The 278333-nt window shown below is 40.8% G+C and overlaps 5 protein-coding genes across 12 annotated transcripts; 4 read left to right on the forward strand and 1 right to left on the reverse strand.

Annotated features, from left to right (window-relative positions):
* Window positions 1–1579: 1579 nt before the first annotated feature.
* On the forward strand, window positions 1580–170182 carry RAD18 (RAD18 E3 ubiquitin protein ligase). 8 transcript variants are annotated; one of them, XM_067544389.1, is made up of 14 exons: window positions 1580–1663; window positions 2601–2682; window positions 7010–7071; window positions 9254–9324; window positions 20313–20668; window positions 23445–23544; window positions 26707–26891; window positions 40322–40398; window positions 41201–41261; window positions 49225–49359; window positions 53716–53878; window positions 80423–80485; window positions 85854–85981; window positions 170123–170182. In XM_067544389.1, exons 1-13 carry the CDS (start codon window positions 1616–1618, stop codon window positions 85930–85932), a joined length of 1482 nt encoding a protein of 493 aa, XP_067400490.1. In that variant the 5' UTR covers window positions 1580–1615; the 3' UTR covers window positions 85933–85981; window positions 170123–170182. The 8 variants fall into 8 exon arrangements, with proteins under 8 accessions (XP_067400490.1, XP_067400488.1, XP_067400489.1 ...); XM_067544387.1 differs by lacking the exon at window positions 170123–170182 and adding an exon at window positions 103319–105922; XM_067544388.1 differs by lacking the exon at window positions 170123–170182 and adding an exon at window positions 103322–105922.
* An 8182-nt stretch (window positions 170183–178364) lies between these two features.
* Window positions 178365–188262, forward strand: OXTR (oxytocin receptor). The gene is made up of 2 exons (XM_067544482.1): window positions 178365–179295; window positions 187898–188262. Exons 1-2 carry the CDS (start codon window positions 178365–178367, stop codon window positions 188143–188145), a joined length of 1179 nt encoding a protein of 392 aa, XP_067400583.1. The 3' UTR covers window positions 188146–188262.
* A 3958-nt stretch (window positions 188263–192220) lies between these two features.
* Window positions 192221–200102, reverse strand: CAV3 (caveolin 3). Its single transcript, XM_067544394.1, has 2 exons — window positions 199927–200102; window positions 192221–194081 (listed from the first exon to the last, which is right to left on the reverse strand). The coding sequence occupies exons 1-2, from the start codon at window positions 200038–200040 to the stop codon at window positions 193740–193742; spliced, it is 456 nt and encodes a 151-aa protein (XP_067400495.1). The 5' UTR covers window positions 200041–200102; the 3' UTR covers window positions 192221–193739.
* Window positions 200103–225078: 24976 nt separating this feature from the next.
* On the forward strand, window positions 225079–247336 carry LOC137150436 (protein SSUH2 homolog). Its single transcript, XM_067544395.1, has 13 exons — window positions 225079–225187; window positions 227160–227224; window positions 228877–228984; window positions 229679–229757; window positions 230564–230693; window positions 231548–231608; window positions 233137–233261; window positions 236902–236964; window positions 237620–237702; window positions 238044–238140; window positions 239528–239629; window positions 241389–241496; window positions 242139–247336. The coding sequence occupies exons 1-13, from the start codon at window positions 225162–225164 to the stop codon at window positions 242277–242279; spliced, it is 1188 nt and encodes a 395-aa protein (XP_067400496.1). The 5' UTR covers window positions 225079–225161; the 3' UTR covers window positions 242280–247336.
* A 1958-nt stretch (window positions 247337–249294) lies between these two features.
* On the forward strand, window positions 249295–270327 carry LOC137150524 (protein SSUH2 homolog). The gene is made up of 13 exons (XM_067544483.1): window positions 249295–249317; window positions 252550–252608; window positions 255328–255432; window positions 255845–255926; window positions 256960–257089; window positions 257996–258056; window positions 260146–260270; window positions 261571–261633; window positions 264141–264226; window positions 264988–265080; window positions 267383–267488; window positions 268341–268448; window positions 270187–270327. Exons 1-13 carry the CDS (start codon window positions 249295–249297, stop codon window positions 270325–270327), a joined length of 1182 nt encoding a protein of 393 aa, XP_067400584.1.
* Window positions 270328–278333: the final 8006 nt, after the last annotated feature.

A 278333-nucleotide genomic window follows, 5' to 3' on the forward strand; every position in this document is an offset into this window, starting at 1 on the left:
AGGGATCAATGAAATCCTCACACTCAAATCTATCTAGGTATTTATATGGCTCTCACTGCCTTAGTATTTGAGCTCTCAGTTTATTCTGATTTGTTTTTCATCTCCTGCCTCTGAAGCATCAAGGATGGCCCTGGCTGGAGATGGGACATTGGACGGGGAGGACCACGGTTCTGAATTGACACTAAGGGCTAGTCTTCACTTACCTCAGAGATTTGGCAGTAGTCGACCGGAGTTACGCAAGCTATGCAAAACACTTGCGTAACTCTCGTCAACTTCTCTGCTTCTCTTCTGTGTGCCGTCTTCACTGCACTGCGCCGATGGGAACACTGCAGAGAAGACACAGCGCTATGCTATTTGAGGAGGTGGTCTTAATATGTTGATTTCTGGATCGACTGAGCAGGTCTTCACTGACCACTCAGTTGATCCGGAGAAGTTTATCTGACGGCAGTGAATTTGCCGCCGTCAGTGAAGACATAGCCTAACCATTCTCTCTCTCTGGTACTTGGCTGGTTGGTTCTTGCTTATGTGCCCAGGGGTAAATGATTGCCATATATGGGGTTGGGAAGGAATTTTCCTCCAGGTCAGACTAGCAGTGACCTTGAGGAATTTTTGCCTTCCGCTGCAGTGTTTGGGTGTGGATCATTTCCCTGCCATTGCGGTTGCCCTGAGCACTGGTGCGCCTTGGTCCCTCCTATTCTCTGGCTGTGGCACATAATAGTCTAATCTCTTGTGGGCTGAAATACTTTGATCTAATTTCGGTTTAATGTGCGAGTCCTGTTGGTGGCCTGTGAGATACAGGAGGTCAGACTAGATGATCTGGTGGTCCCTTCTGGCTTTTAACTGATTCTAAAAGTCATCACTGATCTCCAGCTTCTTCTCATCAGGCACAATTACAGGCAAAGTAATGGCCTTGTAGCATGCTCTGCAGGCTATTGCCCATGCTGACCATTGTATTGCCAGTCTTGCAAGAGTTGGTGTTTTTCTTGAAGCCTCTGCTCTTGGAATCATCTGAGTCTGTGTAAATCTCCACTTGTTTTTAAAAGTAAGTTTCTGGCCCTGGTGGTCGTGGACTAAAGATCGAAAACCTGAACCACAGAGGCAAATAAAAAGACCCCCAAATGTATTATGCTTTTAAAATAAAAGCTTACGCTATTTATGCCAATCTCAAGATTTTTTGGGGAAGGGGGGAAAGGCGTTGTCTGATTCATGCTCTGTGTGTGTGGGTTGACAACATCCGAGTGTGACATTGGGTTTAGGTGGCCCAGAGCCCCCACGGGCTATCCTTGTGGACACAAGGGGAGGGTCCCTCCTGCAGGCTCCTATTGCACCTGCTGGCCCCTGTGTTTGACACATACATGGCCCTGGCCAAGAACATGGTGCAGGGAAGGAAGGAAAATCCCTCTTCTCCTTGGCACGAGCCTCCCCAGCAGGCAGGGCTCCACCCTGGCCTGGGCCTGGACCAGCCCTGCCAAGAGAGCAGCCCCCGCCCGAACTACATCTCCCAGCAGCCTCCGGGAGCGGGGGCCGGAAGTGGGCGCGCGCGCGGCGGAGCGCGGGTAATTTGGGGCCGGCGGCGGCGGCGGGAGTGGAGCTGGCCCTGGCCGTGGCGGGCACCATGGCGCTGGCCGCGCCGCGCCGGCCGGAGAACCTCTCCCTGCTGAAAGTAAGTGAGAGGGGCGGCCCTGGCCTCGGTCCCCGCCTCTGCGCTGAGGGAGCCGCGGATCCCAGCTATACGGGCTTGTACAGAGCTTCCCCTCCCCCCACGACAGCGGGGTGCCCCAGGGCGGAGGGGGGGTGCCTAGGGCCGGGGGGACGCCCAGTAAGATCAGGTGCTTAGTGGGGGGGGGGGTATCCTTTTGGTCCAAAGGATGTCATGAGTTGGGGGGGTCCTTGAGAGCTTTACACAAGAGCGGGGTTCTCCAGGCCTGGCCAAGCGTCGGGACTGGCATTTTGATTCCCGGAGATCCCTGAAGTATCAGAGGATGGCAGCTGGCCTGATAGTGGAATTTACCTTCCCCACCTCCCGAAACGTTTAGGTGGCAGAGCAGGCCCTGTGCATCAGCAGCAGGGCTTTGCTTTCGACCAGCCCCGTGCCCCTGTTTTTTTTCCCTAGGGAAGGCACTGGATGGGGAGAGTTTGTCAGGAGGACTGTCAGATCAGATTGAATTAATAGCAAAGCTGCCGTTTGGGGAAGGGTCTTCTGCAAGAATGGCCTTTCCCTCCACGTCCTCCCGCTTCACACCCTTGAACTCTAGCAGGGGTACCAAGGATTAAATGCACACACTGGAACTGATCTTGGAAGCTGTTCTTAGTAAATTAATATATTTATTCAATTTGCGTTCAGCAAACTGCTACCGAATAGCTACTTGACTGGTTGCATTTGTGTTGTCATTTAGTGTAATGGCTCTTGACAGAAAGCAACTGTTAAACTCATCCCCAAGAGATGTGAGGGATATTTCTTTTTCATCTATGGGGTTTAGGAAACTGATAGACAGGAATTTCTGAGGTTGAAAGCATATACATATACCAGACATATAGTCACATGAAGAGATCTTGAAGGATCCCTTAGATTGACCTTAACATTATTTTTTCCACTTCAGGAAATGGATGATTTGTTGCGTTGTGGGATATGCTTTGATTACTTTGATATTGCAATGATCATACCACAGTGTTCTCATAACTGTAAGTACAGGAGTATTTTTATGGATGTGTTTATGTATCCTTTAGTAGTACTCAACTCTCATTCCATCCTGTCATCTCTTTGGTTTGCTGATTAGGGTTTGTCTGTACGGCAATGTAACCCCGTGCTGGAGCCTAAGCCTCTTACCATCCACACACCAATTGTATTAACCTAGGGCTTGAACCTAGGATCCCAGGACCCTATGTTAAGCTAACACCTAGGGTCTGAGCCCTATTGCTTTCCTGTGTACGTGCGGCCCGGATCCCAGAAGTCCTCCTGATGTATCCCAGAATTCCTTGGGGCAACTTCCCGAATCCTCTCTATACTGACAATCTGTGATGCTATCTATTGAACTGTTTTGCAAATGGAAGCCAAACTTCCCTTTGCAAAGGACAGCAGTTCATATCAATGTTAACCTATTGTCTGCTGAACACCAGTCTGCAAGCACACTGTCGGTGGGCCTGCAGGGTTTTCAGTGGAGACCGATCGGAAGAAGCTCTTGGAAAGAGAATTGCGTCCTGGTCACAAGAGCGCAGCCAGATTTTAGTGCACGCTGCCTGGGTGCCCCTGCACATGCAGCCCCAGGGAGGGCGGAGCGGGAACCAAGTGGCTTCCCTACAGAGAAGGGGAGCAGCAGAGTTCCCGCCTCAGCATGGCTGGGGGAGGGATGACCCGCCAACACCCTGGCTGCTCCCCCTCCTTGCAGGGCAGCCAGTTGGTCTCTGCTCCGCCTTGCTCAGCTCCCCACCTGGGCTGCGTGTGCAGGGGCGTTTGGGCAGTAGTGAGTGGGAACCAGCCCCAAAACCTCCCCGCAACCTCCTGTGGTGGCCCCTGGCTCCCAGGATGTTGGGGGTTATTGCTCCTCCGGCCGTTCTGAGTAAAGAGCTCTGCCACTCCCTCTCTCTGCAGGGCAGCCGCTTTGTCCCGCTCTGCTCCCCTGCCCTTCCTGGGGCTGCATGTGCAGAGGTGCCTGGGCAGTGTGCTCTGTGAGGGCAGTGGGTGGGAGCCAGCCCCAAAACTTTCCCACAGCCTCCCGGGGATCTCTTATCCCTGCCTCCCAGGGCAGGGCTAAGGGATCATAGAATCATTGGACTGGAAGGGACGTTGTGAGGTCATCTAGGTCAGTGGCTGTCAGCCTTTCCAGACTATTGTACCCCTTTCAGCAGCCTGATTTATCTTGCCTACCCCCAAGTCTCACCTCGCTTAAAAACTACTTGCTTACAAAATCAGACCTAAAAATACAAAAGTGCCACAGTGCACTATTATGAAATATTGCTTACTTTCTCATTTTTACCATATAATTATAAAACAAATCAATTGGAATATAAATATTTTACTTACCGGTACATTTCAGTGCATTGTATATAGAGCAGTATAAACAAGTCATTGTCTATAAGAAATTTTAGTTTGTACTGACTTCACTAGTGAAGGCCCTTTGAAGTTAATGGGAATCATTGCACTGACTTCAGTGAGCTTTGGACAAGGCCTTAAAAGAAAGTAGCATGCGACCTATGTTAAATCTTTCCCATGATTTTACTCCATATACTGGATGGTAGTTTTGAATTTGATCAGTGGATGTATGACCAATGGGTGGGTCTGAGCTAAAATCCAAGTAGAAAGGAACATCTCACCTCATTGAAGTGGTGGTGTTCTTGTCACTGAAGTGGTGCTGCAATCTTAGCACCATTGTTTAATGTGAATATCCTTTATTTTTGTAACAATCAAAGTTGGATGGACCCTGACTGCTGATCTGCTTTTCACTGGCCACTCTAGTAAATACTAATGGATTTTTAAAAGAATGATTGATTAAATATAGTATTAGTCTTGGATCACCCTGGTCTTTGAATCTCTTAAAGAAACACTGCCATTTCATGCTGACTTAAAATTAGAGCTGCCTCAAAATAACTTTAATACAATATGAAATAAATAACTTTAAAATAATCCTTCTGTTGCTGCCCTGAGCCTTCAGCATTTTGTCCTCGCTGCAGCAGTGAAGGCTACATACAGAGGGGAATGCAATCAGGTTAAATGGTCATCCAAGTGCTATGCTGATAATCTTGTTTATTATTGTTTGTATTACACTTGAAGGCTTCCGTCAGGACTGGGGCCATGTTGTATGAGGCATTGTACGAATACACAGGAAGACACGATTCCTGCCCCTCAAAGCTGATAATCTAAATAGACAAGAGAGCAATATATGTCTATATTTATAGACCTATAAATCAAATGTCAAAAACACGTATCCTGTCACTTAAATCTTTCAGTGTTTTTTAACTGTACGGATTTCTCCCAAATGATTCTTCCTTTCCCCCACTCTGTCTTGCTGCCCCAGCCAATCTTCTCCATCATTGCTGCCTTAGAGAGCTGATCGTATATGAAAATGATTTCTGATTTTTTGTTCTCTTCAATCTCCTCCCTTGAAATAAGGTTTATAGGTAAGGGACGGGGGGAAGGGAGGGAGTGTGTCATGATCCTGATATAGGTTACTGAAACTTTCCACCAGTGCAAATGTCACCAACATTGCCATAAAGATTTAACAGGAATGGCTGATTGGTTTGACATTAAGAAAGATGTCCACCAATCTTTTTATTCAGTTTTGTTTTTCTATTTTTGATTTGTATTTATAATATCACACCCCAAAATTATATTAAAAGAACATTATTAACATTTCAAATCAAGCACTCAAAAATTAGGAAATGCCAGAATTAAGGTTGCCTGTGCATCCTTAAGTTGGCCCCCATGTGCATATGCATTATGATGCATTATGTCTGTAGAACCCCTGCCTCATTTATTTCAGAGGTTGGATGGTGTGTAGGAAATGAGGCAGGAAGAGAAAAGATAGGCAGTTAAATGCTGCTCTGGAGAATTTGATTCTATCTCCATCTCTGCCAAAAGTCAGTGCCCTCCCACCCATCTTTGCCCAGGCTCCTTGTCCCAATCTAAACCACTCCTCCACCATTTCTGGCTCTTGTTCCATCTGCTTTTGGATCAGGCATCTTCTTTCTCCACCTTGCCAGAGCCCAGCGGGGGAGCATTGAGAGCACAGGAGAGACAGGCTCCCTGCCCTCAGTTCCAGGCATGGCCAAGAGCAGCCCAGAGCTTCAGTTGCAGGAAAGTCCTGCTCAGTCATGAACTGAAGCATGTCCAGTGTGGATGGAATTTTCGGGGAATTTAGTTGCAGAGCTCTAGCAAGTCTGTACTGAGCAGATGCTAACTGCTATCTTTCAAAAGCTTAGAACTTGCCAGATTTTCACTGGACAGCAAAAGGTGTATCCCTGATACAAAGTTCATCCCACTGCTAAATTTCAAGTCCCTTTCCAAAGCAAGGGGGCACTAGAGCTTCTCAAAGAAAAGGTCACCAGAATTTAACATGGATAAAACAATGTGTTTTTGCTAGTCTAGTTTTTCAAAAACCACTGAACCATTTTGACTAGAATTTCCCGCAAAAAATTCAACCTGAATTTCAGTATAAAAATTTCAGCCCAAACAATTAAAGTTTGGCAAAGTTTATACACTTGAAAACAAGGTCTTTATAATGGGAAGTGTCAATCAATCTTAATAATAGGTGGTGCTACCAGCTCACCTATAATAGGGTTAGATCCTGAGGTCCTTACTCAGGCAAACATCCATTGACGATATGGTCCATGGTGCGTACATTTGGCTTTTCCAAATCTGCGGCAAACCTAACGTCTCCTACAGTAGTCCAAGGTTTTCTTGATAAATTTGGCAGTATTTTCTCCTCAGTTACCCCCTCTGCAACCTCACTGATGTAATTTAAACTGCATGTGTGGACAAAACTAGTTCCACTGAGTCAAAGGCTTTCTTATAAGTAGAAGAGGTGAAATATGTTCCATTTGCATGCAGGGTTTTCTTGATTATTAGTCCGTTAAAATGTTTTCAACCTTGTTTGTAATCTGCTTGCCTCGAGGGCCATTTGAAATCCCTTCTTGTTGTTTGTTCTTGGATGACTAGTAGCAGTAATTGCTGTTGTGAGAACGATGTTGATTAATTCTCATTGTGAATGTTAGCTCACTAAACCATCATATTTTAACAGTAGTAGTTGGTTGCTTTGGGGTATATCTGCTAAATGTTCTTTTTTTAAAATGGACATATAGATTGAGATCAAATGCTGAAATATGCTGATAAAATTCCATTAAAAATAGAGTAGTATTCTTTATTGGATTATTCTGTTTTTTAGGTATGACTAGAATTACTTTAGTTCAAATTTTGCTATATTTAAAAAAAAAGGATATGTGTGTGGATGGTGTGCTCATCCAACCTTAGCTTAGTATACTCTTATTATATGGTATGTAACTTTTGTTTTTTCAGATTGTTCCCTTTGTATACGCAAATTTCTGTCTTACAAAACTCAGTGTCCAACATGTTGTGTGGTAAGTGTTTTTTGGTTTTTTTTCCTTATATATTGTTTTGGGCAAGTCTTCTGTGTTAAGACCTTTTCTTCTTTGGGTCTAGTCAAATATGTCGTTGTGTATATACAGAACTGGCTCTTATATTGTTCACCTCTGCTGTCATTTTCAAACCTGGGGTCCTCAAGTTGAACACCTAAAATCTATATTTAGGCAGCTATCATAAATAAGGTTTTTTCCAGAGGTGCTGAATATTCACAACTCCCATTGAAGTCATTGCAGGCTTAGGCATCTAAATAAGTGGCTTAATACAGATTTAGGCACTTAACTGTAGGCACCCGAGTTTGAAAATGTTGCATTTATTCCACAAAGAGCCAATTAATTCATCATAGCCTCTGATCATTCCAGAGTTCATCACTGGTCTTTTAAAGCAGTGGTTCTCATCCTTTCATGATTACTGTACCCCATTTCAGAGTCTGATCTGTTTGTGTACCCCAAGTTTCACTTAATTTAAAAACTACTTGCTTATGAAATCAGACCTAAAAATACGTCGCAGCACACTTTGCTGATAATTTGCTTACTTTCTCATTTTCCATATAATTATAAAATAAATCAAATAGAATATAAATATCGTACTTACCTTTCAGTGTATAGTATATAGAGTAGTATAAACAAGTCATTGTGTGTATGAAATTTTAGTTTGTACTGACTTCATTAGTGCTTTTTATGTAGCCTGTTGTAAAATTAGGCAAATATATAGATGAGTTGATGTACTCCTGGAAGACCTCTCTGTACCTGTAGGAATATGCATACCCCTGGTTGAGAACCACTGCTTTAAAGAGACACTGTCAGGTTGAATTTGATCCAGAATTTAGGATTAGTAAAAATAAGCTTTTACAAAACCTATAACCAAAATACATGGTTTTTGATTGATTCTCTTCCCTTCCCCACTCCATATTTTAAATTGAGGAATGCATGTTGTTTGGGTGGTGGTGATGGAATGTTTAGATTGAAAAATCATTTGAGTATACTCAATGAGCATTTGCTAACATAATTCTGTTTAATTAAGTCCTGGGACACTTTGCATGGAGGAGATTAAGTGTACTCCTGTGTGTCTATTGTGTAGAATAAGTAGTTTAATATATTGTAAAATGAACGCTACTCATATTATAAAATGAGTTCCATACAATACATCAGATGTGCAGCGCAGCCACTTCTGGGATGGAGGCTAGCAGTATACTAAACAACAGAGGGATGGTAGATGTTGACCGTGGATACTGTGGTAAATGCCTTTTCTTCTAAAAAAAAAAAACCAACACTGTGAGGACTAGTAATGCCTCTGCAGTGCAGGCAGGACTTTCTTTTTAAGGTCTTATCTGAAAGACTTCCCCTTAATATAAGTCATGGAACACCATTCATCCTAGGCTTTAAACTATGATTCGACTTTATGCCAGTTGGGTTTTACGAGATGTTTTTAAATGGTAGGCTGCTTTAACACAGTGAATGGTGTTTCAAAAATACTGGTAAAATATAGGTAATTTCCATTACATATTCCTAAAGCATGAGTTAGACTAGATTCTGTTCAAGGCCAGAAGTCAGAAGGGTATATTTGTAATATATTGTCAGTTTTTTTACATTTAAACAAGTGCAGACTTCTCAGTATACATTTCTGGACTGTACATTTTATACCCATCCTTCTATCTTCTTTAAAATACCATTGATTGATGTGAGTAATAGCAGTGGTAGCTCTGGAATGGTAACACAGGTGAGAAATGAAAATAGGGAGAAAGGTTCTTTTAAAAGAATGATACGTATTCAGAAAACTACCCCATAATCTGTATTTTTTTCAGTCCATGATTATTCAGACTGACACATTTTTCTCTGTTTATTCCTTCTTGCTTAATGTTCTCATCACATCCTTAGGGAGCCTACTTTTGTCTTCCATAATTTTGGAGACTAATGTTGATGGGGTTTGCCCTAGAACAAAATGTTTTTATCTCTACTTCTGGCTGTTACTTAACATTTTCGAGACTCATTTATTTCAGGATCTTAGATGGATTTCAGTAGAAGATATTTGTACCTCATTTTTATGCAACTTTTTTGACATAACAATTTTGAGGGTTGCTGGTTGTAGAAGTGGCGTCTGAAACACATCTGAGAAGTAAATTATATTTGCTTGGATGCTGTTTGTTTTTTTCTTTTGTAGGCAGTCACGGAACCTGACCTGAAAAATAACCGGATATTAGATGAGCTGGTAAAAAACTTTAATTCTGCAAGGTACAACAGGATTTTACAAATATTACATATGCTTCCATGGTCTGAAATGTAGACAGCACTTGGCTCCCTGTAGCTCAGATTACATGCAGTAGTGTGTATGTGTTTTGAGTTAGAAACACAGGCCCATATGTCAAAATGCAACCAAAGAGAATAAACTATTGAAAATGTTCACATCTGTATCTCGTATAGTAGATTAATCAATTAATGAGTGTATGTGGGCAGATTCATGTTTATTTCTTCTCCTAAATGTTACAAGGATGAACTAATTTCAGGAAAAAGGGCCTGATCATAAGGTGCATTTTGCAAACTTAATTGCAGATGAAGTCAGTGGAAGCTTATATGGGTGGAAGATGTCTCTAATGGTTTATTATTACAAATTTTTATAAGGAACCCATCATCGTGATATCTGTGCACATGATCTGGCCTTAAAAAAAAGGGGGAGGCAGTGTTTGGCTCTTCCTTTTTAATTTTTTTTTAAAAACAAATTATGTAATTTCATTCTGTTCAACCAAATAGACCACCTTTGTCATTCTGACTTAAGGCAGATGACCATTTTGAGAGCTTGTTCACAGTTTCAGAAGAAATACAGGAAAAGATACTCCTGGGTTTTATGATAACCTTTGTGAAAGATACTAGGTACTGGAATCTGTTCCAGTTTAGACTGTGGTGCATCAACTGCTCTGCTTAGATACATTTACTTCTACCTTTTCCCACTTGAATTCTTTGCACTTATCGCCTGATCCAATATCTACTGAAGTCTGTGGGAGCCTTTCCATGGATTTCAGTAGGCTTTGGATCAGTCTCTTTGTACTTTGTATTGGGACCCTCTAAACTGGTATGCAAGCTAGTTGGTAGCAGTATTACAGCTGCTTTATGTTGCTTTAATGATATTTGTAGTTAATTTTACATTCACATTTACTCTGACCTGCAGCCTCCATCCTAGTCATGTTTGCTTGAAGCTGATAGCAGTACTGTAATTACTGGAAGACAGAATTGATAATTGTATCCTCCACATACTGCACTGGACAATAACAAATTGACTGTTGATTATGGCTGGAATTTCAGTTAGATAGTAAGACCTGCAAACAAACATACTCTGTAGCATATACTGTACTAGAAAAACTCCTATATTTATGTAAATGAAAGGTCTTAAGTAGCTGAAAATGAGTGTAAGACAGTCATATCTGCAGTAGAAATACTAAAACTGATTTGTTGTCTGCTAGTTACAGTGTGAAGTTTGTTACTGTGAATCTAAAATGATAATTATCTACAAAATTGTATCGTGACACAAGCCTATGAAAAGCTGAGAGTGAAGTCCCTTTTCTAGTGGATGCTTTACTAGTTTTTAAGTACTAGGGTAAGTTCAGTGGAATAAACAGAATACTATGTAGGGAAATGTGCAATTCAGTTTCAGACTTCTTTGGCAACTTTAATAAATGAATTAATCTTTTCATGATTTATAATGCAATTGAACATCAGGCTTTTCCTAACAGCTAGTGACCTGCTAAATGAAAGAGGAGAAAGCCAAAGCCACAAATAATTATGCAACTCCGAGATTCCCCACAACTAACCATTAACAATGAAAATGTAATAGAAAATCTGGCAGCGAGGCAGAGCAGATTCTGGCAACTTTCCTATAACTTGCTAGTCCTGCTGCTGTTGCTGCCCAATGTAACTCAGCCACCTTGGAAGCTCGTGTTGCTACTGATAAGCCTATAAGCTTGTGTTGCTACTGATTTCCCATAAGACCCTGCAGAGTCCTAGACTTATATTAGGAGCCAGCGCACTGGGACAAGGTGAAAAGCGGTGTGAGAGTGCGCAAAGCACGTCCTCTGTGAAAGAAATGTTGCCAAATCCATTTTAGGATAATAAGGACTATTGTTTTATTAACAAGATGCTGATGAAGGCTGGACAACTTCCTGCCAGTTGTAAGAATGAACTAAGTTAGTATTGATCTGCTTGTCTTCCAGTCCCTAAATGTAATTTCCATAGTGGGCGATTCACACTCATGTGCCTGAATGGTTACACTGAACTTCTGACCTCCCTGTACAATGTAAACTGTTCTTTTAACTACATTACTAACTCATACATATGAGGCCTTAGGCCCCTGGTTACTCCTTTTACCTCAAAAAAACAGGTTAACTTCATGAATAGGCTAATATAAATATAGCTATTTCCCTCTAAGATCAGAGCAAGTGCCCTGGGGAAAGGTAATGAATGCTGAGACTGGTACAGGGCAGTACTGCTGGGTTTTCTCTGTGATAGTAATGCTTTTCTTAAATGCAAGGAGTTGATTTCAACATGGAGACTTATGTCATTGCTGCCTTTCTTAAAGAAATGAGGAACCACAGAATGGAGAAAAGGTTGCAGTGATATAGATTCAAAAGGGCATGTACTCCAGTCTAGAAAATCCTAAAACCTGGAAGCAACTCAGAAAAGTGCCTTTCATAGGTGAAAGGCAACCATAAAAAAATTATTACGGAAAAGACTGAGTGATGCTGCTGATATTCTATGGAAGCAAATGTGTTTCTGAGCAGAAAGAGAGTCTTTCTGTTGCAGAGTGATATAATGGAAACCATATGAAAGCTATTTGTTAGATGCCTGAGACAATAATGGGAGGAAAGAAATAGTCATGAAAATTATGCTGATGGACTGGGAAGACCTAGATTGCCCATCTTATGGCAGCAGCTGATTCACATACTTAAGTGGCTTAATGAAGTTCCAGTTTGCATTAGGGAGAATAGTCTATAAAGGACAACACACAAACCACATTGAATTCAAATTTTATTTCTTTCACTCATTCTTGTGGGAAAAACTGAGATCCAGAGATTCCCAGGAACTGGAAACCACTCCTAGAGTTAGTGAGATTAATCTGACATGGTGAAGGTGGGAAAAGAGAAAATACACCTTTGGGACAGAATTGGAATTGGAAACAAAATAGAAAATTTCAACCATAATGAACATTTTCTGCAAAATCTTCTTTTTGGTTGAAAAAATGTTTTGACAAAAATATTTTGACCAGGTCTAATGATTATTCATTCAGAAAATAATTCTCATGTGAATGTAATGGGAGAAGAAATGTAAAGTTCTCCAAGGCACCTAAAATCTGAATTTTTCTAGTTAGTTAATAGATTTGGGGAATATTGTACCTTCGCTTGGATGTCATCTTCTTCCCTACATCCTGCTTTGCTCTTGGTTCACCTTAGGGATTAATTTTGTAGCCCTGAATAGTGGGAAGAGTGAAAGAAGAATAAGTTGGAATAGAACTTACCACAGTGTTGGGGCATTTGGCTGTGTGAGATTTCTTGTGTTAACAAAAGGGAAATAGACTGATAAAAGTGAATGACTTAAAGCGAGTGATTGTTTTTTATTTTTTGCAACTCTTTAATTACACTTAGTTATGGGAAGCAAACAAGACTATATGTCATTGTTTTTTAAAGCTGAACCCATGCTTGAAAGTCAATAAAGATTTTGACTTCATAAATGATGGCAGGATATATTGTTCATTTTGTGCCTCTGTCTCTTGAGAAAGAGGTGCTACATATTGGAGAGCTAATATTCCATATGGCTGCAATTAGATTTAATTGATTTAAAAAAAAAAAAGATTTTAAATTGCACAGTTCCAATATTTTAGCTTGCACTTTCTCTCTAGTGACAAATGGATTATTTTTTTTTTTGGTTAGCATTTAATTTTGGAGGAACAAGCAGTGCTGACTTGGATCCATTATGATGTTGGATCTTAAATCTTAATTTATTTTGACTGCTTTTATGAATTAGTATAAATCTTACAATTCACAGTGGTTTAATAGTCTTACCCTTTGTGACTTGAAAATTCTCAACCTAGAGCTGGATCAATAGACCTAAAACAGCGGTGTCCTCTACTAACCTGGGAAGCATGTAAAGCGGCCTTGAAAAACCCTTGCATGAAGGGGAAAGGAGAACTTGTAATGCATCAACACTGAATATTGTTCCTTACTGACTTTTGTGGATACTGTGAATTCCCAAAATCATTTTCTAATATGAGTATTTCTCTGTGATGACTGTCAGGTTGCAGGAAGTGTCTTGAGGCATAGAATGAAATATGCATTATAAAATATTTTATTGAAATTGGAAAGGTAACCTCCAAATAAATTTTGTTAGTGAAAGTACTGAATTTTGTTCCAACGTTGTATTTGGAAGATTATATAAGGGATTGTCCACATGGTGCATTAGTTTACAGCAGAGGGATATAAATTCTAGTGGAAACGGGACTGAATCAGCGTGTACTAGGGAACTTTTAATGTGTGCCAGCAGGATCCACGTGAGCTAGTTGGTATATGTCATGATAATGTGCACTAGAATTTACATCCCCTCCATTGTAGATTACTGCAGTGTATAGACAAATCTTCAGAAATACCTCAGTTTGCAAGTCTCTGTAGTAGAATTGCATCAGATTCACTAAAGGGATAAGTGTACTGGTTTCCATTTTTCCCATTTTAATGACTAATTAGTGCTCTTTCTTAATTTACTTATCTTTCTACTGCACACGCAAGGACAGCTATAGATGAAGATTCCTAAGCTCTTTTCTAAAACTCCATTTTGAGACTCTTATAATTTTCCAGTTCACCTTTTTAAGCTGAAGTTTTCCAACCTTAATTTTTTTTGAAATTGTGTGGAGAAGTATTCAGCTGTTTACTGAGTACAAAGAGAGTGGGGGTGGGGAAATAGGCCAGGCCAGTTTTGTATTCACTCGTGTGATGCTAAGACTTCCTAGGATGCATCCCGTAATTCGTAGAGCCTCAGGAAGCTGAACTGCTCTAGGAACTCTTTCCCAGTGAATGATGCGAGAACTCATTTGTTCTTTCTGGGCAAATGAGGTGTGACGGGTATTGTGGAAAGGTATTTGGGGACTAGCAGCACTGAAGTAGCTCTAGCTTGCGTTTATGCTATGGAGTGGTCATGTTAACAGCTGACAAGTTGTGCTCACTCAAGTTCTAACCTATTCCCCTTTGTGGGCCAGCCAATTAAAGTGAAAAGCACCATTGTCATGAGTTAAAGGGTTTTACGTGTGGATGGGACTTATAACTTGAGTTAACTTGGCAATAAAGAAAAGCCCTTAATGTGTTTAGGACAGACAATGGCTAAAAGAAGAGTAGCCTCCCTTCATGGAAAAGCAGTGGCTAAAAAGCAAAGGAACAACAAGTCTGAGATACACTGTCATTACGCTGCATTAACTAGTGGTAGTGCGTTTTGGATACCGAATAAGCGTTTGGGAGGCAATAGGGAAACAAAGAAGGGAGAGGGTGTTTCCTCAGTTACCTCCAAGTGTGGGTAGATTGCTGAAGGAGTCTAAGTGCCATGAAAAGGCCACAGAAAAGTCTAGTTGGAGGGAGTTTTTTTGTGTGAAATGATGATGATGGGCTGTAATGGCTTGGTAGAAGATGTGTTCTTACTTTGGAAAGCTGTGATTGTTTCTGTCACCCCCGTGTGGTTTAGTAAGTGAAAAGGGTGGTTATTCACCCTTGAGATAGGAAAAGGGATGTGCACATAGCTTTAAGAGGTACTGATTGGTTCTGTCCTGATGTATAAACAGCAGTGTCTTTAGGCTGTGCACATGTTTAGTGCTAGCTGTGGATAGGGCAGTTCATCAGAGAGGAAACCAAATGGGAGCCTTGCAGGCTTTCTGAGTAAGGTATGCGAACCATATGGCAAAGCAATTGTGGCTCCTCAGGGCAGTGGAATTCTTAAGCCAAAAATCTGTTCTTTTAGTGGGGATTCTTGCTTAATTTTAATGTGGTGTTTTTGTGTATGATACTTGCCAAAAAAGCTCTCTAAGCTGATGTGTTCAAGGGAAATGTGCTTATGATTCATGGGATTCAGGATCTCCTGATATAAGAAGGAACTTGCTGTGTACTTTTGGTATATGATTTATTTTAGTTTTGCTTTTATTTACCTTGTAGATCTTAGGGTGCTTTCTACAATTTTTTCCAGGTATTGTGTGCCATTATTAAAGCTATGCCCACTGCCAATGGGCACCTGGTGTAGACAGGGCAAATTGTTGTTTACATGGCACATGTTGTTTACATAGGTGTATGTGCCAGGTTACAGACAAAAAAGAAGTTCCCTGCCCCAGGGAATTTATAGTCTATACTAGATATGACACAATGGCAGTAAACAAAGAATAGGAGGAGTAGAGATATGAGTGTGTGAGGGTTAAAACAGTGAAAGGTTGTGAGATGTTGATTGTGTACATATCTTGTTAGCTCCTCTTTATACCTTTACAACTAAAGAGCATACTCACCCTCAAACTAAGGTTTCCCAATTATGAGGCATTTATCACTTTTGTGCCACTAAGATGACATACAGTAGAACCTTAGAGTTATGAACACTTGAGTTACGAACTGACCCGTCAACCACAGTCCTCATTTGGAACTGGAAGTACGTAACCAGTCAGTAGTGGGGGGAGGGGGGGGGGAAGCAAATACAGTACAGTACTGTGTTAAACAAACTACTTACAAATAAGGGAAAACAGCATTTTTCTTCTGCATAGTAATGTTTCAAAGCTATATTAAGTCAATGTTCAGGTGTAAACTTTTGAAAGAACAACCATTACGTTTTGTTTAGAGTTATGAACAACCTCCGTTCCCGAAGTGTTCGTAAGGCTGAGGTTCTACTGTACTGTATTTGCTGTAACCTTTCGGATAGGATAATATGCTGCTGTGTTAAAATTATAAAACATATCATAGATAATTTAGCTGAGGGTAAAAGTCATTCTTAATTTATAGTTATATACACTTTGTATTATGTTTGCAATTTCAAATATGCAATCTCACTACATCAAACCATTACCTACAACTTGAATCAGTTTCTAGGTGAAAGTTACAAATCTGGCTGTGACAGGAAGTGAGCATTACCATTAGTTTATATGGTAACCTTTCTCTCTGGCCTTTGTGCCTTCTGGGGTTGGAGGGACAAGTGAAACTGCAGTATAATCCTAGTTGTCAAAACCACTCAGGGCAACAATTGTCAGAACCACTAATTTGCTGTTGGATTAACTGGGATTCAACAGATTGGAAAACAAGGAGGTGGCAGTTAATAATAAAGAAATCTTCAAGTAGTGTTGGTTCAGGTAAATGGGACTATATTGTATTAACAACCAAATGTAATTATGACCTTTCGTTAGATTTTGGTATCGTATTGGGGATGTTGTTTATTGCATCACATACAAAATATAGCCACTAGATGTCACCACACAGCTAAATGTAGCTGTTGTAAGTTAAAAAACCATTAGACTTGGAAAACCCCATTGTGTGACTTTTTTCTCCTTTCTGGAATTTAGTAATAGTATTTTGATTCTCCTACAAAATAAGTATAGACTGACTTAATCTGTTTGTGTTTTGTTAGACAAGTTAAAATATAGCAGTCAGAGCCGGAATGTCTGAATTGTAAAGGTGTGAAATTCTTCCTATTGTGTGTAGTCCAAAGTCTGGTTACCTGTGTCTTTAGAAAGTCTCTTTTGAGTCTTGATTATCTAACTCAGTATGAGAGAGAATACTCTGAGAATATACAAGATCATTGTTCACAGTTCAGGTAATTAATGTAAATTTTGTGAGAATCTAGTAAGTTAATTTTGAAGGATACAACATTTTTTATCCCATGTGATTTATGGACTAGTGTTAGTATTTCAGTAGAGCAAAAGAGTTTTTATACAAGCTTCTTTTTCTGTCTTCATTAAGAAAATACGTGGTTCTTTCAGACAGGTTTTATAGTTAATATAGGATGTTTAATCCTTTTTATTGATAGACAAGCTAGGTTTTTGTGTTTACTTTTTAGAAGCAATTTTTCCCCAATCATTATCCATTGCATTGATACCACTTTATACCACAGCACATTTTTAGTGTTTGAACTGGAGTTACAAAAACTACATACAGTATAGTTGTCTGTACATAAGTATTTATTAGTTGTATTTATGTAGGATCAGGGCCCTATTGTTCTAGCCACTGTACAGTGAGATACAAGATGGTCCTTTCCCAGAAGAGTTTATAATCTTTTTAAGATGAGACATCACAAGCTGTAGGCAGGTATAGTGATCTTTCCCTGGAAAAACATTTTACCCTTTTCCTAATATTTATCAGTCTAAAGTCTGAAGTAGATAAGCTGATCAGAATAGTGAATTTAATTCAGACATCCATCAACCATGGACTGGGTACCTCTCCACACTGTAAAGAAATAAAAAATAATTGTGACAGAATTATAAATAGTAGACCACATTATGTGAGAGCTGATCGATGTTAGAAAGCCAAATGATTGTCTTTTCTGATCCGTTATACTTTATCTGAACTCTACATAGTTTAGTTTGCTGCAGTGGGGTGGACGGTACCTGCTTGATTTCTGTATAAAAGAACAGTTTGAAAAGACTGTTTGCTGACTATGTTTATACATTGTCTTATTGTCACATAAAACGCACATTTCTTCAAAATCTATCATAAACAAAGACCTTGCCTTAACCTCCCCACCCCACCCCACCCTGCCACCCTTGAAAAAAGTGTGCCATTGGCAAGACACACTGATGCAACCCTTGTTAGCAGTGACTTGTGCCTAAATATGAATAATAAGTATCTAATTTCTTTGTATCATTGATGCAGGATGTGGCAGTCTACCATGTGACAAATCTTCTAAAATTTCAGCACATTACTCTTAATTTGATCATTACTGTACGTTGATCTACTGTTGTCTTGCCCTATTCTGCCATATACTGATTATAATGTTTTTATTGATGCTTAAGGCTTTCAATTTATATACTCTCTTATAGTTTTCTGATCCTTTAAGATGAAATTTACCCCAATATAAGCTTCTCACGGGGAGTATAAGTGGCTCATAAAGGCACTCTCCATTGAGGTGAATTTCCTTCTATCTTCTGAACTAGCTAGCTCTTATTTTTCCTGAATTTAGTCCTGTGACAACAGTAACTAGAGCTTTCTGTAATTGGATGTCTGTCATGGAGTAACCTTAGTCTATAACCAGTAGAAACTTCTAGGCCACATCAATTTGAGGCAAAACATTTGTTTGCTGCCACACTTAATTACTCTTGACTCTCTTGTTTGTGTTGTAGAAATTCAGCGTGTCCTGGGACTATTGTAAATGGCAATTTTCAAGTGTAAGGTTGATTTTTGTAATGCAGAAAATCAAAATTAGAGCTCTGGGTTGTCTCTTAAATATGTCTCTTAAATAGCTGTTGCAATGTTGTTACTGGTACATGGGCTAACAGGTTCAATGTGAATGCTAACTGTGGCCCTTAAACTGATGTAGGAGCCATTAACTAGTATTATTGCAGACTCACCTGGTGGCAGAAGTATGGATTTAAAAAAATACCCAAAAAACAACCAACCTACCAAAAGCTCTTGTGTTGTTACTTTCTCTGAATGCAACAAATCTGCACCTTAAACTAATAAAAATAGTTCAGCTAGTTGGCCTAGTAGAAGAATGTCTTGAATTGAACATTGTTATTGTTCTTGCTTTAATGGTATCTGTCTGTTGAGTTGGACAGTCATAATCTCCACCCAGGAGGAGTGATCCTCAGGTAATGCAGAGAAAACACTGCTCTAGTACAAATAGTGTAATGACATAGTTTTTGAGCAGGTTTCTTTCAGTTTCCCGAGTCACTGATGCAGAATGCCAATAATCGTAGGCTTATATCTGTAGCTTGAAAATATTTATCCTGCAACTTAAGGTCAGGGTAAAAAATAAGTCCTACCCCTGTTCCCTTTGGTTTAAAGGATTGAAACATTGTATACTGTTTACTGTGATATAATGTAAAATATTGCCAGTCAGTTTCATATGTTTAAAAATGTGGAAGGTATTTGCCTTCCTCTAATAAACCAAACCAAAAAATCCTTTTCCTTCCAAACTTAACACTTTTTCTCTTTATTTTTATAATAGATTATGGTGCAGCTGTGTTGTTTTTAGTGAGTTTCTTCTCCTATCCTTTTCTCTTTTTTTTCCTACCTTGTGTTCTCTCTCTATTTCATTATATTTTCTTTCTCCTTTGCTGTGCCACCCCAAAAATATCTATTGCATTCGCACTTTCTTCTAACTTGGCCAGTCGCCGCCCACCTTGAGCTTGGGAATGTTGCTAGGCTTAGACCTTCTAGCCAAAACCAATACACTGGATGAACGATCGAAACCCACTTTTCAGAGTCAACATTCCATTGAGAAGCCAACAGTTCCCCTCCCCCACCCAGGTGTTGGAGAAGAGGAGGATCCTGGGATTCTTTCCAGGATGCTGCTCCTGGACTCTGCAGTTGGAGGGGGCAGGGGGAGGGCAGCTCCATGTTTTGCATCAGTGTCTAGCTATGAGGCATCTGATTAGAATTGGAAGCACTCCCAAGACACTCTCCTTGTGGAAAGGAATGAGTATTCCATCTCTCTTCACCATTCCCACCTTCAAACTTCTTGGCAGCCAAGAAGGTAGGGGTGTGTGTTGGTGGAAGAGGCTAGGTGTGTGTCTCCACTACACCGTGTCTTCCTTCAATTTTCAGGTAGTTGCAAAATATGTATTTGTGTACTGCTACTTGGTGTTTCTTTAGCCTCCATTGATGAGTTATTGTCTACAAGTAGGGCCAGTGCCTGCCTTGCTACTATTCATAGTTTTCCCAATCTTGGACAGAATGAAATTGACGTGATTTCTGTAAGTTTCACTGTTGACCTTAAGGGGAGTGATTTTTATATTGCCTCTCTAAGAAGTGCAGCACAAAACAAGCGGCTATGAGGTGGTGATAGGGGCCACCGAGACTTTTGACATAACTTAAGACAGCCCTGGGGATTATGGTGGCCTGTTCACATCTTCCCAGTGACGAAGTGTCACCCAGAATTTCAGCAGTGCAATGGACACACCCATAACATGTTGTGTCACACCCCTCCCCCCCCCGAAAGGTAGAGGGAAGGCCATAGGAGGTGCACAATAATATTATGTTGATCTAATTGCATGTTTAACTTTTGGGTATGTCTAGGCAACAACTGCTCCAGTTGGTCTTGGATTCACCACCAGTTTCTCCTTCAACAAACTATACCAAACATTCTGCTGGCAAAGGTCATGCTACGGGTTCCATGGTTGGTTCAGCTTCAAAACAAGACAAACAACTTATAGACAATTTTTTTATAAAGGAAAACCCTCAGCCCCTTAAAAGGACATCTGTCACTCCTGAGGTAGAATGTAAAGGTTGCAAAAATGAACAAGAAAAAGATAGTTGTTGTAGTACTGCAAGTACTCACGATGCGGTCAATGAAGGGACGGCAGCCACAAGTCCCAAATGCACGCAAAATCCTGAGAAACCCTCTACATCTGTAATGAAAGTAGTTACGAAAGGTGAGTTGCCTGTGTTGTCTTTCTCATTCCATGCTTCAGTTTGGTATATGCACCAAAATCTTCTACCTTGTTTGTCACCAGTATAAGATGTATGCATCCCACCTCAATGCATGTTGATGCTTAATTAATCTTTATAATATTTTGAGTTGAAAGATACAAATATTTACATTCTGCTGTGTTTAACTGGGTTGTACTTCATCCAGAGGGCTGCATTATGGGCACATCTATGGGTTTGTCTACACTGCAATTAGACCCCCGTGGCTGGCCTATGCTGGCTAACTTGGGCTTGTGGGGCTTGGTCTAAGGGGCTGTTTAATTGCAATTTAGACATTCAGACTTGGACAGGATCCTGGGCTCTAGGGCCCTGTGAGGTGGGAGGGCTCCGGAGCTTGGGCTGCAGCCTGAGCCTGAACGTTTACACTGCAATTAAACAGCTCCTTGATCTAAGCCCCGTGAGCCCAAGTCAGCTGGCACAGGCCAGCCACAGGGTTCTAATTGCAGTGTAGACATACTCTTTGAGGGTAGTAAATGGTATTGGCTGCTGCTTAATCAGGATGATGTTGCAATAAACACATGCTTGATGGGGAGGCTTGGGCCAGCGCCAAGTGATTAAAATGTAATTCAACTCTAAAGAAGTTATTAGTAAAAACAAAGGACAAAGGGTTACATGGCAAACTTGCTCAGTTACAAATGATTGTTTTTTCTTAAGATGTTTGCTGTCTGACCGCTATGTTCTTTCTGGCTCTCACATCCTTGCTGACCCTGACCTGAGTGAAGTGTATTAAAGCAAAGTACAGGGAGTTGTTATGCCATTGAGGGATACGCATCTAGGTGCATTGTTTGCAGTTGCATCTTAGTTAACAGTTCTGTTGATATGCTATCTGGAAAAAGAACATACTTCACCCTGTTGTAGTTCTGTGTCCTCTGCAATGCTAAGGGGAATACAAATTAGTATTTTTAATATTCAGAATAAATGTAATTTGCTAAAATAAGACAGTGGAAACTTCTTAATTTTGACATCCTTGTGGTACCTTATTCTCCTGGCTAAAGATCAAAAGGGAAATAAATACCATATTGTGAAAGAGTAATAGTGTGATTATTATCACTTCATCTTTTTCTTCTTTTAAATCACTATTTGATAATTTATTAGTAGACCAGAGCTCAGAAGTCCATGCCTATTCATCAACTTGTTAAACACCACTTAAACATGCACTTATTGTCAGAAAAATGGCTATGTAAAAATGTTATCACTTACCTAAATGATCTGCTTCTTGGCTAGGTGCATATATTTGCTCCCTTTAGTGATTAAAAACCAACTGTGATTAAAAACTGTAACCAACTTTCTGTATGGTATACCCCTCATTTGTTCTTGGGTAACTGAAGATGTGAGGTCTACCATTTTTATGACTAACAGTTCAATCTTCTGATCCTTCCCGCAGCATTCATGGCATAAGTTATTTCAACAAATCTGATATAGCTGGCCAAACAATATAAGAAAGATTCTCTCACCAGCAACTGCTGAGCGTAAAGTTATTACAAAGAATATTATTTCTAACACCATATTGGGAATTGAACCACAAATCTTAAATACAATAATAGGCTGTGTAGAGTTGTTTGTTTATTATATTTCTGTCTTGGATGTGGTATTTTTTATTTGAAATACTGATTCAGGAGCCAGTGGGTACTACAACAGTGTGATTACACAATTATCTTTGAGTTTCATGAGGTTTTTGCAAATGTGTTAATAGAAGTCTCATGCAGCATCCAATTTCTTTACTAGAAACAGTATTACAGGGACATCAAGAATTAATTTTCTTGTTTTAAATAGACCCTTTTCATATTAGTACAGTGATGACTGAAGACTCTCACTCTCAAATTATGCCTAAAAATTTACTGGTTAGAGAGCTTTTATACAAAAAGTGATTGACAACAAAAGGCCAAGCATATTAAAAGAATAAAAAGTTTTAGCGACGTCTTTGTGGATCTCAGTGTAATTTTTAAAAATACATGCTTTGGGGGAAATGTAAAACACATGAAGAGTTCATTTAAGATGACCTCTTTTGTAGGTGGGAGAGGGAGCACGTCCTACTGGCAGAGCCCGAGTTTCTTGATCTGTTCTGGGTTATTGCTGTGAGACTGTGACCAAGTCACATAATGTGTCTCTGCCTTTGTTGCCCGTACGAAAAATGAGGTTAATATTTATCTACATTGCAGAGCTCCTCTGAAGCATGGTTAATTAATGAATATATGAAAATAGTCCTTTTGAGATCCTTGGATTAAGGAAGTGCTACATGAATATGAAGTATTAGCATCATTTATTATTAATCAGAATTTAAGGACAATTTCTTTACTGGGAGTTGAAATAATTCCAAATTAAGTAAAGTCACAGTAATAATGCATAATTACAGTGGCATAGAATCCCATAACAATAGAATATTGTTGCCTCTATATTTGTAGTGTTCAAAAGCAAATATGAAAACATGTATAATGGAACGATATGGCGGCCCCTCATTTTTCAGTCCATATAAACTCTGTTAGATTAGAAGATGCAGCTCAAAATATTGAAAAAGGTATGAATAAATGGTAGAAATGGAAATGATTACATGTTTAGTATTCATCTGGATAGATATGCCAAATTTCTTGAAAGAAAAACTAGAACTCTATACTTGAACTGCCACAAATAACAATTGTATTTTTCATATGAAAATATTTGGCTGTGCTGAAAGTAATAAGCAAGCTTTTAAAAACACATCGTTGCCCTTTCTTTTATTTTCAGTGGATTGTCCTGTGTGTGGTGTTGCTATTCCAGAGCAGTATATAAACAGACACCTAGATAATTGTTTGATAAGAGATGAGAAGAAGGACAGTCTCAGAAGGTAAGAAGCTTAACTCTAAGAACTTGTATGTGAATTTGACCAATTGCCTCTACTGTTGTAGTCAGAATTTGGCAATGATATAATAGTGAACTGTCTTCTTGCTTCCCTGTTACATGCTATGGGCATCGAGGTTAGTGTAAGGATGGTGATGATTTTCTTCTCTCAAGTTTCATTCAGTGCCAACCTTCTTTCTTGTTTTGTAATTGAATAGAAGTTTTATAATGGTAGGAAATTTGGTTAAATTTTAGAGCTTTTATGTTGAGTATTGTCTTGTATGTTAGTATCTCTGTAGTTCATTGAAATTCTATCTAGATGGGTTTTCTCTTCATTTTTTCAATTGATGAGAAGGGGCCCTTATTTCAAATTGTTCTAGTTTAAAGCTGTGATATTGAGCAGGGATAGCAACCTCAAGAAAATGAATCTCTTCACCTGAATCAGATAGCAATATGTTTATTCATTATTTGTCCTCGATTTACATCAGTGATGTGGAGTCTTCTCTCTCAAATCTAAATTTAGTTCTCCTACTAAATCTTCTACTGCTACAGATGATTGAGCCATGTGGAAATTTCAGTGCACTCACCCTTGACATTCCAATTGTATTTCCAAAGTCCTTTGACCACTCTCCCTCTTGCTGAATCCTGTACTGTGACAGTCTTCCAACCATAGAGTGCTAGGTATGACTCCCTCTGGAGACACCTTCAGACAGTGTCTTGTTTTCGCTAGAGGCAAGTTGCTAGAGGACAAATACAAGTGCTTCCTCCTCATTCCATTTCTGAGCATTGTTTCTAGACCTTGCTGGCCCAGGACTGAAACCTGGGTCCCTGACACACCGAGCTGTGCCAACACTGAAAGTGATTTTATGTTTGCTTTATTCAGGGCAGGTTTACACTTGTGTTCTGCATTCTCATGCTTACGACGACAAAAATCTACAAGATGAAGTATTTGCAAGTGAATAATGGCATCAAAATTTTGGAATCAAAAGACTGTGCTCTATTTTGCTGCTCAGTGAGATTGTCTTACTGTTTTCTCATGCCTTCTTTGACAAATAATGAAAATTTAGCCCATTTTCTTTGTTTGCTAGATCCAAGTCATTACTGTGATTTTAAATACAGAACTCTTGTGGTTTTCAAGAGAACAGCTAATTGTGTATTAGTTTGTCCTTTGCCATCAAGGAGACAATGACAGACAATCATAACTAGTCTTATTGTCACGAGTGTACTGTGCAGCTCCAGACAGGTGCTAACATCTTATTATTTTGATAGGTTTTTTATTTTTTTAGTTAGTTCTTTATTAGTTGCAGATGTACATGCTCATGGCAAGTGCATAGTTGAAACACACATTCCCTTTAGAATATAAAGAATATATGCTTTTTTTTGTGTTTAATTTGATTTATTTTCATCTAGACTTTGAGTTTAAAAGAGAGTATCCAAGAAGATATTTGTCATGAGGGATTAGTTACTGTGGAATTAAGTCTGACCTTGGCCATATGTTTATTTTCTTGTAATAACACTTTAGATTTCTGTAGCACTTCATATGTTTTTTAATTCTTCTCCCAGGAATTTGCTCAGTTTCTGCTTGGTCTTAAATTAAGGGCATATTGTGACTAGTATTTCAGTGAGCTTAGTTATTTAGTTCCAAATTGCACACAGGAGATTAATGATTACAGGCAAGCACGACTTCACAAAGAATTCTAAATTTCTGAGGGCTGAAACAAAGCATCCATGGAGATCCAAAATTCCAGTGGAATAGCTGTGATTATTGTGTAGCCATCTTTGGCTCCCAACCTTATTCTCAGTCCCTCATACCCAGCAGCCTGTACATTATAATAGGTGTTAAACTTTTGCAGAGCTTTGAAAAGATTTAATTGAATGAAAAGTTTGTTCCACAATAGAAACTTAAACAGCTTCTTTCTTTAAAGTAATTGGGAAGAAATACATCTTTCTACTAGGTGTGCTACAGTGGTTACAAGAGATTCAAGTAATGAAGATAGTCATGCAAACCTGTTTTGTAGTAATTTTAAATTTATTTTCAGTATTATGAGCCAAAATTGCTTAGAAAGCTATTAATTTATGTCTAATGTAAACAGCCATAGTTAAATTTCTCCAAGGGAATTGTGTTGTTCTGTTTCAGAAATGAAAAGCATCTGTAACTGTTTTTTTGGTCCTCTCTTATTGAATAAGATTATTTAAATTGAAGATTAGCTAGGATTTAGTATGAGTCTCTAGACAGATCTAATTAGCTCAGTTACAAATTTCACTGGCATAGTGACCTGAGCATACAGTTGCACTTTTATGGCATATTCTGTCTCCGAGATTATGTGTAGAGAGAATGTTATGCTCGTTCAAGGAGGCAAATATATTTAGCCTTCCGTTTTCTATTTTTTCCTGTAATTAAGCCATTTTCCCTGTGCTACAGCAGAAAGGATGCCTTCACAATCTTATTTTACACTAAGCAATGTCAGGAAATGGAGTTCTTTGTAGGAGGTAATTCATTGGAGAACACTATTTATTTTCTTAATGTAATTTATCAGGTGGCATCTACAAATTTGCTTTCAGGATAGTTACTTGACAGTTTCTTCCTCAGCATTTCTTTCAGGAAACTGGAAAGTTTGCTAACACAAATTTTGCGTTGTGATCTAGTAAAATCTCATAAACTATGAAGGTTAAGGCACAGCCAGTATTTGGATGGAAAACCTAGATGCTTCAGGTATAGTTTTTGACAATTCAGGAGATGGTACACCTCCCTCTGAGTTCATGCTGAATGTAGGCTTCAGTATAGTGGCTGATATGAATTTGAAGTCTTTACCCATTATAGCTATTAAAGACTCCATGGTGCTTGTTACAAGAGATGAAGTGTTCACCCCAGTTTCCTGAACAAATTAAAACTAGGATAGCTGCATTCTGTATATCTAAAAGTTTCCCCCTAGCTTTAGATGGATAAGGTGTTCTCACTTCATAGGAATGTTGGTGTAGCTTCTTCATTGCACTCTAGAGATGGCTACATTTCAACAGTTGGTCATATGATTCTTATAAGCATTGCATGTAAAGTGCTTGGAGACCCTTCTGGGTGAAAAGCACTATAGAATTGTAAGTCGTCGTTTGATTTCCTGCTATACAAGACAGAATTTTGTGGTTTGTCATTAGTTTTGTTTTTCTCCCGCAGTTCTGGTCACAAAAGGAAGTCCCTGTCTAAAGTTGTTTACAACTTACTTTCTGATCGTGATTTGAAGAAGAAGCTAAAGGAACATGGACTGTCTATCCAAGGAAACAGGCAACAGCTCATTAAAAGACACCAAGAATTTGTGCATATGTATAATGCTCAGTGTGATTCTTTACATCCCAAATCAGGTAGATGGCAAAGCTATAATGTTTTCTTCTAGAGTTAAATAATTTCATAAACTGTCTCTCTCTCTCTCTATCTTGTGAGAAGCTGAATTAGCTTCTAGGACCCTATCTACACTTTCCTCCGGGATTCGGCGGCAGTCAACGGGAGTTACGCAAGCTGCGCAAAAAACTTGCGTAACTCCCGTCGACTTCTGGGCTCCTCTTCTGCGCGCTGTCTTCACTGCACTACACTGACGGGAACCACGTTCCCGTCGACGCAGTGCTACGCCACTTGCGAAGGTGGTTTTAGTAAGTCGATTTCTGAATCGACTGAGCGGGTCTTCACTTGACCGCTCAGTCGATCCAGAGCAATCGATCTGACGGCGGTGACTTTGCCGCCGTCAGGGTAGCCATAGCCTAAGAGCAAGACAGTTTGGGGCCTTGTGGGAGAACACGAGGATTAGGGGAATTTTATTAATCATATTAAATGTGACCTATGAAACTAAAATGGAAAAATTAGTGAAGACCCTGACCTGGGAGAGCATCCAGCACAACAATTTGTTGCTTAACTTTATTAAAAAACCACCCAAACCCCTCTTTTCCACTGTGATAAAATCCTCTGACACTTCCTGGTTTGCTCAATAAATTCCAAAATGTCTTGTGACACTACTGATACGACATGTGAACAATGATGTTGGGGTGTCTCCACATCTCTGGGTCATCATTGGCTAACTAGGACATATCAGAGGATTTTAACAACGCCAGGGGAGAGGATTAACAATTATTTCTGTGTTGAATTTCTCCTCGTCCTGTTCAGTGGAACATTCAGTATATATTTTTGGATTTAACTTCAGTTTCAGACTTTTAAAGAGGAGATGATGTGGAGTGTGTGAAATAAATAAATAACAAAATGCATTGCTATAGAGATTTTTTCCATCTGTATAAGTATGTGGCTTTGCTGCAGTATAATTAACTGTAACCATAGATCTCTGTAAACACTTTCCTTTCCTTTGTTGGAAAATGGAACTTGTTCTAACATCGAATGAAATTACCGGGTAAATATTCTTTAAGCAACAAGCCACTGTTTATCGTTGTGTGGGTTGCATTCTCCTTAGTGCCATCTGTGGGACGTGAATGAATGCAGCCAACTCTTACGATTTTTACAAGGGTGTGTTGGCTCTCTTGCTTTTCCTCTGGCTTTATAGGCAACATGACCTTTTATTGTTTGAGTATTGCATGTGAGTTAGAGGGAAGCAACTGTTTCTGTTACATATACAAAACAATTGGCAAAATGATATAGAAAGAATTTAGTGCAGTTCAAGCCCCAAAGATAACTGTCAGAAATAATCTCTTTATATAATTTATAGAAACTGAATTCTTATGTCTTTTCCCAAGACCTATTATTTGTCAGGCATTATTAGTCTGGCCAAAAAAAAAAAAAAGGTAAGGTAACTTAACCATAAATCAGATGTCATGCATTTAATCTCCGTTTTTATTATTATACTTGTACAATTGAATTGAATTGAACTTAATTGAATATTATTATTTATATTACTGTAGTGCCTAAGATCCAGTGTGCTACATGCTGTACAAATGCAGAACAAAAAGTCCCTGCCCCAAAGAGCTCATCAGTTAAAGTTTATAAGGGAGGCAGTGGCGCTATCCCTATCACCCGCTGGTTTTGACTGGCGTTTCAGTCCTGAAAGTGTTTTTGCCTGAAGCAATTCATTGAATTTGTATCACATTCATGAATAATTTCAGTGCCCTGAAAAAATGCATTTTTGAATAAATTTACTTCTCAGCTTGCCCAAAATCACACGGGTATTCTGTTGCAGAGCCAAGAATAGAGCCCATGTCTCATGATTATTCTGTGTATTAATTACCAGATCATCCATCCTTCCTGTGAAAATGAAAACACAGTTACTTGCCCCATAGAAATGGAGGAAGCAAAAAGCTATTGTTATACGTTTCCCACAGAGAAGAATGGTCTGGAAAAAATATTGAACTCCAACCTAAGTTCTCATGCAGAAGATATAATGTGCACCATAATAGAAATTGATGTAAAACTCTTTGCAGTGATATGTTTGTTACATTTGTGCATGAGACTAGATTGCAGGGTTGGAATATTCTAAGGGGGGAAGAGAATTCAAGTCAGAAAACAGGAAATAATTCTTACATTTTTTAGAAAAATAATTAGGGGTAAAATCACTATACCTTGTTCTGTCTGTCTCATTGTGGAGATTGTGGGTCAAACTATTGAGCATATAAAAGAGACTAATTAAGTTGTATTCTTTGGGATAATATTTCATCTGATATGTTTACATAGCTCCATAAATGTGCTCAGGGATTTCCAGTAGCATATAACTAAATGCAAAGAATGAAATGTAAGCCTTGAAGAGCTTGCTTGCACTCTGAAGATAGCAATGAATACAACATGGTAATCTAAAGCTACATGGATGGGGTTACAGTCATGGTGCTGTATGGTTCTGTTGGATTTTCTGATGCTTTTAGTAGAAGAGGGAAAGTTCATACACGATAGAAAGATTGTTCTAAGATGAATGGGCTCCCTGGAGGAAGGAAGCATGATTGGGAATGGATAAAGGAGACCTGGGGAGACACTTAGATGGAGTGGGGAGTAGACAGAGATAAGAAAGAGGAGAATCAGCACTGTTTAGATTTGTCTTGTAAAATATAGTGGTTAGCAATTGTGGGCCAATGGGGGGAATTGGGAAATCTATAAGTATATATTATGTGAGAATTGCATTCTGCCTGCCTTCTTTCAAAAACCTTCTGCTTCATCCCTTCCCACAAATAAAATTCAAGTTACCCTTTTGTAACTGGTCTACACTAGAGAGTTTTGTCAACCAAAGTCAGTATTTTTCAGCAAACTGGTGGTGGTGTACACACTGCAATCACAAAACTGCTTTTTTGGGACAAAATCAAACCACCTCGATGAGAGGCGGAGCTTTTTGCAGCAAAGTTTTAGCGACAAAGCATCGGTGTAGACTTTGTCCTTGCTGATATTGCGGTAAATGGCCTCCAGATGTGTCCCATAATGCCCCTCATGACCATTCTAGTTAGTAGTTTGAACTCCACTTTCCTGCAGCCATCCACCCTTCCCCTTTCAAAGCCCCAGGAAGTTTTGAAATTACTCAGGGGCAGAGAGGCAGGCAGCACAGGCTGCTGCGGGTGGGGGTGGAAGTGGGAGAAAGACTCCTGGTGTGCTGTGCAGAGTCAGGGAGGGAGGTGGGGGCTGATGTTGGGGTGTCCCTCTACCCCTGCCGATGTACAGGTCTTTGCTGGGGTGGAGGGGTGGGGGACACAAGCTGTCTATGCACCAGCTTCTGGCTCAGCATTGGTTGCTTCCAGCTGCTGCTGTCTGAACTTAAAGAAAGCATGTGCAGAAACATTCACTGTCCCCCAACACACACACTGTCTGTCTGTCTCTCTCATGCTCACGCACACACTCTCTGTATCACACACTTCCCCACCCGCTCACACACTTCTGTGGGCTTCTTGTGTTTGTGATCAGCAATGTCAGTTTGGCTGATAGGGCAGTTGAAAAGCGGCTGTCAATCTAGTAGGATGCCAGTGGAATGATGGGATTCAGAAACCTTCATCATGTGATGCTGTGCCTGCCCCAGGAGGCATTTCAAACCCTTCCCAAAGCGCTCTGTGTACACAGTACAGTTGCACAGTGGGATAGCTACCCACTACTCTCTGCGTCTATGAAAGAACTGGTAGTGTGAATGCACTGACTGACAGAAGGAGCACAGCGAAGACATGGAACAGCAGTTTAATTACAGCAGGGGTTGTAGGCTGGCATAACTTGTGTCGACAAAACTTTCTAGTGTAGACAAGGCCTTTGTATGTTAACCATACATTTAACATTTAACCATACATTTAACAAGAAAACTTTTTCTCACATACGTAGTAACTTCTTAATTAACAGGTCTGCTCCCTGTGTGTATTTGAAGTCACATCTGCTTGCTTTTCTGATACAAATGAATTCCTTCTAGTTTTCACTTCTGCTGGCACAGCATAGCCAATAAAGCTATTGGAGAGTGAACTGGATTCTAGTCTGGCATGGGCATCATGAAAGAGAATCGTTAAGTTTCAGTGAAGGTGTGTGAGCCAGAAAGAACACAGCTTGACTTCAAATTCCAAGATGAGCCTGCAGTGCTGGCAGATAGTTTAAGGGGGAAGGGGGGAAAATGAGCAGGCTAAAATACCAGAATCGCACAATGCTATTTTTTCAGACAATAAATACCTTTCAAGTCATTTGTTTTCTATTACTGAATGTAACATGTTAGGAGCAGAATTTAAATACTCAGGGAGAAGATGTACACTAAAATAATAGCTGACCTGATTCTCAACATACTGCACAAAATTATCAGCCCTTTGCTAGAAAAGCAGAGATCTAAAGTAATTAGAAAGTATATTTCACAAGTAAAAAAAAATAATTTGTGAATGATGAAGATGAATGCTAAAGAAAGTGCCCACAAAAACTAAGGGTTTGTCTACACCAATGACTAGTTTGTGGCACTAGGCTGCTGCAGACTGAGGCCACGTCTACACTAGCACTTACGTTGTCAAAACTTTTGTTGTTCAGGGGTGTGAAAAAAACACTCTCCCGAGCAACGTATGTTTTGCCAACATAAGTGCTCATATAACTCTGTTATGTCATTGGGGGAGAGCTCTCCTGCTGATATAATAAAACCACCTAAACGAGCGGTGTTAGCTATGTCGGTGTGAGAGTGTCTCCTGCTGATATAGTGCTATCCACACAAGTGTTTATGCTGGCAAAGTGTATGTTGCATAGGGGTGTGGTTTTTTTTTTTCATACCTCTGAGTGACAAAAGTTTTGCCAACGTTACCACTTGTGTGGACAAGACCTAGGTGTCCTTGTAGATCCTGCTGAGGGTGCGTTAACAGTTCGTTAATGCACTTTGATCTAGTCCTCTTTGAAACGGGACTAGATCAAAGTGTATTAAACTTAATGAACTCAGTGGGGTCCACATGGACAGTTAGTTTGCAGCAGGACAGTGCGGAGGTATATTCAGACTGCAGCTTGCTGCAGACTAATTGTTTGCATGGATGAGCCCTAAAAGAATGCAAGAATGCAATTGATGTGATGGTGGACAGATTCCCAGTGTAAAGTAATGTGCTTAGGAGAGAGGAGCAGACTATGGTGGTAAAAAGGTATAACACAATTACAGAGTTTGTTAACAAAACAGCAAACATGAAGGCAAAGATCCTTTGTCTGTCTGCTATAAATCCACAAGAGAATTATAGCTCTTTATTTAACTGTGGCGCATATATTTTTTGTGTAATGTACTTCTAGCATGTAAAGTTTAAAAAAAACCCAAAAAAACCAACAACAAAAAAAACCTGCAATTTTGAATTGCTTCTGGGTAATTATTTTAAGGGAGTATGAAGTGACTTTCCAGGAATAAGATAATACCTCTTACTTGAAAGAGGAAAAAGTGAGCTCATATATTCCTGAGCCACGTATACCATGTTTTACATATTAAGAGAGAGCTTTGCCTTCAGTTTAAGGTTACTATTATGTATACATACATTACAGTAAATCGTTTTTAAGGGGAAGTAGATTCATACTTGCATCATAATTCCTAGTCACTGAAATGTATGCTTATAAAGTAGCCAATTGAAAAGCATATTTTTTTCCTTTTGAGAAGCTATATTGGATTACTCTGCATGTTTATCAGGAAATCATGAGCCATAACAGGTTTCTATCTTTTGTGTGTAGTTACTAACTTTTTTAATCTTGGTCACCTACTGAAGGTAACCATATGTTTTCAGAAGCTATATGTCGCTGGTAGCAGCAAATGAATGGTGCTTTTTAATTCTGTGAAACTCTGGTTAGTGATCTTACAGAAGGAATACACAGGTTAGGTTTGGCAGCAATAGTTCTTATTATTTAATATTTTTATTGCCATAATTTCTCAGAGGCCCAAAACAGAGCTGGCACACCATTGTAGTAGGCATTGTATGAACACATACCTGCCCTGAACAATATACAAAATGTGTGTTTTATTTAAGAACCTTAGGTATTTTGAAGCAGAGAACTTTTCCCTATACTATTAATCATAGAGGAAAATGTTTTATATGTATAATCTTTTTAGATGTAATGCTTACAGTAGCTTTAGATTTGGGTGGTGGGTTAGCCTTTTTGTTTACCACCCCATGGGAGGAATGAAATTTCAGGGTATTTGAAAAAAACGAAAAACAAACAAAAAAACCCAGCACACACCTCACAAGTGACTGGGAAATCTTTTTGCAAACTACTGAATTTTTCATATTCAGTTTTTAGTCCTGCAAAGCGGTTCATCAACATGCTTTCATGTGCCTGCATAGATATCTATAGAAATAAGGGAAAATCCTGCCTTTTAAAATAGATGAGACTCTGTATGTGGGCTGGATTAGGATTAGGGTTTTAGAGGGTAGGTGATCATGAACGAGACAATTCTACAACTTTCCCTGAAGAATCAAGAGTGAATAGAACGTTGGGAAGAGAGATGAGTGCAGAAGGTTGTGGTCTTCTCTTAAAATGTGAAGTATGGCTTTTAAACTTCCCCCTTTGTAGATCTTGTTTATGTTCTGTTGCTTATCTAAGAGGGAAGATCTGTGTTGGTTACTAGGGGAGGAAGAAAAGGAAAAGCAAAGTATAAACTAGAGAGAGAGGAAGGTGAGCAATTAGGGAAACCCATATCCTGGAAATATTTATTTTCTCCATATACTTCACACATGTCCACCCAGATTTTCAAACATAGTCATGTGCAATACTTAAGCATAAAAGCTAATAATGCATGTATGCCCCTCATGGTTTTAGGCATGCATGTTTTAAAATATCATATAAAACATATGCAGTAGTTACTTTAAGGTTTGCAATTATGCTCACACTTCATTTGAAAATCTGTGTAGTAAGTTCAGTTAGTTGTAGATTCGTTCTATTAATGAAATATGTTTTCATATAACTTGTTTACTAAAGGAACAGAACTAGACTTTAATTTCTTGGACCTTGATTTTATGTAGTAATTTTTATATGGTAGAAATTTTCTGGCACAATGAAATATGGTTTCTTCTTAGAACAATTGCTCATGTCCATTCCAATATAGGTGAGTGCACGCCACCATGCACGGTTCCTGGAACTTTTTTCCCCTCAGCAGACCCCGTAGGGTTGGCTCTGGTGCCCCCTGGAGTCCCGTGCACATGCCTTGGTATATGAGGCACTGCCGGCCCTACGGCCCCTCAGTTCCTTCTTTCTGCCCGTGACGGTTGCTGGAACTAGCCTTGCTCTTTGCAAATACCATTCCCCATTGTTGAACTTTGTTCTTTGTTCTTTTATCTCTTAGTTAAGTAGTTGTTAAGTAGTGTTAGTTAGATAGAGTAGGAAAAGCCCTCAGGGACTTAGGGTGGCCGGACCATGCCCGGGTCACCTGGCTTCAAGCCATGTGCCTCCTGCGGGAAAGCTGTCCCGCAGAGGGACCCCCATGACCGCTGCCTTAGGTGCTTGGGGGAAGAGCACAGAAAAGAAAAATGTAAAATTTGTCGGGCTTTTAAACTGAGAACACAAAAGGACCGAGATATTCAGTTAAAAGCCATTCTCATGGAGGCAGCACTCTGCCCAGTCTCCGAACCAACCTGATCTACGTTGGCGCTGAGTGTGACCTCGGTGCAGAGCGCGCCCCTGGCACCGACTTTGACCCAGCGCCAAGAGGTACCCCCAGCACCGAAAAAGAAGTAGCGGCAGCACACGGAGCGCGGACACTCCCCTGCGCTGCCAGTAAGGGCAGGGTCAAGTTCGAAGATGCACCAGCCATGGCCTGTCAAGTCCCCTCGGGCGCCTGCATCTCCGAGCAGGGAGCCTCCCTCGACTCCTGGGAGTGGAGGAGTGCCCCTGCCGGCGCCGTCGACACCGGAGGCTTTCCAGGCGGCAAGAACCCTGCTGGCCTTGACTATGCCGCCTCTGCCTCCCTCCCTCCGCTGAGGGAGAGATGGCTGGTGTCCCGGGGCAAGCTCACGTTGGGTCCCCCCGAAGGGTGATGAAGACCCCCAGCAGGGGTGGAAAAGTCTCCCACTGGATGGCCATCGAGGGTAGAGCGAGGACGCTCCCCTAACAGCAGGTCCGAGTCCATCTCGTCGAGCAGATCCTCCCCTCGGCACTAAAGTTGGTCCCCGACACTGGAGGCAGCATGAAAAAGACTGCACTTATCGAGGTCAGCCGCACGGCATGGGAATGGTTCCAGGTCACAATCCCTGGTACCGAGGGGATTGCCCGCAGCCAGGCAGCGCAGGACCAGGTCACAGTCGGAGAGCCCGGTACCAACGGCCTCGCCTGCACCGGCGCAGTGCGGAACCTGGTCACCTTCGCGGAAGCGCAGCACCCGGTTGACGGAGTCGGGATCGGCATCACGACGCTCTCGACGACACCGTTCCCGTTCTCCTAAGGGCAAACGGCACCGGAACTTATCGGTGTTGAGATAGTGTTCGACAACTTCGAGCTCTTCGGAGCACTCCTCTGCTCACCAGCACCGATCAAGGAGACGGAGGCGATCCTCGTCGTCCTCCACGTCCGGAGGCGTCAAGAGGTTGGTCCCCGGCACGGAGTGGCCCCGGGGGCCAGAGGTGGGCTGTCGGAGTTGGCAGAAAGAAGGGACTGAGGAGCCGTACCTACGGCGTCTACTGAGGGGAAAAAGTTCCAGGAACTGTGCATGGTGGCGTGCACTCACCTATATTGGAATGGACACGAATAACACATCTCGAAGTACATCAGTTACTGGTAAGTAACCTTGTTTTTCGTTTTCCTATTTGAAGAATGCATGTGCTGGGGAATGGCTGATTCTGTCTACAATCTTTTGTCACTGTAGATTTGTTTTAAAACAACAAAACATTAAAAAAATACCACTGCCCTTTCAGAAATCCTTGTTTTGTAACAGTCTATTAAATAGTCATATATTTTGCATTATTACTGGCCATTTTCTTGTCCCAAAAAATAAATTTACAAAAACAGAATTCCATGCTGGATATTCCGTGCTAGACTCTTCTGGATAATGTTAACCAGTAATGAATAACACAATAAATCGCTATAAAAAATCGCCACTTAACAGCTGGCTCTGCAAAATGCACTGTAAAAATCCATTTTATCATGCTAACTTTAATTGTCATACTATAAATCAAGAATAAATATAATATGTAGATAGTAATTGGTATAAGAAATGTAAAAAAATATATATTCAGTTACAATACATAATCTTTGTCCTTACAAAAATTTGATGTTTAAGCCCAGGCTGCTGTACTGCTACAAAACAGCTGTGATCCGACCTGTCATTGGCCACTGTTGGAAGACAGGATACTAGGCTGGATGGACCATTGGCCTGACTCAGCTTGGCTGTTCTTATTTTCTGACAACCAAATTGAGTATTTTAAGGTTTGGTTGTGTTTTTGGATGCATCAAATTGCTTTCCATTTGCTTTGCAAACCAACATTGTGGCTTTTTTCCCCACTCTTAGTCTCTAGTTAGTGGTAACGACTACTATGGTAAAGTTTGAAAATCACTTTCCATTGTAACCTCTGTTGTAACAATCTCAGAATTTTCTGAAATATTACCTGGGGAGAGGGATATGAGAGAGATTTTTTTTTAATGCTTTGACCTTTTCGTGATGATTTTTTTTAAGTTTGAGCAAAATCCCACCAACTAGGGTTTGAGTTATTGGAAACATAACATTGTTTCCCCTTTTTAATAAACAGAGATGGTGACCCAGATTTTTATGAAGGCAGCTACATAAAAAATTATGAAGTCTGAAGCACTGACCTCACGGAAGAGTAATACTGCTTGGTTTAGTTTCCACTGCACCTCATCCACAGGAAGTTAAGATTACTCGGGAATTGAATTTCACTCTTGAAGACTGCACAGAGTTAATGTTTTAAATTCAGCATATTAACTTTCAAGAGTCTTAACATTTGAGTGCTTTCACTTGATCTCCACTCACTACTGTTGCACAACATGCTCATGTGGTAAGCTTCTAGTGTTATAGTTTTGTTTTAAATGTAGGCAAACTAAGGCTTGGATTACACTACAGAGTTAGGTTGAGGTAAGGCAGCTTACCTCTGCTTAATTATGTCAGTGTCTACATTAGAATGCTACTTCCACCGAAGTAAGTGGCCTGCTATACCAACTTAACTCCACCTCCATGAGAGGCATTGCACTTATGTCCCTGTAGTTAGGGTGAGGCAGTGTCCCTGTAGACACTGCTTTACTTACATCAGCTGTTGGCTGTCATTCTGTCAGTCTGCAGGGGGCTCACAGCTGGAGCCCCTCCCATACTCCCTCCTGGGTGACAGCCTAAGCTGTGAAGGCACAGGGCTCAATTTAACAGCAGGGAGCCCACCAGTAGTGAAATTGACATTCTTGTCAATTTCATGGCTCCAGCTCTGAGCCCTGCCCTGCTGCTCCCCACCCCAGAAAATAACAGGGTTGTAATTGACAAGAATGTCAATTTCACTGCTAGTAAAATTTCCAAGCTGTGAAATTGAGCCTAGGGGTTCACAGCTGCTGCAGTCAGGACAGGGCCTGGGCGAGAGGGGGGGGGGGGGGGGGAGAGAAGCTCCAGCTGCAAGTTCCCGGCATCTCTTCCTGCCACACACTCAGCTGTCAGTGCCCCACTTCAGTTGGTGCATGCACCCCTAGTGAGGCTGCACTCCATTGGCAGAAGGAAGGTAGTATGGACGTGAACAGCTGATTGAATTACTACAGTAGCTGTAGGTCTACCTAAAGTAAATGGACCTAATTTCATAGTGTAGACAAGCCCTTAAACACAGAGAGGTTAAGTCATTTGCTTAAGATCATGCACTGAGGCAGGGGTGGAAATGAAAACAGAACCCTGCAGGCCTGCCTCTTCTATAACCACTAGACTATGCTGTTTGAGAATATAATTGCCAGTATTAGCATAATCAGGGGGGTTATTTTTATACAGTGTACAAAGTGTACTCTTGTGTCTCAACAATGTCAAGCAGAATTCAATTTTTGTATAACTTTTACAGATATCAATATTTATTAATATTTTATTGATTTTTAAATTTTCACAATTACACAATTATGGGGTTTAAGCTTGATTAAAATTTGATTTTTCCTTATTTTTATTGATTTTAAATGTTTATGGTTATGGGAAATTATGGGGAGATGTCAAACAATTATTTTAAGGCAGAAGATCTTGAAATTCAAAAAATTAAGGCTTTATGACCATTTAAAACACAGATTGTCAACATCAGATGTCAGAATATACAAAGTAAATAACTAATCAACAAATCAAACCTATTTTTGCCATACATTTGCTGGTCCATTTGTAACAAGTCTAATTCAAAAAAATCTAAACAACTGGATTTTGACTCATAAGGTCTCAGGCATCATTTTCTTTCTTTGTCTATCAGTAAAGTTTTATTATCATCTATGGAAATATTTTTGATTGCTTGTATGTATATGGTGAAATTGACATTTTCCAACATTTACTGATTAAAAATCTAATCCTTCCAAGCCCTGTTTTAGGCCAGCATTTTCAAAAATAGGAGCCTAAAGTTAGGTCTGCAGGTTTGAACTGTGCTCTTGAAAATCAGGTCACTTATTTAGGAGCCTAAATAAGGGCTTAGGAGTCTAACTTTAGTCAACTTTTTAAAAATCTTGACCTTACTTCCCAGTTCCTAAAACACTAACAGGATTGTATTACTCAGTTAATATTTGATGGTTGCACTAAAATGTATGAGGTACCTCACAAAAACAAGTACAGATAGGGCCCTTCCCAAAACTGTAATTGAGGGAATTCAGTTTGACATATCCAGCATGTTTGGTGGTTTTTTGTTTTGTTCCTTATTTTACAAAATTATTAACTAAGGGTAAAATATTTTAAAGTGCCTAAATGATTTAGGAGCCGAAGTCACACTGACTTTCAATTAAATAGAACCTTTGGTTAACTCACTTAAAAATGGGATGTGGGTGCTTTTTTTTTTTTTTTTTAAATAAACTTCACCCTACATCTTCAGGAAGGAGATATGGTAAGAACCAATTTTTAAGGTTTGTATACTACAGTTAATTTTAAAAATGAGTTTGCTTACAGCAAAATTCCTTAAATTATGGAGACTCAGTAGCAACTCCATCATTAAGGTGTCTGAGATTTCCCTTAAAGCAGGATTAAAACTCCCAATTACCAATTTAATTATTGAATTTTAGTCTCTAGATTTAACGTAACTCTTCAGAGGACAATTGTATTTTCTATAATATTTTTTACTAACTTTGTTTTAAAGCAACATTATAAATGATCCCCCTTGAAATTACAGGTTTTGAAATTATGTTGGACTCAACGTGCTTCTTATAAAGCTGAAATATTAAGCCCCAGGATTTATAATGGAAGCATTAATTCATTCTCAACTATAGCAGTACTGCTGGCGCCATTGTGAAATAAGGATAGCTGAATTACTGAAACAGTATGTGTGCCAAATTCCTGGATTTTGGTTTAAAGCAGATTCTGTCCAGTTTTTATTCCTATATAATTTAAGGTGTTTTATTCTCTGACCAAACTCTGAATACTTAATTGTCTCATGAAAGTATTTGTTTTTATTAGTGCACATAGTTTTCTGGTGGCTCTACAATTGTATTTAGGTGTAGAGATAAATTAGTAATCTAAACGGCAGAATAAACTACACAAAGTTTAGTTCTAGTTATGTCTAGAGTGTTAATGAGCCCAATTGTGTCTAAACATACTCTTTAGATGTGTTTGATTTAATTCTTACAGTAATATGAGATATTTCTTTTGACTATAGGTTTTGGACCTAAGCCCATAAACATTTGGGAAGTAATCCTTTGAGCTAAAAATAATATAAACAGCATATTTCATAAGTTAATTTGTTTCATTTAAATATGTGCTATAAAATGGAGACTTTGAACACCTATCTGTCTACATATAATAGAAAAACTAATATGTTGGTACAACATCTAATGAAAATCTGATTAATATGTGTATATAGTATGAATTTCATTCTGGGAAAAAGTAAGAGATTAATGGCCTGGAACTGGCTAGGAGCGAACTGAAAGCAACACTGTGTAACATTCCCCAAGGCAGCTCTGCCAGGGCTCAGAGCTCCTGACCTTGTGTTCTGTTCCTGAATCTTGTACACAGGCTATCAATACTACTGAACTCTTGCAAATTATGGTTTTGCGGTGTTTAAAAATGTATGCTAGACTACTGGGATAAGCCTATTATATTTCGTTTTTCTTTGTGAGTCAAGTCTGGATTTCAGACCGTGTCCTGAGGTGAAAGCTTAATGCATTTAGTCCTGATTGTCATTTAACCCCACGATAATTCTTTTCCATGCTGTTTTATTCTTTATCTTAACTGCCATATTGTGGTTCTGCCACTTATAATGCTTGTTGATATTAACAGTTGCAGAAATAGTTAAAGAGCTTGGGAACAATGAGAAGATTCGGACTCAACTTGAATTTAATAAAGCTGGTGAAAATGTAAGTTTAATATCTTTGTACCAAAAGAATTTCAGAGAGGGACATGATGCATTTCTAGATATTTCTTCATTAAAGGAATTGCTGGTTCCTTTCAGTGTGGTAAAATATTCAACTGGAAAACCATTTATATCTGGGGCTAAATTGTACCCAACTCATTCCTTCTGTGCATGGAGAGGGAATCATGGTGATAGTGGTAATTCTACCAGTAGAGTCTTCTTGTTGGTACTCGGTAGGATGGCTTGGGGGAGGAGATGGGGCTGCTACAGCTCTTTTAAATTTAAATTTAAATGAACCATTAGTAGCATAGTCAACGTTTGTGTGTGTTTTTTAAATAACTATTGTAAAACAACTTAGTTAAAATGTCATATCACTTGTTAAGGGAATGCTTGTTTGTGTAGTATTGATGCTTTTATGATCACCTACAGTTGAGCAGTTTATGATATCAATAAAAATACCCAGGGTTTTTATAAAGTGAGATAAAGGTACTGACCTGAACTTGTAAGATTGGAGGGGGGCCTTAAGGAAGATCTGTTTTTGTTCTTTTTAGTCTACTTGGCAATCTCCTGCTGTGCTTGTGAAAGTAGAGCAAAGGCACACTTTATAAACAGCCCTGGTACATATTAAATGTTCACAGGTAGATTGATCAGAGATGGTGGGAAAGAGCTGGACAAATGATCTCCTCCAACATAGGGTTGACATAGTCCTTATTGAGAGCAATCTTTTGACTTTTAAGTGTGAGGTTTTAAAATGTGCCTATATCTTCATTTTCTTCTTTAAATAAACATTTTGTATGACTTTGCAGAGCATGACATTTACAAAGGACCAGACAGAAAAGGAAATAGATGAGATTCACACTGATTATCGTAAGTAATACAACTTACACCTTTTGCTTTTTAAAAACTCCTACTCTTTGCTCTAGACATGCATACAAATATAAAAATAGCCTCTCTGTGCCTCAGTTCCCCATCTGTTTAAAAAAAATGTGGATAGTAATATTTATCTTTATAGGGGTGTTTTGAGGATTGGTACATTAAATATTGCGAGGCACTCAGTGTGGTGCAGGCTATATATTTTAGAGAAGCAGAGCATGATCTTCCTTCCTCACCTAAGATGATACTGGAAATTGTTCGTTCGTGGATACTGGATATTAATGTCCCAGCTGTATAAGGAATCAGCGGAACTTTCCAGTTGGGGTCTGGTTCCTGTCCTAAAAATTGGCATGAACTTGTAACAAAGGGAGGAAAAAAGCCCAATTGCGGTGTCTGAAATAATGACATCTACAGAGCCCTGTACTGCAGTTGAGGGTGATCTTTGGTAAGCTTTTAGTATGCATGTACATTTTCATTGTTTTTGTTTTCTCTCTAAAGCTTTTGCTTTAAGAATTAAATGCAGTTTGCTTGGTGAAGTCTGGTTGGTAACTGATATACACTGTTGTATCCCCTGGAGAAAGAGTTAACCACAGGTGCTGGACCCTTGTCAGAACTGGTGGAAATCACAGTGAGATGCAGGGAGACTCCAAACCTAAATCCTCAGTCTAAAGAGGGAGAGATGCGGGTCTCTGCACCAAGAGAGGTGGCAGCTGGGATGCCTAACCTTAAGTGGGTGCCCTCAAGGGTGAATTATGAGAAATTGTGTTTCTCTCCATTCCTGATGACAGAATTCATAGGAGCCAGGGTAAGGTCCACAACAGTGAGAGTATACTTACCTTAGGATAGATTTGTCACTAAAGTCATAAATAAACAGGGTAATACCATAACCTGTTATGATGTTACGGACCTGCCTCACATTCTTAGGCCACGTGTCTGTGTGTACATCTGTGACAGCACTTGACAAACTTCACCTGAGTCCCCTACAACTCTGGCTCAGGGTCTAGCACCTGTGGTTAACTCTTTTTGTCCAGAGGCTACAACAGTGTATATCAGTTACCAACCAGACTTCACAAAGCAAACTACTCCATCTACTCCCCCATCAGGCATCGACTGAGCAAGAGAGTAATAATTGCACCTTTTGTCCTCAAGGCGCTGACCTGGAGGCTACACTTCGACAACTTCTAGAGCATTGGTTATAGATGTGTCTGGAACAGGCTTGGTGGGAGGAAGGGAGGGGGGGGGGGGGAACATGATCAGCCTGGATGACCTACTGCAGGTACAAGGAACATGGTCTTTAGAAGACAGGAGGTTACACACAAATGTCCTGGAACTGTGATCAGTTATATTGGTGCGTATGGTGTTCCCTCCCGACCTATGGCCAGATACTGTCAGATTACACATCAGTGATGTGCTGCATAAACAAGAATGAGGAAAGCCCCCCGCCCAGTGAAGAGGCAATTGAACTATGGAATTGGTACTGCCTACACAGAGCCCTGAGAGCTTTGTGTCCTCTGGGGTCAAGTAACAATTTGGTAGATTTCCTAAGCAGAGAAACTGCCACCAACTGCAAGTGGTCACTACTGAAGTCCATCGCTGAGTTGATATTCCACAAGTGGGGAGAATCTGGCAATAACCTGTTCACTGCTGGGGGGCAGCACCAAATGTCCCACCTCTGTTTCAGAGGAGACATTAGCCTTCCTTCTGCACTAGAATCAAGGAATTTTTTTAATACCTTCCCGCCGGTCCTACTGATATCCAAAATGACTGCCAAAGCCAGAGACCAGGCCAAGCGCATCTTTATAATTCCTCACAGGCAAAGACCGCTCTAGCAGACAGACCTGCTCAGAATGTTCGTGAGGCTCCTCCCTTCCCCGATAAGGCTATTGAACTATCAACGCTGGCTATTGCAAGGTCACAGGCAAGTATTCTGTTCAGATCCAATGACTATAGTTGCCGGTCTGGATGCTGGCTGGCTGAGTATTATGGAAAGAGATTGCTCTTTGCACTGTCGTAGTACAAGGCAGGAAGCTATCCACAAGAAAGACTTACTCCTCCAGATGGAAGAGATGCTCCAGTAGGTCTTGGCCCAGCGTGGTCTCCGATACCAAAGATTCTGGATTTGTAGTTGAAGCATTCTGGACTCACTTCAATCACAGTATGTCTTGTGGTAATATTGGCATGTTATCTTCTGATACAGTTGCTGTAGGTCTTTAATCCAACAAAATCTAAGCTTCATAAGGGCCTTATGCGTACATATCCAGTGGTTGCCAAACCCACTCTGGCATGGGATCTCAGCATCATCCTGCTTAAGTATTTATGGAGCCTCCCTTTGAGCCCCTCTTGGAGAGCTCCAAACAGCAGTTTACCCCTGGAATGATTTTTCTTGTGGCCACCCCCTTGGCCAGAAGAGGAAATGAGCTTGAGGCATTCAGAGAGGAATGGCTGCATACTGTGTGCCATTGAGACCTCATGTGAAAGATATTCTTAAGGTGGTTTCTGAGTTCCATGCAAACCAATCTGTTGCCTTACTTCGGGTCTTACCAAAATCCCATTTCAGTCATGGGGAGAAGAAGCAACACACTCTGAATGTTTCCAGAGCTCTCCGATGTGACAGGGCTAAATCTTTCAGACCCTCATCACATCTATTTGTGACTACAGCTGGCCACTCCAAAGGTCAAGCTATTTCTTCATAGAGACTGTCTACATGGATAATTCAGTGTACCTCACTGTGCTTACCGTTGACCGATATGCCCCCCTCACTGACTATCAAGACTCACTCCACCACAGCCCAAATAAACGTGTTGACGTCTGTAAACGTGTTGATATCTGAAGTCTTCAAAGCTGCTACGTGGAGCAATTTCCTCATATTTGTCATGTCCTGGACTTGGTTGCTGGAAACTATGCCAGATTTGGAAGAGTGGCACTCCAATCTCTCTTTGACCAATATAGCTGATACTCCTCTTTCCCACCATCTTGAAGTGAGGAAGTGCTTGCCAGTCACTTACAGTAGAATCCACACTGACCGATTATTCAAAGAAGAGAGAACAGTTGCTTATCTCATAGTAACTGGTTCTTCGAGATGTCCATGTGAGTTCCATGACTCATCTTCCGTTCCCACTTTAGGAGGCCTCCGCTAACATGAACTTCAAGTTGTGAGAGAACTTACAGAGAGTTGCACTTGCTCTGCCCTTTATGCCCTTGCACAAAACATGAAGGAGGCACAGGGCAGGCTGTGGCCTTGGCAGAGACCACTATTCAAGAGTCTCAGCTCATGCACATGAGGTGAATGTGTACTTTCAGCAAGATCCACAGTCACTACAATATCTTGAAGACCCACAATTACTGGAGGCCACGTAACCATTCTTTTCTTTGTATAATAACTTGGTGCCTGCTGCTGCTCCCATTGAATTCAGTGAGAAAGGGATAGGATCCTTTGTCATTGAGTCTGGAGCTTGGAGGGGCTCAGGTCTTTGCAAGATCAGACGCCTGTTTTTTCTGTAAATTTTTCTTTCATTTGTACAAAAAAGTTCATTTTCTGCTATAGCATTTTGCTGTGAATCTTTTTGTTTGCCTTGTGGTGATTCCGAGAAAGATGTTGAGTGATTCATGTTGTGGTTTTCTTAAAAACTTTTGTCATTGCATTTGCAGTTGTATTATCAAAACACCCACAATTCTTAACAATATGTGCTTGGTGTAATTTCAGAGACTGCACAGCCGTGTTTTATATTGCATGCTAGATGTGGCTTGTTTTTCAGGACATCGCTTGTTTGATTTAAATACTGTGTAGCTGCACCATAAACTAAAAAAACCACTGACAGCAGTGGAAAAAATGCAGAGAGCCAGAAAAATATCTTAGCATATAAAATGCCTGAATTATATTGGTTAACTTTTTGTTTAAAAAGAATTGTTAATGGTATGTTTTATTTTCTGCCATCTTTAGTAAAAGGAAGGGCGTCAAATGTACAAGATAAAGCAGTACACCATTTTAAAATCTTTTTCCTTCAGTGGGGACAAAAGCAGTTAAAATAAGCTAGGTTAAGTCGATATCATAGAACTTGGAATTCATAGTTAAATTATTATTATTATTTAGATGTGCATGGTGCTTTACAGAATACTTAATAGACAACATCCTTGCATGGAGGAGTTTAATTTCTTCTAACTTAGTCAATTCCATCCATGACTGTGGTGTCTGAATGCCTCAGATACAATGTATAGGGCAAGTTCTGATGTAAGAAGATGCAGAGGCATTCTTGGTAACAGTAATGTTAAAAGGGTTGGTGGAAGAAGTGGTGGAAGGTGCTTGTTGTATGGATCATAGGAGGCACTTCCAAGAATATTTGTCTCTAGATGGAAAAAAAGGAATCAAACATCCATAGGTTTTATTTGAATATTGAACCTAAGATCTTTGCCAAGGCATCTCTGGTTTCTGTGAGCAGATAGCAGCGTGCTTGTAATTCTTCAGTAGAGTAAAATATACATAGAGATATATTCCAATGAGACTTTTTATTGTTACATGTGTATTGATTTTGTTCAGCGAATAAAAATCTATTTTGTTAATTCATTTTCTTTGCATCTGCTAACTTCCCTTTTGTTACCTGTTCCAGTATTTGGGTGCCAGAAAAATCTGGGGCTTGGAGGTCAGGGGAGCAGTCGGTGTGATGTATTCCTCTCGACTTCTGTGAGGGGTGGTGGAGCTCTATTTCCTCTTTATGATGGCTGAAAGACAGTGATAAGTGATGAGGGAATAGGAGAGGAAAGGGTGACCGGAAGAGAAAGAGTGTATGAATGGGACTAAGTTCTTAAGGAGGAGATGGGGTGTGAAGAGGGAGAGCAGTGAATGGGAATGGGAAGGGAGACTGTGCATTTGGCATTGAGTCAGAGCAATGGAGTGGGTGTAGAAGGGAAATGTGGACAAAAACACTAGCAAGGGCCTTTTCCAATATCTTAGAGAATGGGCTGAGGGGATGGATGAAAGTGCTGGTGTTCTTTTTGACAGTGCACGCTCAAGAGGTGTTAGAGTAAAAAGAGAGATGAAGGCTGAATTTCCAGGGGAAAAAACATCAAAGTTTGGAAGGGTTCTTCTGTGTCAACTGGGCCAAAAGATTAATTTCACAATTGCAGGATTCACTGCACCTTGGTTTTAATACCAGAAATTAGCTTTCCTGAGTACTGAATATGAAATACATGTTATATTCCCAGTCTAATAACGTAGACTTGGTTGAGTGGAGAAGTCCAAACTGCCTGTTAGCTCAGTAAATTTTGCAGTGTAAGTAGGTCCTGAGGTCAGTCAATGGAGCTATGCTGATTTACACCAGCTGAGGAGCTGACCCATATTCTCTATTTCTTTCTTCTGAGGATTCAAATTAGTTTTTCTGCTACTTGGTTAGGATAGGATCTACCTCCTCAATCCTCTCCACAATAAGTGCATCTAGGGCAGCACATGAATGGCTTTTACAAAGAAGCAGCATTAAAGACTGTTCTTTTCTACCATAAAGCATAAATACTGCTCTGGATATAGGAGGAATTGTCTTCAGGCACCACTACTCAGTAGCTGTATTATTCAATGTTTCTCTATACAGTACCCCTATATACTGCCATTCTGAATAATGGTTTGCTTACAGATCATACTCCTGTGTTCTCATCAGCCTTCTGTTACAATAAGTAGTAACAGAAGAGAAACATTATTGTTTCTCAGAACCCCCTTTGGTAAATGAAGCATTGGAAAATATGTCAACATCTTATATTTTGGGATAGTTATCAAGCAATTTAACTTGTTTATGTGTTCATACTCTATTTTGTGGGTGAATTTGGCCTTCTGACATCTCTGTGGATGGGCTCTTTGGGTATATTTACATGGAGTCCTGAAGAATGTCAAGTGAGATTAATTTTTTTCCATGTTAGTTAAAACAGATCATTGTTGCATGAAAACTTGAGAAATACATTGGGATCAGGGCTTATTTAATTAAAAACAAAACAATGGAAAACAAATGTCTGCTTTTTTCACCAGGTCAGATAGTGCAAATTATCAATTATTCTGAAATAAAATGTCATATTTTTAGAATAAACAATATGTTCTCACTTATAGGTAGTGTGTAATCTACATAATCTTCTGTCTGAGCAAACTTCTTATTTTGCCAGCCTTTTAGTAAGAGAATTTTGAGTATCCAAATAAGAAACATTGCTTTGACTGAATACCAGAAGTTGATCATAAACATACTAAAATCATCGAAAATACAATGCGTGCATAACTAAAGGGCAGCATTGGACTGTGATTAGGAATGTTCTGAATCACTGAGGTATCCTAAATAAAGCACACACATGTGTATTAAAATTTCATTTATTGAAAAATTTGTCACCATCTTGGAACAAAAAGACTTTTTCTTTAAACATGAAATAACAGATGTAGTCATAAAATTTAACTCTCTGTAGTAATATTTATTAAAATGTGATGCAATTTGACAAAATCTCTGTTGCCTATAAAATCCATTTGGCAGAGTTGCTTAAAAAACAGTGGATGAATTTTAAATTACAGCTAGAAGTTACATTAGTACAGAATAAAGATCACCATTCTGTGCTTTGCTTTCTTTTCTTTCAAGAAGAACAGAGGTTCCCAAATTATGGTCTGGAGCAGCAGTGGTTCACTGAGAGTTGGCTGGTCACATCTCTCTCTCTGCTAAGTTTTGAAAGGCCCCCTGTAGTATACAATATAAGCGTGTTTGAGTTATATTGATTGCATGGAACAGTGTAGAGCAGCAGTAGTGCAAGATTTTCCTACACCGTGCTCTACCTTTGTCCCCTGGAAGTAGAAGGGACCATTGCTAGAAGTAAAAGAGGCAGTCTAGTTTCCATGACCGTTCTTGTTTTTCTGTCAGTTAATGCCTGCCATGATTGTGGTTTTGGAATGTAGATCGTTTTCCACTGTGTAATGGACTGAAATCTCCAGCACCTTCTTTATATGCCTCTGAATAGTTCAATTTTGATGATTTTCATTAGCTATTATCCCACTGTGACTTAGGACAAGTGATACGGAGGTGAACAACTTGCTATCCCTCTTACTGATTGGTTCACTGAGCCATCTGGATACTAATGAACAACCAGTACTCCAGAATATCCCAAGGAAACTAGAATTCTTCAACAGCATTATCTAATATTATGAGAAGAATAACTAAATTATTGAGCAGATTTGTTGTTGTTGTTTTTTTTTTTTTTTTAAATTGGCAGATGATGGTATTAGGGGAAAAACAACCACTATTTAATTCTAATGTGCTTGCACACTTAACCTGGCTTTTGAATGAACAGATGTTTTTGTTCTATAGCACAGTGTGTTTTAAAAAAAAGTTTTAAATGAATTTTCGCAAAAATACAAATGAACTAGTGATGGGTTTGTTTGCATTCTCTTGTCCTACTTTGCCTGCGTGACACTTATGGACAACATTTTTTTTAAAACAGAAAAAATACTTAAAATACTTCCCTTTTCTTAAAGGGTGGTGTGGGGGGGTGGGAATCCTGAGTCTCTTATTTAGATTTTTGATCTTTTAAAAAAAATCTTTCACTTAATTCTATTCCTGGTAGTTGATGTTGTAAAATAACTACCTAAAGTAACCAGAATAAATGGTGGAAATTATTTTTGAATACAAAAAGATGTAGTTCCAGAGGTTTTAACCAAGATAATCAAAAGAACAAATTAACTAAAGAGTGAAATCCTAGATCCATTGAAATTAATGGCAAAACTCCTACTGACTTCAGTGAGCACTCTTCATAATTGAGCCCTTAAATAGAACGCTTAAAATGTTGCAATAGTAAGTCAGTTGATAATTTTTTTAATTGAAAATGTTTTCATTATTAAACATTTGAGTTTCTGTGCATGTCCTTTTTACTCTCCCCTTTGAACACTCATGGTGCTGCAAGTTCTTTGAGTAATTTGTTTTTCATAGAGGAGTGTAATTTTGTGTTTCAGGGAATAAACACAAAGGTGAATTTCAGCTTTTAGTGGATCAAGTAAATAACCGATGGAAGAAAACGGGTAAAAGAAAAATAGAGAGCTTGCAAGAGAGAGAAGCAGTCTCTGCTGAAGAACAGTCAATGGACACAGGTGAGTAATGTTGTTTAACACACCTGAAAATAAAATGTCTGGGTTTTTCTCAGAAATGATGCATGCATGCATACCCCAAAGCCACCAAATAAACAGTGTCAGCTGCCCAGTATTCATGTAGGCCATGATTAAGGATATGATTTGGTCACGGAGGTTGTAGATTCCATGATTTTCCAAGACCTCTGTGATTTCTGGGGCAGGGATGGAGCAGCTGTCAGCCCCGGGGCGGCCGCTGAACAGCTGATTTTTTTGGCCAGCTTGCTGCAAGCGCAGCTCTGTTTTCCTCCCTCCCCCAAGGTATTTTTAATAAAAGTCATGGACAGGTCACAGCTTCAGTGAATTTTTGTTCATTGCCTGTGACTTGTCCCTGACTTACTAAAAATACCCGTGACAGAATCTTAATCTTAGCCATGTTGTAACAAGGTAAATACTTTCATGCTTAATCTTAAGCATGTAAGTAGTCCAATTTCTAGAAACAACAGCCAGCATGCATATTCTGTCTTTACTACCCACAGGGAGAAAGAAATACCCATGGGTGCTGTTAGCTCTCTCACTGTAGGCTTGTTCAGTCTCATTTGTTCTATGATATTGCTTGTTGTGGCTATGTGGAGATATCTTTGATCGTGTTTTGGGGATGATCTAAGAGGGTACTTCTGGGTCTAATCACTGGAATTTAAACATGTGGCGCTTACAGAATTTCAAATAAATAATTCCTTTGACCAAAGCTGGATACATATATTGTTGGCTGCCTCCTCAGAAAATCTGTCAATTCACTTCGTTATCTGCTATTTAAATTCCTGCTCTTCTCAAGATAACAGCATTGGTGCTTTGGCCTGTGAGTGGCTCTTGACCTATCTCCTCTGACGGAGCTTTCATGAATAAAAATAAATGGAAATACCATTGTAACGCCTCACCTTTATGCTTAACATTTCATATGGACCTTGATGCAGTAAATACTCATCTTCATTTGAACCATTAAAATTTTAGAAATTTTGGGGGCAAAGTTTCTTTCTCAACTTGATATACAAATAAAATCCTTTTTATATTTTGCTTCTCCCTCTCAAAATTTATTAGCTGAAGGGATCCCAGACTCTGAAATGTTAATTTCTAGCTATGCTCTGTGATAAACCTAGCTCTTATGATTTATTGGGATTGTATATATCTTTCATGCAGCCTTTCTGTTTGTGTTTTTCAGTTGCGGGCTTTATTGACAAGCTAAACTAAAATATGTCATACATAATTTTTCCAAAAGCTTGCTCATATCATTACCCCCGCCCCTCCCCCCCCCCAAAAAACAAAACAACAAAAAACCAAAACCCTCTAATAGGACATTTTCAGCTACATTGGTGTATTAAAACTTCATCCCATATTTACAGAGGATTCTGTTGTGTTGTACTTACCTCGTTGCCCTCAAATACTTATCCTATCTAGTTTGTATCATTTGGTGTTCTTCAATTTTGCTTGGTGTAAGTGATCACATAAGACACATACAAAATATTCATTACACTTCATGGACTCAGAATCTTCTGTAGTCTGAAATTTCAATGCATGTTTTTTTTCCTGCAAAATCTTAGCTGCATCTGACTGTTATTTCATTCGTAAATCTCGTGTCTTCTTGGCAACACTTTAAAAAAAAAAATTAAACCCACCAAGAAAGTGTTTCTCAGTTTCTTCAGTTAAAGGTAATTTGCTTTGTGTGAAACTGCAGATTTTAATAGGTGAGAGAGAAAAGAACAGTATGTTAATGAATTCCTATGTGAAAGCATCACTAATGAGAACAGAAACATCTTCATGTGTGTGGTACATTTTTTCTGGCTCCTTATAGGAGTAGATATGTGTTGGTGTGTACTTTGTTGGCTCTTCATTTAGTGTCTCCCATTGACTCTTACTTTTTAGTGACTGTCACCATTTCAGTGTAACTACACTTCTGACCCTATCCATGGTCTGCTCAAGGAATGTCCCCACAGGTCTCAGGTTTGTAGCCATCACCTCTCTCTGGGCAGGACCTGTGTCCCTCTCCCTACTGGCCAGAGGTTTTGGCTGCAACTTCCCTGTAAATTACTGTGTCTCAGCAAGTCTAAGGGTATGTCTACATTGACGGCGGCAAAGTCGCCGCCGTCAGATTGACCTATCTAGATCAGTTGAGCGGTCAGTGAAGACCCACTCAGTTGATCCAGAAATCGACGCAGTTAAACCACCCCCTCAAGTGGCGCAGTACAGTGAAGATGCCGTGCAGAAGGGAAGCACAGCAATCGACGGGAGTTACGCAAACTATGCAGATTGGCTTGCATAACTCCCATTGCTTGCCGCTGAATCACCTGGTAAGTGTAGACCAGGGCTAAGAGTCCACTTCCTGCATGTTGCTTTCTTTCCAAGGGCTGTGACCAGTGTACACTAATGGTTACGAGTAACCAAACAGCTCTTTTAAAGCAGAGTACATTTATTCAAGGATAGAACCATACAAAGAAATCATATGAAATAAGTTTTGTGCGCATTTAGATCTTTGGTTATCAGAAGTCCACCATCAGTTCTATGGAGACAATGGCAGGTTTCAGTCCTTCCAACCCTTCCGCAGGGTTTAGTGTGGTCCCACCTGGATTAAAGGTCATGTCCAGTTATTGAATCAAAATCAAGCCCTCTTTGTCAAGACTAGCTGACACTTTATACCCCAGGTTTTCTTTGTCCCCTGCATCTCTCGAGCCTAGTGTGAACCAATGTATGCAAACCACTCCAGGGGTGGTACTTCTCTGAAACTGTTTACAGTCCTAAGGACTGCAGTAATTACCCTTTCCCTTCAAAGTTTTTAGTCCCAGGAGGAGCTGTGTTTAAGACGCCCCCTTTCCATAGAGCAGAATACAATCGCCAGGCCTACAATGATATATAAAATCACAGTGATAATTGGGCAGGTTCTATTTAATGAATTTTGCAAATCTTCAAAATTCCTGCCATCTTTTTGATGATGCTTAAATCACTGGTTCGCTTGCTGAGGAAAGATGACCAGGACTATCTCCTTTGATCTTGACCTTGACCTGCTTTGTGTGTTAAAATTTCAAATCTTCATAATATTTTTGAATTCATTAAATATTGTTTGATTTGATTTTTGACTAAGGCCATATGTAAAAAGAGTTTAGGGATTATATTCAGATCTAAAAGATCTTTCTGCGCTGATTTATATTAATTGAACATCTGCTTTGTACTCTGCAGTGCATTCACAATGAGATGAATGCTCTTGATATTTTATTTTAAGGTGCGGGAAACAGAGCCTAAAACTAAATGCATTGAAGCCTTTATCCAAACTGTAGCTACAACAGTATTTGACAACATTTTATCAAGATCAGTTCTGCAGTGCTAGGCAAAGTCATGGTTGATAGTCATTCATGATTTTTTTTCTATGCCATCATAATTTACTTCTCTGGTATTTGTAGGACACTTATTGTGAACTACCACAGTAGTACTACTACTGTAGTAATGCCTAGCAGGATTTTTCTAAGCGTACATTGCAGGACACTTATTGTGAACTACCACAGTAGTACTACTACTGTAGTAATGCCTAGCAGGATAGTTTCTAAGCGTACATTTGTTAAAACTATGTGGGCATGACAGCATTGAAAAATGTGTGTAGACAAGGCATAAAAACAATTTAGTTTAGTTTTATGATATTTTCTAAGGAATAACGGACATCACTGCCCTTATGGAATGGCAGAGGGAATCACGTGGGAAACAACTGATAAAAACATTTGTCAAATATAAAAAATAATAGAATGGCTTTAGACTAATGTTTCCTACACGTGCTTCCTTAACTTAAAAATATAAAAGTCAGTAGATTGACGTTTGTCTTTCCAGAGGCATTGTCAAATTATCAACTACGTTGATATTTATGGCCACACTATTTATTATCTTGAGCTGTCAAACATCCAAGCTATACAACTGTAACGTGGAGTGATCTAAAGTGAATTAGGGCTGGGCACCAGGGACCCAAACTGCCACATTTTGAGTGTTTGCTAATTTTTAAAATATAGTGTCAGTTCCTGTGGTTGAGGCAAGTGCACAAACACTCCCTTTGCATTTTCTCCCTTTGGTTAAAATAGATGTTGGACAACTGTTGCTGTTGTCATCTCTGGTTCATGGTGGTTGTATGTTTACGATGGTGGGGAAAAGAAATTAGGCAGTTTGTTGAAACTGTGGTAGAAATCTTGCACAACTAGGCAAAGTGGAGGAAATATGTTTGAAGTATGATTACAAAAAAAAAAAGGTTATGCCTTTTGCAATTCAGAGAAACACAAACAGAAAAAAACTTAGTTTAGTTTCCCTTTTATCTACCAGGTATTAATATCTGTCTTGTAATATTTCTGCCAGGAGAAGAGAATATTAAAAAACAATGCACAGACCAGGCTTCTGTAACAGACCAGTTACCCAAAACAGAAATACCTGATTCTGACACAAGCAAATACCATAATTTGGCTGAGGGCCGGGAATCTCTTTCTCCTGCAATGTCGGAATTATCGGGATCAGCAAGGAGGTTAGTGGCATAACAATTTTTATCCCTATCTTTCCTTCCTGATGGTATCATGACAACAAAGGTGGGAAGATGTGTGATATCCGAAAAATCCTGCCTTTCACTGTGATTTTATTTTAGCTTCTTGGCAGAGAGTCCTTTTTTGTATCATTAAGTGGGGACTCAAAGAATTTATGAATAATGTAACAAACCTGTGCCTTTCCCAATAGTGATATATATTTTTTAGAAGAAACTCGGCTGTTTTTTATTGGCACTGAATTACTTTGCTGACGTGAAACTAGTTTTGCTGATAACTCCTTTCCACTGTTTAAGATACGTTTTGTACCTGTTTTTTAGGATGTTTATGGGCTAATAATTAATCTGTTGTCCATTTGTATGTCTTTCTAGTTCGTTTTTGATGTCTCTGATCTTCTAGCACTAACTGGGAGTGTGTGTGTTAAGTAATCATTTATAAACTGCAATATACTGGCTGGCCAGATAACTTTTGTAAGTGAAGACATGCTCTCAAAGGAAATGAAGTTATATTAGCAATTTAATTTTAATGTATAGCAGACATTTTTAATGCATCTTCTTATCACACCTTTTATCTGAGTATCTCAAACCATACTTTCCCCTCCATTTTAAATAGGGAAATAGCTCTATTTTACAGATGAAGGAACTATAACGCTCAGTGTTTGTCAGTTGCCTATGGCTGCACAGGAAGTTGCCTATGGGGAAAAATTGGCAATAAATTCAGCTCGCATGGCTTTCAAAGGTGCTATGTGCTTTCAAATCCTGTTGAAGTCAGTGGAAGCTCATTGTGCTTCCACAGTGGAAGTTGGTGCTCAGCACTTTTGAGAATCAGGCCACCCATCGCCTAAGCCTCATAAGACCATGCTGCTTTCCCATATTACTGCCATCTAGAAATAACAGTGGGGTTTAATAGCACAACTCTGTATGGACAAGAGAGGTTTTGAAAAAAATCAGTGATATAAAATATCTGGTACAATGGAGAATTAGCAGGTTTACAGAATTATGCTAACTGTGGTTAAAAATAAAACACAAACCCACAACACAAATATGAATAAAAGCAAGATTATTTCTTGCCCTTTTAGACAGTGAGACGTTCAGTCACTTAAGGAACTGTACTGAGGGACATGGAAACAGTAGGTCTTCCAAGGGACGACCAGAGCAATTTAATGATAGAAAAGAAAACATTTTAATTAATGCAAAGGGGGTTAAATTCTTTGCCATGCTGTTTAAAAATGAGCATATGGCAGAGATGCTAGCAATAAAACACGTTTCCCAGAAGAGTAGGAACAAAATACTGGTGGAAATAGGGTTCCTGCCATAAAAGATGATCAGAAAATTGTGCTATTTGTTGAGTGACTAGAGTCAGATAGCATCCATATAAAAAGACTCTAGGGTTTTTCAAACATTGAGGAAAAAACCCCCAAATCCTAGAAAGTGGGGTTAGATGGTTACATATGAAGTAAGGGTTCTTTGAGATAACATAATGCTAATACTCAGAAAATTGATAATAGCATTTTACCCATAGGGAATCGAAAGTACAGTGATTAAATGATTTGCGCTAGGTCATATGGCAAGTTACTGACCTTAGAAGAAAACGCAGGACTCTTGTCTGCCAGTCTCCTGCTCTGATTAATAGATCACACTGCTTCTAAGGATTGTCAGACAAGGCTTGTTCCCCCAGTCATTGTGGAATAAAAAACCTGCAGTTTAAGTAAATTAAGACGCTTCCTTTTTAAATTTAAAAGTACCTGTTTGAAATTCCAGATAATTAATGTTAAATGTTAATATTAGATTCCAAATAATTAAGTTAACAATCTCAGATAATAGAATAAAAAAGAGAAACTGGCTTCACCATTCGTGAGACAAAGAACAGCCATTTTTCTTTCTTGGCACACAGAAGCAGATACATAGAGGTGTATTCTCTTTAAAGAAACAGCTTAATTGTAAATGAAAATGGGCTTGATAGACAATGCAGGTGCAGTATATCTTTTATTGGACCAACTTTTGTTGGTGACAGAGACAAACTTTCAACTTAAGCTTGTTTCTCTCTCCAACACAATTTGGTTCAATAAGAGATATTACCTCACCCACCTTGTGTCTCCGATATCCAACACCCTTAATAGAAAGACATGTTCTAGAACAATAAGATAATGAACTGTAAATCGCTGGGCAGAGCCTCTGAATTGTAGGGCTCCCTTGAGCATGAAAGTAATTTAAAAGAACTTTCTATTAACTCTATTTTGCTGTCTCTTTGTATTTTTATATAAATGTTTTAATTGCACTTTTTTCATATAAAGTGGCCTTCTCTAAAACTCCCCTCAGGTGGTTATAAAGTTCTGATGTTATAAGTAATATTCCTTAGTGCAGTTCAGGAGCAGCTTGAAACTGTTGCTTTAAACATATTTTTCTTCATTTCTTTATTAAAACAAACCCATTAAGCGCTTTCAGAGCTTTGTTCAAATGTACCACCATTGCTGGAGACTTGTATTCACAATCAGTATATCTGAAGATGCTAGGGAGAGTAAAAAGGTCATTTTCTCAGCTTGCCAAGTATGCTGTATACATATTGCTTTAATTTTTTATCAGCTGTACATATGAGACAATAACTGTAATTATCTTGCTATCAAATAAACCCAAGAACACAATCTCTAAAGCCTTTCAGCTATGTAACAACATGGCATGGGATCTCTAAGAAAGGTGGATAATGCTCTTTTGCAGATTGGAAGCATGGTTTCATAGGTAGTGAGTTCATCTTTATTGGGTATATGGAGCTCTTGGTCTGCAGCACCGACTTTCCTATTAGTGAAACAACTTGTACAGTAGTTTAGTTGGCTCTGCATTGCTATTATGCAAACTCAGTGTGGGAATACTTTCTTTCCTTCTCCACTGGCTGACTAACAACAGCTGAGATGAATTAAAAGGATTCATTTTTTTTCCTTCAGGTGAGCTGTTGCACATTGCCACGTAGCTTTTAAATGAGCTTTTGTACTTGCATGCACAAGATCAGTAGCCTGTTTTGCAAGTTACACAATTATGCATACCTAAGGGAGGCTCAAGCTCTGACCTTTCTCTTACACACATTCTTAAAAGCTTTATTTTGGGTAAATAATGAGCAGGAGCTTTAATTGTACCATTTGTTTTTTGTTTGTTCTCCTTGTCATCAAAGGTTTTGTTGTCACTGGCACAGGCTGTGAGGGGTAGTTCCTCCCATTCCCTCTGCCAGTAGGAACCTCTTATTTCTGTGACCTGCAAAGGACCCCGCTAGCTCCACTGTCTTTCCTCTCACCCAGCTTGTGTCTTGTCTTTGCTGGAGTCAGTCCTGCTATATTGACTTCTTTTTTTCTTTTGTGTGTGTGCGCGCGTTATTTGTTTTGGCTTCATCTGTCTCTGTCTTTCCTGAAGTCTCATGTATCAAACCTGCAGCCCAGTATAACCCCCAGGGGACATGACCGAGCTTTAGTTAACAAAGGGTTTTAGGTAAACGTATGGCAGCAGGAACCCCACAGATTTGGTTTGTGTACAATTTACAAATTTGAACCCAATTGGAAGTCTGTTCACAGGGCTTGGTGGTGGTCCAACTCCATGAAGTTCATGTTGAGGTTCAGGTTTTACAAGCACACATTGCAAAGGGAGATTCCCCTGCCCTGAACATTACTGCTACTATAAACTGCCCCAGGACGTCTGTTTGCTGTTTTAGTTCCACAAAGTAGATTGCAGAAGGGAAATCAGGCTAATGAATGGAAAAAATAGTGCCTTAACTCTCATCTGTTTTACTCATTTTATTTCCTTGATTTCAAATGAACTGTTTGGCATTAACATCCTCAGCAAATCTGGAGTTGTAATCTTCTTAAAATGAAAAGGGTTGTCTTGAGAGGCAGGAATATCATGTAGTGGCTCATTTATTTTCTGTATCATTACATTTCTGGTTTTTTTGCAAGTTTGGTATTAAGATATGACCAGGGTCTTAGGGCCCTCTCCTTCGGCCTCTCGTGTCAATGTGGACTTTAGTTCATGTAGGAATTATAGGATCTTGCTCTCAGTGAAGTTACTTTCCTATTTACATTTTACATGTGCTTTCACACCTTAATTAGAAATGTGGTTGTTTCATTCTCATTCATTGCTTAAATGTACTGAACATACAACAGCAAAAAACAAACACAAATTAAACTGATCGGTTTGTCTTTGTTTAGCTTTATTTAAATAAAGAAAATATTGAAAATAAGGAATTGTAGTATTGGTAGTGGCAAAAACTGTAAAGTTGGAAAACTGTTGTGTTTGTCTTTTGTCCGTGTGTAATGTGATGTGTTATGCAGTATGCACTTTGGGTGAATTTTGACCATGATATGGTCTAGCTATATCAGGTACCTAAGACTTTTTGAAAGTGTTGGCCCACCTGCCAAGCTGAAGTAGTGATTATTAAAAGTTCAAATACAAGTCTATTCTGCTGTCTTTCTGCTCTAATTGCATAGGGTCCAGTTTTGTCACCCTTATTCATGCTGAGTAATACCTTATTATCCACAAGTAGTCCTGTTCTAGTCACTGAGGCTATCTACAAGATGAGGCACTATTAAAAGTAGCTCATGTTGATGGACTGGCATGTAGGTAGTCATGCATTGTTGAATATTCAGTAAAATTCCCATCTGTACTAGAAATGTGAATGGAATAGCTGATCTAACAAAGCATGTAATTAGTTTAGCGTAAACTATATGCAGGTGATCTTAGCCTTTATCCTCACATGCATATGTGTAGTCCGCACATCTGCATTCAAGCTTTGTTTGTGACCTCTGCTTCTTTTGCTGGTTTGTTTTTTGTTTTTTTGGGGGGAGACATAGTAAAAAGAATTATAAATAGAAACACACGAGAATGTGAAATACATAGAAGAATTTTGGGGCAGGGATGGAATTTGGCTTTCTGGGAAAAGCTTTTTCTCAAAGTAAATTTGCAGAATAGTTGAGAAACAGATGTTTCTTTCACTGTCTTTAGAAGGTTGTTAATCCCTAAGTATGATGCTTATGTAAAACTGTGTCTTTGTCAAAAAATTTACACAGGTGTGATTTGTATTACTGATTAGTAAGATTATTGTAGCTCAGAGAAAAGGAAAGCCTTCTCTGGAGAATTATAAGATAATTCTTTATGCCTAAGCTTTAATAACCAATCACATATTCCATAAACGGATGTTTGGGAATGAATAGATTGTGATGGTTCATGCCTCTCAAGTGAAATGTGCTGCCTTCTATTTACTTTTAGGATTTCTGTTAACCTATGTTTAGGGAAGTAATTTATTCTAAACTGACTTTGTTTGGATAACAGAAACACAGGTATTCAAATGTTCTTGTCAAAGAAAGTACATTTAATTTTATTTTTTGAAAAATCCAAAATGGAATTATACTTTAGTTTATATAGTTTGACAGGGTAATGGAACAATGAAGCCATGTTTCTTAATCCAAGAAATTCAGTGTTTTCAGATTAATAGAGGGAGATATTAACTACACAGACCTGTTAAAAACTCACAATAATTTTAGCTACTGTCATTTTTAATCTTTTAGTTTATTAGAACATGTCTATCAGTTCTTATTTTCTTCTGTTTTCCATTCTGATCATGATCCCTGTTAGATTTTTTATGCCTTCTAAGAGCAGAGATACTTTGCAGATAAGTAGCTATAACCTCTTCAGAGTATATAACATTCCACATGTAGTGACAATGGTTGAAGATAGTTAAAATAGAAAGAGAAAACTCACCAATATAAATCACTGCCATGAAAGTTGGTTCTCCCCATTTTGTATGTATACTAATGTGAAAGATCGCTTTAGGGTTTAATGTGTGAACTGTGCATGTGTTTAATTATTTCATTGTATGTGTGTGCTCAACAATATTTTTAATAATAAGGCCACCCAGTTACAAATAACTTGTGTTTTTGAAAATGCATTAGCTACTGTGTGTAAATCTATTTACAGACACATTTATTAACATGGTCTGTTTATAGAGTAGGAACCTTCTGTTTAAAGTCATTCACTGTAGTGAAGGCAAATTAATCTGCTTTTATTTTGCTCTTTTTTAATAGACCAAATGTATTAAAAAAATAAAATAAACTGTACAAGCACTTCAACATAAGTATTTAAACAACAGGAATCTTGTCTATATTGTTTTGTTTTTTCACTTTTTTCTGAAAGTGCTATTCAAAATTGCTTTGTCCATTTGCTTTTTTCCTTGTTCCTCAGGTATTTGAGGTATTTTCCTGGATTGATAGGGAAAGTGCATCAAATTTAGACTGAAAATGGTCAGAAAATGGTCAAGTACCTGATATTTCAAGACCTCCTTGTTTTCTCTCCTGCCAAAGCATTTTCTGTATTCTTTCTGCCTTAAGTTTTAAATAGAGAGAAAAGGTGAGTGAGGTAATACCTTTATAGGACCAACTTCTGTTGGTGAAAGAGACAAGCTTTTGAGATATATAGAGCTCTTCTTCAGCTCTGGGAAATGTATTCCGAGCATTACAGCTAAATACAAGATGAAAACAAATTGTTTAGCATAAGTAGTTAATCTTGAGTGGTCCCTTACAATATGTGTTAAGTTGCCCGTTAACACCCCTCCAGTCATAGGACAAAAAAAGTGATATTAGTGGGTTATAGATTGTTGTAATAAGCCATAAAACCAGTGTCTTTATTGAGACCATGATTTTTAGTGTCTAGTAAAGTTATGAATTTTCAGCTACCAGACTCATCTTTTGAGGATATTATGCAGGTTTCCTTTGAGGACTGAAAAGTCAGATATGGAGAGATCGTTTTGGGAAAAGTGTTCAACCACAGATGTTATGGTGTTTTTGTCCTTTATCATTTTTCTGGGTGAGTTCATTCAAAAGCATAATTATTGTCAGGTTTCCTCCACCTAGTTGTTGGTGGTGTGTATATAGTGTAGTAGAAAAGGTACACCACAAATTGTGATAGGCATATATAGGGCCCATAGATCTTGTGAGGGTGTGTTGATCATCATAACAATGGACATATGTCAACAGGTTTTGCATCTGTTATTTTGGCAGGGTCTGGTGATGGTTTGACTTGTGAGCCATGGAGAGCTTGCTTCTGATGATGAGGTTGGGTGGTTGTTTCAAGGCCTGAAGAGTGGGTTCTGGAAAGATTTATTTTGCGGTGTGGTCTCCATTGACTATGGGTTGTAACAGATGAATGATAGCCTGAATGGGTTCCAATTGGGGTTGTAGGTGATAGTGTGCAATCAGAGAATTTTTTTTCCTGTATTGAAACAGGTTTTCTTGGGATATTTGGGTGGCCGATTCCATGATGTGATTTACTTCTCTGATGGAGTGCTCTTGTTCATTTGGTGAAGGCACTTCCACACACTGGAAACTATGTGGTGAGTATGTGTTTGAGATGGCCCCTTCTGGAGTATGTGAGGTGCAGGAAGTGATTCCTCAGTTTTCTTGAAGTTCTTTTGCAGAGCTGTTCAGCATATTTGAAGTTGTATATTTTAAAATTGTAAATGTATAAACTTCAGTACTTGTTGTTGTAAAAAAGTCTTATAAAGGATATTTGTATTGCTGTTACTAATAATCTGAATGTACTTTACAGTCCCAAACTGATGGAGATATGGTGTGTTTGCATCTGTATGCATTATGCCTAGCCAAAGATAGTGTTTTTGTCACTCCCTTTTATGGGGACTAAATTCACTCTCTTAAGTGCAAAAACACAATGAAAAATATCCATAAATTCTTGAATTGTACCTACAGTCTCACAGATGTGAACAGCAGGAGGCATCCATTTCCATTATCTCGACCTTCTTTACAAAAACAAGTGTTTAGTAGTGGTCTGTGGTTTACTCTTTGATCCAGCTGCATGTTGAGTTGGCGCAGAGTAATTAGGCTCCAAAGAACTGTGTTTCAGAACCTTGTGAGCTTTTCCTCATCTTTTGTGCTTTGGGGATATGCCCTGTTTGTTTTTTTTGTTTGTTTTTTTAATTCAGGTTAGATTGCTATTTAAAAGCATAAACCTTAACAACCAGCTACTGTAGTGGTTCAAAAAGATCTTTAAAAATTTGGTCAAGTCATATGTTAAAACAATAAACATAAATTCAGGCAATTTAGACAGTGGCTGGAGTGCACATAGAGAACCACACGTTGTAATTTCTCTGTCTTTTCATGAGAAAGACAGCACACACTCCCCTTTCAGCATGGAGTAAAACTAATGCTACAAGACAGCAAAGGTTTAAATGATGTGCATAAATGATGTTTAAAGCAACTGCCCATGCCAGCACTGCATTCCTCTCTCCAAACTATACTTCATCTGAAAAACTACCCAGTATGTTTTTCTGAGAGAGCCACAAAGATTGTAGAGAATGACCCTGGCCCTTGCAAGAAAACACACACAAATGTTGGTGATTTAAAACAACTCATTCCTGTCCCTTCTTCCCTCCCCCTCAAGCCAAGGGGAAACTGTTAGGAAAAATATAGCAGCCAAAGAAGCAAAAAGCAGTCCTCTCACTTGGGCCTCCTTCGCCCTTGCTATTCCTCTCATCACTCTGAGAGATAATTTAAAACAGAAATACTAGTACCAAACTCGAGCCGGTCTGTTCTTTTCCCCCCTTGAGGAGTCTAATGCTGCAGCTGTGTTTACAGCCTATCTTTGGTTTTATTCCTAAACTACAGAGTTCTTGCACCTCAGGAGACTGCTTTTGTGCCAGTCGTACTTAGGTTAGTGTCTGGAGCCGTTCCTCAGTTTGTTTTGTTGACTTTTGCTTTCTCCTTATAGTGGTGGGCCTTAAGTAAATGAGGCTAGTTTGAGCATTTGGACTCAAGGCTGATTATGAGCTAGCACCTAGCTGTGTCACCCCAGGAGGAGCACCGGGAAGGAACTGTCACTGTTCCACAGGGTGTGGCACACTCCTCACACTTGTGGTTTGCTCTGCCTACCTGCTGGCTGTAGGGAGCTTTGGCCCTTCATTGCCTACTCTCTTCCCTATGTTCAGAACAGCAATCCATGCAGCCCTTATCCAGCTGTGCAGGGAAGCGTAAGGATGCTCCTCCCCTGCTCATTTGCATCGCCCATGATCTAGCCCTAAATAAGTATTTACATTTGGGCAGCTTCAGGGTTTGCAGTGCTTAAGGTATTTCCCATAGTAAGTATTGGGAAGGAGCACCTTGATTCATTTTAGGGACAACAGGTTTGTTTGTTTTTTTAATAGTCACTTCTGTATTTGCTGTTTCATCTACAGTAGGCTTCACTGGCTGCCCCAAAGGTTTCTTTTTAAAGTAAAAAAAGGCTATTGACATTGAAAGTCTTATTTCCCAGAATACATGCATTGCGTTAGACTCAATGTAGTCTAGCATTTTCTATTTGAAACCTGGGATTTAGGTAGGTATGATGTTAGTAAAATTGTGCTTATACCATGATTTATATCCCTTATTACTATTTATTCATGTTTCATGTGAATTAAAAAACAATTCTTAATCACATTTGAAGGAAGATGCAAGGAAGATTATTTATGCCCCTATATCCTTTGATACAATGTGATGATAATGCATGGTGGAATGTAATAGTATGGTAATGTACTTAGCATGAAATTAAAATATCCTGCCAGATTCTTGAAACTGTAGGATTAATATATTATCAGATATGAGTAAATGGAGGAGGCTTTAAGAAAAAGAATAATTTAGATCTTTGGTTTAAATAGCAGTGCATATTTTGTGCCAGAATTTGATTTTTGTGGGTGTTGCATTTTTTGATAACAGGTATAATCTGACAATAGTCACAGGTGACCCCCAACATATACAGTACATTTGAAAGTCCAAACCTGGATATTTAATATTTATAGAAGTGTCATAGAAGGATTTTTGAGCAACAGACCCTTAAACTTTAAGAGAAGGTATGGTTTCTGTCACTGTCAAGCCAGGTATTAAGTCAGACAGTTACAATCCTTTTTTTGTAATTAAGTACTGTATTCTAGGTAAATTCATCGTCCCTGTATTGTCCCATTTATAAGAACTTGTGTTTTTAACTAACTTATTAACACCAGTACTTTAATTTTTTCTTTTACATATGACCATGAGGATAGCATATCAGTGATAGAAACTGGTACATTATTAGTTTAACTTGTAGTGATCTGCTGATATTATTCTAGATATACATATTAATGTTTTTAAATGAGAGCAAAGGGCACTTGATAGAAGTCTACAGATTTTTAATAAAGTACATAACTTTGGAGCTTGACAGTGACACAAACATGTTCAGTCTTCTTTCATCAGTTGCTAAACCCATGCAAAGAACAAAATACAATATGCCATATGAACAAAACTACAAAAATACATGACTTTTAAAGGATAACTTTTTCAACAGTATTAAATGGAGTCAGATAGAAAGCTTTCATGAACTGTGTTCTGTAGTTGTGGTATATAAGAAGACTGGAATAGAAATGTAGGAGACAATGACAGTTAAATCAATGAATCAACTGTGTAGGGTAAAATTTCCCATCCTTCGTTAAAGCACAGTACATAATGTGGCCAGTTTTCAATCTTTGTTTTTAATAATAAACAAACAAAAAGCTACTCTATAAAACCTTTTGATGTGTGAGGAAGATGCCCATCAATGGTGACAGGAGTTGCACGTGCGTGTTAACAGAGATTATACTTCTGTATCTGATGTTTGCTAGAGCGGCTAACCAGTAGACTAAGCTATTGAAGTGTGTAATGAAACATGACAACTTAATTTGGAATTCTCACTGAAGAGCTGGAATGGACTTAAATAGCCAGATCCTCAGTTGGTATAAATCAATGTAGCTTCATTGGAATCAGTGTAGCAGGGCCAATTTAAATTTCTGAGCTTCCGATCCCTAGTATCAAGATCTCCTGCAAAGCCTGTTGAAGTAGGTTGGAGTATTGGCATTAACTGTTTGGACTTTAGATGAAATGCAAAGGTCCAGATTTAGCAAAGCACTCAATTTAAGCATGTGTTGAAGTATTTGCTGAACTGCGGCTTTTGTGTGACTGTGACCGAGTGCCTGGGATGGACCCCACTGAGAATGCCACACTCAGGGCAGACTGCAAGAAATAGGGCAGACAATCCCCCAAAACTGGTGGTTTATTCTGTAATTAGATTCACCAAACCAATAACAAACAATTTATGGATCATCACACCAAGCCTAATATAGTGAGAGGTTATTGAAAACCTAATTCACATGTGTAAGGATCTTACTGATCCTAAAGGATCAGACACTTACCCTAGATCAATGTGTATCTCAGATCTTAAAATATCACGCTGTCAGCCAATCCTTAGTAAACTACACTAGAACCTCAGAGTTACGAATTGACCGTCAACCACACACCTCATTTGGAACCAGAAATACACAATCAGGCAGCTGCAGAGAGAGAAATAAAAAGCAAATACAGTACAGTACTGTGTTAAACATAAACTACTAAAAAAATAAAGGGAAAACAGCATTTTTCTTCTGCATAGTAGTGTTTCAAAGCTGTATTAAGTTAATGTTCAGTTGTAAACTTTTGAAAGAACAACCATAACATTTTGTTCAGAGCTACGAACATTTCAGAGTTATGAACGATGTCCATTCCCGAGGTGTTCGTGACTCTGAGGTTCTATTGTAACTAAAAATTTAATAATAGAAGAGAATTATAAATGGTTAATAGATCATATATGTGAAAGTGATTGCAAAGTCCTTATACCAGGTTTGTAGTGGTGATGGAATAGATTGCTGCCTTGTAAAGTTTCTCTGGTAACTTCCACAAGATTGGAAGAGCCTCAATCCATTGCGGTAAATCCACAGTCCAGAGAATTAGAGCAGCAAAGAGGCAAAATGGAGGTGTCTTTGTGGTCTTTTATATCCTCTGCCATGTGCCTGGAAATTTACTGTCCCAAACAAAGCCTACAGCTCATGTGTCTGGAGAGTTACTGGCCCAAGATGGAGTTCAAGATCACATGTCCATACATGGTTTACTGAATCACAGAGGGTGGCCATTGACTCATTGCGTCTGAGGCATCCTCAGGAAGAGCCATCTGGATGGGATGAGTGTCTTCAATGGCCCATTGTGAGAGTGGAGTATTCTTGATGTGCCATCAACACATGGCTGTCTACTGCAATGCACATCTATCTGAGGGGATGTCACCTAGGAATACAGATATATTTTAGAAACAAGTATATAGCCAATGTTCATAACTTTAGATACAAATATGATACATGCATATAAACAGGATAATCATACTTAGCAAATAATAACGTGTCCATTGACCCTTTACATGACATGCTTTGCACAAGATTTGTTGCAATTGTATAAAAGTGGGTAGCAATAATGATACAAATGGTCATCTTTCTTATACACAGCATCCCATTGCCAACTTAAGAAGCAGAAATAGGAGCAAAGGAGGCCCCTTTTCTTTTAGAAATCATGAAGTTTACCAGAGCAACAGTTCTACTAACCTCTAAATGAAATGTCTAGTCAAAGACACACTCTGGTTAAAAACTAATGATATGATAGAGTCTCTTTGTTGAGTTTGACAGATGAGCTACAGTCACTTACTGTTGGTCTTGAGATGAGACCAAACACCGATTTTGGACCTGCAGCTCTGTCCACAAATGCCTCAGGTGAAAACAATTGTAGATGAATGTGCACTGCTTTTAGTTTTAGGCTTTGCATGTCTCTCCTTGATTGCAGCAATCTGCGAGCTCTTGAAGTCTTCCAGTCGAAAGTCAGAGGTCTTGTTATAAACTAGGCTCTCCCATGTGTTAAGATCAACATTGCAAGATTGGAGAGTTATATTTAGAGTTTCTTTGTATCATTTTCTTAGGCTGCCCCTAAATTGAGTTCCATTGTACAATTCTCCATAGAAGACAACCTTTTTTATTTTATTTTATTTTATTTTATTATTGGACATGAAGACTGAATGACCGTACCATCCCAACTGTGCTCTCACTATAAAAGTTTCACTGCATGTGATGTTGCAGCACTTAAGGAGTTCAGTGTTTGGAATCAAATAATCAAATCTTGCCATTTAATACCCATTATCTGCTGTAGACTTTGTAGGTGGAATTGGTCAAAGCATTTTATATGGCATTGATAAGTTGTCCATGTATGATGACAGCATGATAAACATCAATTTTTGCGTGCAGTTCTGACACCATGTTTGTTCCAAACACAATGCTGAAGTTTTCCGAAGGCATCTCTGGCTTCCCCAGTGTATTTCAGAATGTTGTCATCAATGATTGCATCATGTGAAACAACGCTGCCTATATAGCAAATTTTGTCAATGACCTTGAGTGTTACATCATCAATGGATGCAACTTGGAGTAGTTGCAGTACGTCCTGGTTAAGGCTGAACCATGACTTCTTTCGTCTTTAGGCTGATCGTTAAGCCAAAATATTTTGCTGCATATACAAAGCAGTCAGTAAGCAACAGAATATGTTTTATGGGCCCTTAGCCTCAGGGACAATCATCAGCAAAGAGTATTTGCAAATAATTGTCTTCAGACCTTTCTGTCTTTGCACGCAAGAGATGCAGATTGAAGACACCTCCATCCATACAATACTGCATATAAATGCTACCCTTGATATCTCTGAATGCATCTGTTAGAACAGCTGCAATCATGATGGCGAATGAAATCAGAGGAAAAACACAGTCTTTTTTTACTCCATTGGTGATGACAACAGGGAACTTAAAATCAGCCTCAGTCAAGGACATCAATCTGAATTCCAGAACTAAAATATTTAATAATTGATGACAAACTTACCTGGGTAACCAAACTTTTGGAGGACTGTCCACAGGCCATCTTGATTTATGGAGTAAGTTTTTAGTAAGATCGACAAAAGCTATACATAAGTCTTGATATTGCACGCAACGTTTTGCCTGAATTTGTTGGGTTGCAAAGATCATGTTTGAAGTACCAAGCCCAGAACAGAAGCCACATTGGATTTCAGGTAATATCTTCTCTGCAAGTTGATCAGTCAGCTGGTTTAGCATGACTTGAGTTAGTATTTTTTCCTGCAGTGGCGAGGGGGAAGATGTCATGATGGTTATTGCAAGAAGTGTAGGTTACCTTTTTTTTTTAATAAAGGTGAATAATGTTGGCATCTTTAAGTTCTAATGAGATCCTGATTGGCTCATGGCCCCTATATTTGAAGATCTCCACAGGAAAACCATTTGAACCCACTGCTTTGCTGTTTTCATGCTTCTGAGATGTTCATTGGAATTGAGAGTTGGTCTTGAATTGAAAGTTGTTCATGATCATCAAGTGCTTATGCTGACATGGTGGACAGGCAGTTCAAAACCTCATTAAAGTGTCCAGCCCGTCTTTTCTGAATTAGTCTATGATCAGTGGAGCAGCAGTGACTCATCCACACTCCAGATAGGGATGGTACCATTAGGTTGCGGGCCATACTTTGTCTTCAGTTCATCAAAAAAACCTTTTTGGTCTGCCGCTGATTGAAGCTGCCTGGCTTTCATTTTCCACCCTTTATCCTTCATCTGGTGAAACTTAGCTTGCACATTGCACTTTGTACGTCTATAAGCTATCTTTCTAATAGATGAGTTTTTATAGTTTATCCATAGTGTGGGAAGACCATGTGTTGATATCAGGAGTTGCTTTATCTCTGCGTCATTTTCATCAAACCAGTCCTGACACTTCTTCTTTTACAAAGCTGAGGACTTCTTTAGATGCATCAAACACTTGTTTCCTTAGAAGGTGACCAGGCAGAGCCTGTGTTTATTGTATCTGACTGAGAAAGTGTGTCAAGAACTTCAAGTTTTTTAACAAGTATTGTACACATAAACTCAGATTTCAATGTGTGCACATTGAGCTTGGATATTGGAGATGCCGACATCTGCACTCCTTTAACAGGAGGATTGGTGTCATTTTATATCTCAAGATGGATGATCAGACCACGTATACACAGGTGATTTTAACGTCCTGACAGTCACGCTGGTGTATGACATAGTCAATTAAATGCCAATGACCAGAGTGGGGATGCATCCATCTTCTTTTGTGCTTTGTTGCTTGTTGAATTGTTTGCAATTACAAGTTGCTTCTCCATGCACTTTGGGAGGAGTAGTTTGTCATTTGATATTTCTTTCCCCATGCCATGTTTATCAGTTACTTTAGGCCAAGCTTTGTGATTGTGACCAACTCTGTTGTTAATTGCCTAGAACGATTAATTTATTGTACTGATGAACTGACTTTATGATGTTTTTAAAGTTTTCATAGAATTTTTTTTTTTGACATCAGGACATCTCATCATGGGTGCAGATACACTAAAGACTTATATGACGTGCAGATGTCACATTAAGGCGAAGCAACATCAGGTGATCATTTATTTTTTTGATGCACAATCAAGTGTGCATGCAATACATGTCCAAATAGCAAAGCCCATCCCAATAGTCATGTCTCTTTTGCAGACTTGTCCATTCAGTAGAAATTATATCCAATACCAACGTCTTAAAAAGTGGACTTGCCTGGGAGATGTGTTTCACTCAGTGCAAGCTATATCAATCTTATATTTGACAAGTTCTCTTCTGTTGAGTGCAGTGTGACTTTCGAGCCCTCCAGCATCATCAGAAAGAGAGTGGACTTTCCAGGATGCAAAGAGAGAGTGCAAAGTTCAGTGTTCTTTGTGTAAGATGTTACTTTCTACTGTACATTTGGATGACCAGCTATTCAGGACATACTAGCAAGTAGGTAAAGGAGTGAGCAATGTTTAGGGATCTTTTTCTTCCCCTTCCTCCAATTGGGCAGAGCAACGCTATTCCTACAGACGGCTGCTCTGTTGCAGAGAAGGATATGGATGTCAATGTCACTCTGAGTCAACAGTGAGCAGCAATCACTCTCTCGCTGCCTGCATGCAGATTTGCAACTAAAGACCCCCAACAGCATCCTTTGCTCTCCTCTTTGCCACTCACTTATCACCATGAGACTTTCAAAGAACAGAACAAGTGAAGTGATAGCAAGGATGGTAAGGACGGTAGATCTGCACAAAGAGTTGTTTAAAGTGGTACGAGGCTATGCATGACTGATCACACTCCCTCCTCCTTGTTGGCCATTTTGTCTACTGGTGCAGAAGGTTGCAAAGGGTGGGTTGACAAACAGAAATGCAGCACTTTGTGAGGTGCAGGCAAGACAAACAAGACCATCACATGCAGATCCCTGGGTTTCGGGGGTGCACCTCAAAGTGGTCAGAAGGCTTGTGAGTTCCAATGATCCTGTGAGCTATGCCAGCAGGAGTTTAACTCCTGGTAAGACTACCCCAGTTAACAGGTAAAAGGATAGGAATCAGACAAAAAGCTGGGGCCTGCTTCCTCCAGGCCTTTAGGTATGTGAGGCCTTATGCAAAGTCAGTAATGGCTGCTGAAAAACATGTGAGCATGTCTTTTAGAAATGGATTGCTAAAATCCATGCATATTACAATATTCAGAGCTGACTTCTTTCAGAAGTATATCTTATGGATAAACAATAAGATCCTACTCCAGTGCTGACTTATTTCCTGGTATGCCATTGAAGGGGGAATAGATTCTTCATGATCCCAGGAGGGTCTCTGGGTATGTCTACATTGCAGGTAGGAGCATGCCTCCCTGAGTGGGTAGACAGACATGCGTTAGCTCCATTCGAGCTAGTGTGCTAAAAATTGCAGTGTGGACGCTGCGGCACGGGTGGTGACACAGACCAGGTGCCCAAGTACAAGCCCATCTGACCACCTGGTTCCTTACTCAGATGGCTAACCTATGCCACTGCTCATGCTGCAGTGTCCACATTGCTATTTTTAGAACACTACCACATGTCTGCCTGTCTCTGTACTGGGAGGCACGCTCCCAGCTGCAGTGTAGATGTACCTTTAATTATCAAAGGCTTACAATACCTTCCAACTATTTGCCACTGGCCCTGTGATTTTTCAGTGCATATAGGCACTATTTCCTCACTTAAAAATTTCAGTCAGCCTCTGTCTTTATGATCAAAACAAACCAGCTGCCAACCTATCGCGTCTCATGTGGTTACACCACAGGATGCTTTAGACAGACAATATTGAAACCAGAGATGGAAAGCAAAGATGTTCCACTAAACTATTAATCTTATTTCTATGACTCACAGCTACTGGTCCAGATTTTCAGATAGGCTTGGCGGTTCCCAACCTTTTTGTGTGAAAGCCCCACTAGTTAACACTAGGTGAAACGTGCACCCTTGCCCCCCACCCCCTCACCAGCCATAAACACACACAACCCCTATAAACAATAATAATAATAACAACACTAAGTTACTTAATAAATTACTGTTACCCAAGTAAGAAGCTAAGCCTACCCTGGCGCAGCTGCACCACACACCTCGTGTGGTCCACCCTCTTCCCATCCCTCATGGACTGAGGGTAGTGGAGGCGGGCCCTGGCAGGTTGGCTGGGGCTGCTCCATGCCCCCACCGACATGGGGCTACTTGTGCAGGGTTGAGGGAGGCTACTCCTCCACTGCTGTCGGCGTGGAGCTCAAGGCTGCTCCTCTGTTCCGTCCGGCATGGAACTCGGGGAAGGGGGCCTGTGCCTGGCCGGCGTGGTGCTTCGGGGGGGGGTTGCTCCTCCACTCTGGCCAACGCAGAGCTCAAGGCTGCTGTGCCTGGCGTGGAACTAGGAGGGTTAAATGATCTCAATGTTACTGAAGCCTCGTGGACCCCCTTTAATCTTTGGCACCCCACCTCCCAGGTTGGAAATCACACAACTGCAAGCAAAGTCAGTGGGAAAAGAAAATTAGGTTCAGCATAGTTAGCAAAAATAAATAAAGTAGGCAAGTGGAGCAATAATCCTTGCATGGCATTTGGGATTTTTCAGTCACTTATTCTCTGATTGTATTTGGAGCAAATAAGGAGAACTAATTTGCTCAAATGTTTTCATCTCCAGTCATTCTTGAAATAATCCATTTAAGTTTTATCTTTGCTTAACTAGGCTGTGTTTAAAAATACATACATAATTTTAAATGTTGATTAAAAAGCTACGAGTAATACTGTTCACTGGACCAACTCCTGTTGGTGAGAGAGACACGCATCCATGGGCGATCAGATAGGAGGAGCTCTGGTGTCTTCCCTGCGTTCTGAAATATGTGAATGGCTAGTATAGGCCTCTTCAGTTCGGACAGCCGTAATGCTTTGTCTGCTGTTTGATTCAGCTTTCTAAAGCAGTCTTTAGTTGGATGAGAAGGAGGGACAAACAATTTGCTGCTGCTGGATCTGTCTCGTACAATGTTTTGAATGAGTGGTAAGTACTAGAAAATCACAGCTGCCAGCATGAAGGACTTTACTCAGCTAAAACCTGTGGTTTTCGAACTGATTCACTTGAATCAGAAAGAAGTACAGTGATTGCCTATCATAAATGTATGGAGTGTGTCTGATCGTAGGAGACATCACCACTTGACTCATATATTCCCTCTAGTTTTTTTCCCTAATCCCTTCAACTCATTGCCTTCTTGGAATACTGTTCATTTTGTGCTTGTGTCAGTTGGCTGGTTTAGATTTAAGGGCATCACAGGGATAACTGTTATCTGAATAAATCAGGAGGGAAGAAGTAAAAGTACATTTGCCTAGATGAATCTGTCCATCAGCTACTCAGTGAGTATCTGTTTTTACTTTTAAAGTTAGTTCTAACAAAGGAATAATTTTGAGGTTTGCTCTGGAAAGAAGCTAATGTTTGTTTATTACAGCCCCAAGGTTGGGGGATCAGTCTGGTGGGAGAAGAAGAAGATGATAATACCTCTAGCTGTCATGATAGTAAATGACAGGCAGACCTAAATCGATCAGACATTTAGGGAACTGGCTAACTTTTCTTTAAAGGTCTTGTTCCTTTAAATTGTAAGGTCTGTGGGGTCCAAAAGTACTTATTAGTAGGTGCTGTATAGTGCTGAATATATTGACAACACTGAAATAATATTTTAAATATTCCTTACAATATCTCTTTTTACAAGAGGTGCAAACACCTGGCAACCCTTATTATAGCCCCATCAATTTCTTTCTTCTACTTTTTTTTCATAGAGCAAGAGTACTTCTGCTGGCTAAAGTGAGGATGGAGGTGGTCATTGCACTGCTCCTTACTTTTTCCCCCCTTGGAAGGTGCTTTGTACCACTGGGGAGTAGTTTAAAAAGCACAGGGACAACATGTTGGCCAGGCAGAGGGAGGCTCCTTTTGTGTCTCCACCACCTTGTGCACCCCTATAAGGATTATGCAAAATTTTACCTAACGTCAGAAAGTGCAAAAGGGGGATTCCACATGTATTTGTGTCACATTACACACATTACTTTCTTTTCCTATTTTTCTGATTAAGTATTCCTGTGATTGAGCAAGCCCAGTAGGACATTTCTTAATACGCACTTTTCAAACGATCATGTGAATCCAATTTTCAAACCAAGCACACTCATGAGTCATCAGTGAGGACTATATAGGCCAAGTATCTTATTTCAAACCCTGAGCTAGTTTTACTATAGCTGTGTCTGTAAAATTGTGATCAGAAGACTTTTTTCAGAGTGGGAGAAACCTATTTCCCTCCGTTCCAAAACTATTGAAGAACAGGGGATCGTCCTTTGCAGAAGAAATTGCTATTGGTAGTGATCAGACACTGAAATGAATATTTTGGAAAGTTGGAATAACATGAAAATGGGCCACAATAGAAACAGTTTTGTAGTTATAACTATAATGTTTACACCAGCTATAACTAGTATCTACATATGTGTGCATGTATCCTCGATCTCACAATACAAACCCATTTAATACAGTATAAGGGTTGATTTGGTTGGATATGGGATTGAAAAAACTTCAAACTTCCATTTTTTTCAGAGCTCTGGTTACTGTTTGAATTGAAAACGTGTATGAGTTTGAATGGCCAATATCCACTAGTAACTCACACAGTGCTTTATGTGCTCAGCTTTACTCCAGTCAAAAACTTTTTAAAAACCCTGTGCAAAATGTGCATACAAATTACGAAATTACATTATTACTCTTCAGTGTTGTACAGATTTTTTAAATTTTCTTCTTGTTTTGCTTGTGACAGTACCCGCAGTTGGTCCTAACTGGTAATAAAACCACATTTTAAAAATCTTTCTTGTAAAGAGAGTACATCATACCCAGGCACAAACCTGACTATTTCAGAGGATGATTTTAAGTTTGAATCCTTTCTGTGACAACAGATGTCACTTAGGCCATGGACAAGGCTCCTGCAATAGATAGGGCATGCTTTTGATCTCCTTCTGGTTTTACTCTGGCAAAATGCCTGACTTCAGTGGTGTTACGCTGGCTTTACACTAGTGTGAGATCAGAATCAAGCCAACAGCATCTACTAATGTTCTAAAAAGGAGAAAACTAATTTGGAACAACATTATCAGCATTAGTTTCCATTGCTTAGAGTTGCAATAAGAATTCTTGTTTTCTGTGGTTTTGTGGCCATGCGGGTGGCAGGGGGACCCTGCAGCCCCCAGCCATTGTGGGTGGTAAGGGATCCCCCCAGCCTCAGCAGGTGGTGGGGGACCCTGCAGCCCTGAGCTGCCCTGGGCAGACCCCACAGCTGTCATCTACCACAGGGCTTCCTTCAGCCATTGCGGGCAGCAGGAGGGACCCTGGAGCCCTGAGCTGCCAGGGGAGCTCAGATCTGCAGTGGGGGGCGATTGCTGTACCCTCCTCCTCCCGCAGCCAGGCTAGGGCTCTCATCACCCCACCCTCGGACTTCAATGTTGTCCGGTCATGCCCCGCTCTATTATTTTTAGTAAAAGTCACAGACAGGTCATGGGCTTCCATAAATTTTTGTGTCTTTCCCATGACTTTTACTAAAAATAAGTGACAAATTCTTAAGCTTAATAAGCATATAGATTTGTTAACCGTTTTCACCTCTTTTGCTACAAACTCCTGACAGTTATTTCTTGAGGGCTCCTCTTCCACATACTGGTCTGCGTGTAGAAATCTTTGGGAGAGTGGATCCCAGTGAGGTGATGACAGTGCAGCTCTGTGAAGCCTGTTGTGTATCTGCTCCATAAATCAAGTTTATGTCCTTCCCCAGAGGTCAATCATGTTTCCTTTGAGGAATAATTCATTTTTAAGTGAGTTGAGACATAAGCTAGTGAATATTAATTCTGCTCCCAAATGTATCCTAGAAGTTCTCGGTCTTCTAGCTGTCAGAAATGTTTATTTGCTATCCCTGTGTTATAATGAAAGTGCACTAGGTTTGTCATTTTAAAGGACGAGCATGATAAATAAGGCATTTGATTGGTTGGCAAATTTTCTGCCATGTGGGTATTTAGTAATGATGCAAAGCTTGTACCTCATTAATAATAATAATGAATACCTAGCACTTATGTAGCAATTAATTATTTACTTTACTTTAATTTGCTTTGCCAATGAAAGAGGGGAAAAACACATTATCCCTACTACATATTTTGACTCTATTTACCATTTAAAATTGCTCTTATTAATCAAGTTTATTTTGGTAGTGAGAGTGGACCAGCCAAGTACAGGGTCCCTTTGTGCTATGTACTAGAATTAGAGATACTCCCTGCCTTAAAGAGCTTGCAGTCTAAATAAACAAGACAGATGAAAGGCAGGGGAGAGGGATACAGGCAGAGTGAGCAGTGTGATGGCAGCCAGCATTTGTTCCATCACTTTTTCTCCATTTTGTTTTGTTTAAATCATGAGGGAGTCATGGTCAGAAAGGATCAGCTGCATGATAACTTAGTGGTAATGTAATTAAAAGGTAACATGCTAGAGATTTAAAGAGTGTGTTGAAATACGGTATTTGTAGCCTTTCGTTTTAACAAGTGAAATACACAACTCTGCTGCTGTTCTGTTCTCCTGGAAAATAAACTTCCTATAACTGGAAATCAAGATGATTTTGAACTAAAAACTATAGAGCTGCTACTCCTTTGGGTCAAGAGGAGTCAGCTGAGGTGGTTTGGCCAGCTGATAAGAATGACTGGGGGTAGGCTTCCTTTGGAACTATATTGGGGCACGTCTCACTGGGAAGAGGCCCCGAGGTCGACCCAGGATACTCTAGAGGGATTATGTCTTCTGGCTGGCCTGGGGATGCCTGGGAATCCCCCAGGAGGAGCTGCAATGTGTTACAGAGAAAGGGAGGTCTGGTCCTCCCTACTCTCCATGCTGCTGCTGCGGTCCTCACCAGGAAAAGCGGCATAAAGGAAAAGAAGAAAACTATTTTTTCTGTCCTTTATATGAAAAACTTCCTCTTTTTAACTAGCTGTTAGTTTTCAGTCACTGCATAACATTTATTTAAAGCAGTAATGCACTTCACAACATCAGTATTAGATACCCAGAAGCCTGGTGTCTGGCTGTGTGCCTCACTGTGCCCCCCCAAATACGTGAACATTCAGTATGGCTGTGCAGTTCCTTATGCTGCTGCTCATGTATATCGGACTTGGGCTGGTTATCATTGAACCAGTGCAGAGAAGAAGTAGCTCCCCTGAAGTCAACAGTGTAGCAATGGTTTAAGATCAGTTTGTATATTGTATTTATCTGAATTCCTTTTATCTGAAAATCCTAATTATCCACTTTCACAGTATGTGCCCCATGTGCCCATGTGTTAATCACCTGCTAATAACTTCCCAATTATCCTCTTAGCATCTGTAATGCTCATCAGTAAAAAACCACTATTTAGTGCTAGCAGGCGCAAAGATGCTACTTAAGTTATTAGTGGGTTTATCTGAACATCCAGTTATTCAAAAGGTGTGGATGTCCACACGACTATTCAGATAAATGGGAGTATATTGTATATCAAATCAGACCAGAGATTCATGAAACTGTTCTATGCCAGTTGGGTACTTTCTTAATTATTGATTGCAACATCCTTGGCAGCTGCTTCTGCCTTGGTCGGAATAGGCATCTCAAGAATAACATGGGATTTTTCACACCCTTCCTCATCCACAAGATGAACAAACCCAGCAGTCCCCTCTATGACAGCAGGATTTACTCTCATTAGACTACCAGGCAGGCCTGCTACTCCATTCTTAATGAGCTCTGTTGTGCCTAGTCATTACGGCATTTAAGATCTCCCATACCCATAGTGAGACCCTTAAATTACCTTTGCACAGTGAAGTGATAGAGAGACAACAATTACTACCTTTGCTTGCTGTTCTTTTTTTAAAATATGGTTATTTGTCATGGGGCTAAGGACATGGCAAATTAACCTTTTTCCCCCCTCTTTTTTTCAGGAGCTCTGAAATAGCTTTTTACTTTAGTTAACCTGCTCGGATTAATTTAAATTATTGCACAGTAACAAACCGATTATTTCCTCCCCTTCCCCCATCCCACGACTGTAGAATTAACTATAAAGTCACAGTCCATTTGTTTTTGCAGCTGGTACAGAATGTTGATGCTCCGTGGCAGGGCTGATATTTCAGTACTGAGTCAGCAAAGCACTTACGCACATGCTTAACTGTAAGCATGTGAGTAGTCAACTTTAGAATTCATTGGCATTACTCGTGCTTACAGTTAAGCAGGTGTGTAAGTGCTTTGCTGAATTGGAACTTTTGAGTAACACAAGTGACTTCCACATAGGTCACATTAAATCATTCCTCTCCTCTTAACTTTCCCTCTTGTGGGAAGGATGGAATTGGAGGTGTCTCAGACATTTCTGTTTGTTTTGGGGAGGGAAGAGTGCACATTAATGTTTGATATGCTCAGTCACTCACTGCTATTAAGCAGTGTGGTTTATGTTTATAAAGCCATGCTTATGAGTGTATACATTTGTGTGCATACAACAGTCTTTGGAGCTTGTTAGGAACCACACTCAGTTGTCATTTTAGAATGCTGACGTTTGGTCTGGAGGGCTACTGAACCCACCAGGCAAGTGTCCCTTTGTAAGCCAGATGCAACCCAAGTGGACATCTCAACAGCCGGGGAGCAGCTCTTCTCCCATTCTACTACAGTATAAATAATAAAAATGGCTTTGCCCCACCCAGGCACTGACTAGCAGAGCTCACCAGCCACGCTGAGAGACTATGTTGCTTCCCTTTTAGGGGCGTAGCAAATGTTTCCCTATTACCATGAAGCACAGCACTGCCCCTCTTCTATGGGCTCTGTGTGTCCATAGCATGATCTAGTCCATAATCACATCATACTGAGGGAAGAACCCAACCATATTTGAACGCTGACCTCTGGGTGTGATATTATGGGTCTGTGTGTGTGACTTTTTATGTATAGTGACATATAAAAACAGTTGATTTTGTTTTGGTCTTCCTTTAAAGGTTTCCATGAGAACTGCTGTTGCATGGTTTATACTAAAATAAAACCAACAAAAAACCCCCAAACATTATTTGTCACATAACTTCAGAAATAAAATATAAGCTTCTTGAACTTCCAAGGGCCTTTTCAAAACATTTTCATTGCAAAAAAAACAACACCTACCACATTTTTCCAGCTGATTTCTGCAATCCCTCACATAGTGTACACTTTAAAATGTCAGGAAGGCGTATTTCACATCCAGAAGATACACAACTCCTAGTAAGAACTGTTTATAGTCCTAGAACCAGAATATTGTGCCCAATTAACTAAGATCGTATTCAAGTGCAAGAAAACCTGTTAGTTCTTGAAAATGCAGACTCCTATCTTGCAAAGACTTACATATGTGTGCTTTAAGCGTGTGAGTAGTTCTGCTTGACTTCAGTGGGACTACTCGCATCCTTGGCTAAAAGTGTAAGTTTTTGCAGAAATGGTGCAATAATGACAGCTGTGATATATTGGACAGCTTATGGGACCATCCTAATATATGACCAAATGCCTTGAATAAAATTCTGTTTCATCTTTACAGGGCTCTTTTTGTAAGCAACCATTTTGTGTTGGTCCCTGGTATAGATTCTTAAGACAGGAAGACAGGGTCTCTTAGGTGCCGACAGTTAAATCATACTCTTTCTCCAGTTATAGAAATTAAGCCAGCTATTATACACCTTTCTAGGTGGTTGTTTAGATTGTATCCCTGTGAGTATTATATAACAGCTGCTAAACGGGTCCTTTAAACTCCATTTAAATGTTATGTGGATCATAATGCTTTAAACAAATAAACAAATCATCACAAAAATATTCCTTATTTTTAGATGTTTGTCCTTGGAAAGCTCATTGCAGGATGGCTTGACTCAGATCTTACTGTGTCAGTCAGAGGGAACATAGATCCTACCTGGTAATCCCTTTCTAAAGCTTCAGTTCAGCCAGATTGGAAGGGTCCTGCCTGCTGCAGTGACACTGTTGACTTAAGGATTTTTTTACTTCTGTGGGTCCATCTAGTGTACCCCCATAGAAGTGTCTAACCTTTCCAGTAATAGTACTGTCAAAGTGCTTTTCCTTAAGATGTTGAAATGTTATCTGTGTATACAAATTGTTTACTTATTTGCTCAGTAAGTGTTGTAAAAAATAGTCTGTATTGCTATAAGAATGAGTATCTATGAAGAAAAATTACTTATACAGATGAAAAATGATGCATCATCATCTCTCAAGCAACTTAAAAATATTGAAAAATGATTTGACAAAAACAGTGAACAGGATTATTTTTGTGTGGCTGGCTGCAGGAATTGCATCTGAAATTGTAACAACTCTAAAATGCATGATTTGGCTCACGATCATCTGCTTTTGTTGGCATTGGCCCTCATACTGCTAAATCTGCAATATTATTTGCGGTTATTTTAATTAAACTACACTAGAAATGATGTATAGCTTTGTGAAATATGCCTTTGTCTGGTCTGGGAGAGCTTTCTGGAATGGGGTGATCAGAAGGTTCAGTTGAAGCATTTTACTTTAGGGGCAGGGAGACGCTGGGAAATTTTCAGGCTCTGTTTAGTGTTTGTTTTCATCTGTTTTCACAGAGCATTTGCTTTGTGTCTGTTTTTCTGAAGAAAGGATTGTAAAAGAGAGTCTGCGTTGAACATTTGGAATAGGCTGTCTCCAATCATGTAATTGGTTACTGTGTGACTGCATGATTCAATATGTTACCTTCCTCAGATTGATGTTAATTAGTAGACAAAGTGAAGATATTGATGACCCTTCTCCACTAATCACTTGTGTTCAGTTTATATATAATAAATAAAAAATAAAACTGAGTTCAACTCTCATGGACCCTTAGATTAAAGATTAACGAAACCTGGGATTTAGAGTCTTCCATATATGTACCCCATCTGCCCAAAGATTCATACATCTCTGGCTCTTGACAAAACACCCAGCTGCCCCTTTCTCCATCCTTTCAGTCACCACAAACATATAGGTACAATACATCCCAACATTTAGATTTGAGAAGTTTTCACCCAGGTTGACTGCCTGATGGAAGTGTGGCCCAATCATGTCTCTGAACATCACATAGTTACAGTAGGCAGGTGGAGAAATACAGGAGAATTTGGGGGGCAGCTGCTGTTGCTGGCTGAGGTTTGATACTCCTTCCAACATGAGGCATAGGTATGGGGATTCAGATTTTCACCATTCACTTGTTCCTTCAGACTCTGCACCTAGAGAATTAATTTATTATTGAAAGCCCAATTCTGGATAATTGTCAAGGTCTAAAAGGATTTTTTTTATTTTATCCTTTTAGCTCCAGTTCTGACATTCTGAGAGATCTGCAAGAAGTTGAGATGTTTTCAGAGTCATCAGAGAAGTGAGTACAGGATATGGATGAATGAGGTAATTGGCCAAGACTGTTCTAGGCGATTTGATTGTTTCCGCAGCGGGGAAAAAAAAGGCTTAGTTTAAATAAAGAAGTAATAGGAAACTTGCTGTTAAGGCTGCCCCAATGGAGTTTGAAATGCTGAAAGATCTTGTATCACAAATTTTACAAATCCAGCACACTTTATTCCCAGCATTCAGTATGGATTCCTTTTGTGTGGAGGGAGAAATCTGCTCCGCTACATTTAAAAGCTTACCATTCTTTAAAGCAGCAAATCATTTTGTTTTATTATTTGTGTTATGTTTGTGTCTAGTGGTCCCAACTGAGATCAGGCTTAATTATACTAAGCATTGTGCAAATGCATAGTGAGAGGAGTTCCATGCTCCAGAAGCTTACAGTATAATTAGACAGGATACATAAAGGATGTGAGGGGAAACAGAGGCTCAGAGAGATGGATGGTTTTGCCCCAAGATCACACAACAGTGACAGAGCTAGAAATAGATTCAGGTGTCCTGAGTCCCAGTCCAGTGTCCTATCCCCTGGAAATTTCTAAAATCCTCAGAAGAGGAAATAGAAATCAAGACTCTAAAGGATTCTGCAACAATACTGTAACAGTAATTGTGAAAAATCCAGTATGTACAGGGGACTGAACTCATTTGGCATGGAAGGTCCCTCTGCTAGTGCTGGAATCCCTGCTTGAATATCATGCCAGCTGCAGTAGTTGGGCATAAGAGGGTGATATTAGAGGAATCATATGAGACTTAATTATGAATTATTTTTTTAAAGAATAGTTTATAATAGTTAATTGGGGGAAATTATCCCAAGAACATGTGTGTTCAGTAGACTAGGAAAGCTCTTCATAAAACTCATAGTCCATAATTGAATAGAATTTAGAACTCTTAAAAGTGTGTGTATTATTTACTCAATAAAGTATGGTGCTATACAGGATAATAACAGTTCATAATGGAAACAATGATAAGGCCTTGATTATAATGGTGCCAGAAATCAATGGGAATGTTAAACAGTGGAAAAGCATCAAATAAGTAATCATTACAAGTTTAGTGTAAGAACAGTCCTTGGTTAGGAGAGAAATGGGTGATGTTTAGAAGAAAAATGTTCATAAGCATAATTTCTGACAGCGTCTGAAAGTGATTTACTAAGACCAGAATAAAACATTCAGTTGTGCTTATTTTCCAGTGCTGTAGTCTGGATTGTAACATTTTCCACGTGATTTTCCTCTGCTGCTGTTTCCATTGTCCAGAATAGTTAACCAGAAGGAAAGCAGCCATAGCCGTCTTTGCAGCAGACAAGAGTTAAAATTCCTAATTTCAACTGATTGACTTTCCAGAAAAGACACCACCAAATGTCTTTGTATGATCTGTTGGCAAGCTAGTGTTGGCTAGGTGTTGGCAAGCTAGTGGTCAAGGGATGGCAAACTTCTTTGAATGAGTTATAACACGTGGACTATAACACGTATCTAGCGTGCAATGACACAAGGTGGTTACTGCCCCCCTTTACTTGTCTACAGTTATTAAATATAATGTAATTTGAACATAAATGTAAGAAATCGTATTTCTGAAGCATATTAGGGAAGCAGTTTGTTTAGGATTGGGCTTGAAGATGATAGGATAGACTGTATCTTTTTATTCTGTGAAGTGTAGTTGGAAATGGGATGAAAGTAACTCAAGGCTAAAATCTGAAATATTTTACACATTATTTTTCCAAACCCAGCAGAAATGTGATTTGCTGAGATTTCTTATACTTTCTGTTGACAAAATATGTATGTATTTACCTTTCATCTGTTCTTTAGAACATTGGAATGTCCATAAAGACTTACCTGGGACAAATTAGTCACTTCCCTAAAAATGTCACTTTCTTGGTTCAATTCAGGTAATAATGTTGCAAGGTACTGAAAAAGTGTTGCTGGGTTTGTTTCCTGCTAGATATTAATAACTGGTTCCAAAGGTAACTGTTAGGCTGAAAAAGTTTAATAAATAAAAGTGGCTAAGGAACAGATTTATACTGCTAAGAACCTGCAAAAATGAGAACGATATTTGTTTCTTTGCAGTTCTTGTGATAAATAAGGGGAGGTGTATAAAATATTCATCTTTATGGGTTGTTAGAAAGCTACCTATGTCTCCCTTAAGTGTCCTGTTTTTGATCAGCATATAGATTGTTACATGTTTACATATTTGCTTTTTTTTTTCGGGGTGTAGAAGCAAATGTGGAGATAACTTCCCACCACCACCACCACCACATACCTCTGCAGCACAGATCCATGCTCTCGTAAATGTTTCTACAAAATGTCACCTGCAGATTAACCATTTGCTTTTTGGTGCACCATGTAAAAGGCATTGCTTAATGATTGAAATGTATAGTAAAAAAAAAACGACAACAGCTCATGGTTTCAAATATGAATCAGCGCAGAGGTTATTGCAAATGACAGACATCATAATCATCTAACAGTATCAGATGAGAGAAGGAAATTGAAGAGGTTTTTATGCAGTTTGGATCAATTTGAGGCTTTTAGATTTGTCCTAAATGGTTATATTGAAGAATGACATTTGACCTCCACTGCTTGGAATGTTGCCTATTGGGTTACAATTTCTTAAACTATATCTATAATGATTTCTTTTATGTCCACTGACAGCATAATACAAATTAGATGAAATTCATAAAAGTAAACGAAAAAAAGCACATCAGGGTATATGTTTACATTTCTTATGCTGCGGACATCACACATTATCCATAATGAACTGGGAGCGTGTAATAAGCTAAATGTATTCAGTTCAAATGTAGTTTCTAGATTTTAGAAAATGTATCTCTATGAACTTGCTTAATTCATAATATCCAGAGAAACAAAGTCAGCCAACAGTTTCTGACACAGTGGAACTTGATGCTGCTGTCATTGACATAAGTGGCAAATTTTCATTGGCTTGAATGGGAGCAGGATCAGACAAAAAGGGGGTGGAGCCCAGCTTCTAGAGGGTTCTGTTGCATCAACAGTTGTAGAGTAGTTTCACTGCTTGGAGGAGAAGGGGTCTTCTTCCTTGGATGCCCAGAATCTGCCCAGAGCACAGCCCGCTTATTGCAGCTGTGAATTGCGGACAGGATTTGGTCCTGAACTCTAGAGATCTCTCAATATATGCTTCCAAGTAGGGTAGACAGGTTTCTTGCTTCTCAGACCACAGCTAGAATCTTCCACAGTGACCATTTGAAATAATACGGCCATACACATGAATAAAGCAAACTGCAATACAAATGCATATATCTTCCATTCCTTTATATAATAATTTTGTCAATTCTCATCAGCTAGATGAGTATCTTCCTTTTTTTTCCATTTTCTAGCTCCAGACTTAAAAGTAGCACCTTATTTATCACAGGAGGCAGTATGTTTATTTTCAGTATTTACTGTAAGACCTAATTGCAGTCCTGCATTTTTTTGAGTAAGTAATAGTATTTGATCTGTGCTTTCCATGTGAGGATATTTCAGTATACTTTCTGGGGATACTTCTATTTTCCATAACTTGCCAAAGTCGCAGCTGATTTATGGATGGTATTGTAACATTTTTTTCCATCTGCTTCCACATTTAGAACCCATTGTCTAAATACTTTGGCAGTTGGAAATAATTATTTCTTAATGGAAACAATGCATTGATTATTTTTCTTTCTTACTCCATTCTTGATTATTTAGTATTATTCAGTCTATCATTGCTATGTATTTTGAGAACTTCAAACAAAGGTTAATGGGGCAGCTAAAAATTTCACCCCAGTGGAGGCACTCTTATTTTCCCAACATCATCATTATCCTTTCTGAGTCATAGACGGAAGGCCACTATTTTTAAACTACTATGCAGTGACATTCAACTAGTTTTCCAAGTGATGACAGAATAAAAATCCTATGCTCCCTTTTGTGCCGTTTAAACTGTGATCCGGAGAGCCCTATGGATCGATTCAATTTGAGCAGAGATCCATAGGTTAAGGGAGTGGAACCCTTAGCTTCTTTGTGGGCTTGCAAACCATGTTCTGTAATTCAAGAGAAAGTTGAAACTTGCAGAGTTTCTGTTCTCCTATGCAGATTATTTCTGCATAGCATTTTGGGAAATTAATATTAACAAGATGACTTGTCCATAGAAAAATCATTTCTTACCCTTGGTAATTTTCTTGATCAGAGAATCTAATGAAACATTTGATAGGTTTGTTTAAGACAAGCTGTAATAGCATGAACAGGTTGATGTGTCTACAAGAATCAAGAGCAGAACGTAGAACTACAACTTTGATTATGCTTTGTATCCTTCAGGTTAATTATAGATATTGTTTATACTTCAGTAAGTGGACACCGAGCTGTACAATTGGTAAACTGTGTCAAACAAATGCCTTCCCCTGAAGAGTTTATTAGCCAAAAGCACAAGCAGATGAATTGTGGAGCAGTCGGAATAGCATGTATACTTTATAGCTGGTCCAGAACTGAGTTTATTTAAAAATCAAACCATCTTTATTGCATTCTTTTCTATAAATGTTTGCTAGAGAGGGATAGTACATCGAATGGTAATGGGTAGGCCACAGATTTTAGCTGTATGTTTTATAACTTCATTTAATATATATTAGTGAAGAAGACATTGGACCCTGGGGAATGTCACTAATCTGGACTGCTGAACAGCTGTGTCCCCTCAATTCTCCAATCTAGGGTGCCTTTTACACCGCTTCACTATGAGAGCAACCATTCCTGGCCTTACTCTCTCTCAGCCTCTGTCATGTTTGTACATGACTCCCACCTGAGTTATATGAGTACTTCTAGCCAGCCGCTCCTGAATTATGTTGCAGAGCGATACCAGCAAATTTCAGGTCCCAGATTTGTCCCTATAAATGTGTGTCTTGTATTGCCCAGTGCTTTCCTTCTGTATAGTACAAGCTCATAGAAAGTCAATCATTTCATTAATAGAAAATAATCTGAACAAACCCTGTTATCTCAAATGGAGTTTCTTAAACACTTCAACCCAAACACATGCTGGTTTAGATAAGACAATAAAATAAGTTTAACAGCTACAGAAAGATGGATTTTAAGTGACTACAAGTAATGATGCATAAAAGTCAGAATTGGTTACAAAGAAATAAATGGTAAAATGCAAACTAATACCTAACTTAACAAGCTAGGTGAATTTAAAGCAAAAGGTTTCTCTCACCACATGCTTATGGCTGTATTGCTGGATTCCTTCAGCCAGAACCATTTCTCCAGGTTAATGATGCTTCTGTTGTCTTTCAAACATTGTTGATGCCATGAATAGAAATGGGGGGAAAGGGGAGGGAGGTGATCTGTGTCCTCTGTTCCTCATTTTTATATCTTTTCCTCCTCTTTAAGAATCATCTCCAGTTGGGGTTCAGGCGACAGACAGTCTGTTTACACAGGAACCTCCAGCTGTTCCATTGCCAAGATGTAAACTTCTCACTCACACCCTTCTTCCTGCCAAAGAATGGCCACTGACTCAGGTGATAGTCCATTTGATTTTGTTGACACCTGGCTAAGGCATTAGTTAGTCTTTTGTCTCTAAGAAACTGGTTTGGGCTGCTTCCTCAGATTTGGAATATGCCTTAGTAGCATGATACAGTAGAGTTCTGACATTCAGTGTTGCCACACACATTTTACCAGAACAATAACCATCAGCGAATTATGGGTTTTCAAATGATAAATCAGAAAGCATACTTTGTACAAAATGTATCGTAGTCTTGTGAAAGTGGTGAACATAGGGGTACAGTCTGTCACAGTGGTGAATAATCTTCTACTTTGGAAGAAGCCAAGCGTTAAAGCTAAAATAGTAAAGTGTAGTATAATACTTGTGTAGAATGAGATTTCAAGTTTATTCTTTGACCTGAGTAATCTGTTCTTGCAAGGATAGCCATACGCTGCTAAGACAAAAATAGATGCAAGTGGCAGCTGCACTTTGTAACGTGATACAACTGGCACAGCAGATGCTTTTGATCAGTGTTTCTTAGCCATATGCTGTACTGTAGTTCAACCACTCTGAAAACCAAAAGCCAACATTTGTGAAATACGTTGTCATCTTGTATCTAGTGTACTGGAAAGAATAATCTAATAAGTATAGGAAGAAGGCTTTTCAACTTGTGGTACAAAAATAAAAGTTAACAGTGAACTTTTGTATGAATTTTGCCTTTTTCCAAACCAGCATGAGGGACTTAGGTCAACTTTGAAAGGTAAGGAATGGTTAAAGTGATAACTATCAAGAAAGTAGAAGAGTATCTTCGGATACATATTGGCTAACCTAGTGAGGTGGGCTTTAAACTACGTTTTTAACTGCAGGAGAGAAGAGAGAAGAGTGAGGGGGGGCCACAATAACAGTCTTCAAATACGTAAAAAGTTGTTATCCAGAGGAGGGTGATAAATTGTTCTCCTTAACCACCGAGGACAAGAACTAATGGGCTTAAATTGCAGCAAGGAAGATTTATGTAACTTCCTAACTATAAGGGTAGTTAAGCAGCGAAACAAATTATCTATGGAGGTAGTGGAATCTCCATCACTGGAGATTTTTGAGAACAGGTTAAACAAACACCTGTCGGGGTGGTCTAGATAATACTTAGTCCTGCTTCAGTGCAGGTGACTGGCCTAGATGACCCTATCGAGGTCCCTTCCAGTCCTACATTTATGTGATTCTACGAACAGACCTAAAATGTAGGTTTTCTGATGAAGGGGAAGATTTTTAAATAATATGTCTTGGAATAGAAAAGTTCACACACGTAGTATTTGCAAATCCAGCATTTCTGTATTGTGCTAGACAGAGCATGAGAACCAACAGTGAAACTAACTAGGAACCTTATCTACCTTACTTCTTGCTAACTTAGGTACAATAAAGATTTTTTTATCCAAAAACCCCACAAACCCTACAGCTTTAACTTGACAGTCCCTTTTTAAACACCACCTTTTAAAAATACTTACTTATTACTCTAAAACCACAGTGGAACGCACATTTCCTTAGCTTCTTTCTGTGATGATGAGGCTAATAAATACTGTTGCCCATAGATTTGTATGGTGTAAGGGATAGCTGCTGATCATTGTTATGGTCTTTAGAGCAGGATGATCTTTTTAATCTTAATTGAGAAATGATTTTTCCTCAGATAAATGACGATTTCTTCTCTCAAGTCTGATTCAGAGCATGTAACAATCCTCTAACGTTTTACTTAATATGTCTTTTATGTTTTTCACTCTAATGATTTTTATTCTGTTGGGGAATTAAGATTTCCTCTGTGTCTGAATGGATTAAAATCAAAGCATGCTAAAACTTGTGTGGAGAATATGTTAACTAGCTACTCTGTGATTAAATTACTCAGTAATTTAATTTGCCGAGGGTGTGGTGCTGGAGGGGAATGTATTTCTATGACTGGGAAATCAGCTTTGGATACTACTCCATAGAATCGCTTCTTCTAACGCACTCCTCTCAGTCTCCACTCAGAGCAGGAACAATCAGCTAGGATTCTTTTGTTGAACTCCTGAAATCAGAAGGTAAAATGCTTTTAATACTGAGCCCTTGGCTTTGGCATGGTATACCACGGCCCACTATGGCAGCCTTTATGGCATGATGCTGATGCCTTGTTACTTGTCTTTTTGTTTTCAGAGTTAGTGGCTATGAGATAATTTATCTGAGGATAGAGGGAGAGTGGAAGTGGCAGAAATGGGTCTTTCTTTTAACCATTTGATAGCAATATTTTTTGTGTTTGACATTGTACCCAGTATGAGGACGACAGGTATGTTACAACTTTCAAAACAAATAAGGTCCTCTGAAAGAAAATCAGAAACCAGATAGTAACCCATACACTTCTGCTCCTGGATATCTGGTTTCTCCTATCCCTTGACAGATCAAGAAAGGGCACAATTGAGACTAGTTTTTGGATTTTAATTGAATTCTAAATCTTTTATTTTCCAAGGGAGGTGTTTTCATCTCTTAAAACAATAGCTTAAAATTGGTCTGATCTTACCAACTTCTCCATTTGCATTATGTTTGTTCAGACGCAACTTTTGAAAGTGAAGGCATTCCAAACCAGGGCTCTAGTGACAGTTTTATTGATGGAAACATTGATGGAAATTTGTTGTACATATTAATTTAAGCAGTAGAGCTAATAGAGGAGAAATTAGCATTCATATGCCACAGTTAGTAAATTGCTTACTCTCATAAAGCTTTGAATGAGCACTATTGAGATGTTACATTAATCTTCTGGGGTCCCCTTTTATTTGCACTAATCAGTATACTTTGGCACACACCAGTTACAAGTTAATATTGAAGCAGATATTAGTTATTTTATTTATCGCACTTAATAGTTATTTATGAAATGGGCAGTTTAGTGGCATCTTATTCCTTTTTAGTGGCCTTTTGGGCACTTTTTTCACCTAAATCTTGGAATCATTCCTGAAATGTATTTAAGCACAATTTTTATGTTCTCTGAGCTTTTGGAAAGATTTCTTGTTTTTATTGCTTCTGTCTTCCTCGGGAGAAGTAACAGATCAAGCTGCCACCTTTTCAAATATGCAGAGGAGGCTTGCAAACAGTTAATCGGAACGTGTGCAGATTACCCAGATCCAGTGAAACTGAAGAACCATAATAGGTGCTCTCCTGAAATCTGTAGATTCTACTGGCAATCTTCCTTGTGATTTCTTTATTATGGGGACATCTGTGCACAAGATAATGGATCAAGACATGAATCTGAATCCTTCCCACACCTTCAGACATCATTTAAGGCAGTGGGTCCCAAATGGTGGGTCCTGACAAGGTTCTAGATGGTTTTTTTATGCCCAGGTCTGGGTTAACCCATCACTGGGCCTTGTCATAGCCAAACATATGCATCTCCTGGCCTGGTGTAGAAGACAGGTCGATGTGGGTTGGATGGGTGTTAGAGAGCAAGCTCACCCTGCAATGGTGGGCTCCAAGTTCAATTTCACTAGAACTCTGAATTAAACCCTGAGATGCTGTTGCAGTGTTTCTGTTGAGATGTGAATGAAGTTGCAAAAGAAACCTTAGAATACTTCTATTGTATCTTTCCTGTCTAGGGGAGAGGAAAATTGTTGTAATAAATACATTGCTGGTATAGGAGATTCCTCCATCTCTTATTTTCCTTTTTAATTTTAAGAACAAAGTGAAATTTAGTGCTGGTGGAAGGCACCAGTCTGTTTGACCTTCCAGATGAGAGTGGAGCCCTTGAATGGGATCTGAAGGGCAGGGCCCAAGCATAATTTTTTCGGGCCCAGTACAAACTTGTGCCATGGGCCCCGTCCATACACATACCACAATCCCTCATCCCATACATACAATCTCATGAGCCATGATTTTTTTTTCTTCAGGGTAATGGGGGTTGCAGCCTGGGCCGGGCCTCCCGAGGGCCTCCAGGCCCCGGTAAAGTGTACCCCCCCCCCTCCATGTGGGGCCCTGGTGAAGGGTACTGGATGGGCAGCCATGCAGTTGGAAAGTTTATCTTTATCCACAGCACTGGTATGGCATAAGCACTGAAAATACAAACTTCCCCATATCCCCACTTCCATTGTGCTTCAGTACAGTGGGACCATTTTTAGGGGTGAAATAGTGGTTCAGTTTCCATGCCCATTCAATTGACTTATGTGGCAGTTGCAGTAGTTTTGGAGATGAAGACACTGAAAACTGGCATGAGACCACAAGTTTGTTTGGCACCATGTTCATTTTGCATTGGGTACAGTCGGTGCAACCTGGAATAACTTCAGATAAATGGCTATCTCATTACAAGAAGTAATTTGCTCTGATCACCCATTCTCACTTCCTACTCAATGGTTGTCATTAGGCCTCAAGTACCCGGGTTTCATCCACCTACCCCATTGTTGTCTATGCCTTTGGATATGTATATGTTGCCTCCTATATATGTTGCCAATATTTGCTGTATTATTTCTACCAACTGCGTCTGAGGAAGTGAGCTGAAGCCCACGAAAGCTTATGCCTGCTGAAATTAAATGTTAGTCTTTAAAGTGCTACAGAACTCTCGTTGTTTTTTCAGATAAGTGAAAATTTCCACTTCCTAATACATGACCTATACAGTTCCGGATGAAATATTTTATTCTGAAAGGTGACTCTAAAAATATCAAAGGCTTCTATATTTATTGTAAATGACTTTCAGATCCTGTTTGCTCAGTGTACAAGTAAAAAAACCAAAAAACCCCCCCATTTTTTTAAACTTTACATTGCCAGCTTGACATGGTATCTGAAAATCAGCCTTTCTGCTTCTCCAAGAGTAAAGATTCTGCAAGTAGAACATAAATGACAATTTTGTTGGAGGTGGTTATGAAAGAAAAAATGGAGAATCCAGCTTCACCTTTCTATGCCTCCCATTTGCTCAATAGAGCTAAAGGGAGTTTGGGATTATGACATAAATCCAAATCCTACAATGAAGTGTGTGTTGGCAGATCTCCATTGACTTCAGTGGAGCTTTCCCTGGGCACAGGAGTTCACCCATGTTACAACTCATTGCCTAATGAATAGCCTTGGTGAATAAGCAGATATGATTTTGACATACAGGAAAGATCTGTAGAGTAAGGAGCTAATTTAACATAATAGTCATCCCCAGTATATCTGTATTTTGGTAATTATACAGTAGATTTTGATCAATGATGATGAGCAGTGTTGCCAACTCTCAAGATATTTGATGTATTTTTTCCAAAGCCCCGGCTCCTGCAGTTGTGTGATTATATAAGATTATTCTTTTTTAATGAAAGCTAAGTTTCTATCCAGGGATTCAGAGAAATGTTTGAAAACATGACCCATAAAGGCTGAAAAAACAGAAGCCAAAAAGAGAATCAAATTTATATATTTTTTAATTCTCATGGGTTCTTGGAGCCTGACTCATGATTTTTAAGCACTAAGGGCTTGTCTACACTGTGTGGCTCTGTCAATGCAAGGTACACAAGTTGCATTACGTAAGTAACATAACTGAAGTCACCATACCTTGCATTGAGTAGCCGCACTGTCTTCACTGTGCTATGCTGGTGGGAGGTGCTCTCCCACAGCTTATACGTCTCAATCGGGTGGAGTACCGGAGGTGACAGGAAAAGTACATGGCAATCAATTGAGCGTGTCTTCACCAGATCGCTCAATTGATGCTGCTGCATCAATGGCTGAGGTGCCAACAGAGCCACTCAATGTAGACAAGCCTTTAGAATTGGCAGCAGTACATTGCCTTGTCTACACTACGCTTTTAGGACATGTTAGTCAGAACATGTGTGTTAGCTAACACTTTCTAATTATGCATTACTTAAATCCTAATGAAGACAAATCACCAGTGTTGTCAAATGAACAAAGTGAAAACATTAAAGTGTTCTTTTCTCAAATTTCTTTCAGCTATAACCACTTTCCCTGTTCCTTGTAACTAGAGTAGGTAAAAGAAATAATTTCATACTGAAACAATATCTTTTAAATTTTAAATAATGTTCAGAATGTCAAATAAGACTTTGTTTATTCACTCAGTTTCCAAGGATTTGTCTAGGGCTTTCAATTTCTTTTGTACATTGAGTATATGAAAATAATTCCTAGAGGCTTGGGTTATGAAACTGACACCTCCTTCGTTTGTTGAACAGGGCCTTCGGGCCAGATTTCCAAACATATCAAACATATTTAAGTGCCTAAAGATACAGATAGTTGTCCAGTGAGATTTTCAGGAGCATCTATAAGCTGATGAGGCACCTATGTCCCCTGAAATCAATTAAAGTTACGCATATGACTTGCTTGCGTGATTTTGAAAATTGCACTAGGCCCGTAAATTACTCCTAGAGACTGCTGTAGCAGTATGGGGAACACCTTTTTGCTTTAATGGATAATGAACTTATCATTGAAACTGGAGCACACTCTTCGTTTCATGGGGAAATTGGCTTTGATCTTGAAATCTTTAGTACTTCATTCTTGGGTCCACTCGTGCAGGAGTTGCTGGATTGAGGCTTCAAGATTTCAGTATGCTGCGTTCATTGTTGGGGGGCCCCTTTTGAGCCAACGGCCAAGTATTCTCTTTGTTACTTGTCTCTGAGTATAAACGTGCACTGAGCCCTTCCAAACTCAGTGACATTCTTCCCATCTCTAAACTCTGTGAACCTAGGATGACAGAGGGATAGAGGCTAGTGCATTAACCTACTATGGTACCTATGGTAGCCCCTAGAACAAGAATTTAGCATAAATTAATACGCTATTTCTATTCTGATACAAAGTTAATTGAATTTTGCAGACATTTTGTGCCTTGTTAAGCTGGTATTGACATTCAGAATTGAAATGATTTGATTTTAAGTGATGTTATTAGATGTCTCCAAATGCTGTGTGATGATAGTGAAATGCTGCGAGAGCGCAGTCTGCGTTTCTCCTACTTTTTTTGTTCAACATGAATATAAATGGATTTCTTTACAAGCGCAGTTTAAATACATCTGCTGTTTCCATCGCTATCCATTTAATAGGCAGGAAAGAGTTTGTAAAGCTGATTAGCACTTTTAATATATGAACAAAATAAAAAATGCTTTTTATAAAGAGCCATCACAGAGCTGTGTTTTTGGATTTCTGCAACATGTACTTTCATTTTGAAGATAGCATGGACATTAATGTGTACCATGTAACAGATATGATATAGAGTTTGTATTGAGTTTTCTCTCTAATATGTTGAAAAGCTTGTCAGTCTAGTGTTTCACATTTTGTGGCATGCATACTGTAAATGCTGTGTACTAATGAATTCTATACTATTGGGAAGTTATTCAATTTCTGCTCTGGTAATGAGGCCGTGTGATGATTTGGGGGATATGTCTACAATGTATGAATTCTGGTTGATACTATAAAGTTGTTACTGAGAAGATTGTTCTGTCACTGAATGTCTCTATGTAAATGTGGTATCCACCATGGACTGGCAGGGCTGTGTCACATCTCTGCCAGGCCAGTGACAATGTTCATTAGAATTTAATGACTGGGCAGTCGGTATGCTGAAGAGGTTGTCTGAGTGGAGAAACTGGGGTTTTTTTTCTGACTTTCCCCAACAAGGGCTTGGGACTTGGAGCGTGGAAAGTTACCAGCAGCAGAATAAAGGCACCAAGGTACTGATGCTAGTCTTTAAAATGGACTCTTAGAGGAAATTGAGAGAGAGAGAGGGGAGGTTTTGGGCAGGAGAGAGGAAGGGCATGTTCCAGCCAAGCTCTGTGACAGTGGGATGGGGTGTGAAGGTTCCATGTTTGAGAACACAAGGCATGAACTAAAGAATAATGGTCTTGGATGGCTCCAGTTGTCTCTGACCCCAACCCAAAGAATACTCTGGATTGATGGGGAAACTGAGACAGGGAAGTACATGTGAAGTTTATTATTTTTGTATTGACCTGCATACCTCGTAAAGAGCACTGCTGATAGAATTCTGTGCAAAGTGTCTGTGCATTTCATATGTTACAGCTACCATGTGCCCTCTTCATGAGGTAAACCAGAAGGCTCACACCTTCTGCTCGAGTTCTGGGGGAGGGTGTGTTTAAGTTATGGGGAAGTCTGAGGAGTCAGCACTGGTTCTAGGGACTGGGCAGAGGGCCTTGTGGATGCAATTCCTAGGAGGGGGTGCCAGGTGGAACTGCACCTTGAGAGCATGTCCAGAGTCGCTAAGACATCAACAGTGCCTAGACTCTGTTCAGAGGCTTAAAACACACTGGTTCCAGTGGTCTGGTGAGTGGCCAAGAGGGGGATATTCAATGGGAGTTGTGACAGGCAGGACATTTGGTTTAGTGATCTTTTATTATCATTGTATTTGCACAGTTTACAAATCAGTAAGTTATTTGCCACCTTGATCTGGGTATACGGTACTGTGGTCACAGCATCTCAAATATTGGTTTCAAATTCTAGTTTCCTGACTGCCTTAAAACATTACTCCTGAAAACTTGGTGAAGTAATTTGAGATGGTTTGCAGAGGCTGAACTTACATGTACAGCATGTGGTTGGTGCTGCAAATTCCAAGGCAGCGATGCGTATACATCTCAGTAACATTCGCAACAGCTCCAGTGCAGCATCTTTCCACGGCATGGTGGTTTTTTTATATGAACAAATATCCAGTAGGGATTAAATCAATACCATTGTCTTTGTGTGATTATAATCTGGCTAAGTTTGTTTTTAAACAAGCTTCTGTGACAATGGAGCCCCAGATTTTGGTCCTGATCCTGCAATCCCTAACTCAAGTGAGCAGTCCCACTGAAGACAAAGACCATGTGAATGAAGGTTTGCAGAGTGGGCCCTTGGGTTGTTTTTAATTGATTATTGGCTGAAAAGACATTTGTGTAACACACATCTGGTCTGGTTCAACAATAATTATAAAATTTCAGTCATCATAAAATTATTCAGAAAATCACGTCTCTGCATACTAAGCATGGGCTTGGCTTATTTCTTCTGTGAAACCAGGTCATATGTGTAAAGTTAAACATATGCTTAAGTGCACTTCCTGAATCGAGGCCTCATACTGTTATTTTCCATATACAGAAATACTTTGCTTTGGTCTTTGAGTGTTTAAATCAGCTTTTCATTACAGTGTCGATTAATTGCCTGCCATCTGTGTAATGATCAACGCATAGTTTTCAGAATAAAGTTTCATTTTAAAAGTATAGTACAGTTAAAACTTTAAAATGTAAACTTCCTTAACTGTGTGATCAATAACACTTCAAAAACTAAGGAAAAAAGTAAATGAACAGCACAACCAGACTTAATTTTTAGGTCTTTAATTTTTAATAATCTATTTTTTCACTATTTTTGCTGTTTACTTTAACAATTCTTTCTTTGAACAAAGAAAATAAACTTAGTTGGTTTTTGTTTCTAGGGAATTTCACTGGTTCTCATGCATAAATTAAATTCTGCTATATTTGGGTTGCAAATATTGTAATGGATATTTGCTTCTAAAATGAAATTATAATTTCAATAAAGGGTGACAGCACTTGTATACGGCTCTGGTTTTGGAAAGCCTTTTATAAATAATATTTTTCTTTTATAAACTCAACAGTTTGAACAAAACTTGATCTGACAGTTAGCCTTTATTTTGAGGTTTAATATTTTACAAACATTTTGTCAAAATACTCTATCCATTTCTGCAAATTAAATATATAATAAATTAATTAAATACTGCTTCTGACGACAAAAGCACTATTAAGTCAATTTTAAAGTGTGTGGTTTTTTTTTTTTAATAAACAAAATTTGTTTTTAAGTAGTAAAGTACTAGGTGAAAGAAATGGATGACTTTAGAAAAATCAGTTTTAAATTGGCTTAAATATATGGAGTTAGAGGCAGGGTTGTGTGAAATATTTTTTCAAATAGAAATAAAATTGCTGTTCCTAAAACGTCTTGAAACCCAAGTAAACATAAATTGTTTTCTAGTGGGTTTTTTCAGAAGAGATAAACACTAGGGAAGGAGCAGGGTTTTACTTTTGGCAGTAAACTGAAGGCATATTTGGTGGGGGGAAAATGTATTATATCCTTCAAATTTAAATAGATAATTATTATGCATTAATTAATAATTATGCATTAATTAATATATAATTAATTAAATATATGATTTATTACGCAGAATTGAAAGGAAGCTAGTTAGCGAGCAGAGAATTGTATGTTTTGAATTCCATGTAATGCTTGGGTAGCCAGTCTCTTTGAATTTGTGGAATGCAGATTCATTACAGATCCATGTACTTGGTCCACAATTATCTTAGGGCTGTTGCTGGCTCTTGCTGACTTACTGTGCTTCCTTAAAATGACTCTGCTTGCTGCCCAGTCTAGTGTTTATCCCACATGACTAAAAACAACTATATCTGCACTTCTCATGGTTTATCCCCTTCCTCCTAACTGTTGATACATTTCAGGAAATGGGTGACTTGGTGGCTACATCATGGAATGGCTACTGTTACAGTTTTGAGGACCATAGGTAGGAACACTGCTATAGCAGAACTGAGTTCTTTGTTGAGCCACAGTATATAAAGTGCCCTAGGGAGCAGAAAATAATAAAGTTAGACTCATCTTAGACAATGAAAATGAGTAAAATTGAAAAGGATATGGGGGTGATAGTGAAGAGCAAATTAGACAAGAGTATTCATATTGAAAACAAAATTATTTTGGTCATCTGTGCTGTCTTCCTGCTTGGCAGAGGCATTGTGTTATGGATTAGGGAGGTAATAATCAGTATCTGATCAGTTCTGGTATGTTCTAAAATATTGCATTGATTTCTGGGATCCTCATTACTAGAGAGATGTTGAGAAATTGGAGGGATATGAGATGGGAACAACAAAAATTATCAGAGGACTAGATGGATTTATTTATGAGGAAGTATTAATGAAGTTAATCTGCTAAGAAAATAATTGCCTGGCTAAGCAATGACTAAATGAAGACAAAATAATGGTCCTCAAAAATGTTAGGTATAAATTTTGTGGATGAAGAGAGATTATTTTGGGGGGTACAAGATCAGTGTATTGCTAAAAATAGTGGGGTATCAGAAAAAACTTCACACTAATGTGATCCATCAGCCTGTGGAACTTCAGTCTAGGAATCAGCAAAGTACTAATAAATGTACTTCAGGAAACAATCCTGCATTGGGAAGACAATTGTTCCCAAACTTTTCCGTGGTGCTGATCACCTCTTAATATAAAGTGTTTCCTGGAAAATCTCCTTTACCAATCATGACTGCATAAACCACCTCCCTTCATTTACAATAAAATAACATCCTGTGGCAACTATGGCAATTGTTTATAGGAAAAGTAACATTAAGAAAGTATTTAATGTATTTTTAGCTTCTGTTAATGTAATTAGTATCTAGAAAAAAGGAAGTGAAACCAGCACCATGTGACCACTAGCAAGTGCTCTGCATACCATTAGTAGTCCATGAACCACAATTCGGGAACATCCTGCTCTAGATGGTTCACTGAATCTTTTTGGTCTTTTGTTTATTTGATTCTCTCCAGGTGGGCTAGTGAAATCTGAAACAAGAAGATCTGTTAACTTCTGCCATATAAAACTGAAAATAAGGGACAAAATAGCTGCTAATCAATCTGCAGTATTAATTTAAAAATACGAAGTGATTTGAGTTCCTAGTTTAAAATTAAACTAATATGTTGTCTCATTGCTGATACTTACTCATTTTTGAGAGGGAAGGACTTGAATCTGCAGGGCATTGTTATTCGGTTATAGAAACTCTGACCTCTAGGTCACTGGATGGAATCTGGCCCTGGTCCACCAAACATAACTGATGTCTGAAAGCACTGTGGGGGCTTATATGAAATGAATTAGTAACCTCAGTTAAGTTTCTGAATAGAAAGATGACATTGCAAAACTACAGTATCAATTGTCATTCTTGTTGGCAGTCTTTGCTGTGAGGTCAAGAATTGAGTGGGACGTCGACAGTGATTCCCTCCTTTTCTTACTGTAGAGACGGTTTCTCCAAGAGACTGAAGAGCATTGTAGGGCAATGAATCTCGTGCTTCCATTGCTCATGCCCAAACCCCCAATAATTAGAGGTTGACTAATGCTCTAAAACATGAAGGTTTATATCCTTTCCCTTTGCATGCATGTCATGTGCAGAGAGCTCTTTGATTGAAACTGAAGATCTGGTTACTTATTCTTAATTTATAAGAATCCAGTAAATATAGATAACAAAAGAAACATATTTTGTGTGATGAATAAGTTGAAAATAAACTGATGCCAATTTTTCAGAAATGACATTTTGGAATTTGGCAAACTTATTAGAGAGGTGCAGCAACCTAGATCTGTTATGAATACTTTAATAAATTGGCTCATGTGTTTCAGTTCAATGTGGAACTGCCGTAAGCAAGGTGTTACAGTAATGAGATATTTCACGCCTTTTAGCCACACTACTTGCATTGAATTTAAATGACGCAGAACTGAGCTGTAGCAGAGAAGGAGATGGGCATATATGTTTTTTGTTAATATTTTGCTTCATTCATTTTTAAAGGTACTAATTTTTCTGGAATGAAGCTAATTTGTTCCCTTCCACTAACATGTTCTGGGGATTAAAAACAAGCTAGAACTAAGTTTTGGGCAAGGCTGGAATCTGTTTTGAATCCCTCACTTTCCCCAAGCACGCAGAAATCAGATTCTCAAAGTCCTTAGGTTTGCAGCTTTATGGGCCAGGAAGGGCTTGGATGTGGTCAGGTACATTCTATTGTTTCCTTCTGTGTGTAGCCGAGTGGGATTTTTTGACATGCCCAGGACTCTGAGTCACCTTGTCCCCTTCTGCCCCCCTGCCTGAAGCAGAGGAGGATTTGCTTGTGCTTATTTGGATGTCAGCTGCCTGACACCACTAGCCTGTTAGCCACGCAAACACTCTCCTCTGGACAGTGCTAACCCTTACTGTACCTTGCAGGTTATCAATAGGTGCCCATCAATCCCTGAGTCCCCTTGAAGCACTCTCCTGCAGCGTCCAGCCTTTAGCCATTGGACATTCTCAGCAATTACTAGTAAACTGTACCCAAAGGAACAGTGCACACACCAGCTTGTTTAGTTCAGCTGAGGGTCATGTCAAGTTACATAACAGGGATCCCTTTTCTTTTTGGCATTGAGAGGTTCTTAGGATCACGCAAACCTCAGCCTGTGAAGGAGCATTATAAACCCTGAGCGTTCTGGTGAACACCCCGATGTTCAGGGACACTGGCAATGACTTTGTAGGGGTTTCATGCAAGTGCTGGGACCCTCCCTCTCTCATTTCAATGCAGGGCGGAACTCTGAAATATGAGTTGCTCCAGTCAACCCTGTAGCTCTCTCCAGTCATTGGAGGCAGTGATTTTGGCATTTCCGACTTCTCCATTTTACTTTCCATTGCATAATTCCCAGGTTAGCCAGATGATATTTCCTAGGACTAATTTTGGCAAATGGCAAAAACAGAATGTATTTTTATAGAGAATTTTGGTACTGTCAGAGCTATGGACTGGTGAACTCATATCATCACTACATGGGATTCCAAGCTAAGAGATGGAATTTAGCTGCCTAATTTAAATGCGTCTAGTAACTGCAACATTCTGTTCAATTTTAATTAACTCCATGACTAAGAAAAAAGCCTGTTACTTTGCGTTGTTGATGAAAAATTCACTGGGCATAAGTGTGAAGATCCTCTGGCAAACGGGATCTGTCTGAAGAATATTCCCCACATGTTCCTTTATAGGGAGCTATGGCAAATATCACTAGTAACTTCTCTCAAGCTCTTTATTGCCATGAAGAGTTCAATTTTAAGTAGACCTCTTCCAATAACTTACCTTTACTGCTTTGTCAACATTAGCCATGATACCAGAGGCTTATCTTTCAAAATAAAAACCTTCTGGTTAAACTGGTGCAGCACGTTTAAATTTGTTGTTCGAATAAAAATGTAGAGAACTTGATTTAATTCCTTTTTCTTCAGAAACACTGAAGGGGAATGTCAGCAGTTGTGGCCCCCTCTTGTGAAAAAGTTTGGTTTATCTTGTGCTGGGTATACTAGTTGGGGAAGAACACAAAGAGCCTGCAATCTCTCTGTCACTTTTTCTTGCATCTGAGCTGGGCGCTCCATTGAGCGCGAGATGGAGAGAGGTTAAGCTAGTGTTAATAGAATCCCTGCATTGCCGCTAAAGAGCATGGTTTTGCGTGTATGGCTAGGTTGTTCCATTAGCAGCTGAGGATTCGGAAAACAGCAGTAACAAATTCTGATCATGTCTTGGCTCCCCTGAACTGTTATGTCCAATGTGCACAAAGTATTGCTATACAGATGCTACCATTCCACATACGAGGCTTCTAAAATCTCACTTTACAAGAGTAAGGCCAGATTTGGGGCTTTAGTCATAAGTCTTTATCCAGAAGTAAATCTGTTTCTGCTGCAGCCAATACTTATCATAGTTTTGCTGCTGTTGCTCACTGTCATATCCTTTCATTTTTCACAAACAATCCCTAAATTAAAAAAAAATAAATAAAAAATAGATTGACAAAGATACCCTTATCTCCCGTGGAGACAATATGTCACTAAATGAGGTGTAAATTCCCGTCTGCCTGCCATTTAAACGATGTACGCAAAATTACTGATGTCTCAGCATGATAGTTTCTGCAGCTTTGCCTACTAACTTCCTAAACAACTAATTTTCCTTGTGAAAAATGTCTCCATTATTCTTACTCTAATTTTGTAGAATTCCTAGCTAATAAAATGACCTAGTGTGCATGTGTGCATTTAAATTGGTAATGAAAGGCCAAACTACTCAACAATTCTTCCTACACGTCCGCACCCATCGGTATGTATTCAGGCAGTGTTGCAGAGTTGCCTATGCTAAACCTTGGTCCTTCCTGTTGATGTTTATATCCTCTCTCTGATCCCATTCCTGGTTCATTTTCAAAACTCATTGGCTGTAGTCAGTTAAGCCAACAAAAAATGGGCTTCTGGACTGAGTATGCAAGAGGGAGCAGGCTACAATGAGATAAAGTGAATGGCAGTGGCCATGAGACAGTGCCACCTACAGTTATGGAGGAGAAACTGTCTAGTCAACACCACCACCTCTCCCCCCACCCAAAAAAAAGTCATCTTAATAGAACAATAGGTACACAGCAAGGTGAATATTTTATATTCTGCCTTTTATTAATAGAATAAATAACTTCTCATGCCATGTTTTGATGTTAGCTGCATCATTTTTGGGCTCTAACCACAGTAAATGTTAAATTAACTCATTTTAACTACCAGTTAACCTTCCGCCAAAACAATCTAGTGTGTTACCATCAGTAAAAATTTCCTATGACTCACAAATAAAGAAAAAGATTCATCTTTAATCTGCAGTACAGAGCAATTTCGTTAACATGGAGCGAGATAAATCATGTATAGTTTATAAAGGAAAATTCCACTGAGGCAAGAGCTTAGCTGTGGAGATATGTTTTAGAAAAATTCTTTAAAACCATAAACTGGACTGTTTTCCAGGTCACTTAGCTGACATTCTTGCCTCGCAATGCTCTGCTGCAGCTTATTGTTTATTGCTTATTAAAAACACAACCATCAGGCACTTCCTTGATGTTGCAAAATATTGGAAGAATAACAGCAGCCACATACATAAAGGAAATATGTAATAATTGTACAGTAGTGTATCATTTTGACTTGAAATATATTTTCCTACCATTTTCAACAGTACTAATTAATCTGTTAATCAGACTTAATCTTGCAAGTAACGTAAATGGCATATATTTGCATCTTGATGTCCTCATGTTTTAAAGAAAATAAAAATTATGCTTAAAAGGGTTAATTTTCCCCAATTAACACTGATCAAGATCATTTGATTAGGTACTGATAAAATGTACGTAGAAAACAGAGTAAACCGGCCTCAGAATTCTTTTGCTAAACTGAAGATTTCTTTTGCCTTTCAAGCAAACTTCCAAAGCTTAAGTTCTTTCTTCCTGCAAAGTATAACTCAAGTAAGGATAACAGCATGTAGGGCTTGTCTACACAGAAAAAATCTGCAGTAGCTGGTGTGCACTAGCTACTCCTCACTAACTCCCTGTGTGGACACCCTTACAGTGCACTGCGTCCCTTTGTGTACATTAATTTAATGCCCTTTGGAACTGTACGGGTCCTAACCATCCAGGGGCACTCTTAGTTTGTAATAATAGTGTATACATGGGAGTAGGTGCGAAGTAGCTAGTGTGCTTTAAATTCATACTCTGGCTTACTGCACATTAATTTCCCCCTGTAGACAAAGTACTACCATGATGTGAGCCTTAGAAATACCTACAAAGGACAGCTTGATCCTCACAACTTTCCTATGAAATAAGTGTTATTCCCATCTTATTGATAGAAAAATCAGGTAAAAAAGCTAAGCGAGTCACAAATTTAAGGGCTTGATTCTGCAAGGTACTGAGCACTCTGGCCACAGTCCAATAAGTCATTTAACTAAGTGCTTAATTTTAAGCACTCGTGTGTTACCATTGGGCCAGCTCCTCAGCTGCTGAAAATTGACTATGCCCATTTACAATAGCTTAGGAACTGGCCCACTGACTTCAATGGGGTACTTACATGCTTCATGCGAGGCATATACTTCAGTACCTTTTTTGAGTCAGAGCCCTGGAGATCTATGTGATTGCTGCTTTTTTATGAAAATGGTAATTTTCTTTTTCTTTTGAAAGTGCTGGGCCCTCATAGGGAATGTTTTATAATAAAGTCACATTCAAATTATCTCGGGCTTGGAGAAATTAAATACTTCAGACTCATAGATTGGGGTTTACCACATTTGGTGGCTGTGACTCCAAAGTTTTGATGGCGTCTATTTTAATGAAACTTCTGAGAGGTAAAGAAACAACTATGTACTACTAACTGAGAACAGTTTTAGAAATCAAGGATTAAACAGAGGAGCAGAGTTGCAGTTCAGTCTTTTTTATTAATTCTATGTGATCCAGCCTGTCATTTTTATGTTGAGTTTCTCTGTACCCAAGAGAATTGATATCGGTTCACTGAAATGTTTTTGAAGAACTCCACATTTCAATAGTTTGTGGTGTTCTCCTTACTTCATGACAATATGTGTCCATAATCTCTGGCTGGTTGAGAGTTACCCCTTTAAATGCAAATGAGACATTGTACTGATCATTGTTGTTTTGGGTTGGTATTATTTGTAGAGAGAAACCTGATACTAAGAGCTTTGTTTTCCACCATATTTTCATGAACTAGAAGCCTATGAATCACACAAGATAAGTTGAAGATAAAGCGGCATTATGTTTTATCCTCACAAAGAATATAGAGGAAGTGTGTGTGCCGGGTGCTTAGAGATATTCAGTTTTTAGTCACATTTAGAACAGACTATGAAATACATTTTCTTTTTTCTTTTCTTTTTTACAGCAGCCTTCCAGATGTGAAAATTAGCAAACGAAAATTACGTCACCCCAAAACACCAGAAAGTGGTAAAATACTTCCCAGGAGTAAGAGGAGGAAGAACTAGCAAATATGGTCACCTGATTTCTAAGCATGTGCAGTCATCTGGATGCTGTACTACATTTCCATACAGACTCCCTATTGTTTTCCAGCACATATGGGGCACTTAAGAATTTACAGCACAGAAGTTGTGTATTCATGTCATTTAAACTGTCTTGAAATAACTGATTTACTTTATGCTTTGCATTAAATGTGTCTGCTTACAATACCAGAGGCCATTTCACTTCAAGAATGGACATACACTATCAGTATCTTTTTACAAACATGTAACTGTTCTGCCATATTTTTAACATAACAGATGTGTTGTGTTTGGAGAAAAATGTTTTTTGTCATTTAGGAGCAAATTCTGACACCTCTATTCACATTGAAGAGCAGTTTATTTTGCAAGTAGCCCTTTTAAGATCAGTGTGACTATTTGTGGAGTCAGGTGTTGCTGAATGGACAAGGCTGGCACCTTACAAAGGACCGGGTGGTGTTGAATTGCTTCTGGAGGATAGCAGGGACCAAACTGTGACTCAGTCACAGTTGAATCTCTACTTTCCCCTTGCTGAAAGTGGGCAAGCAAGCTTTGCTGGTTCTTTTCCATGCACTGCTTACTTCGACTGTGCTGGCTCAGTCAGCTGACTAGTGCACTGTGGGAGGCGGAGCCAAAAGACTGACTCCCTATCTACCTGTGTAGGGGTGAGGATGTAGCGGCCTGATGATGACTTCTCTCTCTATTGGGACTCATGATGTGTGCAGCGGGGTAGGGGAGATATAGGCAAGTTCACAGTTGGGACCGGTGTGAATAAGGGGATCAGAAACTGGCCCTTTAACCATTGCATAAATAGATAAACCGCAGAGGCCTGCATTTAAAATGTCTACATTTCTTAGGAGTTATTGTAAAATGTTCAACATGCCACCAGGACTCAAACCATACTGAAGATTAATATAAATCCAGTGACCTTTTGTATTGTCAGCGTTTTGTCTTAAATGTATGTGGCAGTTGGGCTCTATTGACATTGGTATTAAAAAGAAATCCTTGCCTTTTTGAAATCATAGAACAGATGATATAGCAGGGAGATTAGTGTATTTGGTTGGTTTGGAATAATTTGATTTTGCAGGAGGTATAAATATTTCATATTTCAAACCAGTCTCAAAGCAATATGCTGTGTGAGAATATATATATGTAAAGTTATTCTTATTCCTTAGTAATCTTTCATTATTGCAATTTAACCATTAAGTTGAAATTGGAGATTCCATGGTTTTCAGACTTAAATTATTCTAGCTATTGAAATGTATATATGCTTATTTTTAATAAAGTTAGGAGTTTTCCTAGTTTAAGAGCTCTTTCCTTTGCATAGGATTAATACACAGAACACACACTCTCCATGAATTAAAAAATAATCAGATTTAGTCGTCTTAGAACACAGTCTGCACTGGGTTGTCTTTGTGTGTTGTGTGACACACAAAATCCAAAAACTGGGTAAGGTGGAGAGTTCTGTGAATTCTTATATTTTAAAATACAGTTTTGTGGTCTGAGATTGTACATGCTTCTACAGAGCAAATTGCTTACTACCAGGGGTATTTCCATTCAACCTCTTGTAGAAAATAATATACCTGGTCTAATGGGCATATCTGCAGCTAGTGTAAACTGCCATAGCACAGATACGAAATAAGAAATTTGATGCTAAAATTTTCAATTAAAACAAACCATTTGGGAGAAGATAGATACTAACTCCATATATTAGGTCATTGTATTGTGGTTCATGGCAATTAACAGCAGCAGGATTTAAATTCCACACAATTATATAGAGAGAGAAATTATGTTTTTATATATATATATAATAGGTCAGCATCTCTTGATTTATATGGAGCTATGACACTTTATATCGACTGAGGGTGTCCCCCGTGTGTCTGGAGTACCAGGTCTTTGGTTTTTTGTTTTGGGTTTTTTTGTGCCCTATTTTTACAGTGTGTTGTGGTTAGTAAGATACTTTTTAAAAACAAAATAAAACAATATGATTTTACTCACTGCTAGGCATGGACAACTGCATCAAAGAAAATATAACCAGTACCAAAACATACCTGAAATCTAACTGCAGAGACAAGTGTGAAAATATTTTTAACAAAATTTCAGGGCCTTTGCGTTGCTTGTTAATCTGCCTCTAGTTGTGCTAACAGGCGGCTCTGAATCTGATGAAATGTCAATAAAATTATAGCTCAGTTTAGTTTGTTGATGTTCGTACAGTAGACAGCTGTTTAAGATTATAGAATTGCCAACTTGTTTTTAAAGTTGTGCATTTGCAAAATTAAACACTAGGATATAAACCAAAAAATACCGTTCTAAACACCACTGTGTGTTGGTGGAGTTGCATGTTAGACTGGATGTTCATGGTGTATGCTCCTTGTTCTCTGTATATCACTAATACACTAGCTTATTTCTGTATACTCTGCAGTCAGTTTTGGAAGCAGTCACCCTGAAACAGTGAAATGTTTAAAACATAATATTTTGTGAAAGATAAATACATGGCAAAATTCAGGATATTCTAAGAAAATCATGTGAATGATTGACATTTTTGTTCCAGAGATCTATTCTTTCAGTACGCTGTGTTTCCCTAGTATCAAAATGGCCTATATCTTTTACCTACAAGATGGAAAATAAGAAATCATTAAACTAGAGTGATATTACTGCAAGAAATATGGTAAGATACTTAAAAGAAAAAATCTGCTGGTTCCTGGTTAGTCTTTTTATATGTTTTCCAATTTGTGTATTCATCGCTGATTTTTTTAATTTTATTTTGTGATACTGCCAGCTAATATTGCTTTCCAATAAAACTAAATACAAATGCTTCTGTTGTGCGATCCATGTATTTATTTTCTCCCCATTGTAAATTACAAGTACTAAATTTCCCTTCCTTACCTGCATATGTCACTTCTTTAGTCATTTAACATTTTGGTTTTACCTTTTTTACGTGTTTGCACCAATTTTGGTGATCTCCACTTATTTAATTATGATTTAATTTACACTGGAGAAACCACTGACAAAGACAGACATGAAGTAGCCACATGTGGCACTGAGAAGTATTAAATTATTTTAGGAAATCATGAAAGAATTAGACTGAGTAGTAAATAACAGCAAGAATCTGTAGCCACATAACCAAGTAAGCTCCTTGGCCTCAGTTTAAAGTTTGGTTTGGCTACCATGCCCCTATAGATCATTTTGGTTATAGAACTGACTAAAGCTGCAATGTTGTTTGCAGTGGTGTTGTAGCCATGTTGGTCCCATGACATTGGACAAGATGGGTGAGGTGAACTCTTTTATTGGACCAACCAAAATCTGAGGAAGAGCTCTGTATGGCTTGTCTCTCTCCAAGATTTTACCTCACCCATCTTGTCTCCCCAAAGCAGCTATGGAATAGAGGATGTCCATTATTACTAAATCCTGTTTCCAAAGTAAGAGCGCATTCCAGTCCTAATTGAAAGTGAAGTACATGATGCTGTGACTCAGGAAACAAAAAAATCCTCAAGAAATAATTATAAAGCCTGTGTTTACCCAGACTCATTTTAGTTTCTTTTCATTCTGGGATCCAGTTATTACAGTATGCTTAACTGTCAATAGGCTAATGCTGCTACTACTAAAGTCAATTAAACTTTTAATATTGACCTTTGTGGCAGCTGCATCAGGCCGGTGCTCTGTGCTTTTGAAAATCCAACCTTACATCTTCCAATGGAGTGTGTCTGGCGATTATTGTCATATGCTATAATTGTTCAACGACGGGAGCAGGAGATCCTCGAGTATCAGGTGGGTCCCAACTTCCACTGGTGCTTGTGTAGGATAGGCCTGCTAAATATACCCCAGAGCAGTGAGACTTAATACATTTTCTGGAACACATTCATCTTACCTTTTACCTGCATTAAAGGGACTTTAATTCAAGTGTCACTTTCCATTCCTTTAACTATACTATTTGTCAAAATGCATTATTAATGACCAATGCTGAAACTTAACATCCCTACTGCTACGAAACACTCAACTTCTCAGTGTTAAATCAGTTAAATTCAGTTACTAAGGAAATACAACATCTTTCATAAACTCTGTGACATTACTTCTAGGACACAGGAATGAAACAAATCCAAGGGAGTGCTGCAGAGGTGAACACCTGTCAGGTCTGAAGTTTTTGTCTTTGACTTTTGTCATCTCAGGGCTTGTCTACACTGTGGCCTCTGTTGGCCCTGGAGCAATTGGGTCTGAGTGGGTCTGGTGAAGACCCACTCAGTCAATTGCCAAGCACTCACCCGTCAACTCCGGTACTCCACTGAAACAAGAAAAGTGAACTATATCAACGGCGGAGGCGTCTCCCATTGACATAGCTCAGTGAAGACAGTGCAGCTACTCGACGCATTACGACAGCTATTATGTTGGCGTCAGTTACATTACTTGCGTAACCTAACTTGCATACCTTGCATCAGCTGAGCTGTACAGTGTAGACAAGCCCTCAGCCATTCAATAGGGATCATGAACGAGCTATTTCTGGTTTCCATGTGCTGGCCAGCAATATAAAGCAGTCTATTTATGTCTAAATTCCACATGTCGCAAGTCCTTTATTTACCATTGGATCTGAAAGTTTCAGCCTCACTTTCTCATTCATAAAACACCTTTCAATCATGAAGATCATGATTATTATATAGATAAAATTCCAATTGTCGAACAACACTGAAAACTTTATGGGAATGTACTTACCATCATTTTTCTTCATATACAGCCTCATCCAAAGCCCCCTGAAATTGATGGGAAGAATTCAATACTCCATATGTTTTGGAGTAGAACAATAAAGAATTATATAATCTACATATATCGTACAGGGTGGTGATGCATGATTGGTCATTTCAGAGACAGGCTCCTTCCCAACACGATGTAGGAGGAGTTCAGTATATTTGCCAGCACATTCGTAATTGCTGCAATAAGGATGGTCTGCTCCTTTAATGTCATCAGAGCTCCCATCAACCTAATGTTTATCATCTCAATTTTCCAGAGTAGTTGTTTGGCCTCTCATCACCATACGATCTTGCAGAACGTGGATTAGAACAGTGGTTCTCAACTAGGGATACACGTACCCCTGGGGGTGCACACGGTCTTTCAGGGGGATACATCAACTCATCTAGATATTCGCCTAGTTTTACAATCAGTTACTTAAAAAACACTAGTGAACTCAGCACAAACTAAAATTTCATAAACAATAACAGATTTATACTGCTCTGTATGTTATACACTGAAATGTAAGTACCATATTTATAGTCCAGTCAATTTATTTTATAATTATATGGTAAAAATGAAGAAGTCAGCAATTTTTCAGGAACAGTGCGCTGTGACACTTTTGTATTTTTATGTCTGATTTTTGTACGCAAATAGTTTTTAAGTGAGGTGAAACTTGGGATACAAAAGACAAATCAGACTCCTGAAAGGGGTACAATAGTCTGGAAAGGTTGAGAACCACTGTATTAGAACAGTACCATGCCCATTAATGTTTCTTGGCTTATTTTAGTTTTATATGGAAAACTCATAAAACACACATTAGATTACAATTTTACCCCGATAATAGTTTAATCTCAGTGAGCGCCATTCAGATTTTTTTTTATATCGAAACTATGCAAGTTACATCCTGCTGTGGATGTGGAAATGAAAGATAACTTTCTAAACGAGATGGGGCTAAGTAGGTCTAAATTAATTTTTGGCTTTTTTGGGGGGGTAACCTTATCTTTCTAAGAACTGTTACCATAGATGCAGTAACCAAAATTTAGAACTAGGACTGTCTGACTCTGGGAATTGGTAACGGAATAGGTGGCTTAGGTTCTTAGCAACCTAAAATCATTCCTGTCTGATGGCTTGGGTTAACTATGTGAAATCAATCCCCTTCTCAATGGATACTCTTGTGGACTGTCTGGGCAGAGAAGTTAAGCATTGACTGGACATGGAAACTATCTCATCACACCTGGAGTTATCTCCTCCAGGTGAGAGCTAAGGCACATTGCTGTGGCAGTGCAGGTGGAAGCATATACTCCTAGTCAAATTGCCTATGCTTGTGATTTTTGGCATCCTTGGGAAGTATTTCATTTACGTACCCCTGCATAGAAATAAAAGCAGCATGTCACAGTCATCTGCCATCTTGACCCACGCCTGCCACATTCCCTCTTCATACACACTCACACATCCTTTTATGGATGAACTAGTGTAGGAAACAATCCAACTTTTCTATTGCTCCCTGCTTTTTTGGGGTGGTCATTCATTTAAAAAGCAGGTTCAACTATTCTATTCTAACTATACCAATCTAAACAGATCCTTCATTAAAATATCCAATAGCAAGTGGAAGAAAATTAAGCAAAATACTTATAACCACCGTATAACAACACAGTGATGCAGTTATATGGTCTTGGTGCAGAATGCAAATAGTTTGAAGAAAATGCTAAAATAATTGGTAAACCCTTGTGAGGTCACATCCACTTTCCAAAGTTTGGCTCTTTTTTTACTGCTGTGATAGAATGTGCAATGTACATCCACTAGGTCAAAACTATATCATCTTGTTTGGTGCATGTAGGTGGTTCAGACTGCGATAGCTCATGGACAAACATGGGATAAGCTATTCCTATTTTAAAATGGATTTAGGGCACCCCAGAAAACTCATTTGTTCATATGTTTACTGGTGAGTTCACGTGTTGGGAAATGTTAGTATGTAGTGATCTGTTCTCAGAAAGCCTCTACTACTACTCAGGTTGCAGTTTTGTAAATCACAGTTTAAGCTGCATAACTTGGAATGTTTAGGACCACGTCTGAGGCTGTGTCTACATGGCGGTTAAAAACCCGCAGCTGGCCTGTGCCAGCTGACTTGGGATCGCGGTGCTTGGGCTTAAGGGGGTGTTTAATTGCAGTGTAGATGTTTGGGTTCGGGCTGGAGTCTGGGCTCTAGGCCCCTGGGGAGGGTCCAAGAGTTTGGGCTGCAACCCAAGCCTGAACATCTACACTGCAATTAAATAGTCCCTTAGTGTAAGCCGGAGTCAGCTGGCGTGAGCCAGCCACGGGTTTTTAATTGCAGTGTAGATATAGCCTTACTGACTAAAAGGTGAGCTTTTCATTCATCTATTTAAAAAATCCTTAGGTTTTTTCCACTGATATCCCTTGTAGCAATTTTTTTTATCATTACTAAAAGGAGTACAGCTTAGAAATAGGAAACCCTGAAGCCCTGCCTCTCGCATGCCAATTTGAAAGGTATTTTGGAAGACAATACTATACAATGTGTTGGCAAGAAGATCCTTCTTCAAAAATACTCTCAAAGAATGACCTGTCTGAAAACTTTTGTTGAATATTGCAGCATTCAAAGAAAATACTGCAGAGTACAGAGGGAGAACATCTGTCATAGATGTTGTATGTGAAAGTTATTACTGCTTAAATGAAATGAATAATTAAATATTTTCTGTACAACAAAGAGATTTTCGCTAAGACCGTGTCCAGACTAGGAAAATAGCTAATGTTTCAGAACATGTTAGTTAACATGTTTCCCCTAATATGTATTAGCTAGTGTTTTTAAACACTATTATAGTCCATTTGGACCCTTTAATACATATTAGCTGGTTGTAGTCAGCGCTGGGAGACAGCCTACAGCCTTAATTTCATGGTTAGCTGCCTGCCTTTCTTTTGGTGACCATAAGTAGTTCTTAATGCTGAGTAATTGATGTAGAAGGCTAAAGGCTACTGCGCATTGTTTGAATATCTCATTGAAGCATGTTGTGTTGGAATGCTTGGCAGTACCATCTTTTGCTGAGGGATTTGTGGTAAGTATGGAAAATGCTTTGTTCCAGATGTCACAAAATCTGAATGTCTCCTTATGCTGTGTGGGAAAGTTCTTCTCCTCAGATGCCTGCAGATTGTCTGGAGCTGTGTGTGCAATGTATTTCCAACCTCTGGCATGATAAGTAGGACACTAAGAGCACAGTCTCAGTTGTGTGCGTATCTGTTGATGCTGTATAAACCTATTCCTTTTGTTTTGGAGATATTTCAAATGCTGCCCCTATAAAATAAATGCACAGAGAGAAATGCTGTGGTGTGTTTTGGTAATTGGCTAATTACTTAGTGGATTTGAGGATGCAGATGCTACCTAGTTAATGTATTGTATCAGGTATGGTTGTATTGTCATCAGTGTTATGTATTAAATTCTTTACAAACACAAATTATATTACTCTGAAACTGGGACAGAGTTATTCAAGACTCTCTTAATGGAACTGAGAACAATACTGTCTCTTAGGGAGGGAAAATTAAAGGATCAGAGTTGTGACCTACTTGTATCTTAAAAGGAAGTTACATAATACACTCACATTATTTAATAATGGCTAAGACTAGGGATAGTACAATGGCTTAGTATAGCAAAGGGATTGCCTATTGCATTGAGGCTGCTAAATTCCTAGATTCCTATCATTCGGAACAGCAATCTTTGAAATATATTTTGAGTGATAGGTGGATTTTTTGGACTCCTCATCTTTGCTGCCAATTTGGTTTTAAGCGTTTTTAGTCATCATATATCTTTCTCTCTCTCACATCAAACATACTTTATGAAAAGCACACTTTATGCAGGAGAAAATAGCTTCCAAAGCTTGCCCAGTTTTGGCATAGCAAAATTATTTTCTAATGTGTACATAGTGTCCTATTTAGAAGCTTTTGGAAACTTCTTTGCTCATTGATAGGAAAGTTTTTAAACTCACCACCATGGACCATGCAAGGTTTCCACTTGCAACTCATGGAGCTGTGAACAAGTATTTCTCATTACCTCTTTGTCTAATCTATTTAAAATAGACAATAAGATCTTTGAGTTGATGCTGGAGCCCAAAACATTAGCACGAGCCTACTGTTTCCATCCAAGAAGAGTTTGTATTATTTCTGACACCACTGAATGATGGTGAATTTTGTTTTCCGAGTATCCCAAAAAGACTTGTGTGTTATCCTTTTCAAGACACTTCTAGATTTAATACACTGCATGGTTGCAGTTTCCCTGAAAAGTCTGTAATGTCCTCCTCATGCCATGCCATGCTCTATGTGGGATGGGTGATGTAGGAGTAGGGAAGAGATGGTCTACTGGATGTAGCCCTGGACTGGGATTCATGAGGCATAGGTTTAATTTAGGGTTTCCAGGTGTTTGGTTTTTGATCCAGTCAAAAAGGGGACCTGGAAGTGTCTGGTCACCCCCAGGAACCAGCCTCTGTCACTGGGGGGTGAGGGGAGAGTGGGAAGGAGGAGCACTCAGGAACGTCTCCTGTGGAGAGAGGTACTGGTGGCTCCTCCATCCTGCCCAGTCACTCCTCCACCCCCAAAGCATAGCTGTCCCTCCCGTCTTGCCCCAGTCACCCCTCCCCAACTCCCAGAGCATGGCTCTTCTTCTCACATCCTGCCCCAGTCACCCACCCACCCCCCAAGAGCGGCTCTCCCCCACCCTGCCCCACTCATTCACCCCAGAGTGCAGTTCTCCCCCCAGTCAGCCCTCCCACACCCTTAGAGCCCTGCTCAGTTGGCAGGTGGAGAGAGCAGCAAGTGACAGTGGGGGGGAGTGGAGTAGGCGGGGGCCTCGAGGGAAGGGCCAGAGCCTGGGGACGAGGCAGAACAGGGGCGGGGCCTCGGGGGGAAGAGATGGAGCGGGAGGTGGGAGGAGGTTCCAGCGCTCAGTGTCTGGTTTTCACAAATTAGAAAGTTGGCCACCCTAATTTAATTCTAACCCAGGCTTCCTATATGACCTTGAGCAAGTCTCGTAATCTACCCTGTGCTTCAGTTTCTCATTTGTAAAATGGGAATAACACCTCTCTACCCCATAGGGGCAGTATGAGGATAACGTTCCTTAATAATGACTGTGAAGTGCTCAGATACAACAGGGATAAGGCCATAAAATGTCTGGATAGATGGATGTCTATAACTTTAACAGAACTCTTTTTTTTCCTGCTTACATTGATAGCATTCCCCGCACTAATCTATTCACACAGATGGATTTGCCTAGAAAAAGTATTGTCACTGAAAGCACTTGAATGTTTGTTAAAATGTTTCCCTGACTCACATCTAAACTTCTGTGATGCCAACTTTGTCAACTTGAGTCAGATGCCAAAGATTTGTCATAAAAAATTTCAAATGCCAAACTTCTGAAAATATTAAATGTTCAATGCCAGAACAGATGATAATGTATCCATGACAAAGGCTGCTAACAACTTTGATTTCATTTTTTTCAAAGTACCCTTTACAAGAGATTTTATGGAGATTTCTGAAAGTTTTAAAGTGCAGAAAGGAAGCCATAGAGGTTTGAATAAGTCTAAATTTTCAAGTTATAGGAAAACAAGACAAACAAAAGGTGAGATGATAATCAAATTTATCCTACCAGAAGAGTTTTCTTTAAAGCTCTGTTACTAAAATATGGTGTGACTCATAAATAGTCCAAAAAACCTTCAATGTCCTGAGAATCATCTCTCACACAAAAAAATGGAGGTCCAAAGTAATTTTCTGGTCCAAGTTGATGGTTGAAAATAGGGCTTATTTTCCATTAGCACTAAAAGTTCTTGGGCACAATCTTCCCTCTCTGTGAGGGTGGGCAGAGCACCATGGGAGTCCCATTGCTTTAGTTATCCATGGCAAATGAAATCCACTTGGGGAGCCTCTAGAGAAGAATAGAAGTATGAAGCACCCAAACTACAACTCCCACAAAGCACTGCAGCAGCATCTCTAAATCTAAACATTTTGTGCTTTTGGCCAAAATATTTTGTTTTTCAGGCGTTATGGATTTTTTAATGAAAAATGAAATATTTTCATGAAATGAAAATCATACACTTTTCACAGAAAAATGTGGTGAGGCAAAACCTCAATTTTACTTCCAAAAATAGTTTCAGTGGAATATTTCCCACCAACCTAAAGATGAGCACAATCTACCTACTGACGATATAGACTCATCTGTTGCACATTATGGCATAAATCAGAACGCAGCTAATAAATAATTTAATAATGATATGAGTGAAGGGAATAATTGCACCAAGAATTCTGAGACCCATAGCAAAGTCATGGAGCAATGTAAATAAATCTATTTTTTAAAAAAAAAGACATTCATGATGATGGAAATATATTTTAAGGACGGTTATGCTGTTGAGGATAAGTGTCTATTCCAACTTGATGAGTTTACTGAGTGCCTACAAGTTAACACTGAATCACCTGTGCACTTAAGCAAAGAGATAAGGAAGTAACTATTTTTCAAATTTTGATTTTTAGATGTGATTTCGTTTAATAACGTATCTAATTTTGAATGTTAAAGGAGAAGTTGTTGTGGGCTAATTGAATTTCTATTTTAATAGAAAATCCATCAGTTCTTCATAAATATGGAATGATTCTCCTACTTATGTGATCATTCTGTGTGAATATTGAAATTTGACCTTTTTCACTGTGCTATTATTTCATCTATCTGCTTCTGAATTATAACCAGTGGTGACATTTGCAGACAATAGCTAATTATAGTCCTCAGAGCAGGAAAATATGGTGACCTACAAACATAACAAGATAAATGTTTCTTTCATTTATAGGTGCAGATATTAACTAGGGAGGAGGGGGATTCTGTTTGCTATATAGTTAGTACCATCTTCCAAGAAATAAAACAAAATCTACCTTTCATATATCAGGGAAGAAAAGATGAAATGCCCATTGAACTCAGTGGGAGTTGTAGGTTTCTCAGTACTTCTTGGGATGAAGCCCAAAGGGAGAGCAAATTAAAACAAAAGAGCTGTGAAAAATAGAGAGAAGTGCAAATAATTATATTAAGAACCCAATTCTGAACCTACTGGAGTCAGATCAGGCCCTAAGCATATTAAGATAATACTGGTCAAGGTATTTTTATTCATCACTTAGTACAATGAGTTCCTGGTCCATAGTTGAGGATAATGGCAGCAGGCCTGGATGTTTCACATGTATGGTTTTTGAATTAGATTGCATTCCCCTTGAAAGGTCCTTAGTTGTTTTGGCTCAAATATTTCAAGAGTCCAAATGAATTTGAATTACTTTGTTTGACAAGTGTTATCCGACCAGGCTTTGATAATGGATCACATTTGACTCACTAATCTCTGCTTTTTTAACTAATGACAGGGCAGATTTAATGGCAACAATATGTAAAAGAGAACATGCTGGACTTATTTGGTGTACTTTAGAAGAGCAACACAGTATTGTGCGGTTGGGTCTGTCTGGACACCTAAAACACACTTAAAAGAGGTTTCAAAAGTTTTCTTTTGATCTCTGTTGCTAATCCTATGAGTTTATTTCTGATTGAGGTTGAGAAATAGGAAATGAGACAGTTTTTAAAATGAAATATAGTCAAAATATTGCTTTAAATATATAGTGGATACATAATGTCAAAAAAAGAGTAATTCAGATTTATCTACATTATTGTAAATGCAAGCTTCAAAGATGTGCAACACTGTCATGTCTAAGAATAAATTTACATCACATATTCCCCTGCGTTTTATGGGGTAAAGCAGTTTGCAGTCCCTAAAGTTCTCTTAGTATCCTGTATGCAATCAATCGTGCCCAGAGATGATATAAAATTAGAAGGGTCATCAAATTCTTTCCTAACCTGCTGGTGGGTCTATATTTTTCAGTAAATGCCAGCATGATTAGGCCTCTTAGGGAAAGTGCCTATTAGCAAATGAGCAAATTCTGTAAATTCCTTATTTAATCACTATTTTAATATTTTGTTCATGTGCTTAGAGAATGTGGCTCAGAGCACTTAAAAATGTAAAAAGGCAAGTTTTTGTGTTTATGAGGAGCAGACTGCGTAATAGCTGGGCCAATTTCAGAAGCTGAGAGAAATGTTGGAATCCAAGTGAAGCACCTCTTCACAGATTCCACCTTTCCAAATCCCTGTTGTATCATCATTAGTTTGTCAAACCTACATCGTTCATATAGTATGCTTGTATATTGGTTAATACAATCCATTACCAGCCAAGGGGGTGCTTTTTAAGTAGCAAATGCAAAGAACTGGGAGTTAGAATTCCTATGTTTTATTTCTAGCTCTGTCACTGGTCGGCTGTGTCTAGAGCTCATCAGAAAATGGGGATTTTTTTCCTGTGGAAAATGTCAAGTTTTCAGTAAAAAAATCAAAATCCAAAATGTCACCCAAAAACCATAGCAGTTTGACTCTAATGTGCCATCTGATGCTTTGTGGGAGTTGTGGCTAGAGTGTCTCATGCACCCCTTATCCTCTGTAGGCTGGGCTTCCTAGACAGACTAAATCTTCTATCATTCAGCTCTGTCATTTCGCCTCTTGGTGAAGGGAATCCGGTCATTGTGGAAGTCATCTCCAATGATGCATTGCAGCCACATGAAGTCTGGCTGTGGAATCTGGCTCAGAAGGAGAAAATGGGAACATGAGGCACCAGCAGTACAATTACCAAGAAGCACGGTGGCACAATTTCAGTATTGAAATATTTCAGTTTTCAAGCATTCTGTTTTTTTAATGAATAATCAAAAGTTTTAGTGTAAAAATCTCTCTTTAAATGAACATTTTAGTTTGGTCCCAAACCCAATTTTACATAGGAAAACAGTTTCAAAAGAAAATTTTCAATTATGCCTAGCTACATGAGCTTGGATAAGACACTAAATGGCTCATTACCTCAGTTTATGCTACAAGAGATGGGCTTAAATAGCACTATTGACTTCCCTCAGAGGTGTGGAGTCATAATGAACGCTTTGAAATGTCCTTAAAAAACATAAAGACCTGTTGGTTTGAGAATATTTGTAAAAGGGCCTTTGAAATCAGCAGGACTCTGTACAAGTCTGTAGGCAGCAGTGCTAGTAGGATTGCATTGACAAATCAGGGCCTCAGTTTTCCTGGTGCTTCCTAGACCTGGCCAGAGGAGGACTAGTCCATTTCATGAGAACTTTCAACAGTTAGAAATTTGTTAGAAATTTGTTTTTGTTTTTGTTCCACATGGGAATGTAAAAACTCCACAAACAGCCTTTCAAACTCTTCATGAAGCAGAATTGTGGTGCAACAACTGTTTTCAGATTGAAAAGTTCACGTTTTCAATTTGCTTCCATCTCTCTCTCTAAGAGTTACCACAGAGTCAACCCTGAGCTTCAGAAACTTTCCCATTGAAAGTGATACATCTCCACAGAACAGCACATTTTGACGAACATACATTTTGTCGAAAATATTGTGGTCCGCTCTAGTGCTTTAAAATTTTAAATTCATTCCAGTTTTAAATGAGAGAGTTAGATAAGGTTGTCTACCGGGATTTACCGTATCCCCTCGATATTCCAATTTAACAAATATGGGAAGTACAGCAATCCTCAGATACATTTATGTAGCTATTTAAAGCAATTCTGAAAAGTTTTCAAGGATGACTAATATACATATGCTTAGACACATTATTGAAAATGAGAGCCATATAAATACGTAGATAGACAACAGATGGTACTAGCTCTTCTGATGCATGGGAGTATGTGACATAAATAGGTACTGGGACATGAAACCATGCTAATTAACTGATACACAGTGTTATGATGATAAAATGTCATCTTGTGTAGGCTCCTTTCTGTCCTTGTAGCATGCCAGATTGTGTCATTTGACTCACTCCAAAATTTACCAGCTAATTATGAGCATCGTCTAATTATGATATCCTAAAGCTTTACTTTATGGCTAGGGAGTGTTGTAATAATCAGGCTTGCAAATTTACCCTCAATTTTAATAACTGAGTGAAAGTTCATAGAATGTCAGAATAACCTATAACAACAAATGTTAATGGGAAAAGGTGCAAAAGGCAGACTGAATGAGTCCAATCAAAAAGGGCCTATTGGCATCACTTAAGAACTGTGCTAAAATCATGCCTGGTAAGGAAGAGAAGTGTGGGAGTGGAAATCAGTGGACCAAAATTGATGTGTTGAAAATTAGGCCTAATTGGTGGGGCAAAATAATGAGAGGATGGGCTATTCCACCCATCACTCACCTTTTGGGGGGACCTTAAATAAAATACTTTTATGGGGGGGAAAACACAAAAGCAAATAAACAAACAAAAACTGAAAGATGGGAGAATAGGAAGAAGCAAGCTTCATCAATGATTCATGGGTGCCACCCTCACCATCCCCTGGGACCCCAAGATCCATTGGGCTATTGTTGCCCGGAACCCAATAGATGTCCTGACCAGACCAGGCCAGAGAGAGGGACCCAGATGACACCACCACCATCACCAACTTTGGCTAAATCCTGAACTCCCCTGAGTGGGATGTGAGACTTTGTCACCCCTTTCGTCCCGTGTTTCATTTTCCTTCCCTGCCTTATTTCTTCCCTTTCCTATTCCTTTCCCTTTGCCTTCTGTTTAAAAGTGTGTGGCTTAGCCAACTAAGACTGTATATTTTGCAACACTACTGTAAGCCTGTAAGAGGCAGCTTAAAAGCCAGGCCCTAAATAGCTGATGTTGGTACAAGTTTGCCAGGTCTTGGAGTGGCTGATATTACTGTGTACTGTGCCTGTGTTTTTCCAGCAGTGAGAGATTAGAAAGTAGCTAGGAGCGAGCAGGCCACGCCACACGTCTTATGTCAGTTCATTGGTGTGAAATTGTAGTATGAGAGCAGACCTGATATTGCATTTGGTGGCTCAGTGGATGGAATGCTGGACCAGGACGCAGGAGACGTTAGTTCTGTTCTGGATGCTCCCATGGGCTTGTGGTTTGTGATTATGGGCAAGTCCCTTCATGCCTCTCTAAAATGTGGATAATTCCCTCGAAAAATATTTTAAGAATTAGGGATGAGAAGCTCTATGTAGCATGAAGGGCTGGTCTAACAGGGAGTTATTCTGGAACAGCTATTCCCGATTAACTCCATGTGTTCAAGAGTTCCCATCTACGTGAGATCAGAATTGCCTCCTACCTATTTATCTGGATCCTTTCAGTTCTGTCCTTTGTGCACAGATTAAATTATTTTGTGAGCGGAGAAATGGGATGTATTTTGTTATCTCCAAAGTCAAAACTGCAAATGGATGCAGAATTATTTTGCCACTGCAGCAGAAGTAATGCAATCAAATGTTATGGATTTTATGCAGCCGTCAAAGCATATAGCCATCCCTCTGAGTTAAATATGCTCTTGGGTACATGGAAGGCAGATTTAAATGGATGAATTCCCTTACCTTATATCTGCCAGGGTATATGTGTGCTCCTGTAGTAGCTTTTTTTTTTTAAAAAAAAAGATTGGGTAATAGACCAGGGGCTTGTTTGTATTAACATTTCATCCAAGCTCTCTGCAACAAGCTTTTCTATGTATGTTTAGGTAGAAGATTAACAGTCCTGCCATGTTCTGTTAACTTCTTGCTGCTTTCTGTCAGTTTTCACTGGATAGGCTGCTGCTGTTGGAAATTAAAATGAAATGAAACGGCCACAAAGCTAAAATTGAACTGGCATCTTTCCTCTTCAGAAGAAAATGTCAGACATGGATAACGGAGTTCTTCACTGGGACGTGGGGTTGGGTGCTTGATCTTGTGGGGTTCTTGTGGCATTGGCCTGTGGATGGGATTTGTTTCTCCCTTTCTTTCAGGATCTGGACATGGGTATGGGCACTTCAGATGTGAACACTAGTGGGTCAAACAAATGCAGTTAGTGCTGAATGTGTGTCTGCTACTGACTCCCTCCCACCAGTCCTGTGAATGCAAAAGGGCTTGAATAGCATCAGCTCCAAATGGTGTTCTAGCACCTGAGCATTATTCATGAAGTTTTGATCCTAGATTCAGTCCAACGTGTGTGTGTGTGTGTGTGTGTGTGTGTGTGTGTGAGAGAGAGAGAGAGAGAGAGATATGTGTGTGCATGCACATGTATTGTTGCCCCTTTGACCTGAGTGATTGGCCAATATTTGGGGCCTTGCAGGGTTGTTTTAGTAGGAGAAATGGGTTATGTGAGTCAGATATATATTGCTTGGTGTAATCTTGTTTGTTTTCGAAATTTGTACACAAAGTCCTGTTTCCCTGAACACAGTAAAAACAGCCAGCAGCCAGTTTTCTTGCTCACAAATCCCACAGCTAGGCCATTCCAGTGAGCTCTGTGCCCAAGAAGCTCTGTCTTTCTGCTTCCTCTCGGGGTCTCACTCACAACTACTTCCCCAGGCTTTCTGCTGGCTTTTTTTTTTTTTGCCTCTAAATACATGCAGGCAGCAAAACTAATATCCTTGCCCCCTGAATTTTTTAGTCAGAAGAACCCCTCAATCCATACGGCTTTGATGTAACCTATCATGTGGCTTGGGCAGTCCCTCCATTGTCAATTACTCTACCGAATACATAAAGGGGTTTAAAAGTTCATTTCACTACGTCTGAAAGGGTGGTTGGTGCACACACATTGACTTAACTGGGTCTGTGATTAGCTTTATATAACTATAATACAGACAGACAACTGTTGATGGATGCCACTAGGCATCAGTCTTTAATCCAAAGTTAAAGTCCCTTGCAGTTTTAACAGATCTAAAAAACAAATCCATGAAGAGATTCAGAATCTCCCAGGAACCGTCCACTGTATAGAGTGGAACAAGTACGGTATTTGCAAATAAGTGCTAGGTGAAAGAAAATAAACCGCTTTTTTGTGGATAAACAGAAGTACTATGAGATGCCAGTTGCACGACTGATGTAGAAACAACATCGAATTTTCCAGCTGCTGTCCTAAACCAATACCACAGGATTGCAGAGAGCGATCTGAAAGGAAGATTTAAAATCAGCAGTGGAATTGCAGGGTGGAAGCTGTGGTATGGTTTTAAAAATCCAATATCTGGAAAAGCTAGCAAATCTGCTCTGCATTCACATAGGGTGTGTGTGTGTGTGTGTGTGTGTGTGTGTGTGTGTGTGTGTGTGTGTATAACATATGGTGTCATGCGAAGCTTTATTGGTATAAGTTTGGCTTATGAGTGGGAAAGGGAGTTTTGCAGATCGTCCCAAATGAGTGCCTGATTGTGTAGTGAGAATCTGACGTGTAGCCTTATATACGATAGACAGACTATTGTAGGAATGTTTTATAAATTAGGAAAACATATTAGGTCCATTGTAATATTCTTCCAATTGGATAGCCAGGGCCTTAGCTGCCCCAAGTCCAAAAGTATAGAACTCAGAGGGAAAGATTAAAGCCTCTAAAATAGCTCTTCTCTACTTCAAAATAGCATGGCTTTAAAGTCTCGTTTCTGAGGATCGCAGAGTTAGACTCAGGGATTGGGTCACATGGGGAAGCTGAAAATCTTCGTTGCTGGTTTCTCACACTGCAGAGCCGGGCGATGTCAGGCTTTCAATTTATGATGTTTTGATAAATAGAAACATTGGTGTCCGTGGCAGAACTAGATCTTGCCAGGTCTAGGCCTCAGGTAGAACTGTTAGCCCTGCTTTGGGGAGCAGGAGGCAGCCTCTCTCTGGTACGGCAGTCACGTTAGAATAGCCGAGGTTGTGATATTTCTCTCCCTCGCTCGGGATCAAGTGGCGGAAGAGAAGGCCTCTTCCCTCTGAGGTCTGCACGGACCTACCCAAGGCTTTGGTACTCAGGTGCATTGTGCCAAGCCTGCCCTCAGAAGAGAGTGAAGGGTATGGCACAGCTGCGGATTGGCCATGGGGAAGCAAGGAAGGAAGAAGGATTTCCCACTTTTTCAATGTTTGCTTAAAATCTGGATTTCTTTCAGAAACTTCCCCTCCCTTAATACATTCCATTTATTTGATTAATCACTAAGAGCAGACACTCAAGACTCCAAGGATCTGTTTTAGGGTTTGGTTCAAAACTCAATGGGAGCCTTTCTGTTGCATTCAGTAGCCTTTGGTTCAGGCCCCTAGGGCCAGATTGCCAGAGGTATTTAAGCACACATGGTTCCTGCTGAAGGTAACAGGGCTGCAGCATCTCTGAGCGTCAGGACCTTACAATCCAGTGCTCCTGCAGGCTTTGGTGTAGTTGTTAATACCCTGGCCACTCTCAGTTTCACAACAGTACAACATGCAAAGAAATGCTAGATTAAACAGCACAGGCATGCAGGTACTGCCGTGATGAGGGCCATAGGGATACCTAGATAGATCCGTATAACATTAAGTTCCGAGACTCCCTTTTCTTGTTTCCCAATGTGCTCTTCAAGCCCCTAGATTATCTGGTATCCCATGCACAAACACTGTTGCTAGCATTGCACATCTGATCCTGTAAAAACGAGCTATTTAACTTTCCATAGACTATTTTATTTCCTTCCGTTGGCATGAACAAGCGGGTGCAAAGGAAGTTTTGTGTGGAACTGGCAGATGTTTGTATTACTATTCCCTGCTAAATATCATCCCTGCCTACGCCTATTCTCATTTCCTTTACTGCCTGTGAAGTCATCACTGCTTCAAGGCAGACAGCCTTCTTGTCTTCCAATGTCAAGTTGCCGTAAATAGCAATTGTTCATTATGTTGATATGATAACAACAGCTTTAAAAACCAACCTTTCCGAAAAGGGATTTAGTGTCAAATGAGCTCACCTTTGGGCTTTTTTCCTATGCGCTGCTGCTACCACAGTGCAGAACCCGTGAGTTTGTAACCTCTGTTGTGCTGGGACTCAACAAAAATAGGCATCTGTTGGGGCCAGTCTTAGAACTGTTGAACCCCCTCAGCTTCCACTGATATCAATAGAAAAATGAAGAATCTCTCAAGATCCATTGTTTCTGGGCTTTTATTTATTTACTTTGCTGTGGGAGCTTGTGCCCTTTAAGTATTGGTTCTTCCTTGCCGTCTTACACCTAGGAAACAGTGATGCAGGCTGGGTGAGCTGGGCTGGGTGGGGAACGAGAGGATTTTCAACATCTTTTTACAAAATGTAATGAACACATCCCTTCCTAATGTAATGTACAAAGAGGCATTGGCTCTCAGCCTGTTGTCTGTAACAAAGGTGTATTTAAATGCTGACATTGCATTTCCTGTCACATTGGGTTCCACTAGCGGCTGGCTGACTTCCTTTCTATGATGCACAGAGAGGTAACCAGCAAAACTCTGGAGAGTTATGGGCCCTGGGAATGGTAAGTGCTAAATTTTGTAGTTTGTTTACACTGGTTTTCAGTGCACAGGGTATTGTACAGACCTTTCTCCTCTTTAGTTTTCCATTGTGTTTACACCCCAGGAATCAAAGCTTGTGATCCATTCTCCCTACATGAATGATGCTGAATGTTCCAGGTACTCCCAGCAGATAAAACACACATGCTCTGCTGCAAATATTCCAGTTCCGGGGGGCAGGTAGAAAGCACTTGCATGTGTTGAGCTGCCATGCGCTCAGGTTGAAGGTACTTGCTAATTCTTCTAAATGTGCATGGTATATCCAATTAGAACAAATTAAAAGTGATGCGTTTCATGTGGCACTGCCAAAGAGATTGGAAGACTACATTTATCTGAAGATCAGTTTAAACAAAGTATTTGAAAACTAGTTGTTCCTTAGTTTCTCTGGTAGGATCTGTGTTTAGGGCCTTGAGCCTGGTGAGTGTTGCTTGCAGGTACTCTGTGAGAGAACAGGCTGTTCGTACATTTTCTACAAGAGCTGAGGACATCCCACATGAAGCATGACTAGCGCAGATTCCAAAGTCTGGATCTTGGCAAGAGCATAGCTTTTCACTCCACATTTTTAAGACCTTCAAGTGATCAAGCATCCTCTTGCCCCCTTCCTCCCTCTTAGTATTGCTTCAAATTACCAGTCCCACCTGCCAATTCAAGTTCCCTGTGACTGATCTGGCTCTGCTGTGTTATTCATTTGTTGCTATGACTAATTTGAGGACACTTGGCTGTGTGTAATCACCATACATTGCTTTCATGTTTAGAACTAAAGCAAACACTAACTCTGCCACCTTTAGGAAGGGTTGTACGATTTTGTGAGGCAAAGTAGGAAAGGGAGCATAGGGTTAAATTTAGAACCTATTCAGAAAACATAGGTTCTAGATCTGGAACATAAATTGAGGGGGTCAGATCTCTGGAGGGCATAAATTGATGTAGCGCCATTGCCTTCAATGGAGCTGTACTGATTCATATGAGCTGAGGGTCTTGCCACAGATGTTTGAAATATGGTTTTCGGAGAACCTGAGCTCCAGGCCACTGATTTTTAGTTATTTCTCTGGTTATATGAGAAAAAGAGCAAGAGTAACTTTCATGCAAGACTCTTTGATTCAGATTTTGCAGCCCCTGAGTGTAGCATTTTTGATGATTTATTGTCAATTGCTCCAGTCCTCAGGGGGGTGCTATTATAAACCCATGGGGGCTGAACCTGTTCAGCACCTACGCTAGTGTTCCATGAATATTCTGAATCCTTCAGTCTGTACTCACAGAAGCCTTCACTGAAGTCAATCAGCCAAACACTGAGAGATGATGAGGACTTGCAACTCAAAATGAAGTTAATTGAGTTGCAAGCACTCAACCCCTCTTGGGATTTGGCTTATTAACTTTAATGAAGTCTTTTATGAGTAAAGACTGCAGGCTCAGCAGATGGAAAATGCCACCACCTCATTTTATAGCTCCCTCCAGCTGAGTTCCTACAGATATTAAAACTGCCCCCATCCCATGACAACACAAAAGCTGGATCTCCTCTCATGAGAAAAGGGCTTTGCTTATGGGGGAAGGTGAACTTTACACCTTTTCTGAAACTGGCCCGATAAGTCTAGTCTTTCTTGGTTGCCTCGGGCCAATACTAGCAACATCTTCTTTCTGTCCTTGACAAATGCAGTCTTGTCCCACTCAGACCTATTCAGAATGCTGCTGCAGCCATCATTTTTCTGGCCTGTCACTCTGACCATATCACCCCTCTCTTTGCATCCTGCCGCTGCCTCCCCTTTCTTTATCACATCAAACATAAGCTACTTGTCTTCACTTTCAAGGCCTTTCACAGCTACGCCTACCTATCATCTCTCATTTGCCATCGAGAGGTCAACTCCATCTCTGACTGGCCCATGGTGCCGCTCTCCATCATCCACCTGTGAAATTTTCAAGCAAGTGCTTTTGTGCTTTCTCCCATGCTGCCCCTCACTCTTGGGGGAAGCCTCCTGTAAATATCCACAAAACCAACTCATTATCCCCCGCCAAATCCCTGTTTTGTAGTAAAACCATCAAAAAACTTGACAGGCGACTGATTACTGAGATCACAACCTATCATGCAGATCAATATTCTCTGTTGTTTCTTCATACGCGCCGCCTGTCTGTATTCATCTGTTGTTGCTCGTCTTATAGTTAGATTGCAAGTTGTTTGGGACAGAGACTGTCCTTTTGGTCTGTGTTCATAGAGTGCCTAGCACAATGAGGTCCTTATACATAACTAGGGTTCCTACATGCTATGGTACTATAAATAATAATTAGAATAGGGCAGTTGTTACACTCTGCCAGTATCCATGGGACAAAAATGATTTCATTAAGAATCAGACATTCAGCATAATGAAAACATCAGTGGAAGAGAGGGTTGGCAGAGGAACTCTGTCATTGTGTTAAAAATGTCCCATTTGGCTTGTCGCAGCATTAGCAAAATGGCATTGTTACAATATTCTGTTACAGTAACGTTTCTTTAATAAGGCCTTTTATATCTTTATGAACACTTAAAAGCATGAGCTGAACTTGGCACACACTTTGTTTTAGCAACATCTCTTTGTTGGAATTCTGATTAATTTCCTTTGATTTATTTTGTATAACACCTTTAACATGCATCTAAGGACTTTGCAATGTTCACACAAGCAGCAGAATGGCGCACCTAGTCGCTGATAACAGAACAGCTGGAAAGAAAGAAAAATATGATGAGGATTCAAGCATTTTGCAGTAAATTGGGATTTGAAATAACCAAAGGAACTGGCACGGTTGCTTCCACTCTCGTGCAGAAGGTGCACCACTGATATCCCACTTAGGCCTTATTTTGAGGGCATAGTGGGAATTTTTGGGGTGCATAGGCCTTGTGCTGAGCCTGCACATAGGGGTGAATTTCAACTAGGCATGGAGGTATATACAGAAGCCAAACTCTTCAAATAAGTGGGGACTGAGTCATGATGAGGCTTAAATATTAACAGCAGGCTTTTAACCTCTGAGTATGCCAATTAACATCAGTTGTGGGGGTGTTTGTGATGTGAACAGCTGTCCATTGAGAATTGGACTAAGACCCACTAAACCTGATTCTCATTAAAGAAAACGCAATAACTGTATGTGTATAAATGGAATCATAATCTGAAATGTTAATCAAGATGCATTAAAGTTTTAAAAGCACAATCCCTCTCTGGCTGACATCAGGGAACCCACTATGTTTCCCAGTTGGTGACGTTCTGATGTTTGATTTTTCAAGAATACTTGTGTGCCATAAGAATCAGATTATTTAAACATAGAGGAAATGATCTAGATTTATCCATGAACGTGAGGGATGTAATCACATTGGGCCTGATTCTCCCTGGCCTTACACCTCATGTAGTCATTACATCTGTGCAAAATGGATGTAAATTATCAAATCAGATGGTTATCAATCGATCCCGCAAGTGCCCTCTGCTTGACGCCGTAAATCCACCCCTGCAAGAAGAGTAATGCTGCATTGACAGAAAGGCATTTCCCATCGGCACTGTGCAGTGGAGATGCTGCAGTAACTAAAAGTTAATATGTTGACGGGAGATACGCAATCTACTCTATGTAGCTTGCGTATCTCCCATCGACTGCTGCCGTCAATGTCGTGTACTTAGTGTGCTCTGCTAAACCAGTTCATGTTATGAGGGTTGGAGTGGGACTGAAGTACTTTGTCTTTGTGCAAACTGTCTGAATAGGAGTTAGTTTCATCTTAAAAGCACAATCACCAGTTTGTCACCGTAAGAGGCCCTGGTTTTATTCCAGCTGAACTCAATAGCAAAACCCCCATTGACTTCAATGAGAGCAGCATCAGGCCCTTGATCTTTATGGCAGACTTTTGGTAAATCTGAAAAAGCTTATTCCAAACCTTCTGGTAAACAAAGCACAGTTACAAGCTGCTCTTATTTCTATTTTTGGTAACATACAGCCTGGTGGTGGTGATGGTGGCTCACTACTATTTGATGCTAGAGATGGGCAATCAAGAACTCATAGAATTGTCATTAAGTCGTTTTAATCATTTTTGCTAAATTCCTGTTTTCTCTCTCTATAATGACTTTTGTTGTATATTCTAGCCCACTGAGACAGCTGCCTAGGCAGTGACTTTGACAAAATCTCCTAGTGGTGGATTGTTGGAAATAATATCGATAAAACAGAAATGTTAGCTGCAAGAAATTAGAGTTTTTGAGTAACGGATCTGATTTGGGAACCCATACATACCCCACTGAGAAATGCTGCTATGGTAGATAGCAAGAGATGAGGATAGCTTTTGAATTCAGATGAACAGGCCAGATTCTAATTTGATCCATTTACATCAGTGGAGCTATGCTGATTTACACCAGCTAATGATCTGGCCTAATATAATTTAAATGAGTGGTTGGTTCAGTAACCACATCTGTGCTAATTTAACTTTAAAAAGCTGGAAGTTTATTAATTGAGAGGTGGAATTGCAGTAATAAAGAAATCAATGATATTTCTCAGAATAAATGTTTCCATTTCATAGTTCCAGTCCCACTGCAGATGATGACAATCTATTAAATAGAAAAATAAATATGAAATGTAATATTCCCTTTCCTCTTCCCACCCCCAATAATAAATATCCTGGGGGTTTTTAAGGAAAGTTTTTGGGGTTCCAACCGCAGTTGGTCTGTTTTGAAAAAAGTGACTGGTTTTGGTTTTTAATTATCATTTAGAAGGTCTCATTTTATGCAAACCAGAGTGAGCTTTGAATGGCTTGGATAGGCTTAATAGAAGTCAGAACATGCCATTTTTGCTAGAAAAATGCCTCTTGACATATTTAATATTCTAGTCCTATCACACCTTTGGGATTATAAAATAATAATTGATGATAAGTATTACCGTATGTGAAAGGGACACTGTCAGGTCAAATTTAGCTTGGGTGTTATAAAAATTAATCTTTTACTGCAATAGGATGTTTAAAGGCATAAGATAGAATTCCTCACAACAAGTGTGGGGTGTGCGCCCTGGAGGCAAACTATCTGTCTCCTGAAAAACTGCAAAGAAATGAAAGATAAAAAGTGGTTTAATAATAATCTTTGATCTATGCCTTTCATCATAAAGTACTGTACAAATCTTAAGTCAAGTCTGGCTCTCGCATTAGCAGTACAACTGATTTTTTACTTCAGCCCCTCCATCTGCAAATGAAATACAGCCACTTCTTGGGTGCAAATTGGCAGCTATTTAATAGCTAACATCATTCCTATGCTACAGTTTGGTAGGAAGTGAAGTTGAACCCTATGCAGTCAAAACTACAAACAGAATTGTTTGGCAGAATGCAATTATCCAAGCTGGAATTTGGCAAGGAACTGGCTTTAACTCTTGCATAAAGTGCTGTGGGAACTTCAAAGAGAACTACAATAGGTCAGGACCCCTTTTTTTGTCTCATCCAGAAATACAGATAAGTAAAAGGAAACAATAGGGAATGTAATGGAAACAACTGTTTACTTCCAAATGCAAGTACCAGTGCGTGAAAAGAGAGCGCAGATGAGCGTATACATGAAAATGGAACACAGGAAGTGAAGCAAAATGAAACTGGGTGAAAAACCAAAGAAATGGACAAATGCAGGTGACTAAAATTGAAAGGGCTGAAAAGAGAAGCAAGGGCAGCCAGAAAGAAACTCAGGGCTGGTCTACACTGGCGGCAGTAATCGACGGGAGATACACAAGCTATATTGTGTATCTCCTGTCAATGTACTTACATTGACGTACCATGGCATCTTCACAGCACTGCGTCGACAGGAGATGCCTTCTAATCAACGCAGCCTTTCTCCTTTTGGAGAGGTGGACTACTGGCGTCAACTGGAGAGCCCATCTCACATCGACTGAGTGGGTCTTCAAGACCTGCTCAATTGATCCGGCTTCATCAATTGCTGCGGAGCCCACAGTGTAGGCATACCCTCAATCTGAGAACTAAAGACAACTGAGGCCATGCCTCTGCTACAGCAGCACAATGACGGAGCTGCTGCTGTGCTACTGTAGTATATGCTCTTCTGACATTGACAGAAGGCTTTTTTCTGTTGATGTGGTTAATCCACCTTTCGAAGACTATGTCTATACTTGCCACGAAATTCGGTGGCAGTCAATGGGAGATATGCAAGCTACATAGAGTAGCTTCCTAACTTCTACTTATTGCAATGTCTTCAGTTCACTCCGCTGACAGGAAATGCCCTCCCGTTGACACAGTGTTACTCCACATGGTGGAGGTGGGTTAGTAGCGTCGATTTCTCGGTCAATTGAGCAGGTCTCCACTTCTGCTCAATCGATCCAGATAAATCGATCTGATGGCAGCGAGTTTCCCGCTGTCAGTGGAAACATAGCCCAAGAGGTGTTAGTCAGGTGGAAGGAAGAATTAGGATGACGTAACTATGATGCTCAGAGCACAAAATTTTTCAGCCTTGACTGATGTATCCAGGTCAATCTAATTTTTACCGTAGACCAGGGCTGTGAAGAGTCACCTTGCAGAAGATGTGCTTTTAAAAAGACAACGGATCAGTTCCTCAGTTGGTGTCAGTGTAGCTCTGCTGACTTCAATGAGACTATGCTGATTATCACCCAGTGAAGATCAGGATTGCTTAAATAGGTTCATTATTTCTTTACACTTCAGACTTCAGTGTCAATCTATTTATTTAGGTTGAGTTTATCAACTGATATAGTTAACATCATACAAAACTGTAAGTACAAGTCCCCAGAAAAAGATAGCTGATGAGTACTAAATTGATTCCACCTATGGGGTGAGGGGAGCGGGGGACATTTTAAAAACAGTTTTAAGTATGTTGTAATCCTTTTTTCAGGCATTCCTGCACATCTCAAGCTTTGCAGGCTTGTACAAACAGTACACATCTACTTCTTCTATAGCCACTTTTGTATTACCTACACAGGGCTGCAAAGCGTGCAAGAGCCCAAGTGTGGCCCCTCCTCTCAATTTTTAATGCATTGTGAATGAACTTAATCAAGGCCCAAGGAAGTTTGGTTTTCAGACATAGTCTACATCTGACGTTACATATCAGTTAGAATAAACAAACAAAACTTAACTTGAACACATATAGTAGAGCCTCATTAGGCCCGTGGCTTGCTATTCTGGTCTGGGAAATGGTTGGTATCTTGGCTCGGAAGAGCCAAAGAGAAGAGCTAGCGTGGGAATCAGCTCGTAAAATTGACCAAACATTTTTGATCATAGGCCCTAAATATTGCACCTTGGGAACCTGTTCCTGCAAGGTTATGAGCATTCTCAGCTCCCATGGATCTCATGGGAGGGAGTCAGCAGCCTGCAGAACTATGCCCTAAAGTTGATATTTGTTCTGATTTTTTCCCCCTCCATTAATCAGAAGTGCCAGCCTAGCAACTGTGGGGTCTGCATACGAGAGGAGCTGTGGTAACTGCACGCTTCCCTCCACTGCCCTCTGTCAATGTTTCTTAACACTGACCAATCAGCTTCAGACTGAGAAGGGGTTTACGTTCCAAGGCCCACTTAACTACTGTGCCCCAGGGTGATCATATTGTCAAAATAAAAAAATCAAAGCACTTTTTAGCAGCATATTTTAGGGTTTGTAAAATACTCAGCTGCCCTGTGTCCTGACTCCTTTGTCTGTTCAGTGTGGGCTGGAAAGAGCCACCTAGACTACCGCAAAGCAGATCAAAGAAAGGTTGAGATCTGCCTCTTCTCCTTGGCCCTGTCTATGCCTGGCTTTCCTCCTCTATATGCTCTGGCAAGGTAGCATGCCTGAATTTGAAGTGGAGTGGTCCAGTTGGGAAGGCACTGGTCAAGTCAGAAGTAGGGCAATGCAACTAACTGCGGATTTGGTTCCTGAGCAGGTCTGAAAAACAAAATAAAATAAATAAATATAGCGTTGGGTCAACCCAAAATGAACATCCCCAAAAAAGTTTCAATTCAGGTTTTTGCTGGCCCTGGAAAAAAAAAAACCCCTTCATTTAGAGTTTGAGGTTTTAAAATGTTTTGCATTTTTTTTAATGGAGGGAAAATTGTGAAGATAAACATCTTTCCAAATGGAAAAGTCAAAATACTTCATCTTGGAAATACTGAAATGAACTGTTTTTGACATTTCCCAATTTTTTCCCCAACCAAAACAGTTACTGGAAATTGAGTCGAATTTGTTAATTGTTTCGATCAGGGCAAATCTGGATTTTTTTAGTGAAAAAAGGGGTTGGGGTTTTTTGGGGGTTTTTCTTTTTTGGTGTGAAAAAAAGTGCCCAGTTGTAGTCAGGAGTCTCCTGGCTCTGCCACTGACCTGTTGTCACTTTTGACCTATTGTCAACCAAAGTCACTTTGACTCTCTAAGCCTGTTTCTCCTCCCATCCTTTGTCTGATTTGCTCATTTAGGCTGTCTGTTTGCGATGGGGCCTGTCTCTCACCGTGACTTTGTACAGCACCTAGCACAGATTGGCTCTGATTTCAATGGGGGTCTCTAAGTGCTATTCTAGTATTAAGAGGAAGAAGCAGCAGCCAGAGACCACAGGGCAGTCACAGGGCAGTCTGCTTCCAGTGTCCTGGACTGCCATGTAAGGGGTTTTGTACTTCCTAGAGAGGGTCTTTGGCTCATTGGACTTTTACTGCAAAGCTGTTACCTGATGAACTTTGACCTCAATCCGTGGTTGGTGAAGAATGTGAATGAGTGTAAAGTAGGAATGCACAAAACATTTGCTATTGGTGCAGCCGTATGTCTTGCAAATGTAGGTAACTTGGTGATTGCTGCCATGTCTTTCAGTAGTCGAACCCTTTGCTGGAACTAAGCTTAGCATCATTACATGGCCCTTTTTCACAGTTCACTCCACCTCAAAGGGCCGGTTGTTGCTGGCGAGGCTGCTCTGGACAGACGGCTTTCTGCCAATTTCATGCTTTGCGCTGTGATTCCCTCTGTAAAAAGTCAGCTTCATGGCAAGCGCTCGGTTTGCGTCCACGTTCTCAGGCCATTGCTCACACTCACATGCTACAGGGAGAGATCTGCTCACGCTTAATTTGAAAGCTGGACCCAGACGCTAACGTGACCCAAGCGTGCTGAGTTGTTTTCAGACCCAACCCAAACCTGACACTTCTCCCGGAATCTGTGTAAGTGCTACTGCCTTGTCCTTGGAGCTCAGCCTATCGGGGGCCTCCCTGCTCCCCACATCCTGTGCCCGGGAGCCATCTCCGGGCACCTGCTGCCTGTGGGGTCAGCGTGGTGGCTGCATGTCTCACTCCTTCTGGCTACCGCTGCCTTGCCGCGCTGTGCATGCTGCGGGGTGAGCGGGGCCGCGACTCATCGGCACCCTCACTCCAGAGCACGCCCTGCACAGCGAGGTGGCAGCAACTAGCAGGAGTGGGCGCATGCAGCCACTGCCATGCTGATCTTGCGGGCAGGGGGAGGTGATCAGAGCTGACCCGACCTGAGCCTGAGCAGCTGGGTTGCTTTCAAAACCTGACCTGCACTTGACACTTGTCATTAGGTCCCATTGGGCTCAGGGTATCTTACGTGCTGTGCTCAGGGGGGCGTTGCTTTGTTTCTCATTAATCTCGTATTTGCAGTTTCCCAGTCCCTAATTCTGAACTGTGCCTGGTTTAGCAATTCCTTGGCAATAACTAGCAGCCTGCTGTGATGTATTAACAGCACTTTGTTCTCTTTGTATTAAATCTGCTTCATAAACCCGCTATCTCCAAAGGAGCACAAAACCGGCCATATTGGATCAGTCCCCAGGTCCAGCTAGTCCTGTAATCTCTCTCTGATAGTGGCCAGCATCCCAGATGCTTCAAAAAAAAGTTCCAGGAAATACCACAGAATGCAGATGTGGGATAATCTGCAGGTCTTATCTTGATCTTTACTAGTCAGGGATTGGCCTAAGGCACGCGGTTTTATATCTTTTCCCTTCATTTTTGTGTTATAGATATCCAAAATCCGGCGAGATGCCTAACTTCCTATTTATTCCAACAGAATGGAAAAAGGATTAATACAATGTATGGCTGTATTAAAAACTGGAACTGCATTCGGCATGCCATGTCACACCGTAAAGCTCTGTGTGCGCGTGAGGGCTACTATTGTTTGATGCAAAAGCAAGAAAGCTTAAAGCCACCAATTTTGCTATTAAGGGAAAACATTTCACCTGCACTGGCTAAGCAGGCCCTCAAAGCTCCAATTCAAATTGCTGTCTGCATGGTAGATTTGCTCCTTCCAGGAGCATTTAATTGCACCTAAGGAAAATGTCAACATCTGTGTTAGCAGGATACTGGGAAATTAAAAATTGTGTGACGAAATACAGTGGCTGGGGGAAAATATCAGCTGCTTGGCCAGCGGTCATCATCACAATTAGCTTGTACTTGGTAACACTGTGTCCTCAGGACACATGATCAAATTTGTCTGTGAAGCTCCCAACAAGACAGAAATAACTTGCTAGGGCTGGCATGCCATTGTGACGTTTCTAATCCGCTTGTTTTGGTTTGTGGCCCTTGAGTTGTATCTTTTTCCATTCTGATTTTTTTGTCTACAAAGTGCCACCGCCGCTTCCCTCCCCCCTTCCAAACTAAAAAAAGGAAAAGGACAATTTAGACTCGGGTGATCAGCTCTGTGTTGAATCTCTTTAGACAAAGAGCTGATCGCCAGGGTGGTACTTTTCATCCGTGGCTCGCAATGTGTTACACGAAGGTGGATAAATATCATTCACTCATTTTTCTAGATGGGATATCTAAAGAACTGAGGAAATAAGCAACTTTTTCCAAGATCAACCAGTGGGTGATTGGCAAAGATGGGGATAAATCCCAGATCACCTAATGCGCAATCCTGGGTTTTATGCACTGTACTATGTTGCCTTGCACCCCGGCCTATATCCTACAGAGCTCTGTGGCATGCACAGCGGTGTACTTGTGAGCAGAGCCCGTGCCTGGGTGCAGGTAGGATTGAGTGCTAGGTGTGGTCCTTCATGCTGAGCAGTAATAATTCTGTAGCTTGTTGCACGGCCACTCTCAAGAGCTTAAGGTTAAAAAACAAAGGTTTTTGTGGTGAGTGAATGGGCCTGTGTGAAGTGTGATCCTCGTTGTGCAGATGAAACACCCAGCTATCGGTGTCCGTCACTGACCTTACCATTGCTACTGGACAAGGAGGAATTTGCTGTACGTGCAGCCACAGTCTCATTCATGCAGAGTTGTGTTCTCCTGCGCTCCGTGTTCTGCTCTGTATTTTTCACCTTGTTCTTATATGGGCTTCTGTCTTGTTCCTTTGCCCAGATGACAGTTAGTAGCTTCATTTATTATGCTAAATGAAACATCTTAAAGCCTGTAAATAGGAAAATCCCTTCTGTGATTTTTTTTTTTCCATTGCAGCATAACCCTGTGCATGAATGAGAAGAGAATTGCTCAAGGTGAATCTTCCCATGTAGGTACTTAAGTGCCTCATTAGAAGTGCAGTGAATTCCGTTACTTCGTTACATACCCCAGGGAGATCGGTGTTGGCAGTGATGGAGTGACCTTTAAAGCGCCTGCAAACCTAGTGAATATGAATATATCAACATAGATTTGTTACCTCTGAATTAAGCATGAAAATCATTCAGCTTTGCAATTGGTGGATTTCAGTATGCGCTGGGCATCAACCTTATCCCCAGTTAGAAAAAGCCAGTATAGACTAGGGTATATCAGGGCACTCAGGTTCTTCAGGCACTAATTGTGACTTTTATCCCCTGAAAAACTGACCTGCTGGCAGTGGGATAATGAATGTTTATTAGTGTTTTGGTTTTGGATAGAGAAGGGGCTAAACCTAGTGGTATGGGATACTTAAACAGCTGTTCATTTGGTGTGGCAGCAGTTTGGTTTTGCTACAACTTTAGGCTAATCTACTTTAGGCTTTTCAATCCTGATCTGCCTCTTGGGATCTGATCTTGCCTAGCCATTTACATTAATAAAAATATTAGGAAAACATCAAAAGGGGCTGCAATTATTCACATGCCACAGCTTCAGAACGTTGGTGCATTTTTCTTTATATTTCAGAAATGATGCAGACAATGTTGAACATACAAGAGAGATTCAGCTTAAAAAAACCCTTATCTGCACGAGGGAGAATTTTCCCACTGTTCTAAAATCAGTTTAGCTTTACGGGTGGCAGCAACGTGGGGAATATAGCCCAGTGCCTACTTGCCTATGGCAGAGCCCCTCCCTAGGGATCCCAACATTGCTAAAAGCAGTGGGGATGGACCCATGTTAGAAATGGTTGCAAAGCGTCCCTATTGTCATTTCCAAATAAAGTATCTTGTCTGCTCTGTATGGAGTCTTTCTCTGCCGTGTTGCTTGTGAAACGCCCAAGTTTCATCATCCTTACTAAAAAACATCAGTTCTTTTTTCTTTACTATTGATACAACAACCGTTTGAGTCCTTCTCTTCTTGTGAGTACCCTTTACAACCAGCGTTTGGGGAAATTTTGGTTCCCAGAAAGGAAAATATTCATTCTTTGCTAGTTGTAATCAAAATCAATTTGACGATTGCTTTACAATCTGTAGTAGAAGACTGTGATGTATGTTGTTCCTAAGTCCCTAGCCAAAATAGCCCTACAGTCTAGGAGTTGTTTGCAATTCCTGTTGGATCTTGCCTTATTAAATGTGGATGATTTATGTAGCCTGGTGTCTGAACTGCACTAATCTAAATAAACGCAGTAGTCTCACAGCAATGTGTTTGGTCTAAACACATGGCAACAAAAAGTGAAACGGTGCTTCATTGTATTATTGTAGGAGTGTTTCCCAGAAGACTAAATGTATTTATCTGTACACTTATGTTAGGTAGGCAGCTCATACCTACTTACTGGCTGAACAACATTTTGTATACAGCTCGGAATAGCTGCATACTTCCTGCTGAGCTACCATGTAAAGACTGGGGTTAGCAGTGAGCTTGTAGTGTTATTTAATGTACGAAATGAGTTGGCTAAGATGCTAGAGACATGTTGTATCCTCTTCTGAATAGCCTCCATGAGATCAACTTTAATATCTGGAGTAATCCGTAGGTAAAGGGAGATTGGTCTTTGGTTTGTTTTTCAAATGATCGTTATTTAATCCTCCATCACCATTGGAATGTGTTATCAGGACTGGCTCCAAACTCAAGTCTAATTTTAATTAAACTGCACAGCCTTCTGATGTGGAGAGCACTTCAGTTGTCAGGTTCATCTGCTAATCAGTGGTAGGAGTGGTTCCAGTAGAGCATCTGTAATCCAGAATTATAACAGCTACATCAACACAGTTGTGCCTATTGGCAAATAAGCCGTTTTAAAGTGTACTTAAATAGTATGGTGGATGGATGAACCTAGATGGGCCATGTGACTTCCTTCCATCTCAAAGTGTTACTCTATGCTACATGGCACCTCTTCATTGGTGGAATTATCAAATAGTGAAATCTGTATTCTTAGTTGCCTGTAATTTGGAATAACCATAGCCCAGGTTTGCATGAGATCATAATTCTGTGGCAGTGATAAACGTTGATGGTATCTAGACCAGCTACATAAATTACATTTTGTCATCCTCTTTGACTTTTGTTTTATTTGGGCTAGAAGCACTATTTAGTCCTCATTAGTGTTTATTGCTATTAATAGTACCTAGCAATAAGTGCCTATAGCACTTTTGGTCTTCAAAGTAACCATTTTTCTTTTAACATACTTGTCTGCTAGGTTCCATGCAGCTTCTCGCACTATGCCAATCACTGTGATACCCGAGTGTCTTCAAGGTATCTGAGTGTCTTGTGAGGTAATATACAAATATTTTATGAGAGAGGCAGAGAGTTCAGTGACTTGGCCAAAGTTACCAAAAGGAGTGAGCATCAGAGCCTCCATGCTTATACCACCAGGCTAAGCAACGCTTGAAAAGAACCAAAGGTGGGTGGAAGGGGATGAAACACGATAGGAAAAAAAATATGGCATGAAAGACATTGGCTAGAAGGAAACAGAAAGAATAGTAGAAAGAGGTGGTTCAACCATTCCTCATGTCTCAGTTCACTTGCAGAAGCTGTTGCTTGGGAATAGTACAGTTGGGGTCCGATGTGTCTCTAATTTTTTTTTCCCATTTGGATATTTCCATCCAAGTTTGTGTCTTACACGTTACAAATAGAGATTTCATAGTTTCTTGCTGGCAGAAAGACACCTTTTCTACGTAACTTGGAGTGATGCTACAGATCTCTAGGCTGAGCCTTTCTAATTTTAGCTTCTTCCAGATAAATACTGACCACTCTATTGTTAAATGCAGCAAAGGGATTTTGGGGGCTAGTTTTCTTTGCAAAGCTCTTGCTCATAATTCAGATTCTTATTGCCCGTTTTGTCTCTTGAGTTTCCACTGCATAAGGGGTACATCTACTCTACAAAAAGAAGCATGTGCTGAATTTGGGTTGGCTAACCTCTGCTAGCTAATTGAATTAAAATAGCAGTGAAGACATAGCTTTTAATGCAGGCCAGCTGCTTGAGCTCAACCCAGGCTCCTCTGTGGGCTTTAACTGAAGCCACTAACCCAAATTAAAGCGGAATTGCTCGTCTTTTTTTTTTCCTCTTTTTTTTGAATTTGCGGCTATTTTCAACCTGAGTTAGCTAATGTGGGGTAGCTCACCCAAGTTGAAAACACACCTTCTTCCCTCCAGTGTAGACATATGTGCTCAGTGTGTCTGAAATATTCCAACCTGACATCATTTGTTTGAACAGCCGCTGGACTGCTTCTCTGGATAGCAAATGGATCCTTAGGGAGACAGCTACATTTTTATTCTGTGCATCCATAACAGATAATTCCACTTAGCCCTTCGGGGACCTTTATGGAAAGCCAGTTTCTTGCCTCTCTTCTCCTTTTCTGAGGCAAAGAGTGTTCAGAATAGCAATTAGTTTCTTTTGCAAATACTTGGTGGAGTCAGTGGTCTTAGAAATAGCGAACAGTGTCCCAGTGACTTAGAGCTCCCCTCCGCCCCCACAGGCACGGTTTAATTGCTCGCACATAGCCACGACTTGTGGCAATGCTGTTTGACATGATACACCCTATTAGCAAAGCAAGTCCTTTCTGCTTAAGAACAGAGGGCAAAGTGAGGGTCTGAAATAAGCGGGGCAGAAACGCATTGATCCTGTATAGTGCAGACACGGAGTGTGGCTCACATACGCAAAAAAGTACTGAGCAGAAAACAAGGACCACAGGGAATCCAATCCTGCATTAAGGAGACCTGAGGCTGAGCTATTAATGTACCTCGGCCTAATAACAGCAATAAGATGAAGGAAGGGAGCATGTAGCTAAGCAGATTATGTGCAAGATGAGGATCATGTGTACGTCAATGTGTCTTCATTTCTCACCCCCAGCCTGATTAATTTTTTACCTTGAGCTTTTGATAGTAGCAGAGTGAACACGCAAGATGTGTCAGACTTAGCTTATCCTTATCCTTTCTTGCACAGATGCATCGACTCTGCTCAGAGCTGCAATGGAGTGCAACAGCCTTGCACTCCCTGGTGTACATTTGGTAAGGACTTGCAGAATCCAAGTCATTGTTTAAAAAAAAAAAAAAAAAAAATCACAATGACAAAGTGGATCCTAATGATCCATAAACAATTGCTTTATCTACTTCTTTGAATTAGTAGAATTCTCACCCCCATTGTAAGCAGGCTTCAAAAGTACCGAGAAAAGTGACCAAAATGACTTGTGTTGTGTGGGTATAAATTATGAATCAAGATTAATAATGTCCCTAGCACAGACATACCCTTTATTTTTTCAAAGTGCTATAAAAACGATAGTCAAAGATTAGCTATAGGAGTTCTATATAGCTTAAATAAAATGGTTCTGGAGATTGTCTTTTGGGAGTAGATATATTTTTTTTAAAAAAGAGGTCCTGTACTTAAGATACTTATGTACAAACAAATCAGCCAGAATTTCTTTGCATCAAAGGTGATTGTACTACAGACTAATTTGCCAAAATGAACCAAGAAAATGATTGATGTAGATTTAGGTCACGTCAAGTGGAATCAGGAAAACACAATCACTTCGGTGTATGCCATGAATTATATTGTCAGGATTAAAGGTGATGTGTTTCTTCTGCATTTATATGGGCAAATATTGACAAACGTTGAGGTTCTTTCCTGACTGTTAACCTTAGAAATACTGCAGTACTATCACAATCTCCCATACGCCCATTTGGTGACTGATAGCTATTAAAAAAATCAAAAACACTGACGGGGAAGAGCAAATATTAAAAACATGAATAAAATAATCAATAATAATAGAACAGTGGATTACATATAGGCATTCCTCAATTCCATCAGTTACCATCTCACTTTGGTGTCTGTGTTCCGAGTACTTGTTCATGTTGACACACCAGCATGTATCCTACTTGCACTTATAATCTTCGCAACGATAAAGCCAACTTCCTCTTTCCCTTTACAGTGATGGATATTTACTGAACAAATGAAAAGATTCTGTAAGATTGTGGTGGGAGGCGTCACTTCAGAATTCTTGTGGCATTGGGGATAGAACAGCGGGGTACCTGGGTATCTAATGTTTTGTCTTTACCTCCCACAGTGACACTACATTTTTCTGTATTTCTCTCATTTGGAACAGCAAAATAACTCCACCCTTGATTTTCCCATTGGCTCTTCTAATCTTGAGAACATTTCTGTCCAGGGCAGAGAATTCCTTCGAGGATGATGTGTTAATTAAATGGGCCTTATCACCGCAGCCTTATTACACTGAACAATAGAATGAGTCAGACACTGGGACTTCTGCGCGGTGTGAGGCTTCCATCTCTGGCTTAGGAGATGCTGTTTGCAGCAGTGCCCAGCAGATGTATAGACCCAGAGCTACAAGAAATTGCCTGGCATCTTTGCTTTTATTGAGTTAGAAACTGTATCGGAAGAAATCAGCATTTTGTAACAAAGGGCTAATTACTGCCTTTTCTCCCTCTGTGCTTGTGCAAAGCAAAACAGCAGCAGCAGGGATAGAAAACTAAAGGGCTAGAAAACTCCAGGTCCTTCAACTTCTGCAGCTGCAGCACCTTTTGCTCTGTGCAAGGTGAAAAGATATGGGGAGCATGTACAAGGGTTCCACATTCTCTCATTCTCTTTCCCCCTCTTCCACCCTCCCAGCAAGGGTGGAGTGGGGGATTTTAGGAGTAGGACAAGACCAGTGGATCTGTGACTCCACTGGTAGCTCTACGCAGAGAGAGCGGTTGAATCCGCTGGGGGAGAAGGGTGGCTCTCTGCAGTAATAGGAGGTGTGGTGTTGAGTTTCAGGGTGAAGTCTTCTAAGTAGAGGCCCAGAGTAGCTCCCCAGGCAAGGGTGTAGGGTTGCTTTCCCTCACAGCACGCCTCTGCTCTCTGCCTGGTTACTCACTGTATGTACTGCGATGAGGATTTGGCTGTACAGAAGGAAGAAAGAGGAGTGCTATAAAGAGGCCAGATTTTCATTTTCGGGCCTCTGGTCTCATCCCAGAATTTCCTTTTCAAATAAAGATTTCTGCAGATAGTTACCACCATCCCTGAGTCTGTCTGTCCACAGAACAGCTGCTTTTCTCCAACAGGTTTTCTTAGATTCCTGCATCTGGCCCCATTACCTTAGGTTGCAGCACGTGAAGCCTCTTTGTTTATCCTATTGATTTGGAACCTGCCTCCCCTGACTTGTAGGACTTAGAAGAACAGCCCAGAGTTCAGCATTAACTCGTATTCAACATGTCCTCTAAGTTGGTATGCACGTATTTCCCAAAGACTGCTTGTTTCTATCTAGTCTAGATCTGATAAGTGTGTAGAATAAATGGAATAATCAGAATACTTAACACTTTTCACAATCCAATGTTAATTAATCCTTGTGACATGCTTCATTATTAACCCCATTTTACAGATTGGGAAATTGAGGCAGGATAGATACAAAATTTCCTCTAGACCACAGAGGCAATGCAGAGTCAGAGCTGGCTTAACGTCTCTAGTGACCAGTAGAAGAACATATCCCTCTCTGTAATTATGGTTATCCAGTATTTATTGACAGTGTAAAGCACACCTAAGGGGTAAGCATACCCTGGGTGGAATTCTGTCAAACGTTCTGCTGCACTAAACACACGTTAGCATTTTTTACATTGCACGAAGGTCCCTAGCTCTGCTCTTCCAAGGTCACAAGCGATGGGGGAATGGGTTCTCTTGACCTCTGGCCCCACCTGAACCATGAGTGGCTTCAGTTTCCGCCCAAGTCCAGGGATTTTCACAGCTCTGGACTGATGCAATTGGTGTATCCTCATCCCTCTTCCCCTGGAGCACCCCAGCCTCCCTGACAAAGCACTGTATGTTTCCAGGGGGCTGGTGCCCTGACAGCCCCACCTGTTCTGTACGGGATGGAATCGCTTTATCTCCAGCGTGGTCCGGAGATGTCGGCTGACTTCTTCCCCATCTTCCTGTTTAGGAAGGCCCAGCAGATAAACCACCCTCAAAATCCACAAGGGAATTTGTGAAATTTGTCTAACTCCCATATGCTGGGGAAATGGAGAAATCTGCCTTCTCCCACTGCCAGCGCTGCTATAGTAAACTTGTGCACCCCGTAAAGCCTAGCACTGTATGAAGAAAACCTACTGGATTTTCTGAACTATTAGTACGGGGTGGCAGTATTAGCATTCTCTTTCATCCACACAGTACCCCATCCGCCTTGGTTCTCTTCCATCCCTCTCCTCCTTCATTTCAGGCAAAGCCTGGTTTTCCTCAGCCCCTCTGTACCTCCATCTTCTTAGTCTTCCTTCTGGTGTGAGGGCAGATTTCTCTGTAGCCCAAGACGTGCTGGACCTCTCTGAATGGTGGTATCTGCTCTTAACCAATAGGCAGCTCAGGATTTTTAGATCTTGCTGTCCTTGGTAACTCAGTGTGCCTCTCTCTAGTCTTCATGTTAGTCCATCTATCTTTCACCATCCCGGGCTTTTTCAGTCTCCCTGGTCTTATTATTTCTCCCCACCCCCCCAGGTTTCTCCCACTTAATGTTATTTTTGGTTCATGAGCCTAATGACACTTTGCAGTTTCCAACTTCAGAATTATTATCTAAATAATCATTTCATCCAGATCATTTTTTTTGGCAGGACTTGTCTGACATTGCCTAACTTTCGGTGCTGGTGGTGGTGTTAGATTCTCCATTGTCAGTCTAGTACCTCCTCTTATGGAAACTGATGGATGTTTCCATGTTATATCAACTAAAATATTTGCCCGAGGATGTATCAGGATTGTATCATCAAAGTTCGAGGTAGACTGCAGAAGAACAGCTAGTGGTTGAGTGGAAGGAAGAGGTATTTACCAGGGAAAGCATCCCCATTTTAAATAAACAGATACAAAAATTTCTGGAACTGGGAAGAAAGCCATGAAGTGAAGGGACCGAGGAAGGACACTTTCCATAAACTCAGACAATAACTGAGTCTCTTAGAAGTCTACAAATCTGGAGGACTTGCAAACATTTCTCTGCAAAGTGCCAGGGATAGGTCTCTGCTACCATGAAATCCCATCTGAAAAAGACAAATGCTTTTAGTACACTTAGTACAACTTTTAATTTGCTTGAAGCACACTAAAAGCACATTAAGTAGGCTATCTTAGACTACTCTTCCCAGTGTGAGGCCAGGGTACACTTTGCTATAGGGTGACTGGCACAAGAGAGTCAGGGTGATTGGACTGAGAGATGGCAATTAGTGGTCTGTTGGGAATGTCACAGTGCTCTGCTAATGCCCAGGAGAAAGGAAGCACTATTCTCCTCTCAGCGGAGACGATTGTAGGTCAGCTCGAAGATGGTCAGTTAAAAGAATCTAGATGCTGCTGTTTAAAAAAAAGTGCATAAAGACTTTGCAACGTTAACTTAATGTTTAAGTGCAGTTTGGAGCTAGTGTGTGGTGATTACAAAATCTTGCATGACCTTCTAAGCCTCCTTAACAACAGAGTCCTTCGATCTGAAAGTGAATATTATTTTAGTATCTGTTGACAATAACTCTGTCTCCCATGCTGGTGCCCCTTAAAATTACATGGTGGCCTGCAAGGTAAAAATCCATGATGTAACACTGAGTTCCTAAAAAATAATTATTGTGGATGTGGCTGATATATTTAGGAGCCAGTGGAAAAGAAAAATATAAAACATGGTATGGAACAGTAAAGCAGATCCTCAGCTGGTATAAATCAGTATAGTTCGATAGAAGTCACTTGAATTACATCCATTTTTCTCTAGCTGAGGATCTAAGATGTATATTTATTAGTGAATTTACAGAAAATTAAGCTAATCTGATCCTGGCCAGTAACTAGGAACAGAAAAAAAAGGATTAGCTCATCATTGCTGTGGAGCTAATTAATGTTATGTGCATCTGAGGAATGCACATGGAACCCCCACATCGAGAGCAACCAAACCTTCCTGCTCCTTTGCAAATCACCTTTTGTGTTATTTTCACCTCAAGTATTTCAGTTTGAAACTACATCAGCTTTTCCTTCTCCCTTTTAAATGCTGAATGACGGAGGTTAGGCAAAGGAAATAAGATTCAACTGCACTTTCATTTGACTGCTTTGCTACATGAGTCTTTCAAGCAACCCCACAAGACCAGTGCCAACAATACTGTAGTTCACGGTGAATTGCAATTTCCAAACCTCATTTTCACAGTATTCCCCTCATCTGCTTTAATTAGCACTGGGATGTTGGCACAGAGTGTAACTTTAAGCAAAGGATTCCAAACTATTCAAGCTGTTTTAGACAGGGGCTGTTCTTACTGACCCGTGGCTTAAATTTTAGAAACCACAAGCTGTTGACACATACCCGGCCAAATCTGAATAAAAGGCCCAGTCCTACAAGCTACCTGATAACTTCAGTGGAAAATGAGGAGAGCTCAGGAATTCTTCAGTATGTTGCAGGATTGGGCCCAAATATGACATGTGTCTGTCATGCCAGGGTCACTCATACGTGGTACTTGCTCGCTGATTGCAAGAAAGAATGAATCACATGTAACTAGAGCTGGGTGAACATTTTTGGAATAATTGTTTATTTTATGAAAAATGCAGTTCTTTCAACCCAAAAATTCAACCCACGAAATTGACACGAATACTTTTGACCATTCATAAACTGGCCAGAGGAGGAGTAGCCCAGTGATTATGGCTTGATGGATGAAGACTTAGATGAAGGAGACTGGGGTTCAAATCTCTGCTCTAGGATGAACCCCAAACAGACTTTCTCAAGTCTCTGAAAAATTTCAAATTCAATTTGACCCAAACCAAATTATTTTTGCAATTATTTGGGACAGCCACTGAACCGAAAAATCAATTTGTTGTCTAGGTCTACACATAACAGCTGCTAGTCACATTGCTTAATGCACTACACAAAGATGCTCCAGTACTATCGTGATGAGGAAAACAGTCTAAGAACCTACGTAGAATGGAATAGAATGGGGAAAATGTTTGAGTGGCTGTGATGCAGTTCAGCCTGCCGTCTGCTGTTCCCATCCGCTGCTGCCCCTCCCTTTGCCCCCGCCCTCGACTCCAGCATCCCTTCAGTGCATTATGAGCAAGTGAATTCTCAACTCCCAAGGGATCCGTCTTCACTCTAATGCATAAGCAAGGCCTTCTGTTGTTTTTCTTTCACTGCTCCATTTCAGAGCACTCCTTGTTTGGTGCTTCATAAATCCAGTAGGCACATTGCTGAGATGTCGCTTTTGAAGGGATACCGTTTCTACCAGCTGGCTCTATCTGATTGCAGAGATGGGGACAAATCAGAAGCTTTAGGGGCAGGAACTGGCTGCCTTAGCTGTGTCATTATGTTCTGACTGTTTGAATAAATATTGCCAGTTCTCTACCACTGATCTATGGCAGCTTCTCCGTTGGCTTTAAAGATATGTGTTCATATGGTGCCATGAGATGAACTGTGTAATGGCAAACAACCTCTGTAATTCCTTAATAGGATTGGCTTATCAATCACTGTAAACTCATTTTTTGCTTCATCACTGTTCTGTTTCTCTGTACGCAAATAGCAAGCCAATACCTTTCAGGCTTAATGGCTTCTATTTTAGTCTGAGGACAGCAAAACAAGCTAGAAGAGGACCTCTGAGACAGCACACACAGTGTGCATGTCTTCAACAGTTTTCATTGAGCAGATTGCATAATGGTTACATAGCTTTAGCTGCTACAGTCACTGTTATAGAAGGATAGTATTAGCAAGGCTGGGTACTTTGCCTCTGAGCTGATGAGGTTATCAGTTCATATCCAACTCCAAGACTTGGTATAGAAGCTTAAGGCACCATCATTGAGCTCTTACAATACAGAAAATCGGTCACTTATTCCTACTCTTTACTGTCTATCTTTTCACTAGTTTCTAATCCATGACACTACTTTATCCCATTAGATGAGGTGATGCTGAGTCAAGTCAACAAAACATTGAGGTTAGACTTTGCATTATTCATTTAGGGTGTCACAGGATGTTTCTCTGCATTTTAAATTAGTGCCCTTCATGTTGCTATTCCACTAAGGAGCATCTACACATGGGTATGAGGGATGGGCATCTTTTAAGCTGAACTGATCAGCCTGTTGCTGGTGAGTTTTTTCACATGGAAGAATTTCTCATCTCTGAGGTTTGAGAGTCAGCTGTCTTTCAGATGAGGGAAGTTCAGAGAAGTATCTGAACTGAGCCTCCCAACCATTTTCTGTTTACCCATCACCACTAATGCTCACTGAATTTCAGTACACAGGAGGCAGAAGAGAATAAAGAGACATTTAATGGTCTGGTGGTTAGAACAGAGGATTAGGAATCAGGTGTCATGGATTCTATTCTTTTCATTGACCCTGTCTCACTGTGTGACATTTGGAAAAGTAATTTCCTGTCTCTGTGATGGATTCTGCACGACCTCACCACACTTCTGCACTACCTCAGGTGTGTGGTAGGGATGCATTCTTGCCCAGGCACTGATCTGTCAGACTATCCACTGGATATTAGGACTATCTGCTCCACGTACCAGAATCAAGGTTGGTCAAGGTTGCTGATGATGCCACCCTGCTTGTGGAGAAGTCAGAGAATTTCAGCCCATCTTCCAATGTCTCCAAGAGGTCATCTGCACTGTCAGGCTGAATATCTCCTGGCAGAAGGCAAAGGTCCAGAACTTTGGAGCTGGGTCCCCAGAACCCATGGTGCATGTAGGATCGAGTACCATGGAGAGTGCTGAGTACATGTACCAAGGTTGCGAGAAAAGTTCAAATGGTTATAGCAAACCCGATGTTTTTTGGTGACTAGGTCTTGCCGCCTCCTGCATGAAGTCCATGCTCTTCTATGGATGCAAAAATGTCTTTGCACTGAGACACAGTTCAGGATCAAATCTGTGTATTAATGGTATTGCCATATGGATCAGAAACCTGAACCCTCATACAGGTAGACTTGGAGGAGCTAGAGGCATTCTGCATGCACTGTCAGTACCAAATCCTGAGCATAAAACGGTTTGACTTTGTGCAAAATGTCACAATATTGCAAAGATGTGGCCTCCCTTCAGTCACTCATCATGTCCAAAAGCAGTGCTGCTTGCTCTTTCACCATGTTGCCAGGATGGACAAAAGCACCCCAACAAACCATGCTTTCACACTTCCCATTGATGAGTGAAGGGGTGCACCCACTGACCCAGAGATTCATGGATTTGTAGGAGGATCTGAGAACTTCACTGCACAATGTCTAGTGTGACACAATCACTTGTGGTCATTTTACTAGAGACTCTGTGTGTGTGTGTGTGTGTGTGTGTGTGTGTGTGTGTGTGTGTGTGTGTGTGTGTGTGTGTGTGTGTGTGTGTATTTTCTCCCCATGTTCTTGGCACGGCATAAAGCCACACTAAACAGATCTATGGAAGATACTGTGTAAGGTCTGGTGTGGGGTGTGCTGAGGACAGGTCTTGAAGGAGAGGGAAAAGACATGCACATAGCTTTTAAGGGCATTCCTGGTAGTACAACCATGCAGAGGGCACCTACCTAGGGAGGCTATACCTGGCCTGTTTAAATTGTCAGGGCTTGATCTGGCCTTCAGAGTAGCTCAGAATCCAGGAGATGTAAAGGTGGCTTAAAAACCACCGTAGCCCTCATTCTCCTAGGTCTGAGAGTTCTGTGCTGCACCTGTTGGAGATGCAGCACAGAATTTTATCCTCTGTGCCTAGTGTCCTCATCTATGAAATGCAAATGCTTAACCAGCTTTTTAAAATGCTTTGAGATCCTGGAATGAAAAGTCCTACAGAGGTGTTTAAGATTATTTATTATTGAAACATTTTACCAAGAGTCAGTTGAGTTACTGTCTTTTGGTGCATCAACCTGGCATTTTACCTGTCTAGTGCCTGTGTTACAAGCAAATGATTCAAAGACTCATTCATTGTCTTTTTGATGGTCTGGATTCTTGCTTCTATCCCAAACAAGCACTGCCTTTTTTTGACCCATGGCTTCATAGGTAGATGAACTATGAACATTGCAACAACCTTGAGAAGTATCCTGTCAACCTGATTCCTGTTGTTATCGAGAGGGGATATATTTGCAACAAAAGTTAAAAATATTGGCTTTTCTTGTTATTCAGTCTGGGGAAAGCTAAGTAGTTGGCTTTGTGCCCTCTGATTGGTGGTGACCAGAAACTGAGTAGCTCTTGCCAACTGGAGTTGCCCCATTTCACAGTGGACTCAGTGAATGTGGGGCAAATGCACTGCACATCAGCGTAGCTGCCATTCAAAGTGAATCCAAACCTGCAAAGAGCTGAGCAGCCTTGGCTGCCATAAGCCACCTCACAGGAGTTGCATTGCACCTAATAGCATGGACCAATGGTCAGCAGATAACAACTCTTCCAGAGAAGGAAGCCTCTCCCTTTGAGAACCCTCCCTACTGTACAACATGCCTTATGCATTCAACCATACAAATCAGGCCTTGAATCTTCAGGTGCCAGCATGTTATGAATGATCTTTTAATGAAAACTCCAACATACAACATTAAACAACCTCTCGAGCCTTTTGTTTTAGAAAATCAATTGTATTCCAAAGGATTTTTCCTCCTAGGAGAGGCAAATATTTCAGATTGCTAGTGTTTGGCTGTCCCTGAAATAAAGATGAAGTTAGGGTATCCCTTCTCTAACATCTCTGATCAAGAGGAGTCTGCTTGGTTTATGGAGAATTACAAGCTCAAGAGCCATGCTAAGGCAGTGATTGGAGCATTAAGATAAGAAAGTTACTTAATTACTTAATGTATTAATTACTTAATGTAATAGTTAATAATAATGTAATAGTTAATAATTACTTAATGTAATTACTTAATGTACTTAATTACTTAATGTAATAGAACAGATGGACGCAACTATAAAACATTAAATACAGACATAAATTAATGTGCTTCATGGACAAGCGCATGAAGTCCATTTTTCACGTTGTATATTAGTTAAATCACAGTTCAAAGCCGATAAAATTAACTGTATTGGAGATGAAGATTGTGCAGGAATTTGGCTCAGCTTCTGTGAGCCTCCCCCCTTATATCTATGAAGCACTGAGTTTAAAAAGCACTTTGGGGTCTTCATGGGGTGGTGTTCTATTCATTATTATGAAATTCTTCCTCTAGGTGTGTTAGGTGGCTCCTCATATTTAATGGGTCTGCGCTAGCTTTAAATGTCTTGTGAAAGCTTGAGATTGATCGATGTCACCTCCTCCTATGCATAACAGCTTAAATTATAGTGGAAAACTATTTTAAGGCAATCAGAACTAGTGTTTTAAGCATGACTAAGACGTGTGGTGTGCGTTGGAGTGATAGAAAAGCTACATAAAAATGAGACACTGGGGGCTGACTATTCTGTGCCATAAGCAAGCTTAATGAGCACAGATAAGTAGAAGCCCTGGTATGTTTACCAAGATTTAGGAAGCCAGATTTTTTTTTAATAGGCAGTGAGGCAGAGCCAGAGCAATTTAGCTTGAACATGAACAAATGAGTCTGATTTTCCAAGTATCAGGAACATTCACTTGATAAAGTTGGGGTTTGATCCTCAGCCCTTACGATAGTTTCCTGTGTGGCTCTGTGTGGAGTGGAACAATGGGCCCTTAACCCAGTGCTGACGGAGTTGCTGATGATTTCTCCCAGGAAATGGAAAAGTCAGCTGAGGTAGAGCTGTAGTCCATTTTACATCACACAGACCCTCTCTGGCATATGGGCTGGGCTGGGGGCAGGGAAGGAACAGGGCACGGCTCTGTAGCTGATCCTCTGGCAGCACAACAGTCCCCCGGGATTGCTTCAGCAGCAGAATCTAGAGCACCCCTTAGGCTGTTCTGAATTCCGTTGGGCTGGTTAGGCCTTCAGCAACCCAAGGTGACTTAGTGCCATTTTCCCTCATCCCCACTCCCCAATTCTGCTGAGCATTTGGTCCTAGAGGGACAAAGTCTTAGAAAAAGGCTGCGTGGTTTTGATGGCTGATGTAACATGATGTAACAAGTGGGCCTCATTCCAGTTTGTGGGAGAGTGTTTTTATTGCAAAAACTACCACCACCATTAGCTCCAGCTGGCTGTATCTGCATTATTGGCAAGCCAGTCAGGGCCACCAGTGAGCATGGAGACTAGCTTACCTAGTCATTAGATGACCCTTGCGGTCCCTTCTAGCCCTCTGAGTCTATGATTCCTAGACACAATTCCTCTAGAACATGTTTGGAGCTGACTGGAGAACTCCATTTCTTCACGTTGAGTCAATATATAACTTGAGAACCAATTAGGGTAGCAAGGAAGGAGGAAACTGCTCCCCCCACAACAGAGCTAAAAAGTGTCAAATATCCCCAGCTGGGCTTGGAACAAACCAGCAACAAAGAAGAAAGCAAAGATGGTTCTTCTAAGGGCTCATCTAGGTATCTTGCTTCATGACTAGCCCATTGATTTCAATGGGGCTACTTGAGAAGTAAGCTACGACTCAGCATGAGGAAGAGTATTAGAATCTACCTTGTAGAGCTTTGTAGAAATATATAAAGCACAAAGTGGTCTTTTGCACGTGATGTTACTTGGCTGCAAAATGGTGTCCTTGTTCTCTCATTTGTACCACTATAGCTGTTCTGACTTCAGTGGTGTTACTCCTGATTTACACTCACATGTCTTTTTTCCATAAGGTATCTTGCAAATCCTTCTCCGTGGTCCTTTTAACACAAATGGGTTTAGGACCTATCTGGGGAACGATGTCCTAGCACAGTGACCTGCCATCAGCTGCCTCCATTTTCTTGCCCTTTGTCTTCTACAAGTTTTACCCACTGTTTCAGGCCTACTTCAGTATTCTAATTTAAGTTTTTTCCATTTTTCCCATGATGGTTTTGTCCATCTCCAGGAAGAGAAATCTTTTCATGTCATAATTAATTTAACCCTGGAATGGACCATCAGCCAAGGGCTTGAAGGCACAAATTAAAACAAAATGAGCAAATAAAACCAAACCAAAACAAACAAACATACAAAAAAAACAAAACAAATCCCCACATCCTATCCTCAAGTTGGTAAGAAACCTTCTTAAATGCTGTAGTACTGACATACTTACGGGGAAATATCCATTCTGTAACCGAGGAATTTGTCCCAATGTCTTCATAATCTTCTAATGAAGACAGAAAGAAGCAGTCAGAATAGCAGAAAGCACACTAGAATATAGTTCTCTGTCCTGTTAAAGGGAGTTCAGCTGGGGTGAGTAATACATCACTGAGCAGTCTTCAGACAAAATTTGGAATGCGCATTGGTTAAAAAAGGTATGTGATTTTCATGTTGAGCTAATATTGTTCAGAATGAAGAATCACTTTAAAGCTAGTAAAAACGGGCTGAATCTAGTTTGATTTTTGACTGTATATAAATGTTGGACAGTCAAAAGTTCAGCTTCTATCCTGTTGAAGTCAGTTGTAAAATGCCCATTGACCTCAGTGATGCAGGTTTTGCCATTTTAGAATGCAACATATGATAGCAACACTAAAGTTTAATGTAAAGTTAGTCCAAAAGAAGGCACCGCGGATGAAATCTTTGGCCCCCCTGCTCCGGAGTCAATGGGAGTTTTGGCTTTGCTTCAATGGGGCCAGGATTTCACCCTTCATCTCCCCAGTATTATATATTGTGGTAGCTAAAGACCATTCCAGAATCTCATGACTATCAGGAATGGCCTTCTAGTAGATGTGTGAACAAGGACTGCATGAGACAGAAGCATTGCATGACCTAGCACAATATCAACAGTGAGTTTCTTTTGATAGGTGAATATATGCTCTCTGTTGCTTTCTCTCTCAGAGTATCGGAATATCATTTAGTCAAGTACAATCATGATCAATTGTTAAGCATTTTAAAGCACTGTAAATATTCAGAGTACTGTACTTTGAAAAACATAGAATAAGACGTGGGGCCCATTCCTGCTCCCACTGGAGTTAATAGCAAAACTCCCATTAATTTCAGAAGGATCAGGATTGAGTCCATGGTCCTGGCTCTGGAGATTTTACCTTTGAACACAGTGTAGGGTTTGGTGAGATTGTTGCAGGAGGGATCTGGTTAGGAATGACTCATGGAAAATGAATTTAGAGGCTGAGAGAAGGCATTTGCTGTCTAATGTCTGCGCAATCCACATTTCCTGTAAGATCTGTAAAGAAGGGGAACTTAGTCCAGATGGGAGCTCTATTACTCTTACCTGAGAACTTTAGACACATTATAGAGCTACATGTGTAGGTGTAAAGACTTTGATAACGATCTGAGATAAAGATTTGGTAAAGATATGAGACCTTGGCTCATCTACTGGCTACAGCACTAAATGTGCATGACATAGAAGGAAAGACACAAATGGGACCAGGAAAGATGATCAATTAAGAGGCATGCTAAATTCCATGGGCCTGCTGAAAATCTATAGGACCAGATCAGAATCAAGCTGTGTGTGTCCCTTTCTTGTCTGGAAAGTGTCTTTTTAAAGCTTTATTCCCAGAAACAGTTCTCTGGTGGCCTTTTGCGTTATTGCTTCATTATCTTGAGAAGGAAGAAGAATGCAAGGCCATCATTAAGATTTCATACAACCTTGAGGGCTTGGTCTTGGGAGAGGCAGAGTATTTTTTGAATGAAGAACTTCTCCTGGAGCAGCAACAACGACAGCTGTGACGGGGTAACGAGAGCATTACAAGTTACTGCACATTCTGATATTACAGAATAGCTCTTCATTTTGGAATCCCCGTACAACACTATCATTTAATTCTTCCAGTTGTAGGAACATTCTCAATTAGCCTGTAAGTGAAATACATTTCAAAAACTCTCGCTAACTAATTAAATCATGAAGTCTGAGCAAACAAGCAAAAATCCCACTCAGACAAGAGTATAATCTAGTCCTGGAGGCAGTGCATTGCAGTAGTTGGTGCAGGGCTGGCAGTCCGAAGACTTGAGTTATGTTCCCTTCAAATCTGGCCCTTGGTCAAGTCACCTCATCTGGCTGTGTCTGTTTTTCCTCGTCTGTGAAAGGCTTCTCCGCCTTTGTGAAGTGCTTTGCGATCAAAGAATAAAGTGGTATGTAACTGCTGGGTGCTACTTTCTTGTTATAGGAGGCTCCAGGTTTGTTCCTTGAGTGTCTCAAAGAGCGCATCACTTGCTCTGACTGAGCTGTTTCTGTCATAATAAAGTTTCCTGGCAGCACATGTGCTACTTAAGAAATGTAATTTGAGATCACATGGCTTCGGACACAATTCCATTTGAAAAAATTAATCTGCTGCTGCTACTTTTTTCCTAAATAGCTCTCAGGGTCAATCAGACCTATAACAACACTGTGGAGGTATCACCCAAGGCCCACCTGGTAATATTAACACTTTAATTCTTCCTTGGAGTCTTTCTCGTAACAGTTAAGTGCAGTGGCCTGGCTAGTCACATTCACAACTCTCCTTAGAGCTGGTTGAGATCACATATCTTTACACCTCCCTTCACGCTTCTGATGATATTTTTTAAACCTGTGGGCTAAATGTCTTGTTCTAAGTGAATCTCTTGGCAGGAGCCTGCTCTATATTTACTAGGGTACTCATAATTAATTCCTTTCTGATGCGTGTGTGGTCATTCTAGAACCCAAATGTTTCACATACAGTGTGCAGTATGGCCAATTAGCTACAGGACTGGCTTCTTGCCAGTCTTTCGCTATGATTGGCTCCTCGCTCTGGTTCATAAATTCATTGGGCAATATTCTTCCTGAGGTTAGAAAAACCCAGTAAAACTCAGCCTAGCAGCATGGAAGTGGGATAGAATGGGTCTCTCCCTCCTGGGAACCCATCTACTGGAATTCAATGGATTCTGGCCTTTTGGGTTTTTTGGGGGAGGGGGTCATGACCAGCATAAGAAATGGTAGAACAGGGATCAGTCACTTACCACACCTTGGGGATTTCTGACCAGATGTGTAGTTGGGTAACAATGCTGCTTTAAAGAGCATTAATTCCCCTGTGTCCTCTCCACAAATGCTACTCTGCAGCCACAAGTGGCTGCTGCAGCAGGAAGATGGTGAAGTGCGGTAGCTATGTGAAAACATCCCTAGATCTCATGTGTTCTGCTGCTTTGGGGCTCTGATGGGCCAATAAGCTGGACATTTTACAAGTTGACTCTTGATCTGCTACATGGGACAAACGAGCCAAGGAGGGAATATGGCCCATTACCATATACACAAATTACTGCTACACAATGGGGGGTGGACATTTTGTCATCTTTACCATCCCATTTCCATCTTTGCAGCGGTTAGGAACCTGACTTTCTGGAATGTTTAATGCTTTTGTTAAGCCATCAGCCAATTAAAGTTTTTCATTTTTCTCTCCGTTTGGCTCAGGGTCAAGTCCTGGATTGAATGCAAGGTTCTTCTCTTAACTATACAAATTAGATTCAGGGATTAAAAATTCAAAATGCTCAGCTGTGGTTTTGGGATGCGGGGAGATCTTTCCTGAAAGCAGCAATGAAACATAAGCAATATCTTTCCAGAGGGAAGTGGATTGGTCAACACACAAAGGGAACAGAAATTCTACAAAAGGAAACACGTTGTTTCCCTCCTGTGACTTGACTGAAACAGTCATTTGTGATCAAATTATATAGGCTTCAGTCAGACCCAAGTAAAAATGCCAATGGACCTATCCATTTGGGTAGATTGTAACATACAATAAAATACACCAGGCATTTAAACTGGAATCCAAACCTAACACTTACCAAAAAAGAAAAAAAAAAGCCCAAAGAATTATCAGTACAAATATGCAGAAATCTGCATTATTCATTGATCAAAACTGCTAACAAACCCAATCGACGAACCACCAAGAGAAAAGAAAAAACTACATAAAGGAACCACAGAAAGCAAATCCCTCATTAAGAAAATGTTGTTAATGCAACAAGGATGTTGTGCAGGTTGAGCCACTTTACACCATCTGTTGTTATTGCTTTTGACATTAAAGGAGCGGGAGGATGGTTCAGTGGCTGGGGACTGGGAAACCATAGATCTCCTGGGCAAATCACTTATAGGCATTTAGTATCTGAGAGGATTCGGGCCTTAGTCTCTTTGTGCAATGGCAGTAATAGTACTTCCCTACCGCACGAGTGTGTTGAGAGCACAAATACTTTAAAGACTGCGAGGTGCTCAGATACCATGGTGATGGCCATCTAAGTACCTTCAATAGCTAAAAGGACCACCGTTACACCTTGTCTCAGCTCAGAGCAACTGTACTGGGGGAGTCTGGAAAAAGTTGTGGAAAGCCTGATTTGTGCCTTCAGCTTCAGATGTGCTGAGTGCTGCTCCAGTGCCCCTGAGAATCAGGCAAGCCTTTGATTTGTGATAAAAGTGATAGGAAAGATACATTTTGGAATATTAATGTAATCAGTTACCTCTGATGGAGGGTAGAATTTAGCCTTTGAATGAAAACTCTTTTAATCAAACATTAAGATTTCTGCTACATCTGTGCCAACAAGGATGCAATGTCAGCAGATGCAAAGCTGCATGGCCGAGGGTTAATATATATTTGAATTAGATTTACTACCACCGTGGGTAGGTTTTTGTGCAATTATAGTCCTCTAGAAGATAATAAATACACCATTTTTTTCACAAATTATGCATGGGCCAAATCCTGCAGTCTTTACAAAGTGCTTACTCAAGCACAAAAAAGAATCCCTATTGCCATAAAGAATAACAGCAGGCAATGGGGATTGTTGCCTAAGCAATGAGCGTGGGCTGGCTGGTTTATTCATCCTCTATAATCTGATGGTAATGCCCTTTTGGAAGGTGGGCAGCTCATTAGCTGTATAAAGGAAGCATTATGCTCTGAGGAATATTATATGTAAGAGGCAGATTAAGCCTAAAGGGAAATTTTTTGATGCTAGCACCATAATGAAACATTCATGCTGAACAGAACGTGTGACTATCAGATTAGCCACCTCTTTGCTTGCTAATCACAATGCAGCACTGCCAATGGGGTAATCACTCAATTTATTACAGCACAATTGGAATTTATAGGTTTTTGACCCAAGCCCATCCTGTGTCTGCACCTGCAGTCATTACACATGCGAGGTGTAAAATTAATGATGCATTACACCATGGAAGTAAGACATTTTTCTAATTAAGTTTCTAATCAGTTTTATTCCTTCTCGTCTTTCAAAGCTAGCACATAATTCTGGCTTTTGCTTACCTTGCTTTAGAATATTTGAGTCACAGTGAGGAGAAAAAGTAACAAAGAATCATTTGTTATTTTTATTCCTGTAACACCTAGGAACCCTAGTCATGGACCAGGACCACATTGTGCTAGGTGCTGTACAACCATGGGGGGGGGGGGGAAAAAGGAAGACAGTTCCTGCTCAAAAAAGCTTACATTATATTCATTGGTCCAGATTCTCAGCCAGTGTAAGTTCATGCAGCTCCACTGATTTCAAGCTGAGAACCTGACATTTAGTTTATTGTATTAGTTCCACACTAAAATTCTTTTTGGTTTTGATGGAAATGGTTCTGGTCAAGCAAAGCTCAACTTCCAGTTCTGGAGCCACTTTTCCTACCATACAGTTAGCTTGACACTAAAACCCTTTAAGACACCCACATAACTATAGATTTAAATACATCTTGTTTTCTCTGTCTTTTCCTCCCTAATTCAAGTTTAATGGTCCTCATTGTTCTAGGCTGCTGAAATTCAGCTGTATATGCTATACAGCTGGCATCACACATGAAGCATAACACTTGACTTAATGACATTTCAAAAAAATTCCCTTTTTGTTAATAATCTTTCCCCATTAAAAACAAAAATCTTTGCTGGCATTCCGGATGGGAATTCTTGCACAAGAAGTAAAATTCTCTAAAGCGCCTAAGTGATTTAGCAGTAACTGAAGCAGGGGGGAAACCAAATCCTATTGACTTTCAGTGAGATTTAGGCTCCTAATCATCTAAGTCTCTTTGAAAACAGGGCTTAAATTTTGAAATCACCTGAGTCCTTTTGAAAATTTTACCCACGGTATTTTTCTTAACAGAAATGTACATGTATTTATTTTTTCCTTGCAATAAGTACATCCGTTTTCATCTAGAGTGTAGAGTTACAACCAGGATAGTCATTCATGACCATAAATTATCATCTGATGGCTGTTGTCATGGTTCAGGGCTGTCTTTGACCCCACCTTTGACCCCATGCTCGTACTCTCCAAGTGCACCTTCTTGGTGTGACAGGCTCTACAGTTTCACCCCTCTCAGGGTAGAATCCCATGATTCTTCACCTCTCAGACTGGGTCCTGGTGGACAGTTCTCTGTACAGAAACGGATTCCTCCACAGGCCTGATGAGGTCTGAGTCTAAAAGTTTTCCTTTTGGGAGCTGTGACCAGCGTGTGAACATAAAACAGCCTTTCCAAAACGACATATTGTTTCATCTCACACACAAAAACAAAGCATTAACAAGAGCAAAGAGTTTTTAATACAGCAAACAGTGAACATGCCTATCTATCTCGCTTAGTTAGGCCTGACTTATCCAGACACGCCCCCACTGTCGGAAACTGGGGTTCAATCTACTTTCTTCCAGTCTCTGTGTCTATCTCTTCCAAGGCTTCAGGGGCAGACATTTTATTAGCCAAACGTAGCCACTTTTTTTTGGGCTACTTTGGATCTCTTGAACTTGGTCAAACCTTGGGTTGCTAACCTTCCAGGATTGTCCTGAAGTCTCCAGGAGTTAAAGATTGTCACGTGATGAAACTGCCAGGAATACATCCAGCCAGCATCGGCAACCCTAGTCACAGCAGTTCATGTGGCCCAGCCTGGGAGTTGGCCATAGATTTCAAAGCAGCTGGTTCTCTGTGGTCTAAATTTGCAAATAGTTTTGGTTGACGCAAAACTATTTTTTGGCGACGAAACAATTTATCGGAAAAATTTCTCCCAGCTCTAGTGGCAATAGATGGCTAACATGGGAGCTAGCTCCAGCAGAGTTTATTGTAGTTGAAGACACCTAGTGACAGCTGCTTACTGGATCTGTGACCATTTACATCAGCTCAAGAGGGTTATCACCTAGCCAGTATTTGACTGGCCCGGCTAGTTTTTTTATGGATTTGTCAGGTGCCAGAAAAATAATTTAATCTCTTAGGGTTTTTTTCCATGTGGGCCTAAAGATCTGCATTAGTATCACAATACACTGGGATATCTAATGCTAAAAGTTTCTGTGTCCAGATAAAGATGCTGCAGTTTTCCCATGTCTGCAGTTTACGTGATAACAAATCAAAACTGTTGAAAATACAGCAGCTGTCTACCCATCAATATGCTGGTGCACTGCGCGCACGGTGAGAGAAGGTTTGAGTCACGTGAGAGTGAAGTTTTCTTATCTAGATGTGTTATCTCTCTAGATACTATGAGTGGCTGTTTGGTGAGTGGGTTATGGAGTTGCCTTGGGTTGGAGGTTGGGGTTGCAGTGGGCTTGACTTGTGTGTGTGTGTGCCGGTTTCTTTGCATTTCAAAGGTGATATCCCTAGCTGAAGATCTGCCCTGGAGATCAACTACCCAGGAGGCTCCAGCTAGTTCAAAAAGGAAGTCAGTGCAGTGCATAATAGGGGGGGAAATACACTCATCTGGCTTCCTGAACTGCATTTTGCATCATACCTTGATCAAAACTTAAAGATTATTTTTTCAGCAGTAACAATTGGACAATTCAAATAGTGAACTGGACAGATTTACTCGATATAAGCACACAGGCATGACTACGACTCCAGTGAAAATGAACATGCAAAGTATTGCTGTTTGTGTTGGCAGCTGTTTTAAACTGAAGCCATGAAATTGACAGCTTGGGAATGTAGACCCATTGAGATCTTCAGCTGGAAGGTGCAGTGTGATTGCAAAGTAATGCCATTACTTTTAGACCACAGAAACATTTCTGTTAAATGGCACAGTGGAAAGCATGGGGAAGTACCACAGTGGAGATAATGAGCCTTTACACTAAGGCCCCTTGTCTGCTAGACGGCAGCATTAAGGGGGCTTAAAGTGGGAAGGGGGGCCTTAGTGTAAATGTGAATTGGGTCCAATCTCTCTAGCCATAGTTCATTATATTGCTAAATAAAAACGGTTTGGATTTGAACAGGAGTGTCAGGACCCTAGACCTAAACTTGATCTCTTTCCTTCAGAGCTGCTGCTATGCAGTGAGACAGTGTTGTCAAGTTGTTTACCATTTGGATACATTCGCTAAATCCCTTCAGGGAGGAGGGTAATAGCACATTTATTTGTGCAAGTGTCAAGAAAGGAAACTTGGTAATTTCATGCAGCTGTCTCTGTGACTTTGATGCTCTGGTTCTCCCTGAGGTATCTGTGTTAACCAGCATCACCGTTTAAGCTCCTGGTTTCTTTGTTTCATGGCTGACTGGCCATTCTGCATCCTCTTAGCCATATAAAGCCATTGTTAGGAGAATGTGTACAGTGCAGTTTATTCCTTGTATGCCTGTTTGCGTTTGGAGCTCTTAATCAATGAATGAGCTGACTCATTTGTCTTTGTAATGGATGACAAATTACAGCTTGATTTTCTGATTCATTTCTGGTACATTCTGCTTTTGCTTGGTTTGTCTTGGTTTGTACCTACTACAGAAAGAATATCTGCTTGATTATTTTACAAGTCAAGGGCTAGATTCAGCCCTGATGTAATCTCACTGAAGTCAGCAATGACTTTGATTGGTCCAATGGCATTTCTCTTTAAATAAATAAAAAAAAAAAGGATGCATCTAGAATTTGACTTCTTATTGCCTTGAACCTTGTGTCAATGTTTACATCTGCACAAAGTGGATGAGAAATAATCACTATGAAAGGGATTTGACTCCCACTTTGGATTCACTTTGTATAGATGTAAATGAGGTACAAAGCATTGACAATCAGGCTCCTCGCTGGATTTCTGATTTTTATGCCTGGACTTTTCTATCTTGGATTTGGTTTTTTTGGATAATTGAAGTACCTGAGAACAAGCAAATTTGAGGTTTTATGAAAGACAGAGTGTGAGAGAGATTACTATTACCATGACCCGGTCTGTTTAAAGGAGAACAGCTACTGGACCAGAATTCCTAGCTGGTGTAAATCAGCCTAGCTCCACTGAAATAAAAAAGGCTATCCTGATTTATATCAGCTGAGGATATGGCCCATTGTCTTCCTGACACTTTGAATAATGTGTGCCAAGTGTCAACAAGTGTTTTGTTTTGTTTTTCTTCTTTCTGGAAGTGTTTGAGAAGTAGAATTATATTTTGAGATTCAGAATTTATAAGCCATTTCCTTTCCTTCTAAAACTGTGATTTAGATTTCTGTGTTTTTACATCTTTTCAAATTCCCTGGATGAAATGTCTCTTCAGGTCTAATAATCCCCTTTGGCAGGATATGCAGTGGAGTTTTTCCACTTTGACAGATCCAGTCTAATTTGGTTAAAGGAAGGTCTGCTTTAAAACAGATAAAGAGAGAGAACAAAATATATGACAATGAGAGGAAGGAGGGATCAGGACATACAGTCCTACAAAGTGGGGAGAAATTCTTAACAGCTGTAAATCAATGCCCTGTGCAGCAGCATGCACATATTTTAATCTAATCTCACCTGTTACTGGATTTTCTATTTTGGTTAAGTGATTGTTCTCAGGTTCTTACTTACACAAGTAATTTAGCAAAACAAAACAAAACACAAAACACTCCTCCTTTCCCCAAAATACAAATAAAAACCCAGATCAAACTTCACAGGAGTTTCACAGGAACAGGACAGAATTATTTCTGATAGGAGAATTAACCACATCAAAAATATCAGGTTGGGCTGCTGTTTCATGAAAAGAGAATAATTAAAAAGCAGAAGGTTTAGACACAAATGTTTAAAGTGTCTTGCCAAGGTCAAGCCCTTCAGAGTTCATGAGGGAGAGATCAAAGAAAGTAAATCTTCTCATTTTGTAATGTGAAATAATGTAATAAAAAGACTCAGCAATAGGGGTGGGTGAGGGAGACTGTTATAAGACAAATGAGTTATGAAAGACAAAGCATACTGTAAGGGGAGCGAGATCCTCTATTTCTCAGAGAGACACTCTCTGTAATTCACTTCGGATGGATATTTAGGGAGTATTTTGTGTTGGGATGTGGGGGACAATCTATTTTATTTTCTTTTGTTCTACTGTGGTTACTTTAACCCTGGTGAGTGGGTGTTACAGGTAGGCCTCTGTTCCCAGTCGCTGGGAGATAGGAGTCTGTTGCAGCCCTAGCTAGAGTGGGTTAGCTCAACCTGTAGCAACTCATGCTTTTTAGCTCAGAAGGACACGGGTTCAGTATCCTGTGTGCTGGCAAAAATGGTGTCTGCCACACCTGCCTAGTACTACAGCTTTTGGACTGGTGCTATAAATTCAAATTAATTATTAAAATAAAATAGAGATAATAAATAATAAAATATTAGAAGTAGATCTGTCAGGGTGCTCAAATAAGAATGAAATACAGGCTGTTGAGTGTAAGAAATGGGAGACTAATAAAAAAATGTCTTAAGCCATTCCCCCATCCCAGAAAAGGATCTTTATTATTTGTAGTAGAAATATTACATATACTTACCAATTCCTCTACTGAGAACGATCTTCAAAAGTAACTAACTTTGCAAGTTACATGGACTTTGCAGACAGACGGGAGTAGAGTTTCGGTATTTTGCTTGTAGACAGATATGTCAGTAATTTCCAGCATTCATATCTAAAAATGGATTCAATAAAAATAAAGTGTCCAGAGAAAAGAGAAAGAGAAAACTGACTCGCAAGAGCATTTGTTCAATTCTTATGCTTCTTATTGTGCGGCTTTTAGTGCAAATGGATCTTAACAGAGATTTTAGGTTCTTGTTGTGTAATCTCGTTCCCTATAATTATACATGTTGCAAATCATAATTATCTACTGCTTCATTTAATTAATAATTGCCCCCTTCAAAGCACCTTTAAAAATATTAATATTTCTCTCTGATTCACTGATGTCTCCTGATACCAGTTTTTCAATTACTTGTTACCTCCTGCTGAATAGTAATATTATCAGAAGATAATTCTACCATCTAGCTGTCTGCAAATATTTAAATATTAAATTCCAGGCTTGAATTTTTTACAATTAGTGGGAAATTGTACAAATTTAGAGACCTGATTGAAGAAGACCACAGTAGCTCTTATTCTGTGTATAAAGAAATGACTGTGCTGTGTTAATTTAAGATGAATTTATATTATTTTGCCTGATGTTACTTTGTTCTCCACTCCTATCTGTGATTGTTTATCTGCATATTCCTTTTAGGGGACTCATTTAATATCTTATTATTGTCAATGTAAATGTCGCTAACCCACTGATGCTTTTATCTCTAAAAATGTTCCAACCTAGAACGTTGATTTGAATGACCTTTCCCACTGCTTTAGTGCTTGCTGCAATCACATATTATCCCATGAGTAGTAGCCAAGGGGGAAGATAGCTTTGATTAAGACTGAGCATTGCATGCTGGTATTTGTAGTCTCTGTGGAACACATTCCCTAATTAAAATAAAGATAGCCACATTATGCTGCATTTTCTGGCAAGCCACCAACACGGCCTTCAAACGGGCAAAGCCTAGCAACTATCGATTTACAGACAAATATGGTCTATAAAATGTGTATGTAAATTGCATGAAGCAAAAAAAATTATTTACAAAATTGCGATGTCTTTCAGAAAATTCACCTTACAGATGTTTGCAAGATTCTTTTAAACCTGTCTATTCAGTACACTGTGTGTGCATGCGCTCCCGTATGCTCTTTTTTACATTAGTTTTACAAGTTTGGGGTGTAGGCTATAAATAAAGAGATGAGGCATCCATACATTGGATTCCACTGATTAATGTAGACATACCAATGGCATTGAAAAGTGAATCAGATGAATCTTGCTCAATGTTTATGTGGGCTCAGCTTATTTGAGTACTATGGAAACTACTTTCCAAAGAAGACATTCCTGGAAGGACTGAGCATTGTACCACAAGATTGCTCTAGGCAGGTATGTAGAGTAAATACAGTCATGATGACCAATGCTTGTTAATGCGTACATCTATATAGGGTGGTGAAGCACTGGAATGGGTTACCTAGGGAGGTGGTGGAATCTCCATCCTTAGAGGTTTTTAAGCTGAGGCTTGACAAAGCCCTGGTTGGGATGATATAGCTGAGGTTAGTCCTGCTTTGAGCAGGGGGTTGGACTAGATGACCTCCTGAGGTCCCTTCCAACTCTAATATTCTATGATATTAAGATATTTAGCCATAATCCTTAGCCGGTTTAAGGTTACTTGATCATCCACTGCAATTTCACACATTTTATTTAAGGCTAAAGGGAAACAGACTGCGTCAAGACTGGCGTAACTGTGAGTCGCGCGTTAATGATACTCTGTTGACTAGAGGAGAGGATCTGAGTTCAGTCTGGGACTGGGGTCTATCCTCATCCACCATAAGAAAAGAAAGCTAACGGGGATAATTATGAGAGACGTGGTTGCCCAATCCTAGAAAGCGAAGAAGAGAAAATGGACCAGACCATGAATCTCAGCGGCAGGTAATTAGGGGAAGCTATAGTTACAATGTGTTAAGAGTCAGTCGAAGTGAGTCAGTCTCAGGGAGCCTAGAGGGAGAGTGAGTTGGTGTAACTTGCACGTTAAGGGCAAGGGAAGCTGTAGGGTACCTCAATTTCAATGCCCTGTAGGCTTTCTTAAAGCTTGTCTGCATTGTCCTGCAGTTTGGACTACCAGGGCCTGACCTGCAGGCCAGAGTGCTGCACTATAACTCCCACGTGTGGACGCCACGGGCGCAAACTAAAAGGTTCCTAGGAACTAAAATGTTCAAAGATGATTCTGTTAACGTGAACTAGGAACCTTTTTAATGTAGTCCTCTTCAAACAGGACTACTTTAATGGGCACTAGGAAGCTGCAGTGTCCACACGGAGGAGTTATAGCACAGCACTTCAGTGAGCACTGCTGTTCACACTCCTGGAGTCCGGACGGTGGGACAATTGAAGCTTTAAACTCACTTAGATTCACCTCTGAATTGGTCCCCTCAAGTATCTGTCAGGAAGTAAAGAATGTCTGAGGCTCAAGAAATCAGGGAGTATTTCCAGAAGTTCTCATCTAAGCCCCAGCCTGAGTCTTGAAGTTACTGTCTTTTCTTGTGGCTCTCTGTGGAACAACCAACGCTCTCACTAGCGAGCCGCTGAACCTCACTAGTCTACCAGAAGTATTTTATTACTCCATAGCCCTGTCACTGAGAAGACTCGTGTGTGTGTGTGCATGTGTGTATGTTTTACAGGTCCTCCTCTCTGCCTGATCAGTAAAGAACAAGGTTATATTATAGCGAGCATTATAGCATCTCATGCTACTCGCTCTAGAGGTTCCCAATTCATGGGTCAAGAAGATGGTCATCACATATGTCTCATTCAAAGCTGGTATAGGCAATACAGAATATCCTAGAATATAATGCCAAGATCATTGCGGGTGAAACTAAGTGAGACTTGTTTGCTTACACAGATCGGATGCGAATGTGTTCCTTTAAAAGTTAGTGTGCATCAAATTTGCAGTACCTGAGAATTATGAAAAGTTGTCTTTGGTGCTGAGCAGGAGAACTTCTCAGGAGCAAAGGTTAAGAATAATGACAACTCGGGTATTAGTTCCCTTCATCTCAGGTGGCTGAGTGATTCTTCACAGAACTTATTGGAACTTCGAAAACAAAAGATAGCTAAATATTCCACATCTATTCTAATTAGCATTTTCATCTTGCACTCAATAAAAAACTTTGTTAATAACCTGTATTGCACAATGAAGTCCCTGTTGATAGAAGGACATATATTTTGGGATTTGAATTTCTCTTTCTGACCTACAGTTTAGGAATTTAAAATAAATCATCTCTACAGCTTGTTAGACAAGTTTAAAGCAAGTTGTTCACTGTCCAAAAGAAAGTAAATAATCCTGGTTTTCCCACACCATTGCATTTCCTCCTTTCTCTCCTGGAGCGGTTAGTGCTCACGCAGTCCTTGATACCACTTAACTCAGCCTATGATAGTTAGTTACACGCAATGGGGTTGCCTTAGCTCAGCTTTCTTTGCAACAACCACCGTTTTACTATTGCTAGGGTTCTTCCATTTTCCCTGTAACAATAGGGGACTTCCAATGTGGGTTGCGTTGATTTTAGTTTCCACAATGTAGTGCTAAGTGAGGGGGACATGGATGAGAAATGTAGGATTTGGCATTAAAAATGGCTAATTTTCATACTCCAAAATGAAACCAGTACTGGGTGAAATGTGCACATCATCTAAGCTAACAAGAACAGATTAAAATACAAAACCCAAAAAAGAAATATATTCGTGCCCCGGCTAACTACAAGAGGGCTGCAAACTACTTCTCAACAGCAATGCGATACAATCTGCTTTTCTGCTGTCCTTCCCTGGCTTGCACAGTGAAAGGACCAAACTTCTCGGACTTCCTCCGCAGGAGGATAATTGCAGAACATGGCTCTGTATATATGTGACTTCCCTTCTTTTTCTAAGTGCCATATGGGCAGAAAGAAGAGAGAGCAAGATTTAACCTCATGTTTAATGTCATAACAAATTCATAGATAGATAGAGCTTTTATGATTGTTGCTATGCTGCATTTTGTGGCATGATGCATTCATCGAGCGTAAGGCCATGCTACCTTTGATTCTGTCCAGGCGAGGACAGTGGAACACATGCACACCAGCCAGTTTATTATGGTATTAGAATTTAGTCCTGATTTCCTCTGGGAATGACAGGTGCTGTGATGTAGCAGGGATACTCTGAGAGGAATCTATCCTGTCCTGCATGGTTGTTATGCACTGTCATGGTCTATTTTGTTCATATTCTTTTACCCATGAGTAAAGAAGAGCAAGACTTACACATGCTGGATTCTTCAGAGCTCCAGTGGCACGGGGCCAGTGTTTTGGGACAGGATGATGTATGTTCTAGCCAAAGTATTGCTGTAAGGTCCAAGTGGCCATGAAATGTAGCATAGAGATAATCACGAAGACCTAATTGGTCACAGATTTGTTACATACAAAGCCTCTCAAGCTGTGTCATGTGGTACAAAACCCGCTCACCGCATTTACGTGCAAACCTTGGCAAATCTTGTTCGCTTCACAGTGATGCTTTTAAAGTCCCACTCCTGCAATTTGTAAGCTGCTCCCTTTGCAAGTAGAACGTTTCTCCTTTCTCAGCACCTGCCATGGTGCTGCGTACTTGGCCTTTGCTACCTTCTTCTTCCTCAGTTTTGAAAGATGAAGAGAAGGAAGGTAAATCCAAATTTAAGGCAAGTCATTGCCCTGCATCTCCAGCTCAGCCCATGTTGACCTCAAGATGCAACTGCATCAACCAACCCACAGAGCAGCTGGCCTCGTGTCTGCATTCGTGGTCACAGCCTGGATCCTCCTATCCTGCCTTAAGCCACTGACATTGGGAAACTGGCTGTGAGACTATGTGTGAGTGAGTAGAGAGTGAGCATGTTCCCATGTCACGTTAACCTTAGGATAGGAATGAAAGCAGGCAATGTGATCTCAGTGTATTTATTTTGGTTGTTATTACTTGCTGTTGATGAATGACCATGCTGGGCAACTGAAATAAATCCCATTGTTATTAAAGCACAATAAAAAATAAAAGAGGGTAAAGTCATTTAAAAAATCCTCTGGGAGCTTGAAACTGAAATCTGTTCTTGTACCACAAAATCACTCTCCTCCCCACCTCATTATGTTCACAGACTGGTTTGTTATTGTAGGGTTGCTCATAAGTTCTAGATTGAATAACACATGATAGAGCATGACATGGGCTTGCAAATAGATGGCCTGATCCAAAACCTACTAAAGTCAATGGGCTTTGGCTGAGGCCTAGAGCTGGGGAGCCATGGAGCCGAGGGCTGCCATGGAGCCCGGGGAGCAGAGCAGTCTGTCTGTCTGCTCTCCAGGCAGACAGCTGGCAAGCTAAACAATTCCCTTTTGTTTCGCCCCAAATGGCATTTTTCTGTCCTTTTCCTTCTTGTGAAAAATGTTGCGATTTTGGGTTTTCATTCTGATTTGTAAAGAATTTCCTCTCCCCCAAAATCTTGAAATTATTTGCTGAAGGAAAATCCTGTTCGTGCACAGCTCAGCTCCTGCGCACTGTATGGCTCTTAAAGCTATCACTAATGCCAGGGGCTAATTCCCGAAGTCCTTCTTCAGGTATTCTTCTTGAACTCAGTGGAGCTTCACCTGATTCAGGATGTCCGGATTTAGCCCTCTGTCTTCTGCAAAACCTGAAATCCAGTGGAGTGATCCAGGCCCTCATCTGCTGTAAATAAGTGCAACTTCATTGACTTGAGTGGAGATATGCTGATTTACACCAGCTGAAGATCTGGCCCTTGGAATCTTGTCCATGGGTCTGTATTTGCTGGCATTAGGCTAGAAACCCAGAAGAGCATTTTTAACACACTGTGTGGGAGTTTTTAGCTTCACGCCTGCCATTAACTTTAATGGTAGCCATGTGGCTAAAACTCCACGCAACGCTTAGAAAATGTATCTCTTGGGTATTGACTTAATGCCAGAAAATGAGGAATTATGGCCTGCACTCCACAAATAGAAGGCCAGTGGATGTTGTTTAGACTTATGCAAAGGCATAGTCAGGCGGCAAATCCATGTGAGTTAAGGATGTTTCAGATTTCAAACGGAACAGGATTTCTTGAAGGAAGTCTTTTGAAAGCAATATTCACCTGATGCAAAAGAGTCTGAACTTCTCAAAGACAGATATTTAAAGTGAAGTTTCCCTTGATAAGAAAATAAATATTAATTTTCAAAAAGTTCTTGATATATGAAACTTTCTTGTCCACTTCAGGTTTTTCAACTGAGAAATACTTATTCCTACATTCAACCCACTCATTCCTTTCTTTTTATCTGTTTGCAAGTCAATGTGATTCTTCCTAATCTGCTTTTTCTCTGAAGCAAATGTTTCAATGATATATTTTTCCAAAATAAAATCCATGTTATTATCCCAATATGAACAGCCCTACAATAACGAGCCAGTATGTGTGTTGATAGAAAGAAAATGTTTGCTATGGAAACAGATGTAAATTTTATTCTTCCGGGATGTTATTTGTTATAATCAGCAAAGAACTATGATTTTAAAATGTCTGAAAATAAAACTGTTCATTGCAAGAATATGTTCTATGCAATGTAAGCAATTGGGCATCTACATGGGGGCATATGATCCCATACTATTTTTACCAATAGGTTTTTTAACCCACATCTTTTAAAATCTATTTTAAATCTTATAATACTCATGCTCAGTGTAGTGTTATGGCTTATCTGTAAACGGAATGTAGATCGATGTGATAATTTAAAATAAACATTTTGGGCCAAATACTTCTATGTATTATTTATGTTACCAGGTACCACTTATCAGCATAAATGCAATACATTTTACCAAATCCATACTTTTACTTATCTATATATCAGTCAGTGTATGTACTGTAAAGTATATCAGGTAGTAGGAAGACAGCTAGATAGCCTTCCTATCTATGCACTTTGGGGCAAGGAGTCTTTTGGTTATGTGTTTGTGCTTAAGCACTGTAAAATAGAGTTTGTGACTGTGGCTCCGAGGTGCTATAGAGATACAAATAAATAAATAATACTAATAATCTACCATCAGATATATAATATAGCAGCCAGGCATCTAGCCATACAGACCTGTGGCGTCAATAGCTAAATATCGATGATTTCCTTCATACTTACTCTTCTCCGAGGGCCTTATTGAAAGCCCACTGAAGTCATTTGGAGCTTTTCCATTCACTTAAATGGCCTTTGGTTCAACTATATAAATTTCTTTCATAGGGAGGTGTATGCACTGGAGTGTGTGTGTGTGTGTGTGTGTGTGTTTCAATGTGAATGTTTCACTTTTTGCAAACTCACTGCAAAGGGAGGGAAATAAGAGCTAGGAAAAGAATCCAAGATAAAAAGAATTTCCCATGGAAAGCCAGCCAGATAAAACATTTTGGCTTTCTGAAATCCTAGCTTGCAACTTCTGCTACTGCACATATATGTATAAGGGAGCACATATACAGCCCTGGTTCCATCTGTAAAATAAATTGACTTGAAGCAATAACTTTGCCAGGCCTCTTGCATCATGGGGACTGCAAAGTTAGGATTCAGGATGGTAATCAGAACAAAAAATCTATTTGAGATCCAGCAGTTAATTAAAATGGAATTTAATTCAGTTCTCGTTACTATTCTAAAATATGTTTTTGAAATAAAAATGTTTCCAACTTTAATCAGAGAATTTTTAAAGCTGGAAGGAGCCCAAGGTGAGTCATAAATTCTGTTTATTCTGGCAAGATTCTTTTCTTAACAATCTACTTTTTTTAAAATTGAGTGTCACTCGTGGTCAATAGGAAGATTGCCTGAATAAGGACTGCAGGGCTGGAATGTCAGTTGCAGGTCTAGAATTGCCAGGCTAAAGTTTGGTTCAAGGTTGTAGGTAGAAAAAAGGACAATCAAACACAGCAGTTTGACTCGGTCTGCCAACAGTTAAATGTTGTTCAATGAGATGAGATGCCATGAAGGGTAGGGGAGGATTTTTGTTATTTGCACCATGGTTTTTTTCATCATAGAAAAAAAAAAGTGACAATTAGAAACTTTTTGAAAGAATCTTTTTATATCATGAATGGATCCCAGTACTTGACCATCCTTTAACTGTTGGGGGTGGGGAGCCTCTGGCATTCAGCAACTCTGACCATGTCAGATTGTTAGGAGTAAATGTGACTTGTTCCAGTTTCAGTCTGTACCCAGGCTTTCGTACCATTAATTTTGAGCACTCACAGCCTAGTTCTATCTACAGTAACCAAGTCATTTTCACTGAGCTGCTTTTTAGTGAATTCAGTATTACATTGCATACTCTATAATTCACGCTGAAGCTTTGATGTCCTAGCAGCACAGAATCAGCTGCTGAAACTTTATATCTGACTTTCATGCATGTTTGACAGTCCCCAATTTAAAAACCCCCAAACTTGGATTCCTTTTTAATATTAACCAAACATTAATATTAACCAAATCAAATCCATTTGTTCTTCTATACCACACAAAAAGGGGGACTGAGCAAACATGATTAACAATAAAGCGTTTGGATTTCACCCAGCTCCAATTTTATTGTCTTTACAGTTCAGGCGAGTGAACTCGCTAACAGATTCAATACCACCAGAAATAGTAGCTAAATGTGTTTTCATGCACGCGATGTAACAGGATCCGTTACTTCGCACCGTTCCCTTTACCGTAGATGGTCTCTCTTTCTTAGGTTGGCGTCAAGATTATTGGCTGAGTGATGACGGGTTGCTGTTTCGATGCCTTGATATGTGCCAACTAAATTGCCGAACAAGAAGAAACCCTATTAAATGAACTGTCTGTATGCTCTTGGATTACATATTTTCCTCCCATCTTCATTTATCAAAATTAACTTTCATATGAAATTAATTATTATGGCAGCTGGCAATTGTGAAGAAAGTTTGTTTTGATTGAATTTAGTGGCTCTTAGAGCTGATGGGGAATTTTCCTTTGAAACATAATTTAAACAAAAAATGGTGTGCGGGGGGGGGGGGGGGAGCACAAAAATGTCTGTGATTTCCTACTGCTCGTGTCTTTTCTTTATGCAATATGAAGAAATCACTCAGAAACAGTTGGGTTCCAACTAATCATGTTTATTAAATATACACATATATGCTAGAGACAGTTACTAATCTACTGTAGCGCTGATGGGTTTTCTGGTGATTTATACCACCCTCTTCCTATACATTCCCATTTTCTGATCATTACTCAACTGCTTGTTAAAGGAGCTGGATCAACAGCGCTGCTGTTTTCTTGTGAAGTGGATACATGTTCACTAGGAACTGATCTGAGGCAAACAAATACTTCCACAACATTTCCTGAGGACCCATCACAGACGGGGTAACAGCTTTGGGATCTGTACAAACCTGCCTCAAATTTTCGCATGATGAGAGTGAATATCTGGGGAAATGTCCTGAATGTGAGATCTGCTGGAGTAGCACCCCGAGCAGAATGACGAAAGCTCCATTACTTGGTGCTTTTAAAACTGGACTGGACAAAACATTAAAAAATGTGTGAGAGGAAACAATCCTGCACTGACTAGGTGACTTGATGGGTCTTTTCCATCTTCTGATTTGAAGCACAGTGTTCATTATTAAAATAAGAGGTACAGGACTTTTCTTGCTTAAATGAGTGCTTTCCCTGATTACATATCAAGTCTGTGCTATTGAAGTAAGACTAATTAATTGACATTTTTCCTAGAGGTGGAAAGGGGAAAAATGTCCCTGAAATCCTGGTCAGTTTCTCTAGTCTGCTGTGACTCATAGACTTTAAGGGCAGAAGGGACCAACATGATCATCTACTCTGATCTCCTGCACATTGCACGTCACTGAACCTCACCAACCCCTCCTGTAATAGACCCCCTCTAACATCTGGCTGAGTTATTGAAGTCCTTAGATCATAATGTAAAGACGTCAAGTTACAGAGAATCCACTGTTGACACTAGTTTAAACCTCCAAGTGACCCATGACCCATACTGCAGAGGAAGGTGAAACCCCCCCGTCCCCCCAGCGTCTCTGCCAATGTGACCTGGGGGAAATTCCTTCCTGACTCCCAATGTGGTAATCAGTTAGACCCTGAGCATGTGGGCAAGACCCACCAGCCAGACACCTGGGAAAGAATTCTCTGTAGTAACTCAGACCCTCCCCATCTAGTGACTCCTTGGCACTGCCAAGTGACATAAAGCCACTTTAAACAGTCAGCTGAGGAGCCAATGGGAGTGGCAGGCATCCCCTGGTGGCATTACTCACCCATTACAGACCCTGGCCAGGGAGTGTGACAGGTAAAAGGGGGAATCACAGTTGTTTAGACTATAACAGTCAGTAGCAATGCCCATCTCAGAGTCTGACAACAAAAGTTCTAGTACCGAATGTGACTTGTTCCTCACTAAATTACAGGCCACGCCAATCTCGAATATCTTTAAACTCTGAGCATCTCAAATCGTTTCTGTGCTCTGGCAATCCTGATTCCAAACAGGCTGTGATTCCAGGGCTGAGATGCTGCACAGATTGGGATAAAACCACCTTCACTCCACGTAGGATCCTGTGCCAAGCAGATGTTAGCCAAATCTGAGAATTGGGACCTTTGAATCCCCTTCCTGTTGGAAATGGTGCACCATGTTCTTGCTACTATCTGAGAAGCGGAAAAGAGAAAAATGAACTCTCGCCTTTTAATGCCAATATTTAATGCTGAGTGAACCTCGCATGTCTGGAAGTTCATTTGAATTCTGGTAATAAGTACACAAAAGCTTGGATGCTGATTCAAACCATCTTTAACTTTTGGGGTCTGGAAAAAGCCTGGGATTTGCTGTAATACGTGTGAAATGAGACTGCTGGGACCTACTTCTAGCTGGGTTGGAATGAGATCAGAATTCCTTGATGTATTTTGATACATCCTCCCGGCCTAATCTGGCTACAAATGTCCAGCGACAGAGAATTTCTTTGGCAAGGGAAAACTCTCTGCTTGGTGCAAGACTACTCCTCTCTCTCCCCTGCACCCTGGCGTAGGGGACATGCTAGGATCAGCTGAGCATGGGAAGGATTGATTAAGTACACTACATCAGCATAGGATCCATGAAGTACACTACATCAGTAGGGCAATTTAAATTGTATTGGGATTGAGGCTGGTGCTGAGAATCAGGGAGCTGCAATTGACTCTTTACATGCCTTCTTAGTCCTTATCCACACCCCCCATCCCATCTCTGAGCCAGGAGAAAATCTTGATCAATCTCCCCAAGCTGAAGAGCTGAATGTCCAAGAGGGCAAGTGACGCAGTAAGGGTTGCTGGGCTGAGTTGGCTGGGGATGGGAACAGTGTTAGAAAACGTGTGCAATGAAGAATGTTGGGGCAATCACGTTGATTATGAGCTCTGAGTATGCCCCTTCCCCCGTCCATCACATGCTGTGTTTTCAGCCGGGAGCTGAAGCTCTGTGTGACGTTGGCAATTTGAAAGCAGTCAGTGCGCACCAGTCGATCACGCAGCGGCAGGAAATAATTCCGAGCTGGTGGCACACGGTGTTCGCAGGAGCCTGGTTTATGGATTGTGAACTTGCTACAGAGATTTCGTTCTGCTTTTCATGCCTGAACTTTCACTGCTTGCTAAATCAAATGCAGTCACCACCAGAGTGCTATGGCTCAAATGGGGTGAGCAAAGGATGTAGAGAAGAGGTGGACCTCACATAATTAGGGATTTAACAAGCTCACAAAACCCAGTGAGTACAAAGTAGCTCGAAGACAGGCTCAGGCAGCAGAAATACCGTAATTATCGTGCGAGCAGGGCTAACCTGAGGCACTGCCATAATCTTCAGCCATGAACATACTAAAAAGACATATATTGAAGGGAGAGACAGTACACAATCCAGATGTTACCTTGGGCGCTGGATGGATCTAAGAAGAGGCAGAGCTTCATGCCATCCTGAAGCTTTTATGTATTACCGCTCTGAGATCTAGGCCTCAAGGTCATTCCTTTCATACCTTCTACCAAGGGGACACTTTATTTGTTTAGGCATTTATAAATAAAGTGTAACCATCACGGCCTCTGCGTGGTGGTGTGTCCAATGGACAGGACGCTGGTCTGGGCCTCAGCAGACCTGGGTTCTGTCGGCGCTGCCATTAGCTTGTTGTGTGATCTTAGGCCAGCCACATTCCCTATTCTGTGCCTCAGTTTCCCCTCCCACCCTTTATTTCTTATATACTTATAAGGCCTTGTCCTGAGTAGCTTACCCTCTATTTTACTATATAGGTTTGTACAGCACCTAGCACAATGAGCCACTAGGTGTTAAGAGCATAGGACTTGCCCAATGGGGGCGGGGGGTTTCTATATAGTTCAGTATCCTGTTCAGGGCTGTGGCCACCACCAGCCGCTTCAGAGTAAGTCGTAAGAAACCCCTGAGTGGATAGTTATGGAATAATCTGCCTATTGAAGCGATTTTTTCCTATCCCCTTGCAGCTAGAGGTGAAGTTGGTTTGTTTTTATTTTATTCACCTCTACCCTTTGTGGTAGTCTCATTAAAATATTCTCTGAATCTGCTCCCCATTAGGTTCCCTTTATGCATCATCCCAGTTGTTATCAGCTAATTCCAGCCCATCAGCTGATCATACTTTTGTTCTTAGATTTTGAACGGGGAGGCCTCAGTCCATTCCCTCTGTGATCAGCACATTATCTTTTATTGGCCTGTAGATAACATCAGTCATTTGGTCACTTAATGACTTTTAAACACAGCTTTCCCTTGCAGCTAGTGCCTCGATTAATCACAGCTGTTTACGTTTGTATATCCGGAAGGATCCCGTAGCCTGTTTGCGGTGGCCAAATTCTAATCTCAGGTACACTGGTGTAAAGGATCCGTTCTCATGGAGTGTACCCAGCATCAGACTCTGGTCCTGTGTATCTCGCTGTCGGTTTTAGCTCACTAAGAGGGTGCTTGTTATATGGCCCTCGTCACCATGGAATCTGGGCACCAGCTGTATGGAGCACTAGCACCATATAGTTACACTGCCCCAGGAGCAGACTCAGTCGCAGACTGGGTCTGGGTAAAAGTCATCTGTGCCAGATCAACACCTGGTTGGCTCAGATGTGCTGGTTAGTACCTTGGGAAGGAAGAAACCGGGATCCACTCACATGCACGGAAGGAAGCAGCCCCATGGAGGCTTTTCTCCTCTAACATGAGGAGGAAAGGGGGCACTTTAAGACCACAGAGGAAAGGCCACAATCTGGCCCATAGCTGCCTGGCCCACTCACCTACCTTTGAAATGCAGGTACGTCTGTGATGGCCTGTGAAGAATGAAACTCCTACATTTTCTGTTCACAAAGCAGTGCTCTATCCTTGAATCTGCTCTTCATATGAACTGCAAGGTTGTGTTCCGGGTGTATAATCAACCTTGAGCTGACCACTGCATGCTGTAGTTGGAAGGTTTTGACTACATTATCAATGTCTTAACTCCCACGTCCTCCTCACCCGTAAAGAAAGAAAGGTCCCTTATTTCCCTACATTGCAAATAAGCAGCACAAGTAAAACCAAGCAGAAACTGCTATGTGAAAAGGAGACAATGAAAACGCATCAGGCTGAGTGTTTTACTTCCCGGAATGCAAATCTAAGAAGAATGCAAACATCTTACCTTAAATGGCAAAAGGCAGTGCAACAAACTAGATCATTACTTACGCACTTTTAAATTAAACTAGACAAAATACTAGAAAATGCACTACAGGGAATAATTTTGCCTTTGCAAGGGGCTAAACTGAATTACGTCTAAAGGATTGCTTCCAGCGCTAAAACCTTTTATTCAATATTCAAACAAAATGCTCGAGTAGTTACATGTGACTTTTCAATGTGTGTTACTTTAACTTACACAGTTAAAGTAACACACATTGACAAACAAAGCCTCTCAGATAAAGCCTGTTTAATGTTCTAAATGCAAACAATAGCAGAGAATCACAGAAGTGTAGGACTGGAAGGGACCTCAATAGGTCATTTAGTTCAGTCCCCTGCAGTTCGGGCAGGACTATGTAATAACTAGACCATTCCTGACAGGTGTTTGATTGGAGGTTTTTAAGAAAAGGTTAGACAAAGTGTGTCTGTGTAATTCTGTCATGAATGACCTTACAAAGAATGTCCTTACGACACAAAGGAACCCAGGGTTACTGTACTACAGAATACATATGTTAGCTACACATGTTACAGAATATACAAAGGACTGCTGGGTAAATCCTGGAATGATCCGTGTCCCATCACTAGGAAATGACTTTGCCAGTGTTCTATATCTTGCAAGAATGCTAAAGCAGCAAAACACAAGAGATGAAATCCCAGCCCCCAATGACGTCAACAGTTATGGTCCCATTGACTTCAGTGGGCCAAGATTTCACCCAATGTCACTCCCTCTTTAGAAAACTCTCCTGAAAAAGGAAAAACAGTGATCCTCACAACACATGATGCCAAGAGTAGAGCTTATTGCATAAGGAGGAAGAACATAAAGGAAAACATGCCAAAGTACTAGCCCACTCTGAATTTCTACATCTCTCACGAACTTAAAGGCCCGCAAAACACATAGTCTAGGCTAAGTAGCCTACTTAGCTAAGTAGAATTTGCTATGTTTTTATCAGGAAAAAGCAATCCCGTGGAATGAATATTCAGTGTGATGGACAGTGCTTAGAGTGAAGAGTCTGAAGACGCTAAGAAGAAATGAGTTTAGCAAGAAACTTTGAGCAAAAGAACAGCTTAGATCGAGAGAATGCTAATGCCACTTGTTCAAAGTCCAGATCATCAAAAGGAGAGAAGCACCCACATGTCTTTGAGGATCTGGGCCCAAGGGACAGATTTTTAAAGGTATTTAGGTGCCTAAAGATGCAGATCAGAATCTGGTGGGAATTTCAAAAGCATGTGGGTATTGCAATATCTTTAAAAATCTGGCCCTAATTTGCTGGAGGAAAAAAATCCCACCCATTCTGTGAAATATCCCTATTGAGACAGAAGCTAGAAGCGGTGACAGAGTTCTTTTTTATTTTGCAGCAGCAAGTTATTACTTAAAAAAATCTTGCTCAAAAGGGTCCCAGTTTTTGCTTTTTAAAATAATATATAGTCATATAATCCAGGGCTGAGCTTCATGTTTAAACTTGGCCCTATCTCTTATGGTGGCAGATCAGAGTAAATGACAAACAGCCATCCTGGGAGTTGAACTGAAATCTTCTTCTGAACCAACCCTAAATCCCCCAGAGCCGGAGTTGTACCCTCCCTCCCCATATTCAGTAAACAGTGTAGTTATGAAATGCATTTTTCATTAGTGGTTGACATTCTTTTATGTTGTCTGATTATCAACACAAAACAGAATAATTAATCTGCAGCTGGAGCCTGGTGTAACAGTTGGGGCACTTCTCAAAGGTTTTACCACAACCCTCATTTTTTACTCATCTATTTGCTCCCAGTTTCCCCATATGCCTTTCACTTTTCCCAGGCATCCGGAGATGGGAGTAGGACTGACTCCTATTTAACAAAGATAGACAGAGACAGAAACAAGAGTAAAGGAGCCAATACATTCAAGGTTTTGTTTGAAACAAACAGATAAATAAAGTTGCACACTGAAGCTGACTCGTGTTTAACACGTGTCAGTGTTATTTTTTGGGGAAACTCCATTGCATGGATGCTATTTCCATGTATGTATATGTAAAAGGAGGCTAACATGATTTATCACTGCCACTCAGCTCCACTCTCAGTATGGTGCTCCTCACCCAGTGGGGCAGAGGGCTCCATCACCATAAATTTGGGGGGCATTGTCCCCCATGCCTCCCCAAACTCTGCTCATGGCACCCCCTCCACCCCCAGTTTGAGAACCACTGCTTTAAGCTGTTCTTTAGTTGAGCAGGTGAAGCAGTGGCCTCTTTCCCCACCTAGGGGATAGAACTATAAATGCAGCAATTGTACAGTATGTAGATACCCCAGCAACGTATTTTATCTACGAGTGACTCTTGAAGGGCTGACTCCAGCCTCCTCCTTTCCTCCTCCTCTGCTTCCTTGCTTTCTTTCTTTCTGGATTCATTTGAGAGCAAAGTTGTGGAGCAGCCAGGCAATCTCACAGTGGGGGATTCTCACCTGAACTCTTGGATCTCTTCTGAGAAAGCAACTCCTTGGTCTTGTGTTTTAAGCAGAAAACAGCACCGTTGAGGAGGAAAGCTGGGACTTGCCAAAGGAGGCTCTGAGGAAGGTAAGAAAACACCTTTTCATTTCGATCTGTTATGTTAGCAGTGCTTTTGATTGGGCCGTGTCCCCAGCTCTGCATGTGGCTATTTCACATGAAGATGGAAAACTCACTGCACCTGGGAGAGGGGAATCCAGTCATTCAGTGTCCTACCCTCCTGGCTGGTTGTGGCTATAAAATGAATGAGGGGGAATGAGTGAGAGGCTCTTGAAATGTAGATTTCAGTAGGAAAAAAGGCAATGTGCTGGGAAGGCCCTGCAGTGAATTTGAAGGGGTGAGGAGGGAGGGACGTTGCTACTGAGGTGGGACAGTGACACTGGTTTGCTGGAATGCTCATTCCCTTGCTTTGTTTCTTTTTGGAGGCAGGAGTTTGAGGGGGGGACACACCAAGTGCCTTAGGAAGGGACGAGGTGGAGTTGGATGCTGGGACCATCTCTGCCTCAGGAGGACTGAGCCTGTTGAGACAGGCTCCATTTGCCTCATCCGGAAGGAAGAGAGGACCAGCTCCCAGGTCAGTGGTCTCCACTTCTGAAACCAAGTGAAACCAACCGAGAGAGAAAGGAATCAAAGCTTGGGAAGAGAAGAGAAAGGAAATAGGGGGAAGGGGTGTTGCAGAGCCAGGAGAGAAGAGCTGAAAGCCGTGGTCTCCTGCAAGAGGAAGCTGTAAAGGGGAGACACAGCACAGAAGACCGTCCCCCCCACACACACCTGAACCCGTGTTGGCGCACAGTGCTGCATGGGAAGGGGCTGGCCATGGAGAAGTTGTCCCTGGAAGGGAACGACCTGTGGACTATCAACGGCTCACTGACCAACTCCAGCCTGAGCCCCGAGAACCGGACTTGTGGGCACAACGGCACCACTGATCCCCTGAAGAGGAATGAGGACATGGCCAAGGTGGAGGTGACGGTGCTCTGCCTCATCCTCTTCCTCGCTCTGACGGGCAACCTGTGCGTGCTGCTGGCCATCCACACCACCCGGCACAAGCACTCCCGCATGTACTATTTCATGAAGCACCTGAGCATCGCTGACTTGGTGGTGGCCATTTTCCAGGTGCTGCCCCAACTCATCTGGGACATCACCTTCAGGTTCTATGGGCCAGATTTCCTCTGCCGGCTGGTCAAATACCTGCAGGTGGTGGGGATGTTTGCTTCCACCTACATGCTCCTGCTGATGTCCCTGGACCGGTGCCTGGCCATCTGTCAGCCCCTGAGGTCATTGCACAGGAGGTCTGACCGGCTGTCTGTCCTCCTCACCTGGCTACTATGCCTGCTGGTCAGCATCCCCCAGATCCACATATTTTCCCTGCGGGACGTGGGCAATGGGGTGTATGACTGCTGGGCAGATTTCATCCAGCCCTGGGGAGCCAAAGCATATATCACCTGGATAACCCTGACTGTTTACATTATCCCTGTGCTGATGCTCTGCGTCTGCTATGGCTTGATCAGCTTCAAAATCTGGCAGAACGTGAAGCTCAAAACAGCCCACGAGAGCAACATGAGCCTGACCTCCAACTCCTCCAATGGGGCAGCCCTCTCCAGGGTCAGCAGCATCAAGCTCATTTCTAAAGCCAAGATCCGGACAGTCAAAATGACCTTCATCATAGTCTTAGCTTTCGTAGTGTGCTGGACTCCCTTTTTCTTCGTGCAGATGTGGTCCGTGTGGGACAAGAATGCTCCCAAAGAAGGTAACGTTCTCCCTCATTTGATATATATATATAAAATATATATTTGCATGTAGTAATTAGTGTCAGTGATCAAAATGATGACTAATAATGAATACATCAGAAGGTTGCAAAACAACTGCTCCAGATGTAATGGGGGTTGTATAGAGATTTCACTCTAAATCAAGCCTGATTAGGGTGCTGAAAAGAGAGAGACTTGTGTCGGATTCAGGGCACGCAGCTTTGACACTTCGTTGGAGTCATTCCTGGTTTTCTGGTAGATAGGACCCTGAGGGGCTGATTCTGGTTACTTGAGCTGAAACCTGGAAATCATTTCCCTCCCTGTTTGCCAAGGCATTTCTCATTTGCACCCAATGTGCACTTTCCTCTTTTGTTTGTCAGCATGGCCTAGCTACCACAGCTTGAGAATATCTGCTGAAAAGGCTCCCTGCAGGTGTCAGGGTGCCAGGGTGGGGCACTGGGGAGCCTCATGACTAAGCACGTGGAACTTTTCTGGAGCAATGTCATTTCGCCGTAGCTGAAACGTTTTTGCAGCGATATATTGGTTTTGATTACGTTTGAAGTGGGGAGAGAGAGAATCTCTCACACTTTATTGCCTGGTGATTAAGGCACTGACCTGAGAAACTCAGATTCAAGTCCCAGCTCCACTTGATTCGTAGTGATCTGTTCTGAAAGATTCTTCTGAGAATCGGGCAGACGAGGGACTTGAAAATGGGTCTGCCACACCCCGGGCCAGTGCCTTACCCATCACGCTATCATCTTCCTAGACAGAAAAGCTCCAGTTTTAGTCCAAAGCTGGATGTTCCAACACAAATTTGTTTGTGTAAAAAAAAAGTCGGAGAGGTTTTGTTTTTATTTCAGTATGGAATAAAAACAAATGTACAAATCTCGGAATTTGCTGCAAAACAGAATATCCATCACCCTGCTCACATCTTCTTTGTAGCGTAAATTCAAGGTCACTAACAGGAGTCAGGCTTCATTAATAATAATGCCTGGAGATGGCTTCCCCATTCATTTCTGGGGTGCTTTGCAGACATGCATTTCCAAATGCTGGGTTTTTAAAAATATCTGGTACTGGCCATGAATAGTGTTAAATATATCAACAGCACAGAGCATCAGCTCTCAGTGGCAGAGAAACTGGGGGTGAGAAACTCTGAAATCATCTGGTTTGGTATCTCCTTCTCACGTTCCGAAGCATATTTTCTTTCCTTTCAATGCCCCTTTCTTCTCTCTCCTCTCTTCCCATTTTTACTCAGTTTTTCTTTGCCCTCCCTTCCTTCTATCTTTTTTCTCTCTCCTCCATTCTCTACACTCACAGGGATGCTTTTTACTTTGTTGCTGGCTGTAGGTAGCATGTTTCCCTTAATGTTCTAGTGATTTATTAGTTAGACATTTTTCAAGGACAAAATGCCATTTTTCATACGGGAACGCTGATGTGGCTGAGGCTGATAACTGTTAGTAAAACACATTACAATCCCCTATTTTCTCAGAACTTTCAAAACCACTGTACCCTCAAGGCTGACACTTTCTGTGCTGGGAGGTGAATTTGATTCAGAAAGTTTGAGGAAAATCTTTTCAGTCCTTTCTGAGGTAGGGGAGAGTGAAAGAAATATATTTTGGGCATGACAGTTTTTGAACAGCTCAACAGAAACTTGGCCTGGCCAGGAACCTCACTAAGAGCTAGCCCCTTTGCTTGGCTTGGGGGTGTAAAATAAACATGTTTGAAAACTAACTGCAAAGTGGGCTTGCTAATGCTACCAGAGAGCTGTCCATAGGGCAACACAGCTCCAGCCTTCACACAAGATGCTCCTCCTCTCCGTCCTCTGGCCAAGGTCATTTCAATGATAAAGATACTTTGTGTAAAAACTGATACCCTCTGTGGGAGATTTTTACATGTCCCCAGTAAATCTGAAGTAGAGGCTGAGCCTCTCTGTATGGAGCTGCAGTTCTTTTGTCTTCTCTCTACTCGCCTTATCGCTGGTTGAGGGATTATCCCATGGAAACTTTGTTCTGGCTAGCTACTCACAGCATTTGTCTTGGTTATTCACACACCTGCTTTACACTAGTAATTGTATCTGGTGTCTAGATGTCTAATGGGATAAAAAAGGGTCCTTATTCCCTTTCATTTTATTTTAAAAATTGGATAAGAAGGGCTTGCTAATGGCACCCTAGCAAACAAAACTCTCTGTTGCGCTCCCTTTCAGAACAGATAGAATTGGAGATTGGGACTCAAATTCAGTACAGATGACTGCTTACACACTGCTTCCTGAGCCTGCATTTGTGTGCCACTCATCCTCATTTACTCCATCAAATCATCAGTACTGCGGTGCTCTACCTATATGTAGTAAAGAAGAAGAAGCAGACTTCATTCACCCGCAGGCTTGAGAGCCACGTGTTTTGTCTACAGCAAAGGATGTTGTTTTAGCAACAGCATCCGATAGACAATAGGATCTAATAGCACAGGAAGAAAACCTCTTGTGGGCTAGATGAGAAACTGTGAACGGTAGTGATTCTTAGTAGGGTCGGTAGTGGGAATCGAACCTTTAGCTTCCATACCCAAAGCACACGTTTCCACCACTTGAGCTAAAGGAATGATTCCTTTAGCTAGCAGCAGTAGTAAGTGGTTAGCCTTCATATGGGGAACAGCTACTCAAGGGGGAAACTGCACGCATCACTGATGCCTAGGAGTTATCGAGCAGTCTGGGGTACTATAACCCTTTGAACCCAGTGTATATTACTTTCCCACACCTAAGCAAGCACCCTGCCTCCCTTTTCACTCTGCTTCCTCCCTTTAACAAACTAAGACCCCCTCTGAATGCCCTACTGAGTCCCAGAAGTTGAAACCCCATTCCTGGGTGGGTAGAGCGCCTCGTGCTCCCAACCAACTTTGCTGCGGTGCTGGTGCCATCTCGCTCCACAGAACCTTTGAGGATCTTTCTAGCCGCCAGTCTCAGCTCTTGATTCATGCCCCTGCTGCTGCTGCTTTGAGGTCAGACAGAGCAGTCTGGAAAGTCCACAAAGAGATCTGGGGGGCACAGCGGGAGCTGAGAATAGAGGCAAAGTTTCCACCAGGAGGATGGTGGTGGGTGGGGGGGTGTAGGTCAAACCCAGCAAACCCAAAACATGCTCCTCCCCAACTGGTTTTAAGAAGCCTACCTACTCCCTGGCATTGCACCTACTAGTGGTTCCCCTCCCAAGCCTTTGGAAATTACCCAGATTTTAGTTGATATCCACGTGAGCATTAATTAGGCTCCAAATGGTCAGGTCTATGTTTTGTCTGCCACAGTTTCATGTGGGTGTGCACGGGTTTCTTTGCACAAAGGATTTTATCTCATTGGAAGGAAGGATTGAAGAGCTGTGTGCAAAGAGGTGTAACAGTCAATAGAAATTGAACTGAACCGTGTGCTGTCGCACAATGTCCCCAGACTTGGGCATAATATTAAAAAAAGAAGAGAAGGCCTCACAAACATCTGGCAAGGTTTATATGACGTATGCAAATGACAGATGTATGCAACGAACAGCAAACAAAGCCCTCTGCTTTGAACACACAATTATCAGTGGGCCAAATGTTTGGGGGAAGGCAACACGTTTGAAAAGCTGTTCATGATGAGCTGTTTCTTAATGAACGAAATGTTTATCAGCCATCATGTGGAACGTCATCCTCATGGTAGCCACAAACAAATGAATGCCAAATGTTTTCCAAATTAATCCTAAATAGTCCTCTTGAAATTGACGCCATGGCTTCAACTTGTGCAGGGTCTTTGAAAAGTGGGTCTGAGACTTTGTGAAACAGATAATAAGTTATTGGTCTTGGAAGAGTAAAAAAATCCTCACCTGCTTTTCTGAATGTGTTTGCACTGTACGTAGAGAGTGAGGGAATAGGCAATGTTACTCCAAACTGATGTAAGATAGTCACTGTCACCTTCTAGTGTTTCCCCTTGATGCCTCTCTATGGAAGGGGGAGCATACTTTTAATTTTGTTATGGAAGCAAAAAATTTCTGTGTAATTTAGACCAGTGTTTCTCAACCTTTTAAGTACCAAGTACCCCCTAACCTCTAAAAATTTTAATAAGTACCCTAACACTCAATTTTCCACGGGATTTTATATTTACAGACTAATGTGAGCCATATGTTGGAAGAAGGGCTGAGTATATAAGGTTGTGATATGTCAGATCTAGTGTGGGTAGAGTTACCACCTTCACACCAGGGGTGCACAACTCAAGTATGTGCCTGGGCTAGAGGTGATGTTGGCCAAAGCTAGGAGGCTTCGAGTAGCATGCCAATGCTGGGGAATATAAAGTGCCGGGCCAAATATTTGCCATAGATTTGAGAGGAGGAAGGGGTGAGAGAGAGACAGGAAAAGAGGGTAACTGGTAAAATCTGGGACTGTCATAATTGTCAATTTCACTGTTCAGCTAGAGCAGTGAAATTGACAAGTGTTCTGGGCCCTGGGCTTTGAGTCAGGGAGGGAGGTTGCCATCTGGGCAAGTGGCAGGCGGCTGCCGCCCGCCTCCCAGCTGAAAGCTATGACTGGGTGGAAAGTGGGGGCTGCTGCCCACCTCCTCCAGAAGCTGGGGGCTGCTGCCCACCTCCCCTTCACTCTGTTGTTCCCCAGGTACCCCCTGCCTGTGTCTCGCATACCCCCAGGGGTTTGTGTACCAGAGGTTGAGAAACTAAGATTTAGACAATGATGAAAAACCTGTTGGGATGAGCAGGCTACAGTGTATGGAGTTATATTGCCACCTGTAGGAATAAACAAGGAAGTGAATTTACTGCTTTGTTTAGAAACTTGTCCACTATGAATGGTGAAGTGGATGCTAATTGCACGTTCTCGATAAATAAGATCTAGGTATAATGCACACGGTCAAAATCTCTGCCTTTGTACTACAGAGAGAAGTTGGAGAACTTTTTCCTTGGAAGTCAGATTTTCCTTTTATCATGGAACAGTTCTCCAGTCTAAACACTTTATTCATTATTGTTATTATTATTATTAGTTACTTGTTTGCGGTAGTGCCTCGGAGCCTCAGTCACGGACCAGGACCCCATTGTGCTAGGTGCTGTACAAACACAGAACAAAGAGACTGTCCTTGCCCCAAAGAGATTACAATCCAAGTAGAAAGTTTAGAATTTTCTTTTACTTTTCAGGGGATCTCTATCACTAACACAGCTGACTTAAAGTCTGTTTCCCTGTACACTGAAGTAAACAAACAAACACCCTTCCCTCCAGTACCTTGTTGATAATTTGACAGACTAAATGGGAATGAATGGCCCCAATATCAACACAATCTGTCTTGCTCCTCTGCAACTGCAGAAACTTTACTATGTTTGCTGTGTCATATTGCATTTGTAGCTTAAAAGAGTCCTGATCCTGCGTCATTTGAACAGACCTATCTCCCTATGACTTTGTTGGAAGTTTGATGTGTGTAAGGAATGAAAGGCTGGGCCCTAAAGAAAGAAATAAAAAAGAGCCTTTCCTAGTTTAATACATTACTAATTTGGAGCCTGATCCTACAAATGTTTAGGTACCTGAGAAACTACCCACACATGAGGAGTCCTATTGACTTCATTTAAAAAATCAAACAAGTGAAATTCTCTCTCTCCCTGACTCATATTATTTACTAACTTCACAGCATGGGAACACGTGTTCCCTTTTTTCTGTGGCTTACATTCCTTAGTGATATGACAACCTGCTCTACTCAGACTGCAATTTTGACTCCTTTTCCTGCAGGGAATATCACTGGCTAGAAGTATTTGTCAAGGAATTTTCAAAAGCAGTTAAATATGCATGTTTAAAATATTCATCCATTTTCATTTCTTGTTGTGTCTACAGAGTATATTGTAATTTTAATAACGTTTCATAAGCTTGTATAGCATGTCCTATGTCTTAAACTATGTTTAAATGGGGCTTTAGTAAAAATAAGCAAACACATCCACATCTGAGTAACTTTACGCTCCAGAAACTTTTAGCCATTTAAGTTTAGATCTTAGGGGATTAGCCTGGCTCTTTTCAGAGAGAGAGAATTGGCCCAGCCATATATATAGGAAGGGCCCAACCGGGAAAACCATTAATTTCCCCAGGGAGGATATCTGGCTATGGGAGATTTGGTCTAGGTCCAACATAGTTCTTCTTGCTCCATGCCCTTAAGGAAATGACTATTTCATGCCATTCACCTCTTTGTATGATGGACCTGGTTTTTGTGTTGTATCGGAGAGACAGGACCCATAGTAACAGCTTAGTGCCCCCTCCCATGTTGCTGACTGCTCAACATCATTGTCAGTTGCTGGAGCACCGGTTCAACCGTGAGTGACAGAGAACAAGACAACCACAGATCCACCAACACTTTCTTGCAGCTTGTGCAGATCTGTCATCTAAGTACTGGCTGGGCCCAGCTCCACTTAGCTTGGGAGATCTACTCAGTTAATAGAAATAAGAGATGGACTAGATCCACAGAGAGCTCATCCATTCCCTGACTTGACTGCACCCTACAGCTAATAGTAATAATTAATACCTAGTTCTTGTATAGCACTTTTCATCAATAGATCTCAAGTGGTTTACAAAGGAGGCAAATATAATAAATCCTCATTTTATAGCTGGGAAAACCGAGGCACAGAGTGGTGAAGTGACTTGCCTAAGGTCACTCAGCAGTCCAGTGGCAGAGCTGGGCATACGACCCAGGTCTCCTGAGTCCCAATCCTGTGCTCAATCCACTGGATGACAAAACCTCCCAGTTCTCCTGTTGCTTTGTCTGTTTCAGTTCAAAGTGTGAGCATAGGCCTGGCTCATACAGTTCCAGTCAGTCCCTTGTGGAGAACTTTTTCATACATTGCCCAGCACAAACAATTCATAAGGCTTTGAATTTTGCAGCCTTTTTCAGGATGTGACATTTTCCTGGTTTGGCAGCAGATGTTCCCTTTTGTTGACACTGGAAACAGTCTTGGGTAGATGTATGTTGGTGTTATACCACAGCAGATCAGAACAGCCAGCATGTGACTCAGTTTAGGGTGCCATTCAAATCACATGTCATTTTAATGACTTTCTGTCCCTACAGAAAAACCTTGCACGTAGTATGCAGTACATATGACATATTAATCTTAGTATCCAAGATGATAGTTTTAAATGTTTGTAAAGATCGGTAAGTGGATATGAAGCTGCCACTCAGCAAATGGCATCATGTTTGTCAGGAGTTTGGGACATTCCTCTCAGCAATGTCACCCATAGACACTAAGGTCAGAAGGTCATCTAGTCCAGTGGTTCTTAACCTTTCCAAACTACTGTACCCCTGAAGCCTGAGTCCCACCCCCACGGGGCTGAGGCATGTAACTTAGTTTCATGGCACCCCTGTGGCTCCAGGCAATTGCCTTTCTTGCCACCCCCAATACCAGCTCTGCACTTGCGACTCCTCTAAACCTCCCTTATATACTCAAAATACTGACTTCAGAGAGTGTTTGCGGTGTGCAAGGGCTGCTGTAAATAGACCCAGCGAAATTTATATTACGCATGAATCCCCATTTAAAAAATAATTGTCAAAGGCGTCTCCTCCCCCAGGCACTGCACTTTTGACTTGGCAGACTTCACTCCCCTTTCAGTTTCAATGTAGAAACCTCATCTGTGGGGTGGAAAGCCATGGATTCTGTGGCTGTGCGCTTGCAATACTGATAAGCAATCAGATGCATATGAGCCTTGTACGATGCCACCTGCATCCACTTTCCCCCGATTTAACGATTCACTGAGGAATCATGGATATGCAATTAGCCTTCATTATATAAATTTGAAATAACCGTAATTTCCGATGGCAAAGCTTTGAGTATGAAAATGTTCAATTAAATGAAAAAGAAAAACAACAGATTCTTCGCAGTCTAAAAGAGACTCTCTTTAATTAGGTTGCTTGAATGAGAACAAACGCTGTCTGAAAGGATGGCCTTGATGTTCTAGAAACACAATCTAGGCCTTTTCAGGCTACAACCTGAGCACACAAAATGACTGGAATGTCTAAATTGGCTAGTAGAGAAGAAGTTAGCTGCTTCCTTGCTTTTCCATCCTTCTATCTATCTCTTAGATATAACTTCACTAGAGCTTATTCACTTCCTAATCAGACCATGGTAAGTAGTTATCAGGCAGCTGAGTAGCGCTGTATCTCAGCTTTTCTGCATAAAATAAGGAGCAAGAAATTCACTGAGATGGGAAAAACTTGGCTTCTACCCCGGGGAAGACTTAAAAACAATGTGTCTTAAACATAAATTGATTTATTTTCCCCAGGTTTTTCCACAAACTCTTTTTACTACTTGCAGCAATGGATCTAGTTTTGTTCAAAGGGACATGGCTTGTTCTGCAGTGGAATACGGAAGGGTTTTGGGAAAAATTCCATTGGCTTGTCATGGAAGCATTAAATCAGGGAGAGTTGGGCCCACAAAGTTGTGTTTTGATAAACTGGGAACATAGGAATCAGGCCAGGACATTGGAGAGGGTGTAGGTGGATTCTGGGATCAGGATCTCCAAAAGCCACAGTTTCTTCCCACTGGATGTGCCCAGGTTTTCTTGTCTGTGCCTAAAGATCACTAAATGGAACTTTCACACTCTTTTCCTGATATGTTTTCTACCTTGCAGCATCACCCTTTATCATCGCCATGCTCCTAGCAAGTTTAAACAGCTGTTGCAACCCCTGGATCTACATGCTTTTCACAGGCCATCTCTTCCACGACCTTATGCAGCGGTTCCTCTGCTGCTCCACACGCTATTTAAAATCCAGGCAAGGATGTGACCTGAGTGTCAGCAAGAAAAGCAACTCCTCCACATTCGTCCTGAGTCGCAAGAGCTCAAGTCAGAAGAGCATCACTCAGCCTTCCACAGCTTGAGAACTGTCCCAGCGCTCCAAGGGCTGCATTGCTCCTTCACTCCAACCGTCTTCAATGCGTATTTGTAAAATAGCTGTGATTAAGAATATATGGGTTTTTTTTATATATATGTAAATATGTATGTGTGTTCAATTCTTTATTTAACTGAGGCAGGCATAAGAAAAGAACTGCTGTCGTCAAAAGCACAGTTCAGAACGGATCGCTTAATGGAGTTCAATTCAATGGACAAGATCCTGAATCCTTCACTCATTCCGGTCAATGGACGTTTTGCATCATGCCTGAATAATAACTGTCGGCCTTATCCTGAAATCCCGTCTACTGCTGAGTAGACGTACTGAAGCTGGTGAGCCAAATTCAGCCCTGATATAAGTGGGTCCAGCTCTATTGACTTGAAGGAGTTGCACCACAGTGAGTTGGCACTGAGTAAAAAGTACCCGGGCTGTCCTTCCTCAAGTGAGTAAGTATTACTCATGGAAGCAGTCCCATTGATTTCTGTTTGACTACAGGTTATTTAAGGCAGGGGTGTTCAAACTGGGGGTCAGGACCCCTTAAGGGGTCAGAAGGTTATTATGGGGGGGGGGGGTGTTCGAGATGCATACGGCTGACGGCCAGAGCCCTTGCGAGCTGGGCGGCCAGGGGACAATGGTTGCTGGCTGGGTGCTCTGAAGGCAGTGCCATCCCCAGCAGCAGTGCAGAAGTAAGGGTGGCATGACATGGGGGGGGGTCATCACTTTTTTTGGGGGGAGGGGGGTCGCCAAAGCCTGAAATATTTTCAAAGGGGGTCCCAGCAAAAAAAAGTTTGAGAACCCCTAGTTTAAGGCCTTCCAAATTCCTGCCATAGGTTCTTGTTCAGAAATAATGCCCATTGGCTTCAAGAGAGTTTTGACTGAGTAAGGATTTCAGTTCGGATCCTGAACTATTTATGCTTAACTTGAAGCTTGTATTTATTTATACTTAACTCGAAGCATGTGAATAATTCCCATTGGCTTCAGAGGTACCAGGCATATGATTCAGTTTAACAATGTGTATAAATGATTACAGGATCAGGGTGCTGGTACAATAACATATATGCTGATTGCTTAAAGAAAGCTTTTGAACACAAACACATGAGGTGAAATCCTGGCTCTATTAAAGTCAATGACAAAACTTTAGTGGGCCGAGGATTTCACTCTTTGGTTTACTGTAGGCAGTGAAGTATTACACCAATACAATTTTCTTTCTATGTAATTCACACGATTCCAGTTATGGCATCTATTTTTAAAAGATTTTTTTCTTGTAAATAACATTTTATAAATTCAACTTGAAGAAAAGGGGAGCAGTGGTGAAAAAAAAAAGCATACAAAGGAAACCTTGGAGGAAAAGGTGCTTCATACACAAATTACAAATATTTATGGATTGTATGGAATGCTTTTGTTTCTAGACTAACGCACCAAACATTTATGAACTGTACAATTTTGTATTACATAAACTGAAAGCTAGCACAACTGTGGTACAGCTTTGGAAAGTGCAAATAGTTATGACATGATCCTGTTCCTGGTGAAGTCAGTGTGAATTTCCCCACTGAATTCAATGGCAGCAGGATGAGGCCATGTGGGACTGGGCGGCGAACCCTTTGTTCATTTGCTTCGTCCTTTCTCACACAAGTAATTCCAAAATCAATGGGATAACATGCATGAGTCATGACTACACATGAAGGGGAGGGCTGAAGGATTTGCTTGTATTTTTGCAATGGATATAAATATTGCATAATTATCGGTTTTGTTGTTTCATTATCATCAACAGATACATTTTCAGTTTTTAGTTCTATAGATTTTGTTTTGGTGTTCAGTCAGTTTTTTATAGTAGCTTGAGACTGACTTTTAAGCACCATGCCACCCATTGGTCCAACTTGGAGTTCAAATCCCAGCTTGTTCTCATGCACTAAAGCAGTGGAACAGTGTAGTTCTTCATTTTCTCCATTGTCTTCTCATTTTCCTTGAGCTTAAATGGTAAGGTGTAGATTTCCCCCTTTCTACACTCCCCAAGGAAAGGAATGTACTTTTATTTTAATGGTTTTATTGTGATCATGGAAAAAATCTACATCTAGAAATACAGGATCTCATTCATCTCTCTTTACTTTTGTTTTATGCTAGTCAACTCCATTTATTTCAGTAGAGTCAGGCCCTTTGAGAGTAACTTGAGACCCTGGTATACCATGTGTGCTGCCCTCCATTCCCATTTCATCTCAGTTGCAGACATTTTTAGGGGCCCCCTGAGTTTGGGGCCCTGGTGCAATTGTCCGCCTTCTCCTTTCTTCCCCCATCATCTCTGAGTGAAGTTACAGTGGTGTAAAGCAAGAAGTAGCATAGCAGTGACTCAGCCCCTAAACTGAGCCCCCGTCTAGTCCTGCAATCTTAGCACACACAAAACTCCAGCTGGATGATGTCAAATCTTGCATTCCTCTATCAGGCAAAACTCCCACTGAGTCAAAGAATGCTCTGCCTCATGGTGTGGGATTCTGATTTAGTTAATTGCAAGATTTAAAAGCACTTGTTTCTTACTCAAACTAGAGAAATAGCAAAACCAAAACCCCAAATCGAATCTTTCCTAAATGGTGGGAAAATTCAGAACCTGTTCCTTTTTTATACAATAAACCCAACTAAAACCCTAAATCCCACCCACATATGTCCTCAAATCTCAGGATTATTTAGCCTGAACTTTGTGGCTTGGGCCTGTCTCTACAAACTGCTCATGACTCTGCCTTTTTGTATAAAACATAGTACAGCTGATTCTCCTCTGGCCCTATCTGCACCTAGGCAAGTTGGATGTTAACACGATAGCCAGTGATGGCCATAAATTGAGTATCCAGCCCGACCACCTTGAGCACCTACCGAGAAATCAATCCAAGTGCTGCATGAGCTACCAGGGGGCTGTGGCCTTTTAGGATTGGACATGCTGATTGACGAGGAAAGTGGAGGTTAAACACTCCCATTTTGCCAGGATAGAGTTTTAGTGTCCCTTTGCACAAGTGTAAGTGACTCCACAAGATGCAAGGCAGTGGAGAATCCAGGTCTGTTGTGGTTTTCCTTGTGTTATTCCTACCATCCCCTGTACATTCCATGTCTTTCTGTGCACTGCATTATATTTCACAGAGTGCTGGAAATAGAAGGCCACCACCTCACCTTCTTACCCAACCCTTAATGGGCAAAACTCCCATTAGTTTCAATGAACTTCAGTTTTGCCTGAATAAGGATTTTGTCCACTGAGCTTGATGGTGCTCTTGCTTAACCCTGATCCTGCACTCTTTTCTTCCCACCGTCCAGGTAGCTTAATCGTTTGTGTTGCGGGTGCATCAGCATTCTTTTATATTAAGGGACATGAATGATGAGCTTCTTTGCGGAAAGGTTTACAGACAGGAAATTGTTGTTGAGAAATGCTCACTGATTATATTTTAAACCTAGGGAACAACAAATCAGAATAATAAAAAAATACATTTTTTTTTTGCCACAAATCTACCTGTTTTTGAATCTTTATTATTTAGGCCAAGTCACAACCCTGGATACAATCCTGCACCATAGCCAGCTGCTTTGCTGCACTGGACGGGCTACTGGTATTATGTGTAGCTGTGCAGAGGAAAAGCAGCCAGCAATGAGTCACTCCTGCTCCTTTTCCTGTGCATGGTGAGTGGTGATGGGTGGGCAGAGATGGGGAGTGGGTGGAGTCAAGGCTCTAACACTCCCTCCCCACCATGTGCCAGGCAGCACAGCTGAACTAACATGGAGGGAAGTGCAAACTGCACAAAGAAAAGGGCTGATGCAATTTACTTCCTCCCTGGAGCAAGAGGGAAGCAGGGAAGCTTCCAGGATGATGCAACTATTCAGTACTGATTGGACTGCGAGGTGCCAATAAGCAAGCACATTGGAAAGATTTAAGTAAACCACTGTACGGCAGAATCCCTGACCCAAAGAACTTACAACCCAACATGCAGATAAATGGGTTGGCAGCCCACGACAACTCTCCTGTATCATCCAGACCCCCCTGCTTCAGGACATTGAAAGAAAAGGAAGGGGAAGAAACAAGACACCTTACACGTGAGAAAAATGAATAAAATGAATTGCATTAATACATTGCAAAAGGCACATCAGCTCAGATACAACACTGTGAAGGCCACGCACATGCTAACAACCTAAGCATACAGTTGTGAAAAGACCAGTGTTTTGGGGCTTTTTGAGCTGTTTGTGTAAGCATTAGAACAAAAAGCACTCTAAATCCTGCACGTCTCCTTTTATTATCACTTTTAGTACAGTGAAAAACTAAAACTATTGCGCATAATAATGTGATGGTTCTTGGAGATAGTTTAAAGGGACCCAGGGTCATAAGTGGCAAAGAACAAACACTGCATTTATAGTGTTTCTTTAAGGATTCATTCAATCTCAAAAACAATGGACATTCCCTATCCCATTGCAGCTTCTCAAGCAATTCTGCCAGCTTTTGGGTGTTTCATTTTTGCACCCACAACTTTGCACCTGCAATATATGCCCAAATTATAACATTTTGACTTCTACCTACCTGACTGTGCTCTAAAATCAGGTAGCTAGTTACCTAACAGCTATCATTTCTGCCTGCACTCTCTGTCCAATTAGAAGTGAGACTGAAGTTTCTTTAAAAATGTGTCCCATAATGAGTAGCATGGAACATATTCAAATGTCTGCTCAGAGCAGCAATATAATGGTTTGGCTCTGGTTTTTCTAAGATTTTGCCTATTCTTTTCCCAATCCCTACTTTCTTTTTTTCCTCTATTAATCCCTTTAAAATATTAGTGTCACTGGAGTGCATTGTGCCGTTACTTTTCACTAATTAGAAACCAAATCTCTGAAGTCTCTGGAGTAGCATCACTCGAGAAGTTGACTCTTAGTAGTCATTGAAGGAGCACCTGTAAGTTAGTCACCTAAATACCTTTGATGCCCTGAGTTCTAGTACTAGTACAATTATAATACCTGCATGTTTAACTACCTGATTTATGCCCCCAGTTAGTTAAGGGTCTAAATGCCATGATATGCACAAAATAACACAGATTCAAATTGCACCCTCCAAAAGCATGTTGAGCAGTTAAAATGTATCCAGTAAAGTGACCTGGATTTAAAGCTTTGCTTAAATGGAAACACATGGAAACAAAGTTTTGTCGTTTACATCATCAATCCATACCCTTTTGGCAGATTGCGAATGAATACAAAAGCGTTTACAAGACCCACTGTTTGCAGCAATCATACTTATTACATATCTGTGCTTCCTGGTTCTATTCTGAGCTAGTGGCTAACTAAATAGACAATTTTGCATTGTACCCAGGTGTACTTTAACTGTCTCACACCCTTATTTGTTACTTAATAAATGCATATGTTTATCTAAGGTTGTGGTCCATGAAATAATTAGAGGAAGTTCTACTCTCCTTCACATTAGATTGAATGTGGAGTAACTGCACAGACTTCGTTAGAGTTACTCCCTAGTTACCCCAATGCAACTGAGAGAAGAACATAGTGTACAGTCTGCTAGGAAATCTTCAAAAGTGTGATTGTTGGGTAAGTGATTGTTTCTGCTATTTTTCTCCACCAAGAGCTCTAGAATTCCTTGCGTAGAGCAATTTTGATGCTGTTAAAGATCTTCCCCATGGCCTCACACAGTGGGTCACAGAAGGTGTGGATGCAGAGGGAATAAATTCTGCTGACACACTGGATTTCGATCACGTAGCTTTTGATGCAAGGCACCACTGCCCAGATATGGCAAAACGAGATTAAAGCAAAGAGGAAGCCCCAGATGACTGCCAAAGGGATTCCCAAGACAACAGAAAGCAGGCGGTAGCACCAGTACTTGCTGACTGTGAAGGTGGTGTAGCTGGTTTTCCATACTCCATCAAAACTGTATGTACCTGCTGGCTCAGCAATGATATCTTCAAAATCCACCTGGAAGACAGACAAGATGGGGGGGGGGGGAGAATTAGGGAGATGCCACTCACACAGGATTCAAACGGGCAGGTAGTCATCATCCAACTGGAGAACAGAATCTTCAATTTATTGGCCAGCTGAGATCTGTAATACATAGGGATGCCCTTTTCTAGTAGTGATGATTCTGAAGAACTGGAGAAAACAGAGGGTACAGTGAAGGAAATTAGGTATCTATGGCCCTTCTAAAATAAAGATTCAAATCCATGCACCAGTGGAAAACGGGTCCTGTACAGAGAAGGTGAAAGTGTCTGCCCTACTCTGCATTCACTTCTCATCAGCTGGCTCAGGGGCAGCTGGGCCAGAGTAACAGTAGTTGGTCAAAGGTTTACTCCACACTTGAGTTTGGAGGCCAAAATCAGCTGCAAAATGTTAAGCCCTTCTTAGCCAGTTCTTCATCTCGTTTTCTTCTACCCTACAGCACAGACTTATGGTCAGACATAACAGAGGATGGGTCCACAATGGTGTTACCTCTTAGCATGTCTGGTGTGGTGCGCAAAACATTTTTACCGCCTAGGCTGATGCAGGATCTACCCGGAAATCCTGATTTAATTTTAAGGACTGTCCTTTTACCATTAGCTCAAGTGTGAGCAGGTATTCCCTGCACTTCGAACCGGGGAATATTGTTTCTGCTGCTAATGCCTGACCTACAAAATACAACAATTAGATTGATCTGGGTGTCAGGAAGAGAACACGAAGGCAGTTTTATAGTCAGGAGCAAAGGCTTTGCTGTCTGAAACACATTTGCTACTCTTGGGATCCTTCCTTTTCATATATGATTCAATATCTGTGCAATGAGAATGCATCCCACAACGGTTTGGTTTGTGCAATGAAAAAACATAAGGATGTAGCTAAACCTTAGCCAAGTACCTTCTCAGATATTGCACCTGACCAAATGAGCGGGGAACCCACCAGCTCAGTCTCGTTGGTGTGGATTCCCCTACATCCCGCTTCTCCTTGGGTCTGAAATGCCACTAGGGCAGCTGTTTAGTGAGGTCTGGACATTTGATTCTGATCCTGCATGGAGACAATGCAGAGGCTTGTGATGCTGATCTTGGGGAAGGGGAGGGGTAATGCTGTCCCAGTAAATATCAGAAGTAAAAGCAGAAGAAATGGGGAGAGGCTGGCTCAGAGTGGGGTAGGGGATGAGTATCAGGGAGCCAATTCTATCTTCCTGATTTAGCTCTAACACGACTTAGAGCTACCGCTGAACTGTTCTAAGCAACAGCACTGATATATGGCCCTAAATGACCCTTTGACAATGGAGGACTGGTGGACTGGAGCTTCACTCCACCGTGACACCTTCCCATTCCCACTTCCCTATATGTTGGGATGTGGTGGGGCCAGAGGCGGCAGTGCTTTTATACCCAGCAGAGAGTTACCCCATATGCCATTCAGGAATTCTCATGGGCAGCTGAATAATGGCACACTGGAGCCTCTGACCCACAGAGTGGAGGTGCTTTTGGTGGGAGAAACATTGCTGTTATTAATCCAGCTCTTGGTGCCGATCTGCCTTGCTTATGCGGGTATTAGAGACGGACAGAGAAACACAAAGATGAAGCTCTCCCCGGAAGAGAAATACTAAATTAAAGTAAAAACACTATTCACTGACATTCGCCAGTCTAAGGCATTGGTTGCCTCAGAAATCCTAAAGACAAGGGTTCCCAGCTGGGGAGGCTCTCCCATTAGTCATGGAGAGTTCAATTCTAGGGAACTCTGGGAATGCTCTTCAGCATCTCAGGCAGTCTGAATTGCCACCAGGAGGCGCCCGGGGGAGAGGCAGTTTCTCAGGAATGTGGGTTCCAAACATTCAGGTCTTTGTCCCAATGACTTGCACCACAAAACTCACAGGTGAGGCTGCTTGAGCACCCAGAGCAGAAAATGTGCCGTGAAACTGTTTACGCTTGAAAGGATGCACACAACCTGTTGCTGCCCTTTCTAGCAGTCCAGGGCCTTGGTGGCCTGCTCTGCGAGGAGGTGGGTTGCACTAATAAAAAGCCAACAAACATTCTGCTTTTGTATTCGTTTTTTTAAATATTCAGGGCTGAATTACTCAGTTTTACACACTTTGAACTCTGCCTTAAGAGGGAGATAGAGCCACTTGCCTCTCAACATCTTCTCCCAGGGACATTGCTGCTACACGGCAGAACTTTGAGGCAGGGTTTCTTTTATTTACAGAGCTGCTTAGTTGAGATTAAGATACATCCGCGAGAGAGCAGGAACTGAAGTATTTATCGTGGATAATGTATTCCTACACTGCATTTATCACTGTCGTTTTGACAAAAATATTACTCATGGATGATAAACACAGGTTAGAGACAGCTGTCATTTTATCATGAAACCGTTATAAATTGTGCTTACTGAGTCTCCACATTAAAGAATCATTAGAGAATGATTTTATGCCCGACCTAGGCTCTGATTCAATAAGGTGTTTAAGGACATGCCGAACTTGAAGCACGACCAGTCTTGTTGAAGTCAAGGAGCGATGTCCTGGCTTCATTGAAGTCAATAGGAGATTTGCCACTGACTCCAGTGGAGCCAGGACTGCATCCAAGATATTTAAGCACGTGATTGACTTTGAAGCCTGAAAATACTTAAGACGGTGCCTGACTTTAAGCACATCAGGAGTCCTTTGGACTTCCTAATGGGGAGCCCCTTTTTCAAAGAAGGATGCTGCAGGTCCTGATTTTGCAAGGAGTGGCTTGCCATTTGTCCTGTGCTGGTGTAGACAGGCTCAGGGAGCAGATGTGGTTCCAGCAGAGGTAATTGTTTTGTTACTGATGACACAGAAGTGCCGCACAAAGTCAACAGTACTTGCAAGAAGAGTGAACCCTGAAACAGGAACTCTCTAGCTGTCTTCCAGTACACACCTGAGGTCAACTGGCTTTAACAGGAGTTGAAGGCACTGAGTACCTTGTGGGACAAGGCGGTACATTTGGGCACCAGTGCTGTATTTTGACATTCAGTTTGGCTCTTAGGGGCATAGAATACATAGTTATATGAACATTTAACTGCTTGAGTGTCCTAATATGGACTTGGGTCCCCTAACTTAAGCATGCTGTCAGTTGACCTCTTCTACCCGTTAGGAAACTGAATTGCAGCCAGTAATATTCCCTTATTCTTCTGAAAGTGACACCCAGGAACCCTAAGGGCATTGACAAAGGGCTGTGATCAGCTCCTCTAAGCTAGCATCTCTGCAGAACTCAGGCAAGGGACACAGGTGCAGCCAGCACACTAAGGCCTTGGAGATTAGTGAATGGAAATCCACCTGGACCTGCGGGAAGCATGCCACGGTGCATGACTTCTTCCCCAGTCTCTTCCACACTATGTGCAGATCCTTGTGGTGTCTGGGAGTCAGAGTGAGAATGCAGGAATCGCACTTCCCCACACTCTGCAGAATTGGGACCTAAACAACTGCATTTTACTACCTTCAGGGCCATGGAGCAGATGGTGACATATATCTTCAGTTTCTGAACACGGAACCTTAACATTAATCTTAACTGTGCTAGAGCGGTAGAAGCACAGATCTTTCACCCATAGCAGAAGGCTCCTTTTAATCTCATTTCAGTTTAATACCATCTTCTTTCTGGACATTTCAAAGCAATTCCTTGATATAAATTCTGATATAAGGTTCCAGCTGTAGCAATCTTACACCTTTACACTCTCTTTTTTTCATTTAGATATGGAGACAGCCAAAATATACACCAGTTTGGCCTATGTTTACCCCTCATATTGCAGTTAGTGACAGGAGCAAAGTGCATTTAGCCCATATGTTGGAGGACTTAAAAATCAGTCAGAGTTCTGTTACTGAGGCAGCAGTCCTGTAGAAGGTGGCAGTAGCAGATCATTGCCGTAGGAGAAGAACATGAGGAGAAACAGGGATCAAATGTATTTGAAGATTTCAGTGGAAAAAATATTGTGAAGAGGAATTTATTTTTCTTTTGTGAACTGAATTCAACTAGGGGTGCTTCTAAGATGAAGAATTAGGAAGATAGGAAGTCTCCTGTGATTCCTTTTGCCCTGAGCAGTTTACTTAATAAAATGTGCTCATATGGGGAGTGATGCACTTGGAGAGTCTATTTCAAAGAGAGGACAGTGGACCAGGAGAAAAAGTGAGCATATTACATGCCTTTTACAGGAGGGTATGTGGTTAACACTACATAAAGGCCAAAGGAGGACTAGAGATGGGATGAAATGACCTGGAACAATTCAGATATTTGCAGTCAGAGGCTGTGGGTCCATTATCCCAGTATACAAAGTAGCCATTTGGTGATGTCTTAGACCTAGGGGCTGAATGGATCCAAAGAGTATTGGGGTCAGTTTTTAACTTTCTTCATCTTTTGAGTTAAAACTTCTTTTAGCTTCTTCTCTCTCTCCCTTTCTCCCCACAGTAGCCTTGCTGGGTACTTGGATTGAATGCAGGATGTTTTAATCTCTTTCTCCTTCTTTCTTGGTTGCTTAGTAGCTTAAGGATTTTCATGCCTCCAGTCATTTTTCTCAGTGTCACCCTACGTGCACCAAACAGCATGGGGAACATTTCTGTCCTTAATGCTCCACGGCCCCTTCCAATGATTAGATTTACATCTGAGACATAGTGGCTGCAGAAAAAGACTTTGGGGCTCATTGATAGTCCTTATTCTCACTAGATATGACGGGTACATACTACTCTCACTTACATGGATATATGATCAAAAATAGCCTTACTCTGCATGTACAGATAGTGGTGTGCAGAAGAGATACAAGAATGCATTTTGGTGGGGAACATATGCTGGATATAACACTGCTACCTCGCTGTCCCAATCACATTTTGCCGTGCTCATTGAATGCCCATCTACAGTCCATTAGTTGTCATGTTTGGTGGCTGATGAGTGAGACTCCCAGTTCAAATACTAATCTGGCCTTAGCGTCACCTGTTTTCAAAGATGTTTTTTTTTCTAAATGCAGAAACCAAACCTCCTATTCCAAGACCTCCTCTACTGCCTTTAAGAAGCAGTTCAGTGCACACTCATGTATATCCGCTGAATTACTGTGATGTTTCAAGGAAACAGAATAATTTAATAGAGCCTTTTCGTCTTCTCTCTTACCCTCATGGTGCCAAACTCCCCCTTGGTGTAACTCCATTTAAGAGGACAGAGCTACACCAAGTCCACACTCTTCAATGGTCAAAGACAATGCCCTTTTGAGGCTCAGTCCAGCTTTCCTGTCTCAGTCGCTTTGTTGAGCAGGGCAGGCTTCTCTCACCCTCACATATCAGCATGTGGGAGAAAGAATTCTGTTCTAAATAAGACTGGGACACTGCAAACACATTCAGCTGCCCCGTCGACTCCAGCACTGCTCTGAACAGGGACAAATTGTTGAGACAGTCAGTGTCGTGGGTTTTTTTTTTTTTTTTTAAAGATTCACTTTAGTTCTTCAGAGTGACATGGGCTGAGTCTGTTCTATGTGTGGTTTCCTGCTCACCAAGGCTAATGGGAAAATGTCAGCCAATTTGCAAGCTACAGCCAAGGAAGTCGGGGTGAGCATGTTCAAAGAATCAAACAATCACATTCATCAGAGATGGGACAGCCACGTGAAATCACCTCATCAGTGTATGTAGCTCCCTGGCAATGCAGGATTCTTCCCTACAGCACATATTCAAACTACTGCTCTAGATAATTCCTCTTCCTCTGGCATAGCTACACCCTATGTTTAGTGATTTAAACAGACGGCAGAATTTGAGCCTGGTACAGAAATGAAATGCCAATAGATTTATCGCACTAAAAATGAAGAGATGCGTTTAAAAATCAAAGGTGCTCAGAAAATGTACCTTTATAACATCTTCATTAATGTGCTTTGGATCTCTGTTCACCAGGTCTATTTCCTTTGTGTGCTGGTCCTTTCTTATTATCCTCTCCTCAAGTCCAGTTTGCTCTTCTGCCATAGTGTCTCGATCGAATGGTGCAAGTCAATTAAAAATGTCCCAGACCTCTTGCTCTGCTGGCAAAATACCTCGAGAGAAAGTTGTGCATTCAGTAGCTGGAGCTTTGTGCCTTTCTTTACTAAGCAAACCCCACCCTGGATACCAGTGAACAGCTGCCTTGCTATAGCTTCAAGACCCTCTGTGAAATCTGCCTGTGGCAAACCTCCAAGCTAAAATTAATACTATAGCTCACACAGTGGCCTGAAAGCATTCCTTAAAGGGGCACTGGACTCATCTCTGCTTTCACACCAGAGTCATCTTTTTAAAGGCGTTACCCTGGGTGAGTCAGAGCTAGATTGAAGAAGGGTAATTTTGAAAAGAACAGAATGCAACATATTTTATTGGAGGATGTAGTGGGACTGCACTCTAGGGGGGTGTTAGTTTGGGGTATATCGAACTTCAGGGGCGCTGCGGGAGTGCATGCTGGAATAGGAGCTTAGCATCCATCTCCAGAGTGCAGGATGATTGCACTTTTCTGGGTTAGCGCCACTGGCCACTGCAGAGGGGACTGGGACCATCCCACCCCCATATGGCCAGCCTAATGCTGGTGGCTGTGCTAGACTGGTGCAGGGTCAACCCCAGCTCCATCTACTGTTGCAGACGAATGAGGCAGGAAGTGAAATGATGGCTCCTTGTGCCTCCTGACCCCCGTGTGTGCCTGTGTAAGGCCAGCCACACTCTGGACCCTGGCATCACTCAGTCATCCGTCGGTGCGCCAAACAAGAGACATTAGGGCCCAGATGGCGGCTAGTCCTGGATTGGGTATGCAGCCTGCTCCTTGAGAATAACTCTTGGGACTCCAGGCACCCCACAAAGGGGGTGAGGAAGGTGAGGTGGTGGGCTAAAGGCTCTGCACCCGACAGACTAGCCAAGTGGCTGGGCGGCGAAGCAGGAGGGGAGAAACGCACGATGTCTGTGCAGCCAGCAGGCTCTCCTCTGGCAGGTGGAGCACAATGTTTCCCATTGTTTCCAGGAGGCAGCAGAATGCATCCCAGTGCTTCCCCCACGCAGGTCAGCAACTAACTGCCACCATCCCAAGCAACGAAAATAAGAGAACCCCCTGGGCAGCAACATGATGAGCTATGCCCTGTGCCATCCTGGTTTCAATACAGGTTGCATTTTAAACGTCCTTTCAGCTCCCCCGTTACAAAAGGAGACAGAAGAAAGCAACAAAAATGATACATAGATCAGAGGGCAGGAACATATGAGAGGCTGAGGCAAATAAAGTTATTTGGAGCCTGTAAAAAGTGACTCAGGGGAAGCAGCTCATGGTCTATAAATATCTCCAAAGAAGCCATATTGTCACGGAACAGCTGAATAAATCCTCAGAGTCCTGTTAAAAGGTAGCCAAAAATATATAGTCTCAGGGAAGGAAGCTGGAGTCTTCTAGCTTTTTCATGTAAAGAACATTTCAAACAAACAGAAATTATCAAAGTCCCAGATCAAGAAGGGCCCATACCCAGGGATATTTTGCTCCTTAGAATCTTAGGCAAAGTGCCGTAATAACTATATTAATTAGGATTCATTGAACATCAATTGCATTTAACTATCCATCTACTATCTCTTTCCAGTGCTTGGTAGGTTCTGATGACTAAATTAATGCATTTATTCTAAATACAGTGTCAGAAAATTCCAATATGAAAGAGACATGTTTACAAACATCTGAATTTGAAGAAATTACACAGGTTATCTGAAAAATAATTAATCGTTATTTTCTCCCGTCATAGCCAAGTAGGACTGGAAGGACCTCAACAGATCAACTAGTCCAGTCCTCTGCACTGTGTTATCATGTGCTATTTTGGAATAATCCACTAAATGAGAATCATTTTTAAGATTTAGATTTTCACTAACAGAAGTTTGCCAGTATTACCTACCTTTGCTATAATGTAAATCAATTTAGAAAATGATTCAGCATCTCAGAGGATGGTACAGTAAGGCAAATAGCAATGGGTAGCATATAAAGAAGGAAAGCCCTCATTCTTCCCTGCTTTGTGCCTTGTGTAATCATTACAACTGAGTAAAAAGGGAGCAAAATGAGTGTAAACACTTATTTCCAGAGAGAGGGGAATGATGGGCCAGCGCTAGACTGGGATTCAGGAAGCATGAGTTCAATTCCCAGACTTCCTATATGACATTGTGCAAGTCATGTAGTGCGTCCGTACCTAATCCCTATTCATAATATGGGGAAAATACTTCCTCACAGGAATGCTGTGAAGATAACTACATTAAAAATTCAGGTGCTCAGATGCTATGGTGGTGGTGGGCTATATAAGTACCAATGATTGATACATTCTACATCTACTCAACATTTGCTTTGCCCTGGTGTAAATGGCCATGTAAGATGCAAAGCAGAGGAGACTCAGGCCCCTTACCTGCAAGAGAAATTGGGCAATGGAGGTGCTTGAGGAACCATCAAGCACAAAATCATCATCAGATTAGAGAAAACATTAGGGGGATGCTGCAGTGAGTTTCGTCTCCTTTAGGAACCTTCCTCGCCATCCTTACTTTGCAGTCTATGTTTATCATTAGCCAGATGGAGATGTGAGGCTGCAGGAGGTGGAGCTTTTGTAACACCCAGCCCAAGACACCGGAACAACTTCCCAGAGCGGAGAGCAGGAAGAGCCCTGCCTTTTCTATTTTAGACCTACTTGTTAAATTCACCTTTTCACCACAGCAGTCCCTAGAGGGATAAATAGCCCAGTATCAAAACTAGAGTGGTGTGGAGAACTGCAATGTGTGCATACCTGGATAAGGTTGGGGAATTAAACTATAAGCGAATATATATCACTGTACATAGCCTAGAGACCACTGTGATAGACACTGTATGAAGATGATAGATTGACAGCCAGACAGTCCTACAAAACTCAAGGAGTCAGACTGGAAGATGGTATCTTCAGACCCTTCTCTGAAGTCTGTGTCATTAGAGATTCATTTCCCAGTTCATTGGTTGAACTGGTGAATGGATTGAGCAAAGGATTTGTGGAATTTGCAATTCAGTCAGAATAGAAGTAATAGTTTAATTTACGTGGATTAATAGATTTCTAGCTGGGAACCATTCAGTTTATTTCTCCCACAAATGAAGTTAAGATCACAGCTAACTACAATACAGCAACCTATTAGTATGTCACAGTGCTAGTCTCTATGTGAGGTCAAGGTGGTCATACTGGATGGGTGTATCTGTCTAATGGAAGAATTAATTTCCCTAAACTGAGACAAGACATGTTGCAAGATGATGTCAAAGCTGATACACTAGGGAAAATGTGAGACTTCACACAGTCTGTGACTTCTCCTAAGAGGCAATACTTCAGTCAAGAGCATTTGCATTTCCCTCTGTGTGTATATATACACGTGTACATAGACGTGTGTGTGTGAAGGGAGATTTGGAAGGAGTATTTTCAGTAGGGCCACAAAGAGTGGGGAATGGCCGGTGAAGGGAGGAAACTATTAATGGCAAGAGTTTACAGTCCTTGTCCTAATATACCTATGTAGAATAAGAAATAACTAGTCTGGTTATCTACAGACTTGGTTTTGGTCTCACTCTGGCTTTACACCAGTCTGATTCCATTGACCTCATTTACATGAATGCAGAATCAGGTCCCAGACTCACAAGAGTTGAAGGGCCTGATTTGCAGAAGTGCTGACCATCTATAGCTTCAACTGAAGTCAGTGGGTGATGTGGGTGCTCTGCACCTCTAAAAATCAGCTATGCATTTCAGCTGATCATCACTAGCCTGATCTGAGGAAGTGCTGGTAGCAACAATTGCTGTCACTTCTCCTTATAACTTCCCGAAACCTTCAACTCTTTCTTACAACGGACACTGAGCAGAGATGGCTAGCGACTTCACAAGTAGTAGGTTCCCACAATAAAGCTGCTGTCTGACTGGCTTATTATAATCTACAAGTGTTAGCTAAGACAAATACAGGCTGGTTACAAACAGTGTGTGGTGACATAAATCAATGAATAAAATGGGCCAAATTCAAATGATCTGCAGTGAAAGTACAGCTTTAAGTCAGTCAGCTGGTTCTTCTGAGGTCCTAGGCACGTAGTCTGGGGTGCTTTCCAACATCAACTCCTTTGGGCCCATGATTTAGTACTGGACAATACATACTGATTTTACAAACTCTTTCCTTTACAAGCATCTTGCTGGTAGAAAACTCCAGTAAAAAAATCTGCCATGCAGAGAGAGAGTCTGATTTAGAGCCTATTATGATGAGACAGTATGATGAAAGTGGTGGGAAAAAGGAAAGATATATGACTCATTAGCGGGAAGATCATTGCCTAGAGACACAAGCAACTACCAAATAATAAGAGGCTGTGATTTATATTGAAGATTTTACCATGTAAGCAACACACCATTAACTACCGCAGCCACTTGGAATGGGGCTAAAACATCACAACAGCAAAAAGTACATTCAGTAAACTTCCACACTCCCAATGCAGTGCCTTCTGCTTTCATCAACAACAGTCTTTGATGTCTGAAGTTATCAATGCTGAGGTATTTTTCTGTACAAACCCTTTGTCCTTAACTACCGCTTTAAAACAGTTCATATAATGAAGCACTAAAACTGGATTTCATTCCCTCTCTTTCATTGGTTGAAACGTGACAGGCCTCTTATAACCATCAATCCTACTAGGCCACCTTTTGTACTGTTAGGAACCTGCATCAATGCCAGCACAGGTTCAGCACCTTCCACTTGCTTGAATTCTAGAGTTTTCTAAAGTCAATTCTAAAGTTTTTCATAGTAAAGTCAGTGGAACCACTGGAGGAGAAAGATATCTTCAATATATTTAAGAGGATCACAATCCGGGTCCTATGAAAGCATCCGTGATAGCCACCATCTTGAGTGATACAGAAGGGATTGAACCAGGGACCTCCAGAGCTAAAAGCATGAACTGCTGTGGTATGAGTTACAGAGCCTCCATTCTTGAACTGGGGGCTGTAAGAGACTCAAACCATCTATGGACTCGCACAAAGGCAGACTGTAACCCACGTCAGCTGGTGAGTTTTCAGGAAATAAAACTCCTCAAATTCAGGCCCAAATTCAGTAGGATGATCACCTCCAGAATGAGCCCCCACCTAGCCTGGAGACCAGTCTTATGAATTCGCAGAGTTTTAACACAGGGCATCATAAACCTGCAATGGAAGGAGAAAGACCATGTGACGAGGTAGAGTGACCAGATAGCAAGTGTGAAAAATCAGTTGGGGTCAGGGATAATAGCCATCTATATAAGAAAAAGCCCTGACTATCGGGACTGTCCCTATAAAATCAGAACATCTGATCACCCTATGAAGTCAGAACCTTAAGGACCTAGTGAAATTTAAATTCAGTTCTTAATAATCCATAATATTTGCAATTTGTTTTGAGACAAGGGTCCTATAAGTAAATGCAGCATTAATCCACAGCTATGCCTATTGTGGTTTGTTCTTCGCATTTCCGGAAGTTCAAGGGTTTTGACGTACGGTAAGGATTAACTAGTATGGGACGCAATGGCCTCTCCAGAGGGCAAACTCGAAGGAAGAGGCTACAGAAAGAGTAAATCTCAGTGATGTTTTCCTTGCGGAGATTTTGCTCCATTTATTCTGTCATTGTGTGGGGTTTGCCACTGTGACCCAGTGACCTCTTGGTGCCAGCTGTTAGAGGGTTGAAGGGTGCATAAGGGTTACAGGGATCCCCTGATAGCTACTGGCTATCCCTTGGTAGCTACTGGATCTCTCTGGTAGTTACATACTTGTTCAACAAAGAGAGTCATGTAAGGACTCTACCGAAAGCCTGTGTCACACTGAACATCATAATCATTGTGAAATGTGTGTACAGATAATATGGAAGGAATTGTGTGTCTTTCAATGGAAGTCCATTTCCATATGGACTCACCATCTGACCAAAATTGCAGAGTTGACAACATACACCAAATCTGCAGGAACGAACACATAGCAGGAGGATGTCTGGTTTATGACTAAGATAAAGGAATTAGTCTGGTATATCAGGAAAATGCAAGGAGACACATGATATCCTTCACCTAGTCATTAAAATGACAGTGGGCTTGCTCATGAACTACTGATTACAGCAAAGCCTGCCTGCAATACATTGGAAGGATTGTGGATGAACTTTTGCCCTTATGACATAATAATGTCCTATTTGTTAAGTTTAGGCTCTAGTGTGCGCACGATGATTTTATTTTATGCATAACTTTTTGTTTCCAACATTTCTGCTGGCTCTCATTTGAATCTCTGTTCTCTGTTAAATAAATGTATCCTTGCTTTCGCTATAAGCAAAGGCAAGTGCTGTGTGTTAAATGGAGCTGTAGTCCAAGGTGTCATGGATAGGCTGCGGGGTCTGGTTCTTTGGGAACAGCGGGTCTGGTCATTCTGTGAGTGGCCAGTGGCTCTGGGGCTGCACACTCCAGGCAATTGTGTGGATGACGTAGGGGCTGGAGTATGCCTATGGCTAACCTGCAGAGGGACAGCCGAGTTTGTGTGGGCTGAGAGGGGTGTGTTTGTCTGCCTGTGGCTGGTGGAGTCAGTGAGCTGACACCTACCAGGCACAGACAAGACTTCTTCACATTAAGGGCAGGTAGTAGGAAGATGCCTCAGAGCCCTGGGTACCTCTGGGAAACATCACAGCCACATGCCCTTTCTCCCCCTTCACCCAAAAACCCCCAGAGCTGGGCCAGGGGTACTAATCTCAAAGAAGCCCTGGGAACTGATGTGTCCTAGACAGGGAAATAAGGGATCCTAGAGTGAAAGGCCCCAGAACTCTACACCAGCTCTGGGTGTCTGGAGCTCTGCCCTCTGTTCCTTGAAAACCTCTCAGGATCACCCCCTGAACCGAAGATCAGGGGGCCACTGCCAAAAAGTGATATAGCCACAGACCATATTTCCTTCACGGGGAGAGTGGAAAAATGATGCACTCCCCACCCAGTGCACCAGTGCATGAATCAACAGCCCTGTGGCATGCCCGCTAAGTCATCTGAGAAAGGGGGGGATGGTGCTACAGAGTGGTTGATCCTCCTTTCCATACAGGAGTGGGAAATGCGTATAGGAAGGGTTCCCTCTGCAGGCAGATCTTGGGGGAAGGATCAGGCTCACCGCTGCTTCATTGGAGCTGTTAGCCGAGATGTGACTTGTCAGCTCCGCATTAAGGGTCCATTTGTTAACATACTAAATATATACAAAACTCAGGAAAGTAAAGGGCCTTCCAGAGTCCAAAGCAGCAGGAATAGCAGGGAGGAGAGGGATGACTCTACACCTCCCAGAGTCAGGATACTTCAAATAAGGAATGGCTCCAGAGCCAGACCTGATCAAAGCTATGAGTGGAAGCGGGCTCAGCAATTACACCTTCAAAATGAGCCTAGGAGACAAGAAAGTGCCGGTGCCTCATCAGTAAAACATACTGCTCTGTTTGCATCAAGCTTTTCAGATTTCAGAGCATTCCAAGCACATGTAAACAACAACCACGACCGGCAAGCTGGATTCTCCTCTGCCCCTCTCTTGAAGTTCAGTTCCTGCCTCTTCACAGGCTTTCTTCTGTGACCTCAGGTAAATCCATTAGAGGTCTACTTGCAAGCTGAGCCTCCATTAGTGTTTGATACCCGTAATGAACTGTACGCCCCCAGTTTTTGGGTAGCAATGAACTGCCAACAAAATGCCCTAAGGAAGCCTGGGCACACAACTGTGGGTGCCGTTCTCTAGGGGTACAAAATCCTGGATGCAAAAACAGAGATTATGAATTAGAGACACAATCCATTGCTGAAATGCAGCCACTTCTGGGGGGTAAGGCAGCAGCTTTTAAATTGTGTAAATCAGTGCTACCCAGGACGTCAGGATAGAATGTGAAGCATACCTCATCCAAAGGAAGCTATTTTTTCCTTGCTCTGGGGTTGGGACACACGATTCCCGGTACAATCAGTTATTTCACTGCAGAGCCCTACCAGTGGAGATGATTGCTGAAATGTATGAGCAACATAAATCTCATGGAAGAGCAATGCTTGTCTGGCAGGGATCCAGGGAACGGGCAGTGAAATTAGGAAACACAGCTGTTCCAAGCAATACCATCTCCTGACAGACGGAGAAGGGAGTGGATCTGGGCTATTTTCCCCACCAGCAATCCTGTCTTTTAAACACTGATCAATGACAGTGTTAAGACCCCTGTTCTGGTTTTTACCAGCAGTAAATGCTCTAGGAGGTGGGGTAGAGGGCAGAGAAGGCGGAGGGGCTGATTTGAAGACGCTGTGCTCCACGAGCAGATCCAGAAAGTGTTCTAGCTGATTCGGCCAGAATGCCGTTCGGAGCAATGGAGACGTGCGAATGCCAGAGCAGAGGCTGTGACATAGTTTGAAAGGGTGCAGCATGCATCCTCCCCTACTTTGGCCCCCTACACTGCTCCTTCAAGGATGTCTAACAGTGGTAGTCATTCACTGTCTTTATACCCCAGGAGACAATCTCTCCTCCCCATTCACACACAGACACAAATAACTCCCATTGAATTCAGAGGAAGAGGAAGTTACTGGGATAGTTTGCTGATAAAGACAATGGCCTGGGAGTAGGAATATCTGAGTGAGATTCTTGGCTGCCACAGAGTCCATGTGTGACTTTGGGCAAATCACTCTTGGTGGGCCTCAGCGCCCTGTTTGTAAAATGGGGATAATAAAACATCCTTACTTCACAGGGTGCAGCAAGGCTACATCTGCAAGTGTTTATGAGCCTCTCAGATTCTGTGTAGCGGGGGCCATATAAATATCTCTGGGCCCTGGGGACGGAAGGGCTGATATTGGTCCTTCCTGTTGGACAGCTCCACATAAGGTGGGAGCTGGAAGAGCAGACTTCCTCAAAACCAACCGTAATCTAGTTCTGAATGCTTTTCTGCTTTGTCATGACCCTTCCAGTTGCCAAAAATCCAAATCCACCTGTCACACATTCCTAGGCACCGAAAGCACCAGCTGGACAAACCTTCAGCCACCCGCCACCAACTTCCACAATGGTTATTCATTATCCATACAAAAATCTGCAGCTCAATGAGCAATGAAGATTGGGAGCAAGAGGTGAGAGAAGGGTGGATAATCTATAAAATTTAATATCAGAATCGATAAAAAAACTGTGGAAGCTGCAGCGGACTGGACTTGATTAGGTTGGAAGACCATAATGGACGGGGTTGCTTGGGGATAAGCATCTGCGTAAGTCTAAACATCCTGCTATGTAACTTAGGTCTAATGTACAGCACAGGACACAGGGCTTGTTTGCTAGATGGAAGGCTGCATGCAGGTTTATGCGATATGTATTTACCATCTTATAAATATTACACTGTTGCATTACATTTTATAGTTACAGATCTACTACTTGTGCTATTCATACCCACTTTCTGCATTGTGCTCTACAGTCTGGGGTCATTAAAATCCCCCCTGCCAAGTGATGTGAAATAACACTGATTTCCTATTAAAAAAAAAGACGGCCTTGATCCTTGGTTTCCTTTTCAGCATAAAATAGCTGAAAAATTGCTATAAAGGAGCAGCTGAGGATGTCCTCCACCCCCCAGAGGGGAATCCTCTGGTAGCATACATCTAGTGTAACCAACTCTACATTACCTATCCCTCTCCACCCGTATCAGGTGCGTGTTGGGGGCCAGATGGGGTCATGCCAAGTGCAGGGCTGAGCACGTTATGTGTTGACAGTTCCTCGGTGGGGTAAGGTAGAGGAGCCGGAGCCTGCTCTATGTTACACTGTGGGTTGTTTTGGCTAACAACTATCCTCCCTCCCCCTCAGCCCATCTGCAAAGTAGGTGGGACTTTAAGGCCTATAGGGCAATTTTTCTTTTTTTTATAAAAAAGAAACATTTAATATAAAAAAAATCCCCAGCTCTTGCTACAGACCTTGGACATTTTTCTCTACTGGTCCTCTTCAGTCCCCCAACACCTAAGAAAATACTGATTGAAAGCCAGAAAAGTCGCAGGTTACCCAGAAGAGATTGGAGAGAAGGAAAACAATCCCTTCCACCACCCTATGAATCAGTCTCTTGTGAAAACCAATCTGTCCTTCCAAAGACTTATTTCTAGCTATGAATTTGAAACAACAATGCCCCCTCCCCTGGCCTGCCATTTCAGGGAGAGAAATCACTCCAGCAAAAGGCCAATCTCAGCCCAGGTGTCGGGTTTTTTTCTCAGCTTTATTGGTCTGCTAGGCCGGCTGATTAGAATGAATAACTCTACGGCTTTCCCTTTGGGAGAGTGGTCTGGGCTGTTTCTTGAATTGTTTCTGGGTATTTCTTGCTCTTTTCTTTCAGCTTTCTCTGGGGTCGGGGTGGAGATGCCTGTGGGTGTGGAATGTGAGCTAATTCCTAACACAGGTTTTTGCTGATGATATTTATGTGTCACTTACTGAGTGCTGACTCACAGAACAAACAGCAAAGAGTAGGACTCATGAGTGCAAGACACCCAAAACTCTGGGATTACTACTGCGCTTTTCCATCTGGAAATGGGCCTTTAAAATAAGGCCATTTTGTCTGGGGTATAAAGACTGGGATGCTTCATGGAGTTTACCACTACAATATGCTGTGGGCCGTTGAATGAAACCATACCATAAAGGTCAGGAGAAGGGCTGGGAGAGCTTCATTTATTCAGATTTAAATTTCATGATACATCTGATTATATTTGGTTCTGTTTCATGGCATTGGGGCTAGTGGACACTATTATCTGGATTTATGTCTTAGAGTAAATTGGAAGGCCCTGGATGCAGTGAAACTGGTGATATCTGCCAGGCAGCAAGTCTGCACCACTAACTTCCACAGAGCTGTGTTCTGTGGATGGTCCTTGCCCCCTCGACTGAGGGATGTTTAGAAAGCAGGGAAGGGGCCCAGGCCACTGGTGCTTTAAGTATACAGAGCTGCCACCATCATGCTACAACAGCTACAATGGCTACTGTAACCCAAAGGGTGGAGTAGTGGCTGCAAAGCCGCTCCACTGCCTCTTCTTGACTTATGGGGGAAGAATCCATGACTCCTCCTCATTGCCTTGGACCTCCTCTGCATGCAGCCTTTTTGCAATGGATTTGCATTAGAGAGAGGCCCATTCTGCACAAAAGCAGGGTAGGTCTGTGCTATGAACTCCTGAGCTAAATGTGCATGCCTCACACATTTCAAGGCATAGGTTTGCAAAATGTTGTTAGAATAGTGTTTCAACATCATGCCCTTTGGGGGCTTATCGCAACGTATCTGACCTGGAGATGTTCTAGGTGGTGCGTGAAATGGTTCAGAATAACAGGCCACGTCAAAGGAACTGTTTCAAAGGAAAGTAACTAAAGAGTCCGATAATAATGAAATTATTAAGGGTGCTCACTGACGCCCACTGCTGGACTGATGCCCATATTCCCATTCCCTCCTTAATATTTTGACTCCAAACTGGAAGCTACGAAACGATTGCCTCGTTAGAATTCTCAGAGCTGGATCCTGTGACCACTGGACCCTTCTCCTTTTATTGCTGGGAATACAGGACACTACAGCTAGGATTTTCAAAGGCACCTAACAGAATGAAGAGGCCAAATAACTTTGAAATTCAATAGGAGATGCGAGCCTAAATCACTTAGGTGCTTTTGAAAATCCCTGCCTAAAAATCTACTGATGGTTTAACTCTCTACTAGTTAATATCTGGCATTCATCTCACGAACTAGAATCCCTGATTACATTCCTAATTCCAACCAGACAACGGGGATCCCATTTGTAAACACATCATCAACCTCCTCCATTGTTCCACAGGATGGGTCCATTTACAATATAAATCGAGATAGCTACACAACCCATACAGGGCTCCTGTTTACTTAGCTCCAGCAAGGGAATCATATTTCTCTAGATTAGAGAAGAAATAAACAGACAGAAATAAAGCAAACCTGCAGAAAACTGAAGCTCATGAGCAACTAAAGAGCCCAGGGCCACAGAGGGTAATCAAGAGAAAAGGAATATGAGGTGCTAAAAACCTTTGCCATTGAATCATCCTGTAACAGCCTGCAATGTGTTGTAAATGGGAAAGGGAAGCCAGGCAGAAAAGTGATGCTTATAAATTAGGAGCTCATGTTAAAGTGACAAAAGAACCAGTTTTAAGTGGGTGCAACAGAGTTGCAACCAGGGCTGAATATGCCCTGCTTTTGGAACTGCGAAATCTGCAAACTCAACAAGGAATCTCCAAACAAAGCTGGATTCTGCCTTTGTCTTTCTCACTGGATTTGAAGACTGTCCCTTTGGATTGGATTATGTAATTTTGTTCATGTCACATGAAGCACAATGGGGTTGAGCTAGCTCTTCCCTACCATTCGTCACCCTAGCTTTAAAAGATGGTAAAAACCTTATTAAACCCATTCAAGTCAGCAAAAACAGCTTAAAGACACATGGGGAACAGAAGTAGCCAAGTTAGAAAGTTTTCACTGATATGCAATTTTCTAACAACACATTTTAAGAATGCTTCAGGGAATTACACCTGCTTTAAAGTTACAAAGGAAACATTAGGAAATGATCTTCCCCATTTACTTACCAAAAATATTTATGTATACCTTTAGTGTCTCTCTTCTCCACCAGAGGAACCTTATCTTCAGAAATCTCCTCTTGACCACAGGCCTTTTCTTCTCTTTCTTTTAGGTTTAGCTGGAGTTTCTCCTCTCTCAGCACGACTGCAATCGGGAAAGAGCTCCAACCTTACTATAACGCTTTGTTAGTATCTGACCGCTCAGACGAGATAGCGAATGTCCATAGGACTGGGACTCTTAGCTGGCACCAAGCTTTCCTGTACATCTAGTGGAAGAATGTTTGCAAGAAGGTGCAGCAAGCAAGCACTGTAGGAATGGCCTTGGAAGCCAAACTGCCCTGACTCGCAATATTCCTTTATGAGATGCCTGGGGTCTTTGTCGTCTAGGTGCCACATTTCTCACTTTGAATTCACTAGGAGCCCTCTAGTGCTAATGAAGACTGAAGCTGCTCAGAGAAGGGCATGAACATCATTTCCATTTCAGACAGAGCTGGAAATTGTAAATAAAAGCTCAAATGGAAATTCTGTTGTATTTGATATCAATTAAAATTTAAAATTCAAGAGGTACAAAAACATCTATTTATTATTAAAGTTACATCTTCTCCTTAGCACATTTGAATTTAAAGCGGTTTGGGACTTGAGAGAAAGAGGAAGCCTTTGAAAATCAAACTCATGCCCTAGTGGATAAACCAACACCTCATCTCTTTGGATTTATGGAAATGTTTATGTTAGGAGAGGAGATTTAAAAAGTTCTACCTCTCCAGTTATTATTGGTTTGTGTGATTTCATTGTATTAATTATCTACTGTTGTATTAGTTCAGATTGATAGTACTGTTAAATGGGGGAGAGGAAGGGGGAGCTAGTTCTGATAAATTGCTGCTGGGACTTTCCCACAAAAAAGAGAGAAAGATTAGGCAGATGAATAGCATGTACATAGAGTTATTGCTGAGATAATATTAGGTTAAGATAATCCAGGATATTGTATAGTCCCTAGTTGTTATTATCATTAATTGTTATTTGGTTAATGCTGAGAATGAACTGGGTGCAATATGAAACAAAAAGACAAATAAACTGTGTTTCCTGTTATTATTCGCACTGTAGATGCCCAGAGGACACTAATTAAGGTCACGATAAGTCACAGTGTTACATATTTATTGGTTTCTTTTTAATCTTATTACTATCGCTGCAGGTAAAGCTAAATCCAAAAAGTTGAACAAATGACTATGCCATCTATGAGAAAAAAATATTAGACAGTAAAAAAGAGGGTATGATTAAAGGCGGGAACTTTTCTAAAATGATCTGACATCCTGCACCAAAGTTCCACTGTCATCTGTCTTTCATGGGTAATATTCAGCTCTGGCGTGGCTTCTTAAATCATAAGCATTCAGTTTCATCCACACAGAGCTGGACTGAATTATGAATAACTACAAAAAAACCAATCAGAATAAAAATCCTTGCATGTAACAGGAAATGAAACGTGAATGCAAGACAGTAGCATGAGGGAGCTCAAGTTTTTATTTAATATCCTGTAGTTTGTTGGTTCTTTTCTACTGGTATGCTTATTCCTGATTAGTATTTCTCTGCCTGTCTGTACCATTGGTTGTTTATATTATCCAAGCACTGGTTTTTTCCTAGCTACTTAAGTGAAACAACAACATAATAAAAGTTATAATTAATGTGAGTTGGAATATTAATTATATAAACCAGAGCTGATTGTCTCATTTACAAAGCAGGAAACCTCAGATGTATTTTTAGCAGGCCAGAATGGAAAGAGTATTGATTCACACACAAATCTTTGCAAGTTATTTGCTAACCATCAGGGCATCAAGCAAAATTGACATTATTTTAACCATAACGTTTGATCCAGATTGTAGAATTTGAATTCATGCAGCAGAAGTGCACAGTTCTACCACACGGTGGTGCCAAACTAATTTTAAAAAGCTACTTTAAAATAAATCAGGCTTTCTGCAAATAACAGCAAGTCTCCGGCCTGCTGAATGCATAAGATGAAAGCATTGGAGCAGAGCCTTTTAGCTTGAATTTATATCTGTCTTCAGATCAGTCTCATCCCCCCCCCCCTTTATGTATATATATATATATATTTTAATTTCATTTTATAATATCCTCATTTCATAATTTAGACTCACTTGGCTTTTCCTTATTAATTCCAGAGGGGTAGCCGTGTTAGTCTGTATACAACAAAGACAACGAGAAATTTGCTAGTCTTTAAAGTGCCACAGAACTCTTGTTGTCTTTCCTTATTAAGAATGAGACTTTTGTTGATTTATCACCTATGACATTACCAATCAGATTGCCATTAAACCAGCTTAAAATGGTTTGTGCACTGTTGGTTAGAAAATTATTGTCAGTGTGTTGCTGTCAGCTCCTATTTATCTTGAGGGAGGTTTTGTAAGCTTTTATTCATTCATGCTCTGTCAGGGAAGGTCTAGGTTTACTTGGTATTGCCTCATGCAGGACTTGATGACCACTTGAGGTCCCTGCCAGTCCTACATTTCTATAATTCTATCCCAAGTCAGAACAATGAAAGGAAATATTACCAGTGCGCAGTAGAATCTATTTGCTCATAAAACAAATACCATTTTATACCAAGCTGCAATCAGAGAGATAGAAAGGAAGGACATTTTAATTGTATTGAACAGCCAAGTCAGGCTGATAAAATGTTTACCTTTGCCTTCTGAGCCTATGCTGCGGGGCTTTTCTGATTTGCTCTTTTAATTTTTCCCCCCCTTTTTGAGGTAGTTATAAACGCAACTGTGCATCTCTCTGGTTTGGAAATGGCCCTGGGTCTCAGTTTTAAAATGGGAGGAGCAGTGGTTAAAGCAGACCGAAAAGGGGAGGGACACTCTCATGACACCAGCCATAGGGGACAGGAACTGTGGGGAGCTCATCTAAGCCAAGAGGTGTGGGGAAAGCATTCTCTTTACTTTTAGCATCATCAGCCCAGGAGGAAGGGGCGCCCGGCTTTTAACAGCAAAGCTGCATTCACCCTTGCCCCCACTTTATTTTAATCCCCGATGGGGAGGCTTCCAGGGAATGGCGATGCCACCAATTGAGTAGGACAGCATGCTGGGGCTTTGCGGGAGGAAACCCTGAGTCATAGTCAGGGTCTCACTACCATCCAGAATGACAGCTTTTGGGGGCAGGGGGTGGATGAAGAAAGAAATGGCACTTACTGCAGTTGAACATGGTGTCAGGCAATATACCTCAGCTAGCTGTGGGCCAGCCATGGCACTTTATTTTGACCTGGAACAAGAGAATGAAAACTTGGGGAGTTCTGCTAGTGACCTACCTTCCACGCTGTCTTTTGGGCCTTAGTTAAAACTAATTTGAACAACAACTGTAGCTTCATAGCAGAGACGAACTCCCTGGCTGGATCAGGAGTGAGCCAGATTGTGGAATGCACAGAGACTCAGGACACCAGAGGAGCAACTGAATGATCTTTGTTTGTGAACCATCCTAATCTCTTTAACTTCCCTCCTCATGCCCTCTAATAGCCTAGCTACACAATGGCTCATGGCAGCCACATCTACATAACATTATGCAGCAGACTGGAGCAGACTCTGAACAGCCACTTACCAGCATTTCAGTGCCATTGTCTTTCTCGCTGTTTCCGCCACCATCTGTATTTTCTCAGCAAGCAGAGAGGTGCTCCTGCCCCTCCCAGGCAGCCCAGGAGGTGGAGATGACACCTTGGAATAAATGAAAGTGCCCAACACTGTGTTTTTTTCCAGTTATATTTCCAGTAAAGTGCCTGTTTTGCAATTCAAAGCTATGAAACTTTCCTGTGGTGTTTGACTTTGTATAATTTTGGCAGTAGGTGCCACATGTAAATGCTTAACCCAAGTAGCTATTCCAAAATCCTTCTTTACAGTAAGATCCCACTGAAATCAACAATTTCAGAGAGAGCTCTTAACAACTGGATAAACCAGGGCCGAGAGAGAGATTTATTTTGTTTTATTACAGTTCTGTTCTATAGCTTAATTTGCTTCAACTGCAAAAATTCAAGGTTATGTTCCTTTTAAGATTCTAGGGCCAAATCAAATTTTGCTCTCAAGTTATACCAGGGAAAATTATGTATTATTTCTATTATCATAGCACTAGGAGCTCCCGTTATGGACCAGGACTCCACTGAGACTAGTATTCAGTTCCCACACATTTAGGGATACGTTGTGTGTAATACCTAACAGCCTCACCCAGGTTGGGGCCCTATTGTGCTGTCCAGACATGGTAAAAGACATTTCCCTAGTCTCTGCCCTGAATAGTTTGCAATCTTACTTTAAGACAGAGATAACAGGCAAAACACACACATCGATGGGCTGGGTATGTGGAAGGAGGACAGTCGCACAGTAAGATGAACAAGTAGCTTCATAGACCAGATATGTGCACAATTTATACATAGTGATTTTTGTTGCTGGGACTGGGGATCCCCTTCACGAGCCTCCACAGCCCCTGACCATGTTAACAGAGAGAAATAAGCAGCTCATTAGCGATAGTTTCAGCTCTCCACTTGCCTACCCATTACCAGCATGCTATGGGCATGGTGGTAAAAGTAAGTCTTATAGAGGGGCTTGAAAGGGGAAAGGGTTGGGATTTCAAACTTTTGAGGGGGCTTTCCCTGCATAAGAAACATATTGGGAGAATGCATGAAGATGATACGGGAGAAGTGGACACGTGCGTGACTATGTCTGGAATCGTGTGTGACTGTGTCTGGAATCGTGTGTGACTATGTCTGGAATCGTGTGTGACTGTGTCTGGAATCGCTGAAGGATTAATAGGGCAGATAGTGACATACTGAGGTAATAGAAAGGGAGGGTGTCACGCTGGCTGGATTGGGGGGGGGAGGCATTTATTATATCAATATATCAAAATCATAATAATTCATGTGAGATATGCTGTGTCAGGTACTGTTAGAAAGGCCATAATGTGCTAGGTAAGATGATGATGTTTACGTTCATGTGTTATTTGTGTAATGGAAGTTATGGATACGGTTGATATATCTATTTCAAATTGTACTGCATTTCTGGGCGACACCCCAGACAGGATGGCTGCAGAACAATAGCCTGCTTAATGGCCCATTAAGGAATTCACAGGTACAAGGGGCCCAGGGGGAGAAGCTAGGCATATACCTGATGAGTCACCAGGATTTACTCATGTGACTCTGGACTCCATTTTGGTTCCTGCAAAATTCCACAGCAGCATGGCATAGACCAAAGGACATAAAAGGCAGCTGCCCGGGATCCATTTTGTCTTCAGTCACCAGTCCTCAGTCTGTCTTTCAGTCATCACCTACCTCCGGATCAACTCATCTACAACTGAACTGAACTGAAGCTGTGAAGCAAAGGACTGAGACCCATCCAGGTACTGGATGTACACCAGAGGGACTATACAAGCCTGAAAACTCCACAACTCTACTAGAAACCTGATATATATATATGGACTTTCAAATCAATTGTATGTAACTGATTGATTTAATCCTTTAACATTTCTCTTGTTTGTTTCTTTCTTTTTATAATAAACCTTTAGTTTTAGTTACTAAAGGATTGGCTGGCAATGTGGTATTTTGGGTAAAGTCTAAACTTATATTGATCTGGTACTGTGGCTGACCCTTTGGGGTCAGGAGAAACCTTTTTGGTAAAGAGCATAGAGTTTTAAATAACTGATCTCTTTATTGGATACCTAGTGGCTGATTGGGAGCCGGAGACTGAAATGCAGTAAAGGGGGCTGTGCATATCTTTACTTTGGCTTCCAGTGTGGGGAATCAGAAGCACTGTTTGTGGCCAGTTGTGACTTCAGTGTCACCCACCATTGTTGGGAGAATGTGCTGTCCTTTCACTGCCTGCCTTGCCCTTGCCATTTTCAGGTGGCTACCCTAGGCACGGACAGGTCACAGTGGGGTTTCTCTCTTTTTGATTTATAATAAAGCCACCAGCGATTAGAGTCTGTGAATTCACATAGCACCCGTTCCCCCTATAAAGGGCCTCAGAGATCTTTACGAAGAAGAGTTCACAGCACTTTGTCGAGCTAGGGAATACACAGAGGCACTGTAATTTGCTCAGAGTCACACACACTGAGTTGGGAGTAGTACCCAAAAGTCCTATCCCATTGTTCTTTACTCTAAGCACCAGACAATGCCACCTCTTTGGTTTGTGTGTCCATCTGCTGACTTGTTCCTTGGAGTTACTCCTCCTAGGAATTCCTTCAGACTTGTTAAGCAACATTCCCCTTTTACAAATCCAAGGAAAAGTGGGTTTTGTAGCTCAGTGGTGAATGCAGTCCTGACACAATTCTGCTTCCTGCAAACATAGAGCTGTCCCATATTGCAAACTCAGCCACTGTTTGTGTTGTCTCACTTTGTGTGAAGAAGCAGGTCCATGAAGTTTCTGAATAGGGTGCCCAAGGCTGAAGATGAAGATTGCAAGGCACATTACCTCTCATAAATACTGAATGACATACATGTTTGGAAAAGTTGCTGCAAGATTGCTCTCAACACGTATTAAAGTCTTCAATGAATATGGTCTAAGTGAGGAATGTCCAGAGGCTCTGAGAAATGTAGGTATAGATAAGATCATCCTTATGGTGGTACAGTTGGACAGATTACCACACAGCTATCTAATTCAGGATACAGTTTTTTCTGTAAACAGACACAGTTGGGACGTAACTCAGCATTCAACAAAAGCACCCTTTTCACTTCACAGGGAATTTTGGGTGCGAAAGGATCAAGCCCTTGGTTTCATTTTTGCCACCCAATTATGTACTAATTCTGATTTACTATAACTACCTGTCTCCCAATCAGGGAATGACTGTCTAGAGAATCCAGCTACTGGGCCAGATTCAGCCTCACTCTGGCCCCTTCACATTTTTCCCCAAGACAGGGGCAGGACAGTGCTAAAATGCACAGCCCCTGGTGTAGGGGTGTGGTGTGGGCAGGGAGTGAGAGAGATTATGTTAAGGGAAGGAGCAGGAAATGGCTAGATTAGCCCATATGTTATGGTTAGCCTGCTCTAAATCAGAGCAACTCTGGGGTTCTGCTAAATTATGACAGGGATCATACCAATCTCTGGAGCAGTCAGAATTATGGAGGCATGAAACAGGCAGTATGTCTCTGCTATGTGATTCCTGGGAGATGCAGCTTAGATTCTGGCCTACTATAATGACGGACACTAAACAGCACCATAGATATAGACAGACACAGTAGCACGAAAAGGAATCAAGGTCTTCATCTGCTCCACAGACTGACTGTATCCGCTGCACTATATTGCCGGAGAAAATTCTACATCTATCCAGGGTAATATTGCCTATTTCCATCAAACAGACCTACAGGGATATGTGCTAAATCCATGAAGCCAGTGTGATCTCCTGATCCCTAAAGTTTTTAAAACACAGAAACAAAGATTACTGTGTTAAACAGCAGAAACAACAGCAAGACCACTTGTTTCATTCTGTCCCACACAGAGTTTGGTTGACAGAAATGAATTGGCTTTTGATTTGTGCTTCAGTTCAATCCACTTTGCTATTTCTTTCTATTTTTTTAAAAATAAATATATTGAATTTTTTTCAGGTGTTCAGCATATAAGAACATGTCCAATTCCATCACCGAGTTATTCCATTTTTTGTTGGTGTGCCTTCCTTTCTTTGATTTTTCCCACTTTGTTACCATCATAAAATAAATTGCAACAATTATCCCCAGGTCATGCTGTATTTATAGAGAAGCTTGATTCTTGGCAATGCAATTGTTCTGCTTTACCTAGCTGATCTATGGAGCTCTTGCGTTAGGTTAGATGTGGAAATCAGCCAAGGTATTTGCATTTACATTTGCAAAAGGGAATGTGTATAATGGGCTTACGTGGCCTCATCAGTCATTTTTAAGATAAATGTTTTGCAAACTAGACATAATATGCATTGTTCCACTCTGTGTGAATAAGCAGGTCCAGAATATTTTTGAACAGGTTACAAGGCACGTTACCTCTCATTCAGGAATACAAAGGCCAACAGAATTGTCTCATATCCAGTAGCTAATTCTCTCTCCTCCAAAAGGGACATGACTGTGTGTTATATTTTAAAAAGCTTTTAGCTGTGGTTTTCTTGCCGAGGGAGGTCCTGTAGCTGAGAACTTCTGTAGATGAAGGATGAAATCCTGGCTCACTGACGTCAGTGGCAAAACCCCCATTGACTTCAACAGAGCCAAGCTTTAACCCAAGTTCTCTAGGGTTCTCCCAGTAGTTTAACAGTAAATTATTCCATAATAATTCAAGATACAGTTTTGGAACCCAAGAAACGCAAAGTCATTTAGTTATTGTTCTGGCCCCCATCATTACAGAATTTGAGAGCCTTATAAACGTTAGTGAAGTTATCCTCACAACAACCCCGTGAAGCAAGGAACTGTTAGCCCCATTTAGGGAGCTGGTGTGCTCAGAACACTGCCGATCATGCTGACCAACAATGTCTCTTTGTTTCCTTTTACTCCCCTGTCTGTATTCATCTCGTCTCTTGACTTATACCTAGATTGTAAGCCCACTGGGGCAGAGACTGTCTTTTCTGTTTTGTTTGTACAGCCCATATTATGACGGGGTCCTGGTCCACAACTGGGGTTCTTAGGTGCTACAATAATACAATAAATAAATAATATTCAAGGTTACACAGAAAGGCTATGAAAAAACCTGGAGCTGAACCCACCTCTTGAGTCCCAGTCCAAGTTTGCTTTTCCAGTGAATCACTTGACACTCCTCTAGGGGAGAAGCAAAACTAGCAGGGAGGTTATAGGATCAGCAGAGGTGTGTGCAGCGCATTACATTAGGGTGGAATTTTCGGGCCACACCGGATTAAAATGGATTTATCCTTGCTGCCTTACTCTCCGCCGAAAAATCTCGCTGCGTTATCTGTTTCGGCTGCAGCTAGTGACATCTTTCCCACGGACGAAAAAAACTATCGGAGTCCTTCTTTTCGGTGGCAGCTCCCGACATCTTGCCCGCTGCCGAGAAAAAATGCCGGGGCAGCTCATGTCACATTACGGTTTTGTCGAGCCCTGCATTACGGTGTGCCTGGGCACACCCCGTGCGCACGCCTATGAGGAGCAGTATCTTTCAATGGCAGCTCCAATAGGTTGTCCTTGCAAAGTTCCTGTTCCACAAGCCCTGCTATCTGCAGTAGTATCTCGTTATATTCCTCCTGCTGAGTCAGAGCTGCATTGGTTTGTCATGGTGGATCCTGGACTAACTCTAGCTTATTCCCCATCACTCCAGGTGGCAGGTTCCCTTCCTAAATTGTGAGCAAAACCCCTCACTTTAAAAAGGACATTGTCCAAATGTGCTCTTTCCAACACCTTCCATTTTCAGCTGAAGATCCATCCCATTCTGAATCCTCGCAGATTTTTGGCTCTAGAATTGTTTCCCATTCTATTTATGGCTCTGCCCTCCTCTATATTGCAGGGTGAAATCTAATTACATTTGAGTCTCTAATATTTTTCCTCTACGTGCATTTTTCTTGCTATTCTAAGAGCAGCCATATGCTCTAGAGCACAAAGATCCAATGAGATATGTGCTTCCCTACTACTGGAGGCGTTCAGCTTTTGGCTTTCTTCCTCCAATGTACCCAACTTGAGTGTGGTCACAGAGTTAGGTCTATAAACCTGGGCAGGCATAGCTGACAACATAGCTCACTCCTTGCAAGGTTCCATTCGCTGCCAAAGAATGCACAGGTTTTAATGTCACACATACTTCCCTGCCAGCAGGATTAGGCATTGTAATCAACTTCACCAAGTCCAGCTAGCAAGGACGTGCGTCATGTGCTCTGCTCTGACTCTTGTTGGGGGTGAGTCATGCCCTGCAGGAGTGTGAGAAGGGAGTCCTCCCTGTCCTCCAAGGGAGTACAAATGTGATGATGACCAGCTGCCGTTCAGGGAGTGCAAGGGATTGGGGAGACTTCTTGGGCTCTCTCGCTCAGCAGCTGCGTATAATGAAAACCTTATCCTCCTTTGACTGAAGTGTCACTCCCGTTCCCATAACTCCTTTCCCCCACCCCCCCAATCACTTTATTGTAAATTAACCTCCATCAATTCAGAATGAGAAAATAGGATATTTTACTCAAGTGTCCCTTCTCCCCACCCAACACATACGTGCACGCGCACACACCCCATGTTGGAGTATCTAGACTTATTATTTCTAATTCACTTACAAAAAATATCACTCCCCCTCCCCACCCCCACGTTCAAGAATAAAACATTCTGAGTGACCCATGCGGCTGTGTGTTAGTGAAGTTCCTCATTCCACCACTACGCCTTGTGAAAGTTGGTCATGTGAAAGGCCAAGTGAAAAGCAGAAGACAGCACCACAAATTAATCCTGCTTCCATCCTCAAACCTCAGCATGCTGCCCAACAACAAAGAAAATCTCTTTCGGTGTTTCATTTCCTCTTCTAAAACTCAACAGCTAATGTGCTGTCTTGCTGTACAAAATGGCTGCTGCACAGCACCCAAGAAGTAGCTGCATTTTAACAGTTGGTGAGTGATACTGTGAACAGGTTTTTTTAAACTTCTGCGGCACTTCCCTAAGTCAGCAGGGATTCATTCAAATAGGAGGTTGGTGGATGTTTGCACTGAGGTCCTGCCCACTCATAAGAATTCGACTAGGAGGGACTGCCTGTGAGATATTGAGCCAGTGCATTCCACAGACAAGTCAGTCATACCCCTCCCTGGCCAGTGTCTTCAACTTTGGAGTGGACAGGCCTGGGTTACTCAGGAAAGCCTGCAGAAGCCAATATAGCTCAATACTGAATCAACAGGTAGATTTAGATTATTACTGTTGCTACAGAAAACAGTGTAATGGCTGTACTCAGGACAAGAGGAACAAAACTACAAAGACCAACGAACAAGATGCACCCATAAATATTCATATGCGACAATAAAAAAAAAATGCCCAAGAGAATTCTTAAATGGTAGTGGGCTGAAAGAATATGAATTGAACAGCAAAGTAGCATGTAACCTGGCCATTAGCAGGACTCATCTAGAGTCAGCAACTGAGTTCAGGGCTCCCTTGTTCTAACTGCTATACACACAGATGCTGAGAGTCCAGCTCAGCCCCAAAGAGTTTACAGACTAAAGAGACTAGCCAAAGAACGGAAAAGGAAGTATTATTAGCCCCATTTTAGAGATAGGGAATTCATGCATGGTGAGGTTAAGTCACTTGACCAAGTCCACACAGGAAGTCCATGGCAAAGCTGGAAAGCTGAACCCAGATCATTTATGCCCAGTGCCTTACTCACAAGAACGTTCCCTCCTCTGAAATCCAAATGTTTTAATTTAAAGTAATTTATTATTATTACGGAGAAGAAAATACATCAACCCCGTGACAGTGGGCCATACAGACCCAAATATTCAAAAGCATTCATTTTGGGAGCCTACATTTTTTATTTAAGATAGGCACTCAAAAATTGAGCCTCCCCAAAATATCACCCATATTTGGAACTGGAAGCTATGCTGTATAAACTGTGCATCTTCCATCACTATCAAAATCACTCACGAGCACCTCTGGCCTGATTCCAGATCTACGCTTCTTGCACTGTCCAAATTGAAGCCAGTGAAAGTTTCTTGCCTGCAATGAATCAGGCCCTTTGAACATGTGCTCAGGGGGTGCTGCACTGAAAGAGTTAAAACATATTCTGCGAATCCCCATGTAAATATTCTTAGGAATCTCCTTGGACAATATGCATTCCATACCTGAGATTCAAAATGAAACAGATGACAATAACCTCCTATTTTGGGGGTCGGGGTTATTGAAGCAGACCAGGGTGGTCTTTTTACACACCGACTTAGCACCAACACGTCAATCAATCACAGTGACCAGAATGCGTCCCTGGACGTACACATGTAAGGAGCAGCACGTAAGGGCCACGACCACTCATTTAATGCCAATGACACTATGCATTTTGAGTCTGTACTAGTTAAAAATAGCAGCTGCAACAACAAAATTTCCACAATTAATACAGCAGCAAATTAACAGCTGCACTTATAACCTCTGCACGGGGATCAGGCACTGTGACATCCATGCTCAGAAAGAGAGCAGAGACTCAGTGGACTTTCAGGCTGAGTTCAGTAATGCCCTTGCTGGTTTAAAGTAAAGGAGGAGGACGAGGACGTGCTACCTTCATTCTACTGCTTTCCCCCTTTAAATGCTCCAGGCATCTGTCTCTAAAGACAGAGAGAGAGAGAGAGAGAGAGAGAGAGACAGAGGGAGAGAAAAGTTCCAGGGGGGTAGCCGTGTTAGTCTGTATACAGCAAAAACAAGGAGAATCCTGTAGCACTTTAAAGACTAACAAATTTAATTTCTGCAGGCATAAGCTTTCGTGTGCTGTAACCCACTTCCTCAGATCAGAGGGAGAGAAGTGACTGAGTAACTCCTCCAACCAAACCAGCAAATGAAGGGTGCAGAGGACGTAACCGAAGCAAGGGGCTGGCTTCCCAAAGAAAAAAAACCCATCAACAAACAAGTGGGTGGGTGGCCTCCGCTGAGGCAAAGCAGAGCTGCCCATCGCCACCAGCACCAGCGTTCAGGATCCTCCCAGCAATTATGGCAGCGGAGGGCCAGGCAATCAGGTGAAGACTTTACATCTTCGGCTCCTCTTGGGGACTGGTCGGCTAGGCTCTGAGCAGAAAGACCCTTTAGGGAGAGCAGCTGCCGCCCTGCTTGCCTTTCGCTTTCGTTTCTGTTTGCTGGATCCCTGTCTGCCCTGGGGTGGGGCAGGGGCCCTTGAAACACTGATCAGATAACACAAGGTTGGGGCGTGTGGGGCAAGGGACTCAGAGCTGGAAAAGCTCAGCTGCCCCCTCTCTATAAAGTTCTAATAATTACCCCTCTCCTCCTTTAAACATTAAACAAATCTCGTGGCTGGGGGCCTTAACAGCAAGGCAAGCATTCACTTCCCTCGGTGGCAGTGAATCATTGTTAATTGCACATACAATATCAGTCCTTGTCACTTTAGAAAGTTTTCCCAGAGGGAACAGGCCTCATGTAGGCGGGCTTTGTTTGAGCAGGAAATGAGAGGGCTGAGTGTGTCACAGGGTTTTACCTGCAGAGTGGAGAAGCTAGCTGACTTCCCCCCACACAGTTATAAATGTACCCAAAAGATGTGGGGCTAGATCCACTGCTGAGTACATCAATGTAACTCCATTGAAGTAAATGAATTACACTAGCAGAGGTTCTGGTATTTTTCTCTTCCTCCTATCAGCAAGGACTGCAGTGTGTTTATTTGTGTTTGTCGTAGTGTGGTAGCGGGTTGTCTGAGTTAGAGAACTGGGCTGTGAATTTTCCTCTGAAGGCGCTGAGGCTGATATTTTCCAGGACTAAGTTCCAGGTCTGCAGCCAGTCCCAGAAAAAGCTCTGTCTCCTGCGCACTTGAGTTTCATGCTCAAGGCTGACACAGTTCTGTTGGGCCAGTGAAATGCTGCTGTCTCAGGAGGACATGATAACCGCCTGAGAACACATGCCTTCCTTGGATAGTCATATTAGTTAGATTCATTCAGCTATTCTTCATCTAAGTACTGAATTTAGCCTTTGAAATAAATGGTTCTATGAAGGTGATGCAATGCTACCAGCAGTACTCAATATATGTATCCACTGAGCTGAGACTTATTGTTGCTTTTCAAGTGTTGGCCGTGAAAGTATAGAATTAGTTTACCCCTATTAAAGTATTATTTGGCCCTTAATTTTGCTTACTTTAAAGGCAGTTTTCCTTGTGTATTAAGTTTCTAATATAACAGTTTTTAAATGGATCCTTCGAACAGTGAGAAACTTTCTCAGTTTGTGTGCAAGCATAGTGATTCTATAACACAGAGACACACGGTTTCAATATTATTACACAAGCTGGTAAGACCCAGATTTGGTAGAACTTCCCAGTGCAGATCAAATTTTTCAGACTGATTTTATATCCTCCAAAACAGGCATCAGAATGGAAATGCCAATGAAGGCTTTTGTGGAGCATCTTTCTATAATTTGATGTTAGTTGTGATCTAGAAAATATTGTTCAATGAAGCATGGAAATTAAGTGGTATCATAATGGCCTTTCAGAATTTGTGTAGGAATATCCATCCATCTAAGTGTGTCATTTCTTGCAACCGAGGTTCAGCAGTCTGCTAAATAAAATTATATCTTGGCATACAAAATACAAAGCTACAGCAGTTCATACCTTCCACGTTATAAAGCATATTCTAGACTGGTACATGCAGGGTGCTTTAAAGGGGGGAAATATTGCTCCCTCCAAATTAGGGACAATGGCTGAGATTTACAAAACTCAATGCCTAAATTAGTTAATCAAATCCTGATTTAGCGACCTAAATAAGTGGCCTGATTTTCAAGAGTGCTGAGTATCGAGCACCTCAATGGTTCCATAAATTCCATAGAATCCATAAGATGTCTTTAGATCAAAGCTTCTTTTTGAGATCTCACTACATAGGTCCTTTAGCATTGCTCGAGTTCTCATTTCTCCATGTCAACGTCCCCATTGCCATCTTTGTACAGGTTTATTCCTAAACGCTCAGATTACCTGTTTTCTTTTGCTTTTTTTATTAGAGCTTCCAGTGAGAGCTATGGAGCTGTTGATCAGATGTCTCATGCCTTTGCTGGAGGATCTTTTGGTATGAAAACCCAAGCAATCAATGATTATCATGACACGAATGTTTGAAAAACAGCACGTCCACCGTATACTGTAAACTATATACTATCCACTATATGCATTGGAGTCAGATCCTCAGCCGGCATGCGTAAATCAGTGTAGCTCCATTGAAGTCAGTGAGGCTCCACTAATTTATATCAGCTGAGGATCTGGTCCATGTTATTTAAATATCCTCTAAAGTCATTTAAAGTCAAGTCCTGGTGCCAAATTGTTTGGTGTTGCACTTTGGAATTATAATCTATTTAGCTCAACAGTACTGACTACACTCACTGTCATGTATTTAAGGTGCTAAACTTTACCTTTCAAGATGAATTTTAACAGATTTGGATCACCTGTACGTTTCTCAAGAAACTCAAGATATTCTCCCTGGGAGTACAAGTTTCTTTGCTGGCTGAGTCAGTTCTTGTATGTCACTCTTTGACAAGGAGCTGAGAATGGACCCAATCCTGTACTCCTTACTTGAAGTCAATGAAAATTTTGACTCCATAAAAATAGTGTGGAGTCATGAAGACATTGATGCATAAATTGCACAATGCATTGTCCCCCCTAAATGCACATTTTTGTGAATAAACACCGACATCTTGTTGGTCAATGGGAAGCAGTGATTAATCAGCATAAATTCATTTACATTTTTTCCTTTTAAGTGAGTTGTGTTCATGGTTCAGCAATTAAAATGCTTGCAGTTTAACTATTGCAAATTGAACCAATGTGCTGAAATTCAGAATGAGAGACTTCTAGAGACTTTCATTTCTTCAGAAGAGCTCAATTTCTCTGATAGGAAGGATTTACTTACGTTCCCTCATCTTCAGTTCCTGCTTGTGGTAAATAACAAGGTTATACATGGTTCCCTCTAGGGTTCTTTCAGTGTCATTCCTGAAACAGCCAAAAGTGTTGCTACTGAGTAGCATGAGTCATAGTTTGCTACGGGTGGATTCAAACAGGCAGTGAGGCCTCCTTAAATGTCCATTTCAGGTACCGACATTCAGATTTCATCAACCTCTACTGGTAAGAACTGATTCAAATCTCTGTCCAAACTTCACTGAAAGTTTTGGTTGGATTAAAAAAAAAATTGTGCTCAGATAATATATTTCCTCAGGTATACTAATTTTTGAGCATCTGTGCTGTCTCATTCTGTCTGAAGCCATCAGCAGAAGTATTGAAATACCGCAAGAGAAGCTTTTGTGGTACTTCCATTGCAGTGAGAATCAAAAATAATCACTTGAGTTTCTTATGAGATTTCCAGACCTATTTTGCAGACTCTTATTTCTAAGGGAGTCAAGCGGACATCTCAACTCATAGGTGTTTATCCTGGCCTCACCTCGAACCTTAGGGAATTTGCCCATCAGTAGTCTACATGTTCATGACAGAGGTCACCCATTGTAACCATTTTTATGGCAAAACTTCCTGGCATATCTCAAAGACTTATTTGAGTGAAGATGAGAAGTGCGATTTTTCTCTCACATCAGTTTTATGCTAGTGTAACTCTGATGTGACTGGGAGGAGAATTTGGCCCAACATAAAGCCTTCTGTATATCCAGGGCCCTAGCTGCTTCATTGCATGTTTGAGTGAGAACGTTATCACAACTTTGTATTGCTAAACTCTTTATGCTGTAGGTGCCATTGTTCCTGATCCCATGATCAATGGAGAAGAACCATCTGCTCCCCCTGCTTATCCCATAGATGATATCTCTGGCTATGAAGGCACAGCTCTCAGTGATGGTGGTTAGTACATAAACCCACAGACTATTTTTTTCCTGAGACTGTGTCTCTCTCTTTAAAAGGAAGTCAAATGTAGAGGGTTTTGTACCACTTGATTGTCACTTCTATATTCCTGAATGTAATCTTACTAGCCATGGCATTTGGAGGGCTTAGCAATTGAACAGGCCAACAAGAGCATTTTTGGGAAGTTGACCCACTTTACCTATCATTCCATTCCGGTACCTTTTTCTTTTCAATGTAAAGCAATAAAAATGATGGAGGTGGTACATTACCCAATTTTATCCCCAAATTAGCACTGTTTTTAATATTAATACATGGCTAACTATATTGAAAAATAATGCAGCATTTTCCCAAGTGATAGTTAGGGTGGGAGAGAGGGATTCCACTGGGCTCAAACAGCTGCCAAAATTTGCAAGTTACCCCCCCTGTGCCACAGCTCCTTACCCCTGCTGTGCCGCACAATTGCCTCTTCAACCCTGCTGAACCACCAAATAAATGTACCCCTGAAATGTATCCCTTTCCTGTGATATTTTGTCTGTGTCCTGTGCTGATCAGAGGCAGTTCATTAAACCAGGACAGACACCGATGTGGTTTTGGGCTTATTTCAAAAGCAGACCGGAACGGAAGGAGACGTGGCAAATGTATGTGTCTCTCCCAACCTATAAAATACCAACTTCTGCTTTTTCGTTTCTCACAGGAGGAAAAGATTTACCTCCTCCATCAGATCTGGTGACCGGTCGTGGAGGTGGGCACCCTCCAGCCCAAACAGACTGGAAGTAAGATGTGCACTTGCTTTCAAATGTAATGATGGTGGTGAACTGTTACCTTGCACCCTTTGCAAACTAAATGTAATCAACACCGCTGATGAGAGGGGGGGAGCCGACTGGCACCCTGCACACAAGTGAGGGGAGGGAACTTCTTGGTCAAGGTTGTGGAGTCAAATACCCCTCTTATAAATGGTACTGTGGGAACTTTAGGGACTCATCATTTTCAGTTCTCCCAGCCAATATGTGAATGCCTACCTTACAAGTGCACGTCAAGATATGTATGCACAAAACCATGATCAGCCTATGCTGCTGAGAAGATAAGAATGCACATAGCCATGTGTGAGCAAATTCAAGGATTTTACATGCACATGTCTGAGGCGTACAATAGGCATTAATTTGCACATTCTCAAATACATGCTGACCTGATGGCTGAAAACCAGATGCCGATGTCCATTGAATACTGACAGGACTTCACTTGTTAAGGTTGCATTCTAAACACCTCGCACACAATAAACTGCCTCTCTGTCTGGGAGAGATGAAGGCTTGAGTGATCCTTGTTGGGATTTGAATCTCTAAGAGACTCTAGGTTTTTCCAAACCTGATGCTTGTAAGACTAAGTCATTTTATCCAACATTTTTCTGTCAGTGCAATGGAGTGCTGTGTAAATTAGGTACAGGCCTTACATGGGAGAATGTGTGATGCTGGGATGTCTTCTGAAAGGGGAAGGGTGAATGTTTAGCACACAGGGAATCACCAGTCTGAAAATTGAAAGTCAATTTCAAACCAGTCCACTTTTTCTTCTCTCTTTTTGGTAGCATTCCTGCCATTTCAGAAGATGCAGCCAAAGAAGCTTTCATGCAGTATGCAGCCGGGAAGTGTTGTTACAGTTCTGCCCCTGCCAAGGAAATGGTGTTTCGGGATCTGCACCCATTCAACACCTACAGAGTATGTTCATCTTTTGCAGCCCAACTCACTCACAGTGGGAATTTGGCATTCCACTGGGATCAAACAGGTGCCACGCTTTGCAAATTGCCCTTACCCAGACAATAGCCCCTTATAGAGGAATTCACATTGGGATGGTGTAGCTAGCTTCTGTTGGAATTGTGTTTGCAACATCCAAACATCTGGGGAATCATAAAGGAATGCAATCTTTAGAATGACAGCAAAGAGCTACTTCCTCTTTGTAGCTTTTCAATGATTGCTTGGTTTAGAATCTGGAAAATGCGGATTCACAGATTGATTCCATTGTTATGGATCTTTTTGCATGTCAAATTTAAAAAAAATATATATTCCATTTTGATCCCTGCTCCGAACAGATTAAGGACATAGGTAAAAAATTCAGCAGCAAGTCTACATAGCGCATCCGCTACTACTAGAACCACTGAAGTTATCCTGAAATAGGGATAATGTAGACAATGTCAAAGAAAGAAACAACTTTTGGATATAGCCATTTTTAATTAACAGAGCAGCTGTGATGGTCTCATTGGCATTTCTGGCTTTTAGAGTATAGAGCAAATACAGGGCCTGATCAAAAGACCATTCATAAGAATGGAAAGTTTCCCATTGACTTTGATAGGCTTTGGCTCAGACCCATAGTACAACATTCTATGAAGATATTGCCTCACCCTGTCAACAGTGAGATTGGTCATTATTTCAGCTAGAATCTTGTGTCTTAAACTTCACAGGTTGAGGTCCTAATTGGATTTTTGTACAGACTGCATTGAATGCCCAGTAGCTCCCACTTCAGGGTTGTTATGGATTTTTGTTCATTTGTTTAAATCTTGTAATTAATTTTTCAGTATCGGCTAGAGACCTTCACTGAATCCAGATCCCCCGAGTGGAAGACAACACCTTACAAGGGTAAGTAGGATTCTGGTGTCAGGTAAGAATCTTGTGCAATCTGCTTCTTGCTCTAATACAGGTCTTATAGTTGTCTTATTGTTCTACCAGAAGCTAATGGAAAATGCGCAGAGGAAAAGTTACCTTCACTCAGGTGCCAAACTGCAGTTATTAAAAATAAAATAAATCACATACCTAGATAAAAATATTCTGACAATTCATTACACACCTAAAGCACAGTAAGCCAGTTGATTTAGGACTATGTTATATGATTTATATAACATGGTTGTTGAAATAAACTAGATTCTTGAAGGAAGCACTCTAGCTCTATAAGAACGCAGATATTCTGGTGTGTACTGGAGCTTACTGAGCTCCAGTATATCTAATTTATACTGTTCTAATGTAAATGGGGGAACATTGCAGTCCATCGGAAGGCAAATGTTATAGAAACTAAATGACAGAGCCAATGTTTCAAAGCTATTAGGAGTTGGCAAACCAGAAGAGATTTGGATTCCGGGAACCTTCAAGCACCATGTTATATCTAGAGTTGGCTGAAAATTTTAAAAGAAAACATTTTTGTTGAAAAATGGCCTTTTTCAAAAAACGGACAAATTTTTTTTGGTGGACAAATGGACAAAAAACCCTGTTTTATTAACTTAACTAAGAATGAATCTTTTTTATTTTTTCCAGTTTACATTTTTTTGCCATTACTTCTCTTTGACAGGAGAAAGAATAAAGAAGGGAATGGAGGGGGAAAAAAAGAAAAGGGGAATCAAGAGGTGGCGTTTGTTGGAGACGAAAATACTCTGAGAAAGAGGGGGAAAAAGCAAAGACCCAAACCCTGAAAATTGATGAATGAAATTTTACATAAAATCAAAAAGTTAAACAATAATTGTTCCTTTTTGCAATTTGCAAAATGGATGACTTTGAAATCTTCAAGGTATTTTGCAACCTTTAAAAATAATGGATTTTACTTGCTTTCACTCAGTTTAGGGCTTTGTTTTTCTTTTTCATAACCACTGCCCATTCCATTCACTGGGGACATGAAGCCAAAATTTATTGAACACAATTGCTTGTAATTAATAAGTTCCTGATCCCACAAACACTTAGGCATCTGTTTAAGTTTGCTAACCTTGATTTCAATTGGGACTACTCATGGTAGTAAAGATAAGCATGCACAAAACTGATTGCAGGATTAAGGCCTAAAATAAGTGTTTTTCACTGAATTTTGGAAACAACTGTGAGTTTGATTTTTTTGTAATCCTAATTTCTCAGTGGAAATTTGACCATGGTGCATAAACACTGTTTTGGTTGAATATTTTCATTGGGTTTGTTTGTGCTCATAAAATACTCTAGATAAAAATCTTCCTTTTTGGGGCAGGAAATAAATTATGCTTGGTAAACAATGGAATTCCTTGACATACAAATGAGTAGGTATTGATTCTAGTCACCTTAACTGAGAGAACAGATACAGGTGTGGCATGATTTAATTACAGGTGTCAGGAAATATCTAGTGTTTGTACTCAATACACTTTTGTCTCTGCTTCAGGTGAATTTGTGGACTCCTTTTTGCTTGGGCCAGCCCCTTTACCATGGGATATACAAGTGGAAGTTCCTACCATGTTCACAGACAACATAACCGGAGTCAAAGTGCCTCACACATCTTCATTAAAGGTATAATAATCATAGAATTGTAGGACTGGAAAGGTCCTCAAGAGGTCATCTAGTCCAGTCTCTGCACTCAAGGCAGGACTAAGTATTATCTAGATCATCCTTGACAGATGTTTGTCTAACCTGCTTTTAAAAATCGCCAATGATGGAGATTCCACAATTTCCCTAAGTAATTTATTGCAGTGCTTAACTAATAATAGATCACCTCATCCCATGCTTTGGTAAGATTACATGTATATAAATACATATATTTAAAAATGAAAGGATCTGTGTGATAGAGTGCGCTCCACTCACAGCTAGGATGGCACCTCCTCCTGGTCATTTTGGGGAATAGCTGGTGAGGCCAATGCTCCTTCCCATGGTTACATGCTGTCCTCCGCCTCTCTCTGTGGGTCTGCAGACCATCTTTTGCTCCACGAGCTGCTGCTGCCTTTTTGTGACTTGGCCCTCTGGCCAGGTCATGAAATGGTTTCCTCTTCTGGGGTTGGAAAGTCTTTCTTCACCAGTACTCCTAGGCAGTCTTCCTATTCGCTGCCTCATAGTGCCACTCCCTCAATGGCTGACAGGGGAACCTGGGCCTGCCCTCTACTGCAGGTTCCAGCTAAGGGACCCACTAGCCAGCAGTCAAGGTCTGTTCCCTTCTAGACCTTACTGCCTTGCCCTGCCCTGCCCTCTCCTCTCTGGGTTTGCCAGCCTGAATGCACCTCCCTTCTTCCAGGGAGTGACTGCACACTTTCGCAGTAGCCCCTTTCTGCTGCCGATTTCCTGCCTTTATAGCTCCAAGCCAACTTGTTCCTCTCCAACTGGGCTCCCTCGGTCCAGAAATTATTTAGCCACCTGATTCCTCTCAGCCATGGCCTGTTGTGTTAATTAACCCCCTTCTTAGTCTTCATTAACTCTTTCAGGGCAAGTGTGGGGTGAACACCCCATCGTAGTCTGGTATTTTTCTATGGCATCTTCAGTCATGTGCTGCCATTGTTTCTGTCAATAGAAATGCATGGCAGAAACAAGCAGCTAGCCAACAGGTATTTTCTGATATTTGGATAAGGGGTTCGGTTAAAGTCCTCTCAGCTCATGGCTGCTGATTTTACAGGTGGAAGTTAAAGATTCGATATGCTCACAAAGAAACGGTGGGATTTTTAAAAGTGCTCAGCGCTGGCTTAGCCATACTCCCATCGAGTCAATGGGTTTTTTAACATTGAGTTCAAAGGGAGCAGGGTTAGGCCAGTGCTAAGTTATTTTGAAAACTCCATCCACCGAGAGAGAGAAGTGAAGGCAGCTGCCCCAAGCTACACACTGTTTCTCAACAAAAGGAGCTCTGGGCGCTGATCCTGCAACCCTTATTCACCCAATTAATCCCCATGTGCTCATTGATGTCAGTGGGACTACTGGCATGGGTAGGAGTTATTCACATGAGTAAAGTTTAGCAAGAGTTGCAAGATCAAGCTTCTATCATCCAAGAAGGCGTGACAGCTATTTCTGAGTGCACAGCCACTATACCATCATTTAATTCACTTAAGGAGACTATGAGTTTGATAGCTACTCTATAAAACCAAGATCTGCTTTATTAGCAAGACATTTTAAACTGTTAAGCAATACTCGGAATGCTGAAACAATGAATAACTTTCTCCCAGCTTTAAATAGCTATGGGCCAAATCCTGTGGGGGTTTGCTCTCCTGTCTCCACTGGTGTTAATGCTCCTTGCAAGCACATAGCTCCACTCAGGATTTGGCCCTGTAATGGGAAACATATGGACACTTATTCATGTTTGTTGATGGAGGTAATTTTCATGATTTGATACTGGGCCATTTGTATTTTTAGTGATGCCGGCAGTTGGTGGGTATCTATCTCAAGCAGATATAGGAGCAAAACAAAGTGAATTAATATGCATGTTGTTTTCCTAATGATCTTTTGTAAATTTTGGAAGGTGCTCACAAAGTGCTGTACGCTCGCTAAAGCCATAGTGTGCTACTTGCTGAGATTCAGTTAGTAAAATGTTCTATTCTGAGCACACATTTAAATACTATCTAGAAAGACAACCCTTATCTGCAGAGACATGGAGCATCCACTACTTCCATTGAGTCTGATTTGAATTGAAGATTAGAGGCAATATGTTTCCCCCTGCAATCTACACACATATGCACTTGGGTCCTTATCTCACACCACTCAAATCAATGGGAATATTTTGCCATTGACTTCAGTGACACAAGAACAAACTTATAGTCGGTCCACATTTCATCCCTGTATCAAAGCTCTTCACAGGGACTGAAGCAGAGTCTAAGGCGGCTTAAGTTACCTTTGCACCTCCCCTGTCTTTGACCAGCTGGGGATATCCTCAGCTTCAGTGCTACCCTAACTTGAACTGAGCTATGTCAAACTGCTTCCCTAGTGGGCTATTGTGACAGCTGGGGCGGGGAACACCATAGCCACTTTCATTTCCCAAAGAATCCCCCTGACATGCACTCTGCAATAGGAGCTTCAGTGGTGGATGGCGGGAGGGAAGAAGCACGGAACCAGTTATGCCAATGTTGCACCACTGCAGATTCCTCCTACACCAGGACATAACCAATGGCCAATACACAACCATGAAGAAAGACGAAGAGAAAACCGTATAGGAGTCTAATATATGCTGTGATATGGACAGTATTGTTATCCAATGGGCAAATCAAGTGATTTGTGTTCCTGAGCGCTAGTTCCAACTCTGACACTTTGGGCAAGCTGCCACTCTGTGCCTCAGTTTACCTATCTGTTACATGGGGTTAATAATCAATAAATGCTTCATTGTAGTCAGGAATATTTGTACTCTGGTTATCCCCTTATAGGGAAAGAAATGAGCTGTCAGAGTCACAAGAGGTGGTATCTGAGTTTAATTTATATGTGTGGGTATTCCCTTCGGAAGGGAAATCAGAATCCATAAGCGAAGAGCAGCTTGTAGCTCTCAGATGTAGCTCTGCCCTCTGTGAACTCCAGCATACAGACTGAGCATTCATGCTCTCACAGAGACTCTCTCCCTTTCTTGCTTATCTACACTAGAGAATTGTAGGAGAAAATTCCCTCCAGTGCTAGTTTAGCATGAATTTTTGTCTACTGTAAGGCTCTCACTGGTGCTGCCACATGGTCAAACTGAACCAGTGTTATCATGGGTGGCAGTTCCCCCTCCTAAAATTCCCTACTGTAAACATGGGTCGAATGTTTTAGCTTTATTTCAAACAAATTATAGCCTTTGATAGAAGTGTGTGCATGGGCGGACACTCAAAATCACCCTCCCGCTTGATTGGATGGACCTTTGGGTGTTGGCACCAGTGAGCTTACAGCTACTTTGCAACATAAAAGAAACGTATTATTACTCAATGACCTTCCTTTTCTCCCAGTTGTACCTGTAGAAGGGGGGTTGTAGTTTGGCTGTAGGTATCTGGATAGCTCTTTGAGAACCTTGACTGAAAGGCCTTATAAAAGCGTAAAGAATCTGGGTGATGGACAAAAAGTTTCTCTAGGAAGTCAATGATTTCCACAAAAGAAGAAAATAAAACTTTCTCATTGTGTTTTGCTGGGTACCAAGAAGCAGCCAGACAGTAACATAAAGAGCTAAATAACAGAAATGTAAAACCACTGATTTCCTTTACAATTTCTCCTTTGATTTAAGGGCTGCCATCATTGTCAAAGCTCAGGTAAAATTCGCTGCACCAAATGTCATGGAAGAAGAAAGGTGAGTAGCCATGTTTAAGGGGATCCTTTGCTTAGGCCTGAATTCATTCTGGGGAAAGGTGTTGAAATAAGACCCAGGCAAAGATGCTGAAATGGAATAGCTTTGGGAAGGGAGAAGGGATGTGAGGTTGGCTGTGAAGAGTTCACAATTGTATTGTGCTCTGTTGTATAGCATTTATTGTTATTTATTATTTGTATTGTCACAGTGCCTAGGAGTTTCTGTCATGAACCAGAACCCTATTGTGCTAGGCACTGCACAAACGCAGAACAAAAATACGGTTTCTGCCCCAAAGAGCTTACAGATCTAAGCATCTCCCAGGCAGCTGCAGTGATCTCCATTCATGGGACTTGTGTAGTGCTGAGTGCAATGGAGGTTTGCAGAGTGGGGCCCTTAAAGATTAATTTATGCCTATGTTGAATGCTTTGGTCAGACAAGCTGCAGGACTCAATAGAGGGGTAACTATGTGAAATTCTACGGCCTGTGTTATACAGAAGGTCAGATTAGATGATCTAGTCTGACTCCTTCTGGCCTTAAAAATCTATGAATCTATTAAACTTGCAATCTATTTTCCATGTGAGGAAATGAAGGTTGCAACACAAGCAAATTGCTCTGGCAAAGTATATATATTTCTGACTTTTCCATCTAATTAATCCAGGTAGACTGCTGGATTTGTCATGGCTCTGGGAAAAGGCTGAATAATGACAGGTGCACACACTGCAGCGGATCTGGACGGAGCAGGTGAGACAACACTCAAGGAGAAGCCAACTTGGCAAGTCCTTATTTTAATTAGCATCAGGCTCAAAACTATGGCAGCAGGGGTGGAATACTGCTACATTTGGGGACAGTCTGAGGTCAGATTCTTAGGTGGGCTCAGTTTTGCTGTACAATGTTGATTAGCTAAGGGCAAGTGTGAAAATGCCCCTCAGTGCTGGGCAGAGGCTGCCCAATATATGAAGTGTGATGTGTGTACGTACACACACACACACACACACACACACACACACACGAGTGTATGTCTCCGAAATCACTGTGGTAATAGATTCTCACCATCCATTGTAATTATCGTTCTTTGTCCACAGATGCAACAGTTGTTCTGGTTCAGGCCACAAAACCTGCAACATCTGTGCAGGAAAAGGACAGTTGCTGTACTACATTGAACTCCAAGTCAAATGGCAAGTCTAATAAAACTTTAGATAATTCTCATTTGGAGGGAAGCTCCTTCCTCACCGTGGTACATACAGGGTTTAATAGGCAATATTGGGACAGGCAGGTGGATTGTGATTACTGCTGTCCCTCAGGAAGGGGGCTGTTAGGATTTCAAGAAAATTACCAGCTTCATAAAGTGGGGCTGTGTACACACACACATACACACACACACACACACTTCAAAACCTCTGATGAAATTGGTAGATGGCTTACTGGAAAGCTCCAAAAGAGATCAGTATCTTAAGAAGGAAGTTGGAGGAGACAAACTTTGTGAACATTTACAATAATCACTGTGAAGTTGGAAGCTTAGTTGTGGCTCTTTGCTAAGATAGGATCAAAGCTATGGGCTATGTAAACAGCTCATCTCTCTGACCTTGTGCCAGCAACAAAGAAACACAGATTAGGAATGGACAGAGTATCACATTCCTGGCTGTTTAATCACTGATGACTATTTAGGGAGAAGCCACAGCAGAGAATAGGAGAGTAATTCCCTCCTCATTTAAATTCATGAGATCCATCTTGTTCTAAACTGCACTTCATATGGAGGAGAAAAAAAATGTCCTTCCCTGATTCAGTGACCAGTGTAGTACATAGAGTACCAGACGGGATGGTCTAACAAGTGCCTTACAGAACAGCAGTTTCACTTCTTGCTTTGTATGCTGTCCCACTGCTAATCTGTGGTAGTGCAGTATCTTCTTTGATTTTTCAGTCTCCAGATTGGGTTAGAGTTCCCAGATTGTTTTACATTGGTTTGAATTAAACCACAGTTGGCCCCTGCTGGCCGGCCCAGTCATCCACTTAAAAACGTTCAGCCATTGTTATTTTAAAAGTTCCAGAGGGGTAGCCATGTTAGTCTGTACACAGTAAAAACAACGAGAATCCTGTAGCACCTTAAAGACTAACACATTTCTGCTGGCATAAGCTTTCGTGGGCTGCAACCCACTTTGTCAGATGCACTTTTAAAGGCACTTGATGTTAATATCACTTGATGGGCTTTGTAAGAGGATTGATACAAAGAACAAATATAAATAAACCATCTTAACATTTCAGTCGGCTGGTAACACAAGTTAGGATCCACTACAACCAGAATTTGATTGCCCAAGTCTCCAATTTTGCATTCCAGCATAGCATGCCTCCAGATTATCATTAGAAAAGTCCAAAGAACATAATGTATTATGTTTAAAGCTCTACTACCAGGAACCTCAGTATAGATTGGGGAACTTATTTGACAACTCTGTCTTGTGGAGTTTGATGTTTTTGTAGCACAAGACACACAAAGAAGGGGCTCTCTAAAATCCATTTGAGCAAGGGAAGATACAATAGGTGGCAATATCTGTGTCCTTGTTCTTGTAGGAAGAATAACATTTTTGAATACGTTGCGGACCAAAGATCTGGGTTTCCTGCTGACTTCTTCAAGGAGGTCACTGGGCAGAAGATGTTTGTTGATGAACAGTCCATGGTAATGAAACTCTAGACTCTATCACCTCTTGAAATAGCAAAATGACAGGTCTGGAAACAGAACAACTCATAGCCTGACATGAAGTTTAATAAGAATTTAAAATGTCAGAAGAAGAAAAAGACGTTTGAGAACACAGTGCTCTGTTTTTCTGTTTAGTAATGTAACTAAATTAGCTAATTCTCACATGTCAGCTACAGCAGGATTTTCCTTTTTTAGTAAAAGTTATTGAAAGGACTCAGGGCCACATACTGGTTTTGAATGTTGTGTATGTGAATTCACATCTTTGACTTGATAACCAGAGCTGCTGCGCATTTACAAATTCCAGATGAGGTCAATGGGGGTGAGAGATGAAAACAAGGTTTGAGTCACCTTTGACTACTCAGACCAGGGGAAAGTCCTACAGTTCCCCAGCAACATGGATCTCACTAACAGCCTATAATTCCCACAAAAAGGGGCCACATCCTCTGTTGACATAAAATGGTGCAGTTCCGTTTAAGTCAATGCAGCTGTGCTAATTTACACGAGCAGATAACATTGCCCCGTGTCTACATCCACAGATGTTGAAAGCTGCACTTTCTTTGCATTTGGTCTGTCTGTCATATATATATATAGGGTTAGCTGTGCTGTGTATGGGTTTATGGTCACTGGGCTCATGTACATTCCCAGTGCTCACAAAAAAAAAAAAAAAAAAAAATTAAATTTCAAAGAGATTTAGTTACATGTAATTTACATTAGAGATGGTCTCAAGAAACTCCCCCAGATTTGATCAGCCTCAGGCTTTGTGCTGTTAGAAATCCAGGTCTAAATTTTTCAGCTTGTGTTCCTCTCCAGTTTACATATTTGCAGGAGCTTTCAAATAGCAAATATAAATGCAGTATAGTCCGATTTTCCTAGTGGCTACCTATCGAGAGGATTTTCAGGGACCAGGCAACCCTGCTCAGCATGCAGCATAGTTTGTTAATTCCAAACTGGTTCTGTGTTTGAGCCCCTGACTGGGGCTTTTAGGTGCCTCCATAATATAAATAACAATAATAGCCGTGCTCCTTTAGGGGTGGTTTGGTATTTCAGCTGTTTCCATAACACACTCCAAATCCTTCTTAACCACCCGCTTTTTGGAGGAGCTACAAAATGGATGATGCATCTTGATTTCCTACAGGGTATATTGGGAGTTAATTATAGTGATTCTTTTAGAGCCTGCAAAGAAATCTACAATCAAGTGCATTTAGGCTATTTTCCTGGAAATCCAGAACATATTGCTTTTCAAGATTTAGCCCATAGAGCTTGTGTATACTTTTTGCCCCAGCATAGATGTGCTGTGTTGGTGTAAGACAGGGCTTGCACTCCTGTGACTAACCCCCTTTGAAATCTGGCACAGACAAGCCCTTAGTTTTTAGCAACCACAACACAATTAGCTGACACCCAGCAATGAAGACTGCTGGAAAAGATACTAGGAAATAATGCCTAGACACAAAACTCAGAATTGAAGTGGCCTTAATTCAGTTTAATTTAGTTCACTTTGGAGGTGAATTAAACTAAACCGAATTGCAGCCACTTTAATTCTGAATTACCGTGTCCACTCAGAGGTTTAATGCAGCTCAATGATATCCATTTAAAATTTAGTTAATTCAGTTTAATTTTTCCAAGTGTCCCTGTGGAGACAAGCTCTGAGAGACCCCAGGATGGAGCTGGACCTGATATTTGGAAGTAATTGTGATCTCCTTTCCCGTTTGTGTGTCTTAAATATTTTCATTTTCTCCAGGTTTATCCCGTGGTGAATTTTCCTGATCCTTCCATAAGTCAGGCTTCTCAAAATGCTGTTGTGCAACATCACACTCAGTTTGCATCCACATCTCGTGTACTGAGACAGGTGAGTGCACTGCAGCCCACGTCTAACAAGATGGTGCAAAGTAACTAGTTTGTGGAAACCAGACTGTATCAGCTTAGTATTTGTGCAAGTCTCACTGTGCCCTTTTCTACTGGACCATTTGAAACAGTTCTTCAAGCACCAGAGCAAAAGGCTTTCCATTAGGTGGATAGTGACTATTAACATTAAAGTGATAGGATTTTCTTAAATGCCTGCATACTAAGAATAAAACAGACCCTTAACACTTCTTTAATTTGATTTACAATGGGAGGGGGTGTAATAATAAAGAAAAAGTGCAATAGTATGAGAAGTGAGCATCAGAGAATTGCCAGCGAGTTAGAACATGATACTGGGAGACAGAAGCGCCTTGGGTTAGAATCTCAACTCTGCCACTGATTGCCTGTGGGTGAGTCAACTCACTTCTTCTCTATGTGCTTCAGTTTCCACATCTATAAAATGGGATTTGTCATGTTTTCTTACCCAGGGGTATGGTGCGGATTAATTATTGAATGTTTGCGCGGGTCTTCAAACATGCAAAGTGCTACATAAAGTGCTTTTGAAAATGTCACCCAGAGAGTTTATAAATCCTCCTGTAATTATGGATTTAGATTTATTATCCTTGTATTCTCTCTCTCTTTCTTCCAGAGGCAAACTATTGAGCTGATTCCTCTTACTAAAGTGGAATACGAGTGGCAAGGGAAACTGTATTCCTATTATGTGTACGGAGATGAAAATAAGGTGTATACAGAGAACTACCCCAAAAAGTGCTGCTGCTCTGTTATGTGACTGATGGATCACTTCTCAGAATGCCAGGGACAATGGCTGTTGTCCAGGCCCAAACAAGGAAAAGATTCATCTAGTACTATTTTTGTTTTGTTTTGGTCAGTAGAAGTTCATTGATTTGTGTGTATGGGGCAGGCAGGAAGGGAATGGTAGAGTGAGAGGTTTGTCAAATTGATTATTAAATTTCAGGACCGGAGCTTGTATGTATGTCACACAACCTGTAGGCCTCTGGGGGATTTCTGTGGCTCTCCTTGTCCCACTGCTAACACTGGTAGAATGAAAACTCAACTTTGGATTACAGTGCCATTTAGTTTTAGCACTCTGTGTGGGCCTGGCCCAACATACTTTTACTCAGACTTCACTGGGTCTCCTTGCAGGAATAAAGTCTACATTTTTATGAGTAAGGAAATTCAAGGAAAACAGGTCCTAGATCTGTGTCCTCCATTATCAGCAGTAGCAAAAATTGACCCTACAGGCCAAAGTCTGCTCTGTCTTATACTAGGGCAACCCAGTGACTTCAGTGAGGTTGTACCAGTGTAAGTCAAGCCACATTTTGAATAGGAGGTATTAATAGTGGATCAGAAGGAGCTGTGGTTAGTATATGACTGCTGTCCCGTAACGCTGACTACAAATTTCCCTCTGTTGTTTGTAGATACTTTTATTCTCATTACAGCTGAATATTCTGGGAAATGGTACCTGACATACATTGAAAAGGTTTTGCCGTTCACCTTCAGAATTTGGAACCAGCAGGTTTCCTAGTGACTGCTCAGCAAAAAGCACATGGATGGGAGTGGCACGTCTGACATTTTGAGAATGTCTGTCTTCACTACAGGGTGTGGCATGCTGGTTCAGCCATCAATAATCTTGTCTGTGGCAAGTATGCAGGCAGCGTTTTAACTCTTCTAATAGAATCCCCAAATGAAGATAAATAGAGAAGGAAAAAGGACAAATGGTGGATTTTATTTGAATTAAGTGTATAGGGCCTGACCAAAAGCCTTTTGAAGTCAGTGAGAGTCTTTCCATGACTTCAGCGGATCAGTTCTATAATGCACCTTATTAATTTTCCACTATCAAATTCTAACCTTCCTTGCTGCAGAGTTTTCAGCGTGCTTGGATCGTACTTCATTTGCCATGTAACTATGATACACACACATCCCCACGCACACACGCACCTATAGATTCTCTTTCTATACAAATGTCATGGTAAGAAAATATGACTAGGTAATATTCCTGTTAAGAATAAATGTATTGGTGCAGTTGTGCCAACAACACTGTACTACTAATGCCCAAGTGTTTACTCGCACATGCTTGTCAAATCCAGTTTGTGTAGGTGGAATATAACCAGGGTGGACTGCATTAGTCTTTTAAATATTTAAGTGGATTTAGTGGATGTGGTAAAGGCTCTGGAAAAGCTATTTGTCCAGATATCCAATATAAGCAATGAAAGTTTAAACTTCCTCCTATTCTGCTAACAACATTGTCAGTGTGCCCTAATCTTGACCAGGAGAGATCAACTCTGGGTCTAAAATGGTAGCCCAGCCACCATGCCCGCTCAGTCTTTGCCCTCTGCTAAGACTACCAACAGTTCTAATTGGTATCAGTTTATTATTGTTATTATTACTATTATTTGCGTTGCCCGGGAACATCACTCATAGACCAGGACCCCATTGCGCTAGGTGCTGTACAAACCCAGAACAAAAAAATGAGCCTCTCCCCAAATAACTTACAATCTAAATAAGAGTTTACAATCCAATTTTTGCATAGGACAGTGAAAGGCCATCAGCTGGTACCTTTGGTTACTTACTTGGAAGCAACCTAGATGAACCTGTGTTAATGACTGCATGGATAAAATTTTCAAAAGTACCCACATCACATTAAACATAGGCTCCTAAGTCACTTAGGTGCTTTTGAAAATTTTACCCTACATTTAATATTTACTTGGGTAACAGCATATGTTACCAAACACTTTGCTGAGCAAAAACCTCTTTCAGACTGATTTAGTGCTGTAAAATGAATTCTGTAATGAAAACCCAAAAGTATTAGTCACTATAAACAGAATAATTGAACCTTGATCCCAGCAGTCAAGATCGGATGCTTTTGATGCCAGTGAGCAAACGCTGCAAGAATCATATTTCTCAGTATGTTTGTAACACTTCACCAATTATAAACATTCAGCTTTAACTTCAAGGATGTTTAGAAAGCATCTCTTTGTCTGATAATAAATGGAAGTTCTGATGGAGAATGGATCAGAATTTAATAGACGCTGGTACCCTTTGCTTATACAACTAATGTAAAAGAGGTTTGTTCTGCTGTAGAATTGATACAAGTGTCTGGGATGAACATTTTGATTTGGGTGTAAACCTGAATAAGCTCCATTGACTTCAGAAATAGTTACTTTGGATTTACACCAGTGAAACTAAGATCAGAATCTGACTCTGAAACTTTAGGGAGAAATTAATGTAATTTGTCTGATTTTTCAACAGCAGAATTACATAGTTAAACTAGCTATCCTTCTGTCCAATTCCATCTTTCCCAAATTAATATGTGTGTGTGTGTGAGAGTGAGTTTGCATATGTGTTGGAAATATGTAAACAGGCTGAATAATTTAAAAAATATGGTCCTGAATGTTTCCTCTTGAAGTATTTTTGGATTGTCTTTGTTTTTAAAATCTTTAAATAGAATCTTTTCAGCAGATAAAAGGTGTTTTTTTCAAAATCGCCTTAGTGACTTAGGAGTAGAGCTGGTTGGAGAAACTTCAACAAAACCATATTCCATCAGAACATGCAGTGCTGTCAAAATACAAATGTTTTGCGAAATCAGGTAAATTTTGCTGGCATTTAATTGTGGAAGAAAACTGAAAAAACTTCTGATTTTTTTTGTTTTGTTTTGAAACCATGTTTTGTTTTGAATAGTTTTTATTTTCTATTATAATGTATTTTTAAAAAAATATCTAAATTAAAACATTTTAATCAACCTGAAATGGAAATTCTTCAGTATTCTTCCTTTTCAGAGAATTTAAAAATATTTGGTTTAGATTTCAAATTGGAACGAAGTCAAATCCTTTGTGAAACGGAATTTCCATCCTCTTCATAGCTCTAATTAACTTAAATCTCCAAAACAGACTTAAGCACTTAAGAACTTAAGTCCCTTTAAAAGTCAGTGGGTCTCATTGTCCTAAGTCTGTTTTGAAAATAGGGCCTTGGGAGCTTTTGAAAATTTTATCCAAAGTCTGTTCAGGGAACAGCATAGGATGAATACATCTTAGGTGCATATACAGAGAAGAAATACAACTTTTGAAACAAGAGATAGAAAATAAGATTTTACTGCATTATGTTCCCAGACTATATTTCCATGTCTTTTTTAAAACTGGAAAGATATTTCATCAAGTCAGATTTCTTTTTCCTGTAAGTGTTGCATAGCACTGTAATACACGGAAACAGATTGCTCAGAGGACCGAAGAGGAATGCAAATTGCCAGTTTTCAAGATGTGCCTGCAAGGGAGGAAAATGTGTTGTGTTTATTGTATAATACATTTATGAACAAATATTAGTATAATGTTCACTTCCAATAATAACTTCTTTCAGTGACTTATCATCTGCTAGTTTCAGTGTGGTACCATTAATTAGGTCTGTAGTGCCATCTAGTGTTTGATTGTATCAATGCAAACAAGATGTTTCCTTTTTTTCTAACAACAGTGCCACTGGACCTTATTCTGTTCTTATTCGCACCGACTTTAACAAGTGTAACACAATGTACATCCACTGACTTAAATATAATATTTTGTGTCTTCGATGTGTGACTTCAGTGGAATTACTCTAAATTTACATGAGAGTGAAAGAATATCACCAAGGTCTGTGCTGCTCATTTGACTGCACAGATGATCTCCACTTTATCTGATTTAGCTATTCATAAATCTTTGTTTTCCTTAACTGGACTGGACATCCCAAGACAAAACTTTGTCACAAGAACCTGTTGTTTCTGGTGGAGGTGGTTGTAAATTAGAAGTAGCTGCCATTTTGAGAACCATGATGTACAGAGGCCTAAGAAAATGAAAAACAAAGTTAACCAAACTTTCTCAAGCCTGGAGAGTTGGGGTTTGAGTTTTTGATGAAGGTTTCCAAGGGTGGGGCATGTGCAGCCAGATTCTGGTGCAACTCTGTTGAAGGTCACTGGAATTGCACTTGTGTAAAGCCAGTTTATAGGGAGAAGAATCAGGCCTAAGAGACTTATCCGGGAATTTGCCCGTATAAATGATGCCAACTGGAAGATGGTATAGGAGCATATATGGATAAGGGGGGCCCTTAAGGTGTATTCGGGATCTCTGATTACCCCTTTCTACACCAGTCTCGCGTTGGGGGGTGTCACGCTGGCTGGATTGGGGGGGGGGAGCATGTATGATATTGTTTGACATCAATATGTCAAAATCATAATAATTCATGTGAGATATGCTGTGTCAGGTACTGTTAGAAAGGCCATAATGTGCTAAGTAAGATGATGATGTTTATGTTCATGTGTTATATGTGTAATGGAAGTTATGGATACGGTTGATATATCTGTATTTCAAATTGTGCTGTGTCTGGGTCACACCCCAGACAGGATGGCTGCAGAACAAAAGCCTGCTTAATGGCCCATTAAGACATTCCCAGGTGCAAGGGGCCCAGGGGGAGAAGCCAGGGATATACCTGATGAGTCACCAGGACTTGCTCATGTGACTCTGGACTCCATTTTGGTTCCTGTAAAATTCCACAAGCAGCATGGCAGGGGCCAGAGGATATATAAGGCAGAAGCCTTGGAATCCATTTTGTCGTCAATCCTGTACAGCTTCAGCCACCTATCTACCTCTGGATCAACTCATCTATAACTGAAGCTGTGAAACAAAGGACTGAGATCCATCCAGGTACTGGATGTATACCAGAGGGACTATAAAAGCCTGAAAACTCCACAACTCTACTAGAAACCTGATGTATATGGACTTTCAAATCATTTGTATGTATCTGATTGATTTAATCCTTTAACATTTCTCTTATAGTTTGTTTCTTTCTTTTTAAAATAAACCTTTAGTTTTAGTTACTAAAGGATTGGCTGGCAGCGTGGTATTTTGGCTAAGATCCAAACTTATATTGATCTGGTACTGTGGCTGACCCTTTGGGGTCAAGAGAAACCTTTTTGGTAAAGAGCATAGAGTTTTAAATAACTGGTCTCTTTATTGGATACCTAGTGGCTGATTGGGAGCCGGAGACTGAAATGCAGTAAAGGGGGCTGTGTGTATTTGTGTACTGACTTCTTGATAACCAGTTTGGGGAAATCAGAAGCACAGTTTGTGGCTGGTTGGGAAGTCTGGCTGTAGTGCCACCCACCAGTGCTGGGAGAATCTGCTCTCTTTTTGCAGCCTGCCCTGACCTTGGCATTTTCAGGTGGCTACCCTAGGCACAGGCAGGTCACATATGGGTCCAGGGGTCCCTGGGTCGGCTAGGGTCCCTGCTGAAAGCCTGTGTAACACTGGTTGTCACAGTTATTATGAGATGTATGTATGGAAAACCTGAGGAGTTATATATATATGCTGAAAATTATGTTCTCGAGGCCTTGCAGTTAAAGGCAGGTCACACAAAGTTAGCATGCCTTACAAAAAACTTCTCCAGTCAGAAGGCCGGAGATGCTTATCTCTCTAGTGGACCACTGTGAATCTCACAATAGGAGTCTGGGACAAATGCTCATGAAGAGCTTGTGGCGGCTTTAGAAAGAAAGTAAGAGGAGGAGATAAACAACAAGGGGAGATTGGAACCCTATTTTCAGGTGAACATCAAAGGTCTGGCCTGGCATATGTAGGTAGCAGATGAACTCCCAAGGTATCCTTCAAGCTGTCAGGACAAGCTGCCGGTGGATGTTTAAAGACTTTAAGATACACAGAATCCCATCAGCAAGTGTGTCGTGCTCCATTATAGAGAGGAAGGCGAAAAACCCTCAGAGCCTTTGCTAATCTGCCCTGGGAGAAAAGTCCTTCCCAACACCAAATATGGTGATCAGTTAAACCCTGAGCATGTGGGCAAGACTCACCAACCAGACACCCAAGAAAGAATTCTCTGTAAAAACTCAGAATCCACCCCATCTAACATCCCTTCACAAGTCATTGGCATATCTACCACCAGTAGTCAAAGATCAGTCAATTGCCAAACTAGGCTGTCCCATCATACCATCCCCTCCATACATTTACCAAGCTCAGTTTTGAAGCCAGCTAGGTTTTTTGCCCCCACTGATCCCCTTGGAAGGCTGTTCCAGAACTATACTGTCCGGAACGGGACAGAATAGCAAGGTGCCTTACAACCTAGGGTTCTCCAGGGGAGTGTCACGATAAGTACGCAATGTGAAACACTTCATACATAGAGGGATTGGCTCAAGGGACACCATACTGTAGCAGCATACTGATGGTCACTAAGGGATGTGGATTATGCAGTCCCCTTTGTGTGGAGGGGGGTTAGTAGAGAAGCCATCACCACATAAATCTGTTGAAGTTCTTTTCTGTTGCAGAGCAGCTGCGCTAAAGGAAGGTTAATGTCCAGACCCATCAATATAGCCCGTGAGGGCCAGAGCTAGGAGCTTCCAAGGTAAAAAAACCTCAGGGGCCCAGATAGGAAAAAGGAAGATAGGGCTTGTGTGGACTATGGTTTTAGTCTAGAAATACACATTTTTATCCTAGTCTGGAGAAGCCCAGTGGGCTGAAGCAGTCAGTGACCAAGCCATCTAGGCCTTTGTACTGCCCTGTTGAAGTCAATGGGAGCCTTTACACTGGGCACAGGATCAAGCCTTTAGAGAGCAACTTTTTAAACAGAACTGGCCATCTACTGATTACAAACTACTGGGGTGGCAAGTTGAAACCCTAAGGAGATTTGTGTGATCCTGTACTTGCAGAGTTAGTACAGACATTGCAACTTCCTCCAACTGCGAGGCCTTTTGAGAGCTACATACCAGCAGAGGAAGTGTCCTTTCTTGAGCAAACAGCAGTCAGTGTCTTTCAACAACAATGGAGCAAGAGCTGCTGATCGGGTGAGCTTAAGAACTAAGAATTAATTTTTCTGCAGGAGAGGGGTAGACATTCTGCAGTTGGGAGAATCATGGAATTGTACAGTCAGAGCTTGTGCTTTTAATATAGTGATGTAGAGAGAGGCGGGCTGCTGAATAAGAGAGCTATGAAACTGTTTTCTTACCCAAATAAAAGTACAAATTTGGGGAGAATTTGTAAAAATGTCTCAGTTGGTTTTTAAACGTTAACTGTAACGTTTATAAAATTAAACAATTTCCTTTCAGTTAATGCTATTGCTAAGTCAGGAGCTTTTCCTCCAACACTGAAAGGTTCTAATGAATGTCAGTATTCTCAGTGTTGCCTTTTTTATGTTGTGTAAAGATGTCTTCATCCCATGATATGTATATGAGTCAGTTACAGTTTGTTTCCATCAAAAACTCCTAGTTTTTGCTCCTCAGAATAAATCAAATCCTTCCCGAGTGAGGCACAACAGGCTAAATTGTCTCTCTACGCTCTCTTCCAGCTGATTGAAATAAAGTTCCAGTTAACTTCTTTTCCCAGTTATTTTCAGCTCTGCTCCCCTCTGTATTACATGCTTCTGCTTGGGATGTGTTGAGAGGCCATTTTTGCAATGTTTCTAGTCCAGATGGAAGCAGGAAGTACCAGAAATGCTAGGAAAATTCCTGAACAGCATTTTCAGATATTTGGATAAACATTCTAAGATTCACACATCATAAGTTTAACAACACGAGGTTCTCTCTAACTCAGTTGACTTCTGGGAAGTGACTCAGAAAAGACACGGGTGTCAATGAGATAAAAATTTGGCCTACTAGATCTGTTAGTCATAGCAATGGTATTACCTTTACAGCCCATTTTGAAATCTTTACCCTTTTATATTTAACCTTGTTTGGATTTCTTTTTTAAAATCAGACATCTGGCACAATTCTAAACAGGCACAGAGAGCAATTTATCCAGTGTATATAAAAAACCTCAGACACATTCTAGGGTTTGACCTTTTTCAGATCAATAGTTTTTTATGCTATTTGATGGTATGTTATTTCCTTGGGTGTTCTTGTTGAGGTTTTTACGGAGATTGTTAAAGAAATGCTTAAGAAATAAAGAATTATCAAGGGTAAGCTACTTATGACAACATTATAGCCTTTGGTTTACAAAGTAAGGTCTGCTTCAAGCATCTAGTAAAGTTTCTCTATAATTTACAATAGAGATTCAAATATATGTTTAATACATCGTATTATACTTGCGTTGTTAAATGCAAACAGTAAAGGGAAAATCTTAGGTGGTTAGTGATAAATGTTTCTACACTTTTGGATTCAAGTTTAAAAAATATCAGCACATCAGTGGAAGAGTGGCCTACAAAAGGAAGAAAGAGGCACCTTGAATTAAAATGGGAAGTCTAAATAGCTTAGTGTATTGTAAAGGTTGCCTTAGTGTATTCTGCCCTTCTCTGTACATTATGCCTTTTGAACTATAGCTTGAAGGTTTCTGGCTGAAGTAAAGCCAAACCAAAACTTTGGATATGAAACACATTTAAACGCTGGGAAATTCATGATCCACCTCCAGATATTATATCTCAGCCACATTTGTAGTTCTTTAAAAAAGTTCCAGACTGATGACATTAAAGTTATTTATTTATCTTTCGACCAGATATAATTTGATCACTGGCACTGCAAACATCCTTATTGTGCCCCTAAACCCTGGTCAGGGGGAGACTACCTCTCGGTATATGAGAGTTGTTCATTCTTCATTCCCATTCAGTCCTTGCCTTCCCTGCTGAGCACATTGATTGTGATGTATTTTTTATGTGATGTGGACACCTGACCTCTTGGAACTGGACCGAGATCCCAAAATCATCTTTATTGACTACTGATAATCAGCAATCAACCAATGTCCGTCACTTCTGGCTTAGACTGCATTTGATTTACTGGTGAAAATTCCCATATCTCATAAAAAACCTCCTTTGCTATCCAGGTCCTCATCTCTCTTGTTTTCATCCATCAAACGCTATGAGCTTGTTTTAACGTGGCCTTCACATACAACACTCCTATCCCTCGTTCTCTGTTTTAGAAAACTTCCCCAATTAAACAGTGCAAAGCAGAGACTGAAATAATTGCTCTCAGTTGCTATAAAATGATTCAGCCCCAGGTGAGAACCAAAGACACCAACCAAAATATCAGAGAGAAGCATTTTAATTTAGGAAGCATATTCTCAGCTCACATAAAGATGCACAACTTCCTGCAAAGCATACAGGAGTGATGGGGTGAAAGCCCCACAAAGAGGGTGGGAATCTCTCTCATTGTATCTGGACAGAGCAGAACAATTATAAAGGGGATAAAAAGCAGGTTAAAGACCTGCACAGATGACCCCATTATTGAGACTTGTATTTTTAATTCACGCTAAGCTAGACCTTTGGCCACAATACAGTTTCTGTACCACTTTGTCAAGGCAAGGAGACTGTAAAATTGCTTTATCAGGCGATTGGTGATTACCCTGGCATGGGGGAATCTTTGGTTTGTGCAGAGTCGGTGTATAGCCATTTCTGTGCCATTCCACCCCACTGCCCCACCGCATTGGGGACATGCTAGGGATAGGAGAGGCTTAAGCTGGCGAGTGCTGTGTTCCATTCATCCACTCATTGTATTGTGAATTGTGCAACCAGTTAAGTTAATATGGAAAATTCAGTGATTAAGGGCTTGAAAAGAGAACTAGCATCTGATGAATGGTTAGTGACAGTTTTGTAGCAAGATTGCTAACAGGAGAAAAATATTTCAATATTATGCAAGCACTTGCAATGGTAGTTGTAGTTAAGAAACATTTAAAGGAGGTGAAGCTGGCTTCTGTTTATTTATATGTTAAGAAAAAAACAACAACTCTGTTTCCATTCCAGTTAACCACTTATCTAATTCACTAAGGTATTTGAAAAAGGGGTGCAAACAAATTCAGATTGGTTTAAAAATATGATTGACTATTAACAGGGCACTTTTTTATTGGCCATATTCTCACAGCTCAAAGTAACACACCAAAGAAACACTGCAGAGGCAATGGCAGGACAGGTTTCTCCTAAATTTCTCTGCCAATGTGTCTCAACCTTTGTCCTGGTGGGGCCACTTCTAGGGGCAAAATGGTAACAAATACCACTAATCCTACGTCATAATGAATCATGACCTTGCTGTGCACCCCCTTCTCCTTTCACAGGGCTTGTTTCATTATATTCTTTGTTTGCATTCTTCCAAACAGAAATGAAAGCCATGTGAATTATGGAACTGAACATCTCCTTTCTCTCTCCGTTGCACAAGGTATGAACTATGGTGGTTGTAAATCAGCAGCTGTTTACCTGAGATAAGATCTAAACCACTGAGCAGGCTGTTTTCAAGCAAGATTGGCCAGGAACTAAACAACCCCCTGTCCTTAGTTTTGTTTGTTATCCTATCTAAAATATGAGGAAGACAAAAAAAAAGACCATAGTCCCACCCCATTGACTCCAATAAGAGCAAAATTGGGCTTCAGATAACTTATGCAATAACTGTAACAATTAATATAGACCATATTTTGATTTTTTTGTCTTTGGAAGCATTCTTAATGACATCATCCTGCCCTTGATCTCCACACATACTGAGCTGGTATGTCATAAAAGAATAACCTGAGCGCATAACGTTCGTAGTACATGGAGACACTGCATGTTGCAAGGGCTTTGAGTCTCCCTGAATGACAAATGCTGCGTACCTGAAGGAAGGATTGAGAGGTACATAAAGCACATGCCTGTCAGTGCTTTTCTTTTACTCAGGCATGTTGCTCGTCATGATTGCAGCTCACATTGTGAAACTCCACATGGTTACGCTTATTCCCCTCTAAAAAGTCCCCTGTCCTTTACCAGGCATGAGCTGCATTTTCAAGGGCTAGTCAGAGAAGGTGGAGTCATATTCAAATATTTACCCATTCTTTGACTATGCGAAAATCAGTTTTACAACAACAACAGATCCAGTTATACTACAAGAGAAACAACAGACACAGTTATACTATCTGTGCAAGCCTGGTCGACTTGACTCACTTTTAGTCACAATAGGTTAGGAGTCTTCAACGTACAGCAGAGGATGTAAGATAAAGACAGTTATCACATATGCAACACGCCAGGTAAGTGAGACCAAGCAAAAATGCATGTGTTCCATTCTCTTATTTTAGTTACTAACTCAGGGCGAAATTGTGCACTGAATTATACACTATATAACTCCACTGATGTCAGGAAGGTTTCATGGGGCTGACATCAGTGCAAACAGGTTAACTTAGTTAACTTAAAGTTTGTAAGAAAATTTAATGCTTCTGAAAGCGGGTGACTAATAGCATCAGACTGAAGCAGTCATGTTACAGGACAGATGCTGTAGATGTTTCTCCCACATAGCTCTGCCAATACACTTATGTCCTTAGTTTGCAGCATTTCTGCTAGTCCAGTCCAGGAAGAGTCCTGTGGCATTCTGCATTGCTCACAGCCTGAAGTTATTTTGAACAAAGGCTGCTAAACTGTGCTAAATTGTGTGGTGATTTTGCAATGGTCTTACATTAATGTGGATGAGGGCAGGTAAATACAATTATCTCCATTTTTACAAATGAAGAGACTGAGGCACAGGGTTTTCCCCAGGGTACATGAAAAAAATCTGTTGCAAAGAATAAAATCTAGATGTTCACAGTCATGTTCCTTAACGACAAAATGGCTTTTCCTTTCCTAGCTTTGTGGCTAACCATGTAGCCTAAAGTTTCCCAATAGTAAAGGGTAGCAAAACCAATAATATGCCAGGCATGTGCTACAAATACTGTACATACAGAATGCTTCATTCAAATGTAGGAGTATGGAAACTACAGCACACTTCCTATATATTTACGAGAACATTATTGCCTTCCTGAGCTTGTAGGACAAACGTGACATCTGCTTCTTGCACTCAGGAAAATGGCAGAGATTTTTCTGAAACAAATTAACAGGGTTTGTTTTTTATTCTCATTGGACTTTGTTCTTTGAGTTAATTTACTCTTAATTCATTGAGCATGTTTGTTTGCTACTGAAAATAGGTTAGTTTAGCAATTGACTTTATAAACTCTCTAGGTTGTTAAGCACTTTTGTCTTGACAGATCTGCCAGAGTGGATTCATATGAAAGATTATTGCCTTCCTCCCTTAGCTACTAGATAGATAGATTAGATTAGATTAGATTAGATTAGATTAGATTAGATTAGATTAGACAGATAGCTCCAGTGCTGCCTTTTGCCTCATTTTGCTTGATCCCATTCACTGTTTTGAGATTTCCGTCCCTGAGTCTTTACTGCCAGAATATACATTCTTTCCTGTGGCCACATCTAACACTTCATAGATTCACTGGAAGGGAATGTTTAAAGACTATGTTTGTACGTGGTTCAGAAAGGGGAGATCTTGTAACTCAAAGACCAACCCTGTTATTTATGCAATATGACTGATCTCCCTTATCCTAAAAGTCAGGATTTTTGATACTGCCCCTTAATCCACATCTTCTGCATCATCACAATACCACCGCCATCTACTTCTGTGTCATTTGTTAGGCCGTTCACATTTGTATCCCAGTTCATGTGATTTATGATTAATGCATCATAGGAGGACTCTTCAAGCCAAAGACTCAATTCTGGAATGGTACATAATTCAGATCTGGACTAATCATTTTGCAGTAACATGTGGTTATTGGTGACCCATATGGACCATTGCGGTAGGCCAAACTGATTGGGAAAGTGCAATATACTGATTTGCAGGCATCACACTGTTGTAGTGATGACATCACTTCCAATCCAGGTCTAATCAAAACAGCGTATTTCTCGGAACTTTCTGCTGAAGCTTTCCCATCATTACTTCAAACTGGGGTTAATTACATCATATGCTCTCCCTTCTTGATGTTTTTGTTGTATTATTAATGGCTGTTTCCTTGCAAAGCACTTTCACACTCTACTGAATGTACTTTTAGATCCCTATCAGAATTCACTTCTCTTAAATGTATGTGTTGTAGATGCCCTTGCTCCTTATTCCTTGTCCAGTGGAGGGCCCTCTACACTGCCCTTGGAGCTGATGGACAGGCCCACTGAAGATGAAGGGGAAGATACAGGAAACCACGGTTGGTGCAATCTCCCACATGTACATTAGGGTTGTTTGTCCGGGGTAATGTCTGTCTCTTATAAATAACCACCTGTTGCAGATAGTGTTATAAAGTAAACAAGGAAAAGGTCTTTATTGTGCTAGGCCCTGTAAAGATACACAGTAAAAAGACAGCCAAAATCTAGGTTATGTTACAGTGCAGCAGGTGAATGAGACTAATAAAAGGCAGTGGAGGATGAGTTAACAGTGAAGGCAATGGGATTAACAGAAGGGGCAAGAAGATGAGATAACAGTAAAGCCAGCAAGTTATATTATAATAGGCAGAGTTCTTAACTCACCATCTGGATCTTTCTAAACTAGTGGAAAATTGAACCATGTCACTGCAAGTTACTAAATGTGAGCAAGTCGTCTTTGCTGTTATTTCACTGTAGGAAACGAAGGTTTACCTCCGCCAGCTGATCAGCTGCCCCAAGGAGAGCACAATGATTCTATCCCACTTCAGATGGACTGGAGGTAAGATGCCTTTTAGGTACTGCTTCCAGATTGAGAGTGCAAACGCTTTTTGAACTGTTTATTGAAGATGTAAAATTCACAGCCTGAATTTCCATGTTTTATTGACGTATTTACCTAGATAAGTGAATGCTGGATACGATCTATCATATTGTATAGATACTGCTTGCTATGACTTTGGACCTGATTCTAATCCTTTTGAAGTCTAGGTACCTCTAACTAGCAGCTAGTAGAATTGTCCTTTGCCTGTCTTTTCCTACAGCCTAGCACATATTGCTTTAAAAAAGCAGCATTATGAAGAGAAACATATTCTAAAACAGAACAATGCATTTTCACCTTGGAAAAGAAAATTAGAAAGAGCGTAGAGAAAAGAGGTGACATTGAATCAGAATCTTGGGTCCAAATTTTGCATCTGGCTTCAGAGTATGAGCTTGAACTGATTTCTGTGCTTTATTGGATTCAAACACTGATTCTGAACATACATTTGGGAATTTGAATCTGAGTCTGATCAGATGTGATTTTTTTTTTACAGCTCCAATGTTCAGGAGTTTTGGGATTCAGGGATTTGATCTGGACTTTTACTGAAGTTATATGGTTTTGGGGTATTTTTTTTTTTTTTTTTTTAAAAAGATCATATGTGCAATCACAAATGTCAACATGTCAAATTAGTCAAAACATGTCAAATGTCAAATTAGTCCAGGCTTTACAAACAACTGTAATGTAAGATGATGACCATGGTTTTCAAAGGTAAGTAGCGAGTTAAAGCACCCCAAATGTTCGGTGCCCAACAAGATATTTCAAAGCAATTTGATTTTTCAGAGGGGCTCAGCACTTTCTGAAAATCAGACCCTTTCAAATGTGTCTTTAGCGAGGCACTTAAAAGTGAGCATGCCAAATTGCTAGTCACTTAAGAAAATAGTGGCTGATGATTTTACATATTTTTCCTCACTGTATAAAGAAGCGTCTTCCTCAATCTCAAGAGATAAAGTGAATTGTCCAGTGTCTACCAAAGCCTTTTTTTTATTGCCTTTTCCAGCAGTCTGTCTATTTCCGAGCATGTAGCCCGAGAAGCCTTAGTACAATACACAGCCAATAAGTGCTGCTATAGGATTGCCCCTGCAAAACATATGGTTGTCCAGAGCTTGACTCCACTCAACACATTCAGAGTAAGTACAAGTAGTATTGAAAATAGCTGACAAAATTTAGCATTGCCTGGCAGGCTTAGCTGATAGGCTTATTCCTGTACCAACTGCAATGATCTATGATTTCAGACAGACACCCATCACAACTGGATAAGTGAATGGGCAAGATATTCACAACTAAATCTGAAATGCTCAAAAATTCAGCTTCTGTCATGTTACCAATCTGAAAGTAGTCCCATTTCACAATCCCCCTTCCCCCCAAAATTTGGCAATTTTCAGCTAAGATAGGCCATTAAATTTTTCTTTGCAGAGTATGGTGCTTTCTCAGGTTATACTATGGAGACTGCTACAGTGTGTTTGTGGGAATCTAAAGTGCATCCCAGAGAAGAGAATTTTTCACTAAATGTAAAATTGGTCAGATAAGTTCTCGATCTCATAGACTTCTCTGCTGCGGATTGGAAGGAGAGAGTGTTACCCTCAGTATTGTGGTTAGGCATCAGCAATCAAAGAAAACAAATACTGAAGTGACTTATGCTAATGCAAAAACCCCCAAGGTGTGTTTTGACCAAGTTTCAAACCCTTGACTTTTAGTATTGTAGCACAGATCACGCCCACCCACCCATACTTATCCTAGGATGGTTTGGTGACATCAGGACTACTTATGCCTCATCCAGACACAACATTCACCATGCTATTACTCCACGGTGAAATCATTTATTAATTTCCCTATTTTATTGCTCTGTCTAGCGCTTGCTCTTGAAATCAGAACAACTCTTATTCCTAATACAGGAATTCTACTCTCCTTGAAGTCAATAGAGGTTGTGCCATTGATTTTAACAGGAGCAGAATTGAGCCCAGATTTGCTTCACCTTCTAGCAGAGAATGAGAAGTAGCTTTACATTAAAGTTGACTTTTGTTTGGTCTTATCAGTATCGTCTGCAAACCTTCACTGAAACCAGAGAAACATTCCTGATCAGCGAGCTTTATGATGGTAAGCAAATCGCAGGTCTTACCTAGCAGAGAACAAACACTATGTAATGCCCTGTGGTAGGGAGTGACTATCTCAGTGAATTTATGGACTTAAGGAGTGACCCTGTGCTCCTTAACTGCACATAAACTAACAAAATCACAAGGGGCAAAGTTTTCAAAAGTGACTACTGATTCTGAATGCCTCAATTTTGGAATCCAACTCGAGGTCCCCTAAGGCATGATTTCAGGGGCCTAAAGAACAGGACTGATAACTAAACTTTTCACCTGTTTAGGTGGCTAGTTTGAATCCGGCCCAAACTGGTGGAGACTGAAAGTTTTAAAAATTGTAATTCATTTTTCAAACTTTCTTTGCCCATCACCTTTTGTGACATTTGTTTTCTCTTTGGATTTTGGACAGTGAAACAAGTTAAGTCTGCTAAGTCTGGTGCTCCTGCAATAGATCAGTGGTGGTGTGTTTGGCATCCCATTCCCACATTTTAGTCCAATCCCCAGCTTCATCCTGTTATCCCGGAATTAAAAACTATTGGAAAATATTTCTCTTCATGTAATGTTTTGAAAAAGAGAGGGAGAGAGAGGCAGAGGGGTAGACGATGGGGAAAGAAGATCAGATAAACATGCAAAATGAAGAGTAGGAAAAAGGAGAGGGAAAAGTACAGAGAGGAGAAAGAAGGAGAGGAAGTGGGGAAGAAACAGAGGTAGTAAAAGAAAAGTGGGAAGACAAGAGTGGAAGAAGGGAGATGGAGGAGAGTGGAAGGTAAAAGGGGGAGGAAAAGTGAGGAAAATGGGAAGTGGAAGGTGAATGTCTCATGGGTGTGAGCTAAGAGAAAGTTAAATTCTTAGCAGTCCACTGTATGTGGCCACCAATATTTTTCATTCTTCTGGGCTGGGTTGGTCTGGGCCTGATCCAAAGCCCCATAAATGAATGGGAGTCTTTGCATTGACTTCAATGGGCTGTGGATCAGGCCCTGTGGTTATTCACAAAAGCTAAATTTAAGCCAGGGCAACAGATTCATTTAGATCCTTTCCCACCGTCTACTTTAATTGTCTTTTGAAATGAAAAAAAGTCCAGATCAGGAAACAGCATGTTCCTCTGCTTCAATTTCCTCTGACAGATGCAAGTTTGTTAACATAACAGAAGTTGCTCACTGGAGTTATAGTTCCTGATATACAATTAACTTCCCCATCAGCTCAAGCACTGTGAAGCTGGTTTACTTTGACCTCAGAGTAAAATGGATTGTAACATCTTCCTGCCTTTGGAAAGAAAAGGGGAAAAAAGACTGTCTTGAGACCAGGGGTATGACTAAAGAGAAAGAGAAGAGAATGGAATACACTAAGGTTATATGGTTATATGTAACCTTACTGGGGAGAATGCTCTCATCTAATTAAAACAGATTGGCTTCTGCATGGGCTGACTCACGACGGGAAAGTTCACGGAGCTTCCTTCTATCCCCCTGCGAAAGGGCAAGAGACAATTGCAGGAAAATGATTCCAAATGGGAGTCTGCACTGCCGCAGCCCTAGAGAACAGGCCTCTAGCGGAGAAGAGAACAGGCGGCAATATGCTGGAAGAGGGCACAGTTTCCAAGTTCCTTCTGAGCACTGCAGACCAGAGAGTCCTAAGGCACGACTCCTCCTGTGGTTCTCTCTGGCGCGCAGTGGCTCTGGTGTGCTTTGGGCTTGAATCCAGCACAGATTAGCAGTGATCTAAAGTCCTTCCCAGCTCATGGATTCAATAGTCTTTCTTGAATGAGGTGACGGGTCTCAGCCCCATGAACGGGGGCTGTCCTCAGAGGAACCATGACACCAGTAGGTACTAATTGGCACCTGTCAGCTCTAAGAAGGATCCCTGCAGAACTGGGGTGGGGCTGATGTGGAACATAATGGGCCGAGATCTGAACTGCCACTAAATTGTATTTGTTTCGTGGATAAACAGCTCACATCAATTTTCTCCACTGCCATCGACTTTGGCACCTTCCACTAGCACATGTGTAAGGGGATACCTGAGATTTTTTTTTGTCCGTCCATACTAACCTGTAGCCCTCCCTAATGCACCAGTCTGTTTTCTGACTGATCTTTAGTCTTTTGTTCCAGGTGGATTTGTGGACTCTTCTGACGTTGCACCAGCACCAGCTCCATGGGCAATGCTGGTCGATGCACCTCCTCTGTTTACGGACTGTGAAATGCACATTCCGGTGCCCCATACATATTCAGTACAGGTAAAACCCCCACAAACATTCAGACTTTTAAAGCATCATTAACTGTGTGGCAGGAGTGGTCCACTTGAAATCAGGTCCCTATTGTGCTTGGTACTGTACATACACATATTAAGAGACTGTCCTGCCCCCAAAGAGGGGACAATCTAACTAGACAAGACAGACAAAAGGTGGGAGGAGGACAACGTTATTATCCCATTGCACAGATAGGCAACCAAGGCACAAAAAGAGATTAAGCAACTTGCCTAAAATCACACAGGAAGTCAGTGGCAGAGCCAGGACTGAACCCAGGTTTTTTAAGTCCCAGTTCAGCGCCTAATAGAAAATATTTCTAATCTTAAATCCAGCAGCATGTAACTCAAAGTCTGCTCTTCCAGGGCTTGATCCTGCTCTCATTGAAATCAATGGCAAAACTTCCATTGACTTTAGTGGAGCAGGAGCCTGGTTAAAGGCACCATGTTATCCCAAATGCAGAAGTCTTGATTACATATTGATTTTAAAATCACTGTACTATCCCATTTCAGTTCTACATTTTTGGTTAAATATCCAGCACATATACCTATTCTAACAATTATTTTTACGATTTGCAACAGCTGTTTTGGAGTATAATTATATTTATTGCTTCTTCCACTCATGATTTAGGATAAGAAAAGATAACTCAGGTTTCTGGCAGGTAGCATTGTTTGTGCTGCTTTAAATAATGAGATATTATTTTAATAGCTTTAGATAAAGAATTAGCCCTTGTTTTTGGCAAGGAGTTGCTTTTACTGCTCCAGATAGTCTGAAGTGTGCATTTCAAGTGGGCAGGCTGCCATGAAAAAGGATTTGTATCCACCCAACAAAACAAAGCAAGACTATTTCTGGAATAAAACAAATAAAACCAGACAGAAAAGCCAACCCAACTGGTTTTGTGTGTGAATTCAATAACATAGGTAAGAAAATAGAGGCTCTGCTTCCTGATGTTGCCACTAGGAAAGGGACAGAAGATCTCTGAATATGTATTTCAGTGTAGGGATGACAGTGTTCTTATCCTTTCAGCTCTCTGTGATGTGATAATTTAATTTCACAATGGAATCCCTGTCTGCACTTGTTATTTTAGGTTTCTTTGCAAGTGGGTTTCAGGCAAGCCTTCCTTTACCTACATGTGTAATATGGAGAGAGGGTGAGGTTTAGGTGAGAATGAGGACTCCTTGAGGTTAAAAAGTGATTGCCCAGAGGCTGTAACGCCAGAGGCCTTGAGATGCTGTACTTCTCTTTCAACCCACAGCTCTGCTACTTATACTTTTTTTTGCTTTGGTTTCAGGATTGTCCTAATTGCCAAGGACATGGTAAGAATCGGTGCCACTCGTGTAATGGATCTGGAAAGGTATGTTATAATGCAACTATTGCAAGTTCTCTTTTGTGTGTCATCATTTCCTGTTCAGTAAAATCCTACAGTTAAGGAAGAAAATACTTCCATTTATTTTTCAAAAATACTTTGAAAAGTATATAAAAACCACTTGGGCCAAACTTCTTTCTCTTTCTGAGCTCTTGACAAGCAAATGACATCAAGTCATCTGAAACCAATAGTCACTAGTAGGAACTGGTCCCACCTATGTGTCTGTTGAACATTCAATTCACATTCTTTCTTTCTTTCTTTCAGATAGATGGAACAGATAAAGTTAGGACTTTAATAAGTTTGAAAGGAACATATATCTTCAGCTTTCAAAAAAAGGGGCTGCTGTTCCCAGCATTTGACAAATCTCTCAAAGAGACATGACAAAGTCAGGAAGGAGATGTAAATGGCTGCATGACAGCTAAAGAATGGAAGGTTATGGGCCTGATGCAAAAGACAATTGACGTCACTGGGAATCTTTCCATGGCCCTTTGTTATTTGAGAAAAACTTGATTCCAATGTATATTGACAAATGAGTCTGACATCTCTTTAAATCTAGGACTTTCACTAATAAAGGAGTGATTTAATCTAACTACAGTGAAGCCTGTTTTAAATGAACACTGAGAGGAATTACAGAAATTGGTAGCCTTAACAGAAATGACATTCTAATAAAGTTGGAGCAGATTTGTACCCAGAACATTTGGGAAGGTTTCAAGATGAAGGATGACTGCTAAGAGTGGCTTCTTATACTAGTTTCACTGTATATTGTCTGCCCAGATATAATAAAAGGGGGAAACAGAAATGCAAATATCACAGTTGGTGAGTGATTATAATACAGAACAAGATGACATTATGAGACGCTCTTATGCCTCTACACTACTATGATACTGAGATTTTGGTAGCAGTTAATAAAGAGGTGATCGCCAACTGAGTTGCTTTCTTTGTAAACATTTCAGTATTTAATCAACCACAAAGAGAAGGGCAATAGCTGGCCCATCTGGAGCCACTAGAGATATCAGTATAAGTGGTTTAGCACAAGTCCCCTCAAAGGTTTTCCCAGGCTCTCCAACACAAATTTAGGATAAGAAATTGGTAAAAAAATTGAATAGAACTTCTATTCTGTGGTATATAGCTGTCAACGAGGTCCACATCACAGCAGTTGTCGGTAGGGAATTATCCTTCTCCAATAGCTAAACCATATATATGACAATAGCTAAGTCACTGTCAGAGGCATGCAAGTTTTTTTTTTTTTTATTGTAAGACCTAGTTGGATGACTCCGAAAACAGGTAATAGGAAGTCGAGCTTTTCATCAGTTTGTTCTGGCCCAGTTCATTAGTAACCAGAATTCATTGTAATACGCTGGCTGATTGGCGGCCTTTGTTTTGATTGTGTTCCTTGTGGTCAGCTGTTCATAGCTGATCTAGCACCAACTCTGATACTGCCTGGCAGTTCATCAAAGAAGCTAAAGAACTAATTAAGGATGGTGACTCAGTAACCATTCACTTTCATATATCAGTCAATGCTGAGTTATATGACAGTGCCTCTGAAAAAGAACTTCAGTTTCCAGAGGATGCAACTTATAGGAGAAAAACAGGTCCTGTAGGTGGTAAGGGCTACTTTCACAAATATCAGCTCACAGGACTGGATAACTGCATTAGCACTGACCTTATCGATAACAAGGAAGGAAGAACAGGTATTGCTGAAATCTCTTGCCTTTAGTTTGCAGTCCTAATTCTGGAATCTACAGGTGCTAGTGAGTCGTGTTCAGGTGAGCACGGCAAAATTTGAAAGTGAACAGACTCTGCTGCCATCTTCAAACACAGAAAATGTGTTATGAAAAGTTCTTGCTAAAATGTCAGCTAGCATAGAGAAAAGCAAAAACAATAGAGTGGATCAAGGATGTGCTTATCCCTACGCAATTGGGGATTCAACTTGATCATGAATCATGCCCATCTCATTTAACAGTATATACCCATCTCGTTTAACAGACAAATGTATGTAATTGTTACATAGTAATATTAATGAAGTTATGTCACTTACATAAACAGGAGTATTAGGTCATCTGCAGTTGAACACCCTGCTGGATATGGAATCCTTGCGGAATAATCTGCATTAGAGGAGAAATTCATCCCTGTGTAGAAAGCCAGCCTGAGGCCTGTTCACTACTTTAATCCCATTTAAGCCCTCAGAACTAGGATTTAAATTGGACTAGCGTGGCACATGGACCTTGTGTGGATTCTCTGCACAGGGATGAATTTCATCATTGGTGCCCTTGCAGCATGATTTCTGCATTTCTATTTCTTCTGTGCACCATGCATGGGATGGAATAAAAGAGTGAGCTGTCCACGTAGGTTACCCTGCTCTGACCTCCAGATACTTGTATGTACGTTTGTTGTTGAGAATATGGACCTGACAAAATGAAAAGTTAGACGATCAAATTCTTGTCAGAGAAAAAAAAATCCTTTACTTTTCTTTATTTTTGCCTTTTTAAATATAGAGAAGATGCACAGCTTGTAGCGGGACTGGCTGGCAAGACACATCCAATCAGAGTTGTTTATTTTGCTCAGGTTCAGGAAAGAGACGGTAAGAAAAAGCTAAAATACCAGATAGCAATTTGTATTTCTTTCATAGGTTTAGTTTAACAGATCTCTTTTTATTAGGATATCACTTCCTCCATGGTCTTTGAAAAGGGGATGAGTGAAATGGTGCCAGTTAAATAAGAACTCAACCAAATTACAGATCCAATTCAATCTCCATTGGAGTCAATAGGAATCTTTCCATTTATAATAACAAACATTTGCACCTTACATTCAAAGCCTGCAAAGCATTTTGCAAACATTTACTAATCCTCACAACACACCTAGAAGGTGCTGTAGGTGTTATTAAGCAGAAGCAGTGTGCTTGATCCTTCACTGCCTGATATCATTTAAACCAGTGGCAAATGAATACAAAGTGGGTGTAAAATGGTGTTTTATATCCATTTTATACAGGTTGTTATTAATTAATTATATCATTTTAGCACCCAGTGGACCCAGCAGAGATCTGGAGACCCATTGTGCCTCACTCACATTGTAGAAATGCATAGTAAGAGACAATCACTGGGTTGAAGAGCTTACAAGTTAAATAGACAAGTCAGACAACTGTTTTTCGCACTCCTTCGTGTCTCATTAGATCACACACAGGCAGACTGGTGAACCCACTGAATTTAGACAGCATACTGAACCTATCCAATTTTCTGCAAGAAAATGAGAGTGGTATAAAGGGTGAGGAGTCAGGACTTCGCGTCACATAAAGCAGGCATGTGTCTCTAAAGTGAATGCATACATGTTGTTTTTCTTCCATAGCTGCTCAAACTGTCATGGTTATGGTTGGTGGCAATGCATCCGTTGCTATGGAAAAGGCCTCTTGCTATATCATTCTGAACTTACAATCACTTGGTAAGTTGAAATCAAATGAACATGGATTTGTTGTTAGACAGTAGAGTATGGACAGTTGTTAGCCATTCTCAAGCATGCTGATGTTACTAAGACATAACACTGAGCCAGATCCTCAACTGGTGTAAATGAGGGTAGATCTGTTGAGGTCACTCCTGTTAAATACTGTGCCATGGTTAGGAGTACCGACTTCAGTGGTGCTATGCTGATTTCCACCAGCCAATGATGTGGCCCAACATTTTAAAGTTTATAGCTCAAACATGAGATCAGAGCTCCCAGCGACAGTGATATCATTTAACAGAAGTATTTAAAAAAATCCTTAGAAACTGATATTTTACATGTAGATTTGAAAGGAAGACTGGCATTGAAATCCACCTTTCACCAGTGGGAAGTATAAATTTGTAAGTTTCAGAAGTCACTGATATCTAATTTTAGTTAAATAGTGTGATAGTGACATTAACAGAGTCCATGCTGGCACACAAATATTCAGAGACCTGGAGAGTTCCACTAAATTATTAAAACTTTTGGATTAAATAGGAAACCAAGGTCCTGAGCATTAGTGCTTGTTAAAACAACTCGAGTTCTGTAGCACTTTAAACACTAACAATTTTAATTTCAGTAGGCATAATCTTTCATGAGCCTCAGCTCACTTCCTCAGATGCAGTTGGTAGAAATGATACAGCAAAACAGGAAACATAGAAAATATATAGAAGGAAACATTTACATATCCAAGGGCATAGATAACAATGGGGAAGCCGGGTACTTGAGGCTTGATGACAACTATTGAGTAGGAGGTGAGAATGGGTCATCAGAGCAAATTACTTCTTGTAATGAGATAGCCATTCCAAAACCCTGTTTAAACCCAGTTTGAATGTGTCAAGTTTGCAGATAATTTCTAACTCAGCAGTTTCTCTTTCAAGTCTGTTTTTGAAGTTTTTTTTTGGAGAAGTACAGCAACTTCCAGGTCAGCGACAGAGTGCTCTTGGAGATTGAAGTGTTTTCTGACTGGTTTATGGATGTTATTATTTTTTATGTCTGATTTGTGTCCATTTATCCTTTTGTGTAGTGATAGTCCAGTTTGGCCAATGTACGTGGCAGTGGGGCATTGCTGGCACATGATGGCATATATAACATTAGTGGATGTGCAGGTGAATGAGCCCCTCATTACAAGGAGTAATTTGCTCTGATGACCCATTCTCACCTCCTACTCAATGGCTGTCATCAAGCCTCAAGTACCCGGCTTCCCCATTGTTATCTATGCCCTTGGATGTGTAAATGTTGCCTTCTATATATTTTCTCTGTTTCCTATTTTGCTGTATCATTTCTACCAACTGCATCTGAGGAAGTGAGCTGAGGCTCACGAAAGCTTATGTCTACTGAAATTAAAATTGTTAGTCTTTAATGTGCTGCAGAACTCAAGTTGTTTTTGCTGTATACAGACTAACACGGCTACCTCTCTGAAGTGCTTGTTAAAACGCTTTCAGTATGTTTAGCTAGAGCACCTGAGCTCAATGCCCGGACAGAATTCTGAGTAACTACATTTCACCTCACTTCCTTTTCTTGTAGTTTAAGTGAGCCAAAGTGGGCCTGATTCTTATTTACACCATGACCCCTAATTGCACTAGCAAGAGGGTCTTAAAGTGAGTCTAAATGTAATATACACCCACTTGACACTGCCACTAAAGTGTAAAGGACTCTCAATTGTGTAAATGAGAGTCAGAACCATCATCTTCACTTTAAATTCTGATCTGTTTAACGTTGCTGTGTCCTGCTTAAAGGTGCCTCTCATATCCCACAAGTGGCTGAATTTAAGTGAAGGAAGAAGCCACCTCTGTAAATCTTAGGCCAAATGAAGGCCCTCATTGTTTTTAGCTTGCATAGGGACACACATTAATTAATGCAAGGGCAGATTAAGGTAGACCTGGGACTGACTGTGGCCCTGGAATTCTCTTCTCACATAGTTTATTCAGGCCAAGGAAAGGAGTAGGCTGCAGGTGGTGATATAATAGGGAACATATGTGCTTAATCATGTGAACCACATAACTAGAACCCTGCTTAGAATGTCCTCTAGCTATAAAGGCTTGAACCTGGCAGACTTTGGGGGATAAAAGTTGTCCTTCATGACTCCCCTTCCAGCTGTGGCTTTTCTACTGTAATCCTACGTGCATCCCAAGGTCTGATTTTGGCCCAGGGCTTGTAAAATGTGTTGAATACTAGGGGGCTTCGGCGTATAAAACAAATCATAGCAATCCTACTTTTTAGAAAGAGAAATAGAAACCATCATGTTCCCCCATTTTCCTAACAGGAAGAACAACATTGCTGAATATGTCGTTGAGAAGAATTCTGGGTTTCCTATTTATCACCTGCAGGAAGCCGCTGGGAAGGAAATATTTAGTGATGAAAATCAAGTGGTAAATAATTACGCAGTTGTGTTAAAATTATTTTATCTGAAATCCACTGAAACTGCAGAGCACACTGACATGTTCATGAACTAACTTTCTAACTAATCACCAAGTAATTTTAAAGGGACAAAAAAGTAAATGTAATAACCATACATTTTCTGATAAATGTATAATTTCTATAGGAGGGTTTCACTACGTATCAGTAAAAATGTGACAGCAATTTTCCAATGACTGTACACACAGAGTTGTTAACAGCCATCGCTATATCATCATGGCTGACGTTTTACAGCTAAGTGAAACACTGGTAATAGCTATCAATACTTGAAGCTGAGCAATAAGAGAGACAGGCCGGAACCAGAAGCCTGGATCTGAACGACAAGGAATTTGGGGAAAGTTTGCATCCACGGAGGGACTTTGCAGCTTGGGTCCAGTTTTTGTTACGGCACAAAACAGGGAAAGGAATTCTCTAGGGAGGTTGTTGATGCCCCTCTACCTCAGCTTCAGGAAGATGTGCAGGAGCCAATAAGGTGGCTCTGTGTCACCTGAGAATCTGCAATCATTCTCCTGTGCCTCACCTAGCCAGCTGTAGGTCAACTTTGTGTTGGGGATGTGAGGTGCAGCTGCATGGGGCAGGATCTGGGCCACTCTATTTAAAATTATATTAAAACTGATCATAACTTGGAGCACTGACATTTTGCCAACTTCCACTCAAATACATGCTTAGGAGGGCATAGACGTTGTACATGCTTTCTCTGCAATGAGCTAAAATTAAAATGTACCCAGGGTACTACAGTTCTGTACTAATTACCCATAATAATGCATGCTAAAACTGCATTTTGGACTCTGTCTTTATTTTCACAGGTGTATCCTATAGTGAATTTTCCTGAGCCAACGATTGATCGGGGTTCAGAATCATGCATTGCGCAACACCAGATGCAGTTAGCATCGAATAGTCATATATTGAGACAGGTGAGTAAAATGCACCAAACAGATGTTAGCTCATTACCCCAATAAATGGGAGGCAACTGGGGGACAATATTATCCTTGAGTCGCCAATCTCCATCATATGTAATTTACAGGTGTAAACTGGTGAAACAACACAGCAAAATCATAGTCAGTTCCCCTTCCTCAAGGAGAACTGTGCAATGTAATCACAGAAAATGAAAGCCACTCAGAAACATCAACATGCAAAATATTCCCCCAGTTCAAGGAATCTTAACTTAGACCTACAGTCCCACATTCAGAAACCAGCTTTCTGCCAGTCAGTCTCTCCTTTCCTGTTCTTGGAGGCAGAGCAGCTGTTTTACGGTGCCTCCCTGCAGCACCTGTGGGAGACCTAGCTGCTACTAACTTACCATATGCCAGGGAGGTTGCATCTTGTCACATGTTTACCAGATCATCTGCACGATTCTGATCTGACTTTGCTTGGGAGTAAATCTGTCAAAAATCAATGAAAATCCGCTCATGTAAAATCAGTATAAGTGATGTATTCAGTCCCCAAGGTATTTTTTTTTTATAAAAGGAGATTCAGCTGGGGGACAGTAAGTTTGAATAGGTTGCTTGACAGCCACTTGGGAATGCAATAATTTGAGTGGTGTAAATTTGAGTGGCACAGTAAAGTCTACTACCCCAAAATATCATGGTGTACTCAGAGATTTTAAGGTCAGAAGGGACCATTATCATCTAGTCTGACCTCCTGCACAGCCCAGACCACAGAACCTCACCTACCTACTCCTGTAATAGACTCCTAACCTATGACTAAGTTACTCAACTCCTGAAATAACGGTTTAAAGACTTCAAGGTACAGTGAATCCACCAGCAAGTGACCCGTACCCCATGCCGCAGAGGAGGGTGAAAAACCCTCAGGGTCTCTGCCAATCTGCCCTGGGGGAAATTCCTGCCTGACCCCAAATATGGCAATCATCTAAACCCTGAGCATGTGGGCAAGACTCACCAGACAGACACTGGAAAGAATTCTCTGTAGTAACTCAGAACCCACCCCATCTAACATCCCAACATATGCCATTGGGCATATTTACTGCTAGTAGTCAAAGATCAGTCAATTGCCAAATTAGGCTGTCCCATCCTACCATCCCCTCCATAAACTTATTAAGCTCAGTCTTGGTGTGTACAAGAAAGGTGTAAATATGGTGTGGTCAAAGGATACTTGGACAAGGAACAAAAACCATTCCAAGAATTCATCATCACCATAGAAATTCTGAGATGAGTGAAACAATACGCACAGATAGGCTAGACTTTGCCATCCATACTCACTTTGTGTAGCATCGTACTCGGCAAGTAGCATTCCCCCAAGAGGATCAGAATCTGTTCCCGTGTGTCTTGGTAAAGGCCAGCTTATGAGTCACATTGGTGAACAGTTTTTCACACAAATAGTTCAACAGGCGTTCTCATGTCAACCCATGCTCACCCAGGTCCTGATCCACAGTCCAATAAAGTCAGTGGAAAGACCCTGATTGTCTTCTATGGGCTTTGGATCAGGCTCCTTAAACTAAATAAGGGCCAAGTTGTGATCCCCTTGCTCACACTGAGTAGCAGTTTATCCCACAAGCAATCCCAGTGAAGTGAAAGAGGCTATTTGTGAGTAAGGGGTTCCTCAAGATGAGCAAGGGCAGCAGAATCTGACCCCCAAACTCTGTCTTTAGGGTTCGGATCAGATATAGTCATACATTTCCTTCGTCTTTTCCAGAAACAAACCATTGAGCTGATTCCACTCACCAAGGTGGAATATGAATGGAGAGGAAAAGTCTATTCCTTCTATGTCTTTGGAAACGAGAATAAAGTGTATGCAGAGGACTACCCAGCAAAGTGCTGCTGTTCAGTCATGTGATTCACAGATAGGTCCGAAGTTCTGCTGAGAATCACACCATCGGGCAGCACAGCAGATCTGGAATTATTTATCTTCTTAACAAACTGAACAACTCCTTCCTTTCCAGCTCCCACTGGACAGCAGATATAAAGATCTTCACCCACAGCAGTACCACATGGGTGATGGATGCCTCTTTATCGGTGCAATAGCAGTTCATGCAGGTCATACGTGCTTACATTAAACAGCAGAACACTTCGGTTGTACTTCCCTCCCCTCCCGCTCTGTTTGTGGAGATGAAGGAAGCCATTCGTGACAATGAAGATTGAGACATTGCTAATATATTGTATGACGGAGATTTGAATTCAAAGCTTTTGGTTTTGTTCTACATAGCTTTGCATTGAGATATTTAGCTTCCTAAACGTATCCTTTAAATTCCTATGTGTGAAATGCATATTCCAAATGATGGAAGTGTAAGCAGCTTCAGGTAGCTTTCTTACAGGGTTTGAAATGAAGGGATGTGGTCTGTAGTTTTCCAAATACACCATTACTCTGCAATAGCTCTCAGGGTTAGGAGCAACAGATGTGTGTTCCATTCTTCACAAGAAAGTGGGGGATGAGACTGGTTAGGAGAGGGATGGGCAGTGATGTTAGCACATGTCCATGTGTAACCTACACAAGGGGAATGTGGGTCTTTGTGTCCCCTGTAGTGACTGAGCCACACAACAGCCACGAGTCTACTACAGCTTTGGCTGCAGAAGTTACTCCTCTAGCTCAACTGCCGGCATCTTATGCGTTTAGCTCTGTAGGACTTGGGTTCAAACCACACTGCCAGCACCAGCGGAGTCAATTACAGGAGGATTCAGGAGGCTCCTCACTAGGGTGGTCTGGTAAAAAAATTAAGGTTTAAGGAAGACCCTTACACTGAGAGATCCAGAAGGTTTCTGTTAGCCCTCTGCTTAAAGCAGCAGCACGGCACAGCCGGGAACATGAATTCCTTTGTGTCTTGCAGGCACAGGCTAGACCCTTAATTAATAAAATAAACATTGCAGCTGAGCTTTCTTGTTTGAGGATGATGATATCTCCCCTCTCCCCCTGCTCTAAATGAGTGGTGGAATGGCAAACGCGCCTCACAGACTGGTTATAATCAGGCCTTTCTCCCTTAGCTTCATGTTTTCTATTAGATGTTATCTCCAAGCAGCAAATTATTACCGGAATGGTATTCCCAACAGGCTGCAGGCCAGCTCCTGCTGGGGTGCAAATCATATAGTTACAGCACACTGCACTGTCGTCACTGCCTGCACTGTTGTCATCGACCGAGGTATAGAGCAAGAGTAACTCCAGGCATAGGGTGACAGCAACTTTGGGTAAGTGACATCAGAATCAGGCCCTAGAGCAGCACGAGAAGTGATTTGTCTTTGAAACCAACTCGTGTGTAGTTAAACTTCATCCTTTTCAGACCCAAGACCTTTGATGTAGACTATGTCAGAGGTAGAAATTGAGAGAGAGAGAGAGGTGGGGAGTAGGAAAAGTAGATAAATGCCAACACTAAAGGTCACGAGATTAGTAACTATGATAGCACTCCATAGCCATTGTAGTCTGCGTTGTTGTGTAATTGGGTGCAGTTACCAGCGCAAGCTACCTGACACAAGCAATTATAGTATGCAGTGTTGTTGTAGCTGTGTTTATCCCAGGCTGTAATAGAGACAAGGGGGATGAGGTCATATCTTTTATTGACCCAACTTCTGCCGGTGAGAGAGACAAGCTTTCAAGCTTACACAGAGCTCCTTTTCAGGTCTGGGACATTTCATACAGCAGAAATCCTTTCTCTGGTCAGCATAAGCCTCTCACGTCTCCCTCCACTGATAGGAGCACCCTTCTTTTAAGGTCTTGAGCCTAAACAGGATCAGCAGTATCTAAATGACTCCAGCTCATAGTGCTTCCCTGAGTGACCCTTGAACCCTGGCTGGAAATTAACACTCAACATCCCAGACTAGTCTGGTTTGGCAAGATTTTCTTCTAGGGACACCAGTGCGGGACGGGTATGGTTTTGGAGTCCCTTCAGGAGGGGCAACATAAAGCCCAACAAACCCCTCACAGTAGGCTGAGCAAAATTTTTCTGGCAAACTGCTTTTGACAGAAAATTGGGGTTTTGATTAAACAGGTTTTTTTTTTCAGCGTGTATCTGCTTTCCATGGAAATTTTTGGTTGGTGTCAAAATATTTTGGTCAAAAACCAAAAGTTTGGGGCCAAAAATGGGAGCTTTAGTGCTTCGTAGAAGTAGTAGTTTGGGTCTCGTGTTCTCATTCAATGTGCTGGGATTCGCAGCAGAACTACATCTCCCATAATACCTCACGGTCTCCCCTATCAAAAGGGGAAACCTGTGTAACATGGAATCCCTGCCAATGGCGCACGGGTGGGAGATGTAGTCCAGCTGCAGATCATGGTACGCAGGAGAAAATGGGGACACAAAGAGCAAACTACAAAGCCAACTCCCATTTTCAGATGAAACGTTGACAATTTCCATGGAAAATTTGGATGGAAATGGAAGTTTTTTCATTTTGATCGAAAATTTCAGTGGACAAAAAATGTTCGAACCACCTCTACCTCACAGCCCTAATATAAGCAATGGCAAAATCTTACTGATTACATGATTTGCTTCGCACTGGAAAGATGACGTAAATTTTAAATTGCTGAACATCCAAACTCTGTAAGGAATAAAGCATAAAGGAAACAACTGGCAGAGGTGCTTTCCTTTCAAATGCTAATTATTTATCTAAGCATTTGTGCCATATCCATCCCCATTACTGCCAAACCCAAACGTTCACAATTCATGAGTCCAAAATAAAGAAATTTAAAAAAATAAATACTTTTGAGGTTTTTTTATTTGCCTTCAGGTTTTCGAATCTTTAAGGGGCACCAGGTTCATGTTTCCAAGCTTTTCTCTGCAACCATCAGGGGTGGAAATTTTCATTTAAAAAATAAAAAGAATGCTGAGATTTGCACCTCTTTGCATGTCTCCTGGAGCTGGGGCTTTAAGTAAAACATCAAATATGACAAGACTTGCAATAAAATCCAAGTGTTGGCAATGCTGCCATAGTATCTGAGTGTCTCATTCAATCATTCCTGCATCATACTTGCATTTGTGAAATTCTATAAACAGCAGCTTTAGGACACTGACGTTTCCCTGTTACCTCCCATGGCCGCTGGTAAGATGGGTAGCTCACAGCATAGAACCTTCGTACTTAAATTAGATGTATTTTCTAGAAAAACAGATGACTTCCGGCATCAAAGTTAAATTTATTTGTTCCCAATCGAAGTTTGTATGTTTGGTCTTCTTTAATCACAGTGCAGCAGGCATCCAAAAACCTCACACATTTATCTTTGCATACACTCCAGTGGGAGTCACACAAACACTGCCACAATCAGTGTGTTTCATTTTCTTAAAGCTTTCCACACATAATATGTCTTTTTATAAAGAAAATTCCAAATGATTGTTAACAATTGAAGGTAGATTTTCAAAACACCACACAGGTTTTATAGCTATATGTGTCCCATTGATTTTACTGACTTAAATCCTGCATGAAACTGCTAAAATAGGCAGGAGTGTGTCTATTGGGAGAGCATAGGACTTCAAGCCAGGACTCTTGGTTTCCTAGCTTTGCCACTGATTTGAACAAGTCATTTTATCTGTCTGTACCTTAATTTACCCTTCTATACCTGGGGATAATAGTATTAGCCTATCTCACAGGGGTATTGAGAGTATTAGATCCCCACATGAAGTATTTATTTATATATTCAGGGAAATCTTTTCCACTCCAAAAGTTCTGGGCGAGACATCAACTTGTTCCAATCAGAGATGATGCAAGCATTTTTCATAATGGATTGTACATAATACTTCCAGGAATCATTGTTATTTCACAGATTGTTTTTTATTTACGCCAGATTATCCTACTGCATGGAATCTAGGGTTTTCCCTTCCTAATATTTATGTTCATAAATCAATAACAATGTTATCACAATTTAACAGGCAGTTTTGTTTTGTTTTATTTACATCAGAAAATTCACACGCAATGAAGGGTGTGAGCATTTCTCAGTAGTCAGGTTTTGGATGGGCTGTGAAACCAGGAGAGCTAATTCTATAGCTGACAAAACTCATAAGGCCCAAATTAGAGTTTAATCAACAAAATAAAAAGGGCAGTGTGTAAAAGTGCATTCATTCCCCACCCAAAATCCAACCCCAGAAAACACCAAATACCCATACACCAAAGCCCATAATGACTCTAAAATGTGAATAGCTAACAGAAAATAATGTCTTATCAGCTATCCAGCTGGAAATAGCTAATGCTATGTAGCAACTATATCTATAAAGGTGTCTCTTTTACATGTATCCCTGACAAAGAGAAATAACATGCTAGTTCCGAAGTCCCTATATTGGGACATAAGACCCTGTGCAATACATATTCACATAGGTATAAACAATAATATTACTGATGCCACTAATATATTTAATTGTCAAATAAGCGTCTTAAGAATAAGGGAAAGGTAGATTTTCACATATATCCTGTTAGCCTGAAGAGAGACCATGTGACTAGCTCACTTGCTAATTCTAATTCTACACACTGGTCAAAAAATGGGGGGTGGGGGAATGGAATCTTAATTTTAAAAAACTGAAGTGACTTTTTCTTTTTAGTCTTGAAATTTCAAAATTGGAAACATTCTGACGAACGTTAGAGCTGGCCAAGGGAAAATGTTATACAAGTTTTAATCCATATTTTTATTTATATTCTTTTGCTTTTGCTTTTTTAAAATTTTAATTGAAAAATGTGAGGAACTCAGCCAGTTCTATTCACTAGCAAAGGGAGGGGAGAGTTGTAACGACAGTGAATTTAGCAAAATAGCAGAAATTCAGAGAGCGTCTGATTTCTCTTCAGGTCTCTTCAAAATTTATGTTCAAATGTTGCGTCTGGTTTCTCTTCAAATTTGTTTGGTTCAAATTTCAAATTGCTCTTCAAATTTCATGTCTGGTTTCTCTTCACTTCTCTTCAAAATGTGAGGAACTCAGCCAGTTCTACTCACTAGCAAAGGGAGGGGGAGAGCTGTAATGGCAGTGAATTTAGCAAAATAGCACAAACTCAGACAGTGTCTGGTTTCTCTTCACTTGGTCTTGCTATCTTTTCCAGCAGACCTCAGGTCTTCTATTCCCCTAAGGGTTCTGGAACAAATATATTGTAGTGGGATTCTGCTCAAGTCCATCCAAAACTCAATTTCTGCCAACAATCCAAGAGTTCTTGAAAGTTTCTACCAAAGGGACCAGCAGTAAAATAATTAACAGTGACATTTAAATGCTTTTTTGAGGATTCAGCATCAACGTCCCATTGAGCTGGAGGGAGTTATTATACCTTTCTTTGGTCCCATTTACTCTACAAACATAACAGTGCTGGAGGCTTCTGTTACAAACTGGTGACCCTGACTCAGTTAAATACACAATTTGGTTTGTAGTATAGATGAGGCCTAGCTGTATTAACCATATCTCCAAACCATGCTACCAGACAACTCAGTCCAAAGCTGTAGCGTGCTGCAGTATGTGGAGAAGGGTTCCACAATATAGAATCAATGCTATAAAAACCTTCCACTTCCATGGGTAGTAAATTCACTCACAAATTGTCACCTTTAGGAAGACTCAGTGCCTCCATGCCTTTTCCCTCTTATAGCAGGCTGTTTAATAGTTTTAAAAGATGAACTTCACCAAAGACGTTCTCTTACCCTTTGGCTCTCAGTTGGAGGATGAAATGCAACAACCCCGTCAGGAAAGCACTGTAATCTGACTATGAGTCATTGTGATATAGCACAGACACAGTGGTGGAAAAGATCAGAGACCCCAGAAAAGAGGATTATCAAGTTCTACTAAGAATAAATCCAAGTAGACTTTTATTAAGACAGGTATGACATAGCTGGAAAGAGAACAGTTATGTTCAACACATCAAGACAGTCTTCAGACCCTTTCACATAAAATGAGGCAGAAGGAGGAAAGAAAAAACAGGTTTTTAAGCTTCATATTTAGATCCCGATCATACAAGCTGCTTTACCCAGGCAGATCCAGGAGCCTCAGTGACTTCACTGGGGGGGGTCCATCCATGCAGATATCATTGCAAGATTAGGGCCTTAGTGTCTATTCAGGATGCTTGAAACTTTTAGTTAAAGAGGAAAAATTATCAGCAACACGAAGACTAGGTTGGTCATTAAGAGCCTTTTATTTTAATCTTGAAGGTATTTAATGAATCACAGCTTCTCAAGTTGAAATTCTAGTGTAATAACAACTACACCTAGCACACTGGCAGCATTTAATGAACATCCCCAACTGTCACTGGCAGTAATAATGCTTAGCACTAGGGCTAGTGGATCTAGTCATTGCTATTAATACACGTTATTAATTTAGCCCTTTCAGAGGTGTGGCTCTATGCCACAATTTATCTCAGTGTTTATCAGTAATGTCCCAGGGTGGTTGTTATTTTTAGAGTAAAAAAAAAAATCTGATTTACATAATAGCTAAAAAGATACCTAACCACGACTATAAGTGCTCTAAAAACACCATTAACAATACAATTAAATCTCAGCAGCATTAAATGAAACAAAACAGACAGGAACTCAGCCAAGCAGACACATACAGAGACTCCTTTCCACCCCGCAATCGTTGAGTGATGCATACTCTCAGCCCTCTCTGAAAGCCCTATCCAAAAGATCTTTTGTTACCAAATTCAGTCTATTTTGGACTAAGCAGGGGATCAAGTCCCAGAGTCCCTGGTGCCCTCACTAGAATGCTCTTTCAGCCACCCCTCTTTGTTGTAAAGAGGGGGACTCAGCTCATGTGCCCCTGCTGACTGCAGCTAGCAGTAGAATGTAAACTTTCTTCCTTGATGACCTGTGAGCAATATTAGTATGGACAAAAATGCATAAAGGTATCACATTTTGGAGGTATAATAGGGCTCATTCTGTGTTACATTAAGGTCACTGTATATGATTCTGACAGTGTAAACAGGCCTTAAAGTATGTATAGGCATCTCCCCAACACACCCCTTACGTAGGGAGTCTTTCTGGCTGGTGAAATACTGGAGTAAAGATTATAAACAAGCTGTGCACCCAGCCCGGGCATAGAGCATGGATCAGGGCATGCCGAGGATGTGGCCAGAGAACACTACTTTACAGGTATTCTCCACTTCTCATAGCATAATTCCCAGTTGATGATGATGATGATTATGATATATTTGTTTTGCAGTAGCACTTAGGAGCCCCAATCATGGACCAGCACTGCATTGTGCTAGGCATTGTACAAACACAGAACAAAAAGACAATCCCTCCAGTGACCATCCAATCTAAGTATAAGCATCATGTCTATAATTTTGCTTGGACGTTATGCAGTCCATGCAAAGGGATATTTTCATGAAAAAATCATGTCTTTTTTTTCTGTCAAAAGTTTTTCAGTGAAATGTTGGCATTTGGAAAACTTTGACCAAGTCTATAGCAATTGAAAAATGGGATCGGAAGGAACTTATTGTCCCAAAATTCATTCTGTTCTTTTTTTTTCGGTCAAAATTTGACATTTTGATGGGGAAAAAAATCCAAAATTTGACCAGGTATAGAGAAAGGCTCCTGCATCCTCTCCCTCACACATACATACTCACATAAGGTGAAAGCAGAATCAGGCCCCTAATTAATCAAATATTTGCATATGACTGGAGAGTAACCTTTTGGCCCCATGAACTAATATGTAAGGCACTGAAAAATTATTTTTATTGTTTTTCTATAAAGTATAAACATGTAAACATATATAAATACATGCACAAGATAGAAATATAATATACATAAAATTCAAAAGTAGGTTTGTTTATTGATTTATGATAATTTTCAGCTATGTTGTCCAAGTATCTTGTTAATTATTTTCTCAGACGCTAGGCAACAGCTCATTATCCTTAACCATATTAATCTGTTGCTAATATTTCGGCTCATAGAAATGATGGATAACATTAGAG

The sequence above is a fragment of the Emydura macquarii genome, unplaced genomic scaffold (assembly GCF_026122565.2).
Source record: "Emydura macquarii macquarii isolate MOO-44397 ecotype Brisbane River unplaced genomic scaffold, CSIRO-AGI_Emac_v2 contig_968, whole genome shotgun sequence".
NCBI lineage: Eukaryota > Metazoa > Chordata > Testudines > Chelidae > Emydura > Emydura macquarii.

What these genes read in the sequence shown, in the direction of transcription:
- OXTR (XM_067544482.1), top strand. Translation starts at nt 178,365, where the DNA reads ATGGAGAAGTTGTCCCTGGAAGGGAACGACCTGTGGACTATCAACGGC. An exon ending in CAAGAATGCTCCCAAAGAAG is followed by an intron (nt 179,296 to 187,897) that starts GTAACGTTCTCC and finishes TCTACCTTGCAG; the next exon opens with CATCACCCTTTATCATCGCC.
- LOC137150436 (XM_067544395.1), top strand. Translation starts at nt 225,162, where the DNA reads ATGGCAGCGGAGGGCCAGGCAATCAG. An exon ending in CCAGCCCAAACAGACTGGAA is followed by an intron (nt 229,758 to 230,563) that starts GTAAGATGTGCA and finishes TCTTTTTGGTAG; the next exon opens with CATTCCTGCCATTTCAGAAG. An exon ending in CTCACACATCTTCATTAAAG is followed by an intron (nt 233,262 to 236,901) that starts GTATAATAATCA and finishes CTTTGATTTAAG; the next exon opens with GGCTGCCATCATTGTCAAAG.
- CAV3 (XM_067544394.1), bottom strand. Translation starts at nt 200,040, where the DNA reads ATGGCAGAAGAGCAAACTGGACTTGAGGAGAGGATAATAAGAAAGGAC. An exon ending in TTAATGAAGATGTTATAAAG is followed by an intron (nt 194,082 to 199,926) that starts GTACATTTTCTG and finishes TCTGTCTTCCAG; the next exon opens with GTGGATTTTGAAGATATCAT.
- RAD18 (XM_067544386.1), top strand. Translation starts at nt 1,616, where the DNA reads ATGGCGCTGGCCGCGCCGCGCCGGCCGGAGAACCTCTCCCTGCTGAAA. An exon ending in AGAACCTCTCCCTGCTGAAA is followed by an intron (nt 1,664 to 2,600) that starts GTAAGTGAGAGG and finishes TTTCCACTTCAG; the next exon opens with GAAATGGATGATTTGTTGCG. An exon ending in TGAGATTCACACTGATTATC is followed by an intron (nt 41,262 to 49,224) that starts GTAAGTAATACA and finishes TTTGTGTTTCAG; the next exon opens with GGAATAAACACAAAGGTGAA.
- LOC137150524 (XM_067544483.1), top strand. Translation starts at nt 249,295, where the DNA reads ATGGAGCAAGAGCTGCTGATCGG. An exon ending in TCAGGTTCAGGAAAGAGACG is followed by an intron (nt 264,227 to 264,987) that starts GTAAGAAAAAGC and finishes TTTCTTCCATAG; the next exon opens with CTGCTCAAACTGTCATGGTT. An exon ending in ATAGTCATATATTGAGACAG is followed by an intron (nt 268,449 to 270,186) that starts GTGAGTAAAATG and finishes CGTCTTTTCCAG; the next exon opens with AAACAAACCATTGAGCTGAT.